This window comes from Battus philenor, unplaced genomic scaffold (genome assembly GCF_028537555.1).
Source record: "Battus philenor isolate CCGP_79_NKW_IND1 unplaced genomic scaffold, ilBatPhil1.0.hap1 SCAF_8, whole genome shotgun sequence".
Classification (NCBI taxonomy): domain Eukaryota; kingdom Metazoa; phylum Arthropoda; class Insecta; order Lepidoptera; family Papilionidae; genus Battus; species Battus philenor.
Window position 1 is genome coordinate 12678514 of NW_027181748.1, and position 288358 is coordinate 12966871.

The 288358-nt window shown below is 32.7% G+C and overlaps 6 protein-coding genes across 17 annotated transcripts in view; 4 read left to right on the forward strand and 2 right to left on the reverse strand.

Moving 5' to 3' along the window:
• The first annotated feature begins 14618 nt into the window (after positions 1-14618).
• Positions 14619-30576, forward strand: Usp1 (ubiquitin specific protease 1). The gene is made up of 10 exons (XM_068775135.1): positions 14619-14765; positions 14877-15161; positions 16355-16523; positions 17147-17354; positions 18804-18954; positions 22416-22533; positions 24230-24441; positions 25198-25361; positions 27547-27749; positions 27956-30576. The coding sequence occupies exons 2-10, from the start codon at positions 14888-14890 to the stop codon at positions 28329-28331; spliced, it is 1875 nt and encodes a 624-aa protein (XP_068631236.1). The 5' UTR covers positions 14619-14765; positions 14877-14887; the 3' UTR covers positions 28332-30576.
• A 1267-nt stretch (positions 30577-31843) lies between these two features.
• On the forward strand, positions 31844-50762 carry LOC137931459 (pyruvate kinase-like). 4 transcript variants are annotated; one of them, XM_068774837.1, is made up of 11 exons: positions 31844-31935; positions 41396-41528; positions 42922-43145; positions 44052-44274; positions 44976-45082; positions 45417-45563; positions 47039-47140; positions 47910-48155; positions 48990-49212; positions 49794-49950; positions 50515-50762. In XM_068774837.1, the coding sequence occupies exons 1-11, from the start codon at positions 31900-31902 to the stop codon at positions 50528-50530; spliced, it is 1614 nt and encodes a 537-aa protein (XP_068630938.1). In that variant the 5' UTR covers positions 31844-31899; the 3' UTR covers positions 50531-50762. The 4 variants fall into 4 exon arrangements, with proteins under 4 accessions (XP_068630938.1, XP_068630940.1, XP_068630937.1 ...); XM_068774839.1 differs by lacking the exon at positions 31844-31935 and adding an exon at positions 32136-32252; XM_068774836.1 differs by lacking the exon at positions 31844-31935 and adding an exon at positions 33508-33636.
• Positions 50763-55750: 4988 nt separating this feature from the next.
• tmod (tropomodulin) lies at positions 55751-161231 on the forward strand. 6 transcript variants are annotated; one of them, XR_011109059.1, is made up of 11 exons: positions 55751-55862; positions 142737-142889; positions 147331-147498; positions 149732-149855; positions 150593-150708; positions 150976-151080; positions 151652-151903; positions 153090-153237; positions 155347-155431; positions 156825-156879; positions 158698-161231. XR_011109059.1 is itself a non-coding variant. In XM_068775393.1 (10 exons), the coding sequence occupies exons 1-9, from the start codon at positions 97986-97988 to the stop codon at positions 156857-156859; spliced, it is 1221 nt and encodes a 406-aa protein (XP_068631494.1). In that variant the 5' UTR covers positions 97767-97985; the 3' UTR covers positions 156860-156879; positions 158698-161231. The 6 variants fall into 6 exon arrangements, 2 of the variants coding, with proteins under 2 accessions (XP_068631494.1, XP_068631495.1); XR_011109058.1 differs by lacking the exon at positions 55751-55862 and adding an exon at positions 97767-98105; XR_011109060.1 differs by lacking the exon at positions 55751-55862 and adding an exon at positions 142421-142488.
• A 15314-nt stretch (positions 161232-176545) lies between these two features.
• qm (quemao) lies at positions 176546-214550 on the reverse strand. Of its 2 annotated transcripts, XM_068775402.1 has the most exons (9): positions 214388-214550; positions 206747-206901; positions 200822-200890; positions 184041-184185; positions 183142-183262; positions 181961-182100; positions 181481-181583; positions 180719-180846; positions 176546-179431 (listed from the first exon to the last, which is right to left on the reverse strand). In XM_068775402.1, exons 1-9 carry the CDS (start codon positions 214430-214432, stop codon positions 179333-179335), a joined length of 1005 nt encoding a protein of 334 aa, XP_068631503.1. In that variant the 5' UTR covers positions 214433-214550; the 3' UTR covers positions 176546-179332. The 2 variants fall into 2 exon arrangements, with proteins under 2 accessions (XP_068631503.1, XP_068631504.1); XM_068775403.1 differs by lacking the exon at positions 200822-200890.
• A 669-nt stretch (positions 214551-215219) lies between these two features.
• Positions 215220-219716, forward strand: LOC137931710 (uncharacterized). The gene is made up of 3 exons (XM_068775201.1): positions 215220-215616; positions 216894-217095; positions 218847-219716. The coding sequence occupies exons 1-3, from the start codon at positions 215370-215372 to the stop codon at positions 219568-219570; spliced, it is 1173 nt and encodes a 390-aa protein (XP_068631302.1). The 5' UTR covers positions 215220-215369; the 3' UTR covers positions 219571-219716.
• Positions 219717-226884: 7168 nt separating this feature from the next.
• The window catches only part of slo (calcium-activated potassium channel slo), a 90732-nt gene continuing 29258 nt past the window's right edge, over positions 226885-288358 (reverse strand). The window contains exons 2-26 of one of the 3 annotated variants that reach the window (XM_068774921.1): positions 261641-261702; positions 259785-259881; positions 258201-258312; positions 257223-257374; positions 256435-256602; positions 255423-255514; positions 251681-251791; positions 250699-250804; positions 249661-249813; positions 248873-249028; positions 248425-248537; positions 246460-246615; positions 245732-245808; positions 244484-244555; positions 243941-243991; positions 242840-242902; positions 242207-242242; positions 240252-240384; positions 237399-237570; positions 235968-236192; positions 235339-235621; positions 233886-234022; positions 232952-233088; positions 231993-232218; positions 226885-228562 (exon numbers count right to left, since the gene is read on the reverse strand). In XM_068774921.1, coding sequence (XP_068631022.1) covers positions 228476-228562; positions 231993-232218; positions 232952-233088; positions 233886-234022; positions 235339-235621; positions 235968-236192; positions 237399-237570; positions 240252-240384; positions 242207-242242; positions 242840-242902; positions 243941-243991; positions 244484-244555; positions 245732-245808; positions 246460-246615; positions 248425-248537; positions 248873-249028; positions 249661-249813; positions 250699-250804; positions 251681-251791; positions 255423-255514; positions 256435-256602; positions 257223-257374; positions 258201-258312; positions 259785-259881; positions 261641-261702 — 3177 coding nt within the window. In that variant the 3' untranslated portion in view covers positions 226885-228475. Of the gene's footprint in view, positions 228563-231992; positions 232219-232951; positions 233089-233885; positions 234023-235338; positions 235622-235967; positions 236193-237398; positions 237571-240251; positions 240385-242206; positions 242243-242839; positions 242903-243940; positions 243992-244483; positions 244556-245380; positions 245417-245731; positions 245809-246459; positions 246616-248424; positions 248538-248872; positions 249029-249660; positions 249814-250698; positions 250805-251680; positions 251792-255422; positions 255515-256434; positions 256603-257222; positions 257375-258200; positions 258313-259784; positions 259882-261640; positions 261703-288358 lie in introns of all 3 variants that reach the window. The other 2 variants (XM_068774923.1, XM_068774922.1) reach the window with 2 other exon arrangements.

A 288358-nucleotide genomic window follows, 5' to 3' on the forward strand; every position in this document is an offset into this window, starting at 1 on the left:
AATAACCTTTTTTTAAACACAGAAAGGAATAAACGAACAATTTGACTGTAGACGCCTATAGTATATAATGTATAAATATTTGTATATACGACATATTATATACATATATACTATGTCGTGTATACAAATATATTTATTGTCTCGGAACAGAAGTTTCCGTCATTTTATAAATGTTTAAAGGAAATTATATCTACTCGTTGCAATATGCATTGCTGCTACATGGTGAATAATACTCCGTATGTATTAAGTACGAACTGGTACCTTGGTATTGTCTTCACGTATCTTTGCCCGACAGAGAAGTAGAAATAACGATTTTCGAAATTTTATATTCAAAAACTGATTTAAAAAATATTTATTCGACATAGAATAGATTACATGTCATCTTGACGTCAAGATCAGTCAGTCTATCAGCAGTTCGCAAGATAAATGTCACAGATCTGAGAACAGGTAAACGAAACTCAGCGTGATTGCATATTTTTTAAAAAGAAAATAAAATTATTTACTTAATAAACTAGTACTTTTTTCTAATCATTCAAGATTTTATTAAAGTAATCTTATAAATAACATTTTACACCAATTTTATTAATGAATCCACTATATTATTTTTTATTATTATTCCTTACGCCAACATCACAACAGATAGCATTATTTCTATCACATAGAATGTTAGACAAGATAAAAGCAGTTACTGCGGTTAACAAAAGAATTCTAGAAAGCAACAAAATACTGATCTTCGTACAGCGAAACTACGTTGCATTAAGGATTATTTATCACAAAAGGATAAGCTTTATTCTGTTCTTTTGAATGTTATAAAATATATATTCAAGCACAATGTTAGTACAGCTATCTAAGTATTTATTCAAAAAACCTTCAAAACTCACTTAAGTACCTCATCAAGTTTGCAGTAAGTGGAATCGATAAGCGCAGTCGAACCTTCTTTTACAATGAAGGTTTAATGAGATTATTATAATCAACCAGATTTATAAGGGAATGTATTAACTTTATCTAAAATATTAAATATTTTATAGTTCATTTTTATAAGCATATAGCTTATTTTGGTTTTCGTTCAACATTACAATGTTTATACTTTACTGCATAATTGCACAGACTTATTAAGACTAGGGGCCACTCGAGCAAATCATGAACTGATGGCAGGCTGGCCGCCAGATGTATAGGTAATTAAATTTTTTTTGTTTTTATTCTGGAATAGAATTCAATATTTTACGAATGCATGAGAGTATTATTTTTGCTGTTGGCGAGTCACCAGTATTCGACCGGCGGGCCGCGGTCTGTGCATCCATGCTTTACTGCATTTATTAATAGATCATTTTGAAAAAATCTCGGAGCATAAGATTTGGGATATAGTTTTAGAAACATAATAACAACATGCCATGTATATCAAAGTATCACTCTGTGCAATAATTAAAATATAATATTTTATTTTCACATATTTGACTTATAGGAAATATCAGTTATCATTGAGTCCACGTTTTGTGACAAAATGGTAACGGTGATTGGTTATAGATGAATTTTTTTTTAAAAGAATGTATATAGATGTTTAATGGAATCAGGCTTTACCTTGCGAAAGTGAATCCTAAGTAAGAAAAGGACCAATATTTAGCCACTTCTGCACATGCAGTAGTAGTCGTGCAACAAAGTGCTCTGCCCGCCAGCCCGCTGATAAATGCGTATGCGGCAAACAATGCGAATCATACAGCTGCCACCGCTAAATCACTCAACACGTGTTTCACCCCTCCACGGGGCATCTTCAAGAATTATGTTATACTGATAAGTGCCAAACACAAAGTATATAGATCTTTTAGTATAATTTAATGCCTGATACATATTATCCATAGATTAATTAGGTGTCAGAAATAATAAATTATATAAAGATAAAACAGGAAAAAAGCTTTGACAAAATTCAGATGGATGCATATTAAAATTAGTTATTGTTTAGCATCTGTTCCTACAGACTTAGTTTTGCTTGAAGTTATTGACTGTCGCATTCCAATAAAGTTTCAGAGTGATAAATGTAAATAAATTAATGCAATTTATTTCAGTGGTCACTTCATATGTCATTATTGGAGGTAAATGTAAAAGCTTGAAACCTTTTTGCTGTCTTATAAGATATACATTAGCCCTTTTCACACTTTTACGTGTCTAAACAATCACCATGTATATTGGGAGGTTGAAATTAGCATGTTCACAATACCAGAAACGCTTTATTGAAGCTATTCACTTACTTACAAATTTTTCACTTTGAAATTATTACAAAATTACTTGTATACGAGAGAAGATTGTCGGAAAGCCCAATTTCACAGAAACTGAGTTTTAAATAAACCTTTGTGTCATTTATGTTATATTATTAACATTTATATATTATTATTTTTCTATTTTTACTTATGTATTTTTATATAAATATTTATTCTATTTTAATTTATTTATTAGTTCATTACATTTATGTTATGTTTATAAATAATATTATTATTATTAATTTATAGTACATACATATATTTATATTTAAGTAAATAGTAGTTAACTTATAAGATTAAAAGTTAACTACTATTAACTAACTACTTACTAATCCGAGAAGAGCCAAGGACAGATTCAGTCGAATTTTGTTATATGAATACTTTTATAAACGTCCTTACTACTAATGTATAGTTAAAGAAATTTATTCTCTTACTTTATTGTTGCTTACAACAACTTTCTTCACTACAGCAAAAAAAAAGTTAACTGATTTTCAGTTTAAATAACATTTTAAATTAAACATTTTTTAGAGATTGCACCTGCTTAGCAAATTTATTTTAATTTGACAATCTTATATGCTTCGATATTTTTAAGTGAAAGCGCAAAAATGACCCTTATTGTTATGGACAGTGATTTCACTTTACTTTAGATTCGTGTTTAAAGTGGCCACTAGAATTTTCGCTGACCGTTTTTATCCCTGTCCCGACGGCTATAAAATGACGGCTAACCATCTCTCCCACACCCATTAAGAAGCCTTAGATAAAAGTCAAAGCAGACCACGACACAACGTTCTCAAAATATAAGGCAATAAATTGAAAAATGTATTATTAAAAAATCATAAAAAATCCTAATATAACGTAAAGAATTTTTTAAGACATATCATTGGTTTGCCTAAGTAATAAGTAAATAGGTCCCGTAAAAATCGGTCGAAGAGATTAGCCAGACTAAACAAAAAAAATTTGATATTTTGAAAAGATATAAATAAAATTGGTAAATATACCGTTTATTCATATGCAATATGTAAAAATCGTTGGTTTTTATATAACAAACAGACATTCCAATTTTATTTATTTGTATATATTTAACTTCAACATATACAGAATGTAGAGTACAAATCAATTTAAAAATTAAATAGTGAATAGTGTCTTAATACTTTAACATTTCATAAAAAGCTGCATCGCTACTGTATATAAGATCATGTTAAATTCTTGATTTATCATATTCATTTATAAGATGTGCCTCGCAAATTCGTCCGGTGGAGTATAAAAAAAATCAATTTAGAAACATTTTTTTTTGTTTTTATTTTAAGTGTATATATAAAACTATTGTCTAATATTTCATGCATTTCTTCAGACCACTACATCAACGAAGATAATAATAATAAATTGTAAGTGTTGTCTTTTGTATAACTTTCTTATGTTTTTTTTTTCAATCTTGGGACGCCGGTCACGGGTGGCCCCCATGGCGTCACAACCAAGTTAAGTGCCGATCACAAGTGACCTCCGTGGCATTCAACCTGTAATTATATGTAGAAATGAATGTCACAATTTGAAAAAATTCTCACGTCACCCAAAACACGAAACGTCGTCATTTGTGCGCTGTTTTCATTTCAATTCAAATCAGCATGAACTGTCACGGGAATATATGAAATTGATTGGAATGGCAGTGGCGCCGTCTGTCGAAAATCGGTCTTACCAACTACAAAATCTTCGTAGACTAATACACAAAAACTTTGCTAAAAATCATCACATGATCAAATGCATAGTTTGCGATTCTGTAAAGAACATATAGACAAACATTAATTTTATACGTATAGATAATTATTACTTAGCATTAATCCTGCAGATTGAAAGGACGAAGGGAGTGGGCAGGCTATATAATGTTTAAAACCAGCAAACGCAGCAAATAACGCTCACACACAAAGTGGACGGATAACTTTATTAAGGTTGTGTAAAAACACTGGATACAGGCCACTTCATTGGAAATCTACGAGGTAGTCTTATATCTAGCCGTGAACGTCTTACAGCTGAAATAATAATTCATTACTTACAAATTCCGTAATAAAAAGTAAGCAAACCTATAAAATATACCCTAAAATAAAATAGAAATAAAGTCAGTGTCACACCTACCATAAATATTTACGATATTAACACATTAAACGAATGAAGCTATTGTCCATATGTAAGGCAGATTGAATTTATTGACAGAAAAAACTCTGCTGTTTATTAAATCACTTCTTATAATTTATTTAGTGATCGCAATAATTGGAGGAAATAGAAAATATATATATGTTAAACATAAAGAATGTAACTTTTAACAGCAAAATGCTTTAAAACTTTTACATCTATTTCAAATCATCCTGTACATGATCACTCTGAAACTATTGTGATAGGCTAATAACTTCTGACAGTACGAAGTCTGTAATAACAGAAGGTAAAGAATATTTAATTTTGATACGTAGTAAAACCAATTTTGCTAACGCTTTTTCTTACCGTATTATCATTACATTATTTATTATATCTAAAATCATTAATGAATCGAATAGTTGATGATTAATATACCTTCTAAATTTAAAAATATAATCATAAAAGCTTAAAATTGCTACGATGACTGTAACTCTTGTTTCTGTTCATTTATCAGTTGCTTTGAAAATCGTTATTAAACGGCGTGGAGTATTTTAAATTTCGATTGCCGCCATTTGCAATTTCATTAATATTGTAAATGGCCGTGCCATAACTACACGTGTAAGATCAATGATCGCTCCAATTATCCTCTTTAATAGTAAGTAAACTATGTGTTGTGGAAAAATAAGAACGATATATCGGAATGTGGGCGACGCTTCCGGCTTTTCTTATAAGGTCATCGGTCTAAGAGAGATTCGCCTACATTGCTTTGTACATACGTGCCGTACACCTCATCTACTGACGCCAACGCGACGGATGTGACTTTAACACTACCAATTTATTTTTATTTTTTGAAGCAAGATATGCCGTAAATATTACTACAAAAAACTTGATTTTTATTGTACGTAACATTTATTACTATTACAGTTTATTAGTTTAATATATTGATATATATATGGCTACAGTACAGTCCTTTAAATGTGAAGGCCAGTTTTCAATAGCAGCACTCTTTCTATGGGAAAATTCTTCACTGCTAATGCGGATTGTTTCAGGGACTCCAAATTTGTAATGGCGTTCAAAGCAAGCCTTATTCCCTAAAACTGACCATAAATCATAATCCTGTGTATTAAATTTAAATGATGAAAACTTAGATGATGGCCAGTCTTCACAGCTCTGAGGCAGTTCGGGAAACGTTTCTAATAAAAATTGGTTGCAACGAGCTTTATGATACGGCTCCGAATCTTGCTAAAAGGATCTTGCTAAAAGGTTTTTTGACTATTGATTATGCTGTTGTTAATGGGCTAACCCACCTTTCGAAGCATAGTATCTTGATACACTTGTACTTTTTTCACAAAAATTTGGCTCAGTCATTTCATAGCTAACACCGCACCAAACCGTCTCTAAAGTTTGATAATGCGTTGTACTTTATTGACTAATAGGGAAGCTTGTTTAGAGCTTTCAAAATAAATACAGTCATTTTATTTGTTAAAACATTGAAAAGTTGTAAAAAATCTCATCCATAAACAAAATTATTCTGTGACGTCTCTTTGTGTACTGCTTAAATTTTCTATTAATGAATGTACAGTATTTCTTCGAAATATTTCCATCTCTGCCTTTCCATCACTACGTAGATGGCCAGATCTTTTGCTGTCACAGACAGAGAAATTTTTATTGCACCTATGAATTGCCCGGTACACAAACATTTGACTAATACAAATCATACAGAAAATTTAAAAAATTACATTTGGCGCCATACCTACCTTATGTATTGCAATCACAGCGACTCGATTCTCTTTCTTTTTTGTTTTATAATAAACTGGTGGGATTATCAAAAAACACAATGTACATTCATACAAATGACAGATTCCGAATTCAAAATTAATGTATGTTGATTTTTTAATTATATCACTATGTATGGCCAGATTAACCGTATATTATATTTAGTACGAAAAAAAAAACTAGTTATTTGGAGAGCAGTATATTATGTATTAATAGTATGTACAATCAATTAAAATTTTGACTTTTTAAATAAACCGAACCCGAAAATTGTGGTTATTATGCCAGTTTCCAAAAATAAGTTTTTTTTTAACTAAAGATTTAACACTTTATTTAAATTATTTATATTCACTGATCACAAAGGGTGAAAAAACCGGTATGTCTTTGGATCAAATATCTTAAGAGAGAAGCGCCATCTCTCTATGACCAATAAAAGCATTCCGCATTGATGCCACTGTAAGCATTTTCTACACTATTATTAATATATATAAAAAAACTAGGGTACATACTGTTAAGGTTATATACTGTTATTGCAATTACCTTGAAAATTTATCAATCTTTGCTTGCATCAATATAAAAATATAGACTTTATGCGTCATTAACATCGTGAAAAAAAAAGTAATTACTGTGAAAACGTCTGATGCTATAAGAAAATTAACTTATTAATATACGAAACGGAAAATCCCCAGTACCTTTTTACGCGTTAAATTATGTGACTAATTTTAATTGAAGCCCTTTATCGTAAAACACGGTCCATTGGATCGAAAAGCAAGACGTACTCGCTAAATCGATTAAAACAGGGTGTATTTGATTTGAGTTGGGTTGACAGTTACTCCATACCTCGATTACTTAACATTTTCACAAAAAAGAGAAATTCCATTTCGTCTATTATATCAAATTAATTTATACTATTTCATCATCGTCATCATATTAGCCAAAAGACTCCGACTGCAAAAGCATAGGCCTCCCCAAAGGTCGCCACGAAGACCGATCTTGTGCTGCGTGCATCCAGCAACCTTACCCATGTCGTCTGTCTACTTGGTGGGGCACCTACCAGTGTACCAGTTCACCCCTCGAGAACCTTTTGATCCCAACGGCCCATTGCACGTGCGATGCTCCACGCCCACTGCCACTTCAGACAGACAATTCTTCAATCCACATCGAGAACCTTAGCTTTTTTACAGGTCTCCTCATTTCTGATTGCTCCGTTCCTCTTTGGGTGGCCTTGAGCCCTTCCATAAGGCCCATTATAAGCGAGCACGTCTCGGATCCTGGTCAAAGATCTTCATCTTCGGGAATTGTGTTATTTTATATTTGTATATATATAACAGGTTGTCAAATATCTCCCTTCCGCTTTTTTGCTCTTTATTCAATGCTTTATAAAAAGTGTTACAGTGATCGGATTTAGTTCAAATATGCGCCGTTTTGTTCGATAATCTGTTTCCATCTAGACGGCAACTTCATAATACCTCCCTCGTAGAAGCCCCCCTCCTTATTTGCGAAGAACTCGGACAGCCACTTTTCACAAACCTCTTTTGAGTTCAACTTTACACCACCAAGGGCGTTCGCCATGGACAAGAACAGGTGGTAATCACTTGGCGCTATGTCCGGGCTATATGGTGGATGTGATAAAATCTCCCATCCGAGCTCCCGTAGCTTCTGACGAGTCATCAACGAAGTGTGTGGTCTGGCGTTATCCTGGTGGAACACTACACCCTTCCTGTTGGCCAATTCTGGACGCTTCTGGTCGATCGCCTGCTTCAAGCGGTCCAGTTGTTCGCAGTAGATGGTAGAATTAAGCGTCTGGCCATATGGGAGCAGCTCATAGTGGATGATTCCCTTCCAATCCCACCAAACACACAGCAAAACCTTCCTGGCCGTCAATCCCGGCTTGGCCACTGTTTGGGACGATTCACCGGCCTTCGACCACGACCGTTTTCGCTTGATATTGTCGTATGTGATCCATTTTTCGTCGCCAGTCACCATCCGCTTCAAGAATGGGTCGAGTTCGTTCCGTTTCTGCAGCATATCGCAGGCGTTGATTCGGTCTAGAAGGTTTTTTTGCGTCAAATCATGCGGCACCCAAACATCAAGCTTTTTTTTGTATCCAGCTTTCTTACTATACTTCTTAGTATACTTACTATACTTCTTTGCACTATTGTATGGTTTATATTTAAGTGGTTAATGGTTGAACCATTAACCACTTAAATATAAAGCATAAAACTAAAATTTACTGGTAGATATTTTATTTATTTATTTACATAAAAGTAAGCAAAGAAATTATGTAGTCTTTGCGACTTCATTTAAACGACGGCCGAGTCTGGCCGCACGACTTCCACCGCCAATCATACACCTTTAAAAAGAATTGAAAGTTATAAAAACACAAATAAAATAGACATAAATAAAATACAATTAATAAAATTTAATTTCTTTTGCTAATGAGGAATATTTGAATGAGAAAAATTCTTGAAGACTATCAGCTCCGCTTGCATCTGTTCACGACATGTAATACATATTTTAATGAAAACAATATGGCTTGAAATAATGCAATTGTCGAGTTTCTTGCGGCTTCTTATCGATGCACAGCATCCACAATATCTCCTAACCGCGCTTTGCGGTAGAGTATAAATGTTTAAAAAGTACTGTCAAGCCAAGCCTACTTTAAATATAATGACGGTGTCGACTCGTGTATTTTAGTGTTCAACTTTAAGATCGCCAGAGCTATGTCCACTGGGCACAGATAATAAAGCGACATATTAAAGTGACAGATGATTATAAAATTGATTCTCAAAAAAAAATTTTGAGCGTCGTATCATTATCAGAAAACCGTTCTAATCAAGTCGTTGCTTTTTGAAATAATACTTTTTTAATGTAAAAATAAATAGAATTAATATAATAGTAAAAATTGATATGAAAATAATATAATTGATCCAAAACATATACATATAAATAGATTCAATATTATTTTTCTACTAACAAGCTACACACGGCTTCAACGACACCGTGACTAATTAGATACAAGAGAGAACAGATAACTCAAATACTATTAAGAGTTTTTTTTTCAGCCAATGATACAATTTTAATTAAGAAAAATTAAGATAATAGGTACAAAAATAAAGACTATGACTTTAGTTAATTCGAAAGAGTTTAAATAAACATCCACATATACAAAACTGTGACGTGTGGTTGTGAAGTATTATTGTTAGTACTGTAATTTAAAAAAAAGAAAACAAAAAAGTATCAATCGTATACTTTACAATTACCCAGAATTACATAATTTATGTAATAAAGTTAATAATACCAGGAATTATCGAAGAACAAGAAGATTTCATTTAGAAATGAAGGGATAATTACCTTTATAAATGCTAGTAAAAATATTATTCTGCGTAATACATATAACATTGTAGAAAATATATATTTTTGCCACTAAATCACAAAGCTTTCGATTCGACTTACGAATATAACCACATGCATTATACTCTGAAACCTTTACAAGCTCTTCTTGGAGTACTTAATAAAATAAGATTAAGATAAAATTCATTTATTCAACGTTGGAACTTTTCACAGAACCTTTATCGATCTTAAACTTTTTTTAATCCGTTTCCTTTTCAACTCCACTCTGTTTCGCGAGTTGTTATAATTGTGGAGTAAAAGCAGGAAAAAACTCTAAAACACATCTTTTAACAACACAGATTCATGCACATACGATATTAGATATAGCTTAAATAAAATCGAAATGATCAAGCGACAATATCGCCAAAGATTCTTGTCATTTAAATGTTCGTTTATCGAATAATGAGCTTTTTCCGCCTCCGCTTTGAATTTTGCAAATGGTAATCCAATAATTGTTTGCGGAATTCTTTAAAAATTCTCATTACGTTTATTACAAATGAATTAGAGACTTTTTGCAGTAGAAACTTTGGTACGACCAGATTTTCAAGACGTCTTGTAAATAACTTAGAAAAGAACTAATATATATACTAATGTAAGTCGCTACTTCCGCTTTGCAAAAAAAATTTCATAGCGGAAGTAGCTAGATATTAGTTCCTTTGATATTAGTTCCTCCTTCGAGGTAACGCCTGATTCTATTACACGTCTTGTAAATACACAACGAATTTATTATAAATGTACAAAATATTGTCATAAATATATTGTGACGCCATGGTAAGGATATTGATTTCTTTGAACTGTTTTCTCACGGAGATTGGCGGCCCAAGCCGTAATTTGCTAAAAAATAATTTAGAATACTACTAAATTACGTATATTATTATTGACTCTAATTCATATTTTTAAAACCATTGATTTTTAAATAGGGTGTACCATGCATTGGTTTACAATAAATGACCTAAACATTTATAAACATTTATAAGTTTGAAACCTTTACACACATTTTCACCTGTAACCAGACAGTTACTGAGTCATCACCTAACTCAGTTTTCTGATCATCTTTTGATTGCTACGCTGGATTTTTTTCAATGATCTGCACAGCGAATACATAACTTTAAATGTGTCATCAATCATAGTTATTTTTTTCTTTCAAACAAGACCTTAACACAGATTAAATTATTATACTTCTATTAAATACAGAGTAATTATTCGGTTAGTTGAAAAAGAAAACATAAAAATGTAATAAAAATACTTTACACGCAAAATAATCATGTTCCTTCAATTGTTATTTTTTATTATTAGTCGATACGTAGATAATAGATTAATAATGACATTAAATAGTTATTCCAAATCTTTATTTTTATTTTTTTAAACGTTCAAAAATTCTGCCAGTATCCATATCATATGTGAGAGATATACATTCCGTATTTACTGCTTCGCATAAAAATACAGTAATGAATATGCAATGGCAAATAATAAAGAGATATGTAATAAAAGTATCAAAGAGAACGCATAAACCTTATCCTTTTGTGCAAATATTGTACAACAATGACGGACCTCTACAACTTCACTTTCGAGAGCTGATTATATTACTACGTATTTCTATTGTAGTCGAACATTATGAATAATATGATCTCTATGCGAACTATTTTATGACTCATTTAGTTAAAGAAGTTATTTACTTTTAGATAAACTTAACGACCAATCAATTTCACATAAAATTAGGTATACTCAGTCTTGCCATAAGTATTGTTACAAAGAAAAACATTTTTTTATTGCACGTAAAATTTATTACTATAAAACACATAAAATTTGTAAAGTTTATTTGAAGTAGCCTCCATTGCAATACAGGCCTTTAAACTTGAAGGCCACTTATCAATAGCAGCACGCACTCTTTGATTAAATGTTTTCTATTTAAACATTGCACAATTTTAAAAAAAATCTCATACGTAAACATTTTTTATATAACCGCCCTCTGCGTACAGCTTAACTAGTTATTTTGTTGTTGCCACTCTATTCTTTTTTAAGTTGCCGGTTGCATGTCCAAATTCATGTCTTCAACGCAACACGATTCTGGGTGCTATATTCATCTCCCGAAATAGAATCTTTTGCTTTCTAACAGGATTGCTTCGAAATCTTTCCTATATTGCTTTGATCGCCTTTTTCACACAAACACTATGTGGATGAACAGGCCTTTTTATGTCACAAACATAGGCGGTTTTATTGTACCTATCAAAAGCCCGGTACCAAGTATATGAAGTATTTTAACAATTGAATTTGGTACCTCATCCACTGTATCTAATGGAATCAAATCAATTCGGTTATCTTTATCGCCCCTCTCCATTTAAATGTCACGAAATATATTACAATATATTGGCGCGAATATAATAAAATACATTGACAGATTCCAAATTCAAAAGAAAAATTTGTATATTTTTAATTAAAACTATTTATAGCCAGACTAAATATATATGCTACCTTTTGTTAAGCTCACATTACAAGATAGAATTAACACCCTTACAATTGTCTGATTAATAAACTCAATTAAATATCTTCGTTTTAAATAAGAATATATAATGGAAAGGACTGAAAGGTTATTTTGGTTGCCCCACCAGGCGGATAACAATTTGGGCTAACATATACAAACAGCATGAAGCATATACATTCAAGCGTTCATAGTTTTCGGGAATACAGAACTTCAGTCGAGAAAGTTTACCTGTCCTAATTGATAAGTAAGACTGTTTTATCAAGTAAATCGCAATTCCATACGAAAATGCTTGTATTTGTCAAAATTACATGGCTATACACCTGCGGAAATAATATCATTTAAAGTTCCCACAGGCGCCTTGCGCATAAGTTAGTCCTGGTGAATTTCAGCCGTTCCTGAAACTCTGTCGTCTGTCAACAATTACCAAGCGGTCAATAAAATATAAGAATAATATAATTAAAAATAAAAAAGATAATAAAATATAAACTCTAGTTACAAGTATAGATGGCGTTAATAGCAAAATTTGCTTATATTTATGTTTACTACGTATCCATAAATAAATACGCATATAAAAGTATTCATATACATAAAAAAATATAAAAGCGTGCCAGGTAATAATGCCAATGTTCTCAAGAGTTTTAAAATACACATCCCGCGTTACGATGTTCCTTTTACTGTCTAAAATAATTCTTTAAGTGCGGTTTCCTTTAATCCAAAACTTACTACTGTCGTGCAGGCTTTATCCTCGACCCGCGAGCCCTGAGATCGGCGAAGTTGTAAGAGCCCCACAAGGCTAACAACAAGAACATCAATCGGTATACAGAGTGTCGTGCAGGCGCACCTCTGATATAAGCTAATAAAATCTACTATATTCCATCATATGGATAAAAAAAGTTATAAAAGCTAAGTAAATGTCTTTTAAGGCCTTAAAAGAGTTTAAGAAATTAACAAATCGCCTAAATTGACCATGTATCGCTTACTGATGTAATCACTTGCTAATTAATAACATTTTGATGGTTATATTAGCTAAAATAAAATTATTGTGAACATTTCTTTCAGTTTGTCTAAAAATAAAAAAAAAGATAAACGCGCTGTCTCGTATCAAACTAACAAACATAAACAAGTTATAGTGACTCGAGCAAGTCACCATCAAGTGAAAGTCTAGTCGCTGTAACGAAAAAAATACTTATAAAACAAGTCAATATCATAATAAAATAGACAAACAAAAGTTCATCATCAAGATACTTAATAAAGAAGTAATTAAAAATCTACATCACAAATTTAACAGGTTCAGTCGTCTAATTGGTTCGGCGAATACATTCGTCGCTCTTCAATTTATTTGGGCACAGTTTACGACAAAAGGTTCCGTTTAAATTATTTACGAACGAAATAAATTGGTTCGTAAAAGTACAATCAGAGTATTGAAAAGCTTTCATTTATTTTCACCGGTTTCCATTTTGTAAATTAACAAAATCATAATATTTTTTATCGTGTTTCGATACTTTATACCATTAATATTAAATGTAAGATACGAAATTTACTTTCTTTGTAAACAACATACTAACTCTCTTATACCAAACCAAATCATGATAAAGCCGTATTAAAATTCACATCTATATTAACTAAAAAAATTCTCTTGAGACAGATTTATAAAAAAAATTCTCTGTCTCCAAATGAGCCGCAGTGTAAATCATACGGTATAATTTTAAAGTATTTCAACACGAAAGTATAAAATTCGTGAATCCTTAAAATGGAATAAAATATCTATTTTGATAATAAACAATTATTATTGCTTAATAATCTTTAATAAATAATTACCCTAAAGCTTATAACATAAATGATCACAATAATGGTTTGAAATTTCTTAACAGGTTCAATCTTGAAGAAAAAAATTTAGACATGTAATTCTTAAACAATTCAGTTAAAATTTATTTACGAAAGTAGGTCAAATTCCAAAAACAATACATTTCTTCATACTAACACCAAATTCAATACTAATAACTGTCAAAGTTTCCATTCCACTGCTATATTGTCAAGAATTTCAACAAAAATGTTTCTTCGACGTAGACAACGCACCCGTAATGAATTTCTTAAAGAAAATACAAAAGATAGCATTTACCCTTTACTGCTTCAAAATATTTTAAATTATGCCTTGTCTTGAATTTCCCATTTATAATGTCGTAATGTCATCAGTTTTATTATATGCTGTAAACGCTGAAATGTTCGTAAAAGTAAATTGTTTTGGTTTTAATTATCATATAAATACGTACAAATTATTTATATATGTAGTAGTTGGGTAAGATAGCCATTTTCCCTTTAATCATTATAAATAATTTATGAAATACGAAATAGGTTGAAATTACGCATTTCGGTCATTTGAACATAACTAACATTCATAAATAAAGTTAAAATAATTTATGAATAATTATACAATAGGTGTCAAGGTAAAATAATTTACACCTACGTTATACTTTGTGATTTTAGTTTAATTTTTTACTATAATTGTTTCTATTTTTATCTCATCACAGCTCTAAATTTGCAGCGTCTACTTCTCTATGGATTGTCACTCACACATTCAGCGCCCATTACACAATTTATGACGAATATGGCCGTCTGTTACGAATGGAGCTATTCGCGGTTATTTTTTCTGAATACTTGCTTGATAATATAGTTTTTACTTTACCGAGTACATTGCCTTACAGTATAGAATGTAAGTCAATGTGTGAATTAAAACCATACACGTAAGTATTTCAGATCAACATCGCATATCCGTCGACATCCTTGACCGATCTTAGCAAGTAGAAAAGTAGCTGATATTTCTTTCTTTATTTAAATAACAATTCATTTTTCAGGTATTCTGAAGATGCCAGTTAATTCTGTGACGGAAACGAAAAAAGGTGTCGAGAAATCTAAATTTCTACTGTCATTAAATAGAAATAATGCAACATATTTGAGCAACGAAAATAAAAGACCATTAAGTTCGAATAAAGGTATTTCTAGTTCCCATAAAATATCTGACGGTGATAAAGAGAATAAATATAATAAACCAGTGAAAAGACCATTTAACAGCACGTATTTTAATACTTTGAATGCTGCAAAGAAACTCAAACCATTGACAGAAACACCGAAAGCTGCCGGTATGTACTATACTATGTAGATATATAACTTGTTTACGGCAATTTCATTTCTACTATAAGATTTATTAGAAATTAAATTTTATTTTCTTAACGTAATATTAACAATTTATTTTTGTGATATTACGGAAATTCACTTTAATGTATGAACTTAAAGATGCAATGTATGCTTGTATCGGTAATCGGACTCCACAACACACTTAAAAATAAATCATGATTGCTGCGTTGTTAATAATATAATTTTGTATTGAGATTGATAAACCTTAGTAAGTTAAAGATTATGTTGGAACAATTTTATTTAGTAATTGGATCAATGGCCTAATGTATACAAAATCCAGTTCAGTTATGCATGAACACTAGTGTTATATATACATAGACTTTAGAAGAGAACTTTGATATGTTCTCAAGTAAAAAGTTTTTAACCTTTATTAAGTACATAGAATTAATACTACACTCTTTTAAGTACAGTTTAAACCAATAGAAATGACTAATAATTGTAGTGTAAACAAAGAAGGAAGAAAGAAAAGTTTACATTTACTTTTTTAGTGTTAAAAAGAATTTGTTTGATTTTAAAAATGTGTTTTCGGTTGATGTAAAAAGCCATCCCAATCTCTTTGTGGTCAAGTTCTGTATCTTTGTGGTAAGCAAAACCATTTAATAAGTTAGACAAAAATGAATGCAAGGACATAAAAAATTATAGATTAGAATCACTCCAAAACACATGCTTGTATTAGCGCTGTTTACATGCAAAATAAAAAAAATGTTTTAATTATCTATGCTTCTAGATTTTAGATTAATATGCTTTATGTTTCATTTCCATAACAATTGAGAATCTAGCTGTCTACATGAGGTATTCTTCAGTACTTTTGTGTGCTTCCAAATTATGTAAATATGTATTATATACATATTCAATGCTATAAAAATTATCAATATAAACAATAACCTCATATATCTTAAAAAAAATGTCTTTATTATAAATATATTAACTCAGGGGTATACAATTATTTTACATTGCATCTTATATTCTTTTATTTATTGATTGACAATTATTATAACTAACTATATTATGGTATATTATATAGCTAAAACATTCCATGCGGAGGCAAAAAAAGAGTTTAGAATGTCTGGTTTTAATTATGAGGGAAAGTGTTTGAAAACTTGTTTAATTTATTTATGGATCATTTTTATTATTGTAGATCCCGAGCTGATTATAGTGGCAGGGCCTCTTGCCAATTCTGCCATGTTGAATGGCCACCACCCTGCAGATAATCAGTATGGGGCAAGCACGCAATGGAAGGCCCCTATTGCTACTCTTTCTAATTTGGGGAACACATGTTTTTTAAATAGTGTACTCTATACATTGAGGTAAATTTTTAAAACATTTTTTAATATTAGCATTGGCATAAAATATCAGGTACTTTTATCAAAAGTATAAAATTGGTTTATTTAAAAAAATACTTTTGATTTCAATATATACAAAGTGCATAAGATTTCAACCATGCCTCTGAAACTTACTGTAGCTATTGCCCAGAAGAACAACATTGAATTATCTAAGTATTTTAAATTTTATAATGCAATAAAGATAAGAATATTTTTACATTATCTATATCATTTATAGGTCACTTTTAAGTCATTCTGTGACCATGAGGTTTATCTAACTTGCAATAAAATAGCGGTTAATACAATAGCGCATGCATTATTTGAATTTGATGTGGTGTTTGTTCTATGGAGAAAATACAAAATGAACAAAAGGTCCATATAAATTAATTTAAAACAAAATCTAAAATATGTTACAATATACCCATGTCATATCAATTGGATATTTGGATGTGTTTCACCAAAATATTACCTTTTCATGGTAAGAACTTTAATTAAAATATATCTGGACACACAAGGCCAAGTGATTTTATAACTATTAGTGTATTATATTCAATACTGAAGTAACAATAAGTAATACTATTTTTTGTTAATGAAAAACTTTATTTAAGGTATGCACCACGGTTTCTGCACAATCTTCACCATCTTGTATCAGACTTGGCGAGTGTGGAGCAGAAATTAGGCAGCATAAGGTTGAAGAGCTCTTCGCTCGGCAGAAGTGCAGCTGGCTTGGCTTCATCTGGGGCTAGATCTTGGAGCAGCAAAGACCTTTTATCACTGGGGCAATCTGACAATAGCTCAGGAAAAAGTAAAATTCAGGTTAGATTACATAATTTAAATAAAATTTTAAAAAGTGGTTAAAACTATTTGGTTGAATAAATCTTTCTTCAATTGTATAACATTCAGGCTGTTGAGATAGTTCAGATACAAGTCTATGAAAGAAATAGGGATTTTTAGAGTAAAAACAATATCTGTTATTAATTGCAGCCTTACAAATTGCATAACAGAATTACATAACAGTATGTTTTTTTATGAAGGCTTTATGATATAATAACATTCCATCAAATAAAAAACTGCTCTTGTGTTTAACACACATATTTATGTAATTGTATTTTAACATGAGGATCTTAAAGTATACATACAATAATTTCTGCTTAAATATAAAACATAACAATTTGGTATATGTATTGGTGCATATATACATTACCTTAAAAGTTTGAAATAATAAGTTATGTATATTAAAATAAATCTTTTTTTGCTCCCTATATATTTCTAAGACAATTTTTATTTATGTTGAAACTTGGGATTTTGACCCCAGTGTCATATACAGTTTTTGATAAACCAGGCTAGATATTACCAAAAGTATATTTAAAATTCTAAACGCATAATTAATTATGTATTTATATATATACAGAGAAATCAATTTATCATACTACAAAACGTTATCATATTACCTTGATCTTAAAGAAACAAGTTTGCAGTGTCTGACTTGACTTCTTGATAAAAATTAATTCAGGAAATCACCTATCAATCAACAAATAACTAAATGCATGACAAATTTTTATCTCAAGATGTATATAAGGTGATAAGTGTTTCCAAAGTGTTCCAAATGCAAACACACATAATACTCTTATGGATATTGTAGACTCTCATCGCATCTATTAACTTATGATTAAGTTTAATTACTTATTAATCTTAGGCTTCGATTACTTTAACATCCCTTTTAATTTATTTGTTGCGTTGCTCTTAATTCAAACTAAATAATATATAATCCAAATTTAACTTAAACTATACATTTTATCGTACCTTCTTAGACTGAAAGTAAATTAGATAAGTCTAGTTTTAAAAAAAATTCAATATTGTATTATTACAATGGGCTCTTAAAAACGCAATTTCTTAACAACAATTGTGTCAATTATTTATATCTATTTTAAAGATATATAGGTATTATGCCCAGCAGTGGACAGCATACAATTGAAATGATGATGATTATTGTGCTGCTTGATTTATTTATTTTTTCTTTAAATATATTCATGATATACATACCCTAAGCTGCCATTACTTTAACAATCTTTTTGATATGATTATCTTAGTTATTAACATTAAGTCAAAGAGTAATACTAAATAGTTTGATGTGTAAATACATACAATTTTGGAATAAATATCAATTCATGTTTTTGATACTTTCAATTGTTTTAACAAAATAGGTTACTCACAATTGTCAGTAGTTTTAAAATATATTTACCTAAATGTATGTTACTTTGACAGGTTGCCACAGAGAAGCTACATGAGACATACTTAAATCTACGAGCAGCTGAAAATAAATGCTTGAACAGTGGATCCAGTGATGCCAGTCCTGAGCCATTCGCAGCTGATGCCTTCCTTGCCGCGCTTAGAGATGTTAACTCTACTTTTGAAGGTTGGTAAAGTAATAAAAGGCATTTTGATTATGAACAAAATTTGTTTAGAGAATTCTAGAAAGTTATCAATAGGTTAAAAACGTAATATTTTAAGCACATAATAAAAGCTACGAGCCGGTACGCGCGACATGAGTAAACCCCTGGAGGGTTTAGTGAACCGTTGAAATAAGTTCGGGGGAAGTCACTTGATGTGGGCAATGCAAGACCTGTCATCGTGTTGATATTTAGTGGAGGTCTATGCCTAGGAGTGGGCATCAATCGTCTAAAAAGAAGATGAATTGAAATGAAATGTACATATTATATTTCAGTGTGTGTTCAGTATATAGTTATTTTAAAGTTTAATATTTTTTATCACAACATCAACATTGCCTACTTGTTATCTCTACACCACACTAGGTGGACTGGTTAAAAATAATGAGTGTCTGTTTTGTTGTAGCTTTGTATTTAAATTACAGATATTTTCCACTCTTAATATATTTAAAATAAAATATAAGTCACAATCTCGCATTAATACACCACTCTTATCATCAGTGTAATTATGTCAGCCGATATACGTCTACTATAAGTCTTAAACCTACGTAAAAAGATCCTAAAGGAGTATCAAATAAAATACAATTAATTAAATTGTATTACATTACCATATTTTGTATTTTATAATACCTAAATCATACATGATGGTATTAGTATATCAAATATGACGTAATGTACATTTTCTAAGTATCTAACGTAAGCATAGTGACATTGACTTTGCGAACATGAACTATGTAGTATTAACTGAAGCCGTAAAAAACGCTTACGCATTCTCGAATCGAGTTCAAGCAGGTAACAACCTAACACGTAAATATAAATACATTTGTGGCTGACTATCGAATGTTCTAGAATTGACAGGCAATGAATATCTCTGATGCATAATTAAAACATACTTATTATATCTACAGGGTGATAGCTTTAAAGGGGTGGGGTGATTATTACATATAAAACTAATTATTATTTCCTGTCTGTTCCTGCAGACTTTATACTGCCAGAATTTATTGACATATCCAATTTCTTTAAAAAAATATGTAAACGTATTTCGTGATTACTTTATGTAATGGGCAAGAGGTATAAAAGCTTTTTAGGCCTCCTCAAAAGATCGCAATGATGATAGGTCTTGCGCTGCTTACATCAGGTGACTTACTGCGACTTAACTTTAGCGTCGGTCGACCTAGTGGAAGGCCTATTCACGCCGCCTCTACCGAATAGTGGTCACTATTCAAGAACAAGCTATGTGCTCCTCCCACTACCATCGTCCTTTATATATACAATTAAACACACTCCTCTCATCATTATCACTTCAGCCCTAGAGCGAACACTGCTGGACATCTTATTCATGCGCTCCTGTCAGATTGGTTGTGGTCATGCTTCATTCGGTTCTGAAGCCCCTGCTGCTCACACTAAGCGACGCCACGTAGCTTGATGTTTTTCATAAAGAGCATTCATTTATTGGCTTATGATGAGTTTTAATGATGTCTGTACATTTCGCTGGAAAGCATTCACGAGATCGTCTGCCTTCCACTTGTACCACCAAACGTTACATTGAGATCTCGTTTCAGGTGATATGTCCAAAGAATTTGTGGATTCGTATTTCAACAGTCGAAGATAACGTCTCTTTTATGTATTCTTTAAGGATCGAAAGGTCGAATTCCAATAAGTCCATTTGGAAGTTGGCCTGTATTTAGCATCTTCTGACGACCTCTTCAGACGATACTTACCACAAGCAGCTATTTGTTCTTGTTGATTGATCCAAATAGAATAATATAAATAAATTTAACAGAATCTTTATCATACTACTACTACTGTTCTAATTCTATTTACATTGACCACATTCAGCTTTCTTCAGCCCACTTTGCTTTACATGAACCTCATAGGTTTCAAACGGTGCCGACCACTAGTTCTACTTTTATAAATGGTAGCGATGTTATATACATAAAATGTTTATCTTATTATTACATCGAAAGTAACAGCGCCTGGATATTTTTTTTTTTGTAAAAACGTAATTACCCCATAAAATATAGAGAAACTTATGAGATGACTAAAGAACTATCGATAGAAGATAGAAATATATTTGTCGATAAGAAAGTATGGATACGGCTTCAATGTGTTACTGATAGAAGACCTTAAATCAATAAAAGGACCTTTTTGGGCTCTACCTCGACCAAAGTAGATTTAGTTTGTCGGCACGCTGGCACAAGTCTGGTTTGATTGTTTTATTTGCATCTCTGGATTTTTTCGATTCTAAAGTGCTTATGATAATGTCTGGATTTTCTCTTTATCAAAGTTATCCGAGTTCACTCATTTTATCAGTTTACGCAAAGTAAAAATTTTTTAATTCCAAAATCCCGGAAATTTTGTAATGAAAACGTGTTGGATAGTATTATAAAGGCAATGTATTAGGGGGACCGGAAAGTAATGTCGTTTCTTTCGACATGTTTTACAGAAAAACCGATTGATTTGTTACCGCTCCGGCATTGAAAATTTGTATACTAGATAGCAAAAGGTTGTTGATAACAAAGGTGAATATATTGTTGACCAAAAATAAAAAAAATGTAGTCGTGTGAATACAACATAAAATACATACATTACTTTCTGGTCCCCCTAATACATTGCCTTTATGATACTATCTAATACGTTTTTATTACAAAATTTCCGGGATTTTGGAATCAAAAAATTTTTACTTTGCGTAAACTCATAAAATAAGTGAACCCGGATAACTTTGATAAAGAGAAAACCTAGTTACCACGGATTCTCTGATTTTTTTTCGATACGAAAATGTGTTCCACTATGAAGCAAACTAAAAATATCTAATTCATTTTATCAATCTTGAATAAACAACTTAACTGTTTAATCTCATTATGACCCAAAAAATAATTGAAAGGAAAGAATGATAAAATTCCCTCTCAATGCGAACACAAATGCAACTATTCATGCTGTATTAAAATATCTGCTAAAGCTTTACTACGTGCCAAGAAACACGACCACTAAGCTATCGACTACGGCTAGGTAGTGTATATCATTATAAAATGACATATCATGATAAATAGACCTAAATCGTGTTTTATAATTTGCATCAATACAATATGGAAGGGTAACCTTGGTACATGAGTAATTTGTCTATACAATTCTTAGTATCTTAATTATTGAAAATAACATTCACAGCATTACCTGGTTTAATATAACACCATGCTGGTTGTATTTTTTCTAGAGCCCTAAACTAAATTCTAGTAGTTGAAAGCTTTGGCCTGGTGTAAGTCCCCATGAAAACATGTTAAAGAAGTTGCAATAATTTTAAATTAAATAATATTAAATTAATCAAATACATAATTATCTTGTGGAGCTTAACAAAACAATCACTAAATTAGTTGTTATATAGATAATACAATTAACTTGCTTCTGTAAAGATGTATATTATTTTTTCTTTCAGGAAACCGCCAACAAGACGCTCACGAGTTACTAGTGTGCATTTTGGATAACATCCGGGAAACATGCCGGGCACTCAGCTCGCGGGCGTCTCGCCTTCAGATACATGAAAATGGAGATAGGTATGGCATTTTGATTTAACAGCGACCAGAGTATACGGAGTGATTGGTTATAAGTGTAAAAGCTATAAATGGGTGAATGTGTAGTTCACCTGTCAGTGAGAAACCTTGAGCTTTATCCAACTATTTACAATCAGCCAGGCCAATAACAGTTACTATAATTAATTTTAATTTGTATTAATCCGAATTAGGAAACTCATATTCATACAATATTATCATTACATAATTTATTATTTCTGAAACCATTGGTTCTTGGATATGATGTTCCATACATTTAACAAGAAAAAAGCTGTTCATTCACACCTTCAGTGCAAGCAAGTGTATAAACGATTTACTTTGTATTGTACTTAAAAATTAGAAAATAACTATCTAACTGACCAATATCAATATAATGCTGCATAATATTTTGTAACCCGAAGCAATAATTATCTACCCACAATCACAACATAACATATAGTAACATTTATGTACCACTATTAGGTAGGAGATATAAAAACTATCATTGTTCCCATTTAACAAGAGAAACATACACTGAGTAGATATATAACTATATAACAGATAATATAATGGAACAAAAATTGTAAAAATACTTTGCTATTTGTATATGTATTACACCACCGAGGTCATCAGATCTTACCCCCATGGGCTTTTTTGTGGGAGTATCTAAAGGATAAAGTCCAAGGAATGAACCCACTGACAATTGCAGTGAGTAAAGAAAATATCGTTCACGAGGCTAGTGCTACCCAACGATCACTTCTGCAGTGAGCGACACGAAATATCGATGCCAAATTCCAAGAGTGTGCCGGACATGATGCTCAGTATTTAAACAACATAATTTTTAATTAAGCACAATTTTTCTATCATATTTTTTATTTAAATTTGTAACCCGAATTCTGTTGCCGGAGCCCTATATACAAATAGCAACAAGTGTATAAAGTTTAGCAATAATAAATTTAAATTCAAAATATCTTTATTCAAGTACTCATTTACACGCACTTTTAAATCGTCAATTATATTAATATTATAAATAGTTATCACCGGCTTGGAATGCTGATCTGCTGAAAAGAGCCAATGAGAAACTCAACAGTTACTTTTTTTAATTTAAAGATTTATGTATACATTATCCACACTGCAAATGTGTCAATGAAACAAGCAAATTCTTGAATGCTATAATAAGTTTTATTTAATAATATAATTTGTATTTCTGATTTAAACATTAGTGTATACATGTTATGTATACAAATAAATAAAATTATAATGTCTACTAAAAGACACACATATTAAAATAACCACTTTATGTTACATGCATATTTAATTATTACTTTAAAAAAATTTGGTATGTATACCATATGGTGCAAATGTTAAATTTTTTTCTATCTAGTCTATTTGCGCCGGCTAATCTCCGAAATGGCTAGACCGATTTTGACGGGACTGGAAGGCAACTGATGTAATAAGGAGTAATTTAGGCTCCATTTATTTTAGAAAAATTCTTAAACTAGAATTAACTAAACAATTAATTTGTCAAATTCCACATGAATGAAGTCGCAGAAAGGCTTAGTAATAAATACTAATGTAATGTCTACTACCACTTAATACTACTAATGACTAGTAATTTGCAGTCATTTCTTAGAGAAACCTATTAATTTAAGGCTTAAATTAATGAACACATTCACAACATTGTACATATTTGTCCTTACAGCAATGGCTTGGGCCGTCAACCCGGTCTGGATAGTGACCCGGGTAAACCAACACTGGGCAATCTGCGTAAATCATGGAAGAAACGTAAAGAAGTAAAGGCCAATAATGAAAAAAGGCATTCACCTACTGAAGAGAGGGCTCCATCTCCGGCTGATCCAGAGAGAGAGGAACGCTCGAGACCTGGCTGGGACTTTGTTGCTGATGACTTTGAAGGTTAATACACATCTAAATATATGTATAACATATTTATAATTTCAGCATGTGTGCATATGTCTTGATTTGGTTGCCTTTTAGGCTTCATAGGCAAGATCACATTCTCCTAACAAGTTGTGGAGACTTTATTCGGGATTTGTCTACAAAAAGATGAATGAGGATATCTGTAGACGAGCGAAAGTTACCAATCAACATACCCCAGCGGATTTATGTGGCGGTGGGCAAATCCCATAATTTGCACAATAGACATCCCATGGTTGATATGATGAATGATAGTTGACAGTAGTTAATACTATAATATCTTCTTTTAAATTTTAAATAATGGAAGGCCTAACAAATGATATTGGAATAACATAATTACATTAATAAATTTATCTTTATATATGGAATGGATCCAAATTAACTAAGTTTTAAATAAATATTGTGTAATTCTCTTAAAAAGTGTACACTTTATTTCTGTATATGCTGCCAGCCAGTGGTCTTCGGAGCAGTCTAAACGGAAAATTTAGCGTCAGATACGGTGGTTAACTCTGCCTGAATGAAGTCTCCTGTCAGCTACCGGTGGATGACGTGGCACTCAACATGTTAATACTTGTCTTGTCTCTTTTTTTATGATGTTTACAGCCATCACAAATGGCTTAGGTACTAACAATATTACATATGATTGATAACTACTAAACTAAATATATCTATAACGTGAGATAGGTAGGTAATTTATCAATATTAACATTGTAACAAAAGTATAAATAATTTCAGGTACAATGGTTGTTCGCACGATGTGTCTGGAGTGCGAAGCGGTGACGGAAAAGGCGCAGGCCGTGTGCGAGCTGTGCGTGCCGGTGGGGGACGACGAGGTGCCCAGTGACGAGCCTTTCCGAGCCGCCTGCCTCTCCAGCGAGTACTTACGCGACCAAAACAAGGTAATTCAAAATAAACTTAAAGCAAATATTTAGCATTTGTTTACACCAACAACGAGGGTTAGTGCTTATAAATGTACTGTTATTATATACTAACATCGGTGATTAACCACGATTTTTCATACTGGCTATATTAGATTGTAGCTGGTCGCTGTTAGCCGTTACGGCTTTTACAGCTTGTTCGGAAATCCGCAAGGTAATAAATTTAAAAAAAATTCTACGTCACATGCGACACTTGATATATTGTATTGGCTTCGAAGAAAGGTGTGATCCTTTCCTCCGAAGACATTTTAGCTAAATCGATATCATAGTTGGGAGGAGATCGATTTGTGTATCCGTTGAGTGTGCTACGTGCGTACACGAGCGCGGCTTAAAACTGATTCGGTTGTCGTTCGCGCGTCGTGAGTCTTGATCGGGTTCGTATTTAGCCGTGTTATCTACCAGCTGGTTGGAATGTGAAATGGTTTCATCAAAATAAAATGACAATGTTTCGCGGAAATAATACGATGCTCGGTTGCATATTACGGTAATAAACATTTATCCTTTTTATAATGTTTGAACACAGATTAAGTAAAGACTTATTTTTTCCTAACCAAGTGAGACATAATATCAGTAATTGCCTCTACTGCTATGGCCTATGGACTAAACGGTCTTTGAGGGAAAAGAAAGATCTCCAAAAGTCAAAATTTGTCATACATTTGTGTTTCTTCTACGCCGGCTTCATATGAAGATTCACCACCATTTATAACTCAGCCATGATTTTTCATGTTTCTAGTGGATAAAGATCGAATATTTTATGGGCTCAAGCATTATGTAAAAGGATTAATGAGACAGATAATACTATACCTGCTTATTCTAGTGCAATTACAAGCATTTATACCTCCCAAAATAGAAATTCTGTTTTGTTACTAAAAAGTTAATTTTTGTATACACCAAAACCTCACTTTGCATCTTGATTACGTTTCAAAAAACACGACGCATATTGAAACGACTCAACGTGAATTTAGATTTTCTATAGCAAACTATGTGAAGATCGAATATAGGCACCAGGGTTACAAAATACTACTTTCAAAAAGAAAATTAAACAAAGTAAACGTTTAGATTAAAAATCAAAAATAATTTAAAATTTTATTACGTATATACAAAAAACCAAAAAAATCTATTCAATTAAAACAAGATAAACTATTTGATTAATTTATCAAAAACATATTAAAAATTAATCACTGTCTGCTTTTTTCACAAAAAATTGGTCCAATGTTTGCTGAACAGCTTTTGTTTAACGTAAGATAAATTTCTTTGTTACAATTAATATTCGTAGCAACCGCCTGAGACACCTTAAACTGCTTTCGCAGTCGAAACCGTTTTTTGAAAATTATCCATAGAATTAAAATCTATATATTAAAGATTCGGACCCAAAACAACGCAACCTCAAAAATCTAACGACTCACAGCTAAAATTAGTAGTAAATAAGCAGCAACGGAACTTCGAAAAATCGCAAAATGAAACGACGCAAAGCGAGGTTTTGGATTACTATTACATTATTGAAGCAGCTTACATAATTTATTAGCTTATTTTTTTCTATAATAAACTATGTAAGCATTTTTATACATCACTGTTCATTCTCTGCTCATAAAATATTAGTTAGATGAATACTTACAACATGTATATTAAGAATTTCACAAAAATTTTTTTCATTGCTTGGAGTTTTTACAAGGCAGACTAAAATTAAGTTATATCGCTTTAAATATATCTCCTGTATTCTTAAATATTTCGTGATTTTTCAATTCAAAAAATAGTATTACTTCATTTACTTGTGAGTGTTCTCTAATTAAGCCCTTGCCGTGCTTTAACAAGTCTAACTCGTAAAAAAAATTTTGGCCAATACGTGAATATGACAAGCCAGGCTCGTCAATAGATCGGTGGACCAAACGTAAACATCACGAGCCTGGGTCGTGATTGTATGTTAGTTTCTACATAAATTTTACGTACGTCTCGTATTGTAACCTTTCTCGCGCATCAGTCTGATCTGTTTACCACACGTTGACGCGTAACACTTGGGCCCAAGTTTCGTCGAGCGGAATGGCACGGCTGGGGATTATGAATACCTCAGAGTTTAAGATATTTTCAAGCGTTATTAAATTTTTATTAAGATACTGTTAGTAGTAATGATTCATAAATTTATTATTAGTACTGGTGCGAGCGCTGTCTTCGCCATAACGAGGCGCGTCGCAGTGTTGCATACTCGCGCCTACCGAGGCTGTTGGTCCTTCAGCTGAAGCGTTTTAGCGGCGGCATGGAGAAGATCACCCGCCACGCGCCCACGCCCCTACTCATGCCGTGCTTCTGCGAGCCCTGTGCAAAGCGCGCTCCGGATCAACCACCCACGCACAGGTAAGAAAGACGCTGTACGAAAAAGCTAATGAGATGACGAACATGACCTACAACTGCAAGCATTGACGATAGATAACAAATACCTCTCTGTCTCTCTCTCTAGCCCTTGATTAAATAATTCTTTATGACTTTATCGTCCTATTACATGTATGTTCTATTTACGTGGAATATGAATGGTAACCAATTGTAAAATTAATAAATTCCAGGTACATCCTTTGGGCGGTAATAATGCATCTCGGTCAAACATTAACGGGTGGTCACTACGTAGCGTATGCACGTGACAGCTCATACGGCGACAGCAAGTGCGAGCGAGAGGGCAGCGGGGACGCGACAACCACAAACACCAGTTCCAGTTTCATGAGAACACTCTTCAACAGACCACGGCCGACTCCAACAGGATGCGCTGCTAAAGACTGTTGTGTGCCAAGACCGAGACCAGAATCCTGTTGGCTAGCCTGCGATGATGATCTTGTGAAACCAATCTCGAATGAAGAGTTTGAAGATCTGCTCTCTGCGGAACCGAAGATGCGTTCTGCGGCCACCCCCTACTTACTCTTCTATGTTAAAAGCGAAGTTGGCTAGTGACAAAGGTTTAATCTCCTCGAGTTGATACTCTGCAAGTGTGTGGCCGGTCCGTGCTTCAATGGAATATTTATGACAGTGTATAATTAATGGAAATATATTTTTGGTATATTACCAATATGGCAGGAAAATTGTATCGAATAAATGTGTATGCCTCATCCATTTAGCCTAGTGTTTTGACTAACATTGAATTTATTTCACATTATTTAGATGCTTAAAAAGACATTATTATATCTAGGAGTGACTGGTGGCCAAATTCCCTGGTCCTGTATATGAGAGTAACGTAAATATTTAAATGTAGAAAGATACATGTTTTGTAGTGTATGTAAAAATGGTCATGCTATATATTAAATTGTTACAACCAGACAATATGAACAGATAAAATGTAATATTTTTAAAATGATTATTGAAAAAGTATAACTTCATTAGTATATGTTCCTCTGTAATACGGATATTCACCCATGTTATTTGCATAAAGGCGACATTGCGGGGGGTTTAAATCACAATGCTGCTATTAAAACAAATTACCATTTTATTATATATATAATCATGTTTATTTAGATACCACTAGCCGACTTAACAATGTCTTTCAACATCTTATATTTTTTATTGAATATTTACAGCTCTATCAATTTTGGCCTAATTCTGTAACACAACCTCAAAAAGTTACTCTATGCAGTTTATGTATAATATATGGGCGTATAGATATAAAGCCCTATAATGTGTTCAAATCATTTTAGCAAATTCATACTTCACTTGTTTTTCACACGACTTATTCTTGGCCTTACTATCCTTAAATATAATATAAGGAAATATAGTTCAAAGTTAGAACAATACATGATAAATTTTATAAAAAATAAAATATATAGCTGACATACAGTATTACCACGAATGGAACGAATGCACGCATAGAAGATTAAGAAGACATTTATTATATTGAATAATGTGAAATTATTAAATGTAATAATTAGAAATTTTTGTTTAAAGTAAATATATGACATATATCGCAATTTCCTGAGAAATTTTATTAGATATGTATACTCATGAAAAATATTGTGTTAATACCCCAGAGATTCTTAGAGACTTTATAATACTCGAAACATTAGTATGAGGGATTATTACTTGAAGATTTTACTTAATTTGAGGGAAGTGTAACTTCTAATGCACATACATAATTAAAAAGTATCTTCTGCCATAGTTAATATGTGGTTGAAATTATATGGTAGCTCTTTATCCCATATGTACATTTAGCCACATTGTTAATCACTGTTATAGTTACAAAAATATGTAGAAAATCCAATTTGAGTATAGATGGTTTATAAACCTTATTTTTATGAGAGCGCACATGAATTAGATGTGTTTATTAGCAATGTGCTAGGTCATTGATACCATTGCTTGCTACCAGGTATGACTGCTTTGTTTATACGAGTTTAATACTATATTTAATACGAATTTGCTATGGTTAAAGAACTTGCCTGTCCTATGAGCAACTATTTTTGTACTTGCCGCATTAAGTGTCTTATTAGCTGAGATTGGATATTCAGATGAATATTTAGCTAAAAAATTGTGGATGTGGATTTTAAATGATTTAGTAGAGACATAAGTGTGGTTATCTATCTGACCCATTCACATTTCTGAATTTTTTGGATACATATGTTTTTATAACAAATCATCATTCAGATATGCATCAGAATAACCAATCTCTTCATATTAGTTTTTATTCAAAAGACCAGTGATCATCAAACATTTAAATAACCCAAAACCATCTAATAGTCTATATGAACCTTTAATTTTTGAATTCAGTGCATATAATTAAAAATGTAATTGTATATCCGAAATAGGATTAAATTTGATACATTGAATCAATGCTAAATGTTAAGAACTTAGTTGGACAATTCAGAACATGAGAGTTATTAAAGTGGTTTATTATATTCTATTAATAATGAACACAGCGGTAAACAAGTATTATTGGGATTATATATGAGTATTTAAAATAGGTGGTAAAAGTGCTGCTATAGTGTATGCAGCAAACTATTCAATTATTTAACTTGGTCTTGTGCCCAAATGTTATTCCACATCGATTTTTTTAATTTTAAAAATTCTTTGTCTTTTTCATCAACTTCAATTCTTTCTGTAAACATTTGCTTTTTGTGTAATAATATGCTGTAAATTTGTTGTGGATGCCATTCCAAAACCTTTAAAAAAGGTAATAATCTTGTCAGTAGTTATATTATTTTTATTATAATCTGAGAAAATATGATTATTTTAAATGTAAATTGGATTTGGAAATTAAAAATAATTTTAATAATCTTTGTTTACGTCTTTTCTTTATCTCCATTGTATGAGTGATTGGTTATTGCTGTAGAAGCTCAACGCGAGACAGCATTGCTAAAAAAGCCTCCTTGGGCCTTTGACCTTCCTTTTCTTAGTTTTATTGACTCATTTACATTATATTATAATGTATATATGAAAAAAAGTTTCTTTCATTAAAAGAGCAACCATTCATTTGAGGTCAGCTCCTAACTGATCTGCGTTTCTCGCCGGTGGTACTTGTACATGTGAATACCTACTTGAATAAAGATATTTTGAATTTCAAATAAGTTACATTAATTTATATTTTCTTTTGAAATGGGATAAGCCAACAACTTTTGTCAGTACAATCTGTAGGGACGAACTATAATTAGATGAGCAATAATTAATTTTAATATTTAGTATTCCTAATTTTGAAATAGCTTTTTCTATGTTAACATTACGTTATTTATTATATCTCAAACATTGATTTTCGGATAGGGATCTATAATATATTAATTGGCAGCAAATAAGCTATCGTTTACACCCTTAACCAATCCTCTTACATAATCCACATCAATATGATTTTACAACATTAATAGAGGAAAAAATATCAACTTACATTTAATAAAAAAAAAATATTAAGTGGTAAGTTTGTTTAGACTTATATTTATTAATTCATTAAAGAAATATTATATGTAACTTACGTCTATGTGAGATGCATTGAAGAATTTCGATAAAAAACAAAATTGGAACAACGTTCCATAGATTAGATTTTAAATAAATGTTTAAAATACATTAAATTGGACCAGTGTTAAACTGTTATCTTATATATTCCAGTTATGAAATAAGACCATTTTCTATAGTTTATATCGTGGTATATTCCATTTTTATGTTCCCAATACTTCTAGTGCTTTGCAACACTTATAGACACGGGTAAGTCTTTCTATAACCCGTGTTTTAATTAGTTGAAAATTGGTTTTATTACATGGGGATTCTTTACAAAAAGCTAAAATCTATTATTCTAAACATTTTGGATTTAAATGAAACGGCTTTTGATCCCACAAGTGAAATATAGAAACAGTTTTAAACGTCCTATTTCAAATTTAGACTATTACTGGATAGATACTGGTTAGATAATATTATTGACAAATTATAGGAAACCATTGATATTATATCTTTAAAGAGATAAAACCAAGTCAAACAGGTCAAGTTAGCCAGAAGACGTTTTACTGCGGTTCATAGAGGTTGTGTACAGTAAACATATAATCTGAACGAAATGAAGGCGATCGAAAAACGACTTAGTAGCTTAAAGGTATTTTATTTTAAATATATTATTTAGTTATAGCAAAAACGACATTGTTTTAATATACATATATTAATTTTTTTTAAAATTTCCTTTATATTTTTATATTATTGTATTATGTTTTGAAATAATAATCTTTAGTTGTAAGCAACACTGTTATGAAAATAATGTGGCTATCGCAAAAATGACTACCTGATTGCGACATTGAAGTGACCTTTGAAGTCCTGCATAACTTGCTGTCACATTAGAATCAGATTTAAAAGTTTAACTTATCGTTTTATATTTCTTTGTTTTTTCTAATTCTATATAAAATGGCTTTTGCAATTGTAAGTAGTCCAGGCTTTTATTTTTTATTTGGTAATATATATTGGTATATATTTATTATTTTTACTTTATATCCGGTTAAAGTTTTGTCTCGAACCGGTGTACAAGAAACTTAACTTTCTTTTACTGCAGTTTTGTAGTTTGAAAAAAAAAACATTTGCGTTTATTCTTTATTTATCTAAGCGTACATGAAAAATAATCACGATGTTAATGCATGATAATACTAATTTCACGTGGAGTAGGTGTCTATGTTAGTATTAACCTGAATGATAAAAAAATTATAGTATAATACTATATAAGTTTATGTGTACTTATAATTAAAAATATACACGAGTGCAATAAATATACATGATATGAATCATAAATAGATGATTCGTATCGTTCATATCACTTTTGACATTGCAGTATATTTTACTCTTTTTCATATTACGCTATGTAGACGTGTTATATCTGGTTTTGCGTCAAATGAGAGTACAGTATTTGGAAAAATTAATGGTTATTAAAAAATAATCGTTGTAATTTATAAAATGAACTGTTTAGATTTATGTTTTAAGGGATAGATATAGAAAGTGACAATAGGTTTCTTTTTCGTGCACTATGCAAAAAAAAATAATTTCGAGGCTGATCAAAAAATATTTAAATAATCCGTGACCAATATCTGCATCTTAATTTCTTTAACATCCTATGGTAATATCTTCGATTACTTTGATTATTTTGAGGGAAATTGTGCAGGAAATTAAGCTGCTTAAAAGGGTAAATTATCAAAACAAAGCATATTAGGATACGGATGTTGGTCAAACTCACGCATGCGGATGTTAGGATGTACATACCGTATGTAAAAGCACAGTAAATTTAGTCATAAATAAATGTTATAGCGACTCACATGTATATATTTTTGAATTACTGTACGTATTAATTCTTACATAAAGTTACCACTTTTAAGCTCTGTTGTTTTCTTTTTGGCTAGCTACATCAATTGGCAAATATTCAAAAGTTTAATTTTAGAATATCAGCCCTCTCGCGCAGTATTCTATAGTTTTTGTTATGTGAAAGTGGAGCAATGTTGATTAGTACCACGAGTAACTAATAAAAAACCGATTAGGGCGTATCAATATTAAAGAAAGAAACTTAAAGGGGCTGCTTGGAGTTTTCGTTTCGGACTCACCCTATTTCGCGACGTCCCCGCTATTGTTGCGCGCGCCGCGTTTCGTGCTTCCCGTTCTAATACGCAAGTCCGTACTCGTATTCAGTTGCAGTAGCGAGTTTTCTACAAAGGGCAGTTCAAGATCACAAACGTTATTTCGCCTAAAATACTTTAGGGCAAATTTCTTGCATTGTTCTGTTTTAAATATGGTGTGGCCGACAGTATACGACGGTAAAACAGAGGTAAAATTATTTATTTAATTATAATATAGAGGAAAACGTCAACTATATGATTTAACGGTTACGCCAATTATGTTGTCTATTTTCAATATCCTTAGGTTTTTTATGATTACGTATTATTATTAAATTTAAGATAATTTCGATCAACGTTACGTGCTACTTTCAAATATTTGGCCTAAAATTTAAAACAACTGGCGTGTTATTATACCATTCGAAATGTTTTTTTATTCTATCATAAACCTATTTATTATTTTTTTCCTCTATAGCCATACCTATAATAAGTATAATAATAATAAGTACTTAGGATTAATCTATTTCTATTGTGTATTAGTCTGTTTGTTGAAAAACTTGTTAATATCGCAACGTTTAATTGCAATACCGAAAAAAAAAATTAACATGATTTGATTTTTTTCATTCATTTAGCAAAACCAACTATAAACACGACATAATTTTATTAGATTTTTTACAAATTGATTTCTTTATAGTAGTAATTTTCGAACTTCACAATTACATAAGCGCTTATAACAGGAACATCTTTCCCATGATTTTCTTACAATGGTATACATTCATTCTTAAGTAAAATATGGCACAAAAAAATTAAAAAAAAAACTCTTACGAGATTGTTGTGTGCTCCTTTTAGATCAGGTCGCATTTAAAAACCTCTTATCATTAAGTTAAGGATGCCATTATGGAGAAGCTCTATCTGATTTTAATTTGTATCAAATTGGCCTCTTCTTTATATTCTTCATATGACACGCACAAATGAGCCTCTGTGAATAATAACATGAATAAATTACTAAACAAATATCACAAAATTTGGTATGAGATGGTAAAGCACACTTAAATGTGTACAAGATATTTAAAGAAAAATAACTTTTAATAGTGTGACCCGCAAGCTTGTTTGATGAAGCTGTAAAAGCGAGGAAGATCATTCGCACTGAACATATTTGAAAATAGATATTTTCCTTTTATTTTACTTTAGAAATAAAAATAGTTATTTTGATCATTGAATTTACTTTTATTTCATTTAATAAAAATTAACTTCCCTATAGAAATAAACTCTCTTCTGTCTTTATTAAATATTTTACAGTTTGCACAAATTTAAGCAGTAACAATCCATTTCTTCCTCTATTTAATTTGTAATTTTTAGTAACAATTTCACATTGTTTTAAACTAGTTTATATTGTCTTTGTGTTTGTGGAAAAACCACTGTATAAGAACACTTATGATAAAGATAGATAGCTATATTGCATGTGTCATAGATCTTGGCATTGCATGAGTTACATTTTGGTATATATAGTTAAAGTCCTGTTATACAAACACACATTGCATTTCAGAATAATTAAAAATAAAATATCAGAAACAAAAAGATAGATGAAGTTTAGGTTGTTCTTAATCATAATTAGTATAAATAATTATTAATTAGGATACACAATAAATATTTCATATTTTATACACTTTTAATTTAAAGGCAGGGATTCTCTCATTTAAAAAGATCTAGTATTTAGTATAAAGTCTACATTAAACCTTTCTGCACAATTTCAATAACAGAACTAAGTTTGAAAACAAAATCTTCAGTTGACAAATTACTTCATGTCATAACATTTTATAGATAATCTTTACATATCTTAGCAAGTTTCAATTGTTGACAATTGCCTGTTAATTATTGCATATTTATTTTGATTAAAAAACATAATTTACATAAAATCTTATTTAGATGCAAATGAAAAGAAAAGTAAATAAATGAAATTAACATTTAATTTATTAGTACTCTAGAGCTATTTCTAATCTGCTGACAAGGCATAGGCATTAGTTATGTCTACATATGACTTAGATCTTTCTACCTATGTTACTTCAACAAAGAAGTTGTATACATATAAATTATATAGAAATATTTGTTTATAGCATTGTAAATCCAGACATGTGACTTGAATATTCATAGAGAATGTTTTATTATTAAAGCATGTGATTTTGTTCAGTCAATAATGTGACATATGCATTAATGTTTGCATCTTCAACCACTAATTACTTTGACATTGAATGGAGAGTAGTTGTCATATGAGTTGTTCAAACTATGTATTCTACATATTAAGATTATCAGTAATGCAATTTTGGAAAGTGAATGTATTTAATTTAATTGAATTATTCATGTTTTTTATTACTATTTAATGATTATTGTCTCAGAAAAATGGTCCCATAAATCAAAGTCAATTTGAAAGATCAAGAAATTCTTTATATTACTATAACTACAAAGATATGCTCTAAGGATTATCTAAATTTCTGTTGTCGTTACCATGTCACCCTTCTGTAAACGTCAGACAAGAATTTTTACTGCAATGGTCTTGTTTATTTAATAAATTGGCTGTCAAATTATTAAAAATTTAGTCAAATCGTTTACGGAAATTTGTAAGTGTAATTACTTTACAATTAAGGGTTGATAAAAATATAATTTTGAATTAACTTTCGAAGGTTAGCTTATCACCTATATCTATCACCTGATTTCGGTTTAATGTCAAATTCACAGACGTTTCTATTTTTTTTTTAAATATAATCTGTACGTGTACGACCGGTGTCGGAAATATGAAACTGATTACGTCACGCGGCCAAACTGGCACAAAATCCTGCGTTGACAAGAACCGTTTGTTATTTTTTTTTTATCGAGCTGTTGTCATGGCACCAATACTTAGTCATGTCGCACGAACACCATCTGCGCTTTCCGCTCAACTGCATAAAATTAATACGTCTATTGTTATTTATATATTATTTGTGCGTCAAGTTTTTGCATCCGACATCGCTGTGAAATTTTTCATTTTATCGTGCTACCTCGGGAGCCTCGACTCAGGACGCTACATATTACAAATTCACCGGATCCAATAGAGATTTCTATAAAATTAAAAAACTAACAGCTTTCTCGTATATAAAAACACGTCGGGCCGTCAAGTTTCGTTTTTTTAAAAGAGGTTTTAGACATAACGCCCATAGCGCTCTGCTACCTCGTACCCGCGGAATCTTAAAAATGCCACTTGACTACAAGGTCCAAAAAATTTAAATCTCTCAAAGGATCATTACTTATAAAGTAATTATTTTTTATTATGAATCTATAAAATACGTCTAATTACATACATTGAAATAAACTGAACTGTTTTGGCCAGGGATTTAAATAAAACGTTATACTTTCTTTGTGCACATGATGAGTGTTTATTCGTTGAAGTGGTGAATGTAATAACTCATTTGTACGGCATAAGACTAAAATTTTTTTTGCCTATTTTAAATCCACATTTTTTTCTCTTTTTCCAATATTTTATAATCATTACGTTATTTTTAATGTCTGAAACAATATCCATTGATTTTCTAAAGGTGTACCATACATTAATTGACAGTAAATCCTATACATTCACCTCATTAAAGCGATCCTGGTGTGATTAACCAATCCGGTGGCTATGCTAAGACATCATGACACTATTTGATTTATCACCCTTTTTTGAAAGTAAAATGACTATTGTATGTTGATAAAAATCGCAAATACTCAGATAAATAGCTGAAGAAAACACTGTTAGAAGTAGACAATTTGCGTAATAAATATGCACTGAATTATATTTTTAATATGTAGTATTGCTAGCCAAATAAAATCGTCACGGAACATTTTAAGTAAATAGGTTAGAGAAATTTTTTATGAGTTTTTTTATTGTACAACTTTTCAAAATGAATAATAAACTTGGTTAAAATAAAATTCAACTCATTGTTTTTTCAAATTTTATACGACAATGATTAACTACGGTAACATAATACAGAAGGCCTTTTATTCAGCCAGTTTAAAGAAAAAAATCACGAGCGAAGGCCTAACGGGTGTAACTTTTAGTTACATTGAGTTATTAAGTTTGTAAGGGATACAATCTATAATTCACACTGTGCATTAATTATATAGGATTGCCTCTACTCATAAACAAGTTTCCAGGGGATGGTCAGCGCCAATTCGCTTTTTATATTTGAATGAAGCTTGTCCCTTGCAGGGGGCATCTATGGGCTGATATGAATAGATATTTAGGTTGGATCCAGGCCAGTCGTGTTCCACTATGTAGATAACAACCCTTACATCAGTTTAATAGTAATAATTATTTCATTGAACCGGTTACCACTTTTGTTTTGGACACTACGATAATCTAAATTGTCAAATAATAATAATAGCATAAATTTTGTAGACAGATTGTGCATAAAGCATCATTAAATCTCTCTCGAAAATTCATATGTATTGCGACCCGGAAATATTTCTTATCATTTACCTTTGTTTTATATTTCTTGTATATCAACTTATCAATTATAGTTGTGAGAAAATGATAGTAAGATTTAAATGTACGATTGGGTAATGATTATTTAATATTGTATGTCACATAGGTAGCCAACCACCGATCATTCTAGATATAAGTGTGGCTGGAGATTTTTCCGCCACTTCGCCCAGTGCTAACGCTTTCCGAAGTTGTAGTAATGTTCACCAGGTAATAGCAACCGAAGAAGTCGAGGTTTGACTCTCCGAGCGCCCTTTGACTGTGAATGCTAAGTCCAGGAGTTCTTGAAGGCCTGCTCAAAAACTTTGAGTCGGCCTCTTCTCACCCCAAACTCCTCATAGCGAGCGCCTTTCGCTACTCCCCCCGTACTTCAGTAAATGCCAAGAGACGTCCCAAATACGTACTCCTCATGCCCATCATAGTGTTGCTTTAAAACACTCACCATGCCACACTCGCTGCAGACATTCACAACACTGCAAGCGCTAGCCTCACAGCACCACCAGCAGTTACTGCACCTGCAAAACTCCATACAGGTCACCGGGTTGTATACAACAAAATCAATCATTACTCTCTACGCCACAACACCCATTTTTAGGGAGCGGCCGCCCGCTACCTAACCGCGAACAGCGTGGGTGAATCGTGGTTGGATTCGGATCCGTCCTCTTCTCGCCCGTGGTCTACGTTACCGTCCTAAGCCGCATGCACATATCAGCAACACATTCATACACGGTTCTACACGGGTAGAGCACTTTGCTACGTGCGAACGTCATCGTGCAACTGGTACGCGCCCTACCAGCTTTATTTTTAGTTTTTAAGTTCACGAACCCTTTCGCCCTGTGAAGGCCGAGGTTCCTTCTAGGAGGCTCTTGAGGCCTAGTCATTCCATATAGCGTCCGCCTAAGCTATTTAAGAGCTTTGTGGTCTCCTGATCCCGTACAACTGGTGCCGTTTCATTTCTGGCTCCGGAGGGAGCTTTGAACTTCGGCTAAGTCGCAGAATATACAATTGCAACTAGGTTAGCAGTGTAAGCCAGGTCGAAATACAAATTATTGATCAAAAATAATTAAATTTATAATGTTCAATAGAACGCATTATCATTTAAAGAGATTTCGTAAAGCTGTTTATCAACTAGGTCTATGCGTTATCAAGTTATCACAAATGTAATAGCGTATGATGTAATCCGGTGTAGATATGAGTGATGTAATTGTAATTTGGGAACTATCGATTTCTCTTGAACTTGGTCGACCTTCCCTAGGAGGCCGGCTAGACATCAATATGAATCACAATGGTTTTATGTATGTATGCCTCTATATTAACAGTCGTATCGACACTTTGATAACATTATTTGCCTCACTGGCCCTTTAAACTAGAGAAGGATTATGATGTTTACATATATATTAATGTTTCGTTTATTTGTTGACTGAAACGTACTACTGCCAAGTGCTATTTGAAAGTTCTGAGAGTTCTCATAAGAAGGCTCAAGGTCACTCAGAGACAAAAGGAGAGTGCTATGCTCCGAATTTCGCTGCGACATCGAATCAGAAATGAGAAAATCCGCAAAAAAACCATGATTATCGACATAGTTCGAAGAATTGCTCGTGTGAAATGGCAGTGGTCGTTGAGACCTAAAGGTTCTCGAATGGCGACCACGAGCTGGTTTACGCGGCTTAGGTAAGCCCACTAGGTGGACTCATCACCGTGACGATCTTTAGGAGAAGTCTATACTTTCCAATGGGCGGCTATCGGCTGAAAAAAGTGGAAGAAAGTTCGCTTACCCTTAACTTCTGTTAAGATAACGAAGCTCCCTCGAGAAGACTTGAGCATCGTCATCGAGTTTGGGCCGCTACTAGATGTACCTAATTAGGAGACGCAAAGCTCCTTAGATCGCTTAGGCAGACGTTACTTGGAAAGACTAGGTCCAAGGGCCCTCTAAAGTGAACTTCGGCCTAGGCTTTCATACGCTGATAATACGCGTTTAGCATTCCGATTCAATGGCGTCCGAGAGGGCCGAACCCCGAGATTTAGTCGGTTTATTTTATCTAGCTAACATACCTACCACTTCGGATAGTGACATCACTGGTAGAAGTGGCAGTAGAAATTCCAGCAACGTTTCTATTTAGAATTATCAAGAGTTGGCTACCTCTGATACACGAGTCGATCATGATTCCAAAAAGGCCTGTTGGTTTAACCTGCTATAATAATTATCTACATATATAGTGTCTTAGTGGCATGTTTGTACATATATTACTTATAGTGCTAATAAAACTTGTACCATGCCCTAGGAAAGCGCGAGGTGGGGTCTGCACGGGCCGCTGCATGACATGACATGCAAAGGCAGACCTTTACGTCTGGTTTTACACAATGGGAAAATAAAATGATTATTCCTTTTCATCACCATTTCAGTCGTAGGGCGGTCATTGTTTTGACCTAGACTTCTGTGATAGTCTTCCCATAAGACCGGTTAGAAGCGGCCTACATCTAACGTACTTTATAATTGAATAATAATTTTATAATAAGAATAATATTTTAGTGGTTTAAGTATATTGCTTTAGAAATTAAAATATGATAGCAAGCATTCAAACCAAAACCTATTGTAAAGTCTAGATTATGCGTACTAAACGCTCTATCATCCCAAATCTAGTAAAATAGGAGTGGAAATACTCCTATTCTAAGTTCAAGTGACAAAAAAGTCCCATTAAATTACATTGTATGCTACTATTTTAATCCGCATATAGTAACAAGATACCGTTGTTACGTAACGGCCGGCCAGACAGGTGTACGATGACCTTTTATATGTCACCCCATTGTTTACATTTACATAAATAGAAAATTACATTCAGTTAACATTACTAGAAAAAAAAAATGTTTACGGCCTGATTACCATCATCTATCGAAGATAAATATCTACTATGGTTAAATTACTATTAATCTGTATAATGAATGTATATCTTATTCATCTGCAAAAGCTTTTACACTTATTTTCAACTATCCTTTATTTAAATGATCAGTCTTAAATATAATATTAATACTTTTGATAGTACAGTTAATAATAATTAATTTTAATATGTAGTAATTTGAAATTTTAAAAAGTTTTTGTTACGGTATTGTCTCACACATTTGGTCAATGTATGCGATTTTATAAAAAACCACCATACGTAAATTTATTTCTGAATAAATTCAGGAAATTTGCTTAGCACAATTGTTCCAATTTTTAAGAGGAAAAAATTTCGTTATTATTAAATCTTGAAAAAAATATATACAATTTAATTTTAAATTGACGGTTATAGATGATTTTAATGATCTTATGTTATAAAGCTATTTTGATTTTGACTTTACATTGTTATTTCTGAAACAATTGATTTTGCATAGGCTGTACCTTTAATTGATAGCAAATATTATATATATAGCATCCTTAAAAGCTTTTACACCTGTTAATAACCTTTAAATGAACAGTAATAAATTAAATTTCGTGTTTACAGTCGGGCTCCGCCGACAAGCCCGCCATGCAGCTGGCGGCAGCCGACGTTGGTTCTCATCTCCAGCACATGTGCAGCCTGGACATCGACTCCAAGGCCTCCTACGTCCGCCTGTCCGGCATCATCTGTACCATCGGTCAGTATCACAATATAATAGTATATTAGCTTCCCAAGGAATAGTAAGTTTTATTAGTACTACACGTTTTAAATGCTGTCGAAAATAAGAATACACATCTAGAAAACATCACCGCCACATCTAATAAATACTGTAAATATTAAATATATATACAGCTGATAACATACATCCAGCCATACATACTATATAAAATATCATGACATACATAAACCTCCAAAAAATGTAAAAAATCATGTATTTGCGTGTTGTATAAAACATTACTTCTACAAAGTAATAAAGCATGTGTCGGAAGTAGGTTAATAGTTACAAATTCAACGTCAATGCGGTTTACTACATGACTTAGTTTAACCCGTCATGGAAATGTGACGTCAATCGAGTGCTATGTACAAACATATCGTATAGTTAAAAATAATATAGTTAAACATTAATAAGCGAAAAATGTTGATACTGTCTTACGAAAATTGACAGTACATACAAATAAGTAACTAAGTAATGTTGCTTCCATAACTCTACGATGAATTCTAAACTATTTTACGATTTTGCACAATTGTTATATTTTAATACTATATATCTAACAAAAAAAACGTAATTTTTATATCTAGGTTAACAACTAGGAGAATTTATATTAATCTACATCCATAAACTAAGAGACTATCGTAAATAAAATATGATAAGATATGAATCTGAGATAAATTTTCTGACTTTCCAAAAAAAAAAAGTCATTATTCAAACTCAAGATAACTTTATTTAAATTATTAAGATTATTAAAACAAAACTTAAGGGAAAACCATTAAATATACAACAAATATAATATGTGGAAGTGTATAATTTATATTGGATATCTTGATATATACTATATTATTTACAACTGTAAGTGATATATAGTATATATACCCTTACAACTGTAAGTAATATATACTTTAACCAGTTGGTTAAAGTATCAAGTTCAGAATCAGGGCATCTACATGAATTTTAGTCCACTGTACACTGACGGGATAATCATATAATATACGAGACCAAAACGTCGCTGTCCACAAAATTTATTTCCTTTTTTGAATAGCAATAACGTTTTAATAAATTTTCTGGTGTTAGCCACTACCTACTATAAATAACATTTTAGTTTGGGTACCAAAAATTATTCGGCCAAAGGTTTGAATGTATAAGGAGTCAAGTAAGGAAATTGTGAAGAATATAAGAAAAGAAGGACAAAATAAAATAACTTGAAAAAATTATTTAACACAATAAGAAGACCCTATCAATGTCTAGATAGGTGGGAAGGAGTATTTATAAAAAAAAACAAAGGTTGATTGTGTTCACATTTTTGTGTTATTAGTCGCAAATGAAGTTAAATAAATATCTATCTATAACATCTTTACTATTTTTCTCATACCAGGGCCGGCTTCCCGAGATGTAGCTATGTTGGAGAAAATGATGGAGACGGGCATGAACGTGGCCCGTATGAACTTCTCGCATGGCTCTCACGAGTACCACGCGGAGACCATTAAGAACTGCCGTGAGGCTGAGAAGAACTACAGCGCGAAGCTTGGCGTGCCATTCTCACTGGCCATTGCTCTGGATACGAAGGGACCAGAGATCAGAACTGGACTGCTCGAGGGTGTAAGTGTTACTATTCATAAAAGCAACCTTGATACAACAATACATCCATTATCATCACTTTAAAGTGTGAAGAACATAGTATAAAAAATGTAGCTTTTTCTTGTGGATAAGATGTACGTATGTGTCATTGACAGTGCTCAATTTTCTTCAAACATGTATATTACACTGTGATAGTCAGAATATTTAAAGTTAATGAATATTACATGAATAATTCGCAAAATCACACAGCCACTGCACCAAAAACAAGATTGTGGTTATAAGAACAAGATATATGTTGAGATGGCGAAAACAAAATGTTCTGTTCTGTTCAACAATTTAAGTTTGACTGAAATCCCACAAACATGACTTCCCATATACTACCATAATTATTATACTGGTATTTGAGTTGGTATTTAGATGAGATAATTAACTCTTATGTGATAGGCATTTTTTATAAGGCATTTTACATTACATTTTGGCTGACAATACCAATTTATTTCTATGATTAAGTAATACTCCTCTATAGGACTTACTATGTTTCAAAAATTATATATTTGATTTAAGTTAGACCATTATGCTGGTGACTTATTTTTACCGCTATGTAAATCTATACTTTGTTTCATCATTTAACTGTAGAATATAGTCCAGAGACTTAAAACATGTAGATCAGTATAATACAATTTTAAATAAATAGGCGATTTGTTCTTTTAAATCACATTTTTTTTTCAAAATAACACTTCTATCTTATAAAGCAGATTATGTGGAAAATAGGCAACCTGTTCATGTAAGAGATATTTATTTTATACTTTGTTATTACATGTTGTGGACAAATATTTTATTTAACAACCATGAATCCAAACACATGGTGTAATTATTTTCATTACTAATTGAACCAAAAAAAAAAACTAATCAAAATATCAAACATAGGGTGGCTCTGCAGAGGTGGAGCTCAAGAAAGGAGAAACCATCAAACTAACCACAGATCCATCATACCAAGAGAAAGGCAATGCTTCTACAATCTATGTTGACTATAAAAACATTACTGGAGTAGTGAAGCCAGGGAACAGGATCTTCATTGATGATGGACTGATCTCTATCATCTGCCAGTCTGCCACTGCTGATACCCTAGTCTGCTCCATTGAGAATGGAGGTATGAAGTCTTGATTAATGTATATTTTGTAATACATAATTCATTTTAATTTTATTATTATTGGATTGGTTAAAAGTGACAACAATATGGTATGTCCAGCTATGTCCGTAAACCTGTCATTAAATATGAATGTAAAATTGTTACCTGATCATTGATCATAGGGAAAAAAATTCTCTCTAATTTTCCTATATTCCTTCAGGGATTCCAAAGTGTCAACAGGTCTATAAATCATCAATTTTTATTTGTACCTTTTAAAACTTTGTGCAAGTTGTGGCTTACGTTTTTAATAGGAAGTATCATTATACTACTTACTTTTAAAAAAATACATAATTATGTCACTTTGTTTACTCAGTTACCCATTCAACAAAATAACTTAGCAAATTAATGATACTTTAGAGCTCTTTGGCTATGGGAGTCCAAATGTAATTTCATTTTGCAAAAGTGGTTACTTGCCTAAAATATACTGGAAAACCTTGTACTAGGGTCACACTTTGATTAAATGATATAAGCATTGATTGGCTATCTAGAATAAAAATAATTTATAATGATCTGCCTACATTGTAAGTTCATTGGGAACCTAAATTATTTCTTTGTTTAGATTTAGTTTATAATAATAATAAATTGTATTGCATGTTTTACTATTTTTACAGTTTTGAGCATATTAGCAGTTTTAATAAATAGTTATCTTCTTCTTTTTTCAGGTATGTTGGGGTCCAGGAAAGGAGTGAACTTACCCGGCCTGCCAGTCGATCTCCCAGCTGTGTCAGAAAAGGACAAGTCTGATTTGCTGTTTGGTGTTGAACAAGGTGTAAGTAATCAAACAAAATCTATTTATTTATTTTGCTAAAAACATGGCTGTTTCAATAATTTTGTGCTTCGATCAGGCATCAACATTGCTTTGATCACAAACTAACTTGTTGGACTTCTTTTAGCCCAAGTACATTCTGCAAAGAACAGTCTATGTTCAGCTATTTAAATATTCTTAACACTTATCTTCATTATGAGGATCACATAATACATTTTTGTTTAATTGGTCAGCTTGTCAGCATTTCTCTGTATTAGAGATGTGTTTTTCGCCACACTGCCTTACATCATCTAATTCTGTATTTTTTTTGTTGTATATATAATATTTTATTTTTTAGGTGGACATGATCTTCGCGTCGTTCATCCGCAACGGTGCCGCCCTGCAAGAGATCCGCGGCATCCTCGGCGAGAAGGGAAAGAACATCAAGATCATTTCTAAAATCGAAAACCACCAGGGCATGGTCAACTTGGACGAGATCATTGCTGTGAGTTCTAAATTTTCTTAAGTTGTATTTAATAGTGCCGATAGACGTCCACTGTACGGCATAGGCCTCCACCAAAAATTGCTTTGATGACAGGTCTTGTGCTACATACATTTAGCAGCTTCCTGCGACATTGACTATGTCGTCGTTTCCGGTGGTGTAGACCTATCCTAGGTGGACCAAAAAAACTACAGTATATTGGTTGATATTTAAAAAATTATTAGGGTGTAGTAAGATTAGATATTACCCTGAGTTATACAATGAGTGATGTTTTTTTCTTAAGTGACACCTTGTTTTCCCTTTGGCACTGTATAGCTTTACAGAGTTTGAGGACGGAAAGTGCTAAAGACATTTGACCTAATGTTTTAATGTTAACAGCAGCTAAACTAGACTGCCTAAGACTGTCCCACCTTAGGTTCCAAGTTCTAAGATTGCTTAAGTGGATGTTGTATAGAGTAACTGAGTGAAACCACAAGAGAACCTCGGCTTGGCTCGTCACATTAATTTTAAATTAATTATTTAAAAATCTGACAAAATTTCTTGATTTTTAAAGTATGTTAATAATGTAATATTAATTAAACTTTCATTAAAACATGGCTTTGATTAAAAATCAAATATTTCAATACAATTTACATCAGATAAATCACTTAACACTTTTAAGATTTTAAATTATTTAAAATGTCTAAGTTATGTAATAAATTTATCTGAGATAAGTTAACATGTCATTGTTTAAAATCACATTTTAATCACATTTCTTAAAAAAAAACTGTATTTTTACACTAGACGTGGATAAAACTTAAATTTAAATATATATACATACAATCACACAATTCCCTGCCTACAGCAACTACAACAAACTCATGATTAGACTGATACCAGAAAAATCCAGATTTGTTATTGGTAGGCATTACCTGATTAGCATCAGGATGTAGGCAATCAACTGAATTTGCAGTATACATTCACTCATTGTAAAATTGCATCCTCTTTGAGTCTCGTGACCTGCGTTTTGATATGCAAGGTTTTGGCCGTGAATTTGATTAACGTAATAAAAATGGAGCAATGACATATTTAAATTTGTTAAATAACATGTCTCACCAAAAGAATGTTACTTTTCATATAGATATAATAGTATTACATATTTTTATATCAGGTGTTTCAATCTTTAATGGACACATAATGTTTGCTTTCTAAAAAAACTTGCTAGTGGATATTTCTCAGACTAAAATTGTCTGACTAAGTGATTATCTACAAAGGGACCTCTTTTATATATAAATATTATTGAAGTTATTAACTTTAAAACAAACTCATCAGATATATATTTATTTCAGTTGTTATTTCCAACAGACTCAGATTTATTCAAGGGATCAAGCTAAAAATTGTTTCATTTTTTTTTGTTTATAGGAAAAGCATTTGTCTCCTTTTTTCTGAATTACAGATGTTTTTCAGAACCCATTTTTAAAGTAATTCTATATTTTCAGGCATCCGATGGCATCATGGTAGCTCGTGGTGACCTTGGAATTGAGATTCCTCCGGAGAAGGTATTCCTCGCGCAAAAGACGATGATTGCTCGTTGCAACCAAGTAAGTTATTATTCAACTTATACAAAAGCAATTAGCAGTATATATTTTATATTACATTCCTTATTATAGGGCTACCGAAACCGTTGTACCGCGTCTTAGGTATGTGCCTAGATTGGTGGGGGAGTATCGGTATCCACTCATGTTATTTTTTCCTCGGTCCCCCGCTTTATCGCGCTTTCCCAATGCGCGGTACAGCGATTTCGGTAGCTCTTTATTCAACACAAATATTATTAAAAACTTCTGATTTATTATCATACATATAAAATCATATAAGCTAATGTATGGAGTACTAGTATTGAGTTGAAGATATAGTTCTAGATGTTAAATGTTGAAATACAATTAAACTAAAAAGAAAATTTACTGTGTCTTGAATTATAATTGATTTTTTTTCTAAAGAGCCCAAAGACAAAAAAAAACTAACCATTAACATAAAATGAAATTTTTATGTTACTACATGTTACATTTTGGATATGTGAATCATATATTCCATCAAATATCTTAATATGGAAAATTTCTGATACTACCTGAAAATGTGGGTTACTTTGTAATTAATATAAAATCAAATAATTTATTTAAGTGAAATTATGATAATTGATTGTTTTAACTACCAGCTTTCTACCGCCCGTTTCGTGAATGTAATGAAGGCCCCCTTCAGCCTCCTTAATGGTAGAAATTCATAAAGAAGTACTCATACCAAATTTCTAATCTCTAAGCTTACATATATATATATGTAATATCTATACATACTATATAACTCGGTATTTTTAAGGTCGGTAAACCAGTGATCTGTGCCACGCAAATGTTGGAGTCAATGGTGAAGAAGCCCCGTCCGACCCGTGCTGAGACCTCGGATGTTGCGAACGCCATCCTTGACGGTGCGGATTGCGTCATGTTGTCCGGAGAGACTGCCAAGGGAGACTACCCCCTGGAATGTGTCCTCACCATGGCCAACATCTGCAAAGAGGCTGAAGCTGCTATTTGGCATAAGCAGCTCTTTACTGACCTGGTGGCTCAGGTAAATGTCTATATGATAACATTTTTTATTGAAAGAAACCTGACGGTACAAACAGGCTATTTATTTGATGGTAGGTGTATGATACAATTACAATAATGTAAAAATACATAAAGGGAAAACAAAATCTTGAGTAATATCTTGAAATTTAAATTTTAAACTAATTGAGTTTTAGTTTTAAAAATCGAATTTTTAAAATAATTTCTAACTTGCCAGCTTTCCACACAAAAAGTTCGCTACTAAGCTCTTGTATCACTGTAATAAGCTAACTATTATTTTCTAGATATTTTATGTGCAAACACAGGATTCTGTATTTCAAAACTGCAACGCATCTTTATAGATATTATATCTTGATAGCCATTTTAAAATAACTTATGTATGCTGTATACTAAAGAAAACCCAAGATTCTCTTGTTGAAAGAAAAACAATAGAAGACGACGTTTGTCTACCACTCACATACTTCAGGAGGCTACTAACTCTTGGTAACATAATAAAACATAAAAGTAATATTTATTTCAAATAGAAGAACCTCACATCTGAAATGGCAGTGGAAGTAGCCGTTGGGGGCGAAAGGTTTTCGAGTGGCGACCACGAGCCGATAAATGTGGCGTGGGTAGGCCACCCACTAAGATTGACCGTCGACATAGTTAAGGTCGCGAGAAGTTTCTGAATGCGGGCAGCGTAAAATCGGTCATCGTGACCATATTCGGGGGAGGCCTATGCCTTGTAGTGGGCGACACATCGCTGGCCATAGTAATGCTGACCAATATTTAAATGCCAGTTTTTAAAAAAAATGGAAGTGAAATTATTAATCAATTTATTATATATTTATTCAAGGTTAAAGGCCCCATCGAGCCGGCTCATTCCGTCGCCATCGCGGCCGTAGAGGCGTCGAGCAAGTGCATGGCTTCGGCCATTGTCGTGATCACCACCAGTGGCCGGTCCGCTCACCTGCTCAGCAAGTACCGTCCGCGCTGCCCCGTCATCGCTGTCACCAGGCAGCCACAGACCGCTCGTCAGGCTCACCTCTACCGTGGAGTTTTGCCTATCGTTTACAAAGGTATATATACTAACTACAGCACATTGTCAACTCAATGCTGAGCATTGGATTAAAATTGGTAATAGCATATTGAAATTCTTTATTCAACGTACAACACATTAGATCTTTCATTGACCTCAAGTTGTGTGTTGTGTCTGTTCAGATGAAATGCCTTATACATGAGAAGAACAGATGAAAGAAATTCTGTTGAACTATGTATTTTTTTAAATTGATAATTACTTATAAATTCTTTGACATTTTTTTTTTATTCTAGCAATGGAAGCTTTCGGTTCATTGCCACATATTGTAAAAAATCATCAGGGTCATATAGTAAAAAATTATACTGGGCAATGTATATGGTATTATAATATAAAATTTGATAAAATTGAGTCCCAGGAAAATTTTTTTTGCTTCTGGTATTATTTATGTTGTTAATATTACAGATTACAGCACCTTTGAAAATCATATTCATATACATTGAGAAGGCCATAGTTACTACTTAAATTTCCTTGAAAACTCCTGTGCTAATAGAAACATTAGTTTCCTCATGTATATACTAGATGTTAAAGTAGTGTTTATAACATTCAACAATTCCTCAACAGAGTCAGCTGCGAGTGACTGGCTAAAGGATGTGGACCTGCGTGTCCAGTACGGACTGCAGTTCGGACGCGCTCGCGGCTTCATAAAGCGCGGCGACCAGGTTGTGGTGGTGACTGGCTGGAGACAGGGCTCTGGCTTCACCAACACCATGCGCATCATGTAAGAAAACCAAGCTTTTGTATTTACGAGGAGGGCAGATTTCTTCCTTAGTTTTGTTTAAGTCGATAATGAAGGTCCCACAACTTCAAAACCTCATTTAGTAGCTTTGTCATCGCAAAGGCCTCGATGTCAAAATCAAGCCAGGTGTAGTTGATCAAAATTAAATTAGTATAGTTGTATTTGTTTAAAAATATTAAGCTGTCAAAGTTTTTTTAGTTTACTTGAATTTTTATAATACCTTTCTGGGATATTGATTTTAGTGGATTATAAATTTACTTGTAATGTTTAATTCACTTAAACAAAAATTTAAATCACAGGATTAAATAATCTTTACTTTAAAAAAAATAACTTGCTAAACTTGTAAATAGACAATATATAGTATATATTTCTTTGTTATCTTAATGCAGTATCTGCCATCTTTGACTACTGGATGATCTTCAAACAACACATACTAAAATAAATTATTAAAAGAACAAATTTAAAAACTTAAGATTTTAATCATAACTAAATTTCTCATTAAAACAGATATTTAATAATTTAATAATATTTTTTTTATTCTTTCAGCCCCGTGGTCGACTAGGAGGAGAAATAGAAGAAATTCTCTTCCAAGTATTAGTGCAAATAGCAGTGATAAAAAATATGATCTAAAAGCACGACCCCAGTGATATATGTATAAACAAAATATATCGGCTGTAAAAGTTTCTCGAAATTTTACTCTTAGCGCTTAGGATTGTATTTATTTGTGAGATTTATTTATGAATACTGAGAGTATTGCGTATTTGTGATCCGATAATAAAATATGCATTATTTTATTACTTATTTTCTTTGACCCATCATTATCAGTTTATATTATTTAAAAATTATATATTTATATTATTTAAAAATGTTTGTTAGAGTGTAGTTATATTGATAAATGAAACCCTGTTGAGAAGCTACATGGGGTTTTGTATTAGGATTGTCATACCTAGGTTTCTGGCCACAACCACAAAACTATTCACACACATAAAAATATATAAAAACTACTGGAAGTAGTATGCTGGTGGCTTCATTTTATGATTGTAGCCGTCAGTCTCTGTGAGGGCCCTAAAAATATATTCTCTCATGAGGAAGCGACATCTTTGATCTTCATTTGGACTTCTTCCTGTTTTTGTAAATCTGCCAACATTTAAGAAATTTATGGTGAGTTCACACATTTGAACGTAATAAATAATATAGACAGACCATTTGTTTGTAAATGGTCACCGAGGGTTGGAATCTGATACAAAATAAAGGTGTTGGCGCTTTTGTTGTAGTTTTTCTTAGAGAATTTTATTTGGGCAAATTGATATCAAAAACCTGGCTGTTATAGAAAAACGTATCTTTAGAATCTGCTGCAGTTAAACAACGAGAGGATGAAATTATATTCGGTTCCCCGAAGAACGGCACAATGACCGGTCCTGTGGTGCCCGTATCCAGAGACTTCCCACGACCTTGATTACTTTGTTAGTACACTTAGTGGGGGGGTTTACCCACGCCTCGTCCACCAGCTACTGGTCACCACTGGAGAACCATACTGCTTCCTAATAGCCGAATATATTAAATTGGAATATACCAGACGTATAATCCTGGTACTATAGTAATTGCCAATGCTACAGAAAGTTTAGTTTCATTTTTTACATTAATTAAATAATATACAATAGTGCATTGAAATGTTAATAAAAGAAATCTTAAGACTATAGTAAATTAAGAAAAATGTTGTGGTAATTATTCTTATAAAGACTGTTGCGCTTGAGGTAGTATCAACACGAAGTCCAAAGTAAAAGTGTATATTCATATTCTATTATCTATTGTTTCTGAAGATGTTAATGCTGTTAGCCCTAAGGCTTTTACAGCTTCATCGGTACTGAGTTCACGGAACGCAAGGGTCCATGAACTAGATTTGTATATTCATTCAAGTTTTGACCATATTTATATCGATGTATGTCAAGAATTACATTTCTGTTGAATTCCCCTTTTCAATGCGCAGCTGGCGATGATGTAATGTTGCTCCTATAATATTAATACTCATTTTTGTCACGCTGATTTTCGTACTTATGCGTGTTATCGCAATTCCTTTTGAGGCATTCTGTCCCCTATGACGGTAGCTCTCAATATTTATTACTGTAAAAATGGACCCTTAACATTCTTTGCTGTGATACAGTAAAGTGTTCCAAAACTCTTAAACTAAAGTTTACTGTAATTGTAGGTTAAGATGTTCAACCTTACTTTCACACAATCTTTTATACTTCTTGATAATAGGGGCTTATTGTACCTGATGATTTCTGGATATGTTATAATTAATTCTGAAAGAGAAGTGGTTACTATTTGATGTAACTGATGCTAAACTGATAAATCGATAGAAAATATTGTCAATTATTCATTATCTTTATTGGTGTTATCAAAGTAAGTTGTTTTTCGATAAGGAACTAAGCCAGCTAAACACATTAAGAAGCCCTTATGCAAAATTTAAACAATATCAGTGTATTTAGCAGGGGTGGTGAAGCTCTTTGAGTCTAGGTCATTATTAAATACGTATTTAAAAGATTTAAATATATTACGGTTATTGACAACGTATAAATAATAGTACAAAATTAGTGTATTGAACTTACAATATTAAAAATGTAACACATTTATTTTACTTCTTTGGATAATTTTTTTTATTTATAATTTAGTGGCAACACTTTTCAGTTTGTTTTTCAGACGCTTGTCAGTATTAAATAACTAACAATATCGATGATCTTAAACTTCTCGATTTTTTTTTATATAATAAAGAAAAAATAAATAGCTCAGGTACATTTATCAAGATCCAGAAATAATCATTCAAAGAGCCGTATGTGACTACTGAGTCGTAGGTTGGCACTCCCTGCGGAAAAGACATGTTTAAATTTTTATTACAGATAATAAAGAATTCGATAGATGTCGCCAGCAGTATAATTAATGGGTATCGTCGCAATAAGTTTCATATTAATTTTATATGAATCACATTGAAATCAATTATATAAAACAACAAAAATGCATGACCTTGTAATGAAATATCATCAAAAAAAGTTTTGGCACGATTTCAAAGGTACGCGCTATTAGTGACTAGATTCAGATCTGCAGATTTTGATAAATAATATTCGCCTCGCTGTGGCGAGTCAAAAAAAATTCTTGAAAATGTCGGCGAGTTATATAACAGTTTTATATGTAATCAAGTTAAGACCACAAATCTGGAACAATTTGTTGACTGACAATTTGTTAACAACAATGTCTTGTCTTGCCTTGTCTCGTCTCGTCTTTTTTCACTGATTTTTTTTTAAAAAGCTTCCGACAACAATGTCGCACTTCTTTTAACAAAAGAAACATATTTACTTTTTTATACTTAATGCACAATGACAATTCAGTTCTTTGTTCGAAATTATTTGCAACGCGAACATAAAAAGACGGTTAAGCGCAAAAAATATATTTTTAAACTTACGTCAATGCGATGTTTGTGCGCTACATTGTAATAAAGAGAGTATAATTTGAAAGAGCAGTTAGTCATCTTACCAGCAAAGCCGTTTGCGTTAAGACTGTACCGAGTAGTCATTGTTCGTTGCCCTAAGTCTGTATTCGTAGGGTTAACCTGAGGCGGCCGGACTCAGAAGGCTTGAAGATGGGAGCACAGGTACGGAACAGTTGTGGGTGGATCATGGCCTCTGCTTCTATAATGAAGGTGGAGTGGTGTAGAAACAGGATTCTTAGGGACATCGTATGAAGTGATTATAAACATTAAAATATCATTAAGAGAAAAGGACGTTAAAATTCACACTAACTCATGTATATAATAATAATAACATATATATAATAGTTTTTTGAATATAAAATTCTTTGAAATATAAATGTGTCTAAATAATTGTAGTCGACAATTAAACCCAGTGCAACGCATCATCTAAACAGAGGTATAACTGCGCAAAAGAGAAGAATAATAAAGAAATTGAGGTTTTTTTGCCATTTTTCAGCAAAAAAATGCTGGCCGTTTAAAAAGTGATTTACGGCGAAGACTTTGTTTACAAGCTCGCAGTCCATCGAGTGCTCGGCGTAACGGCCGCGTGTTCACTGCGCAGTTTATTGCAGCCGATCAAGGCGGGGAATTACAACGCTCTCAACTTCAACTTTATTGTTACCAGAATTAATTGGAGCAAGATTTAACAGTTTAAATTTCGAACACGACACGAACGAGTTACAGAGTATAAAGTTCTTGTAATACTTTTGTTAATTCACTGTTCAGAAGCTTGTTAAAATTTGTTAACAATCTTATAATATTAAAATTTAAGCATTTTTTACACAAGTTTTAATTTTATTATTTTATATCAAAACGAAATATGACAAATGTGTTGCTAAATATTAGTAGTAATACCTTTATGAATTTATTTTAGACCTACTTTCCTAAGCTGCTCATCTTAAATGATCTTATTCAAAGAAAAACTGGTAACCTTATGGATTAAGATTTTTCAACACATCAACGCATATTTAATATATTTATTGGTATAGCTAATGCGCAAAAACTAATAACTGAATTGATAACATACGGTATTTAAACTTGGTTTCTCTCTGTGAGCCATTGGCAAGCTCACTGGCGCTCAACGCGCTATGACGAGGTCTATATTAATTTTCTACAAGATAGAGTCAAGGTCATGAAGAGAAATGTAGACGAAAGAAAGTAACCGATAAAGTCCAGCAAATGGTACGCAGACAGCTGCTTGGACCTTAAGATTTTGGGAATGAAGACCAAAGAGCAGAGTTAGATGTACACCCATAAGGTGGGGTCTAAGGCCGTCAGAAGAAACTGGATACAAGCCGCTTCCAACCAGCTTATAAGCCTATGTCCTGCTATGGACAACCCTAGGCTGAATTGTTGATAATGATGATGCAGTAAATTCAGTAGCTATGATACTTTAAACCTGGAGGCAGTAATACTCTGCAGTTAATGATAAAATCATCTACATACATCAAGTATTCCTGCATACATCGGTCCCTTGGTGTGTACATCGGTAATTCCAGGTATATACGATGTCGTTCAAGAGTCCAAACAATTGTGGAGTTCTTAATCACTTGTTAGTAGTAGTGATATTCTAATACAGGTTTGTCGAAGATCAAAACTGCAATCTTCATTTGTAAGTATATGTCTAGAACCATTGGGCTCCAACAGCCCTTTCTAATGACATTATGGAAATAGAAGGAACTTTATGAAAATGATACATTTGGGTGCAAAAGCTACTTTAGTGGACGTGATCTGAGAATGGTTCGTTGTGAACTATGGCCTCGTGTGAGGCCATCGGCATGATTTCCTTTACTTCGGTCAACGTCTCCATGGAGATAGAAATGACAAATCCGTGCGCTGTACCAAAACCGCAAAGGCAACAGGAAGTTGTGTTTTCATTTGAACTTTAATGAAATGTAACATTTAATTGCATATCGGCTATGAAGATGAACGACGAATAAAATAATATTCCGTATAAATTATTAGGGAGTTCGCTCACTGTCCAGCAATATTAGCCAATCACTGATATCCGAGCGCGGCTGTATGACGTCATTCATATTGACACTTACGTACTCCAGAATCATCACACAAATCTTCAGCGTCACAGACGATGTTGTTTGAAGAGCTGGCCGTCCAGAGGCCACAGAATGTAAGCTTTATTGTGTTGGGAATACGGGCTGGGTCGGTGGCGAGTCCCCTTAATCCAGAGTCCGGAGTGAAGAGCTGGGCACGCCGACCGGCTAAATATAACCTCGCGCCGCCAGTACCGCCGCACGAGCCGCGCGCGACGCACGCAGCGATCGCGACACGCACCATGGCGGAGACAATCGAGGAAACTTACGAGACCGCGGTCACCCGCAAGGTGATCCGCAAGAGCCTCAAGATAGAGGAGGTGAGCCACGACACGCTTCTAACGACACCGCCGCTCTAACACACGACGGAACCGCCGACGTAAACACGCCACCCTTAGCGCGGGACCAACAGCAATAACTAAACGCTAAACACAAAAACAATGAATGCACACTTTTCTGTCACTTGCCGACCGGCAGGGAAGTTCGACCACCTCGACAACCGCGCGAAGGTCCGGCGTACGTCAGGAGGAAACGCAGTGCCACTTGTAATCAGCGACGTTGTAAATAGAACGGGCGTTTGAATGAAAATTTCCGTGGCCACCTTGACGTGTGTGCATCGACCCGCCTTACGCCTGAACACCCACCACGTGCGACCTTGCACACACAAAAACTATGAATACCGTCCACACTCATATATGTTCATATATACAAATATACATATATATCGCCAAAACACGAATAGTACTTGATGAATTTCCAGAGATTATTGTGTAACTAACGTTCGTTATTTCCTTTGACTCGACAGAATTAAAAAAAAAAAAACTTAAAAGTGACATAACAGGAAAAATGTTTCGCACATTTACTTGATAGTTCTTCATGTTTGTTGTCTCCTTATCGCATTCCGTCTGTTCACCAACAATTAATGTTAGGGTGACTACTGTCCGTTTCCAAAGCGAAAACCAATGGAAAAACGCGCCGTGGCATATTTTCGTCTTGGCTCCCATCCTAGTTTATCTGCTACATTACGATGTTTATTCACAATACGAAAGCGAGCATTAATGTGTGCGTCTGAGCCACTTGTGTTCAGATTTTTGCTCATTCGCTGCACTATTCGATAGAAACATATTACTAACAATATACACTGTTGTTGGTGGTCATTACAAAGTTTTCGAGTATTAAAATAAAAATAATTGAAACACTGTGAATATTGTTAAATAGATTATAATCTATGCATTAGAACAGATGTAAAAATTAAAAGCAGTTGCCAATTCATTAGTTTGTTTACTTGGCAACACTGCGATCCCTTTCAACACATTACAGATAACGAATGGAACATAAAAGAAAATATTGTTTGTATGTTTATTTGTGAAGTTAAATGTTTAATCTTTAACTGCTTCGGTATATCCTACCTTTCATCAACTGTTTCTTACAAATTTCCTTATTTTGATTGTAGTGCAAACAAACTTTTACTGCAAACACTTTTAACAACCATAAATCATACTGCTGTCTTGTTTGGCTATTTGTTTGTGTTACCATACCAAACAAGTAATAAAAAAAGTTTTGTTGTTAAGTTAATTGTTTTCTTTGTATTATTATCAATATTTAACAGTAATGAAGTATTAGTAGTTTTCAAACAAAGTCAGTTTAACTATTCCGAAGTAAAAAATCAGCTATTTATAAAGACGGAAGAAGTGTGGACTTCTTTTGCCCTTACTGGAAATAGAATGTATTGCGGTGGGTTAACAAATGGGGTCGTTCTACGTCACAGTCGTAAAATTATTTTGATAGTGTTAATGAAATGCTTTGTGACTTTCAGCATACAAGAAACAGTGGTCATTATTTATTTAAATACATTTAATTAGGGCTTCATGTGGCATTGCAAAAATTAAAATATATTTGCCTATTGTGTGTACACAGCTATGGTCATAATTATGCATGCTTTGAATTAAAACTAAATAATAATGACAAAAGAAAAAATAAATAAATAGGACAATGTTAGGTAATAGTTATTGTTTATCTGTCAGAAATTTCAATATTTTACAAAAGAACGTATTTGAATAAAATTTTTACACATATTAAGTATTGTCAGTGAAAACGACTATATATATTTATATATATGTATATATATACCTATTTCAAAGTTAACACTCTTTTTAGGTTATATTTATTATATCTAATATTTTTTAAATATCTAAATTGATAAATAATGATAATATTTAACAAGTAGATAGTAATATCTCTTCCTACCGACAATACAGTAACTATAGTTTTTTAATAATTGTTTTTATGAAGATAAATGAATTGAAATGTATTCATTCGTGATTTAAAAGAAAAATGTTATCCGCTAGAGATTAATGCAAATATTTGCGGAATTATTGCTTACAATTATATTGAATACTCTTAATGTCGATTTTAATATTCTATACGATGACATGACATGGCTATTATAAAAAAAAACTGCATCTGAATAGATGGCTCGAGTAAGAAACGACGTCATTTATAATAATATGTTTATTATATTACTATATATACTTCATAAAGGGCCATCTTTTTACAAAGGTCTAAGACCACTAGGGCAATATTAATTTTGAGTTGTTTCATAATTTGTACATCAATATAGTCGAGATCGATAGACCACACCATATCTTTTATTATAACGTGTTTTACATACGCTTTCACATAATCAATAAAGCAAATAAATATATCACGATTCATTTCTTAGTACAGAGGTATAAAGGCATCAAGGTTTTATATCCAAAAAGTGCAACACTAGTGCGTCTTGCGTGAACTTGATACTTGTTTTTATATAATATATTATATTACACTACGATCAAAACAGTCTATTTCACAGATTAAAATACAAACATTAAAAAAATCTTATTCGGACCCTTTAGAAAGCAATCATGTAAATAACATTATTTATTTATACTTGTTTAAATTTAGCATTGTAAACTATTATAATTATTTACTCCAATTTTTTAATGTGTATAATCTCTTGTGTAAATTTGAAACAAAAGAAAATATATATTTTAAACTAAGCCGTTGAATCAATTTAGTCATGATATGCATAATTCAACTGGCGAAAAGTCAGCATTTATGACGATGTCCTTTGTCTACTTGAACGCGTCCTTTGAAACTAATCATTAACAATGAATGCAAGGTTTTTGGCATAAAAAGATAACTTTGTCGTTTGACCGTGTCGTAATGATTGACTTCTCTAATTCTCATAATTAATGGCATTTAGTGTAATGTTGTGAGTGTTACCTTATTTCAAACTTCCGTGTTTATTTCTATTGTATTGTATCATGACATAATTTCATTTTTATAGCATAACTATTTAAAGTTATAAATTCTTAGTGCCATTAAATAATAAATGTATGCGTTAGGGAGACCGGTAAGTAATATCGCTTTCTTAAGTTATTTATTTCTAATCAACAATATATTCACCTTCGTTATCAATAACCTTTTGCCATCTAGTATACATATTTTCAATTAAAATTTCCAAAATTTATTAATTTTTAATACCTAATTTTTACTCAAATTTATTATTTATTAATTTATAATTAAAAATAAATTTATATTTAATTTTCAAAAAAAGACATTACTTTCCGGTCCCCCTAATACTAATTATATTTTTTCCATTGAACTTTTTTAGGGTTTAACTATTTAAAAATTTTTCATTATTCATAAGGTTTTTTTTAAGATAAAATTAAAAATATTAATCACATATTTACTATCTGAGGTTTCCTTGAATAAATTAAGCAAGTTAAGTGTAAAAAATGCAATTCAAAGCATGAGCTAAATCAAAACCGAGTTAAAATGCTCAGTTATCAATAATTCGCCATAAGGCATCTAATTATCTAAAGATTTTGATCACTGGCAACATGCGACTTTGCCGCACTTTTATGTCTTCACAGATTAAATATTATTTTCGCGATGACAAGGTAAACGGAGGAATATCCATAAATTTCATTAAGCGTCAGTTACATTTTAGGATTTACAAATTTTAGCTGTTATAAATTCATTTGATTGCGACGGCATTTGCTTTTTCAATTATGACAATTATATATTATAATCTGTTGTCATTGATGCAAAATAATTATTATGGTAATTTAAAATTCGTGTTTATTATGTACATTTAAACTTGAATTTGCATAGTCATATAATATATCGAAAAAAAGAAGGTCTGTTTCTTAGGTTTAGATCGTTAGATTCCTCGGTTTATTTAAAGAAAGTAATGTCTTCTCGTTTCAACCTTACCTATCAAAATAAATGGACGCAATTTGGGCATTTCGTATCTGGGCGTATGTCCGTTTTCTTGTTAAAATTCTAAAGATAGAATAATAATAACATGAGTACTTTTGTTCATATGAATTAAATAAAAAAAAAGTTAATTGTACTTTTTAACTATCGAAAATGGTTTAATACACTATGTTACAATAAATTTTAATTTATTATTACTTTTATTTTTAATCACAGGCGAACTAAACAACTTCTTCTAAACAGCCGTTGTTAGTAAGACGTATATATGTTTTTTCTGCTCGTTGTTTTTTCGAACTTCTGTTTAATGCTTTCGTTCTAGTAAATCATTGTTATTAATGATTCACCATGGTTATATATTTTAATAATTAATAAGATAGCCTATAAGTATTTTATATGTTTATTTGTTAACAAAATTACCAGTACAAGCGGAACACATTACTTCCCACTTGTTACTAACTCAAATTGGTCAGTTCACGAAGCTAGATCGCATATTTTTAAATATATTAAAAGGTATAATGATCGAAGCATGAAAATGTTTCAGCTTATAACAGACAGATACATGTTCAATTTTAAAAAAGAACAAGAAAATAGGAGAATACAGGCACATATTTTTTGTGACCGTTTGCCTAATAATAGATAAAATGAATATATTGTATATATGAAATTTATTGACATCTTCGCTAGTCACATTTAACAATAGTTATTTAATGAATAAACAGACGTAAGAAAGTTTGAAACGCGTTTCTTTTGGAAATAATTTGGGAGACTACCGGTACGGAGCGTGCAGAAGGTCGCCACATCCTGTGTTTAATTTTAGTGGCAATCGATGTCGACATCTCTACTATTTGCTTTATAAACACAACCGCTCCTCTAATTCGTTATAAATATTCGTTATACGATGACCCCGTTCTGTTACTTGAACGCATCTATTTTGTAGGAACGTACGTAATTACAAATAGCTAATATTTTTAATATTCCTACAACTTTTGCCCTCTTTCCTTCACAATTTATAATTAATAACGATTGTATTTTTAGAAGAGTCGCAATTAATACTACCTTTTTTCGGGTCGGGATCTAAATTATTGTCTTATTGACCATTTACAGTTTCCGTGAGTTTGAAAGCTGAGCTCGTAATGCGCTTTGTTTAAACCTCGTTTACGTAATTTACATCAAGGGCTCCCCCGGGAATCGGGAACCTCCGGCTCGAACCATTACGTCACGTGCAATATTACCGGATTGGGTTTATTTACGTATTAATGATTTTATATTTAATATTATAAGGCGTGTTATCGTCCTTTATGCTGTCAATAATTTCAAAGGTCCTAAATATAATCCATCTTTTTATTTATAATTTGTTGAAATCGTTCAAACTAATCTAAATCTCTAATGGATTCAGGCGTTACTTTGCAGAAGTCCATCCTAAGTAAGAAAAGGACTAATATATAGCTAATTCCGCTAGTGCGTACACCTCGGTGTTTGGCACTATTCGGTGTAACTGATGCCCCGTGGAGGGGTGAAACACGTGTTGAGAAATTTAACGGTGGTAGTTGTGTAATTCGCATTGTTTGCCGCATGCGCATTTATCAGCGGGCTGGCGGGCGGTACACTTTATTGCACGACTACTGCTACATAGCCGAATATTAGTCCTTTTCTTAATCTATAACATTGGGACAAAAGTAACTTTTTCTTTATGTAAAAAAATAAGGAAACTTTCTATTGTACTGAAGTTAAAAACACTCGCATTACTATACAGGATGATTTGTTATTGGTATTAGGTGTGTATATAGAGCTAATTTGTTAGCAAAAACCTTTGAAACGCTTTTATCTACTTCAAATCACGATTTATGTGATTACTCTGAAATATATTATATTAATTATTTTTTTTCTACTACAATGCGACAGACCGATAACTTTTTATAGTAAAGTCTGCAGGGACAGATAATAAATAATAATTAATTTTAATATATGGTAATCTGAATTTTAAAGAGGTTTTTCTTATTGTATACAACATAGTGTTATTTATTATTTCTGATACCAATTTTTCTGACTTTTGGATGTGTGAACCATGCAATCATTTATAATAAATGAGCTATGAAGCCATCCCTTTAAAACTTTTACACCTATAACCAATCACCCTGTACTTAAATTTTGTTTCACATATACAACTGTTCAAATTAGCGCAACATATTAGGGGGACCGAAAAGTAATGTCGTTTTTGTCGAGATATTTTACAGAAAATCCGATTGATTTTTACCCAGATGGCAAAAGGTGGTTGATAACGAAGGTGATTATATTGTTAATCAGAAATAAAAACTAGTAAAAAATGTAGTCGTGTGAATTTAACTCAAAAAAGCGACATTACTCTCCGTTCCTCCTAATAATTCAAATGTATTATAATTTGCTTCGAAAATTAAAAAAAAAAATTGATTATCGAATGACGGTTACTCGATATTGGCCATATGGTTTTAATATTGGCCATATGTCGCGCCTTAAATTCTGCCACTCGAGTAGATGCTTTGACTTAAAACCGTCGATTGGTCAAACTTATGTCAACATTCCCTTGACATCGATCGGGTCGTTTTATTAGTAAAACATATTTAAACATTTATGATTTAATTTGAAAATATAATAAATATTACTTATTTTTAACGGATTACGTTGTTAATTTTAATTTTTATGTTCCGGACGTTTCGTGTCTTTTGCGATACGTATGTTCATAAGTTAGTGTTGTTTAGATCGTCAACAATAATTAAGAATATTAAAGGTAGCTCAGAATATTACTACTAACAACTCAATCATACTCGTGAGCATACTATGTTCACGGGTAGGGTTAGTTTTTGCTTCTTATTTTTTTTATTAGTACTTCGTGATTAATGTCTGTTATGCATCATTATCATCATTTCGGCCGTAGGACGCCCACTTCTGGACATAAACCTGAAAGATTACCTTTTTTTTATTAATCTTGATACTTTTTTTTACAAATTCTTCATCTCTTTCATCGCATCCTTCACATAATCTTACATTCTTCACGCTCTGATATTCTTTCACCCATTGCCTGACTTCCCCCATCTACATTATTGATTACCTTTGCTTCTTATACCACAGCATATATTTTTTTTCATTTATTTTTTTCCTTAATCACTGACGACCTAAACAAAGTTATCAGTCCACGCTGGTAGACGTGGTACGCTGTGTTTACCGGACTGTGGTCTCCACTCCAAAACAGCCAGACGCTGTTCTGCATTTTTGGCCTGCCCAAAGATACTACAACTTGCCAAACCACTGGGCTGTCTGTTACTATCGTTCATCTATGGGTCTCTTCATTTTTAATTTGATTTATTAGAGTAAAATCAAACATATTCTTCTTTGTGGTGGCCAAAGAGGCCAGAATATAGTTCACATACTTTATGTCATCACTGGTAACACACAGACAGTAAACTTTCATCTTTAACACTTAGGGATATTGGACGAGAAATTGTTGCGAAATTTCCAAACTATTATGCATAACATAATAGCTTCTTACTTTATTTCATGTGCCACGTAAATCTTGTATTGCTTTTATTACTTCCGCGATTAGAATGGCAAAGGATAAAAGAACATACAGACAAGTTTTTTTTTTTCGATTTACATGAAGGATCTACATGCCAAAGGGCCTAATATGTCGAAATAAATTACGGTTATGTCTTGTTGGACAAGTTTAGTCCAATCAAGTTCACATGTTGCCGTACTAAGCCTATGAAGAATTTAGGACAACTATATATTCATGTGCCGTGTTAGTATTTTGTACACTAGACTGCTTACACAAAATAAAACACTAGTTGAAATTTTTAGTTGTTATAACGAATTTATAGTTAACACAAAGATGACAGTTAATGCAATTGTAAATATTGCACAATGGTCCATAATTTTTTGTATATTTGATTCATATATGATGCTATTTTTAAAAATGGAAACATCATTCATTAAGCTTTGCGCCTTATAAGGACGCAGGCGCGCAAATGCCGTTCCACGAATCAAACGCGCGAAACTCACAAGAGTGGAACAACTGTTCGGGAACACTGCCAAACGTGTGATTTTACCAATTTAACGAGTACAGTACATCCCGCTTGCTTTATCGCTCCGCACACGAACTTCCATTATCTCTAATTTGAGAGCTTTATAACGGCAAAAAACGATGCTTCATTTTGTTTTAAGTGGCCAAAAGTTTCCTTGCAATGTTAATCGTATTTCTCAATTGATTTAACGTAAATAATGATGTAGAATAACTGCCACAAATAAATAAATAAAAAAATAAATAAATTCAACTTTAACTAGTATTGTTCAACTGTTAAACATGTAAATATGAATAGTTAAAGGTTTACTCTAAGATATTACTATATTTTGCAAGAAACCAAATAAAAGATTTATTATAACATATATTAAGCAAAAAAACTAAATTGTTTCATAAAAAAAATAATGATTATTCTTTAGCGTATTTCTACCACATTTTCCTAAATTTTTGCAACTTAAATTAAAATGGACCAATATGAGATGTATGCAAAAGTTCACCATGATTTGAAGTATCGTTTAAACCTCGTACAAACAATATTAATCCGAGATGAATCGTTCGCTAATTCTTGTACGAAAGTAATTAATTTTTTGATGTAAAATGAGAAAAAATTTAAAATGACTTTTTTAATATGATCCCAGTCGTGTCCTACGGTTGTCGATCTTGGATACACGGGCAACAACGTCGGTCGGGTCAGCCGTCAACTCGCGGAAGCCACAACGGAACGCGCTGTTGCGACGCGTAAAATGGAACGCAGCGGATATAATTAAAACTGCTCGGACAAATCGTTGGCGAGGAATTATACGCGAATTCGGTCACTAATCGCTCCAACGAATCGGCAGCCGTTTGACGTTTACATGATTATCCATTTGACGTTTCATTATCAAATGACCAAAGGCATCATTCATATACAGCCAATGATTATTTTAACCTTTTCAAAACTTGTGAAGTTTTTAATATGGTATTAACAAAGCATCTTCTCCGTTGCCAAATACAATTTTTTATACATCGAAAAAAAGTGTTACGAGCCAAATTCGACTATATTTTGTATTTATATTCGAAAAGAATTCTTCACCGCAACTGTTTACCCATCTACTTGTTAATTAAAAAAAACAATTAACAAATAAAGATGAATCACAACAATACGATTTTCTTTTAAACGTTAATAGGTTTTTTGACTCCTATAAAGCTTGATTCAATGTCATGTCGTTGCCGCCAGCGGGCGAATTAAAAATATTTGCGAATATTTTTAATGGCGTGCTAAAATATACATTTTATTAAAACTACTTCACCACGTCCAAAGATAAATAAGCGTGAAAATGTGGCCAGTGTGAAAAAAAAGCTTCCTCAATATCACGCTTCTATTCCATTGTACCAGTTACTAGATTATAGAGCAATGAACTTTCAGGGAAACCAAATCACTTTGGTTGGACGATACACTGTGTTTATGTTTTATTTATTTTTACACAAACGCTAGAACTAGGTTTGTGTACATCTTCAATTTTTATTAAAAATAAAGACTTACACAAAAAAAAACATATTTTTTTAGTAGAATTTTAGGAGTATTCCAATACGAGATGATAAACGAAATGTTAACTAAATGTAAATAAAACAATTAAGATTATATATTTAAGAGTGGATTAATTATTATTTAATGTAATCAATATTATAAAATATCGCCCTTTTGCTATATCTTCGTTCACGGTTGTTAAAATATAACATATATTGTTCTTCGCAGTTGTAAAAACCGTAATAATTGGTTGCATCAAGCATCCGCCAATGAACGAATAAATTTCAAATAAAAATTTAAAAATATTTCTTGGAGTATTAACAAAAGATGTAGTCACATAATTTAAAAGCGAATTGTAAAGTAAAAGTAGATAAAACAAATAAAGTATCGATTATGCCTTTCTTTAATTTATCATATTTTAAAACAGCTCATGAAGCATATATTTATACGTGATTTTTTTTTTAAAAAATTCAATGATGTAATGACCCATTAGACATCATCGAATACGTATGACTTTTGATAATTAAAAAGTTTTAGCTTTTCTATATGGCTTTGTGGCGGTATATAACATTGAGAATTGATAGGACTTGCTGATGAACTAACAAAAATCCTGATTTTATTTATAAAATTTGAAAAAATTGGCTGGCGTTACGTAAACCGGAGGTAATAAAATAAAATTCAAAGATGCCAATTAGGTGACGATATTTGTCTTTGGAATATTATTATCAAAAACAGGAATCTCAGGGTAAGCGAACACCAAATCGATTGTGCTGAAATTTTTTTCACTTCCAAAATGTTTATGTGGAAAGTTATTAACATGATGCACAAAATACTTTGATAGATATCAAAGATGGTATGTACAGATATTTAGGCTGCAATAGTTGCTTCATGGCCATATTTTTTTAAGCAGCTGAAATTAACAATAACTTTAGCTAGTGACTCGACAGAATAATAGTAAACTAATATTGAATATTTGAGCAATATTAAAAATATCACCGACGTAGCTCAAAGAATTGCTCGGCTGTGGTGGCAGTGGGCGTGGCAATTCTTTTGTGCAACCGGCAGCTGTTGGGGCCGAAAGGTTCCCGAGCGGGAGGTTCTATTTCAGAAGCCAATAGACGAATTGTAGGTGGACCGACGTCATAGTTGAGGTCACGGAAAGTCGCTGCACAAGGTCAGGGAAAGGCCGGTCATCGTGGCGATCCTTGGAGGAATACCAGAGGGCGTCCATCGGCTGATATGAAGATGGTAAAAAAACTAAGCTAATCTATAACATAGGACCCAATGTGAGTCGGTTAATGCGTTTGGGATATGCCATCATACTCGTTCGTCACACGTCGAGGCGTGCCCTTGTCGATTCCTACGCAAGTTTCGTTTCAGTTAGACAATAACGTCGCTGCTTCGTTTGATCATTATTTATGGTTTTGCTGTAAAACTTTTATTAAAACCTTTACGTACGGTTTTTAAATACATTTATGCAATTTGATTTATTATATGCAACAGAACAGGATACTCTGATAAAATAAAGTATAAAATTACATAAAAATAGGTAGTAAATAATACATCATTAATGTAATAAATAAGAAAAGTTAAAAGTTGAGAGTATACTCAAGGCCTTCAGTATATATTTTTATGTATTATTTAAATAGTACAAATAATATTAAATTAATTTTTAAAGTTTGAATTCATATCCCAAAATAATACCAGTAAAATTAATTAAATAGTTAACGATAATGGTATAGGAAATAGATAATAACTGAAAATGTTTTTTAAAACAGTGTTTTTATTTATTTACAAAAGTACATACAGAAGCAGATATATTAAAATAATTAATTATGTACAACAGGAAATAATATTAAAGTCAATTAAATTTTTAATGGGTATTTAAATAAAAACTAAGTGATACTGGCCGAAAAGAATAAATTGTATTTGACATATAATTTCGCGCGCATTTTCCAAATCCTAAAGTATTAGATGATACATACGTCAAACGTATGCAATATCTGTACGGCAAATGAAAAACGAGCCGAGTACGCAGGCGCACAGAAATAGAGCGAAGCGTCGCCCGCACCAATGTCGAGGTGATCGTTCCCTGCATTGTCTACTCGAGGCGCCCGGTTCTGACTAACAATTTTTATTTATCGTATGCTCTAACCATTTTGTCATTTCTAAACTTATGTGAAAATGATCATAATTGTGATAATGCCAATATAAATATATGTGTGATTAGGAGGTGCAGGTGAAATATAACTCGAGCATGTATTTGTTCCTTCTTTGAGGCGAAGGTCAATAATGTAACATATTAGAAGGTGGAAGTGAGTTACCACACGAGCACGTGTCTATTCCTTATTCATGAAGGATGGAGAATGACAATAGCCAAGAGTAATCGAAGAAAATTTATTTACATTTATACAGAGACTATTTACAATTAAAAATTCTACTCTAAAGACAATTTAGACCAAATCACTAATAGCATCTGAATTCAAATCGACTTTCAAATCTGGCAGCAAACGTACATTAATGATTTAACACTAAAGTATATAGGCAGTTGTGGCCAGAATTACGTAGCGTGATCGTAACATGTTCTTTGATTTGATTTTTTCATTGAGACCAGTTTGATTCTATTTTCCTTTGAATTGGGTATTCTTCTCATGACGTACAGAAGTAGCTGGTCTTATTAATCCTATGTCGATAATAATATGAGAAATATAAATATGACATGCGTTTAGCTATTTTCAATAAAGTTAATTGAAATTCACATAGCGAGTTATCAGGAGTGTAGGTTGGTATTTTGGAAGCAAATATGAATTAAATTTCTTAAATTCTGCTGAAATGACAACTTACTGCATTTGTCATATCTTTTGACGGCAGATGGGGTAGGGTAGTGTGAAGAGGTATAAACACGGGAGTGGTTGGCTGCACCATCATATACATCACCGACTTTATATAATAATAAAAATTATGTTTAAGTATTTCTGTATACCTATGTAAAGGCATTAACTTACGCCATCATCGCGAAATTAAAAATATAAATGAAATTAACACTTGATTGTGTGACATTTTCCACAGCGGCCATCTTTGTAAATTGACGAGAAGTAGACAGAAAAGCGGTTGGAAGTAGGGAAGACGCCGATGTCCAACTTTGAATCAATACTGTTAATAATGAAATGTTGATAGTGAGAACTTTTATAAATACATTCTAACATTTGAATACGATCTAGATCGGTGTTTCCCACCAAGAGCATCCTCGACCAACTGAAAATTAAGAGAGTTAAAAGTTAAGTTATTTTGGTCCCATTGCCTGCAGAAAACCAAATTATAAGTGGATAGTTACATATCCAATAGTCTGATCAAGTTAAATCTGTAACGGCATTGCCTTTGAAAAATACTTTTTCCCCAGGAAAGCAGGAGACCTAATGACTTTGAAACAGCACGGCTTAGATTCCGTCAAGGCGGACACGATACTCAATGAGAAAGAAAACTATTTGTAAAATTGTCATAAATAATTTTAAATGAACATACATCTTTTGAATTTTCTGTTCTGTTTGACAGATGTCAGTTTGTTTTAAATACAAAAAAAAATAACAATGTCTGTTGCCAAATTTAATAATAATAAAAAAAACAATGAAATTAGTAACAGCTGATAAAGTATAATGTCAACCTAACTTCCGGTAAATCGGTAAGTATATTGTTGCTAATACGGATTAAGAGGGAAGTTAGAAGCCAACAAAGTTTGGACTCATGTAACTTTGTTGGGTGCTTTTATCAATAATCTTTGAACGGACGAACATAAGTAAGTGGATTATACAAAACAAGAACGTTTATTTGACTAAAAAGAATACATCGTATCTAAAACAAAACAATATAATCAGCTGTTTTCAAAATCTTACGTAAGAATCACATTTTTTTGATTATCTAATTATTTAATATAATAAGTCTACTTCAATGATTTTGTAATTCCATTATGGTCATTATTGTATGTCTTGTCAAAAATCTGTTTGACGGATCTTTGATAAAAAAATTCTGTCATTAATTAATCCTTCATATTGTTATCTGGATATTGACCACTAATGACTCTGAAACGTGGTCGTAAACGATGATGGACCTCATAAAAAAGCTCCAAGTCACCTAGAGAGCTATGCATGAAGTTTTGCTGCGAGATCAACTTAGAAACGAGGAGATCCGCAGAAGAATCAGGTCATCAACGTAGCTCTAAGAATTGCACGTCTGAATTGGCAGTGGGTGACCAAATCCTTCGACCAACCGACGGGCATTGGAGCTGAAAGGTTGTCGAGTGGTAACCACTTACCGGTAAACCCAGAAAATAGGTCCCCCACTATGTGAACCAAGGATATAGTCAAGGTCACGAAAAGTCGCTGGATACGGGAAGCGCAAGGTCAGTCATCTCAAAGGAGCCCTATGCCTTGCAGTGGTCGTCTATCAGTTATTATGACGTCTTGAGCAGCTGTATTACCTAGAGACTTTGTTAGGACCGTTGGCTTACTTCTCCTTAAATAGTAACATAAAGGATTTATTCAAATGTGCTTCGTATGTATTAAAATTACACGTAAATTAAAAAGTTGTTTTACCACACCAATTGCAACTAATATTTACCTAGACGTCAATGTATTTGTGTGTAAGAAATTGTTTTTGTGTTTACCCGTGCGTTTGTTTTAAGTGTGTAAAGAGTTGTAAAGATTTTCCAAATCATAATTTTTCTTTAACATATTGCTTACACTTATTTCAAGTGGGTAAATATTTACTTCACTACTTGCATTTTTGTATTTTGTATAAATAAAACAAATGTGTCAAAAATCGATGTTTTAGTTAGTCATCGGGCTTGTATTATATATATCGTGTGTTGATCCGACCGCCCTGCCTTTCTGCGAGGTCAATGACACAGTGAGTATAACGCACCCCGCGGATATGCGCGATCCTGTTTCCTTTCACGTGATTCAGTAATATTTATAAATAAATGCCGAAAGAAAGAGATCAGTGAAAACACACGCTTCGGGCAGTGATTGAAACGTTGCTCTATGCCGCTGTTTTTATTAATCCTTATTTTTTGTTATTAGGATATATCAACCATGTTTTAATCATCACAAATGTTCACTGTTAAACCATTCAACAAACACTGCGCAGACAAGACGCCAATCAGCAAAATAATCTAGCTGCTGCCATCTTTGGTTCCCATAAAATAGTTTAAAAAATATAATGTAATAATAAAATAAATATATTAACAAATTTCTATTTCCTCGACAGTGACTTTTTCTTCACACATTCAATAATATATGTTTTTCTTCTTCATAAAAGAAATACTTGCTCAATTCGCTGATAAAATTCAAAACAAAAATTCTTTATTATACACAAGATTAATTAAATCTGTGGGATTCTTCCTAGGGTCGATAGGCCTTGGAGGTAATATAAACATGAAGTCCGAAGTAAAAGGGTTTATATTCATCAAGCTTAACCTATATTTATACCGATTGAAAACAATGTAAACAATGTTCAACTAATAAAACATGAATTGCAGAGCGCTCTCTTTACCTCTATGTATATAAAAAATATTATTTCCGTGGAATTTTCTTATTTGATGCGCCGCTGACGATGACGTAATGTAGCTACTACAAATTTCTAATTAACATGAAAATAAGTTTACCCTATGTTCGGAAAAAATGCATCAGACTTGAGAATAAGCACACGAAAGTAAGAAAAGGACCATGCAGTAGTAGTCGTGCAACTGCTTGTGCGGAAGTGGCTAAATATTGGTCATTTTCTTACTTAGGATGGACTTCCGCAAAATAACGCCTGATTCCATGAAATAAAAAAGCACACGAAACTTAGCTGTTCTATATATTTTTTCAAAGAATATAAAATTACACTAATAATTAACTTTGAATTAGCCCGGAAGAAAAATTATTCCAAAGGAATTATATCTTCTATTAAATCGTTTATAGTCACAGTTGTGCCGTTATAATGAGAAAAATAAACATATATTTAATAAAAATGGGTATTGAATGTTGGCAACAAAAAAGGCACACAAAGAAAAATATATATGTGTTTAATTATCTAAGGGTAGTGGGCAGAAGGCCTGGTCTAATTTTGCACCGCAGCTCGGTACTCCCCTGATGGTGGTGGTAGGCAGTCGCACGACCTCCCAGGACTGGTCAGGCGGCTGCAAGTCGAGAGCAGGGAGCGCCGGTAGGTTGCAGTATGTGTCGGTTCCGGTGTACGGTGATATAATTTCAACGGTGTAAAACTTGCAGTGTAAAACTTGCAGTGTAAAACTTGCAATGTAAAACTTGCAGTCTAAAACTTGTAGTATAAACTTTGCACCTGAGAATAAATGTCACAGTTATGATATACATATATAAGTATATGTACAAATTGCTCCGCTGACAGTAAACCCCGAGATGGCTTGCGACGAAGGAAGGGCAGAAACCGAAAGCAGTTGATGTGATTGTTTACTGTCAGAACGGAGTTACAAAATGTAAAGCATGTAAAACAATAATAGGAGAGATAAACAATTAAACAAATTGAAAAGTAATAATGAATACACAATGATGGAACTATGGACACAGACAACATGTTGAGCTCTAACTTATAGATAAAGGCTACTTAATAATGATGTCTTTATAATATTTGTTCAACACTTACCCCTTGGGGTGCGAGACGATGTAAAGGTTGTGGCGTGAACTAAATGATGCCCGGAGAATGAATAGGACCAAGGCGTGAATTTATAACGTAAATTCTAATTGGCCCCGGCGCGTATGAAGACACATAGCTGGTGAACGCAACCGACACAAAGAGTGTGCGTCGGTGCGTGAGACGACACCTAGCTAGTGAACGCGACCGAGGCCTGGATCCTTCTCCCGAGCACTCGTGTAAACTCTGTGTGCTGGTGCGCGGGCGCATTGGGATTTTTGTTATAAAAACAAAGATCCGTTAAACCAATAGCATGCTCCCACGACCCCACGCCACTTGAGACGTACCGTTACCCGCTAAGGGTTGAACAATTTTTTGCTGTATTGCGATTTATGAGACGTTTCTCGTGATAATATTTTTTTTGGTTAAAATTTTAACTAAGATTTATGGGATGTTAACTTGCAACGTTACACAGTATGCTGTACAAACATTCTTTTTTCAATTCTTCTTAAATCTAACAATAAACGCTTTAAGAACTTTGTAAATATATTGTAAAAACGAATACATTGCTTACTAAAGTGTCGTAGATGTTAATATCTTATCAGATTTCTTAAGCATTGAAAACCTTTGTATTGTTTAATATGTCTCGTTATATAGAATTGGAGTACAAAAACTTAACCATTATTTATAATCTAAGTTGAAGATAATCCAGGATATTAGTTTCGAATGGAGGCATGGAGGTATCTAGTGGACGATGGAACTTTTCGCAGAAGCCGTAGCAGGACCAAAATTAAATGTAAAAAAAAATCAAATTTGTTAATTTATTTGGACCAGCGACTTTTACATAAATAGTGTGTTGATTACAAAAGATGACTTAAAACTAACGAATTTGACCACTATCATTATAACTGGCATACAACTATATAATAATTTTTTCATAAAATAAATAATAACCTGAATTCGATTATCGAAAAAGTTAAATGTGAAGTAAATTAAAAAAATATATCACAATATGTAAAGAAAATACATTCATATGTAATAATAATTTAAACGGTAATGCTCTTAAATACTCATTTTAGTGTACTTAGAGACAGTCGATAGGCGAAATTCAGATTCCATACCATAGTACAAGAAACGTTACAACCCATTAAAGTTTAATGGTGTCTGGCAAAGAGCTGCCACTGTGTAAAGTATGCGCCATTGGATGGCGTGATATTTGATATTATTCCAAAGGAAATACCCAAAAATTACGCTTTATGTTTTTTCAAAGTTATATGGTTATTTTATACACCTTTGCTTTATAATGTAACGTATAGACTTTACTATAGTTCTACCGAAACCGCTATACCGCGCCTTAGGCATATGCAGCGAGACGGAAGGAGATTATTGCCCGTTCTGTCTTCCTTTAGGAATGTATTTAGAAAATAATTATAATTTTGACTGTATGCCTAAGCAACAACATAACTCCTCCTCCTTCTTGCGTCGTAATTCTTACTGCTGTGAGCTGGGTTTTCTTATAGAGATCCATATTTTCTTTCTTTGGAAATTGTTAAATGATAGGTTCATGCGTTCTACCACTCTCAGACCTTAAGGGTGATTTAGCTTCTCTGTACTCCGTGTAGACAAGGTTTTCGGGTTACTTGACCGTTGTCCGATGATCAGTGTTAACTGTTTTACGTCAGGACAATCTTTTATCATCCAAGTCCATTGTGAAGTATATTGTGCTATAAGTTGTCTTTTACGACAGAAGTAGTCGTATATGATTAGATATAAATGACATTACATTCTATTTGAATTAAACGTGACCTCGAGCTGGTAGGCGGAGCGCGGGTAGGCCTTCCACCCGGCAGATTGTCGATATGCTTGCGAGAAGTCGCCTAGATGCGAGCCGCGAGACCTATGCGTTGTAATGTGCTTCTATTGACTGACATAAAGATGATGAATTTAAATTCAAATAAATGAGTGATGGCGTCGAAGTCGGGACTGATTTACGCGAATGCGTGATTTAATATTGTACAGTGTAGCCGGTCGCGGCGCAAGCGGGAGGGTTTATAGGCGTTTTACGTCCGACCTAAATGCAGGAGGCACGCTGCTCCGCGCTTAACGACTCGGCCAATGGACTTCCAATAATAAAAATCGCCCGGCAGTGACACAACGCCATTTGCAATTCATCAATGTTCTATAGTTTTAGGAATCTTTGTATAATTAGTTAGTAAATCATTTCTTTTTCACTGTCCTTTGTACAATGTTACCACAGCTCATTGTACCTTTGTACAGTGAGCTGTGGCAACAATTATTTCTTATATGTCTAAAAATTTTGCAGTTACATGAGTTTTTTTTTCGTATTTATTAATCAACGCAAGAACACGTCAAAACACAGGTTTAATAGAAATCAGTCTAAAATATCCTACGTCATAGTGTAAACATGAAGAATCGACATAAGAACAAGAGAACGCGTTTACACAATTCAAATAACAGTTGCATTGTAAACGCATCCTTATCTAGTTATCACTAACCAATGTTATAGAAGTTTAGCATGCAATATCTTGTATATCCGATGGTTGCAGTATAGTCTAACAAAGTTTATAATCCTACACAAGGGCCGGTCCCACTATTAATAAAGCGAGCGTTCTATTTGAAACTTTCGTTGCGTAACTTTAGCCCTAGATCAGACGATTAGAAGATGAATTTGATCGCCAGTCGCCCACACGTAGACAGACTGTCTGTCAAACTCGCTATGGATTGCGAAACGTTCATGATGATATACTCGTTATGAAACTGATTAATTTATGATCACCAAAATAAAGGCATGTGTATATTCTGTTTAAGCCTTGTTTAACACTAAAAAATTATGACAACTTTGAAACAAAAAAACCCTATTATCAAAGTGAATTCAGTAGACATTGGAGTAAGTATAATACGTAAAATCCAGTAATTTATATGTATATTTCACCAGACACCAACTGCATATTAAAATCCCTGCCCAGCTAAGTGTTTTAGGGAATAGGCCATTATAATTATTATTAACTACCGGACTCGCCCTTTGTTTTTACATATAAATAATCAATTAGGACCTCAATTAATTAAATATAATAGGTTAAACAGGTGTTAAAACTACGATAGTATGAAAAAGTGTTACAGTAGCTATGACAAAAAGTGTCAAAGATTGTAGGATTTTACCAGGTACGCCTCTCGCATAACATTTTCTTTGCCCCGTAAATCTTAGAATTTGTTCACGTGTTGAAGGAAATGAGCTGTCACTTAATACGCGCTTTGATTTCGACAATTTCGCTTAAAATAATAAGAAAGAATCATGTTTACATTGCTTTATACAACGGAGACAATGGTGGCATGTTATTCGCGTTTAGTCATGATACTATTAACATTTATGAGTAATTATTATTACTATTTTACTTACTTCTTTTTACCATAATTTTTTACTTTATTTGTTGTTTGTACCTGTGGTCAAAAAAGTAGATGAAATGGTCATTCAAACATCATCATTTAAAGGCTATGTCAAAGATAATGTAAATCAAAGATGCGGTGTTTGAAAACCTTCGACAATTAGACACCGCGCTGATAGTGTTGGAATATCTTTGGGTCAACCTAAACCATTTTGAAGAATGTTTTGTATGTCAAACGCGTCAAGTCTTCTCGATTGGTCGATGTCATATTGCATTGGTTCTTAACGATTTTTTTTATAAAATCTCGACTCATATCGTTCCGCAACTACTGTATTCACTTGATTTGGTTCCGACTAATTTTTGGCAATGTGGTGACGCCGTTATGACACGATTGAGGAGATAAAAACTGTATCGAAGGCCTTGAAGACCATAAAAAGATTATTGTGACTGTATAGAGGTCCATAAAAAGCCTTAGCAAAAGATTTTTTCAGACGGGGTTTACTTTGAAAGAGATGCAATTAATTTGGAAGAATAAATAGAAAAATTATTTTTTATTAATGAATTCACCTTACTTTTTTATCATAGTATTATCTATGCAATACGTTTAATTTGAATTTTGTCATAATTGTTTAGTTTTTATGCGAAACACTCGCTCTAGGACCGTGGAACATCAATATGAATCCGTTTTGGTTTATTCCAGGGGTCAAAATCCAACTTATTAGTTTATTTATTTAATTTCCTTCTTGTTGATTATTTTTTTAATGTTTATCTGTTGTGTTTTAGCAAATAAATGATTTGTTTTTGTGTATTATAGAGTAAGTAAGTAAATCGAGCGTCATAATTGCGACTAATAGCTTGTGACGCGTAAAATTTATCGCCAGCCATCTGTTGCGGGTGAGAACTGTGGACGCACTTGCGCGGCGGCGGCGACTGGTGCACTCCTACGTTGACAACGTGAGACTAAATGGGACGCGAGATAAAAGTAGTGCCTGGCAGATAATTTATATTACGACCACAGATTAAAAAACACAAACTATATTATCTATATATTCAGTATTTCACTAATCATTAAAAACTTTATTGTAAAAACAAAAAACTAGCAATTAAAAAAATAACAAACATCATCATCATCATCATATTAGCCGATAGATGTAAGGCAGAGGTCTCGTCTTGCGCTGCTCGCATCTAGCGCCTTCTCGTGAACTTGATTATGTCTTACTAATATATCTGGCGATAAATTTTATTAATACAGATTAAAAATTTATATTTATCGTCATCACATCAGCTGATAGATGCTCACTGCAAGACATAGGTCTCCTCCAAAGATCATCGCGATGATCGATCTTGCGCTGTCCGCATCTATCGACTTTCCGCAATCTCAATATCATCGGTCTACCTAGTGGGGGGCTACACACTCAATACAATAACTAATAAATTAAATTATTGTTGTAATCTATAATTTACCAATGAATTTTCACGTCAATTAAATATAATCTGTGGTACAGTTGCTAACATAACTAAATACTGTGATACGTCAGATGAAGTGACTTGCCGGCGCCTGGTGTTTGGGAAGAAGCCAGGTGGGTTTAGTCGGGTTTAATTCATAGCGTTCTCACAAAACGTACTGTATACGAGTTACAGAATGTTAACTAAGGAAAGTTCATTAAACTGTTTCGAAATTATCTGCTTTAATATAACAGAAACTATTAGATATTTCTAGATTTCGCGATATTTGTCTTTCGTTTCATGCTTCTGTAAAACGGATATTTAATTGTTAATTAATTAGGAGCTTTGGCTAACAACTCTAACATTAAGGGCTTGATTACCAGGACGCGTATTTATTCGTAGCTTATGTACTCTGTATGAAGCATATTTATACTCTGTATGAAGCATATTTATACTCTGTATGAAGCGTATTTATACTCTGTCTGAATTATATATGTTGATGCGCTATAGCTGTAAAAGATTTGAAGTGGTAAATGTCTATCTCTTTTCTTGTCAATCAATGTTTGGTAAACCCTTTAAGAAACCCTATAAGAAATAGTGTTTCAAAAATTCGTCTTATTTACATCTTAAAAATAATTATTGTTTATTATCTGTCCTTGCAGACTTTGTACTGCCATAAGTTATTGGCCTATCGAATTCCAATAGAAAAAAAATAATAATTTGACATTTATAACTCTAACCAATTTAAACATAGTTATTAAAATTAAGTGCTTTAAATCTTTTTGCTTAAAAATAGGTTATACATTATCCCACTTTAAAATTCTTACATTTATAATAATTGTGTAAAAATATATTTAAACTAGAATCTGAATAAATGTCTTTATAAAATCCAACCCATATATTTACCTGTAGTATTTATTACTTATTATTTCTTACAAAATCGGCTGCAAATACTGAATTGTATTGAAGCAAATTATACAAGAGCACGTAAACTTTGTCCCCTTTTAATCGCTTACAGTAGACATTAGATGGCGCCACTAGCGTAACTATACGCCACTAGCGGCGTAATTAGACGATTGTATCAAGTTCCAATATAAAATGTTATTAACGACCGCAGTTAAGAGGTCACCGACCCACAAATTACCTTTTGACGTGTCAACTTTTTTAATATATTTATAAATGGATATCGTATCAAAGAGTTCGTATATTTATGTCATGTTTTTTTACCTAATTTTTAAATTAACCTAACGGTCTTCTTTTTTTATATTTTCTATTTTCATTATATTTTCTTGTTTCAACTACGTTAATTAATTTATTTTTGAAACGTACCGTATACATATACTTTGTGCAAGCTGTGTATAAATAAATAATTTATTTACATATAAATTTTATCGTTTATGGTGTAATTTTTTCATTGATATACATTTTTCACATATTATTTTCTTTCTGATATTTTACGTTAGTAATAGTTAATTGCTTATAAATGTAATTGTTGAAATGTTTTATTTCGTTTATAACGTCTATATTAATAGATGTAATTATGTAATTATTATACAGTACCCGGCAATAAATATTGCACATCGATCTTTGGAAAGAGACAAATACACGAAATACGTCTGACAAAACGTCACATGGGTAATGTGGGACAGAGATAGTGCTCTACGAAGCCGAAATTAGCCGATTGTCTCTTTCCAAAGGTCGATACTTCAATTTTCAATGTTGAAACAGATTTTCATTCAAAATGAAGATACAAGCCGTCACCATAAAAGATTTAATATCTAGCAGTATAAAGCCTGCAAGTAAAAATAGTAAATAATGCTTAGTTTTAAGTAAGAAAAGGACCAATATTATTATATATTATAGCCATTTTATATATATATATATATATATATATATATATACGTTAAGTTACATGATAAATCATTAACTTTTGTCAAAAATCAAGTGGATGATCTTATATCGTAAGTCATTACAATATTAATTTTTATTTAGTGTTTATTTATCAAACTTACATGATATATAACTTATTCTGTTTATATAGATTATACTATTGAAAATCTAAAAATATATATAATCCTGGAACTGTATTGGCTATAGCCAATACACAATTTGTGAACAGATGCCCCGAAAGAGTGCATGCTCAGTTCGTCATAATACACTCAACATATTGGCCTACAGCCCTGGTATTAAAACGGAACTAAAAAAATATGTATATATAATTTATGGTATACAGATGTACAAGTATAAATTCAGTGTCATAGTTTATCGGTTGTTTAATCTGTCTTAATAATCAATGTCAATAGAATTTTTATAAAATAAATTTCTTCAACTTCAATTAATCTGAGAGATTAATTTTGTCACTTTTCTAAAATAGATATCAAAACAAAGAAAACAGTTTCATTTGTGATATGAGGAAATAAACTATGTTTTCAGTTGTTGACAAAGCAGAGCAATAATTTGTAAATCTCTAGTCATAGTTAATGTGTAAATAGATACGTAATTAGAAGTATGAAATCTGTTGGAAAGTATCCATTTTAAAGTGCGCGAGTATTGTCAGTAAATATTACGCCTTTGTGATTCTTGTGTTATAAATAAAATTTATCAACATCATATGATGTTTGTTGCGTTGTCCTACATTTATGCGTTTGGCGTTTGACCACAGATAAAAAAGTGATAAATAACGTCTGAGTATTTTTAATCTGCATAATATTTTTCTTTAACTAAATATTAATTACTTATTCCGTTTAAAATAAGTAGTTTCGAAATTCACAGTTTTTAAAAGGACTAATACGTTTTTAATTAGTAAGTTTAAGGAAACATAACTACGGTTTCTTTTCATTCAATGGGAAAAAAGGCGTTGATTATTGTTGTATTATAAATAAGTACCAACTTTTACTTATTTATGAACTTTAAATATACTGCGTTCAAAGCGATTGTAATCAATGTCTAATCAGTGCATGTCTCTGTAGTGACGTTTTTTTAATTCCCTTCGTGTCCAACTTTAAGAACGAAGACGATTGTCGAATTTGACACAGTTGGGCAGCGTTCAGTAAACTGCAAAACATCTCGTCCAATATGCCTGTGCTTCAAGATAAAGTGTACTACCAATGTGTGATACCCGTGATGATTTATGTCATTCCAGAGCATATTACTCAACGAGGCATGGAAATGAATGTCAGGAATTCAGGATTTCACTACGAGATCAAATCAGAGATTAGGAAATGAGATGAACGAGTAACCTATATTACCTAGCGGATTGGTCACATAGTGCGCAGAATATATAGCTGCTAGAGCCTTAAGGTTCTGAAGTAACGAGAAGTATCTATCCACCCATAAGGTTGACAGACGAGCTTGTTAAGGTTGTCGGAAAACGTCATACTGTGTGCTTGCCGGTCTTTGCCCTCCACTTTAAAACCTTGAAATCTTAATAAAATTCAAAAGAAAATGCTAAATAATTCATGACGCTTATTACAAATCGCCGGAGCATTTGGTCGATCATACCTTAATTTCCTGATAGCCGAATTTTGGCAAGCGAACACTGGCGTACTACGTTTCAGACAATAGGTTCATTTATTACACAATGCAGCTTCCTTTATCGTGTATATTGCGGTATGACCGTGCCATTACATATGAGATGAAAGATTTACATTTTATTGCTTGTAATTTTACATTCCATGTCGTACTAAAATTAATTTCTTTCGCACTTGAATAGAGCTCCAATGAAAAATATAAGAAGGTATTCAAGGCCATAGCTGGCAGCTTGCTCACTGTTGAGACCATCCAAATTTTTTTTGATCACGCTTACACTGCTGTCCAAGTGGCATTTGCGAATTCCGAGAATTCGAGGGATTAAAACGCAAGCGTAAAGCCTTTTCTTTTAAGTTCACGGACCCCCCCACTCTGTGAACTCAGTTCAGATGAAGCTGTAAAAGCCTTAGGGCTAACAACATCTACTTCTACAGAGAAAATGCAAAGCCTTTTCTAAGGTAGCAAATTTGGAAGACTAGGCTAGGGAGAAAAAAGTAGAAAGGGTTTACGTGTGTGACATTTGTAAACTGATATTTTGTTACAAAGGTATCTTTCCGTCTTTGTGTCCCTTTAAAGAGTTGAAATCTTTTTTGTTTTTAAGTCTGGCTAACGAATATGCTACAATAACAGAAAATAACGTCGTGTTTTTTCTAAAGAAAATAAATGTACATAAGACTAAATTTTAGTAAAATAATAAAACTAAAAAATGCTTACAGGATGTGTATAGTGTAAATAAAAATTTCTTTTTTAAGGATCTTGAACTGGTTTCGTTTAACTTTAAATTTTTCATTTCTCATTTGTGAATAACCCTAACCTTATAAATTATATTAAAAAATATTCTTTGTTATCTAAATAGGATAAGAACACCTTTGTTGAAAGAAGTCTGCTTATTTTTCAAAATATAAAATATAAACTTGGATCAAATTTTCCAAGAAACACCTAACGCCATCTAGCGGCAAATAAGTAAACATATTAAAAAATTATGCTTATGTATGTGTAATTTTTTGTAATACATTATCGATTGATAATATTAATTAGTTAGTAAAACAAATATTTTAAAACACATATGGAATTATAACTAATTAGAACAAAACGTCACATTTGACTTCAATTAATTCATTCCTAAATGGCAGTACATACATATTATTCAAACAACTTTTTCAGTTCATTAAGCTTTAATAAATTTGCATAAAATACCTAAGGACTAATTAATACCAAATTTAAACCTGATTTGTGTCCTAATGTAGAAGTCCAAATTGAAATAACTAAGAACCTGTATCTAATAAAGTACACAGGTTGTAATTAAATGGAAATTGTAATGAAATACGTTGAAATTAAATAAAGGCCTGCAGTAAAGGACAAAAAATGGATAAAATAAACCATATATAGAAGAACAATCGCTTAGTAAATGAAGCAATTTTATATGTAAAAGATCTTTGTGTGTCATTAACCGGCCAAGTTCGGTTGGTATCGATCCAGCTAATTAATGTACCGTTTAAGACGGATAAAGGAAGATGCTAAGAAACGTTGAGAAGGATCAGCTGAAAATAATAGAAAATTTCTGTCCTAAAGATTACAGCATCATACGGTATATACACAAACACGTAATAAGAGAAATAAATTTAATGTAATCAGGCGTTACCTCGCGGAAGTCCATCCTAAGCAAGAAAAGGATTGGATAGGAGTGATTTGGCGGTGGCGGTTGTGTGATTCGCATTGTTTGCCGCATACGCATTTATCAGAAGGCTGGCAGGCGGTGCATTTTATTGCATGACTACTACTGCATGTGCGGAAGTGGCAAAATATTGGTCCTTTTCTTGCTTAAGAGAAATATAACTATATTTCGTAATCTATCCGGGGCATACAAGTTGCGCCGTTAAAGATCGAGACACGTGCTTGACATTCGGGATGTAGCGGCGGCAATAACCCAAATCAAATTAAATACAAATTGCAACCAGAAAACTTTACGTCTTCCTCGTCTGATCACATATAATTTTGGAAAAACTTTTTTAAAAAAACATTGATAGAAATGTATGTGTAGTTTTTTCCACAATTTTTACTACCTGCTAACGATTTCCGAAGTTGCAGTTTTGGTAGGCCAATATAAACTGATCAAATCCAGACTCGCCCCACTCGAGCGACCTTGATTCAGATTACTAAACACGTATTGTGTGAAATCCCAAGTCGAAGTCTTCTCACGGGGCACATGCGTCTGTTTACTTTACAAGTGTCCGTCCGTCCAAGACAACCAAGTTCAGCGGCCAGTAAAATAATATAGGACATCCCGAGCTAATTTTTTCAGATGTGCTATCAACTGTAGTTAGAAAAACTAAAGATTATAAGGTTGGGTTCGTATCTTCATCGCCCTTCGCCCATCGAATCCAATATTTTGTAAATTTCAGTAAATTAAACAACGACCTTGATAAAGTCAAAAGTGAGACAAACCAAATCACAATCAATCAATTAAACATGAATCAACACAAGACCACGCAAAATTATAATTATATGGAAATCAGTCCAAAAAACATGCCAAGCCGTAGACTAAACAAGAGCAATCGATATTAGAAATTTATGTTTGGGTACACACAGGTACATTAGCAGCGCAAAACTGTTAATCATGGCGATCTTTGAGGAAGGCTTTGGACTGGGTGTCCATCGGCTAATATGACGATGATGATGATCACACATACGGCTGTTGCTTTTAATTATTTTTATTATTGTCCTCTTAGGTGATGAAAAATGCAGCACTAATGTCTTTGCTGCAGATTTTACCAATGTTCTTGTCTATATAAGAATCAATGCAAGGACACATGAATAAGACATTAAATAATAATCGTTCCATAAAAACACGAAGCTTTAGGGTAATCGGGACAATGAACGTAAGAACAAAAGAAAGCGTCCGCACCGTGCAAACAACAGATATAGACTAATATATTGTCACTAGTAAACGCATCTTTAGTTATTACTAATCAAAGTCATAAATTGTACAATTTTTTGTAATACCTTTAATCCTGCGAACAAAGTATAAGTGAAAGTGTATTCAAAACACATGTTCGAAATTTCCCAGAACCTATCTATATTCAAGGCGTTGCTTGCTCTCATTTTCACTGGCGGATCCCGCAATTGATTATTCTCATTGTTAACTTTTCTTTAGAAAACGCAATGTTTACGATGTTGCTTTCATTTGTTTCACTTCTATTTAGCAAGGCAAGCCCTCACTTACATTAGCTTGTACTGTATCTGATATAAATAATATTTAATACATCTTTATTGTTATACAGTGATTGTTTATTGGTGTGAAAGCTTTCAAGAACTTTCAATCTACAGCTCATTTGTCATCAAAAGTATTTAAGTCTTTTATGTTTATTTCCTATCACTCTTTATAAATTGTACAATCAATTATGTAAGATTAATTTTTTTTATTGCAATACGACAGCCCACTAACTTCTGACAGTACAAAGTCTGCAAGGACAGATAGTAAACAATAATTCATTTTAATACGTACTCATCCGAAGTCTGAAAAACCTTTTTCTTACTTTATTATCAATACGTGATTATTTATTTCTAAAACCAAAGATTTTAGATAGGGTATGCCAGACATAAATTTATATCAAATATGCTATTTATTCATCCCTTTAAAGCTTTTATCCTTATAACCAATCACCCTGTATAAAACAATGAAAAGAGAGATTTTCCTGCGCCCTCCATATCGGCAGAAAATACAAAGATCGTATAAAGATATTACTGTTACTGAACTGTGGAATTTACTGGTCGAATTTGAAGAATCATTAGTTTAAAAAACACATCATAATAATTGGAATCATAAATTTGTATGCACTTTTTGTCTTATCACAAGAACATAAAAGTCATCCGACAATGCTACTAAAAAAAAAAATTCACTTTAATTATTCAATACAAAAAACATATAAACTTAGGCAGAATTCATTGTTGCTAGCTGCAGTTGTTCGAATAACTAACTGTCGTAAATACCAACGTTCATCTCCAGATAAGGAACATTCAAAAATGTTTATGAACACACGGGTAAAATAAGAGGTAAAAAAAAAACAAAACATTAGAAATAAAATTTCATTTTTTCTTCTTCCAAGTTTCATCAGTACTGAAGATAGTGTCCGTATTGAAACGCTTTAATAAAATCGGTGACTAACTGTTTCCAGGATAGGATGTATCCTCAGCTTGCCTCAGGGTAATGATAGAGAGTCTAGTTATTTATTTGACCAGACCAGCGGATAGGTGATCGTTCACATGGTGTTTTACTATTTTCTTTCTCTACAAGCACTGGCTTGTCGAATTTACGGGATTGAGTTTGATCTTATTTTATTATCATTTAAATATCTTTTTATACTAATACTAGCTGTACCCTGCATTTTGCAACACCGTCAACTAAATTAAATTAGCAGGAAAGACATTAGATAAATATTCAATTCATTTTGAGTAATTTTATTGATCTAAAAAATCCAATTAAAAACTCACTGGCTTATGCACAATAACTTTGCTAAAGATCATCACATTGTCAAATGCTTAGTTTACGTGTCTATAAAAGACATACAGACAAAAATTCATTTTATACAAATATGGATTATATTGATTTTAATAACAAGGGCGAAACTTTTAGACGCTATTTGGTTTTTAGAGGTTTATCATGGCAACTTAGCTCACATCATGTAAACTTAATCAATAAGCCAAAGGTTGTTCGAATAGAATCGCTGTTTCAATAAAATCGTCTGTCATATTTCTTCTTTTGACTATTTTCAAATCTATCTTTTATTACTGTATAGTATAATAATTTATTTTTATGTATAAATCTACTATTTTATTAACAGTAAGTAGCTTTTTTGTCTTAATGATAATGTTTTTACATTTAACTAACGATGTTTTTCTGGAATGGAGTTTTAATGAACTGTCATTCAAACTCTTTTAGTTAAAGGGTCATTTAAATATAAAAAGTTTAATAAATCGAAGTATTGAGGGTCTTGGGGTCCTGAGATAAGAGTCAAAATGCAACAAAATGATTAACTTGCACGATTAAAAAAAATCTTCCTGCATGTTTTAATGGTTAGGACAATCAAGAAACTTTCAATTGCGTGGCGTATCGGGTCGCGAGATGTCGCTGGTAGCGTGCAGCGCAAGGCAGGCTTAAATCTTCTAAAAGATCACGTAGAGATTTCGCTGTTTTACCTCTCCCTACTATCTCCAATGAACACAAATTTATTATGACTTTATTAATTGTTATTTCGTTAACTAGGTCGATTTCAAATAAATAACATTTACGAAATATATTGCGTTTCAGAGAAAACTTCTGGTATTCTATTATGAAGTTGTTAAATTTCGTAAACACAATGCTATTAATTTTTGAAAACGTAACGCTCTATTAAAATGAACAATTAATGTTTTATATCTAGCATTATTTTGCGTGTTGCACACCAGTTGCGTTGGGAATTGTATGAAAGATTTTGTTATATAACACTTAGAACGGTAGTTGCAGATGATTTTGAAATATTTGTAATTGTTATTGCGCGAGCTACTATTTGGTAAGATTTTCTTTACACAATTTAACAATCCAAATATTTCAGCCAATTTAAGTTGGTGGTCTGTTTAATTCTAGTTGTACAAAATATTGATTAAGACATTCTCGATATTACAAATTTGATGTTATAATATTTCATTAGTTGAAACTAATTGATATATTACTTAAAGATGTCTTCATATTATGTATACATACATATATATAGTACATAATATAAAAATGCATATATTCATATTTTTAGTACCACTCAAAATCGAACATTTGTTCTCTTACTCCCTCTTTGACTCATTGCTACAGTGTAACTTCATTTTTAATGCTCTTTTATTTTTTAATTTTTATTCAATGTCAACTCTGTTACCACATATATAAATCTACGTGGTTCCTTCTATCATCTTTATATTAAAACTCTCTTTTTTACATTGATTAATAAATAAATATATATAATTAAAATTGTTTTTTAACATTATTTTTATGAAATTCAATGATATTTGACTTTAATTTTTATTAATTTAATTAGTAACTTAATATTTTTCTTTCTCCCACAATATAATCACGGGCGTGATATACAAAGGAACAAGTTCGTTCATAACTCGCCCGCTAGATGTCGCTACGTGTATTAACCTACATAGCCCGCGTTAAACACGATGCGTCACTCACTTGCGCAGCTGTCGGAAAATAATTTACCGCCTCGTAGCACATCAGAACAAATTTTATTATTGGAATAAAGCTTATAAGCATTCTAGTTTTTGTAATAAATTTAGAATTTAACGCGTGATTTCATATTTATTTAATTATTCCAAAAACATTATGTAGTTGTTGTCCTGTTTACTGATAAAAACAAGCAGTAAAATATTAGGTTAATTATTTCATATATTTTTATAGTCAAGAAATCTTTGATGTATTATTATCTTTTTTATAAACTTTCTAAGAGCGATGGAAGCACCTAAGGTGCTAATAGTTTTTATTGATATGACGCTTTTGATACAATATGAATGTCTAAGTAAGGTAGTCAGGAATAAGAATTACATTATTTTCTTCTCTCTTTCTCTCTCTCTCTCTCTATACATATATATGCGTGTGTGTGTGTGTGGGTGTGTGTGTATATGATGTTCGCTTTCAACCGGTTTTATTGGATATCCAAGGAGTAGACCAATGGTTAGGTGTGGATGCCATAAAGATAAAATGATCACGATGATTATATTCTCCTATTCCAAATTATTTTTTTACTGTTTGTTGTAGTCTCGTCGTCGAAAGTAAAACTGTTAATGGAAAATCACTTTCGTTTTACAAATAATTGATATTTTTTTGTATATTTTGTTTCACTATTTAAATGTCAAATGTTTTACATAATATACCGGTATATAAATGCAGTTTGTTAATATAAACATGAGTCAAATCTTTCAGAAAGTGCACCGATTAAGTTATTAGTAAATAATTACTTTATTGACAATTTATAAATATTAGTATAATCATGTAAAGTGTAACTATTTCATTTAATGTTATATTTATGACACATGTAAGTAAATGGTGGATGCGAATTGTAAATATAGTTGAATAGGCAAATGAATGTATATCTTCGAAATCATCGATCACTCGGTCTGCGAATCGATTCCTTATAATTTCTTAACGTTAAATAAATTTAGAATAGATTCTAAATACAAACCTACACCTGACCTATATAGTTAATTTGATTAAGAGGTTAAATTAACGGTACTTGTAGCACGGGTTTACGACCACGTAGTGTAATTAATTTCGAGCGTAATAATCTCGTTGCCAAGTGCCAAGTGGAAATTGGCATAATCATAACAATAGTTTTTATATGCTAGAGTAACATGGCGACACTGTGTGCCGTGTTAATATAAGAAAAATTGAATCTTTTACGACTGCTATAAATTTTTAGTATTACACAAATATCTTGTACTGTAGTATCGCTGGCGCTTAATTTAAGTAAAAATATGATATATTTTGGTACCTTGATGAAATTGTATCCACCATATATTTTTAGATCAGTTGTAATAAATAACAAATCTATGTTTTTTTATGTTAGAAACATGTTATCGAACATAACTTAAACGCAGTGGTGCACTTAGATGAAAATTTTCTCCTTTTACGAGTAATATTTAACACAAGGCGGAAAAGTTTGCACAAACATGAATGTTTAACGATCTGGTTTATTAGTCAAACTTTTTTTGCAATAAAACTTATTTTTGAAAAATGTCATTGCTCTTATTTTTGGCAACAAAATGGGATTTTTCAAAAAGATCGGATTTTGAAGATTTTAGGCTACATAGTATGCACTACAAAGAAAATAAAAAGAGTTAGATAGGTGTACATCAAAAGTGATTATTTTTTATTGATGAAACAAATTTTATATAAGGAAAGCCTATCTAAGTAATAACAAAAAGAGTCCTCTAAAGTATGACTATTTGACTTCTAAAAGGCTTTTAAACCCTAAGATAAAAAACAATGTTTATGCGCTAAGTTTTCTTACTTTTTTATTGATACTGCTTGAAAATTATGTGTGAGTTTTCGTTAATTTCAACTAGCATTAATCGGCCAGAAAATTTTCAAAAACATACGTAAAAGCCATAGGTATTTTAAAGGCATTTTTAAAACCTTCTATAGAGATATGTGAACGTATAACTAAAAGGTTTAAATACTTCGAATTTTATCCAACTATTCTAGCTATATTAGCAATGAATGTCAAATCACTCAAACCAAGACTTTTTAGTAATGAAACGAAATAAGAATATCGAAGTTAATTAATAGAAGTATTTATATGTTATATCATATTTCAATAAAATAAAAATTATATTATAAATCGAACCTTATATTTTATTTACGTTAAAACTTTCAAACATCTTGTAACATTTTTTTTACATTTGTCTCAACAGGTTTCAGATATGTACCTTAATTTATTACATGTATCCAAAGTGTATGCAATATTTTGGCTCGATCGCAAATTATTATAATTTATATCTGTTTATACTTCCGCTTCATTTGTCATATTTACATCACATGTCAACAAGTATAGAACATGTTACATAAATTACAGTCTATGTACACGTATACATGTTGTCTGACTTTTATGACCGCCCTTTTTAAATTTTATACTGAAAATACTGAAGTCTTTGTAGTAATTTTATCATGAAATAACTAACCCGAAAGACGTCTTGTCTTCAGCTATGTATAATCAAATCGAAACTTAAAATGTTAAACGAAACGTTTTTTTTTTCAAAAACTGTGTTTATTGAATTAAATTGGTACGTAAACAAATAAAGTTTTTGCTTTTCCAACATTGAAACAAGCGGCGTACAATTGGCTAGGTGAAAAATGTATTTTTAGGATTGATGCCACAAACACTTAGCGACTGTCATTGTGATCTATTTATCAATATTGTAAATTCAAGCCGCACTGTAAATTATAACATGTTCCTGTAAGAACTTCCAACGAGTATTAGGAAACTTATAAAATAATCACTAAAATCTGTAGTCTTTATCGGGCTAGTGAGTGACCAAGGGAAATAGAGAATTCGTATTTATATATCATATAAACATATTCAGTGATCAGTAATTGCCCAGCGGTACAGGACTGAGAATTGTGATCGTAGATCTTGGGTTCGATTTCCAAGTTACAATCTTATATAATTCACACTTTGTACTTTAATTGTGGGCTGCCATTGCTCACAAATAATTTTCTAGAGAATAGGCAGCAACGTTCTTTGCCTGCCATAACACACTGCGATGACTTGGCAGCCCGCCTGCGAAGCGTGGCGATTAAGGAATATTCCCCATAGACATCTTTGGGGAAAGCCTATGTCTTGCAGTGGGCTGGAATGATGACATTTAGTTACACACACAACAGTAAATACACTTTAATATATAAAAGGATTTATCGTATTTTTAACTGATATTAATTGCAGCATAGCTAAGCAAAGGTTCGGCTATCAATTACAACAGAATGATATATTGACGCATCTATTTATATAGTGAGTATAATAAATTTATCTAAGACAGCATAGTTGAGATACGCATAGCGAAAGGTACGATTGTGATAGTCACGCCCTATTGGCAAGCGATATACGAATAGAACGATAATCATACGATAGTACCTGATTTTTATCAATCTATTTAAGAAAGGCTTTACCAATTTCATTAAAATTTTATCTATGAATTTCCTAACATATTTTCCTGTCATTTTTAAAGTACACTTACACACTACTTACAGCGAAGCCTGCATGTAATGTTGATCAATAATTTGTGAAGTTATGTGTTTGTGGCATTAAACTTGATAAATAGTGTTTTGACATGACCAGTGTGTTAAAAAAGCATGAACGACAAAATATTATCTACATTGTTATGCATCAAAAACTATGATAATAAACCTGTTTTTTAAATATGTCCTATTATTGGTATATCAAGAAGGGATTCTAGTAAAAGGCTTTATAATTAGGCTCTAGTTTCTGTTCGATGCTGTAAACAACTTCATCATTATTATCATTTCAGCAGTGAAAATCTATTGCCGCATTGCACCGGTTACAAAAGTCCATTGAGCCGATAGCGCGTTTCCACAATCCCACCCCACTTTAAATGTACCGTCCTCCACCAAGTATTCAAATATTTTTAACAGTATTACAAATTATGTGATATTTTCTGCGTTTACATTCTTTTTTTGTTAAATTTTAATTTAGACATATGGAACGCTAACATGCAACGTTACGGCATATATGCAAAAGGCCGGTCAATCGTCTTCACTTCATAATTATCTTTAAATTGCCGCTAGGTTTTCCGGTTACTTTAGTTCGTCTACTATTTTAGTAAAAAAAAATAGACCATAGATTTACTGGGCTTATTGGGCTGAAAGTTTAATGTATCAATGTGTTAATATTGATTTATTTAGTATTTTTCAATCTGACAATATAAAATACGACATAATCGTTATTTCATTTAGGAATGAAATGTGACGTCATCAATCAGAGTTCGTTTTTTTTTCTGCTATTTTCAATTTCACGTGCCAACACGGGGCAGTCGTGTCCTCTGGCGAGATATATGGTTTGTTGACTCACGCACTATAAATTCACATCATGATGCCGCGTCATAAAATCGAATTGTTTTATTCGATTTTAAATGGTTCCATTTCGTACATCCGTTTTGTTTTTGTTTTCGATCTGAAAACTTTCATCATTATTAGATGTAATACATATATGGTATACATATATTGCAGGATGTTGGCCTTTCATTCTCTATTACAAATTCTAACTTCACTTGGACATTTTCCTCTCATATACCTACGAAAATTTTTCCATTGTTGTCTACACAGAGTGATTGAGTATAGGTGCAAAGGCTTCAAAGGAATGAATGCAAAGTTTCATTGGCTAGCAAAAAGCTTTAAAGCTTTTTCCAATCACTTACATAAAGTGATCACTCAGAAATATGTTACAATTATTATTGTTTTTTTATTGGAATGAGACAGGCCAATAATCTCTGGCAGTACAAACAGTACAGCGATATATAGTAAACAATAATCTATTTATTATAAAGTGATCCAAATTTAAAAACAATTTTTTTATTATTTTATCATTACGTTGTTTATTATTTCTAAGACTATGATTTTTGATGTGGTATAGCGTATATTAATTTACAGCAAATGAGCAATATATTCACTCCGTGAAAGTTTTGATCACAATAATCAATCATCCTGTAGATATGAAAGTGTGGCCAGAGCTGGGCCACTTCAGTTTGCAGAATTTAATATCTATGTCGACTACTTTACTCATCTCTCGAAAATCGGTGTCAGAGAAAAAAAAATTGTAACAAATAAAGAAATTTGAATTTAGAAATATCATGAAAAAAATGATATTGTAAATTAAAAAAGGAACATTTGGTTATTTTTGAAATAAGTCACATCCGCGTTCGGAGACCGTGCGTAAGTATCCAACTACGAGATTTTCATCTTTTCTATTTATTTATCTCTGCGAGAAACATTGTATACACGCCAGCTCACTATAATAATTTCAATCGGAATGTTCTATTTTTAAATACACCAATGTCATTTAGAACTTTACGATTCCGGAGGTACTCTATTTTCAGCGTACACTGATCATCCAAGTTTACGCACTAATTTTATTGCTAAGGACTATATTATCTCGTTAAATGCAGATATAATATAATTATTTAAATGGCATGTGCTGTAAATCGTTGGTTACGTAAAAGTTCGAAGAAATTTTGCTAATTCTGTCCCCGTGTGCTACTAAACAGCGTGGCGTGAAGTTACAGAATATACTCTAAAGCGCTCGCACGCTTGCTTGTCTGTGATTCCGATTATTACGTCAACTCTTCATAGATACAGTTAAACAATTCGTGATGTAATGACCGTCGCACTAAGTACTTCTATTAGAAATAAATACAGGATGATTATAAACACGCTGTGAAATCTTATTCTGTACATGTATAGCTCATTTATTCGTAAATGGCCTACCGCCCCCTATAGCTTTTACACCTATTTCCAATCACCCTGTACAATGTGATCACTATGAAATATGTAAAAATAATTTTAAAATCTGTAGGGTCAGATTGTAAACAATAATTAATTTAAAAATTTTGGTCCAATCCAATGGAACTCTTTCATAATGTTATTTATTATTTCAGAAACCAATGATCTTTTGACATAGTAACACATTTACCACTTTAAAGCCTTTATACTTATTTTCTATCACTCTGTATAACAATTTCCCTGTCGCTTTTCGTGTAAAACATATCCAATTGTAACTATTAATTAAATTTTTCTTTTTATAAAACATTAATGTATTTGATATTCTATTTATATGTATACTAAAAATTTATTTGCAACTTTGTCACATTTTCCCGGTCTCGTGACTGGGAGAGAATACTGGAAAGCATCAATTCTTCTCAAGGTTAACAAATGAAATGAAACAAAAATGATAAAAATTGTATTTAAAGCTACCTATTTTAAAATCCTATTTTATTCATATTTAAGTATTTCTGTTATACGAGAAGTGAAAACTTTCTAGCGTTGAATTCAAAGTGACGCTTAAACGTCATTTTTAAGTCTAGTTGTAAAAAAAAATAACAGAATGACGTAATGTACGTAAAATATAAGAAAAGTGTTCTATTTTCTAATTCTAAGTTGTGTCTAGTATTATTTTTAAACTGGCCAGTTCTAAAAACTTTCAGGGTCACCAACGAATAATATTACAGTACATTGTATTTCCTCAGCTCTGAATTCAAAATTCTCATTTTTTTATTTGCATTTTTATTTTTGTATACGATAACCGAAAAAGTTTGTATATGTAATAAATAAAAATATGTAATAGCTCAGAAAAAAAATAAACCTCTGGACACTACGTGGTCTAGTATTATGATCTTCTTGTGATAATAAAACCAATTTTGTAGATATGGATTGCTAATTGGTGAAATGACCTACTTCATAGTTATAAAAAGAGTAAATGTGTAGCTCATTTGCTAGCAAAAACTTTGAAGATGTTATACCTTTTCCAATCAACCTGTATGAGAGATCATTTTGAAACTGACAAATGTTGAATGCTATAGGCCAAAAACTTCTGGCAGAAAGATAGTAAACAATTAAAAAAAATTATATGGAGTAATCCGAATTTTTAAGACTCCTCTTACTATTTTATTATGACGTTTTTTTTTTATTTCTTATCCCCTCATTTTGACAGCAAATGATGTATACATTCTTCCCTTTTAAACATTTAATTTTTTTTAAATCAAACGTGTTTTCAGCCTATAAACGTCTACTGCAAAGCTATCTATGGGGGAATACACCATAATATCCACGCTTGGCAGGCGGGTTGGCGAACGCAGCGTGATATTATGCTCTCCATCATCTAGAAACTTCTTCGTGAGCAGTTTCAATGCTGTATTATTAATGAAAAATGTGAATTATGTAAGATAGTATCTCAGGAATCCAGTTCTCTACCGCTGGGCTAACTTTTTATCATTTACCCTGATTATAATATTCATTTATAGGTAATCAAAAAATCTACATAAATTTATGAAACATGTCATCTTGTTGTAAAAATGATGTTGAGTGTTCACGAAAAATGAAATTGTCAATGCGGATGTTCATGGATGTAATGTCGTGGCGGAAATGAGGGTTAGGTCAAGGGCTGCCTCAGGTGCGACTACACCTGTGCACGGCCAATGACAGGGACAAAGCAAGCGTCCGCTCGCGTCTATTTCAGAATCATTCGTGTTCGTCATAATAATTTATTTTTTGTCTTCTTTAATTTCAGGTAAGTGAATCGGGATGGACATCCATTGGGTTTGCTACTTCTAATGTTATTTTACGTAAGTTTTTTTATTAATTGCGTTTTATTATTCTGATAATATTCTATCTTTTTAAAGTTTTTGGGATATGCAAAAACTATTCGTTTTTTTAATATAACTTTATTGTTGAATTGCATTTAGTGTTTTAACTGGCTATTAAAGTTTCTTTTAGTTATTTAAATAGTTTATATTTAAATGTATATGCAAATCAACAAACCAAACGCTGCAAAATCATAATGTTAAGAGTATTAAGGAATAGGTGATAAGGTTGTTATCACTAGGTTTGTACGAATCCACTAAGTAGTATTAGTTATTTAGGATCACAATTAAGAAAAAAGTTTTATTCAATATGTTCAGAGATTATGAAGTCGTCCTAAATTTTACAAAAAGTTTGCAAAGAAACCAAACACAGGTATCTCAGCAATTAAATAATTCAAATATTAATTAATGATAAAAGATTGCTTTACTACAATTTTGTACCATAATTTGTTTTTTCCCGTTTTTCGCGGGAAATCGTCCAAGTTTTTGTTTGATACGTAGCGTCGATATTGAGCAACATTCTTCGAGGAAACTGACCGGATATGTACAAAACTATTAATTGAATTCTCAGTAACGAATCAAATACTGCAACTACTGTTTGGAATAATGTGCGTAAATAAAATACCTCCTGTGTTTGTAACTTGATGTTTGATTTTATTTATAACGCGGCAAATGCGCACAGAAAATTATCAGCAGGGACCTTAAAGTTCTGAAGTGGAGATCAAGAACTGGCAAGTGTAAAGTATGACGCTCACACAAGAGGACAGAAGACCCTGTTACATCGTTGAAAGACATTGGAAGCAGGAAGCTTCCAATGTTTCCTATGCTAAATCTTTGGTGAAGACCATGTTTATATTTATATTATCAGCAGATGTTCTACAGCTGAAATGATAATCATGATAATTACTAAAGGGATTTTTAGTGATAGAATAAATTCTTTAACTTTTCATAATGAGGTTTCAAAAATAAAATTAGTCATTCGAACCAAAATTATTATTATATATTTATTTATTTAATTTAATAAGTAATGGTATGTTAACGCGATACTAGTAATTGATTTCTATGCTTCGCGAGATGGAAGTAATAAAGAGCAGCTTATGTAAGCGTGTAAAAAGACGAATTGATTATAGAGAGAGCCAAATATAGTAAAGAAATCTAAACATGCGTATATATGCAACATATTTACTATTTTAAAATACGTGAAAGTAATATCTTGATTTTGAGGGCGTCACCTAGATTGCTGACAACTTCTAGGGTCTCTAAATTCTACACTCTTACTGATTTCTCGAGGAGTTGAATTGTCTAGACCAGTGATTCCCAAAGTGGTCTATTTCGACACCTAGGGGTCTATGACAACCTACAAAGGGTCTACGTCAGCGAAAAAAAAATTAGAGGTCCATGAAATGAAAATGGGGGTCCACGATTGTGGATCTCAACACATACACTGATAGTACCTATTTACTTCCATCATACTATCTTATAATATCAAAACATTTACATTATTTATAAAAGTACCTATGAAGTAAAAAAATTGTTTATTTAATGTTATGTATATTTTACATAACAGGTACAAAATTTTATTTTGAGTAGGTTTAATTTAAATTTAATTAATAAATGTATAGATTATTATGTGTTTTTACTTTAAGTTTTTAACACTAAACTTCACTACAGTTAGAAATTTACAGGAAATCAATATCAGGTAAGTAGGGGGTCTACCCAACACGGAAAAACATGGCAAGGGGTCTACGACACAAAAAAGTTTGGGGAACTCTGGTCTAGACTAAAGCCAAGTTAAACGCGTTCGAGTTTAACGGGCTGGTTTCAACAAATAAGCGTTGCGGAAACCAAATCAACCTGTTGCAACAAAGACAAGACAACAATTACATTTTTATTTTAAATAGTCACGCCAACAAAAAAATATATGTATATACATAAATATACATGTATATACTACCGCTCAAGTCGCATTTTCATATTCCGCGGGTTCAAAGTAGCAAGTCGTCTAGCCTAAGAAATTTTTTAGGGTAATGAAGTTCCGAAGGTTCTCGTTGGAGCCTCAACTCAGTCCGTTACATGTTACTATTTCACTGGATTGGGTCGCCGCCAAGCTCTTAGATCGCTTCTGGGACGTTCCATGAAGTGACTTAGCTCTATTGCCCCCTCTAGGGAACCTCGCTTTTAGTTGTCATTCGTTAACTATAAAGAGCAAGATAACACAATAATTTTTGGAAAAAAATTTCATATTTTTTTCCTTTTTATTGTTAGGAAAGTTTTGTTCGCACAAGTAATTCTTCGGTTTAATTTATTAATCTATTTAAACCAAGAACGCTTGTATTAAATTTAACAAACAAAAATGAACCTTATTCTAAATAAAGCAAGACGTAATATTGTATTTACCTGAATTACCATATGAAATGTAGCAACTATAAAGTCTGATCTAACAATCAATAGTGAATCTTATAACAATATCTTTAAAGTATTTAATAGAACGATATTTATTAGAGATATTCGGATTTATCACGGGCTATCAGGGTGTCGTATTTTTATATTAAGTGGGGAAGCATTCAGCGCCTACGCCGACGCTTTCTTTGAACGGCTCTATACAATAATTCTATTATTTTTCATATATTTTTTAATAATTTAATAACGAAAGAATTCATGTAAAGAAAAAACATAGATGTTTAATTGTGTAAAGTAAAAAAATAGTGGTTATGTATACAAAATTATTTTAACTTTATTATTATAAACTATTTCAAAATATTATCTATTCTCCTTAATTAACAGTTTAAATAGATGTTGGAGTAAACTGACATTTACATGAAATTGAAATAAAAATAGAACTTATACAAACAAAAGATTTCTTTTTTCAATTATCGATTTAAACCTTGTGTAAATATAAAGTTTGTTTAGTGGTTTATATAGGATGATTAGTAATAGCTGTAAAAGGTTTAAAGGGGTGACTGTATAGCCTATTGTTATATAGTAATATAGTTTAATCTATCTAAAATCAATAGCTTCAGAAATATTAAATAACTTAATTATTACATAGTAAGAAAAAGCATTTAGCATATATATTATAATTCATATTTTTTATTATTTGTCCTTGTAGAATTTGTACTGCCGGAAGATGTTCGCCTGCTGCATTCCAAAAGAAATAATAAATTTATGTAATATATTTCAGAGTGATCACTTTATAGGTGTAAGAACTTTAAAGCTTGATAAAGTATCTGTATGTTAACCCCCTTCAAAACTTTGATAACTATAAACAATAAGCTTATGTGATATTAAATCTTTCACATAAAGTGGAAAAGTTGATTATTAAAAATGGCGGACGCCTGTGCGGTGTAATTTTGATCAAAACAGTTTTATTTGTGAAACAGCGACACTTAGCTCTCTCGACTAGACCGTCCAACTAATAATATCGTGCATGTGAAATGTTTTGGCTGGTGCTTTTTGTTCGAGGCGGTTTATTTCAGTTTTCCAGTAGGATTCTGAACAAGATCAACCGTAGCCGTATTCGCGGTGTAGTATCAAAGCCGCTCCGTTGCCGAACCAAACGCCCGCTCGCCGAACTATGTGCGTGAAGTAACAAATAATCAATTTGTTGAATAATCGATTCCGCGTATCGAGACATCGATTATGAAATATTAAAGTGTCTAGTGCTGTGAATGTGTGAAAGTTGTAAAGTGTAAGTGAAAAATTAATCATGACGGAATTCTTCGGATCATGGAGCAAAAGACAGCCGTCGGACGACGATGTGGTGGAAACCGTGGAGACGGTCGAGACAATCACCACCACGACCACCACCAGGAAGACAGTGCCATCAGTAAGTCGACCTTGATCGTGAATCAGACGCAAGTATTTTCGCTCCGGCGACTTATTTAGAAGCGAATAAATATTTGTTTGATCTGAGTTTAATTCCCCCATCGAATATACTAAAATACGTCCCAAGATGTTTATTTTGGATTAAGGCGCGGATGTCACGGACGACCACTCGGGCTGTGATATAAGCCATGTCTACCATCAAGGTGAAGGCAATATGTGCCTGTCAAATGTCATCCCATTCACCTAGTGACGCACCGCATCTTGATTCTAAATATAAAACGTTTTCTAGTGTTACAGACCGCATACTAAATTCAAATTGTGGAAATGTTCGTTTTAATATAATTATCTCTTGCTTTGTATGTTCCCATTCGTTAATTGTACTCCTTTGTCAGTGTCAAGCAGCGTTTAAATTTCGAATGTTTCAAATGTTCGTTGAGATAGTACATGAAAACAAACGCACCAATTGCAGCATTTAATGTGTAAAATATAGAATCTACGAGATTAAATCAAACTATACATAAAAATTTAGCCAAAAATCATGATGTAGTGGTAATATTTTTTTACGTCAATTACGAATAATATACAGGTTTTTTGTTATATGTATCTTTAAAAGTGTGAATGTAGAATTCTTTTGATGACAGTTAATGTATGGGACACCTTATTCAAAAATCAATAGTTTAAACAAAAATAAATCAAACAATATAGATATTTTTTAAAAAAGCGTTTTAAAATATCAGTTTACCATATATTAATAGTAATTATTGTTAACGATTTATCTCTACAGAATTTGTATTGCTAGAAGTTATTAGCATGTAACATTTTAATAGAAATTTATCTTTTGAGAGCGATCACTTTGTATAGAATGATTGGAAGTATGTGTAGAAGTTTTTTTTTGTTGTAATTTTGTTAATGTACTGAATCAGACTTTCGAACTTCCTCACGTTTTTTAGGCGCAACCTAAACCTAAACAGAGACCTAATTCTCCAACTTTTATTAACTATAAGGTTTCCGATTGTTTACGACTTTGAATAAATTACAAAAGGTTTCGTATAAAATATTGCATATGGTAAAGGCAAATGAGAAATAAATTCTGTATTTATAAGCTTGTTCGTGCAAATGAAACAAAATTTCGTTAGCATTCTTCGTAGATCCAATGTCTTGAAGTAAATCAGTCCAGTTAACCTGTCCTAAGGTAGCTACTGACGAAAAAGAGTCTACGCATAAGACATATTATAATTAATTAATCCTTTATTAAGTTTATGTTAAGTAGCATAGCTTTCATAATCCCGTGTCATAACTGCAGGCAATACCGGGAAACTTCGCCATGTCTAATAATGTCAGTTTCAGTTATCTCTTATGTCTATAGATTATAAACGAATGATTACTGCGATTTCTGTAAATAAGAAAAGGACCAATATCTAGCCACTTCCGCACATGCAGTGGTAGTCGTGCAACAAAATGCACCGCCGGCCAGCCTGCTGAGAAATCGTTTCAGCCATTCCATTTTCAACAAGATTAGAAGCGGCCACTATTTAACTCTCTATTATTTTATCTATTACCAATTATCGATATACTAAGGATCGCTTAACTTTTTAATGTAATTTTGTCACAAAATTAATTTATTTTTTCGTAAACAATAAGTTACCCATGAAAATAAAATTTTAAATATTTATCTATGTAAAGTATGTACGGAGAGAAGTGTTATATCTAATTTTAATTGACATAAGATTTTAATTGTTTTTTTAATTGACATAAGATTTTACATAGCAATAAATACAAGGGCGACTTTTTGACTCCCTTTAGTAACATTCCAAATCAAGAAGGGAGTTAACGGGAGAAAATGCGTCATACCATGAAACGTCCACCTAAGCGTTTGGCGGCTTCCAAGTGGAAAATCTTATGTAACAGCTAAGGCTACCGAAAGAGGCTTAGAGCTAAATCACTGTAATGAGGTTTAGCATATTCAACGTACTACAACCTCAAATTGCGTCATAAAATTAGTACTTCACACAATGCATGCTCGGCGTTATCGTTTTTTTTTACTTGTTTATTGAATCTATATTCCACAGACATTAGCATCCGTGCTTTGTTTGTACAATAACAGATAATATTTCCGTTTTTTTCGGCACATGTTTCTGCAAGTTACGGTGTTTACTAAACTCATTTACACTAACCTCTCCTTAAACTATTTCCTAACTTAAATCTTAAGCTAAATTGATTTAGACTAGTTATTATTTTTTATTATTGGTGTCTTGTTTGTGTTCCTAACAATGTCCAGTTCTATATTACGGTTCGTGCGAACATTTCCTCAACCCAACTCCATATTGCCATCCTCAGGTTTTACTTCAGTATCTGTGTGGTCGTGGCCGATTTCTCCACATCGATGATCTTGCGATTTAGAAAGTTTAATAAACAAAAACTAAATTGCCTGTTACTGTTAAGAACTAATTTAATGATAATAAAGCTTGATAATAAATTGTTTTACTACTGTATTACAAACACAGTCTACACATAAAATCACAGATAAAATAATTACAAAAACCCGTAAGAGTTTGTTGGCTCTTTTTAAACCAGTGGGAATTCTATTTGATAGAAACCAACTACTGCTTCTGTCATTCTTCTATGATATACACAAGTGACTAATATAAATGATTCTAAGTGGATATTAAAGTAAATAAATTAATTAAACCATGTGAACTCATAAATGCTAATTGGCAAACGGCATTTGTCCGTGAGAATAAAAGAACGATTTTTTCGTTGTGTATTCCAACTAAAAAATTAAGTGCAAATTAATACCCTTTTAACAATATGTCTCAGTCGAATATTTATCCTTCCGCTATTTTTTCTCCCAGCGTTAACGCTTTCCGAAGTATTAGTAATATTAGGTAAGAGCAAATGCTTAACGGATATTATCGACGAAAGACAGTCCAAGCCGAGGAGTCTCTCGTGGAAGTCCTTGAGGTTAGTCACTCCATGGAGCATTCGCAGAAGTAAACTTAGAGCTCTGCGGACTTCCAAACCATGGAAACTATAGAAGTTGCGGCACAAGACGAGGCTCCCTCAAGTTTCGATATCTTAAAAGAGGTTTTAGGCTAATCGCGCTCATCGCCTTGCCCCCTTGCAAAGTAGTAGTCTGCAAATGCCACTTAGGTAGCAGTGCAAGTTGGTTAAAAATAACAATGAATATTTAAACGCTTAAATTTGGCTCCGGACTTCTCTCGAACGGATTGAAAATGAAGAGAACCACAGATTGTCGAAAGAATATTAAGGTTTTGTTGTGACGACCACGGAACGACAAGCACAGCGCAGGACTTCTTCAACATGATCATTCCTTCACCCAGAAAGAACAAGTCATCTTGTTAAGGAAAAGAATCTGGATGCAGACGGGTTCCAACCGATTTTATTGGAAATTTATGAGGTCGGTTATTATTTTAAGGCCCTAGGGGTGAAATGATGAAGATGACGATGATTTAAGTAGAGGATGATTGAATTTTACTTCTCGTTTACTTGCGAGTTGAACTGAAAAAGATCTTCAGCAATCCAACGACCTGTGATACAAACGAATATTTTTACGTAATTTCTGTATTTTCATCTTTACAGCCTCACTCACGGTAGGATCACACGTTAGTTGACGTCACCGTGTTCTATTTAGCAGGTCCCGTGAGTAAAATATTTACGTGGATATTTTTACTTTTGATGATTCTATTATACAGTTCACTTATGTGGGCGAAATGAAAACTATTATTTAAAAACGGAATAGTTTTTATTTAGATGTTAATTGCTAACTGAAGATGTCGTATATCTCGATAGGCGTCCGAATCAACTCTACTTTTGTTTCTTTTTTTTTTTTTAAAAAGAGTCCGTCTGTATGTCGACTACATTAACAGAATTTATCAACATTTTCAGTTTTATATTGGACTAACAGAGATCAAAACGCTCCGGGGTTTAAGCGACAACTATCCCTTTGTGCTGTCGTTTTTTTTTAATAATAGGTTAATATAAGGTATAATCAAACATGTGTTTACCACAAAATAATTATATTTAACAATTAAGCGATTTTGCAACACATCTGTCCATATCGGCGACATCTATTTACATAAATAAAAAATAATCACCAAATACATTGCTAATCGTAAAGCCTAAAACGGTCTATTCAATTTCGTAATTTTTTATATTTTTCTTAAGACACGTGGATGAATCATACGGAGTGGAAGAGTGGAGAAACGTAACAAGGAAAACAGTAACAATACCTTTCTGTTCCCACATAAAACAAAGTGTAAATTAAAACACATTGTCACTAGCTGTCAAACAAACAAAGTCAAAACCAAAAATATCATTCACCATGAAATATCGTAATGACATTATAAAACCAGCGAAATACAAAACGATTGATAAGAAATCTTTATTTTTTTATTAAAACATTAAATCAATCAAAAAACTGAAATGCTGAAAACGTCTTATCAATATATTTTTAAAAAAATCAATTTTTTATAAATTCTACATAACTCATTTCTACGTGTAATTGCTCTTTATTATTAAGATAATAAATCGATAAATAAATTGACAGTTTTAAAGAGTGCCACATATTTACTTTTCCATTATTGCACTGTGAAAGATAAATAACTTATTAGCAGTACGAGTCTGTTGTCGCAGACTGTCTGTTCTGGTTCTATTTTTAAATAATAATTAATTTTCGCGCTCTTAAGTGAACTGTATTATAAAATGATCAAAAGACAACGTGTAAAAATATCTATGTGAATATTTTGCTAATGGAAACTATTAAAATTACTTTGAAAATAAAGTATGAATTTTTGGCGCGAGATGTCTCTAGGGTGCGTATTTGCTTATTTTCGTTTCACACTTTACGCCCCATAAAATACTTCAATGTCTCGTGCGAAGATCATTAGGGAGGCGAGTCTTTGTCGTTAGCTTCCCACTCGAATGTTTTTCCAGCTGCGATCTTATCTTTTTATTCTCAACAGGTTAATATGTCTTCTTCATAACGCTAATCCCCAGGTTTCTACGTAAGTCTGGAGAGAAAAATTAATGTTCGTAATTTTCCACAAGATTCACAACAAAAAACATTTCAGATTGCACGCTATCTCATCTTTAAGCAAAGTAATTTTATGAGATTATAAAACAAATTTAAATAAAAAAACACATCAAATGTTAAATAGTGAAATTTTAAGATCGGTGGACTTCTTTTTAAAACTTTATTAAGTTTTACAACTTAAAGGCGCTTAACTAAATTGATTGCCGATTTATCTAAAGTGCACGGAGAGCGATTCTCTTAAAATCGATTTTGGGACTCTGTCAATGTAAAGAAGTTCTCTGATGAGCTACGATTCTTTACGAATAATTGGTTTGTTTACAGAAAAGGATAAAATAAAGTTAAATTACTTCGCTAATTAGGCAAGAGCGAGGGTGTCAGATCTGTCTGGAGTACGGTAGGAGGATAATCGGGACCAGTGGTGTACCAAGAACTTTTGCCGCCCGGGGCGATCTCCAGTTTGCCGCCCCTTCTATTATAAGTCAATCAAATAGTGGTTTTTTATAAATTAATACACATAAATAAATTATTAAGTTATTTAATCAATATTAATTAATATACAGAGTAAATTTTTTTAGACATATGTGTGTGCACTCGTAAACATATTTATATAATATCTACTCTTCTTTCTAGCTTTCATACTAGAAAAATCGTGTATAATGCTCTCAAAATTAACATTTTTTGTAATTTCTTGTTCTATTGGCAATATTGCAAGAGTTTTTGGTCTTAATTGACTCATTGTAGAACGAAGATAATTTTTTATCAACTTCAATTTTGAGAAGCTTCTTTCGCAACTACCGACACTGATTGAAATTGTTAAAAAAATTCTTAACAAAATAACAATGTTGGGAACAGAATTTTAATTTATTATTCAAGAAAGAAAATAAATATGAAATGAATATGTTGCTTTTTACAACTATAAGTAAATTTAAAAAATGCCGCCCCAAGGTAAGTGCCGCCCGGTGCGGACCGCACCCACCGCCCCCCCCCTAGGTACGCCACTGATCGGGACAGAATACTGTAAACAAACTGAAAAACCGTAAAAAAAATAGTGATATAGAAAAGTATAGTAGTAAAAGATAGTAAAATAAATTAAAAGGATAATACAATAAAATTTAAAAAAAACAATTATAAGAAAACACAAAACAAAAATTTAGAATAGTATCGGTATTATGCAGGGAAGGACGAACGAAGAGAGGCGAACAAGAATGACAACAGAGAAATGAACGTATATGTATATGTTAAGGAAGTACTGCGCTGTGCTTGTGGTTCCGTGGTCGTCACTACAAAACCTTAAGATTCTTTCAACATTAGCAAGAAAAGGACCAATATTTAGCCACTTCCGCACATGCAGTGGTAGTCGTGCAACAAGGTGCACCGCCCGCCAGCCCGCTGATAAATGCGTATGCGGCAAACAATGCGAATCACACAACCGCCACCGCCAAATTACTCAACACGTGTTTCACTCCTCCACGGGGCATCTTCAGGAGTTATGTTACACCGATTAGTGCCAAAGACAGAGTGAAACTTTATAGTAAATGAACCTGAATTGGCACTAATCGGAAGTGGCTAAATATTGGTCCTTTTCTTACTTAGGATGGACCTCCTCAAGGTAACGCCTGATTCCATTAAATATAAGTAGATATTCAATGACATCTGATTGTTGAAAAGTTATTATTGAAGATAGAAGTATTTAAAGTGGGTAATAAATTGTTCCTTGGTGAACATAAATTACGATACACCGTAAGCACTCAGTCAACTGTTAGTTGCGGGTTGTCGCTTGAACCGACGTAGTTTTCGGATCTTTTGAACGTTGATACATCAGTGATGTCTGCAAAGTTGACAATTTCAAAGAATACTTTCACTTTTACCTTTTTAAAGTTGTACTACGGTTACTTGATTAAATTAACTTGATTTAAAATTAATCGTTTTTTGTCTCCATACGATTGAAGCAAAGCGAATCGCGCAGCCACTATTGAAAGAGGTATTCCTGTATGTTTTTTAAATAAGAAGTATCGCATTAAACATGATATTAGTTTACGTTAAATACACGTCACTGGATCTCCACGGTCGATTAATATCAATTACAAGACGATCGGAGCGTAAAGTTGCACGCAACAGTTTAGTTATCTTGATCATGTTTCGCTACCAGTTATAAATATCCATACCACGTGGTCTAGTCGGCTTATCAAGTTCGCTTAGCTTCATTTACTATAACCATTTATGTACGTCACGAGAAAAATGCTAGAAGAGCGTAATGTTATTGAAACTAGATACAGTTTGAGTTACCGTGAAATGGGATCTTTGATTTTAAAGTTCAAGAGTTCCAAAGGTATTCTGATCTTAACCTTTTTAATACTGTGGGGTCATAATGTCCCAGAGAATTTCGGGGAATTTGGGATCTGGGATTTTATTACTGGACTGTTACAGCCTTGTAAACAAGTCCAAAATTTTCTTTGTTGATGTTTGCTGTCTTCTTCTTTCTATAGAATTTTATCATAGACACAACAATCATAGTCAGTCAATATCACTAGATGTTGCTAGTAAACAGTAGACACTTGTTAAACAGTGACACTGTTCTCTGAATTGTCAAGTAAACTATTTATTTATTTTAGTTATTTAGTGTGCAGCAATAGCTTTTGAGTGTTTTTCATTTAAAAAAATAAATATGGGATTTATATGACCCAATAAAGTTAATCATCAGTTTTATATAGCTAATATAAAATAATAATTATGTGTTACATAATTATTATTTTGTAGTAAACAATAAATAATATTATTATTTACTTAAACATTTGTTTAAACAAACTAAATTTTTTGCAAACTATTTTGTGCTATAAATTTAAACAAAATATTTAAATAAAAAATCGTATTAAAAAGGGTTCAAAGAGTTCATAAAAAACTCTGACTTTTCATTCGTAATGACTTTCACAATATATTTGAAACAATAGTAGGGGTTTTAATTACGTATTTAATATTAGGGGGACTGGAAAGTAATGTCGTTTCTGTCGACATATTTTATAGAAAAACCGTTTTATTTTTACAGTAAGACAGAAATAAAAACTTTTAAAAATGTTGTGTGAATTTAACTTAAGAAAGTGCGACATTACTTTCCGGTCTCCCTGATTTTTAATTCATGTAAGAAATCTAAGTATTATTCGTATGGTAATATTCAAATCAGTGCTTCACAAAGGAAAAAAAATAACATGAGAAAGTCATGTAAAATACCAGTCAAAGTCAAATTCACGTTTATATAAAATGTTTTATCTCTATAATGTTAACACCAGGAACATAATAAATGAGAATGTGGGTTTGTACAAGGTTAGAACGTGTACTAAATACTAAGTCACTCAAGTGCTAGAAGCAATCAATAGTATATATTATCTTTAGGAATTACATCACATCCGCTATGCGTCGATTCACTTTGTTTGATATATATGAATCGGGATGTCACTTAAATTAGCTGAGAGCTGAAAATAATAAATTGTAACTATAGATGACTGCTAGGACGTTAAAATTATGTAGTGGAGATCAAAGATCGGTAAGCGTTGTCTAGGATATTCATACAAAAGGTTTCACCACCACGCGACCTTCATAAACTCAGCGTAAAATGTTAGATCCAAGATTCCAGCAAGTAATAATAATAATTTACGGGGAAGACACTGTGTCCAGCGTTGGGCATCTTACAGCTGAAATAATGATGACTATTACTGAAAGAATATCTAATATATAAAATTCTCGTGTCACCGTGTTCGAACTTGAACTCCTCTGAAACGGCTTGACTGATTTTTACCAAATTTAATATGCGTATTCAGTAGGTCTGAGAATCGGCTACTATCTATTTTCTATACCCCTAAGTGATAAAGGTTGTTCACACTTAAAAAAAAATATTTCTTTTTAACGAAATTTTTTGTTTTTTATTTTTTTATGATACAGCATACAAGAATACATACAATCATAAATTTTCACCCCTCTACGATCAACCCTTATTTTTTATTTGTAAATTAAAATATCAATTTTTTTTTTGCAAAACAACGTTTACGGGATCAGCTAGTAGCAGTATAAAATCCTACTGCATATATTGTTGTTTCATTCAATTCTGTGTTTTTTGAAAGAGATTTTTCTTCTCTTTTTTGTTAAAACAGTAGCAATGACACATTATATTTTTAGTAAATTTGTACCTGGAAGTTAATAAGTGAAGAACGTCGGTCCATAGAACGCTAAAGTTTCTTAACTGGTAGATAAAAAAATGTGTTGCACGTTCAGTAAAAACCATTGTTCATTGTTATTTCTGAATAGCAACTGTCAGTGAATTATCACCCTTTGTTGCCGGTTCTCGAACAAAGATAACATACGGTTGTAAACTTGAACATTTATATTTCTTGCAATAAACAGTTGAAGGAAAGAGAAAGAAAGAGTTATTTATGTTAGAATGCTACAATTATTTCGTCAATTTTCGAAATGGATTTTTTCTTTCCATGTATAAAATTTACTAAACTAATAAGAATGTGCATATAAAATAATTAAAATGTAGCACCTTTTCACTTCGATTTTATTAAAAACAACATTGAAGCTAGTCATATCTAAACGATGTAGGTAAATTTTACAAGCTTCTTATTTATTTTCAGACGTATGTTGCCCAACTATATTATGTTTAATAAAATAGATTAGATAGATTTACATTTATTTTTACTTTCAAGACAAACTCATCACTCATCACAGTCTAATTTGATAGAAACTGTTATTGTGGTACCGTAACCGCTGTACCGCTCCTAAGGTATACGCACAGCCAGACGGGGGCCAGTATCGACCGCTCCGTACCCTCAGTCCGTCGTCAACGGCAGCAGTGCTGTTCTAACGCACGGAACAGCGGTTTCATTAGCAGTATCTTAAACTATGTTTCCCTATAGTGACAAACCTCAACTTAAAATAAATCTACGAGGTTTCTAAGCCACAACAAACTCTCTCGGTATTTTTCTGTGATTACTTTTACGAATTATTCATATATACTTAATATAGCAGGTTTGAATATAATATATTACTTAGCGTTCCCTCTGTTAGGTGTGGGATAGGGACAAAACAATTTGGGTAATATGTTACTAAGATACATATTTTTATTAATATTTGTCCACCTTACTCTAGTATCTTTTTTTTTCTTTCTTTCATCCATCATAAAATTTTTCACTCCCTAATTATTATTGTCATTCAAGCATCGCCTTTCATCCTTCTTCTCCATTCCCAAAGTACCTCAGAGTATTTATTATAACATAGCAGTTAGAATAATTCTTTTTTATAGTACAACTATAAAAAAGAATTATTATTAGATTTTTGTCTATCCTTTGTTTACTATAAATAGTACATGAGAATAATTTTTCAAAGAAAATAAATTACATGAGTCGGTTATTCTTGATTGTTTTGTTACTTGTTCGTCTGAAAGTGCTTTGTGTCGCAGTTCACATCTGGTGATGAGTCAGCGGTCGTGTTTACAAAGTTCCCTACACTTGTGTCCTATGACAAGATTGTTATGATTTCTGTTTCCTTAAATGACCTGCGTTCAATTAATACGAAGCCAAGATTATGTTAGAGTGGTTATAGCCCAGTGGTAAGGACTGAGACTTGCGTTGAGCGTTGGTGGGTCGCAGTTTCGATTCCCGGGATACAATCTTATATAATTCATACTCGTACTTTGTGTATTAATTATGTGTAATTGATACCTCACCAATAAGTTTCTGCGATTGCCAGCCCGTCTGCCAATCGTGGCGATTATGATAGATAGGATATCTTTGGAGGACGCCTATACCTAACAGTGGGTGTTTATGGTCTAAAACGAATATGACGAAGCTTATGTTACCAATGTACTCTGACAGAATATTTTTAACCTGTTAAGATGGTGCTTTTGACACTCTTGGTGTTAAAAGAAGTAGGGGATATCTATCTATGTCAGAGGAAATAAAACTTTGTTATAAAACGGAATATCATTAGTTGGTCGATCTCTACTGATATGATGTGCCTTTTCATCAGTCCTGTAGAGAACAATTAAGAAAGTTGAAAGCACGTCACATTCTGTCTTACTCTTAAAGGCTGCACTTAGTTATGTCCGGGTTGATACAGCTTTTTAACAAATTTTCCTGTAAGAAGCAATACAGCCTAAAAAACGGATTTCATTTAGCAATGCGGACTTATACGCATTTTATGAGTGTATTAGTTTGGGAGTTTATGTCTCAAATACTGTCTTTATAATAGTTTTACTTAATTACTACAAAAGTTTGACTCCATAAATTTTTACGACCAATGAAATCATTAACAATGGCGCGAAAATTACTTATTTAAAATTGGTTATAATATTTTTGGCCAGTATTCTAAAATTAAATTTAGAACGTAAAATACGTTATGATGTGCCTAATAATACCTAAATTATATTTAAACTATTAGCAGATATGTTAGTTTTGAGTGGATCCGATGTGTTTGTATATGTTTCTTGGCCTTGAAATTACATCGAAACCTTCATCCGTTGGTATTTCACCTGGGTTATATCAGCGAAGGCGTTGTGATATGCAGGTGCTATTTTAAGTAGCGCATTAAAGGTGAGCTTCAAGCCTTCAAGTATAAAAATTGAAGAATTAAGTTTTGTTACATTTCGTTTTATCAGTCTTGTCACACGTCGACTCCTTTACAATTACTTATATTACTATAGTGCGTACGTTGATAAGCGTATTTCTTTACAAAATGGCTCGACTTAAATCGATTAAATACGAATCGATTTAAGACGACTTAATTATTATTTTTTTAATTTTATTAATAATTACATAATTGTTTAAGCTTGTAAATGGTTACTAGTTTCAGTTTGTTTTTATTTATAAGCTATTTGCAGATGTTAGCCGTTAGTTTTTCAGAAAAAATATTACAGAACCAAAGAATTAACGGTAGTAGTCAGTCTTTTAACATAACTTAGCGGTATGAGAGTGGGCAGGCCAGAAATCTACTTCAAGAGCAGAATATGACGTCCACGTACAAGAAAATATACCAATATAGGAAGATAATTGACCATGTTAAGGTCTTTGAAAGATGGTGGATGTGGCTGCTTGCAACATTTCCTTTAGGAAATCGATGGAGGAGGCCTATAGTTACATGTGGATGTCCTATGGCTGATGATGATGATGCTAAAAGTGTTCCGGAACGATGAAGTTATTTAACTTCTCAATTTTGTATCAAATTGTATGCGAGTGGTGTTTGCTTCTTGTCCTGATTTCGTCGAAGAGTTTATATTCGTTAGTTGCTACACCACTTTGATTATTTTTCGCTGCAGCCGCTAATTCTGGTTCGTTGTTCTAAAACAATCTGTAATGTATAAAATCCAGCGTAAACAGCGAAATGATTCATTGAATACGCTCGCTCCACATACTGAAATATTGCGTGCCTTTCCTTGAGACACTGTTGGAACAACAGCTTTAATACTATGTTGCAGGCGTTCTCGTGCTGTTATTTTAGCGGCTGAAACATGCTAATAGCTTGCAATTATAATATTTTTACATTTACATATGGGATTTTCCAGCGGATGTTTAGTTTTCTTACATACTGGATGAATGTATAGCTTATTTGTTTCCATAAATATGCACTGTATCAAAAAATTAATTGTTTCAGAAAAAGTAAACAGTGTAATCATAATACGAGTATAGTAGGTAGTAGAAAGGTTATAAAATTCAGATTACTATATATTGAAATTATTGTAAATGTATAATTAGTCCAGCGATAGAGGTCTGAGATTTGCGATCCTAGGTCGCGGGTTCTATCTCTGGGATACAATCTAACATAATTCACACTTTGCGTAATTGTTTCTCTTATATTAATTATATAGAATGGCCAATGCTCATAAACAAGTTACCTTTGGCAAAGACTACGACTTGCAATGGACGTCTAAGGGCTGAAACGATGTATTAAAATTCATTTTTGTTTGCTATCTGTCCCTGCAGACATTGTACTGGCAGAAGTTAATAAATAATCTGTCTGTTTCCGAATGAAAAATTAATTAATGTACTAAATTTCATAGTGACCACTATACGATTGGAAATAGTTGCAAAACCTTTAAAGATTTTTGCTGACAGATTTAGAAACTAAATTAGTTTTATTATAAATAAGATGATGCTTTAGTAATCTAAGAATTTGAAAGACACTAATATTATTAATTACATTGTTTGGTAAATAGATATAACCTAAATAAACCTGGAAACATTAACTTTGTTGACTGATCCTTTGACATTTCAATTCAATTTCAATTTATATTGTATATGAATAAAGTACAAGAAAACACTCAAAAGAAGTATTTAAATTCATAGTCAAGGATAATACAATAAAACTAATTATAATTGAATTACGAACTACTAGATAGTACTATATATAGATAGGTCTTAAAAATGCTGTGTATAAGGAAAAAATCATTATCAGCGTACAGAAGAGACATCAGCAATGGGCAGCTGTCGAACACTGATCAGCTTTTGATATATTGGAACAGAATTACGGCATTCCGAGTTTCCGGATGTTTGGGGTCGACGCACCGCCGCCCTCAAACAGCGAAGTTTATATTTGTGGAGAAATCTACTCCATAAATATACGAGACATTCCTCAATCCAACGCCGACGGGCGTTCAGGACCACGTCATAGTGACCCATTTGTATAAACCAAGATTTAAGGTTAAGGAAGTCACACCGTTAAAGATATACAGATTATATTTCAAACAAATTCTCATAGAATACTATGCCAGATGAAATGTTAAATTGGACCTACTTGCAAACTAAAGGAAACAAAAAACTTTAAATAACTATAATATCGTAGTCGTTTCAAATCTCTTTTTTTTTTCATTAGCTTTTTTGTAAAGTCGAACGTAAGTTTCACTCCGTGGGTGGACGTTCTGTATTGACTTCAATCCGCTGAGTCGATTTATTTTGTCTACAGATCTTTCATTTCTGATTCGATATCGTAGAGAAATACCGTGCCTAACCCTCTCTGCAGCCCGGTGAGAGACTGCGAGTTTTTTAACCGCCTCAGAGAGACAAACCTCGTTTCTTTATACATATATTCTTTTTTTAAATTAATCTGATCCTCAGAGAGACAAACCTCGTTTCTTTATACATATATTCTTTTTTAAAATAATCTGATCCTCAGAGAAACAAACCTCGTTTCTTTATACATATATTCTTTTTTTTAAATAATCTGATCTTGTCAGGATTGTCAAAAGACGCTGGATGTATGTCGCTTTCAACCTGCCATTTTCTATATAGGAAGCCTATAGTGGTGTTGGTAGGGGTGGCTATGACTGGAATGATGATGATATCAAGTCAAAAAGAAATGCCTTAGTAATAGGGGAACGAAATTTCTTAATACACGCACATACGAGGGTCAAACTGAAAGTTCTTAGAAAATCAAAAACTAAGCATTCTAGCAAGTTATTAGTTTTATTATAACTTTTCAAAATAGCGTCCATTTACATCAATACATCGCTGCATTCGATGGAACCATTGAGAAAAGCACCTTGCCCACTCGGCCTTAGGGGTCTCTTCGACGGCGTTTTGAAACGCAGCCACTGCTTCTTCGGCGTCTATAAAATGTTTTCCTCGAAGTTTTTCTTTTATTTTCGGGAATAAATAAAAATCGCAGGGTGCGAGGTCGGGGCTATACGGCGGGTGACCCAGTAATTCCACGTCTGAGGTCGCCAAATAGTCGATCGTTTGCCTGGCGGTGTGCGACGAGGCATTGTCGTGATGAAGGAGGATCCTGCTGCGAGGTCGTTTCTCTCGAACTTTTTCCAAGACAAGTGGCAAACAGTTGTTAGTGTACCACTCTGCATTAACCGTTTTCTGATCCTCTAAGACAACTGTCGCGTAATGACCTGTTTTTCCGAAGAACGAGGCCACCATCTTTTTTCCAACACTTCGACCTCTCTTCACTTTAGTTGGCAACTCTTCGGAAGGAAACACCCACTGAGCAGACTGTCTTTTGGTTTCCGGATCATAACAGTAAATCCAGCTTTCGTCACCCGTTAGTATGTCGAACACAGCATTTGAGTCACCTCCGTTAAATTTTTGGATCTTTTCGGCACCAATCAACACGGCGGAGTTTTTGAGCCTCGGTCAAATTATGCGGTATCCAGCGGGCACAAAGCTTCCTGACCGCTAAATGTTCATGGAGGATTTTGTGCACTTGACTCATACCTATGCCTAGACTTGTCCGAATCTGCTGATAGGTCACTCTTTTGTCAGTCTCTATCATACGCCGCACAACACTGATATTGTCTTCAGTCGTCGCTGTAGAAGGCCGTCCCTCACGCAAATCATCGGTGAGATTAGTTCGACCACGTTTGAATTCATTAAACCAGTTGTAAACTGTGGCACGAGATGGGGCTTCATCGTGAAAAGCCAATCGAAGTCTATCATAACTTTCTTGTTGACTTATATGACATCGAAAGTCATAAAAAATCATTGCACGAAAATTTTCTCGGCTTAAATTCATTCTGACGTGCACAGACAATTTTCAATTTGCCGCCAAATCGTAAAACAAATGACAAATGAATGAAATGTATACTCAATATTATTGGTAAAGAGTTCTATTTTCAAAATTTAAACTTATTTTTTTAATATAATGCTTTTAAGTTGCCAGTTCTAAAAACTTTCAGTTTGGCCCTCGTATGCTTAAAAGGAGTTTCCAACGACTAGTTTGTAAGGATTTATGAAATAGTAAATTTTCTTTTTTCATTAATGTCTTTAAAATTTCAGATAAGATCTTGTATTAATCAAGGGGGTAGATTAGACTTTGATTCCAGGGAAATCGATTTCATAACTTATGTAATTTATTTATTTAAATACTTCTTATATAAAGTATAAAGAAAAGCTTAATGCCGAAAATGTTTTACATGTTTAACCATTTGCGTGCGTGAAATAAATTCATGAAGTTTCAATTCAATATTTCATTCTATTAGTTACTCTATGCACGTAGCAAATGAAAATACGTAAATTCATTTTCGTTACAAACAAAAAATCCATCACGTTGCCAAAGGAGTTTTTAATGTTTTTTTTTTTTTTTTTTAAATAAATCGTTTTACTGTAGTGCATTGTAATGCCACATTCATTTTGTCTACTAATCAATAACTAATTTTTATAAATTACAGATTTAGCTGCGCAATTATTCTACTTGTATACCGGGGAATTTATTTGACAGCGATATATAGTTTTACCATTTTATTTAGTTGCGTTAATGCGTTTAAAAGCACAATACAAATAAAGTGGATTTCATCGCTTGCTTTTAAAACTATATATACACACCCATTATAATTAACTGTGTAAAACCACACAAAGATTTGAATGCAGTCTGTCGGATACGTTTTGCCCGAGCTCCTGTTGCTTCCTAATCCTGTATATCTATAAATAGCTACCACATCATATACAGGATGATTAGTAATAGGTGTAAAAGCTTTTAAGGATTGAATGAATAGTTCGTTTACGTTAAATCAATAAAAAATGGTACACCCTATACAATCGATGGTTAATAAGAAAGTGTTATTAAAATTCGGATTATTACCAATTCCTTCAGACTTTGTACAAATAAAAATTTGTAACGATTTTAAGAGTGATCACTTTATACAGGGTGTTTGGAAATACGTGTAAGACCTTTAAAGCTTTTGCTGGCAAATAAGATATGAATATATTGACACCTATAAAACTTTTACACTTAAAACCAATAACCCTGAATATAGCACAGTACACAGTCTTCTTGTAGCAAATATACTTTTAAATGTATTGTTGTCTGTTTTGTTAATTTTAAATGTTCGGACTTCTTTCTTTAAAATCTATGATCAACGAGATTTTGTTTAATTTTGAATTAATATACAATTGTAAATTTTATAATTTTCGTATGTAAAGTTATAGATTAACATTTGATTCATAAAGTTTGTCGGTCGTTGCCAACAGTAATTGCTGTAAGTGGGTCAATTTTGTGATGGTTACGAACCATTTAACCGTTGGCGTTAATGCTAATTGGATTGGCAGTTAAAACAGAAAGTTCCGACTAACTGTTACAATTTTAAATGTTCAAAATTTTGAAAACGTACACATCATCATGATTATCATCGATTAAAAATTTTCTGACCAAATCAAAACGCTACTAGAAACATCATTTTTTTTTATTAATAAACATGAAGCAATCGGAACGTTTTCCCGTCCCAAATTACGGTTACAAAATTCTAAACCAAAAACTTCAGTAAAAGTTTCATATATAGCTTACCTGAGAACAGATGTGAAATATTTTATAATATTTTCAATTAGATTAATCACTCATTTATAGAAAACTCGAAAAAAGGAATATCTAATATCTTTCAAGTAACACAGTAAAGGTTAAAGCCCGTCAATTTAAATGTCAAAAAATATATAATTTACGCGCCAAAAGTAAAGTGTCAAATCTTTTTTTTTATACATGGTCTATTGTCTATTGATATCAGTGTGTTTTATGTTGTAGAAATGCACATAAATAAGTTTTTTTGAATAAAATTACGTGGAACTAGAATGTATAGATTTGATATATAATTATGTGTTTAAGGGTTAAGAGATGAACAATTATTAAAAATGTATTTTTAGACGTAGCTTTTCCATTACGTTATAGGAAGAGAGGCGGTGTAAGAAGCTGGAATTGACGACCCGCATATCAATAAAGCCTAAATGAAAATATGAAATAATTTTGAAAAGTTCTTTTTTCAAAATCCGTAATGACGTTTTTGTCAAATCAATATCTGTAATGTGTACGTTTGTAGATTTTATCATTTTGACAAGGTGTACTACAGAAAAACGCGCAAAAAAAAGCAAGAGCGCTATGAACAATGTTGTCAGATTGACGGAATTGAGCGGCCGATACTCCCTCTCTGGCCACATATTTTAGGCGCGATACAGCGGTTTTATTGGAGGGTGCTCCCCTCATAACTTAAAACCGATTGAATAAAAAGATTACTAATGGTTAAAGGTGCAAAAGAAAAAAATCAATGGTTTCATTTATAATAAACAACGTAATAATAACATAAGAGAAAAAGCGTTCTCAAAATTCGGATATTTCAAAATTAATTATTGCCTACTACCTATACTTGCAGACTTTGTATTGTTATTATTAACCTATCGCATTGTAATAAAAAAATTAACGTAACATATTTCAGAGTGATCACTTTATACAGAAAAAATGAAAATACGTAAAAAACCATAAATATTATTGCTGACAAATGAGCTATTCAAGATAAAGTTTTTTTTATAAATATAACCAATTATCCTGTATTACTAATAGTTTTATTCGTTAAAAATTGCATTAGAAAATTTTTAGCAGTTTTAACTAATATCTCAGTCTATATTTAATTTGCAATTAGAGAAGCTATTATATAGGTAACTGGCGAAAAATTTTCTAACCATAAGCAAGCGTTGAATTTTATAACAATATCAGGCTGTTACGTATTTTACTGAACCCGCGTTGACATGCGACAGAAGCGCTAATTGCCAGCGACAAGCGAGCGAAATATAATGCGATCACGCGCCAAAACACAAAGAGTAAAACGCTTGTAACTGGCCATTCGCACATCAGCAATTGAGAAATCGTTCGTTATTTCATTCGATGGTTGTTAACATAAATCGATTTTCGAGCCCACACACAGCTACGCACTGAATTTATTTAATATCACGGAAAATCGTAATTGAATAGTTTTTTATTGACTGTTAAAACAATAAAACAACTATTATTAATTATAAAAATTAACGTAATAATATACTAGTCATGATAAAATAATGTATGGACTTTAAAAATAAAGAAAAACCGACGCCATAGATCATAGTCACAGTTGTCAAATTGCAAAATGGCGGGAGATATAATGTAACGTCATCGCGAATGTTGAACGATAAGTGATTGCCTTGCGATTAATCAAGATTCACAATTATATAACGTATGTTCTATATTATTACACTAACTTTTTTATATTAATATTGACTTATATTATCAGGACGCACCGTCTTTAAATTTATAAACAACCACTAGTAAAATTATAAATAAGTTTTGTTTAACTTTGAGACAAATATTATTTAATTTATATTTCCGTATGGAACTTAAACAAATAATAATTTTTTTATTTTAAATTAATGTTTTTGTTTCTGCTACGTCGATCAAATGCCTATTTATGTTTGCTTTGTTAATTTAAAAATAATAATGGAGAAAATTTTCTTATCTGTTGTTATTTCAATTAACGCTTCAAATTTAATTTAAAATTAGAATTTTATCATTTTTAAAGTTAATCATTTCATTACAACTAAAAATCATGACAAATATTGGAGCGGAAATTTCCAAGATAAATTAATTATGACTTATTTCTTGACATTAATTAAATAAATTCCCGATTCTGTTAAATATATGTTATGAAACATGGTAAGCGTCATCCCGTGAATTTAACAACATTTTCTACATAGTAAATCACTCAACGAATTTTTCCCAAGTGGTAACATCGACTGTAAACAATATTAGTCAATATCCGTAGGAGAAACAATGGGTGTGGAATTAAAAAAAATATAGCGCTCATACAAAAATAAATCTTTTGTTTAACGGGGCAGAGACGAAAATCGTTCAACTTGTGTGTATTTAAATATAACATTGTTGAACTGTGTTGGGAGATACTTAAAATAGATCCGTGCGCGCCGGCGCAACGAGATAGGTACATTTTTGGAAATTAAATAAAAGCAATGTAGCTAAAAATAATACGAAAGCAAGGTTGGGTTTAAATAGAAAACGGGAAGATCTAATATGTCGCGTCTGCTGAAAAGGTCGGATGTCTAAAGTTCATGAATAATTCAAGCAGGAATAGATCTGTGAATTTCTTGTACACATGAGGAAAAGTAATTGAAATACTGGCTTTATTCCATACAAGTTTTGAGACATCATCTCATTTTCGAGGACGTGATATATACAAAATATCGTTTGAATTTATTGGCCGGATTCTCTTTGGCGCCCGAGTGGCATTTACATATTCCTTTTTAAAGGCAGAGCTAGCCCTAGGGCTTCCGGGGGAGTTTCGGCCTGAGTTGCTCTATACTACTATTTCAACGGACTGGAACCACAATAGTTTCTTCTTGTAGTATTGTACATTCTATAAAAACTCTTCGCTGACATTATAACCTATATTGATGATAGAATATGAATAAAATCAAACACTTAGCGTCGAATAAAATACGTTTTACTCTCCTGTCCGTGAAGAATATTTTTTTTTATTTAATACAAACGATTGCTATAGTCTAATTTTGTTTACATAAATTTCTTATACTATATTTACTATAAGTAAACGACATTGCCCAGTGGATTGGCAAGTTGAACTGGCAGTGGCCATGCAGAGCATATGACAGCTCGGCCCTAAAGATTCTTGACTAGCAAACCCGACGTACGTAGGATCCCTCATAAAGTACATAGAAAACCTTGTTACGATCGTCGTATAACACTGGATGAGCGCTGCAACTGGTCCTCAAAAAAAAAAACAGGCGCTTATGTCTAGAAATGGCATCCTACGACTGAAATATATGAATGATGCACTATCATCTCAAATAAGGTGGTGCTGTAAATAAAAGTTATTTTCATATTAAACTTATATGTCGAAGTTAATACCCAAGGTGCTATATTTTAAAGCAATTTGGAGGGCCCATTACTGCATATAGACTTCCCCCATAGATTTCCAAGAACATCTTCTAATAGTAGCCTATTTATTTACAATACAGTGTACCAAAGAGCATTTTTTGCACTTTTTTTTACTAAGATTGTACATTATCTTTTGGGTCAGCTAATTACAAACAGAAGAAAGATTTCTTTTAACAAAATGTTTGACTAAAATAGCAGTTCCGTTGACAAAATGTTTTTCTGTGCGGTAAAGATGACAGTTCGCCCAGTTACTAATATAAACTTTTTCCTATCTTTTTCAGATAGGTTTATGTTGCGTAATGTTTACCTTTTATTTTAGACTTAGTTCTCAGACCCTTTAGCCTGCTTGCTAAGAAGTTTCTGGACCGGATGGAAAGTGGTCCGGCTACTTCGGACCTAATAAAGGAGAAAAAGTAAAGCGAACTTTCACTTTTGTGGCTAACTTACGGCGTCGCATTTGATATATGATAATCTATGTATATAAAAATTAATGTGAGTCTGTCTGTCTCTCTGTACTCTATAGATTCAAAAATCGCACATCCAATCGCCGTGATAATGTTATAAATTATCGATTATATCCCCGGAAAAATTTTTCAAAATTGTTTTTTTATCTGTTTATATTTGAAGTATCAAAACTTCCTTTTTATTCTAAACTTAAATAGATGCATAACACAGCAATGAGTAAACATTATTCACCTTTTTTTAACAAAAAAAACTTAATTTTGTGTTCATTTACTTTATTTTTTGTTTACCTAATGCACAACTCGAATATACGTTGTATTTCTCAGATGAATTTATCTAAAAATGACCCTTTTCAAATTTGTATCTAAAAAGTCGAGATCAGAGACCAATAGGATTAATACTTATTTATAGTTAGATAGTAAATAAGTCCGTATTCATTTCTCCTTTTTATTTCACTTCTTATATTAGTAAGTAATATGTGATTATAGTTAACAATTTATTTTGTCTTTGTAACAATAATGCCCTATAAAAATATAATTCATATTTAGCTTAGCTAATATATTTACAAGCTTAACCATTATGTACAATTTACAATTTTTGGATAGGTTATTTTTATTCGATCCACAAAAGATGTACGATATTATCAATACCATATCAGCAATAGGTTGTCCACGGCTGGACACATGCCTCCCCTATAGATTTTTTATAGGATCCATCGTCTTTTGATTTTCTCGTCAATGTCATCTGTCCATCATATGAGGAAACGTCATACGCTGCGCTTCCAAGTCTATGGTCTATACTCTAAAACCTTAAGCCCTCAGCGGCGATTTTTTCTGTGCGCTATTTAGCTTGTCCACTACTATTATTCTTGTCGATTCACTGGGCTACGTCGGTCTGTTTGTTTACTTTATTAATTATTTTTATTTACTTGCGTTTAATACAAAACATTATTTTTCACGGATATCCCATTTTTTATAGTTTAATAACGAAACTTTATATATATATATATATATATATATATATATATATATATATATATATATATAAAGATTGCTATGTGATTCTAAGCATTATATAAACACGTAGTATAGTAAACATATTTTTCTTGAAATAAATTTTTGTATTTGGTCTTTACAATTACTTGTTTACCTTTTATTCTTTTTAACAAGAGAATGGAGCAGCACCAGCTCAGAGTTTAAGGACTTACTTATAATTAAAAATTTTGGGTATTAATTATAAAGGTTACAAATAAGTTTCCAGAGGATAAGCAGCAGTATCCTTTGCGTAACATAAAACACAGTACAATCGGCGACCCGCCTGCTAAGCGTGGTGATTAAGGTATATATAGATATCTTTGTGGTAGGCATATGTCTTGCAATGGGCGTATATGGGTCGAAACAGCGACGAAAATTAAAGCATGTCCTCTTCAGTGCAATCGGGGACCCGCCTCCCAAGCGTGGCGATTATGGTATATCTCGTTTAGATATAATTGGCAGAGGTCTATGTCATGCTGTAGGCATCTATGGGTAGAAACAACGATTATAAAATGTGCGTTGAATTTATTTCTGTACGCATAAATTTTATTTATTGTTTATAAAATGTAGGTATTATTAAAGATCATCTGTAAATTGTTTTTACGTAATTAATTTTAATGCTTTTTGCAAATACCAGATATTTATTTGATAATAACTCCATTGCTACTTTAATAAGCAACTTTTCTTTAACAATGTCTCAATCAGACCATGTAATTCGTGAAAGTCAATGAGAAATGTGACCGCAACTCAAAGATCAAGTACCCATAGAAAACGTACGTTTGATATTTTTTGTAACAATTGTTAGTCATGGTAACTATGTAACGGTTTAAATTGACGCGATACTTCCGTTATTCTCAATTCAAAAATAACTTTTTAATTTTTAAAGACTTTAGTCATGATTTTTTCGCCATAATTGTATGATATAAACACGCATTGTAAAAATTACGTATCTAATGTATACATGAAAATTAATACCTATTTCCTTTTATCACACCATTAATTGAAAATGACTTTACTGATTTCATTCTTCTTTTCCCTTATAAATTTCTCTTTTAAAAGTGCCTACGAAAAAAAGAACATACTGCGCAAAAACAAAAAAAATCTACTAATATACGAACTATTTGCACTCTATATTTGTCAATTGTTATTTGACAGTTCGTTTTGTCTTTCGCGCGTTTTACAGTTCACGCTCTTCATATTTATGCCCTAAGTCATCTTTTAAAATACGAGAAATAGTTCTAGGTGCTATTTTTATCTCCTGAAATAAAATCTTTTGTTTTCAAGGACAGGATTTTTTTTTAAAAATTCCTTTACGTGGACGTCCAAATCGTTCTCTGTCACAAACAGAGGAGATCTTATTGTATCTATCAATAGCCCCATAAACATCTGATTAATACTAAGCACAATTTTAAAAATTGTATTTGACACCATACGTACTTTATGTAAAGCAATCACAGCGATTCGGTTCCCTTTATTGCACCATTCCATTTTAATATCACAAAATATTTTACAATATACTGGCGCGAAAATAAGATTACACAATGAACAATCATATAAAACTGACAGATTCCAAATTCAAAACTAATAATCTTTTTTTATTTAATACAGTGTTTATGGCCAGACTAATTATGTTTTCTTATGCAAATTAAAATTTTAATTAACACAATAAAAAAAAACTATTTGTATTCTTGAAGACGTAATTTTAGTAATAATTAAATTGTTTATTTTTTAAGCGTCGATTCCGTGCTTGATCGAAATGCAGTCGCGAGGGTGAAAACTGGAGCAAGTTGCTTCTTGCATACAAGCGTGTCCTTAGAAATGTAGAAGGAAAGCTTATTTATTTTACTTTCACTCAAACTATCGCGTCTTTTACAATACAAGCATATAGAGCGTTGATTATTCGTAATATTCTTGTAATAATATACCTTTAACTTTTCTTCTATAAAAATAACTTTTTTTTCTTTCATAAAAAACTTAAATCTAGCTAACTACGAACATTCTAAGGCCTTCCTTTACTTATGTTTTCTGGATCCGTTTATTCACTTGTGTGAAAAAAGTCTAAACATTTCTAATCGTGAAATGTAATATAATGACATTATTAACAGTGAATAACTAATAGGAGTTTTGTAGAACAAACTCTTCTCAAACCACTACTCATTACCTTGACATATAAGACAGTGATTAACAAATAAATTGACTAATTTCAGCCCGGCAAACAGGTACAATAAATATTTATCCACCAATTAAAACAACAGAAGTCTTTTTAAAAGAGTTATTTGGAATCTGTAAATTATTAAAAATAAACACTATTATATTTTCCAAAAGTTGATATGTTTATATACATAACATTATTTATTTAAATGTTAAATTAAGCCCATTCTATATGTGGAGGGTAAATGCGTCGTTGCGTTCAGAAACGTGTGGTAACTCCACGACGCCATCGCTCTGCTAATCCGTACTCCCAGTTCGCGCGCGCCAAATCATTTTCAGTGTAATATACAACGTGAGCTGATTGTAAATAAGATTATATTAAGACTCGGTTGATTTATTAATTCCTATTTTAATTTTGAAAAGCGGTAGGGGACTAATTATTTACATTTAACAAACACAATTATTTACAATAACTTGCGCATAAAATATGACTTTATTTTTTCACTTATGTACCATTTTTTACATTTAATAATTAAATTTTCGTATAAAACGATTGCTGAGTGATCCTAAGCATTATATAAATACGCAAAATAATAAAAAATATTTTTCTTTTAATCAATATGTTCAATTGATAGTAACAGTTACCTAAATCCACTTTATTTATTATTCTAACAAATATTATTAAATCCGATGGTCTAGTAATGGTAGCCCAGCGGTTGAGGATTTAGATTTGCGATCGCCGGTCGCTGGTTCGATTACCGGGATACAATCCTATATAATTCACACTTTGCATTAATTATATAGGATTACCACAAAAAACTTTACCGAGGATACGCAGCGACATTCTCTACGTACCATAATACGACATTGCGATAGCTAAACCACCTGCCAAGGGTGGCGATTATTGTATATCCCCCATAGATATCTTCGGAGGAGACCTATACGTTGTAGTAGTTGTCTTTAGGTTGAACAATGAATATAACATTTTCAGAAACCATAAAGCTCAATGAAACAATTAAAAAAATATTTGTTCTTTCGAATAGATTTTTGATAAACTCTTTCTATAAATCAAGACTTTAATATAACGTAAATTTAAATACGTATACATACACTATTGTTAGATTAGAAATGTTGATTCGATTGAAAAGGACCTAGTATGAAACTGAACAATTATTTGTTTAACACCTATATATCACGTGCATCATAATCCTGGACAAGTTTATTTCCTTTATACAATTAATACTGTCACAGACTTTATTAATCAATCTTGCTTTAAAATAAGCTTTGAATGTTTCTCGGATTAATTTAAAATTATTACAGTTCTTCGTATATTAATCTGTACTACTATGTGAATGTATAGTTCTTTTTCTGTTAATTAATGTACTGTATACACTGTTCAAAAATTGGTTTCAGATATAAATAATATAATGTTAATGTCAGTAGAAAAAGTGTTTTCTAAATTCGGATTAAATCATTTTAAAATTAATTATTATTTACTCTTTGTCCTTGCAGACTTTGTAGTGCTGAAAAAGTTATTGGCTTGCCGCATTCTTAATAGAAAAAAGTAATGAAATTAATATAGTTCAGAGTGATTACTTTATAAAAAGTTGATCTAAAATAGGTGAAAAAGCTTTGAAGCCCTCTTTAGAGGTTTTACTCTTTAGTAATAGAGTACTTTAAAAGTAGAGAAAGGTACTTTATTCTAATTAAATGAAAAGCTTATGTGGACTAAGCCATATAACTTTTATATTATGAAATTATTGTATTTGTCAGAGTGGCATTGTTTTTTTAAAAAAATCAACGCTTTTTAAAATCTTTACACCTATTTCTAATCATCCTGTATAATGAAAGAAAACATTATTTTAGTTATAAAAAATTATATACGGTCTTATAACTGAGGTATAAATGTTGTGAAATATTTACATATATATATTTACACTGGTCTTTGGCCTTCGAAATAATTATTATGGCATAAATAGCGGTTTTCCGTACATACATTTAATGAAACAAATCTAAACACTTTTCTTGGCTATGGTAAACATTCAGCACATGATACAGAAGTGTAGTGTTGCTAGCTAAAATTAGTTTTGTTTACTTGCTACCGGTCAGATTCAGTTTTATCAGAATAATCATTAACAAAAAGGTTTTATTTGTTATATTTTGATATTATATTCTTACAAACATATAGGCACATTCCTCAACTTAGTTACATTTAAGTGTTTGATAACCTTCAGATGGATGTTAATATTGTTCGACTCGTATATTTTAGTCATTTTCATAGCATTCTCCCTTACGGTATTTTATTATAAGGCAGTGCCTCCGAAATTGATTTTATATATATTCTACCAAAAAAGAGCTATGCGTGTTATTTATAACAAAGGTAAAGATTCTTTTAAAGATGTTTTTTTAAAGAAATTGATGTTCTACAGCTAAGAAATCTATCTAAAATTAAAGGTATATTATTAAATAAATCTTATTATACATTTCAATAGTTTTTTGTTGATCGAAATGTGCGGAACATGGTTTCTTGATTCATTTACATGGTTGATATTATAATATGAACGTCGAAAATTGTAAAATTTCATTTTAAAATTCAATTGCACTACATTTCCATGCACAAAATTCCATTCCGTACTGTAATTATTGTGTGCAGTAATATATTATTAATATTATTTTAAAAGAGCATCCGTCGGGTCTCTAACCCGCTCTCAGAAGATCAACTTTCCGAACACGTGATAGCTTACTACTTATAATGTTAAAATAATCTAAGAATATATATATATATATATATATATATATATATATATACATATATTTATTTTATCAACATTTTGAATATAAAGTTATCTAGTACTCTCGCTTATAGTTACTAACTGCTTTTACGTTACTAGTAAAAACAAGACAATATGCCTTTCCCCTTAAATAACTTCTATTAAGTTAACACATTATTAGTAATAATATTCTATACATTGAATTCCTTTTATACTTATTATTCCTTTTCAACTACATCAATATCAATTAGAGTCGTAGTTAAATCAAAATAAAGTAATTATAATTGAAAACAACCAAAATACATGTTTAATATTCCCGCTACAAATTGACAATGTCACACACATTGCCAAATAATTATTATTCATGCAACTAAAATAGCATATAGATAAATAGCATTCATAATAACGTGATAGAATCTACCGCTTATCTTTATTTTTGTTAATTATGTGACAGTTACCAATTATTGTTTTATCTGTGCATATATTTTCGGTTTTCAAAATGGCTGCGGCATTATACGAAACCCAAATTAGCTTAATGTAATTTTAAAATTAACTGTTATTATTAAATAATTACTTATGTTTACAATATGTAAAATTAAATAAAGACTAGATCATTTTTGAGATAAAAATCTGCCTTTGATAAACATTTAACCTTAAATTCAAGAAATAAAAATATATGTTGCTAAAATAATTACAAATTTTAATATTTCATTTTGACGCTCGAAGGCTACTAAGACAGTTCATTCACAGATATTCAAATGTATATATGCTTTGATGTTAAGGAATGCCGGTAAGGAGACATTTGTCTCACAAAATATCACCAGAAGCACCTAGACCTATATAATATTGAGGTAGGAAGTGATTCAAAATATTATCGTATGAGGTGGGCGTACGTAGCGATATGACCTTGCTGGCAACCGAGGAATGTCCACTCGATTCAATTTATTGTTATTTTAGTTCAGGATCCGCGACTAAATATAACGGATTGTTTTCAACTGAACAAATAGTGTAACTGTAAAACTAACTGACTTTTTATCAGTTTTTTTTTTTCTTTGGAATGAAGATATTGCATACAAAATCATTCCACCGCCTCATTTGAAAAAAAGTTCAGTTTCCTCTAGACATGCACGAGTGCTCACGTGTTTAGTCACTATGCAAAAAATTAGTGAACTGGTCTAGTGATTGCAACCGTATCTAGCATATTCTTCAGATTTGACATAGCTTGGTAGTCAGAGATTTGGGACGAATGACGATGTCATAACTGAAGCAATTGCCTATTTGAGGCTTAAAAACTCTCGTCTATATTTATTAATCCAATTTATTTTGGTCGACATTTTTTATTTAATTTAAATAGTAACGGAGTTAACCTAATAAATGCCTTAACACGCCGCGTCAACCGTCTAAGAGTAAATAATTAACAAAAATATTGCTCCAGCATTCTACATTATATAATATTTTACGTCTGTATTATGTATATACGCGATTAAGGTAAAAATAAAATTAATTTATTCAACATTGCAACCATTACCAGAACTTTTATTGATCGTCAACTCATTATGTATTTTTTTTAATTTATTTTATTTTTGACTCTACTCTACTTCCCAAGCTTTTATAGTTGAGAAGAAGAAGCAAGAAGAAACTCCACGTATTCAAGTCTTGAAATGCTAACTCTAGCAGACATGTGTACATAGGAAATTAGATAGAATTAGAGCTTAAATCTTATTTTTCAAAAACTGATAAATACATAATGAACAAAAACAATCTTGGCTAAGAATTTTTTTTATTTAATATATATATTACTTACCGGTAATGTTTTTTAAGAATGGTATGTAGGCTTTTACAAACGAAGGTTGTATCCCAATTAATATCGATCAGGATAGCAATATAGCGATAAACTATAATGATATAAATCATCATATAAAAAAGTTATTTGTGGCTCTCAATAATTATACCCGAGTTCCCTTTTCATTTATATGTTATTGTAATATAAGAAAAAAAAATTTATAAATGTGTAACTTTAAATTTCTAGAAATGGATTGGATCATCAAGCTAGACCTTAACCTGGCATATAATAACAATAGTTGCTAAAAATAAAATTATAAAACAATACACGTGAGCAACTTTTGTGATGTCTAGAAGATTATAATCTATGTACGTTGCAGCTTAACCAATCTTAACTCAGAATCTTAAGTAATCTTCGCTAAGATTTCTCCGTCAATCTCGCGACCTCGATGTCTCGAGAGCTGTGGAAGAAACAGGTAACTGCACTGTGCGTGCAGCGTAACAGTGTCGAATCGATTCGTGACAGCCAGTGTTCCAATTAACGCCATTGTTATCGATTACGGCACAGTGTAAACGATAGGTGAATCGATTATGACGCACGTCGTGTTCCATTTCCGATTGTTGTGACCGACGTGAGAATATTACTGGCAACGTTTAGAAATTAAAAAAAAATATTGTTCTTATTTTAAACGTAAAACCATTATTAATGTACGGATATCTGCCCGATAATCGAACATTTGGATAGACTCTTATTCAACGAAGATTACAGACAGTAACTCTCTTCTTCTGGTGTCGTGTCCTGGTGGAGTTTGGATTTATTTAAGGAAACCTGCCTTCAATGCTGCAGCTCTAAACGGCGTCCTGATATTAATCTTAAATCAAGTCCTGGGGTGTTTTCAACATGGGAAGAGTCTTATGTAGGGTTGTGGACTTACTTTTTCGATTTTACATTTTTTTAATCCCGTGGGGAAATCCTTAATAGGATATAGTATATATAACTTCATATATTATATTTAAATTATAGTTTCATATATTAAATTTCTAGTTGCCAATGGCGTTCTCCTAGTTACTAATATCTTAGGGTAGAGTCAATCTAAGATGCGAGTAGAGTTGAGTAGCGTCTTCGAGTAGTCAGGATATACGACGATCACCCCAATTCGCAGCTAAAGTGGCTGTTACGAGGATTGGAGTAGGATGGTATATCGTCCATCGACCTTCAGGTCTTCGGCCGCGGCCGAATAGCTGCGATGTTCCTTAGATTTTATTCTGCATTAATGCAAATGGATAAGACGATATGTCTTGTAGCGCATCACATGAAAAAAAAATACAGTAAGCAACCGACGGCTTTCGAAGCCGAAGGGTTCTGTAGACCCCTATTAAGTAGACCGACGATATAGTCAAGGTTGCGTGATGTGGGAAATCTGGATAAAGGCAACGCAAGACCGTTCGTCATGGCGATTTTTGTGCAAGGCCTATTGCAGTGGGCGCCTTACGACAGACATTATGATGATGAATAATTTATGTGTATTTTTTTTTATATAGTGAAATATTTTCATAATAGTGCAATTTTTTCTCTGACAACGTATGTCGATAATAAATGCGTCTTCCATACAGTTATATCGAAGAGAGATTTGTTTATATATATATATATATATATATATATATATATATATATATATATATATATATATATATATATATATATATATATATATAGATATAGATATATATATATATATATATATCTATATATATATATATATATATATATATATCTTGCAGATTAGTACACTATATTACAGGGAAAAATATAAACAAATATATATATGATACATTTTAAATTTTTTTATTAAAAAAAATTATGTTTCAGATATACAACACCAGACATTTACTATATACTATGGTATTTAAAGTAGTATGTGACATAGTGGTGAACATTATGCATTTAAGGGTTAAATTGTTTAAAAAGTTCTGACTGACGTGTATCAGCAACTTATATTCTTTATGATTACTTAATACCTGCGTGGTTACTAATCATATAATCGGTTCAATCAACCATATACAAACATCGTAAACACATAAATTTTAAAATTATTCAAGCGTGAATGATTGTACATGACAGAATGCTCCTGTCGTTATAAAAGTGATGTAACTAGAATTTATATTACCACATACTTTACCCAATAATTTTGTTATAAAAAAGTGAATTGTACGAAATTTAATATTCTTTTGTATTGTATTGTATGGTTAGTAACCACATAATAGCTTTTTCGAAACTTTTCCGGAAATTACTCGAGATTTCTCACTCTAAAATAATAGGGGGACCGGAAAGTAATGTCGCTTTCATAAATCAAATTCACACGACTACATTTTTAACAAGTTTTTATTCTATTCAGTAATATACGAGTATTCACCTCCGTTATCAATAACCTTTTGCCAATTAATTTACAAATTTTCAGAGCCGGAGTTATAAAAATCAATCGGTTTTTCTGTTAAATGTGTCGACAGAAACGACATTACTTTCCGGTCCCCCTAATACTTTAGACCTAGGTGGGAGGACTTGGGTGGAGTGACACTAAACCTTCTGTTTCATCTAAATTTAAGCTTAAAAAGTTTAATTATTATCTAATTCTTATTTTGATGTTAACGTTTGACATATTGAGCGCTTTGTGAAAAATTGAGTGTTTCCTTATAGTCCACGCAGCCCATCGGAATATTTTTTTTAATTTCCCTCCTCATCTTTTTGGGGACCTTCCGTTCTTCCCTGCCATGTTTGGGGCAGTAACGTTACGACTCGGGTAAAGTATTTTTCTTTTTACACAGAAACGACATTCCTTTTCGGTCCCCCTAATATATTACGTTCATTTATTTTTTCTATTATTATGCGACAGTTAATAACTTTTGACAGTATAAATTCTACATGGTCAGATAGTAAACATATATAATTTTTTAAGTCTAGTAATCCAAATTCTGAAAATCATGTCACTTAGTATGTTTTTATTATTTCTAAAGTTATTGATTTTTGGATAGTGTGCAAAATGTATTAATTGACAGTAAATGTGCTATACGTTCACCATCTTAAAACTTTTACATCAGTAACCCGTTACCCTGTTTAGCTGATATTCTTTTGTCAACGACTATAAATTCCTTTCAGTGAAGTTTTCTGCTCTAATACTTGAAAGACGGGAGCTTAGTATATATCTCTATTGGTACTATTGTGGTACTACTACTGTAATATGGGTATAACACACATATACAGGAGATGAAGTAGGAGGGGCAACAACAATGATTAATTACCGCATCTATATGTTGTAGAAAAAGTAACAAAATGATTAGAAACTTTGTTATCATTTAAATGTTTATTTTTTTATTTGAAATTGAAAAGCTGTCAAAGTTACTTGCTTAGGTTATCTAGTGTTAAATTTAAATTTATGTTGTGCTTAATTTCCAATAAACCGATAAATACCGTTGCGACGTTACCGGTAATTTTTTTACCGCGACCAACTTGTCCGTCCCGTTGCACATCGATCGACCGGTCGCTGATTGAGTCTCTTATCTGTATCGCTGTTAAACCAGACTGCATCGAATTGATTTTATTTTGTATTACTAATAAATGTTACATCCGTCAGTTATGATAAAGATGACATTGAATTAATGTGTGCTATGTTGTTGTCTATATTATTTTCAAAAGCGCGCCGCAGACGGTCGCTCGGGCCTTAAAGTTCTATAATGAAGGCCACGGATCAGCTAGCGCAACGAAGGGCACACATGACATTGTAAGGAAGAAACTGGGTGCAGATCGTTTCCAACAGGTCCTATTGGAAATTTATAGGGAAGTCTATGACCAGCAATGTGCGTTCTATGGCTGGAAATATGACGATGATATTCAATCTTTAAATTAGTGTTAATAAATCTTCGTAATTTAAATCATACAATTCAATAAAAATAAGAATGTTATTATGTCTTTAAATGGTAAAAGTGCGAAGTGTTAACGGTGATGACCTACGGCAATGAAATGTGGTCTCTTACTTCGATCCTCGCTCCACCTACTGGTTACTTTTATTTACATTTTATAGAAAACTTATGCCTAATTTATTTTCTAAATATACGGTCTTTTAATTTTAGCCTAATTTACATTTAATTTTATGCTCTACTATTTATTTTATCTTATATTTTAAAACACTTATTCTCTAATTTATTTACATCCTCAGTGTACCTATACTCTATTCGCCATGGAGGATGTTAGAATTTCTTTACGAGATCGAATCGAAATTGAACAGATCCGTGATCCATAGACGAACGAATGTGAACGACATAGCTTAGCAAATATGCAAATTGAAATGGCAATGAGCAAGCCAGATAGGACGCAGTATAGATAGCATCCAGGGCTATAAGGTTTTGGAGTGGAAGTCACGTAATATATAACGCATGACATCTACTAACAACGTAGATAGACAATCTAATAAAGGACGTCGGAAGACGTTAGTTGCTGATCGCTTGCAATAGGTACTGTCGAAATTAACCAGGGAGGCCTATGACCAACAGTGAACATACTAAAATGATAATGACGTAACAAATTATTTCTTTTTTTTCTGTATTTTCGTTACACCTTATAAATTACGTAAAACTACATACATACTCTACTAGTATGTTAGTTTCTAGTTGTTTCGTAAATTTAAGTTCATTCCCAGAATATACGGCAACTAACAATATAATTTTATATCCTATTTATTAGAAGTGAAACATATATTAAATGAGATGACTTTAACATAGTGCATTCAAAATAATTGTTTCATTACATTAAATATAGAAGAGGAACATATTAATATTATATATTTCCATATAATCTACAAGGGCAACTGCTTTAGAATATTATTGGCGTAAAAACAGGAAGCTATTAATGCAATTTATATGACATTCACCGCCCACACAATTAACCACATTTAAAGTCCAAACGTATAGTTATCGGACATGATTCATAGAAATTCGAATCTATTTAAATACGCATTTATTGACATCATTAATGAAGATGTTTGTAAAGGAAATATTCATATTTATAAAGAGGTGATACATCACTGGCGTATACACTATAGTTACCCAGGCATAATTTTTTTTTTATTTATTTATTATATAAAACATAAACATTAATAGGTAAATTAAACCAAATATAAAGTACATATTACTATAAAATAAAAACTAGACAGAGGATTATATATTATATTTACTGTATGTACGTACTTTGTACGTTGTGTGTATGGAGTATGTGTGTGTGTTTGATTAATGATACAAATTATTTTGTATAAAGTGTACATCATAAAAAATTTACATAGCATGTAATATAAAAATATAATTTAAATATTAAAAGCATAAAAACAAAGAAACTATATTCCAGACACCATTTATACTAGTATAAGTATCTTATTGGTAAATAATTACGTGCTAAGAATACGTTAACAAAATGTTCAAGTTGTTCAAAGTTTGCGACAAAAAGTCAGTTTAAATGCGTCGTTTGTACGGTGTGGACGTGTTCCATTGCTCCTATGATGATTGTTTCTATACCCTACGGAATAGTATTTAAAAAAGTTTTGCAAATCTTAGAACCTAACATAAATGTCATAATTATGATCCTTTTTATTACATAGGGTCATTAGTTATATAATTTTTTGGAATCAAAACGCTATATAGCTTTATCACCTATTTTAAATTAGCCTGTATGAAGATATAACGTTGAAATATATTACATTCATTAATAAATATACTCTATAGAAATACAACAACCAAATAACTTCTGACAATACAAAGTTTGTAGATAATAAACAATAATTAGTTTTATATACAGTAATCCGAGTTAACTCAAAATATTTTTTGTTTTTTTATTTTATTTTAGAGTAGAGTGTACATAAATTCACCCATTTAAAGCTTTAACACCTGTAAATAATCCTCCTGTATAAAAAATAACAATTATCACTACAGCACTTTTAAAAAATCATATGTAAAAGCATCTTTAAATCTCTTTACAATTGACGTAAATTTAACTCTGTCCGGTGAAATAGTAAACACAGTGTCACACGAATTATTACGTCCGAAAGCTTGCAATACGAGTTTCCGAACAGAAAAACGGGCGCCATTTGCATAAACGTCAACTTACTGTAGCGAGTCGCCAACCTACTTTGTTTTATAACCGCGAGGGCAGTCGTAGGTGTGACTCTTTAACGGGACCACTGCAATATCGTGACGTACACCACATTAACATAATGCTCGTTATAGTCCAGCAGATATGCGGCACACGCTACGTACTAAGTGCGGTAAAACAATGTGTTTTATACGATCGCTTGTTTAAAACTTGTTTACGAATTAAAAAAAAATACACACGCAACATATAAAAGTATCATAGCATTTATGCATGGTTACTAAAGTATTGTGTAACTATAGTTATATATTCCCACGGGCTATATAAGTATATACCACAGATTATGTAATATAACTGCAATTTAGTTTTATGTCGATCTATTTATTTTATTAGAACCTTATTGTTCAATTGGTCATATTAGTATACATATGCTGAATGCGGGCTGCGCAACAACAGGCATCGTGGCAATCTATGGCGGAGGCATATGCCTCATAGAGTCATTTATAGTAACCACTTATGTACGTCTAGAGAAGAATGCCAGAAGTAGCCAGTTTTCAAGGTAGTCTTCATTATGTAAGGTGTCGTAAAAAAAATATGTTGTGGGTTCTTCTGGCGCGTTTGGAATGCTTATAGCTTTAAGTCGAATAAAGCTATTATAGAAGACTTCAATTTTAAGTTCTATCAAATTGAGCTCTTCCAGCATTCTTCTAATCTTCGCTAAATAGACGCCCATTGCAAGGAATAGACCTCCTCCAAAGGTAACGATTGCCGGTCTTGCGCCGCTCACATCCAAATACTCCCCGTAACTTGACCTTAACAGCCTTCGATGAAAAAACATACTAAATATTTTTAGTAAGGATGTTTAAAAGTAAGCGAGTTTTCAAAACACAGTTACCAATCACAAACTGCTTTCGCGAACCGTTTTAATCCATATGTCTGCTTTTGTCAATAGAATTATTAGGTATTGTCAAGATATTAAACACTGCTCTGTACGTGAAGGCCAATTTAAAATTCTACAGTGGTTATTATCATTATCATATGATGAGACTGAAAATACTTTTAAAGCGATAAAATAATAGTTGGTAGGTAGTCAGGCTTTTTTCCTTATTTTCCACCCGGAATTAAATATTTATTGTCTTTTCCAGAGCTTGAATTCAATATTAAATTTTATTTTTCCGGCGTGTATCTTATAAAAGTATGTACTCTCTGTTCCAATGTATTCATAACCCTATTTTGTATGTTGCCGTGAAATCTTATCCGTGAATCTCACTGCTACTGCCCCTGCGGTACATGCCTTGCCTAGTATGGGGAACAACAGTACTTTAAATTTATAATGCAATGTGGTTTTATACTGTATATAAATAAAAAGGAAGAATAAAACATAGTTCTACCCTTCTGATCAGTTTTAATCGTAAAATGTACAATCGAGTTCAAAATTAAAAACAAATTGTCCAATTTTTATTAGTATTAAAAATGTAAGTCGACTACCGGATACAACCCGGAAGTGTTAACTGTATTCAAGTCAATTTCGAATTCAATATTTGTTATGCATCACGTATTCGTCCGAGTTTCTTGACGTTTCGAATGCATTATTAATAAGCTTATGTTGATACCGTTTCTCATCTTTTAATGCAAATAAATATGTGTAGACAAGACATCTACCATCTAACTTTTATAACTCAGTATTACAATACTGTGCCTTGCAGTGAATGTTTATCGGCTGATTGACTTAAATATATTTTACAAAACGTAATTTTGAATGGTGTTATTTAATTACTGAAGTTCCGTAGCCAATAGTGGTTACATTAACAAACATGTACTCAAACTTGTTTTTCTCCGGTGCATAGAAACAATATAGTGCACAAAATATAAAGTTTTTGTAACACAAAAAGTATTTTTATCTTGTAAATATGGTCCACATAAATTAGAAAATATTCTCATTAAGAAAATAATTTCAAACCTTATGCAATAACTTATTTATTGCTTAATCATATAATCAATAATCTTCGCAATTTGACAATACGCAAACTTTCATGTGGTAAACTGTTTCAAAATCTCCTCCTTCACATGAAAATACCTAGATTTCGTTTAGAGTTGACTTATTTCAGTCACCATATAGTCATTGATCAGCTTTCGCTGTGACTCTTGTTACAAGATCCAACCTACTATTTTTTAATTGTTAAGTTAGTCAAATGTTCCAACTTGATTAATATTTTGACAATGTGCACAAATAAATCCAATTATAAATTGTAAATAAATATTATTGCACGACTTGTTTGTGGCAGTTACGGTATACTATTTACTTTATTTCATACTATTTCTGATACATCATAACATTATATTTTATTTAAACTTAGCTGATTAAGTCTATAAAAAAATAGTTTTCAATTTTTAAGTTTATTCCGTATAGGAACAAGTAACCAATATAGCCTAGCGGATTGGAAGTTGAAGTGGCAGTGGCTCTAAGGTTCTGGACTGGAGACAACGAACCGGAAAGCGCAGCGCAGGAGGTCAGACGATCTGGATAAGGTCCTCAAGAGACCATTGTTTTGCAGGAATACCGGTTCGAAATGGTCCTATTGAAAATCTATGGGGATGGCTTATGTGCGACAGTGGATTCCCTAAAGCTAAAATATATGATGAAAACTGATGACGAAGACAATTCTTGGTATTTCGTTTTTGTGTTTGTACGATAATTTGATCCATTTTTAAATTATAATAGAATTAGTAGAGATAAGAGTTTATTGCTAATATATGCCGCTGTCGTCTGTTAATGACAAAAATACAGTTTGTGTGATAGATATTACAGATTAAGTGGGTAAAGCTCGAATCCGTTATGATATGATAAATATGTCTCATAAAATATAATCTATAGTGATGGGGTTTCATCATATCTAGGATAATATATACAGGGTGTTAATTTTAGTTATGAACTGTATTCAGAGTAATTGATTATTGTTGCTTATCGTTCTTGTTAAAGGGGTTTAACACCCTATCCAAAAGTCAACGGTTTCAGAAATATTAACGTACTTATAATAAACTAATAAAAAGTGTTTACAAAATTCAGATTTCTACATATTAATATTAATCATTATTCACGAACTGTCACTGCAGACTTTCTAGTGTCAAAAGTTATTGACCTGCCGAATTCCAACAGAAAAATTAAAATAATTAATGTAGAATATTTCATAGCGATCGTTTTATACAATGGGATTAAAAATAGATGTAGAAGCTGTTTTTGCTGAAAAATTAACTATGAATTTAAAGCCTTACAACCTATAAGTTCCTGGTATAAAGTAAAAATTTTATCGAAATATTCTATTTTTACTTTTGTTTACTTTAAAATGAGTATAGAATTTATTCATATAAGCACAAAATTATTTACATTGCAAAAATTATATACGTTTCGTTTTAAAAATCAAACGTAATATAAAATGTAGATTTGATTTTTATAGCAATATGAAAGAGCATGGCGCTCGTGGTATTTATTACTTCATATAAATATGGCCATGCTTGCAAACTACGATTACGCAGTAGAAAATAACGTCGCAGAAGTATACAGACTTCTGTATGGATCACTCAAAATTTAGCTGGTTCCAGTGGACGATGATGAAAAGACTAGATCTAACTGTTGAAAATTTTGAGCCTTGACTAGTTTAGTATGAAAGGAGTTGTGGACGGCGACGGCGCGTTGCAAAAGTCGATATTTGTAATTGATATGCAAGTTTTGTCAGAAGTCGCTTTTTAAAATATTATCTGACTATATTGATAGGTGAAATAAAGCCACCATTTTAGTTGAATATCGAAAGCAGAAACATTTTCCTACCTTCCTTCGGTTTACATAGCGGCCCGAGCCGTGGCTCCTCTGAGAAACCTCGGGCTTTGTTACTTTAAAAGAGATCAGCTGGGCGCACCCAGCCACCTGATACTCGCGGAATCTGCAAATGCCATTTGGGCAGCAGAGTCTTAAAAAAAACATCGTTTACGATTTGTGAACTGCTATTTCTTGTCACGCCAACCATAGACCTCTGTCGACTCCTTTACGAACTAAGGGTATACATATTTGCGGCGTCTTGCAAAACATGCATTCCTCCAGTGTTGCAATACTGTATATAATAACAGTGTTAAGTATAACAAAAATACATTTTACATATTTGATATGCGCTTAGAGTACAATATGTATTATACATAATATTCTTGTGCATGAACTATTTTAAAGTAATTATGTTAAATAAAAAAAATTGAGGTTGCCTTGTCATAAATATTTTTTTTGTATATCAAAATTAAATCACAGAAATGTGAAAGGAAATAAAATTGAAATTGCCCGAAAGAATTTCATTGTTATCAATTGAAGGATTTTATAATTGAATTTATAAATATATATTCGCATTTAACTCTAACATTAGTTAGAATTATCGCAACAATGATAATATAACTCTAATAAATTTGAAAACTTACATTAAAAATAAAATATTAATATGGTCATTTATTATTATGAAATATTAATATTAAAATTGCAAAATTAGTTCTCCACTAGAGAAGAAAGCATGAGAAAATTTGTTTAAACTCATCTCGTATAACAATGGGATATGTTAGTTTACCACGCCGCAGTAAAAAGGTGTCACTTTTATCAACTTTCGCTACAAACTGAAAGTACGGCCTAGAACTGCGAAAGCACACATCGTAATAGACTATACAATTCCGTTTACAATAAACAAAGTTTTTTTTAAAGGTATGACAAACATGTTTAATTAAAATGAATTTGATTAAAACATATTGAGCATTTTATTCGTCGTCAGCATCATGGCATACCTTCACACACGGTGTAACTGGTTGTTCTGGCTCATCTGTAAACAAGAATAATTAGATTTTTAAATAAATTTCGGTATTCAAATTTTAATTTTCATGTGTTCCATGTTTCCAAAACTTTTTTTCTTATACAATTTAGTTACATCATGTACAGTTTGAATCGTGACCAAAAAAAATTTAAAAAAAAATTCACGAAGCTTTTTACATGAAGAGTTTAATTTTCACTGTATATGGCATTCGAAATATTATAAATAAATATTCGATAAACATCTCTGTCTAAAAACACAGTAGTCATTGCTATATTATGAGCATTCCCGTGTTTACAGGAAAAAAAAAAATAAAATAAAAATTTACAACATGGATGTTTATCCATCGTGTAATTTTACTTATGAACATTTTTTAAATTATTTTCTACTGCATACATTGTTTACGACTATTCAAATGATTGGTCATTATTGAGATAATGATCGTTGGAACCAAAAGACTCGAGTGGCAACCACGAGCTGGTAGACGATGGATGGATGGATGGCGTGGATAGGTCTCCCACTATGCGAACTGATTGTATAGTTAGTCTCGGGAAGTGGCTGGATGCGGGTCGTGCAGAACGGTGATCATGGCGATTCTAGAGAAGGCCTATGGCCTTAAAAGAGCGAAATTCAAAATAGCTTTATCATACAAGATCATTACAAAAAAAAGATCATTACAACGTTTAGTTTCTGGTAGCTCTTAACGCGCCACCAACCGAGAAAAACTAACAAGAAATTCAAAAGGGTTTGTACTTTATTCACGATTGTATTTACATTTTTTTCTTTAAAAGTAAAAAAAAAATCCTGATATCTTTATCCTGAACATAATCTGAAATAGAGCGTCTCTAGCGGTGTGATGATGATACAAATAATTGAATGAAAACTGCGTGTTACCATTTCAAACTTACCAACTTTGAAATACTCTCCGGTTTCAATTTGTTTAATAACTTCGTTCTCTTCTTTGGCAATTCGCGCTTTCAATTTCGCATGTTCTTTATCGCGAATAATCTTTCGAGCTGCTTCTTCTTCGCGCCAATCCTCTTCAAGACTCGCGTACCTCGCTTGTTTGATTCGACCGTAAAAAATACCGAGTATAAGCAGGGAGAATCTCAAACCTCTTATTAAAGGTGATACGGGATACGGTGCACCGTACGGAAGGGACATTTTAATTCTTAATTCTCTTTCATTGCTTGATTACACCATTCTATATCTCCGATTATTAATTTCAAAAATCTTCGTCTAATAAAATGAACGTATATTGACAGCTTAATTTTTCTTTTTTCGTATTATGTGCCAGTTACATATTAGATTCCAAAAGTATTAACTTTAAAAATAAAACTATTTGGTTATATTTTAATGTACTCTTAGGGATATAATGAAAAAAAAATCAAAACAAATAATCATAAATAAAAAGAAAAAATTTTGGTTTTCAAGATTTTATAAATATATGTATTCAATGTTGTAATACAATTTTTAAATATATATTTTAATGTCATAAATTGACAAGATGAAGAGAGCGTTCACATGATAAACCGTATCGATTTTTAATCTTCGATCCATTAGCCTTGTTTTTTATGTTAAATATAATTTTATAATTTGTCGAAAACGATACTTTGCATACTTTTTTTTTCTTTAGTATATATTAACGCGCCAAGTTCGTTAACCTGGTCTCTTTACGGGATTCTGCGAAATTAACATTGCCCACATACCTGTTGTTGACTAGGTCAAGTGCAAACGGACATATTGTTATTTTTCTTACGCAGAGTTCATGTTGTTGGGAAGGCCAGTGGCCGATTGAATGCTAAGAATATACTGTCTCTGCTGTGGCGACCACCAATTATAGCAGACTGGCTCAACGCCAGTGTTGCCTGGCATTGTCGCAAAGTCAGCAGAAGTGAACATTTATCTAATCGATATCTATTACGTCAACAAATTTCATCTCTTTATAATCGAACAATCTCGACTACACTACTAATTTACTTTTAAATATTAAAAATTTCGTAACCTATGCTAACATAGTATTTACTTTCTTAAGGTGCGTTACGTCATCTATCACTTTTATTAAAAGTAAAGGATAATTGAGATTGGGAAGATCTAAATATAAAAATAATTTTCACAAGTGTCAAATTACGTATTGGCGGGAAATATAAACTACAACCGAACAGTTTCCTTTTTTTACTAACTACTTAAATAATTAAATAATACTACAGTTCTTTATCTTTGTCTCTCATTGGTAAAGAATGCTAATGATGTGGTCCAAACTTCAAATTTATAATTTCTGATATTAGGTTCCCATACTAAACTAAAGCATATATTATGTTCATGTTATTCCAAAAAAAACTTAACGCTATAAAATCCTTTTTTAAATTCTACTTAGAGAAAAAAGTTACTCTCGTTTCGAGATACAAGTTTGCGGCAGAGGCGCATTGTTGTCTTAATTAGCTTTAGACATTAAATGTCAAAAATAAATTAAAGATTTATCGTGCTTAAAGAAACATGTTAACAATATTTTTTCCAAAAATTATGATTTTTCCAAATTTATTTATCTGTCCTCGTTGACATACAATAAAGACTAATTGTTTTCTTATTAACTTTATTTATTTTGTTTAATTTTGTACTCACTACTCGAGAATATAAGTGAGGTAATTTTATTTACAGTGTATTAAACACAATTTAGTATTAAATATTTTCTAAATTTTTCTTTTTTATTACTATTTATTATATTTACATTTAAATAAGTTTAAAATGTAAATAACAGTAAGCCGTGCAATGTAAATCCATCGCGAGAGCCCATTTAGGATTACCGGAAACTCTAGGTAGGGAGGGACCGCTATTCTTGTCCATGTTTAAATGTCGATTAGTGTCAAAATCGATTTAAAGTGTTCGCCGAAACATCTTAGTGTTAATCGGTAATAAAATGGTCACTAACCACTGAAAGCCATATTTAAGTTACGACTTACAGTACAATCGTTACAGAATACCGTTCCATCAATTCCAATTACTGCTTATTACAAACCAACCTGACCTCCAGTTTAATTGAAATGTTTAATAATACATGATGGAAATCAATAGGTAAGGTCGTGACGTCGTGAGTTCAATAACAGAGTAGTATTATGGTGGCGAAGCATGAAATAGTACGTTGCGTAAGCTCAGTCGTGATTGTTAGAGCATTGTGATATAGAAAATGTCACGACCTCGTCCGTACGACGTAATGAGTCCGTCGCTCTGTCTGTTACAATGCTTAATTTTGTTTACGACTCCTTTAGTTGTTTTAGAGGCCGCTTAGACATGCAACCACCGTCATTAAATGTTATTTTAAAAATCAGACTTTACCCATCTGTAACAAAGGAAAGAATAATTTAAGTTAAAAAAATAATTATATATATATTAATAGTGTCGATGAGCCGATGTCCAGTTATATATTTCATATTAAAAAAATTATGACGTTATGTACTTTTTTCTCTGGTAAAAATAACAAACAGCTTTATTTATTACAACGCATTAAAATAAGTTGTAAAATTATTTATTCATCGTATAATTCAATATAGTCTTTGTCATATTCTAAAAGAAAGATTTGGCCGCATTTTTTTCTTATTTGCACTTATATGTAGCCGGGACGCACAGCTAGTCACAATTTAACTAATGAAGCATTTAAACAAAGTATATGTAATCCTATAACTCATTATGCAATTTAATAACAGCCATAGCATTTCCAAAATGTTTGATATTTTACGTGACATAAGAAATTCTGATAATTTTAAGATATTTAAACCTAAGGGTTGAAAATCTATACCTTGTACGCATTTTTAACATTTAATTGTATCTTTGACAAGAATCATAAATATTGCCATTTTTGGACGCGATGATAATAAAATGCGCATTTTATCATATAAAGCTTGGAAAAACAGTGTTTGTAGAGTTTTTTTTTGAGTTTGTATATTACTTTTTAAGGAGAGGACAGAGTAGAAGACAAATGTAGATGAGAGGTTAAAGGAAATCTTTGGGATCGTAACCATGAATCTAGTTGTACATAGTCAGGATACACACAATTAGATTAAGAGACTATCCGTTCGTTAATGCTGCCATTTATAAAATTAACAATATCTGTTAATGGGTCTAATATGACTTTGTTCCAAAAAACTATTGAGCTTTTTACCCACACGTACAACTTTATGGCTAACATTACTTATATAAAACGTTATCTAGGTAAAAAATTACCAAAACCCATTCTGCGATACAAAAGTGTAAATTTTGGTCATTTAATTTAATCTTGATAAGAAACCGGTACTGTAGTCACTCTTTCTTCGCGGTCACATCACAGTCCGTCTTTATTCGATTTTCTTTCTCTTTTACACACTAACAATTAAGGTTATTGCATTCTCTTTTTTACAGCCATGTTTTTCCAGTTCATGACTGTCATTCGGAGAGGGCGCTTGTTATAACAATTTTTTACTTTAAATACAATAACTATATATATTTTATGTAAGGACACTTAAATGTTGTTTAAAAAAAGTATTCTTAAGTTTAAGTTGCAAATATAATGAAAAAAAGTCAATAACATTGTATAGTTTTTCTTATCATCGATTAATTAACGTCTACTGTGGGGTGTGGTGTTTGGTAAAACTTGTCGATTTTTGTATTTATCTTACCAATTTACTTTGTGTCTTATGTAATATAAATAGAGATTTATTGTACAATGGTGTAAGTGCAGTGTTTTTTCGTGGTTGCAGAAGTCGTCATCAACGAAAACTACAACAATGACTACACCGGCGAAGCTTTATGGCCGAGAGTTGTCTGCCTACGATGAAGTGGATGTTGATGAACTGTTGGCGAAGCTGTCACAAGAGGAGCTGACCATGCTCGCCAAGGAAGTAGACCCTGATGTGAGTACTTTGTTATTCATATTTTTAATAGGAACACACAACACTTTTTCTTTCCAATTAGATTAGGTTGATTATTTTAAAAAATAAAGTTTCTTTATGATTCTCCTTAAGACCTCATCGCAATAGCAAATAAAATAGCAATCAATATCGCGTTGGTTAAAACTTAATAATAAATATTTCTACTATCTAAAAATCGTAATTATAGACAATAGTGTTGTTTGTTCTAAAATTCAAGATAATCAATGAACATTTTTAAGCAAAGGTTCCACTCAAGGCTTAAACCACGTCTTAAATGTTTAGAGGAATTTAAATTTGATAGTTTATTTTGTCTTCATAAAAGTAAAAAAGTAACACACAAAGTAAAAAGGAAACACCATAGGATTTTGAAGTACAAAATCTTAAACAAAGCTAACAGATAATAAAATAGAATGAATGTTATATTGAAAGCAATATAATCTTTTATTTTTGTTACTAATTCTTATAAATATTTAGTATATATTCTTTGAAATATATTATTTATAACATAAACAAACATAATTGTCCTTGAAAATTTACTATGCAATTTTTGTATGTTAATTTTAAATTTAATATGAGATAAAAATGCCCCAGAAATTAATATCCATTTAAACTGCTTACATATTTTATAATAAAGTAATAATTATTAGACAAAAATTCATAAAACAGATGTGATTCGAATTATACTAAGCTAAATATATGCAAATTATGTTGTCTTAATATTTTCTGTTTTTCCATTGTTATATTACCCGTATATTTATATTTAGGAAAAGATCTGAAATACAAGAGCACGTTACAACTCTTAGACCTTGAACGGATTTACGCAATTTTAATTATTTTATTTTTGTGAATTTGTATGATGTTAACATGGCTATGCTTATATTAACCACAATACATTTTTAAAACTAGAATATTTAAATAGAGATAACAAAAAAATTTGTGCATGAAATTACAAGTTTTGTTGAGAAAACTCTAGAACCCAAAAACATCAAATTATTAACATTAATATATTAATTATTTTCATCATCATTAATTATTATATAAAGTATTTGTTTTATGTACTATATGATGCCTTAAAGTTGATGTATTGAATTATTAAGGAAAGTGTCTTTGTACAAAAACACTTTCAGTATGAAAATAATATACTAATAATATATTACTGAACTATCTTTATTTGGACTAAAGATGCAAAGTTCAAAGTTCCTGTTTTTATTTTATCTGTTCATAACTTCATATTTACAATTTCTAAATCCAAAAAAAAATCTATAGCTGAATATAGATCTAAATATCAACAATGCCAAATGTATACTTACCTTTATCTCTCTAGGCCACAAATGTATTGAAGGCCAAATTAAATTCAAGCCAGCTAATTGTTGAAGCATGTACTTGCAATCTGATATTTCCTGTTTATAAATTTTGTTAAAATTCCAAATATTCAAATTTTGAAATTACCAGTATATATGGAAAAAAGAATTCATTCTGATGTAAATGCTACTAAAATGAATGAAAAATTTGTTTAAAGTGCTAACTCTGCTTTATGGTAGTACTACAGGCTTTAAAAAGTTTGTTTAAGGCTGTTCAATTGCTAGTCAATCTGCTGTTGAGGAAAATATTGTAAGAAATCGGAAAGTCAAAATTGTAAAGATTGGTGTTTGAGGGTTGTTAATAAAGGCAGCACCATGCCTGGCTGTACTAGATTATCAGTCTGGCTAGGTCCCACATACTACCAACATTACCTAATTTTAAAAGCCATGCATTACAATATAGTTTGTTATTTGCATAATCATCAGCCCAATGTATGTTTTCTTTATATTATCTTTCTTGTGAATTATTTTTAAAATTTTTGCTGAAACCATAAGACCAAAATTTTGTCTATTAAAATGGTTATGAAGCTCCATTTAGTGTAAATTTCTTTGTATTATTACATTTGAAAATAATAAAATGTTGTATACAGTGATGTTATATCTTAACTAAGATATGTCTATAACATCAAGCCAATTTTTTAAATCTGGTACACAGAAAATCATAAAAAAATCATTGGTTTTTGTTACACAAGCAAATGTAAATTAATTTTACATGACAGATTATAATTTATAAAATAATATATTTGTAAATATAAGAGAAAGGTATATAATATCATGTAATGCAAAAAATTTAAACTGGTTTACTATACATAATATTATATAATGAGATATTTGTACACAATGACCATTAACTTGTTTCAGAATATATGCAATTATTAAATTTATATATATATATTTGAAACTGGCCACAAGTTTTTAACATTGCAATGTATATCACATTGCGTATCACTGTGATGTAGTGTGTTGTGATATAATCTAGAATAAAAAATTCATGTTTCATATATGTTGTTATGGATAGTTTTTTTTTTTAATCTCCTATTTACAATTTGTGTTCCTAGCCTTGAGTTTAGGTCCCTTACGGTGCTAACACACTTGTAAAGTTGAATAGGGATGTTATGAAATACCTCTATTTTTGTAAAAAAATTATTCATCTTATATTTAAAATATTAATATTATTAAATTCACATATTTGGTTAAAGTAAAAGTATTGTATACAGACTGCTTCCAATTGGTCCTATTGGAAACTTATGAAGGACTTATGTCCACCATAGACACCTCATGGCTGAAATGATGATAAATGAGGTTGATAATCCATAAAAGACTGTACAAAGGATTAGACATTTTCACAGTAATCTATATATATAATTAACTACTACTTCATGGTTGTTGGTTTAACAATGACATCATTTATTCCACTGGATTGTGAGTTTGCCTAGCTTTCATATCACATTAGATTGTTTCATGGAGTGAGTTTATGCTTGTGTGTGAAGAAGAATCTTTAACTGAGGCATTCATGTGATACACATTTAACATTCCAATATGGAAGAAGAACTTTTATATCATCTTGTTAAGTTGTAAGATGTCCTCTGCAGGACATGGACTACACATCACCAATAATACCCTTGGAAGATGCATGTGTCTTCTAATAACCTTAACAAGATTGTTTGGTCATTTTATGGGTAGACATTGTATGACCTTGAGGTCCCAGTGGCCATCAATTCCACGTGCTATGTGGCCTGCCCTTGTTACTTAATTATTTTATGAATATCAGTAGCTTATACAACTACTTGTTATGGAAAAGTACTAAACTCTTATATTAACAATACAAAAGAAGCACTTAATTGTAAGTATCTGTTTCACAAGTGTAATCAGGGTAGGCGCCCTAATTACTTATCAACTTCAAATAAGATTATACTAGTGTTTTATGATGTAATAACTAATTTGATAAGGGTTTTTGAGTTATTCACTGTTGCAATTGTTGTTGCTATTGTAAAATATTTATGTACTGAATTTTAATAATAGACCATATGGTTACACATAGTTAAATGACCTTCCAAAGAAATTTTATTATTATTCAAATAGTTGAAGTCATCAGTCTTTATTAACAATATTCATCTTTATTATTATACTACAGATTCTCTTTCTTATCATCTTTAGCAGATAGACACTCATTAAGGCACCGGCCTCTCCTAAAGATCATCATAATGACAGATTTTGCACTGCCCACATTCAGAAACTTCTTGTGACATTAACTATGTCATAGGTCATGTACACTTGTGGTCGCAAACAGAACTTTTCGGCCCCAATGGTCATTGATGTGCCCCGCCCATTGTCACTTTAGACTCGCAATTCTTTCGAGGTACACCGCTGACCTTGGTTCTTCTACAGATCTCCTCATTTCCGATTCGATCTCGCAACGAAACTTCAAGCATAGCCCACTCAATTGCTCTCCATGTGACCTTGAGTATTTTTATGAGGCCTATCATAAGTGACCACGTGTTGGATCATTGGTCGTCGTCTTCAGAAATTGCGGTATTTCTTTTGGTTTCCCTCTATTGGGGACCACCTGTTTCCCATCCATGTTGAAAGGCAGGGTTTACAGATTATTTAGGGTAAAAGTGCTTCATAATTTACATTTATTTCTTCTATTTGTCTTATGATCTTTCATATTTCTATCTTTCATTCATTTTCAATTTTTTCACTCTTTTATTTTAGACATTAATTATATTTCTTATGATTACAATTACATTTGTCTTATGCTATTTAAAACTATGTCTATACTTATGCTATGCTGACAATATTGTTTATGTACTATTTTATATAATGCTATTTCTTAAGCTTATTCTACATATTAGACAATAGTTAATTGGTAAACATGTTTTTTAATCTTAGTATACTGGTGATTGCCTATGATGCAGTGTCAATAGCCGGCAGGCAAACTATTTTAATAATTTTCTATATGCATTTAGAAAAATAAACAGTATCTTAGTTGTCTATGATAGTTATAATGTTCTGCACACCACATTGACTGTGTCTACATTGTTCAAAATTTTATCTTCCAGGACAACTTTCTCCCTCCCTCGCAGCGGAATAACTACGCGTGTGAAAAGGACCCTACTGGTCCTCTGAACCGCAAGAAGCTGATCGAGCACATCAACAAACAAGCATTGGAGACCCCCGATCGGCCGGAGGTCAAACCCTATGTGCCTGGAGTTATACGTGGCAAGAAGGTAAGCGTTTTGATCTAAATTCAATTCCATTTGGTATGAGTTGGATGTGTGCCCATTAGGTGGACAGATGACCTCATTAAAGTCTTTGGAAAATTGTTGGATTTGGCTGTTTCCAACTGTCCTATTGGGAATATATGAGGGAAGGCAATGTCAAGATCTAGAAGTGCTATGGCTGACATGATAAAGGTGATGTTTATTGTAGTCAATCTATTAGGGGGACTGGAAAGTAATGTCACTTTCTTAAGCTAAATTCACATGACTGCATTTTTAACTAGTATTTATTTGTAATTAACAATATAATATTCACCTTCGATATCAACAACCTTTTGCCATCTAGTATACAAATTGTCAATGCAGGAGCGGTAAAAATATAACAGTTTTTCTGTAAAATTTGTCGAGATAGCATTTTGGACATCATCAAAATTTTCTAATTTTTTGCCATTAATGTTGTAGTGATCGAAATAAATGGTAATCTGAGGATGCAATATCAGGCGAGTATGGTGGGTGAGGCAGTACCTCCCACACCAATTTGTTAATTTTGTCTAAGTTTTGCACATGTTGCAGAATAATCTCTAATATTTCACAAACTACTCAAAAGAGTACACAACAGCTATGAAAGTGATGCGAACACAAGTAATTAGTTCTTGATTACAAAAATATAAATTGAAAAAAAATTAAGCCAGGCACAGTCTTTTTTTTAACAAGTTTGGTATCCTAACAAGAATTTATAAAATAAGTAACTCATTTTGTTATTAAACAATCAAACTGAAGCATTATAGCACAGTCAAACACCTGAGAAACTAAAATGTCACAACTTTTTACATTGTAATATGCCTGTTATACCATATACTTATACGGGTTATTGTTTATTAGTGTATAATATTTAAAGCTTTTACGCCTATCTCCTGAATAACGTGATCACTCTGAAATATTATTTTTTTTCTATTGGAATGCAAGAGTTCAATAACTTTTGGCAGTGCAGTCTGCGAGGATAAATAAACCACGATTAATTTTAATATGTAGTAATGCTAATTTTGAAAACGTTTTTCTAACTATATTATCATAATACTAATGATTATTTTTAAATCTTTTTTTTTTGATTTTTTGGATAGTGTATATACTATACAATGATTAATAGCTAGTGAGCTATACATTCACCCCCCTAAAGTTTTTACCTTTTTTAAACTATCAATTTGTATAATGATCATAAACTGCGGGGAATCGAACGCACGACCTTAAATTGCCTCTCCCAATTATACACCTGTTATTCATGCGACGTGACGTCATAGAAGGATAACCTAATAGGAATGTGTCATAGTATATTATGGGCAATAGACATGAAGGAAGTTTTAAATTGGCGCTAATCAAGCTACAATGGCATGGATATGTTTAAATAGCTTTGATTAAACGCTTTCAAGGTTTCTATGCCTAGTAATGTTAGTACTTCAATAAACTAATTGACTTATCAAACTATAAATTAACAAAGTATACATTAAATTCGGAATTATGTGTACAAGTTTCTAGAAGTGCATGTGCATTCAATAAAAAGCAAAATATTTTCACTGATTATTTGGTAATATTATAAATTGAATTAATTTTTTACATTATAATCATCTATCTATTATTGTAGGACTAATGCGCCAAATTGGCGAATGGTGACCATAATTTATTTGCCACGTTAGTAAGTTTTATTAATTTTTGTAGAAATCACATTTGCCTGTTTACATGGAAAGTTTTTAAAATGGACAGACAAGAAAACAATAGGAATAGATAGTCAAATGTACATCTGAACATGGCGATATCTTCTTCATTCTGCAATTTCATGATAGAATGTTCGAGATGCATTATCCTTACAAACTAAATCAATAGTGCTTGTCTTCGCTTATGGAAATTGGTGAAGCTATTTACATTAATATATTTATTTAAATAATTCGTGCCAAATGAATAATATAGACATGTATTAAGGATTAAGGAATATGAATTTAATAATGTGCAAATTCAAATTATTAGATCATTAAGGTTACCTTAATAACCTTTAGTTGTTTTTCCTCATGTTTCGATTGTTTTGATAACTGGTATAAATTGTGATTGAGAAGATGCTAATGTAAATAACTTTAAAAAAGTTAAACAACCACACTTAATAATCCAATTACATTTGAAATTACTATTAAAATGTGTGTATGTATATCCAATAGTGAAATTTAAAATTTGAACATTAAATTTTTATTTCCAGTGGATTCCCCCACCACCTCCAGAGAAGGTTCGTGATGCTGAGGAACAGATTACCATTGACCTCGGTGACGAGTATGAACAAGCACTTACTTCGGCAACTCAGGAGGAGATCATTGATTTGGCTGGTAAGTTATTTTAGAATTTCATAAAACAGGTACTTCCAAAGGAATTCTTATATAACACAAAGGACTTCTTAATAAATATTCATAATGAATTTCGCTATAACGGCACTACAAAAAACACCTTCGAATTGTTGACTCTTCTTTTGGATACTTCATAACTTTAAGTTAAAGGATACCATTAAAAGGGAGGTCAATCTGATTCTCGTGATTGTTTCAGCCCATAGATACTCACTACAAGGCACATAGGTCTCCCCCTATGATTTTAATGAGGGGATATATCGTAATAGTCACACTTGGCAGCCATGTTGGCGAATGTAGTGTCGTGTTCTGATACAGAGAACACAGTGCAGCTTAGCAGCAGTAAAAAAGCAGGAACTATTTTTGTAGTATGTCATACAAGCAGGAATAGTCATTCGTCTCACTACCATCGGCTTCTTAAATTTTATTTAATACGAAAGTGCTTTCCATAATAAGCCGACTTGTTGAGTGTTATAAATTTGCTTTCGAATAAGCAATCTGGAAAAAGTGTATGAGTGCCGTAGCGAGCGTAGACTGCTATTGACTGAAATTCGCAGTCAACACTTCCCCCCGTCACGCCGCGCGCACCTTTGGCGCAGTACTGCGGTTACGGTAGCAATATAGCTTACTGTAACAATTTATTAGTATGTATATAATTAATATATGTCATTTTATTGTAAATACTAAGATAAATATGTAAATATAAATATTCCTTTCAACAGCTATTCTTGGTTTCCACTCGATGATGAACCAGGACCAATACCACGCGTCGTTACTGAACAAGGGGCAACCAGTCGGTCTCGGCTGGGATGGCATTACCAAAGCTACCAAACCGAAGGTACTGTTATATTACATAACAATTAGATCTTTATAAGTATAGTACATCACCATCCAAATTATAATTAAATTTCCCTATAAAATTTTTGTTATTTTACCTATAAATTACAACGAAAATTTTTTAATTTGATTTTCAAATTGTTATTTTTAAAATTTATTATTTGTTACGTTTCAATGTTATATTAATTTACACAATTGTTATTACATATATATATATATGCAAATAGATGGATATGTTTTTTTTTAAATTTTGTGCAAATAATTGTAGGTGTACCCGATGGACCCTCCCAATGACACAGATCCCGACGAGACCATCAAGAGGGTAAAAGAAAACGACCAGAAGCTTACTGATCTCAATTGGAATAACATTAAGGTATGTTTAATACTCAAGACACTACATTTCTCAATTTTGTTAATGTGATAATGTTGTGTACAGCGCCATCTCATGTAAGTTTTTTTATTCTATTAGATACTAGATAACCTAAGGACCAATATGTTGTCTTTGATGCTAATAGTAATAAATTCTTATAATTTTTAGCCTATTTTCTACTTACCAGGGTATCTCTGTTGATTTGAAGACTTCATCCTCATAATATCTGCCGATAGGCGCCCATTGTAAGGCATGCGATGACCGGTCTTCTGCTGACCGCATCCAGCGACTATCGCGATCTTAACTATGTCGTCGGTCGCAATGTAACAATCTTTCGGATCCAACAGGCATTGGTTGCACTAGTGATATGCCTCGCCCAATGCCGAGCAATTTTTCGGACTATGTCAGTTGCTGGTGTTTTTCGCAAGCATTGAAAATAAGACTTAATGCAGACCAATGTGGCATGACGGGTGGTTTTTCAATTAAAAATAAGCAATTTTAAAGTACTGGAGAAATCAGAAATTTGTATAGTGTATGTTAAGCATGCTCAATAAAATGATGAACAATATTGCAGAACATCAGTGACGAGAAATTCGAAAAGCTGTTCGAGGGTCTGAAGACGAACACCCACCTGGAGGTCCTGTCGCTAGTAAACGTGGGTCTAAACGACCGCACCGCGCAGCTGCTGGCCGACGCGCTGCAGGCCAACAGCACCCTGCGCGTCGTCAACGTTGAGACCAATTTCATAAGCCCTGCCGGCGTGGTTCAGCTAGTCAAGGCGCTCTTGACCACCACCAGCGTTGAGGAGTTCCGGGCTTCCAACCAGGTAATTTATCTATTTATTTTATGAAAACACACTGATAAAAATAAAGTTAAAAGTAAAACTAAATAACTAAAATAATTAGATAGTCCGCCTATAGAAGTAAGTCAGGCTACTTATAATTATAATCAACATCCTTTGCCAATACACGGCACGATTGGTTACAAGGTAATACGTGGTGAATAGAAATAGCTGTTAACGCTTTTAAAGGGTGAATGCATTGCCTATTTGTCAGCAAAAAGCCTTGAAACTTTTACACCTAATCAACCTCCTTTAAGTGATCACTCTGAAACATGTTATAATAATTTGTTTTTTATTTTACAATGTGATAATGAACAAATGCGAATTTTAGAAACCAGTTTTCTTTACCTCATTTATTATTTGTGAAACTTTTCATTCTTGAAAGTTTTTTGATTTATTGATAGCAAACAAAGTTTTGGTGACCTCACAATCAAACGTAACATTTGTATATTATTATTTCAAAGTAATATTGTGAATGCCATATACAGAGCAAGCAGACAAACAATGAATTCGTCAAAATTGTTTCTTTTCTTATAATAATACGGTGTTACGTTTTCTAAAGGTAGTGGTTACTAGTAACGAAATAGAAGGAGAATATATATATATATATATATAAATAGAAGGTCCAGTTGGCAAAAGAAAAATTTGCCGACCATATAAAAGATGGAGAAATGATATTTCCGAAATCAGGAAGGGGGTGTGTGAACAAGGCAAAAGATAAGAAATAAAAGCATGGAATATGCTGCAGGGAGGCCTACACCTTAAGACAAGTCCAAACGAAAGAAAAAATATGGTTAACAATTTAATTAAGGAAACACAAAGCAGAGATATTTAACATTATTTGACACTAAACATTATTTGAAATGTTGTTTTTTTAAGATTTAGAAATAAACAGCTTCATCTATTCTTACATTCATTCATAGCTTCTTAATTTAAAATTTTGAGCAAAACGTTTTATATTATTCCATTATATATTATATTGTTCAGCATAATTTATTATACTCTACATCTAAGTTATTTCACTAATGACAAACATACACTTCAAATTTTATATATGCTAGGCACTTATGGTAGTGATGCCGATGTCCCACCACTTGGCTGCTCTCTGGCTAATCAATCACATTTTACTTTTCTTTTGCATAGATTTAATTCGTATATACTTTAATTCCAGCGGTCGCAAGTACTAGGGAACAAGATAGAAATGGAGATAACGGCCCTGGTTGAGCAGAATCCAACACTTCTGCGGCTCGGCCTACACCTGGAGTACAGCGACGCGCGGCACCGCGTGGCCAGTCACCTGCAGCGCAATATCGACAGAAGTGAGTTCCTTTATGTTTATGCGCTCTTGGTACTAGCTCGCGGCCGACCCTAGCGCAGCGGTGTACGTCGTCGATCAATTTCACACAGGGCCAGAGTCATTCAATGCTCTTAATAGTCTAAAAATGTATACAAGATTGTCAGATTATGTGTTCCTAGTACTACTAGCTCATGGCCGAACCTGTGTGTAGCAGCGGTTAACGTCGACCAGTTTCTCGTGCAGCCAACTTATGCAACAGAGTCAGTAGGCATTCATTGCTCTTAAGTCTAGCACAGTGTACCAGATTGTCAGATTATGTATTCCTGGTACTATCTAGTGGTTGAATAAGTGTGCAGCGGTGTGCAACAACCGGTTTTCTTCCCTACAGCCAAACTTATATGTTTAGTCATTATTCAATGCTTTTAATAGTCAAGCAATGAGTACACCGTTAGGTTATATGCTCCTGATGCTAGCTCGTGGCCGAACCTGTGTGTAGCGATGTACGTCGACCAGTTTCTCGTGCAGCCAATTTATACAGGGTTAGTTCATTCAATGTTTTTAATAGTCAAGCAATGAGTACAAGACTGTTAGGTTATGTATTCCTGGTACTATCTCTTGGCCGAACATGTGTAGCGGTGTACGTCGGTCGACAAGTGTAGCAAAGTGTAAAAAACCGTCAGGTTATGCGATCCTGGTACTTGCATCTACAGTTATGGTCCACCTAATGCTGACCTTCAGAAGTTTTATAATTAGAATTGAGTTTCAAATGAATGTAATCAATATGTCACAATCACACGTTCAAGAAAGGCAGGCAACATAGTGCAGAACAGATATTCGCTGGGACCTTAAGGTTCTATAGACCAATGACCAGCAAGCGCAAAAAACTAATTGTTTTCTGTGAGGTTAAAAGTAAGCATTGTACAATATTTGATGTACAATTGCAGTATCAATAAATGGGAACAGGCCTCTAGCAAAAGAATAACATTAATTTAGTAACTTTGAATAGATCATTTTGGAATTCTGTTTTGTGATGTAAGTATTAAAATAATTTAGATATAAAAAATTTATTTTAACTTGAGTTATATAATGAATTAATGTGATCATACTTATTATGTATTTTTATGCAAAGATTATTGATGAAGCTTAATGTGATGTGATGAATGAATGAATGAATATAATTGTATTAAAATAAACATTTTTTTCAGTTGTTCATATTCTTTACATTTATTTTATCGATTGTGCACGACATTTATCATTTGTCGAATATTCTCTGAAATGTTTGGTCGCGATCAGTTCATACATCTTCGCTCGCATTACGCAGATGGCGCCGCAGTGCGGTGCAAAACATCAACCCGACGTCTCCGGACTCGCTAGTAATTGAACAGACATTTACTACGTCCCGTAGACCCCATCGCACCGACAGGCCCTTGTGTGACTCACGCATATATAGTCATAAAATCGATTCTGTGGAATCGATAACATAATCGATACATCATTCATTCAGTGCGCATGCGAGATGACATAAATCAATGATCATCACTAATCGAGATATACATATCATAGTTACATTAACCATAACATGGTCGCCCCGGCTTATATTAACTAGAATCATTCGAACGATCGACGCCGAGAGCACGATGTTGCAGATCGATAACAGGATTGTATTGTCAGATTGCCGAATGCAAAAGCGAGCTAGGGCGTCGCTTAGCTTGCGGCTGCCTCGGACCCGGCCATCGGCCGTCGGCATCGACGATAGCTTCTTCAATGTAACGCCGCCGAGTGTCGAAGACAAAACTCCCACCAAGGAAGCAGAAAAGAAAGTGATCACTGAAAGCGTCCACGGCTCGGTCGTTATAGAAGCCAGTCCCGTAGATCACGAGATATCCAATGTAACCCACAGCGCTCGCCCGCAAGAGGATAGCTCCGACGAGCATCCCGTTAACCCCAATTCCCACCCGTGAGTAGAAGCGCCAACTCACACACCCGTGTTTCCCCCGTATGTGACGTCATCAATGACTCCATGAATGTAAATAATCGAATTAACGCTTGACCAAGGTCACTATACATCTGTCTTCGGATGTACAGCCCTGCAAGCACTCGATATGTGACAGTGTATGTTGTTCCATTACAGTACGGAAAGACCTAACGCTGCGACTTCAGTTCAGGTTCTTTAACAACCTGCAAAAAGGGGCGCGTAGCCAATAATACGCGTGCAGGTCAGGCCCGTAGCGGGTGCACTATGTTAGCACGGCAGCGATAACAACACTTCGCTTGTGACGGCTTATTTAGTGTCGATTGATTGAGTTGCCTCACTCACAGACCCACGCGGTGCAGTTTTATACCACCCATCACCACTTTGAATATCCACGCGGACATATTCACTCACACGAATAAGAAACAACCTGTAAAAACTTAATTCATAGTTACCAACAATATTCAAATTTAAATATCAATTTGATACATATATATTTAACGATAAACAAAATTTCTCTTACAAAATTATTTATTTACATAAAAAAGAAATAAAACTGCACCACAGACAATAAAAACATCTGCCACTTGACGTCTCATTTCACACAACTCGAGTGACATATCTACACTAATTTTTAACACAATTATTTTTTCTGTACTCTTTCCTGTCTATTTCATTTATTTAATCTGTCATTTGAAATATATTAGTTGAGTTACAGACTATTCTAATAAACAATTTTATTTTAGCAGAGAGGGGGACCGTAGGGGGCAATGATAATTTGTAGTAACAGCCAGAGTAAAGAATGTTGAAGGCTGTTTTTTTTACAACGGAAAGGCTTTCGCGCTAATTCAAATCTGCTTGATAGGCGAATAGTGGGGTCTTAATACAGGAATACTATTTGTTTTAATTACTTGTTATAACGGTTTTAAAACTCATCAAACTTGAAACCATAGACAGAAGATGTGTGTTGTACTCAAGACTAATTTTATGCATGAGCGTCTTCTAACTAGAATGTGAATGGATTTGTACTAAGGCTCTTGAGATGAATGTGGCATGGAATATTTCCTATTTTTCTTTATTTCCTATAAAATTGTATGAAACTGAATTTATCGTGTATTTAAATGTCCAATTTTACTTACAAATATAATTAACGGTATTGACATTTGCTACAGTACATAAAGGTATATATTAACCCATTTGCATCATATGGAGATATGTAAAAAGGTCCATATCAATGAAAAAAAATTTTTTCATTAGTGTAAAATTGTTATAAAGTTGAAAAAAATATTTCATCAAATGGCATTTATAAAGCCACGTCACAGATTTCACATTGTTAAATAGTTACTGTTTATGTGTTAAAATTAAAATCAATACAAAGAAAGAGAAGCAAAATAAACAAGTAATGATAACAGTTATCAGTATTAGCACTTGCCTGTTTGGATGTGACTTGAATATTTGGTTTATGCCAAAAGCAGTCGCGTATATATACGCTCTGTTGATAGTGAAAAATTGAGCATATATATATGATGTAAATGGTTTCATATAATCAATCTGTTTTATAACATACCAAATGTCATGCCGTATTGCCTTTAGTAAAAGAAAATCCCTTACGACCTGTTCGTGTGTATGTATTGCAGTACGCCAACAACGCCGCAGCCAGAACAGCGCTTAGAGCCCTGAACTGACCGTGTGGTAAGTAGCGTTATTCAAAAGCCTTTTTAAGGCTTTATGTTATCTACTTTCAAATATCATCTATACGTGCCTATATAACTGGCTTTCAGAGTTTATTGCATAGGAAATTTCAATTTTAAAAAAATTGTGATAAAATTATTTGTTCGTTTAACCTTGAAATAATCATAATTTGATATATACAGTTCAAAATTAAAAAGTAAACGTTTTGTTTTTCATAATTTTATTAATTAAAAGATCATTGACATGATTCAATGGAAATAAAATTCAAAATGTCTGTCATTTTAGTAAAGCAGCCTCCTCTGTAGATTATATAAATTAGTTTATATATCATTTTGTCCAAATTAAAGATTTGTGGGTTGCAAACTCGCTTGATCGATAGTAAAATTACTGCCGAATTTTGTAAGACATTCCTAATTTAAATTTAATTTCGAGGGATGTCAAAAAGGAACCAATAGCTAAGGTTCGTCTGTACTTTTCTAAGTTTCCTTCAACTGGTGGATATGAACACTGCTTTCTAATTAGGGGGTGTGGCTAAGCCGAGAGACAAACTCACTATTTATTTAACCCAAATACACTAAATTAATAATAATGGAGACAAGAAACAGAAGGTAAGGGTCAACACCCGCTAAACTAATATTTGGGTATTTTTTTTAAAGTGTATTAACAAAGATTATCCCTTAGTATTCCTTAAATGTTTAGATATTGTTTGTGGTTACGGTGCAAATGTGACGCAATAAACCAAATCCTGTAACTGGTGTGCTATTTCAAATCAGGGATTATCTTTTTTTAATTTTTTTACCTGTACTAAAATGTGGATAAAATCATAAACATAATCCCACAGAATATAAACGTATATTCTCATTTGTCAAACTGTGAGTACAGAATAAATATGATTAAAAGTTATTTATTGATGATTTATTTAGAAATATGTTTAGAAAAAGGTTTCATTTAGGTAAAGGACATACTTGAATGTTAGTACAGTTTTCTTTCGTTTTTTTTTTTATGTTTCCTCTATGAGGCGTGATATTAAACAGTATTTTGTTTAATATATATTATAGTTTTGCATTAAACATTGTGTGACGTACACACATATAGTTGCCTTTAAAAGATGATTCTCATTGTACCGTCTATTTTTACACTAGCAATACATAAATATGTAGTTATAAGTATTTTTGTATTAATTTCGTATAAGTGATATTATTGACCAATTTTATATCAAAAGTCATGTCAGGGCATGAATCGCCGCTGGGGCCTTAAGGTTGTGAAGCGCAAGACGTCCACACATGGTGGACAGATGATTTTATTAAGGTCGTCAGAAAAAGCTGAATGTAGGCAGTTTCAAACTGAAGAAAAAGTATAGAAAATCTATGTGGAAGCGTATATGCAACAATGGCTGAAATGTTTCGATGATTATTATTTTCTCAACGAATATTTTTATGTATATAAGACAATTTCTCACGATTATGTAGGTAAATGCTTCAATAAAACAACAATGCGTTGTTTCGAAAACAGAGAAACGACATTTAAAGTTATTATTTATATAGTCGATTCTTTTTAAAAGTTTATTCTGCAATATTTTAAACTATCACTAACATCTCAAATACCAACTGCTTTACCGACCGGCAACCGCAATGGACGCCATCATAACACCACTGTTAACAGCGTCATCTATGAAGTGTGAAGGTTAAACAGCCACTACTTTACCGATATAAAATAAGCAGAATACAAAATAGATTTATTAAAGAAACTAGTTTCCTTACATATACGTTTAAGAGTAATAATTAAAAAGTTTTTTTTTTATGACCCATGACCCCGCAGGCGGACGTGTTCGCCGCTTGACCCAGTTCACCCGCAGCCCCAGCTGGGTGGTAGGCTGGATCCCGTGAGCCGCCACGCTCTGTCCGAACACTCTTTGTCACTGTGTAGTACACTGCCGGGCGACACCGACGCCTCGACACGATCCGCTTCGACTATCTCTCATATATACGCCGAAGCCGAATTTCATTTTTGAACTTTCATAATTTTTATTTTGTTTACTTACTGAATTTTAATATAAAAAGTTGTTACGTTAATTGTTTCACATAATACTTTAGTTCTTAACCTTTTTTCTCATAAACCACGTTCAAAACTTAGGTTCCAGTGGACTACATGCAGCTGTCGATACGTTACACGTAATATGCAACGTTAAAGTATGTTCCTACGTCGATAAGCAAAGGAACACACATATACACATACGTTATAGTTCATCATCATCGTAAGCTGAGGCCGTGGACCCTTGGAGGTCTGTATCACAAGTACCGTGACCACTTGAATACGTCATAAAAATTCCCGAAGAGTCCTATTAAGTTGAAACTATAATTGAATTGAACTGTCTTACATTAGTATCCTTCATCTTAAAGCGAGATGGTATCAAATGCGTTCTGATAGAAGCGCCAATAACAAACAAGACGAGTTTTCTTATGTCTAGAATGTTCGGACATTATAAGGTTTTACTATCGTTTCCTAATATATTCATCAGAACTTTTCAAATGAAACAAGAATAATGTGCTTGTAAGATATCAAAGTAATACTTTTCTTACTTACAATAATATGTTTTAAAATTATGACGTGTTTTGACGTATGACGTATTTGCCGCCTTTTTGACGTATTTTTTTTTAAAGTTCAGGTCAAATGAAAACTATATGATAGAGGCTGGTGCTAAAATGAACTACTATTTTTTTTGGTGCTGTAATGTAAACATTTTACAAAGTTTGGTGCACAATTTCAACTTCGATATGGAAATTCGGCTTCGACGCATTACATTACAATTATGAATATATTTAATAAGCTTCAATATTTAGAAATTTTATAGCTTTTATATTCAATGTATGTAGTGTTAAAATTGATGAAATTATTTACAACGCTTGTAAGTTATTCAATGAAATTATATTTTAATTGTGTCAAGAATTTTTAATCTTAGATTTGTAATTTTTCTAAGGCACGTTTAATAATCATGTGTATAAGTCTAGTGAATTAAATTTAACAATGACGCAATGGAGCTTTCTTGGCAAATGTTTAAAATGTTTACTACACAATTTCAAAGACCAGTTGACAGCTATAACAATGTGTATGGATTGAACGATGATTAAGAATAAAATTGTGATTCTTTTGCTAAACGCATACTATCATTACTAATAATCGATTTATTTCGTCTGTATGATGGCAGGTCCATCAATAGTTTATGTGGCTGAACGGTCAAAGAATCGAAGCCTTTGAAGTATTAATTTAAAAAAAAAAACAACAGCAACAATAGATTATAGAGTCGTGTGGGGCAAGAAATCACAATTTTATTCTCTGAGTGTTTGTCGTATGATTTATTATTAATTCTTATCGTAGCGTGAGTCTAATGAAATCGTATTAATTTTATTATTAATTGTAATATATGTTAGTCTTAAACATTCCATTGAAGCAAAACATGTAAATTTTTGGTTAATATTTATTTTATAAAAATGTTTGATAAAAATTCTTAATGAAATTAAACATTTTACATATAAAAACATATAAAAATTTTAAATTATGTATACATCAAGATAAAATTCTCTCAATTACTTTTAAGGTTATGCAAAGGTACACCTTTTTTACATATTTAAATAGTCATTTATTGTGTAAGCTGCTATAGGCCTTGAATGCCAGTCTGCTGAAAAAGCCTGCAAATAACTTGATCAGTTTCTATTTTTAAGTGAAATTATTTAATTTTATAACATCCATGAAAAATAAAAATCGATTATAAACACAATAAATATAGTGAATTATTTTTTACTGAGCAATGGTAATATTAAAATTTAGCATGTTTTGCTTCAATAGAGTGTGAGGTTTATATTTTCAACAAAGCATAAGGTTTTATTTGCAGAGCTATGTTGGCTTTATAATTTTTCGATTTTAACAATTCATGCCGAGTGATACCATTTTCGAATGCGGCTTGGATAGCAGGCGAACCTTTTGCTTTCTTGAAACAAAAATAAAAACTATTTGCTTATATTTTAAAATGTAACTTTATGTATATTTGATAGAAATACTGGGGATCCGAGTGTCCATAACATTGTGATAAACATCATGTTTTTTCATAAAAAAATATTGCTTCGACTTTTTTTTATTCAGAATTAAATTATCAGAGATTATGTGTAATGAATTTATTTAAACAAAAAAAAAATCATATGTTATTTCAGTAAATTATAAATTTTTGTACTGATCTATATTTTAAACGTTTATTTATATCAATTTAATGAATTGTTAGGGAACGTCTCGTTCCAACGAAATTTTTGACTTCTAGAGCCGCAGTTCTGTTGTTTGTGACAAAAAATAAATAAAGTACATAAAGACAATTATCACTAATTTTTTTTCTACCCTCAATTCATACCCATCATTATTTGAAAAGTTATTTTGTTAATGACCCTCAAAAAGCTGTCTCTCGACCAAGCTTTGACAGTAAGACCAATAGAAAAATTTTGCAGTATTTGTTTTATAATGACAGATCAAATTTTATTTTCTTTCCAAATTCATATTCTTCACAGAGAAAGACAAAAAAACAAGCATTTTTGCATTTAATCTGTTGTATTTATTATTCGTAAATACCTTTCAGTGGTAAATTTTCAAATAGCGTTCATCTTATCTCTGACGTAATGCTATTAATTGTAGTCGTTAATAATAAGATACGTTACGTATTGTCAACAGTTAAATTCAGACAGTCAATTTGTTGTACTTAACTACAAGACAATATTAATTGTCTTTCATTTACAATTAATTTAAAGATTGCATATATTGTTACTTATTTAATTATTTGTTTCGGTGAATTATTTTTAAAGGAAATTGGTAATATATCTATATACATAATAAAACATTTAATATTAATTACCATGTCAGATATTGGGTGCAAAATTATGTCAGTGCATTTAAAGAACAAAAAGTTAAATGTTACCCGAAAACAAAATTATAGGCAATTTAACTTTTTTCATCCGTCTTAATTTTTTTTTCTTCCATATTGCTAGAACTTAAAGATATATCGTCGCGAGTTATTTTTTTTGTTACCAATGATTCGAGTGATTTGCAACACTTGTCACGGGCAGATCTTAAGTGTTGCCGTCAAAATTGTTTATTATTAATTTTAGTCTGCGTCGACCGCAGAATGTAATCTAGAATTAATATTTAGTGCTGTCATATAACACTAACAAAAGAAAAAAAAGAGGGTCCTAGTGTCTCGGGTTAAATCCAGTCTGGCCAAGCTGATTTAAATTGGTGTCATGTCCAATACAAACAAGACTGACTAAACCCTTAGAAAAGTGTTAAAACACGAATAGGTCCATGAAGAAACTCTAAATAATAAAATTAACATATTTAAGTTTGTGGTTAGTTTTGGGTACCAAAGTTACTTAATAAGACTTACTCTAGCAATAGCGGTCTAATACCAGTGATGTTTTACAAGCAAAAACCTTTATATTAAGGGTCTAGACAACGCTTAACGAATCCACAACACAAACATATACAAAAGCCAAGATTGTAAGTTTCAATAAAAGAATTTTTACAGATAAGTAAATTTTATTTAAACTTTTCATAAAATAATTGACATTCAGTTACTTCAAGAAAGTGACAAATAATGGCGACCACCCTTCACTGTGTTGCCATAGAGTACACGTAGGTGGTCAGTGTGGCCTACGTGTATCTGAAAATTAAGAATTAAAAGATAAATTAATATTTTTAAAAATATTATTGAATTATAATATCGTGATAATTATATAAAAGTCATGACAATTTTTAATAATTAACTTATAAATTTTTGGTATCTAAAATTTGATAACATTTTATTGTTGTATGTTTCATTATTTTTTCATAACATGGCGTACGTTGTAGTTGTCTGTTCCAAACTGAATCTTTATTACTATTTTGTATTATAAATTGTAAATTTTATTGGCATCACCATGTATAAAAAAATTAAAGAAATATTTATGGTTATTTTCATTTATTTTTGATTATTTAAACTAAAAAAAATCCGGGTGGCCGATTTCAGTTTAAGTAAATAAGAAAATAGCACCTAGAAATTACTTAGTGGCAGAAAAATTTCGGACTAATCCTACACTGAAATCATTTTTTTTGTACTTGAAGGAGTTAAAATAATTAAAAGAATTTTGGCTCTCTGACAGTTTCAAATTTGTGAATTAATTAATCATAGCAAAATTTGATGATGATTTGTGATGTTAGTGCTGTTAGCCTTTGAACTGTATACATTTTCATTCAGATAAGCAGAGAGAATGCATTTTAAGAGCGGCGAGAAGCACTGAGTACTCCGTGATGTTTAGTAAGCGCTCCGATGGACCGGAGACTACGCGGAGTTTATCGGTCAAGATATATGCCTCTTTGAAGTCTGTGCCCGATCGATATTGGGCGAACGTTTAAAGATCCTCAACGGTGGTTTTGATCTTCGTAGCTTTAGTCGGAAGCAGCGGTCGAAGGTATCGATGAAAGAGGGATGGTTTGTCTCTCAGATAGAGAGGCTTCACCCAAGCTGATGTCGCCGGGAAGAGGGAGAGATTTCGAAGCGGGCTTCAAAACTTGTTAGTTTTATGCTGCGTCTTTGTGAGGGCGGAAGGAACGAGAGTGGCCTAATTACGCGTTTTAGGCACCCCTGTGGCCGGGTGGGCCTTGTTTTGGCAGAGGATGCACGAAGGCGGTGAAGAAGGTAAAGATGTTCCATTTGGGGGTGAGGGGTAGGGCAATCGGTTGTGCCTTGGTCTACTTTAAACACCTGGAGCGTACGAGTCAGTTACGGGAGGACTGTCCGTACAGGTGGCGTGGCATTGGCTAACGAGGCCCTTTCTATGCGGGGCCTCAAAGAGGGAGAGAGGAAAACAGACTTGAAGTCGAAAATTGATCACAAGTTATACTAGCTAGGAGCTTATACTATTATATAGCTCCTAAACTTTGTTAAAAAGCGTAATTGGAATTATCCAAAAATATTAATTTTAATATTATTTTTTTCTTTATTTTAATCAATATGTTAAAAAAAAGAACGAGTTGAGTAACGTAACAGAGAGGTGACCAAAAGAAAAAAAAGTATAGGAGACAGTGTCGTGGCAGGACGAGGTGAGGAGAGTAGCGACCGCTACTTGCACAAAAACAGGGCCACGTATTGCGATATACTCTTTGAGAGGTTATTATTAAATTCGGGTATTATGTCACAGTTCTTTTGACGTAGGATGTGATAGCCATAAAAAAATAAATCAAAATGAAAGTGTATGAAAATAAAAGTGAAAAAATATACGTACTCGAATCCTAGAACAAACATTTATATAGAGGCACACAGGGGTCATTTGGAGTCTTCCTCAAATACCCAATCTTGCAGAGGCAGCCCGGAGCACAGGGTATCAGAGTAGTGCAAGCAATCGGACGGCCTATGGAATCGCACGTGTCCTTGAGGCACTGGCTCTTGCACGGGATCCACATCTCGTTTGCTCCTTTGCAGAAGAGATTCGAAATTACATTCGGCACTTTTTGGGTCGAGGAAGCGACTGCGAAAGTAACGGCCAACACTAGAAGAAGTTTCATTTTATCTATTTAACAACGGATAAAACTTTATTTGTTTTGTTAGAGTTTATATAGTTTTTTCTTTACCTCGATCTTTCACGTTTGCAAAATTATCTGTCAAACTTATCGCAATAAATTAATTAATAAGATTAAGGGAACTAGAGCAACTTAATTACACAGGGGCACTACATATTGTTGTTTCTCTTTTAACATTTTCTCATAAATTGGCGTAGCTATTAGACGTAGTTTTCAATGAAAGGTTGCGGAAAAAAAAATTACGACCTATATAGTCATAGGAAATATAATATAAATTTGATTTGTTTTTGTTTTAATTCTCAGAACAGAATATCAGTAATTTAAATATAAAATAATACATTGGTGACACTGAAAGTTTCTAGAACTGTCCGATATTAAAATAATATTATAATTATATAAATACATTAAAAAAACTTTTAAGTTAAACGGTTTTTTTAATACCCATATTGTGGTGGTTGTGAAAAATATGTACCTAGTCCGCCATATTGGTACGGCATCCATCTTCAATTTTAAATTTTGACATAATCATCGTGTTTTACTAGTGTAGCCCATTTGATACCCATTTTGAGGGGGTTAAGGAAAATATGTAATCCGCCATTTTGTATCGGCGGCCATCTTAGATTTATAATGTTATTGATTTTATTATATTGTATTGTCATCTAAATTAAACGTGTGTACCAAATTTCAGATCAATCTGACAACGGGAAGGTGCTTAAATTTCAATTTCTAATTTTGACCCAAATAAATAAAGAAGTAAATAAAACCGTTTAAAAATAGTACTATCTACTAATCTTTTGACATAACGGTGCAACATTACGTACGTTGTACGATTTTGTCATTTATATTCACAATGTAGCGGCAACACAAGAGATTTTTTTTTGTTTCGTTGTATGAATTTTTTTTTCTCCTTAGTTTCCGTCAGCAACACAGTGTCGAAGATTTTGGTGTGTTTTTCCTGATGAAGCTACATCTCTTGTTACTATTTACAGCTGAATCAGCGAGTTCAGATGTGGTTATGTTGATTTCAGTGATGATTTTCGTGAGGGACTTGCTTCGACGGCGACTACTGAAAGAAACATTGTAGTTATACGACACGTGATTGTCTGTCAAGAGAGGTACCCTACCTAACTTGAGCAATTTTTGGCAATAGATGAGTTAAGTTAAATATGTTTTGCACTATCATAACGGAAGTATAAAAACATCGCATCCTAAATGCCACGAAACGATTTTAAAATTTGATTAATGTGCCTCAAACGCTATATTTGATTTTGTATGTTTTTGATATTGCATCTCTGGTCAGCGCTCTGGTTTTCTAGCCATAAGGCTTTTACGTGATTATCAACCTCCCTGGAGTTTCCTCACCGTTATTAACTGCATATTAGCCCCTACCATGGGCGGGCAGGTTCTTTATTTACATAATAATTTTTGGTTTTTATTCCTATACTCATCCTTAGTCCTTCTCAATGTCTTTCATTCTTTCCTCTAATTTCCTTCACAATATCTCTCATTTCTTTCCATACATCGCCTCACTTCCTTCGCCTTCCCTCCAGAGTTTTACAATTTTTCCTTTATCATTTTTATCATTTATGGATAGCACTATCCTAGCAATTTATTTATTACTAATTCTTATTTATTTTCTTACTATCTATATAACGCTTAATTTACATTTCTATTATCAGCTATTTTATAACCTTTTTTATTATGTTGTTCTATTTTTTATTTTTTTATTGCCATTTATTATTTTCCATATTACCTTTTCTTGTAACCCAAAAAAGATCTGGCAACACCCCTCTTTACTCATGAGTGAGGCGTTGTTCTCGTCCTCTATTCTCGAGACTGATATTCTGTTCTAACTTTGCCAAAAATGTGACAGCCGGTGTCAGAACCACGGTGTGGTTCACACCCAGATCACAGAATCAGAACCAGAACCGTGTACAGCTTAATTTGACAAATCACGCGATAAGGCGCCTGGAAAAAAAAAATTCTTTACCGAAGCCATTGTGCCCACCGTATATCTCCTGTTCTATTCACTCTTATACTTATACAGGGTGTGGAGGTTGATTTAAGTTTTTATATATGATTTTTTCAAAAAGTAAAAACGATACGGGGGGAAGGTGGTACCGCTTGATTCAATGACCGTGTGAATTTCTCAGTCACGACGTTACAGTGTTTGAGTGAGCATCACGCGTTCGCTGTAAGAAAAATGATTCTTACATAACTGGTCGTCGATAATTTTGTTCACATTTCGGTTTACGACGGATAAGTTATAGGCAGAGTGTAAATATAATTAGTTACTGGATGCAGAGATTCCGCGCAACTGCTCCTGCTGGGAACACCCCACGGCCAGGGCCCAGTCGATTTTCAAAGACTCCCGAAATCACTTAACTGGTTAAAAGTAGTTTAATTGAAAATCCACGACATTTAATATGCGATTATTCATGAAATTTCAAAAATGTGTCTCAAAGTTTGAATCTTTTAAAATCTAAACCTTTATAGAACTACACGAACGAAAGAAAGTGACTGCGCCGTTCCCATTCATCCCATTTTTTGGAGCAATGAGGCTCATTTTCATTTAAACGGCCTCGTCAACAAGCATAACTGCTGGTCTAGTCTCGAAGAATCTGGAACCCTCGATTGAAGCATCATAGGGTAAGAGGTAATTGCTTACGGTGTATCTACGAATAAGATAAATGGACCATTTTTTTTAAAGAAAAAAGCTAGGCGAGGAACTGTAAAGACCATTATCGACGCGTGATGGCGGATTTCGTTTTGCTGTTCATCCATCGTACTCATCAGACACGTAGTGCCAACTGGATGGTATTACATGTCCAGCTTCGATGAATTTGCTTAGGGAAGCTTTCCCTCAAAAACAGATCAGTCGCTTTGCGGACGTCTTTTGGCCACCGGGGTCACCCGACTTAACTCCATTGGTTTTTTACGGGGCTACCTCAAAGAGACAGTTTACAATAACAATCCCCGAGCCCTTAAATTGGAAAGAAAATATTTGTCGAGAAACCAGCTCAATTGAATTAAGTTTACTGCTGCATGTAGCGCAGAACACAAGCCTACACTTTGAACAGTGTGTGTAACTCAAACAAAGTTATTTAGATAAAAAATTAAATTTGCATTTTTATTCTATCGTTCAATGTTTTTATTAAAACAAACTGTCAAATGTCACCTTTTTTATTTCAGCTTGTAAACGTAAATCTGTATCCAGACACCTTGTATATTAACCTGGTCTTTATTTAAATAACGGTTTATAAAAGGTAATTAACTTGATGCGTAGAAGTCTTAAAAATATGATGTGATGTGTGTATTGTAGTTTTCTGAGTACAGTTTTTGTTTCATTTTAGCGTACAAATTTATTTAATTCTGATTAGATACACAAGAAATTAAAAGTAATTTAATTATTATATTTTTGTATGATTATAACAGAAACGACTAGTAATAAATTCGTAGTGAATTTGTTTGCGGAGGAAGAGCGTGGTACAGGATCAAAACATCATTATTACTTGCTAAAGTATTCAGGCCTGTCAAGAGCGAACATCATCTCATTTTTGGAACTGGCTTGAAAATCAGAATTAGTTGGATTATTTTAAATTTCTCAGTCTGGTCGGTAAAAGCGTTCGCCGTTGGATTGCCTCCGGAAGGCCTCCTTGAACCTGCTACGCGGTTTGTCAGCCCCTCATTCGGCCTCTCTCCATACTAAATCAGCGCCCGCACAATGAATCCATGGAAGGCAGGGAAGTTACACTTCTACAGCAGTTTTAACGCCAAGAAACCGTTTGGATTTGTCTTGGTGCTGCCATTCCCATTATCAATATATACAAGAAGTAATATATTCTAATAATATGGGATTAAACGTGAGAGTAAAACGCACAATTTCAAAGGATAATTCGTGTATGTTTATTTAAGTATATAAAGTGTTTTATTATAATATTCGCTTCTTATTTAAATAATATCCTTTCGTGTTATTCTTTTCTGTAGGTGGTATCGAGGTCTTACTATGAGACGTTAATTTTGAATTTAGAAAATTTTTCAAAACTTAACATCATTTATTATTTTCTCATACATGATTATTAATTATAAGCATAAAAGCTTTTAATGTCTGTATGTACAAGTCGTTTGCTACCGAGAAGTTTATATGCTTTACTTTTACATCTATTTCCAACCACTTTTTAATAAGTGACTATTCTGAAATATAACACATTATTTTTTTATTGTAATGCTACAGGATATTACAAATATTTTACAAAATAATAAAGCAGTAAGAAAAAGCATTTTCAAAATTTGGGTTACTTTAACGGATATTAATTATAATAATTTACTATCCATCTTTGCAGACTTTGTAATGCCAGATGTTATCGGCCTGTTGCATTCCATTAGAAAAAATAAATTAATGTAACCCAAGTAAGAAAAGGACCAATATTTAGCCACTTCCGCACATGCAGTAGTAGTTGTGCAATAAAGTGCACCGCCCGCCAGCCATCGGTTAGGTCCAAACACGGACTCTGTGTTTGGCACTAATCGGTGTGGCATGGCTCCTGAGGGTGCCCCGTGGAGGGGCGAAGCACGTGTTGAGTGGTTTGGCGGTGACAGTTGTGTGATTCGCATTGTTTGCCGCATACGCATTTATCAGCGGGCTGGCAGGCGGTGCACTTTGTTGCACGAGTACTACTGCATCTGCGGAAGTGGCTAAATATTGGTCCTTTTCTTACTTAGGATGGACTTCCGCAAGGTAACGCCTGATTCCATTAAATAATGTAACCCATTCTAGAGAGATGATTGGAAATAAGTGTAAAGTCACCCTTAAAGCTATTACACCAATAGGGGATCACCTTGTACTTTAATTTATTTTAGTAATTAATTAGGCCAATCAAGAAATTATTTTTGGAGACACAAGAGGAGATGATAGGAGGTTCTTTAAGTTGCAGGTTAACCAGTACTGTTGGAAAGCTACTTGAAGTGGGAGGCCTACGTCCAGCTGTGGATGTCCTGCGGCTGAAATGATAATGATGGTGATGTTGAATTAAACAATGTTCATTTCTTTCGATACTGAATTTATTGTAACCAAATGATGAAATCAATTATATTCTTTATAAGAAGATTGAAAAGGTCCGGTGATGCATGTAGCACATTTCTTTATACACGTTCGTAATAATCTGAAACCATAATTTATAAACTTTAAACGCAAGGATAAGGTGCAAAATAAATAACACTATAGATCTGTATATTTCAACCTTTTATATGCCATGCCTCACCTTAGTCTTTTTAAAATTCTTATGCCCCCTTATGTAACTTATATATTTTTTTTATAATAAAGAGAAAGGGTTAAAGTCGTGTGGAATCCACTTTCGAAGTCCCACTCGTGAGGTGTGGGCTCCAGGTTGTAAAACACTGCTATAGATTATAGTTTAGACATACTTATCTACCTGTAACCCAATACTGGAGATCTTTTGTAGTAAATTACCAATCCAACTCGATGTGACTTATGAAACCGCACAACTGTTCCATACGGAATATCAGTATGAAATGCTTATATCAAAGTTACAGTGGCATTTATGCAACTGCGCGGAATATACCATGAAGAGTTCCGACAGTCGCGCGGCGCATGAGTTATAGTCCTATTGCACTTTAGCCGTTAGTCGAAGTGCTCTTCCGATAATTATTAATTCATTGTTTTAAGTGTGTCGTCAGGACACAAATGTGATAGCTTTAGGTACTTACAGGCTAGATGAAACACTTCAACAGAGGCATGCACGGTGACGCCTTGTCCTTTCTTAAGAAGCCAATCTGGCAGATGCAGCCTGGATTGCATGCAAGAGGGTTCTTGCATTTTGGCGGTGATAAAATAGAGGAGCAGGTGTCGTTGATGCAATCGTTTACGCAGGGGATCAACATCTCGTTCGGTCCGGGACACGACGGTGCCGCGTGGACCAAAGCTAGGCAACACGCAATCGAAAGCAGAATTAGTTTCATGTTTTAATTCCTATCTAACACCGTTATACATTGTTACGCTTATATATAGCCAGTCTAAACATATCATTCCTATTTATCATTTTAATTAATGATGTGTCGTAGCACCTTTATCTTTTTTTAATATTGAACCCATGTGTTAGACTTCACATCATTATTCTAGTGACTAATCCAATGCGAGAAGCATTAGATTAGTTAAGAACTTTTATATGGTCGCCAACTTTCTTTAATGGAAATAATTTTACAAAATCTTGACACATTTTTTAAATTTATTTTTTGCACGTTGACTTTTATTTATGGGACATCCTGTATATCTGTATTACATGGCCACCGAAGACAGGGTAAGACCCATAAAGCAACGGGATACTTAAAAGAAGTAATGCTTCTTCGTCGGTATTGTCATAAAATTCACAAGTTCTAGTATTAGTCGTACGTATAGTACGACTTGACAACTTCAAGAATTACTGTCTGTCTCTCATCTTCACTACACTTGTACTTCTATATAAATTGTTTCCTTTTTTAAATTATTACCTATAGTGTAAAATTAAGTGTAAAAAAAATATATTCTTCGGTGAACAATTTGTACACGGTAAGCCGAGTTTGTGGAAGCTGGTCATAAATCCCCTCCAGCCTAATTGTATTCTCCTTAACACTTTGATATTGAATGAAATCAGGCGTTATTTTGCGGAAGTCCATTCTAAGTAAGAAATGGACCAATATTTAGCCACTTCCGCACATGCAGTCATAGTCGTGTAACAAAGTGCACCGCCCGCCAGCCCGCTGATAAATGGGCATACAACACTCTGAGTTTGGCACTAATCGGTGTAACATAACTCCTGAAGATGCCCCGTGGAGGGGTGAAACACGTGTTGAGTGATTTAGCGGTGGTAGTTGTGTAATTCGCATTGTTTGCCACATGCGCATTTATATTCCTCAATGCCTAAAGACGAAAGTATGTGACCAGTGTGTGTTATCAGAGATGACTTACTGCTTTAAAACATGGCCTCTCACATCAGACCTAATTGGTAATGTCATTTCAACTAGCCATGGAGATATATGCTCATGATTTCTATACGAACTCGTAACGGGAGCGAAGGGAGATGTAGACAAACGAAAGTAATATACTTAGCCTTGCAAACTAGCAAGTTGAAGTAGTGGGCAGATTACATAGCGCGCCGAAAAGATTGCCGAAGGGGCCTTAAAATTCTAGTCTTGACCACGAACCGATAAGCGCAGTTTAGAAAGTTTACCAACTAGATCGATAAATACTGTTATAAAGATCTTCACAAAACTCTGGAAGAATCTTCACAAAAGCTTCAATTATTCCCATTGTAAATCTTTGGGGGAGGTTTGGTTTTGTCCAGCAGTGGACGTGAAAGGCTGGAGTGATGATGTTGCTGACAACAGTTTCTTACATCGCACTGTCTTAAAGTAAATTTAGTTATAATAAGTTTTTTAGTTGTTATATATTTTCCACTAATTTTGTTCTAGCTACTTGTTGGGCGGTAAAGGCTTAATTGTGAACAAAGAATCTTTATATAACCATAAAAAAATACAAATCTCAGAAGCAATAGGCTAATACAGTGGTGATAGCCCAGGTCGTGGATTCGATTCCCGGGGACACACTTTGTGTATTAATTATATAAGATTATCATTGCTCATAATAAGTTTCAAGAAAATGAATAGCAGCGTCCTCTGCGTACCATAATATCACACTTTGATCGTCAACCCTGGCAAGCATTACGATTATGACAAACCTCCCTATAGATATCTTGGAGGGAGGCCTAACGACGAATAGGCTTTGGAAAATCGAATGTTTAACATTTAAATACCATTTATTTTTCTATTTTAGTTTAAACTATTAGAAACAATTGATGTGTTCCAATTTCTTATCACAACAGACTTCGGGATACAGTTAAATTTGTAATTGTCAGAAGCTAGATAATAGCCCGGCTAAAATATTAATTAAACCTTCTTTATATTATCACAATTCCTCGAAAGGTATTTAAAAGAAATTGAAACAATTTAGTTGATTATAAATAGCCTAAATATTTAAAGTTACATTATTTTTTGTAACTGATAGTTGATTTTTCTAACCATGAAAATTAACTAGTAAAAACCAATGTATTTATAAGTAATTAACTGTAAGGTATACACTTTCAACAAAGATCGCCAAGGTGACCGTTCTTCCGCTGCCCGCATCCAGAGATTTCAAGCCAGCTTAACTATGTTCCACCTTGTGGGCTTGTGGGAGCCCACTAATGCCGCGTATACCGGCTGGTGGTCGAACAGCATGAACCTTTAGGCCCATAAAGCCGTCGATTGTATGAGCAATGTGCTACATCAAACAAGCAGTTCTTCGAGTTACGTCGGTGACCACATTTTTAATGTCGACAAATTAAATGACCATAAATATATTCACAAAGTTAGTATTTATTCGCTTAAAATTTTATTAACAAGTGCAATTTAAAAATTTGAAATTTCAGAACGTAAAACATACGCAGAATTACTTGAAATTATCACTTACCATAAATAACTAGACTAAGTAATCAAAAAGTCCAAAACTGGCTTCAAAAATTTTTGATGAAACTGAAATGAAATAATGCACAACTTTTTAAACACTTAAAACACACACAAACTCATTAACGGATAAATAAATATTAGCAACGGAGAGAGCTGTGCTCGAAGTTTCGCTGTCAGATCGAATTAGATATGTGACCTGCAGAAGAACCAAGAATACTGACATTGCTTCAAGATTTGCTCCTCTGTAATTGCAGTGGGCATGTCGTCCGTGCAAGCGTCGGCCATGTGGACCGAAAGGTTCTCGAGTCGCGACCACGAGCCAGTAGACACGGCGAGGGAAGTTCCCCCACAGGTGGACTAACGACATAGTCATGGTTACGGAAGGTCGTTGGGTGCAACTAACCCAAGACCGTTCACCATGGTGATTTTAGAGAGAAGCCTTGGAGTGGGATGTCTATTGGGTGATATAATGTCTAAATTTAACGCAAATCCATTTTATAATTTTAATTTTTTTAAGTACATTCGAAAGTATCATTTAATTATTTTGCTGAAAAAAGATGACGCTGGCAGTTTTAAAACAGTTTACAACTAGACATACTAGAAATAAATGTTTTGTAATTTTTAATAAATAATAAAGTGAATTGTATTAATTAAACAAATTAGGTGTATTTCATAAGCTTTATTCTTCAAATAACTGTATACATATATCTACAAATAAGCGACTAGCAATAGTAATATTTGAAAAGCACAGATTATATTAGAAATTGATTTGATCACACATTTTTAAACTGCCTAGATTAGTCGTTGAATATATTAAACAAAAAAAATGCTTTCAAGTAATTTAAACAAATGAAATTCATATTACATTATTATACAGATATCTTAATAATAAATTCACAAGTTGTTTGTTTTAATATGCACTTACATGTCCAACTTCGGGTATACAAGGAAAAAAATATATCTTTACAAGTATCAAGAATTTTTTTTCACTCATATGCGATTAAATCTTGCATTTTGACTTCTTTATCACCTTCCAGCATTACATCTTATTACCAGTGTATCTGTATAAGTTATGAAATAATTTATTTTATCTTTTATTTATATCATACACAAGTTATTTGAGGGTCAATGGTAATAAAAAATAGAAACTATGAGTAGTTTTAGGTATTAGGAATATGTTGTCATCTACTTTCCGAATAGATAGAAGTATTTAATGACATAATCTAAGGAAAAACCAAATTTATTACAATTTTAAATAAACATAATATATTAATAAATACAAAAGTAAACTACAAATTCGTTTTGATAGTAAAAAAATTTAAAAGAATTAATGTTATTCGATTCATTATCAAAAGGCTTTCTAGAGAGTGATTGGTTATTGGTGTAAAAACTTAAGAAGTGTTAATATTAGCTCATTTGCTGTCAATTATTGTAGAGTACACCCTGTTAAAAAAGAAATGATGATTTCAGAAATACGCCTTCAAAATTCAGAATACTGCCCATTAAAATCAATTATTGCTTATTCTTTGTCCCTGCAGGTTTTGTACTATCAGAAATAATGAGTCCGTCACATTTTAATAAAAAAATGAATGTAACATTTTTAAGAGTGATTACTTTATACAGGTTAATTGGAAACAGGTGTGAAAGCTTGGAAGTCATCATCAGTATTATGTCAATACGGTAGAATAGACTTTCAAACTGTTTGGTTGTATATAGCCTATGTCTAAGAAAAATTAAATAACTTACAAAAAAGCTTGATCACTACGGTGCTAAAAGCTAAATTTTATGCTATATTCAAGACACTAAAACTACTTTTACCCTAATATATCTAATTTAGCAACAATCTAAAAACATTAATAAATACAGAAATGCCGCTACTTCTAATTATAGAAAGATAAAATATGCATGCAGCGTGCGGTCAATTGGATTTATAAAAGTGAAAAAGGGTTTAGTTTATATCTATTGTAATATTGTTTTATCTTTATGACAGTTAAAATCAGTTTTTTGTCAGAACGTTACCCTGTTACAACTATTTTTATTTAATGTCTCTATAGATAATTTACCACTGATATATTTGATTCTCACTTTAGCTTTAGTTAAAATTAGCACTGGGGAAACTAATCTGGGATTGAAAATAAAATATAGTCTTGTAGCGACCACATCTGGCTGCAAAGATAACTGTACTGTACTGTATCTGTAGAAGTTTCTGCTGTTAGCCTTGCGGCTTTTACAGCTTCATCTGTATGAGTTCACGGAACGGAGGGGTCCGTGGAAAGATAACTTCGCGCTACAAAATTAATGTATACCGCTTGTGTGCGACAGAGAAAGATATATAATCTTCCTTTGTCGCACACATCTTCAATCGCTCTCATACAAACGACACGTGATTGGCTGTAAAGTAAGGATTCCGATTGGTCGCACAAAAAAAGTAAGTTCTAGAATTCGTTAACATAGTTTTAAGTTTTGGTATAAATATTGGTTTTTAGCAAAAAAAATTCAGTCAGTTATCTGCACTCGATTTTTTATTTTAACTCTAAGAAACATTCTGCCAGAGTCGTAAAATTATTTATCAAAATGATCTAGGATCCCGTAACAATAATAATCTCTAGGAATATTGGTTAACATACGATAAAAAATTATTAGTAAAACTTAAAATTTAAACGACGAGGGTCGGTGTTTGCAGACTCCGCGGTTGCGAGGGAACAAGGCACTGAAGCCTATAACCTCTTTAAGGTAGCAAAAGGTCAAAGACTTCCTAGGGAGCCGCGGATACCTTTACCTGATTTGAGTGAAGATTGTTGTCAAGACGCTCTATCGTAGCATTTTGAGTTACAAAGTTAACCATATTTTTTTTACTTTCTTTCATTCTGTCCTCATTTATCATAAACTAGGTCAAAACATATTTAGCTGACTTACTTCGACAAAACCTTGTTTTGTCTAATAATTGTTATTTTCATCTGGTATTTATCTTATTTATTATGTTTTTTTTAAAAAAGGAGCATTGGATAGTTCCAGTTTTAACAAAGATATTAAGTAAAGGTTAGGTTCTAACGAAAAACTGCTTTCAACTATAAAATCTAAATCTAATTCATGCTATACGAACATCTATAATAACTACCAAATTCCATACCAGTTCTAACATGCATTCATTTTGAAACATATATTCAAATTTTGTTCAAAGTAAATTTTACTTAAATTTCAGTTAAAAAATGCTTTAACTTGAAAACAAAGTTTAAAATTTAACAAAAGCTTTCTCCAATTTAGAATTGAAAACGTTAATCAAGACTAAATTTAAAAAATAAATTATAAACGTTTTACAATTAACATCAAAACCAGGCAACACTTAATTGTATTATATCAAAAAGAACAATTAAAAATTTAATTGATGACTATAATACTAAGTATTACTTAATTATTTTATTCGCATATTTATTGTCATATTTTGGAAGACATAACGCCGCCACACAGAAAAAAAACACAGTAAATATGTTAAAAAATATATTTTTAAAATTAACAAAACAATCATTCAGAAAACATATTCTAAAAATCAATCGTCATTATTTATAAAGCGTTCGGATATAAAAATGTTACAACAGAAAACTTGTACGAATTATACATATATAATATATATATAGCATACTCTAAAAAAATCATAGCGTGATTAATGGAAAAAAATAATATCACTACTTTACGATGGCAACATTCAATTAAAAAATAATAATTAAAAGCAGTGTTTTGAAATCAATGAAAAAAAAATTACTTAATGTAAGTACATTTAATATGCAACATTTAGGTTAGCATGTATTGTTAAAAAAATAGATCAATATTAAAATTGAGAAGAATTTAAATAAATAAATGATTTAAATAATTACATTTCCAATAAATGCCCTAAACATTTATTAAGTACTTAGTACTCCAACTGATAATATTTTCATTATACTGTATTCACTAGAAATAGCTAACTGTGCAACTTGTAACGACACAAGGATACGTTTACAAGGGGACAAAATGTCAATCTACATCTAGAAAAATAAACATATTGTTGTTTCTTCTACAGACAGAGTCACAGAATCTATTATTAATGTAAGATACTCAATGACAGTGAATCTAAGAAAGATTTTTTGAATCACATTAAATAATTGACTTATTACTTCCGTACCTTTTATAAAAGTGGCCACGTGTAAACGCATTTTAACATTTAATTTAATTAAATTATCTGTCCCCTGCTTACAAAGGCACAGCACAGAGCGAATACAGTATGTTTTTTTTAATTTATAAAATTTTTTTAATAGCTTTAGTTATTTACTGCCAGCAACCTATATTTTGATAGGTAATACGAAAAATTTCGTTTACGTTTTTACTTTAAAAAAAAGATTGAAAAAGCTTCAAAGGAAATTTCAATTCTAACGTAAGCGCAATGATTTCTTAATAGAATGCAAAGCATTAAATAAATAAATTATCTCATAACGAAAATCTTAATTTTTTTTTTCGCTCAAGACTCAAATGATCATTGTCGGGCTATATATATATAAAAAGAGGCATCTTTTTATATATATTGACAAACATACATTTGGGATTTGGCGTTAAAAATACATACGTAGTTTCTGTAAGGCTTCTTTCAACCGATCAGTGTGAAAGCAGCTTTCTAATTTACACTGGTTACAGTGAAACCCGCTTTCTAATTGACATCCACAACGAGTCAATTTTTTCTTAACGTGATTATAATATATCTAGTCAATATGGCTTGGAAGAAATTTTTTATGGAAATTCGATTTACTATTTAATTTTTGTATTTTCTTTATTGGTCCGTCTATGTTATATCTCATCACTTCTACGATGTACATGCTCTAATCTTTCCCAAAATCAATTTAAAAAAAATTTAAACGCCCAAATATTACAAGCCTAAAAATTAATCTTAAAATAAATTTAAGAATTTAGCCTGAAAAGCACATGGCAAAATCAAAGCAATTTTCACCATAATTCAGCAGTGCTTAAATAAGTACAGGACAACTATCTACAGAGATCGGATATTAGGAATCATGTTTACTTAAAGGTTGCCTTACTATGGAAAGCACTTTTATTTTTATAAAATCTGAGATGTGAATGTGCAAATGAGACGGACATCTATAACTGCTTGTGCGCAGTTAGAGGCAGATCAATCCCAGTATGTCCACGGCTGGAAATAGACCTCCCAAAAAGATTTCCATTTACCAGGGGTAAACAGTCAAATTAGATAAGTCTAAGTTTAAAAAACGTCCATCGTGAATATTTTTTACATAATGTATATAAAAATAGAAAAAATATAATATATACAAAAATGAAAAAAAAACTTGCTGTGAAAAAATGTAAAGCCCTATCTAAAACTAGATAAGGGTGTACGAGTATTTCAAAAAAAAAAATCATGAATATGTCATACTGCCTTAAGATATATGTCTACCAATGCCGTAACAGTGAAACCTTTTTTCGTCTGGCATCAGATCGAGTCAGAGGTTATTAAAACTTTAGATGAACAAAAATAGCTGATGTAGTCAATCGAAATGACAAGTTGAAAACTCACTTGTACGGACACACTACGCAGAACATAAGTTCGCAAATTTAAAGCAGTATTTTGCAACCTATGTGCCATGCCCTAAGCCTTTCTAAATTTCTTACGACTACATGTGTAACATACGTAATTTTTATATTAAACAGAAACGGTTAAAGTCGTGTCGAGTTCACTATTTAATTGTCCACTTTTGGGCGTGGTTCCCACGTTCGGAAACACTGGTTTAGAGATCTAGAGAGACTTCTGTCCGCCAATCGCAGCGCAGGAAGACCACCCGCAACATGAACAGCTGACTTTGTTATAATCGGCGGTTATTTTGAAAATCTATGAGGGAAGCATTGGACGTTTTTTAGAAATGATAATGTACGCAAAAAAGTCGCCTTCACAATTTTTTATCCAAAAAAAACCTTTAGGTAAAAACGAATCCGAATATCTCTAGTAATCTATGAATTTAAGTAACAGCTAACAATTAAAACGAATTAAGAATAAATTTTATAACTAAGTTATAAAGCATACGGTAAGGTAACTCAGAGCTAGCATGTGAGGGCCGCTGGGAAACATTTACAAGTTTTTTTTTTAACATAATATCCGTTCTTCTACGGTTATTATAAAAGAACATTAAATAAAACCTCAAACGATAAACACAGATAATAAATGTTACAAGTTAAAAAAACTGTTAAAATCAATTCGATCGCAATTTTAAACACACTCCAACCGACCCAAAAAATTTAAAAATATATAACTTAAGTTATAAAGATTTCTCTGTCTTTTCCATAACTCATTGGTATGTTGTCAGATTTCAATGTAACCCTGAAATGTTTATTCGTCGGTATATACGATACGATTGTTGTTTCGTCGCCAGCTGAGTAGCTCGTCCAGGAGTGCCTCGAGCAACGGATTCCCTCCCAGATGCGCGACCTGAGAGAAATAAAAAATGTTATAATAAATTTCATAGTAATGTAAGATAATTATATAACACATCTTGGATTAACCCTTTCGCAATGAACAGCGCCTTTTGGCGCTCGGCTATAGACGCTTTTTCTCAACGAATAGCGCCTTCTGGCGATCGGCTATAGACGCTTTCTTTCAGCGAACAGCGCCTTCTGGCGCTAGACTATAGACGCTTTTTCTCAGCGAACAACGCCTTCTGGCGCTCGGCTACAGACGTTTTTTCTCAACGAACAGCGCCTTTTGGCGGTCGGCTATAGACGCTTTCTTTCAGCGAACAGCGCCTTCTGGCGCTCGGCTATAGACGCTTTCTTTCAGCGAACAGCGCCTTCTGGCGCTAGACACGCTGCACACGCTTCCTGTGAGGACATTTTGTCACATAACCAAATACGTGTCGTTCGTACAGATAATCTACTATCGCGGCAACTGCTGAGAGAGTAATTCATTTTCAGGCGCTCTGCAGCGAAAAGGGTTAAATAAGAAATTATATTTACCCATATAACACGTAACTTTCATAACGCGTTTTCATATTCATTGTATAAGAAATGTTACATTTCTCTTTTGCATCATGTTAGACATTGGAGACGATATCAACGCTTGCTGCAACAGCGCTCATGCCTTTCTTACTTGTTTCCTACTTCTGCGCTTTGAAAGGCGCGGTACATAGCTTATGATAGCACAGTAGTTTTATGTTTTTGGCAGAGGAATTGTGATCATGGAGAACAAGAGGGATTTAGAGGAAAAACGCAGTAATATTATATAACAGGGGTGGCCAAACTAATTGATAGTTCGAGCCATTTGTTCGAAATTTGAAATTTTTCACGAACCGCAATTTAATACGTATTTAAAACTTTTTTTATCAAAATTATGTGACGAAAGTATAAAATACGTGTGTTGGAATTAGATATATTGGCACACGTATATGACAGCACTCCTGATAATACTTAAGACGTCGGTTAGTTAATTATGATCGGTGTTTGGATTTCGCTAATTTTATGATGGAATAATAATTATTATTCACACCAGTAATTGGTTTCGATTTTCCAGCAGCTGACATAGGTAATATAAATTTAAATATTGGATTAATTCGACAAACAATTGGAGACAAAACTAATCGTTCAAAGATCTGCATGTGGCTCGCAAGCCGCAATTTGGCCACCTGTTATATAATTTCAGTACAATCATGTGAACAGAAAAGATCACCCACGTATTTATTTTCTTGGATGACATAAAAGAAACACCAGGTTAAATACCCACCTCTGCTCTGGCGTCAGCGTCCAGCGCCTCCAACGCGTCCCTCGTATACTTGAAGCTTCCCAATCTTTCCAACAGCGAGACACAATATCTTTTCACTTCCACGTCACGTGTTCGCTGTCGCAAAATGTCTGAATCGACTGTTAAGGAACTTGCTTTACGGCTCAAATATGACATAATTACATAGACATTTATTTCACACCACAACAACACACACAATTAAAATTAAAACACAATTAAAACTGTAGATAATAGCTACAATAAAATAGAATATGTCAAAATAAATAGATGCATGTATAATTGATGTATAATTTATTATTAATCATGGCCCTGCAAACTGTAATAAATTTACGGGGATATCTATTTTTAAAAGAAAGGCGTATTTTATCTTTGAACCCAAAACAAGCCCATACAACGAATTACTTCATAGTTCTTAGAAGACACTTGCATTAAAAGAATAAATTTTAGAAATGAACCACAGCAAAAAGGAAAGGCAGTGTGTGGGATGCCACCTATATTAGTATAGGTGGCACACATATACTCTTAACTTAATGGGTTGTGTTAAAAAAAAAACCTTAACTTTTTTTTTCCATTGTGGCAATGAAAGAAAAAATGGCCAGGCTAAAAAAATTGTTAAATAATATAATATACCCAATCCAATCCAAACATGAACTTTAAAAAAATTGTATGTCTATCTATTCTGAACAATGGAATGAATTTTAGACGTTGCATTAAAAAAGAACAAACAACTTTTGAAAAGGATACGCAGGACTTGGTTATCGGCGTTCTGGTTCCTGATGGCGTGAACGATGGGAAAGCTGAATTTTCCCTCCGTTAGATCTTCACAGTAGCTTTTATTTTCAGAGTACTGAAAAAAAAAACCAAAAACATTAAAAATGACACTACACAAATAATACACACGACAGTAAATATTAATTATATTCTTACTAATGATAAAATGAATTGAGGTAGCTCAGCAGTAGAGGACTGTTACTTGCGATAGGTCGCGGGTTCGATTTCCGGGGAACAATCTTATATAATTCACACTTGTATTAGTTATATTGAATTGTCACTTCAGAAAGGGCAGCATCGTCGTGCGTAACATAACATCACGCTGCGATCGCCAACCCACTTGTTAAGCGTGGCGATTGTGGTATAGCCACCACTGATACCTTTGGGGGAGGCCTGTACTTTGCAGTGAATGTCCTTTTGCTGAAAGGAAGAAATCGTGATATATCGATGTACCTCTTGTAAACATAGGTTGCAATAGTCGTCTCTGATTTGGAAGTAGAGGCCAAGGATCGACGACAAGCGGCTGAAGTCAGACTTGTTGTTACTAAACAGCTGCATCAGACGGATGGCGAGCATGAACAGACCGCCTGTCTCTGTAAACAATAATTTATTCATTGATATAAAAAATAACTGCAAGATATAGGCTTTAGATAGGCCGGTCTTTCAGTGTCCGCATTCAGATATTTCCGACTGTAACTATGTCGTCGGTCTACCTGAGGAAGCTTACGCTACGTCTACCGGCTCATAGTTCCAGAACCTTTTGACCCATCAGACAGTCGATTGCGGATTGACGATATAGTGAAGGTCATGGGAAGTCGTCGTCAAAGATCGGTAATCGTGGCGTTCTTTGGTGGACGCCTATTCCTATCTATATCTAATGTAAGAAAAAAAGCTAATGGATTCAGGCGTTATTTTGCGAAAGTCCATTCTAAGTAAAAAAAAGGACCAATATCCCTTAAAAAGCATAATGGTGAAAAACTGCAACATTGCAAACTGCAACAGTGCGAATTACACAACCACCACTACTAAATCACTCAACACGTGTTTCACCCCTCCACGGGGCATCTTCAGGAGTAATGTTACAGCGATTAGTGCTCTGTGTCTGGCACTATTGCCGCATGCGCATTTATAAGCGTTCTGGCGGGCGGTGCACTTTATTGCACGACTACTACAGCATTGACAGAAGTAGCTATTTATTGGTCCTTTTCTTACTTAAGAAAAAAAGAATAATAATGCGCAAAACGTATAATTTCCCAATTTTTGTTGATAAAAAACGTGTATATATATATAAATGTTTTTTTTTGTTTATTACTTTTGTATGTTCCTGTCCGTTCATTACTGAGTTATCTTAGAAATACTATAGTTTAAATATTCTTACCGAATTTAAAATCTCGAAGCCATATTTTTAAAAAAGTTTAAAAAATAAATACACTTTATAAAGTTGACGTGCCTCTTAAAAAGGCCTAAAGTAATTCTGAAGAGAGGACATTAGCTTCGGCTATCATTTGAGACGCATTATACGTTTCGACATGAGGGTGTCCGAAACGACCGGAGTAAGGCTTCATGTCTTCATAGTAGACCACGGGTGTTGTGACTCAATCTCGAAAGGGATCTTAAACTATGAATAAACTTACTCTTAATGGTCATCTGCTTGTACTCCTCTTCGGAGGGGCACTGGAAGTTGTCTCTCCAGTAAATTTCCATACCCTGTCCTCGATGCAGCTGAAGAAGCTGCTCTGTGTATACGGCTGTTGCCTGGAATTCGATTGATGTCCGTGGTAGTAACATAGTATTATATGTCAAAGGCTGTATAGTATAATTAGTTCTGAGTATTTCTTATTTTTCTTGGATCATCAAACTATTCACTTTGATTTTGAGATAGAAGGACGCTGAAGTACCCTAAAGCTCACGCGATTTTCGGCTCAGGTCGTTACATTAAATATTCTTTAGAATTACGACGTCAAGTTGTTCCTATGGGCTACTGAGAGGAGGGATCAGCTTGGGCTGTTAAAAGTTTGACCATTCGGAGGTACTGGAACCACAGCGAGATCTGTAGCTATTATCGGAATATAAAACACTCATACTACTTAGGTTTTGGTCATCACTGGCAATCTTTTAGTCGCTCAGCGAGCCATAGAGGGATCGAAACCATAGAAGATTTGTATACGAACGAAAGTATATAGCCTAGCGCATTAGCAAATTGAAGTAGCATCGTCAAAAGCGCGTGGAACTTATGGCCACTGGGGCCTTATGATTCTAGAGTGAAGACCAGAGACCGTCTGCCTTAAGGAGGTCAGACAACCTTGTTAAAATCGCCCAAAGACACTGGATGCGGGCGATTTGAAAATCTATAGGTGATATATAATGATGGTGGGGGTGTCCAATGCTACTTAGGAAACCGTTCTTGACTGCTCTAAGACTCAATCATATGAATATGTCGCCTTCAAATCGTCATGTACGGGTGGTAATGATATATTGACTACGATAATACGATTATTAAGGGTTTGGCGTATTATTGTGCAACTTCGCATACCTCCGGATGTCCCAATTCCAAAGTTTTCTCGAGAGCCATTATCATAGCGTAGTTGGCCGCATTAATAGTGCTTGCGATACCATAGATGGAATGTGCGACGGGAATTCCCCGTCTGAGGATGGAGTTGTCTTGGATGTCGTCCACACTGCGGACAAAGGAGAACAATGTGCGATTAGTTACTGTCGTGACGAATAAGAACCTAACAAATCGGTTACCCAGTTTTAATGCTAACATAAATCTAATTCTATGAATTTATTCATAAAATTTTCACTTTCCTATACGCCATTAGAAAAATGCTAAAAAGAGCCCATTTTCTAAAAAACAAAAATTAAATTAAATTCGCCAATAATGACAATGTTGATTATGTTACTAGCTGGATAGCAAATGCCGTGGTGCTTAAAAACGTTCCAAATTCAAATGTTTTAGTGCAACAATTTTAGAGAATGGTGTTATAGCGGTATAGTGATGGTTTTAAAAGAGAACCTGACCTGATAGGTCGAAACTCGCTCATTCCAGTTTTGTTTTATAATTTATACAAATAACCTTCACAGTAAAAGAACAGTAGTTAGAGCAATGTATACCCTATTTGTATTCTCTGTTGAATATTTCTAGACTTTATGCATAAACAAAGATAATCTTCACAAAAAACATCCAAGTATAAAAAATATAAGCGAATCCTAACATAACACCATTCTAACAAAAACAATAACAAGTAATTGCGAACATTAATGCGATGAAACAGTCGTTTTAATTAAGATCCAGTGATAGGGGACATCGTAACAAGCTGAATTTACAAACTTTTTAACAGGAGTTAGACAGCCGATTAAAAGTAGTTAAATTCCTATAAAGTTCTCCAAAGGCTCTATCGCTATTTAAACTTAAAATTATGAAATATGTTACATTCATTTTTTTTCCATCGTAATGCTACAGGCCAATCACTTCTATCAGACAGTCTGCTGATATAGATACTAAACAAAAATTAATTTTAATATGTAGTAATCTAAGTTATAAATAAGTTTCTTCCTATTATATTATCATTGCGTTATTTATTGTTTCTGCAACCACAGATTATTTAAACATTTATTACGACTCAAGCTGGGTTATATCTCGATATATTATAAATACATATTTATCTATATGTAAGAATAAACATTATAAATATGATCATTTTTCAGAATTTCATGTTAAGCTCAATTGGTTACCGATACGGTTTCGTCGGATAGCTCACATCCTTTATCTACTCTGTAATATTCTTTTCACTTCACTCACTCCCTCTTATCTCAATTCAAGATTTCAATTTCTTCGTGATACAACTCATGTTCATCATCTTTGAGATCGTCAGAGAATCTGAAATTAAAAATGCCGATGCATTCTTCTTCGTTTATGGCGAAATCTTTTACTACAAAGGCCGTACGATTGTTGAATGGATGAACCTATTTCTAAGAAAATGGTTAAAAATATTTACAAGACTATTGATCATTTATCTTACTATTTGTCTTTCGCTGTTTGTTAAGTTAAATCAACGTACAATTATACATACATATATATGTATGATTGTACATATGTATGTTTTGTGTATATATACACTTTAACTATATGTTGTTTATCTACTGTTTCCATACTGTGGTTGTCTGGATGAAATTGCCTCGTGTGATATGAACACCCATTGTAGTTTTATCTGTACTATTATTCAATTAGACACACACACACACACCTACATACATACATATATATATTTAACACAGATATGAAAACGGGGGTTAAGGGTGACGGTAATGGTTTTATAGACCTTTTTATTGTCCAAACGGAATGTACTATGCAGATAACCGCAAAACCTTACAATCTTATATTTTATGTATCGACCACTACGGTTAAACTCATTGTTAAACTATGTTCAAATTGCAGCGGAGACGAGCTTTATTGCTGTAATAAAAACAGTTTGCGCTGGCATTGAACAATTAGTTAATCGAAAAGAATTAAGGCGACCAAGCACATGGAAAATTTCAGAATGCACCTTACATTTTTTTTTAATTCATCTTGTTTTTAAGTCTAATTGTTATTATTTTACACGAGTAACTGAATGTTTTTTGTTTTAAATTTTCAAATGTATTGTATAATTAATATCACGGTTAACCCATTGAGAAAAAAAAGGTAACAAGAAAATGTTTTTATATATTGTTTTTTAACCTTTCTGGTCAAAAACCTTCATAAGGTTATGTTATCTACGTGTGTTTTCTTTGTACAATCCAGTATATTTTTATGAATATAATGGGTTAGATAGGGGTCATATATCCTTTGGGTTCTTGAGTGGTGACCATGGGGTGATAGACGTGGCGTGGGTAGACCCGTTTATGAGGATCAACGATGGGAAGTTGCAGCACTTCTGGACATCGTGGCAATCTTTGCCAGATCTTGCCATAGATTCTATGGGAAGCCAAGACATAGGCTTTGCAGTGTGTGTCTTACTTACATACTTTCTGTTGATGTAGGTGGTGTTAGCCAGAAGGCTTTTACAGCTTCATCTGAGCTGAGTTCACGGAGCGGAAGAGTCCGTGAATTAAAAAGTGTAAAGTGTGTGTCTATCGGCGGAAACGATAGTGGTGAATTAGGTGAAGGAAATATAACAGTTAATATTAGCTGGTGCTATTGATGTGAGTAGAATTTTGCAAATGAAAGCTGTGGAAATTTATAATACATTTCGATGTATGACCTTATATCCGATCTATGTATACAAGGCTTGCCATTTGAAGCGAATATAGGCATATATTATAGGATTTAATCTAAAATAAATTAATGGAGCTATAAAAAATTTCACGTACAATATAGTACATAACATTCAATAATTAAATTTGTTTTCATCCGAAAATATAAAATATTAGACATTTATAATATATATTATACATATTATACATATACTATTATTTATTATACATATACTATTACATATTATACATATACTATTATAACGTATAATACGTAGTGGGTTATTAACATGTCCTTGTGTGGTACAAGTCAGTAAGTTGAATTATGTAAGAAAAAATTAGTGAGTTTGAACATGTTAAATAATTTTTTTGACTTGAAAATCTATGATTACATAAAAGCCGTTTTTGTCTACAATTACTTTGATTAAGAAAAACAAGGTTTTATAACTTTTTACTGTTATTTAAAAAGAATGATTTCATGTGCCTCAAAATGTAGTAACAAAACTTTGTGAAACAAAATTTGCTGTATTAAAACATTTGAATTTGGAACCTATTATAATTATGCATCACGACATTTTTGTATCTGTTCAGAAATATAAAGACATTATTAAAATCTTTAATCGTATTGTATTTATTACGCAAAAAAAAATCAAAACCGCTATTTTTTAGTGAGTGTATTAACAATATAACTTGCAAATATTAAATGTTACTTTTATATTATTATTTTTTTTTTCAATTTTGAGTAAGTCATTGACGGCTATATTAGATTAACAAGTTCCATGCCTTCATCTGTCGGGCGATACGACCCCCGCTGCATTTTCCGTTCAGACCATTTGCAGTTCTCATTGAAAAACAAAGGATTCCTAAAAAAATGAATTTTAGGGTCGAATAGATAACTTCATTTCACGTACGCGCGTACGTGATTCATTTTAAAATTTATAACTTTTTCCCCCTAATTATAGCTTTGCAGTATTAAAGTGTAAAGCATACGGCCTAAACGACTTATTTTAATTTTTAAAGTGTGGGTCGTACGACGCACGCGGCTTGAATGAAAAATCTTCGAAAATTGCACGGAACGTCTTAAATTCACAGCCTCCAGTTCTTTTTCTTATGCCACCAAATATAATATATGATGCATTGAATTGCATAATTACAAGTACGTTTTAAAAATTTCCACACTCGCTTAAAAGTGCAAATATCGAAATGATAGTCATTTAGATGACATAATTTAAAAAAATCCATCGAATAACCAGTCTTGTAAATAAAGAAATTTTAAAATGTATGAAATAGTTTTTTATAAGAATTTGCTGTATTCACAGCCCACCTGTATAATGTTTGAATAGAGAAACAAAAACCACAATACGTTGATAATTACATAACTTTTCATTATTCATACGTTAATTTGCGGGAGTGTTATGTTTTGTAGAATATATTGGATGTCATCATAATATCTATTAAGCAACTAATTTTGGATTTATTGCTTACACTTGTTAGTGTAAGGAGGTGACTCATACTTTCACTTACATAAGATTCACGTAAGAAAAATTGCGCTTACGCATTTTCATCTGTACATAAAATCAATAAATAACGTAAATAAGCTCTGAAATACGTTTGTTTTTTTATCTCTATGGGATTGAACAGGCCAATAACTTTGAAGGTGTAAAGTCAGTCAAGGTGAACTACATTTAATATACATAAATGTAATTTTTAAAAAATTACTTTTATATACACAGGTTTTTAAGGGCACTCTGGGAGAAAGGCACCATCTGTGAACTTACATCGTAATGTTTATTTAAAATACACTCTGCGGTGGTTTTACACGGTGACTTTACGAATAATATTCAATGGAATCAGGCGTTACCTTGCGGAAGTCCATCCTAAGTAAGAAAAGGACCAATATTTAGCCACTTCCGCACATGCAGTGTTAGTCGTGCAACAAAGTGCACCGTCCGCCAGCCCGCTGATAAATGCGTATGCGGCAAACACCGATTAGTACCAACAACACTGTGTCACTCTGTGTTTGGCACTAATCGGTGTAACATAACTCCTGAAAATGCCCCGAGGAGGGGAGAAACACGTTTTGAGTGGTTTAGCGGTGGCAGTTGTGTAATTCGCATTGTTTGCACTTTGTTGCACGACTACCACTGCATGTGCGGAAGTGGCTAAATATTGGTCCTTTTCTCATTTAACGATTAAGTCTACACAAACGATATACATATGAATGCATGTATATTATGATGCCCTTTACAATATACACGAAACTGTAATTCAATTAAACATTGATAACGCTCGCGGCACACAGGGCCAAATCGTACTAGCAATGGCGTGCAGCCAGATACAGTCCCGCTTTCTTTACACACTTCACGACACACATATCTGTCTCTTAAACAATAGAATTCCACATCTATTAAGTTCTAAAATACCACTCTTCTACAACTTGCAATTTATTTAAAATATAGCTGTTGCAAGTAAATATCAATCCCAAAATACCGCCTATTATCTTCTAAAGTGTATCATGAAATCGCTATTCGATGATTAACATCTAGAAGATTCTGGAATATTACTGCGGTAGTTTTGGAATATTGCGTTTAAGATATTTGCCAGTTTGTTTATGTGCACAATAAGGAAAAAATGAGCTGCAAAAAACCGACTATTGATAAATTTTAAGAAGCGTACGGCTGTCTGGTTTACAAAGACAAACGTTTTACTATAATTTGGAAGCACGATTTGAATTTTCGTAAGAATGCTTTCACTGGCAAGGTAAGTTCCCAATATGTTATAAGTTATAGGAAACACGATATAAAAAACCCCTGAACCACTTTTTCAAGTTCTAATTTTCTTCTCTTGTTCAACCCCTGTCAGGAGTGGACAATGTCTTTATTTATCTAATCTTTCGTCCTTCTCAATGTCTTTCATTCTTTCCTCTAATTAGTAGTGTTTCAAAGTATCTTTCATTCCTTACCATACTTTTCTTCCATGCTTTGTCATCTCACTTCCTTCGCCTTCCGTTCAGAGTTCTACAGTTTTTACGTCTATTATTTTTATCATTTGTTTAACAATTTGTTTATGCTTTTTATTATTTTCACTATTAAATTCTAATATTTATTTAAACCACAATTACATAATCAAGACGCAGTCTTCCGGTTCCGATTTTCCTTGTGGTTAAGGATATGACTCAATTAGGCTAATTAAACATCGACTTAGCTTAATGAAATTTTCCACTAATGATACTTTAACTAATGAAGATGTGACCTAATGATTAGAATCTCACATTATTGACATCTCTAGCTAACTTAGGTCGGTATGGCTGGACCTATGTACCACGAGATACTAGGAGTCCGAATAGAGGTATTTCATTATGCCTCAATTCAAATTCAAATTCAAATATTTTTATTCGATATAGCATTGATTACATCTTGTATCGCGATCAAAATAAATTTACCTTTTGTTCGGATAATTGGTACCTCAGATATGAAAATACGCGAAAAAAAACTGATCGAAATTATTAGAGGGACCGGAAAGTAATGTCGTTTCTATCGACATATTCTACAGCAAAATTTATTGATGTTTACCGATCCGATATTAAAAAATTGTATACTAGATGGGAAAAAGGTTGTTGATAACGAAGGCGAATATATTGTTGATTAGAAATAAAAACTTATTAAAGATGTAGTCGTGTGAATTTAACTTAAGAAAGCGACCTTACTTTCCCGCCGTCTAATATATTTTGATAGAACATAAAATAACATATTTAATCAACATTGAAATAAGCAAGAAAAGGACCAATATTTAGCCACTTCCGCACATGCAGTGGCAGTTGTGCAACAAAGTGCACCGCCCGCCAGCCCGCTGATAAATGTGCATGCGGCAAACAATGCGAACTACACAACTGCCACCGTCGAATCACTCAACACGTGTTTCACACCTCCACGGGGCATCTTCATGAGTTATATTACATCGATTAGTGCCAAACACAGAGTCTTGACTTGCACTGTGTTGCACGACTACCACTGCATGTGCGGAAGTGGCTAAATATTGGTCTTTTTCTTACTTAGGATGGACTTCCGGAAGGTAACGCCTGATTCTATTAAATGTTTAACATTGATATAGCGAGGGTGTTCTAGTGTCTATCTAAAGTCAATGAAACAATTTACTTCACAAGTTAACGTACACATTATATCTAAGGTGATTGTATGAAGCCATTTACACTGCGGTAACGCGCACACAAACGTTTTTAACAATTTTTAATAACAACCATAAAATAGGTAGCTTTGTGAACATTATTTAGGATCCTATTATATTAATAAACATGCCTTTGAGCCCCGTTTTACCCCATGCCAAGTGGCGATTACGCTGCTATTAAGAATCTATTAAAAAATTGCGAAAATTAGACAATTAAAGAACACAATAGCTCCTTTTAAATTTTATTTAAAAACCGTACATCTGCTGAGTGTCCGGGTCTTCTCAACAGATCAGCATTCAGAACTAGTGGTAACTTACTCTCGGACTGACTACAATGACCATAATCAACGATTCAAAAGTGTTCCACGCACTATTTTAATCAAGACATATTAAATTATGAACAATAATAATTAAATTATGTTTGTGTTATTTTTTGTCAAGTACAGTTTATCATTTCTTATGATTTGTAATTAGTTTTTCATGTGTGCGCAACGCTGTATTTCGAAAGGCGTCAATAGATGGCGCTAGTTGTTGATTGCCTGGCGGTAACGTTTGACGCGGGTAGTTACATAAAAGGGTTACCCTCAATTGAGTCGGTGATTAATTAATCAATAAGAATCAACGAACACCCGACACACATAACTTGAAATTAAACTTGAATTTCTATTGTTGATGTCGTCAAGTCATACAAAGCATAGGCCTTACCTAAAGAAATTTAGGGGGGGGGGGGGTATATATCATAATCACCACGCTTAGCAGGCGGGTTGGCGGATGCAGTGTAGTATTATGATACGCAGTGAACGCTGCTTTATCCCTTTATTTATTAGTCCCCCTTCTTCAAGAACTTTTTATACATATATATATATATATGGATATAAAAATATAAAGTGACACCAGAATACAATTGAACAAGTTTTTAAACATTTGTGCATGTTTATTGTTTTTTTTTTTTTCATTTAATATAACGTTTTTCCCTATATATATATATATATAACGTTATTCTAGGTGTAATTTCTTATGTCACTATCTTTTTTATGAAGAAATCTTTAAAAAGCATTAACTATTTTTTATCACAACTTCGGCTTGTACTTTCACTTATTAAGTTTACTTCAAGGGTGCAGTGGACCCAACCTCGACTTAATATGTCATTGATACAAAATCCAGAAATTTTCCGTTCAAAATTGAATTGAAACACTGACATACTTTCGGTTGCACAGATGCGTTTGATGCAAATTAACTTATCGTCTAGATAAAACCGGTTTTCACTACTAGCCATACACCTGACCTTCGCTCAATTATTCACTATTAATAAGGATCTTTTGTTTACAAGTGTCATAAACCTTCGTGTCGGTATTGATCAGAATATACATTTTATATACCCATACGATAATAGAAAAGGTCGCTTAATTATATATCTCAACCTGACCGCGTTGTATATCTCCATCGATTTAATCTAAGGAATAAAATGAACTCACTGTACCCGCTATTAGGCTCCATAAAGTCCTATTTGTAAGTCATATATATGATTCTAAAACAAACTACCAAGTGTAATATATTAAGCACGGGGTCTATCAATAGGCTTTTTAAATAAGGTATATATGTGAATATGTTCAAGATGTTTGTTGAAATGTTTTTTTAAGAAAAAAAAATTTGGTCAATTTTATACAATCATCGAAAAAATTATAAATTCCACTAAGTCAACTAACCATTATTAGTACTTCTACCTTTTCCATACAATAGTTGTTTCTAAGTGATTGCCTTGTGTAATAAGACCGCTCATTGTACTTTTTTGTATATTATTTGAAACTAAATGTATCCGTATGTGTACAATAAATAATATTAAATAAATAAATAAGTTTCTAGTTAGTTATTCTCAGTAGGAAGCGTTACGAAGTAACATAAACTTGATTTTACCCTGACGGTTATACATGTTTGTAATGAGGCAATATAATAAAACCATTTTGACTACAAAAATAATTATGGAGAGACGACAAATATTTATAAATGTTGTTGGTAGGAAACCGTAGATTCCCCGGCGGTATAGTGTCGCTTAAATCGTCCTGATTTCTAAAGATATTGACAATATATGATTCTTTGAAACTAAGTTGTATTGAAAATAATGTCGGTAATAGAGTTGTTAACATCACGCTGTCTAAAAATAATAAAGCACATGTAAATACTATGTACAGTGAAAACCCAGCGGTAGAAGACAAACTGAAACGCAGATCGCGGTTTTTTTATCATCTATATTAAAATTACGTTAAATATTTCCGAAATTATTTTTACTTTGTTCTTGCATGCTACAGTATTTAATAAGTCTCTTAAACTATTTAATACAAACTTTTTAAAATCATTGGTGTTTTGTTTGTTATCAACGTCGACCTAACAACTCAACACACTCACAGGTCGTGGATTTGATTACAGAAATACAACATTCTATAATTCACACCTTTTGCATTAACTTCCAATTATAATTATATAGGATTGCCATTGTTTTTGAACAATGGCAATCCTATATAATTATGATTGAACATGATATATAATGAATTATGATATAAAAAACTGTACAAAAACTTGTACAGTTGTATTCTGATGTCACTTTATATATATATATATATAAAGGTCTTGGAGAAGAGGGATTAATAAGTCAATTGCGTAACAATTTATCGTAAGATGTCAACAATAATTATCCTATAGTAGCCTATCGGTCGAGTGACCATGTAATGAGAATCAATATGATAATATAAATCTTGGAGTGTCTGCCAATGTTACTCTTTCTTCGTATCAAAGCCTTACAAATCTAAATCCTGCAGAAGATTATAATACTCTTAAAATAACAGACAATGATAATTCTAGTTTGTTAGAAAACACTGATATCGAGCCTAATGCATGTTACCATACAAATCTTTCTCCAAAGCTTTTAACTGTCAGTCAAAGTGAAGATCAATGTGGTGAAAAAGTTTGTGAATCTGAAAAAGTTGAAACTAATATTTCTGCAAGTCTTATAATTTTAAGTCGCGGGTTCGATTCCCGGAATACAATTTTATATAATTCACACTTTGTGTTAAATGCCGTTACTCACAAACTGATTTCCAAAGGTTAAGGAACTGCATTCTCTGCGTACCATAATACCACACTGCGATTACTAACCCGTCTGCCAAGGTGTGTTCTGGAATTGAGACAAATACCGACAAGCGCAGCATAGGACATTTAACGGGTTGAATAGACAACTTTGTCAAGGTCGTTGAAAGAAGATTGATGCAGGCAGCTTTCAATAGAACCTATTGAAAAACAATATTGAAAACACCAGCTTATGTCCACCTGGGGACGTTCTACGTATGATGAATAATGAAAATTGTTGTCACTATTACAATCGTCTGTCCTTTCTACTTACAAAAATACGTATGATATAGTAATGTCTTTTATACATACTCCTTCCTCTAGTGTCGGTGGTCAGGAATATTGCTAGACAAGCTATAATTGAACTAAGTTTGATAGAATACATATCTCAGCTGTTATATCTACTAATCTTCTTAATTATCCAAGGCATGTATCATCGCCGCCTTCATTGAATAAAGTAATGAGATGGAAAATCCAACTTTTCAGGACATATGAAAAATTCTATATTGGTTATATCTCAAACTTTTAGCTACATAAAGCAAAATATTTATAACAGCATAATTGTACAGTACCCGGCAATAAATATTGAACATCTACCTTTGGCGGCAACAATAAAAAAGACAATCTGCTAATTTCGCCTTCGTAGGGCACTATCTCTGTCTTACACCACCTATATGACGTTTTGTCAGTCCTATTTCGTGACAGAGATAACGCTCTACGAAGCCGAAATTAGCCAATTGTCTCTTTCCAAATGTCGATGTGCAATATTTATCGCCGGGATCTATTCTTAGCATGCCGAATAGAAGTAAAGTTTTAACCTCGTTTATTTAGAGAAAAAAAAATTCTTTGCCTATCTCCACTACTATAAACCAGAAAATTATGATAAAAAATTAGCAAGGTATATCGGAACTCGTGATTTGCAAATATTTAAAAATATAAGATAGAAATAATTAAGACTATTCTCATTTTATTCAATACCATAATATATATGTTATCACTTACTTTAAACTACTTATTTGTTTAACTTAATTTGTTAGTAATTAAATAATAATTTAATATTACTGTATTTACTCTGTCAAGCGCAAATTATTTAAAATTCATATGTGCTTTTCACACAATTTTTTGTCTCAATCAAGATCTGATCCTGAAAGCCAATGTTGTTACTGACCATGAATTATCAACATTCACTTGTACAATATCTTCTTTAGTCATTCATAACCTAAAGTAGTCTTTTAAAAGAGCTTAATCTAGACCTCAATCTGCTTGGAAGTAAAGAGATTTAAAATAAAGTTAAATGATATATCTCAGCCTCGATAAATATTTTCCAAGTGACACATTTAAAAGGATTGGTGTCAATATTTCAACAAACAAGCGAAGCCTTTTAACTTCTTGTGGAATGAGAATAAAGACAACATACACCAATACCTCACTTTGCGTCGTGGTTACGTTCCAAAAAAACACGACCCAGATTGAAACGCCGCAAAGTGAATTAAGATTTTCTATAGCAAACCATGTAAAGATCGAAGATAGGTTCCAGGGTTACGAAAACACTACTTTTTAAAAAGAAAATTGAACAATGTAAACATGGTACAACAATGGAAAAATATATACTCTTTTTGTAACAACACGTTAAAATTATATAAATTTATTATTCTCTTTTAAAAAAAGCACAACACTATGTAATTGAAACTGAACTCCAAAATTAGCAAAACAAAGTGAAAATAAAACTATTAAAATTGCGTTGATTTTTCGTTAGAAAGGGAATCTCCGAGTTTTGATGGCATGGCGCAATTAGAAACAAGTGTTGCCATCTTTTGGAAAAAAAAAATTCAAAAAAAAAATTAAAGACTCGAACACAAAACAATGCAACCTCGAAAATCTAACAAGTGAAAATTAGTGCTAATTAAGCAGCGACGCAACGAAATGACGCAAAGCGAGGTATTGGTGTACATCATATTACTTGATTTAAAGGAACTTTTTATTGAACTAGGCAGCAGCTGGTTAACTAACAAATATCCTCTCGTTTAGTATCCCTATCTCTTAGTGCCTAAAGACAAATGTCATCTAATGTTTTTTTTACTGGCCTCCTTTTTGGAGACCCTTCCTTACTTCTTTTCCCATTTTATACTTTTATTTCACTTTTTCCTTTCATCCTTCACAATCTATTACATTTTACTTCTGATCTTCACAATCTCTATCTTTCTTCACATTCAAATCTCCTGTGCATAACCTTCCTTCCTTCATCTTTATTCCTAGACTACAGTTTGGTACATTACTACAGTTTGTTACATTACCATAGTTCTGACTAATATGTTACCAGTAATTGTCAAACTAACGTGGTTCCACACTTAGGTTCTCTTTAGCATGCTCTACGAGTTTAAAAATGACATATGTAGACAGACAAAAATAACAGATTGATTGACAAGTTGAATAGGCAGTAAGCACATAACGCCCAGAACTTACCCATGATGCCTTCAAATAATTAATCAAAATATTTAAAATGTTTTCAAAACAATAACTAGTCAAAGTGTTCTCACAGCTTATAAATGGATTGCTCTAACTACTGCATTAAGGATCTATGTGGAGTAAAACACTGAAAAAGGCTTTACTGACTTTTTTAGTTCTCTGATCATGTTGCATTTGGAAATTAATAGGTTTTTATTACAAGTCTTCAAACCATTCTAATTGTGTTTTCAATATAAATGATCCAAGGTGGTAAATAAATAAATTAATCACCCTGAGAATGCTAATAACGTGACGCAGTTAGTACACGAGTACGTTGTAATCTCACACGTCGATAGTTTGAAAATGCAACAGCTCTAGAATAAAAAAAATCGAGTCTCTAAGCAAACTACACAATTTTTTTTTATTCTCAAAGGTTGTCATATGTATTGGCTAAAACCAATTTCCCAGCTGATTCTATTTTCAAAACAATATTGACATAAAATAAAAAATAATACTCAATAACAACCTCGTATACTGCATTGCCACATCTATTTATATAATAATATACTTCTGCAATACGCATAAGTTTTATGTGTTTTTTATAGTTTTACCTATAATAAAGAATAAAGTTTTACCTTAGTAACGTCCAAAGGATATTAAATAGAAAATTGTCAATAAAATAATAATAAATGTAAGGAATATAAATAGGTACATAAACTAAACAAAGTAAAATATAATAAAAATCAAAATTGTAAAAACTAGGGAACGTGGTGATGGATGACAGGTATTGGAAAAGAGGGAAAATGGAATGGAAGGGTAAGACAGACGAAATGTTAGAAAGCGAGGAATAGAATGAAAGATCTTGAGATGCATGGAAAAAGAGCTAAAAAAAAAATTTGTGAAAAAATTAATGAAAAAAAAAGTCCCTAACGCATAAATCGCTTAGGGGTACGAAAGGCCCCTTATAGCGGAGGCCATTAAAAAAAGGATATTAAATGTTGTATTATTTCATCTCAATTTACTGACGATCCAAATAGTTAATATTACAAGTTATCTACACATATCACCTCGAGGTGGCCCTTGAGCCTTATCTATCTATAGAGCGCCCTCTTAAACTATCTAAGAGCACGGCGGTCTCTCGGTCCGCTAAAACTGTAGTATGTAGCATCCCTTACAGAAGCTTCCCAGGAAGCCTTCGAACTTTAGTACCTTAAGAGGTTTTATGCTAACCTGCAATCTGCAAAAGCCAGTTGATCAGCAGTATAATCTTGTTCCAAAAACTTTATCAATTTAAATCATCTATTTTTATAAGGTTCCTGATTGTCTATGAATGATTTTAATAGAAAAAAATTGATGTAAAATTGCATTGAAACAAATAAATATAATGACTTGGAATACTTTTTCCATTTGACAGTTAGCTATAAACTTTGCGCGTTTGAAACGACGTTGCAAACTTCGCTGTGAATTTCGCGCCTTTGAAACTTCGCTGTGAACTTCGCGCGTTTGAAACTTCGCTGTGAACTTCGCGCGTTTGACAATTCGCTTGGACTTCACGCGTTTGACAATTCATGCGATGTAAATTTATTACAGGGGTTAAACATCTGCTTCACATCACAAAATTAATTAATTACTTGCATATTCAATCAATAAATAACGTTATCACTCTAGAATTTGCCACATTTTTTATTGAAATGCGACAAGCTAATAACTTCCGACAATACAGTCTGTCGGGACGGCTTTTATTAACTAAACAAAGTGACCAATGCCAGATCGTTTATATGTATGCACTGCTAAATGTTTGTTTCCTAAAATAAATAATGTACTGCGCTACATACATTGTAAAGCTGTTATGTTATATTTAAACATTGTCGTTTTTATTACCATCATTAGATACTGATACAGCTACATTGAAATTAAATATGTAATAGTAAACAAAAGGACAAAGAAACATAATTGACTTCGTTGACCTTAAGGCCCCTAGACCTCTAGTCTCACATCTACAAGAAACAAAAAATGAAATAAAAAAGCATGTAAACAATTTTAACAAAATAAATAGAAATGTATGACAAATTATGTATAGAATTGTTATGTATTAATAATGATAAAAATAAAATGTAAGAACAAAATAAATAAATAAAAAAATGAAATAAATGTACCTAGCCACCTTAGAGTAAGAAGATGATGGAAGAAAGACGGGGAAAGAAAGAAGGTATAAAATAGCAAAACGAAAGATATTGCGAAGGACGAAAGTAAAGAATAGAAGATATTTTGACGGGTGAAAGAGAGTGATTAATAAAGAAAATACTGAAAAAATTATTGAATAATAAAGTCCCTGATCCCAATAAGTTAGGGGTACGAGTGGCCCCAATAGCGGGGGCCATAAAAGAAGACCTCTAGTCTTTCGCTGATCGTAACAAAAATGTATACTCTGAACCATTACTACGGCAGCGGTTGAGTTGAATGATTTATTGTCGTCTCTGTCACCAAATTTACAGGTATATGTGCAATATTTTATATCCATATAATTTGAAAGAAGAGAATAAGTGAAAATACGTAGTTAATTGTACATCAAATAAAAATAAATGTTTTAGAAATAATAAAATAATCGAGAAATGATAGCCCAGCGGTATAGGACTCAAACTTGCGATTATAGATCGCGGGTTCTATTTCCGGGATCAATCTTATTTAATTAATATTTTCATTTATGATATAGCATCCTCTGCCTACCATAATACCACACTGCGATCGCCAACTCGCCTGCTAAGCTTGGCGATTATCGTATATCCCCTAAATAGATATATTTACCTATATAAATATAAAGATATCTTTGGGGGAGATCTATGCCTTGCAGTGTGCGTCTATGACTATGTATACATTTAAGCCCAACAGTGAACGATCTATGCTAGTTATGTTACTCATAGTATTTTTCCTCTTTCGAGATTTGCGACAATAAAGTCAAATTCAAATGTATATTTTAAAACGTCTTTTTCTTAAGTCATTTAAATGAAGTAAACTTGACAATTAATAAAAAAAATTAAAAACTTTAATTTTCCTTAAAGTTTAAGTCAGGTTATGGTAATGTCAATAGATATATTTAATAAAAACCACCTATATCTCATTTTCAAAATTTTTTAAGCACCTTTTTTTTATCATATTTCTTAATTTACATATTTTTACACGTGGTTTAGCATACATTTACGTACATTTTTTATCGTTTCTAATTATTTTGTTTAAAACAACATAAGGTCACTACTAATTTTGATTTAAAATATTATAATACATAACACAATTAATTTACCAGAATCATACGAAAGACTCAATCCTGAGTCAAAAGCAAATGACGTCATTAAAAACATTACACACTTTGTAAACTATTCAAGAGCAATAAATAATTCTTTAGGACGAAGATACACACACGTAAGAATATAATTAATCTCAGTTTTTAACCCTTAATAGCGAATGTTCACATTACTATTAGTATTTTTTTATAGGTTGGCTGTTCGAATTTTACTGTTGTATAATATTCTTTCCAACGACCCCCAAGCAAACAGTAATATTAAAAAAAAATCAATTTCGTAAATCGGGCTATTAAGGGTTAAGATTCAGACAAGACTAACTAAGCATTATCTGTCACCAACAAACATAAATTACCAATAAAAGGTACCAACGCATCGTCGTCATAAGGACGTGGTTTCAAATAACAGCCATGTACCACACCAAAACTTCAGTATCAAAGCAAAACCTTTCCAAAAGCATTGATTTTTCGCAGTCATTTTGGACTTTCACGTCAAAGATTACAATTAAAAACATCCTATATAACTCGTTATTACATTAGCTACCTGCCAGTATAATGAGCTGTACCTTTATCATTTTATAGCTTTTACACCTATAACCAATCACCCTGTATAACTATAGTCAATTTTGATACGAAGTTACATAAGGCACACTATTCATATGATACTATGTACTACAATTTAATTAAAATAACACATAATGTTTGAAATATATTTGATATAATCTCAACATCATACAATTTCTATTTCTCGTACATTCATGGTTCAGTACTTCATGAATAAATTATTATTTAACTACGCAGTTAACACAGGGAGTATGGTGCAATTATTAAATTTTACAAACTATATTAATTTAGACGAGACAAAAAATAAACATCTCCTGTTTCAAGGTTATGATCATAGATATATAAATATTTTTTTCCCTTTACCACCATAATGAAATACAAACACGCCTCAATAAATGTTAGTTTTTTTAGTACACCCCATGATGTAAAATTAAAAAGCATGGTATGTTTTCGCTTATTGTGATTAATGTTACCTTTTTAATTTTAAAACTTGTGACTTCCTTCTGACTTGTTCTGTTTCCGTCATGTATTCGCGTATCATTCTTGAAAACAAAAATAGTAAGGAAACAACGAAACAAAAGAGAGGCGCACGGCTGGGATTGCGGTTTTAACTTGAAACTAAATATAAATTTGTATCTAAAATCAAATCTCGTCGTATTTAATGGAATCAGGCGTTACCCTGCGGAAGTTTATCCTAAATAAAAACAGGACCAATATCTAGCCACTTCCGCACATGCAGTGATAGTCGTGCAACAAAGTGCATCGCCCGCCAGCCCTATAGTCTTTTTCTTTAGTACCGTTTATCGGAACGCCTACGCGGGAAAAGGCTTCCTCTGGCTTTTTTCAAGGCGTTTCTTCCTAAACTTTTTTTTCACTCTATTCACCCTTTCCTGAGCCGTATCGCCCAGAACAACTTTAACATACAATAATTGATATCATATAAACTTATTCACCACTACAAAAACTTTAACTTGCTTTTTATTACTAATGAATATGGCACGATATTTTATTACCAAACCAAACATAAAAAACGTCTATGGAATTTAACGCCAAGCAGCAACTTTTTTTGCGTCTAGAAAAAAATTCTATATTCAAATAAAAATTTCCATTGTCATTTACCAGACGTAAAGATTTATAAATTATTCAAATCAGTTATTTCGATACATAGGTAATTAAAAAAACAATTGTTGATTTGCCAAGAACACCCATCGGTAAAATATTGTTTTTAATATAACACATTAAGTATTACAATGCTATTTTGTAATAATTACGTAATACGTTGAATACAGAAATAGGAAAAAAACCTGACAGGTTAATATTTAAATAAATTTCTGAATAACATCTTGACAAGGTGGCTAGGTTGTCGAATGCTGGATTAGAAAAATCCATGGCGTGGGCCTATGTTCATCAGTGGGCATCCTGCGGCTAAAATGTTGATGGAGACAGCATCCTCTATTTATTTAGCAAAAAGGTATTTAAGAAATAATGTAATTACATTAATTGGAAACATATAAAGTGGTATAAAATAATTGTATTGAAGTTAAACATTGGAAATCTTTAATAAATATAAGATTTAAAAAATATATAGATATTAAAAATAAAAGAACAAAAAAAATCTTCACTTGAAAATTAGAATAAGTGGTTTACAACTGTTTTTTCGATACAAACTGATCAATATCAGCCGGTATTAATTAGGTACATACGTAGCTTCCTATTCGTGCATCGGTTAGTGTTTTTCCGTTGTCAGTTTCGATTGTTTCGGTATCGTATGACTAGGATTTTATTATATTTAATTTTATAACGATATATTGATAAGAGATAATCGATAAAATATATTCAATTTTAGAAATATTTGACGGGTTGCATAAGCATATTTAACAAGCCCAGTGTGTTGTTGTTCATCCGTGTTCTAACTTATTTAGTAGTTTTAGTTATCGGTTTGGGAGGCCGCTAAGCTATAAGATTGGTTGGGCGGTCGCTCTGTAGGGTTACTAGGCTTGGACAGTCACTTAATACGTTTATAATATTTCCATAAGCGTCAGGAAGTGCCGAACTATGATATCAAAACGGTTGCCAACACCGAGCTAAAAGAGTCTAAATCTACGCCAGTTTTCGGCTGGCATAGTTGAGCCGCGATATCTAAACAAAGGACTGAGACTTACTATCGTAGGTCACGGGTTCGGTTCCGGGGATAAAACCTTATTTAAAACACAAATTTTGTATTGATTATATCAGGGATGAGCAACCCGCGGTACTCGAGGCATGTAAAAATTCAGTTTTTTTTTTTAAAAAACCGTGAATCAAGGCTTAAAGGATAACAAAGGGTCTAATTAGTTTTGAATATCTTAAATACAAACATATTCCACCTTGTATATGTACTTTATTTTCTTCATGGCCTCTTGCTTTTGAAACTGCGGCCCTCCGAGCAAAAAAAGTTGCTCACCCCTGAATTATATAATATTGCCACTGCTCACAAGCAAGTTTCTAAAGAATGGGCAGTGGCGTCCTCTGCGTACCATAATACATTACGATCAAACTGCCTACGACGATTATGATATATCCCCCTCATAGATACCTTTAAGGGACGAGTAGCCTTGCACATGCCTTATAAACTGATACACTTCCACTACATAATACAGGCATAGTCTTCCTCAAAGATCGCCACAACCGGTTATGCGCTGCCCGCATCTAGTGACTTCTTTCGATTTTGACTATGTCGTAGTCCTCCTAGAGCACTGATTCCCAAAGTGGTCTATATCGACCCCTAGGGGTCTATGACAACCTGCAAGGGGTCTACGTCAGCGAAAAAAAATTGGGGGTCCATGAAATGAAAATGGGGGTCTACGATAGTGGATCTAAACACATACACTGACAATACCTATTTACTTACATCATAAATAAATCAATCAATATCAAAACATTTATATTTTTTATAAAAGTACCTATGAAGTAAAAAAATATTATAAAATTGTGTAAGTTGTAGGATGTTGGTATTCGCTTTGTGGTCGCAAAACATTTTGAACTTGTAAAAACCTGAGAGTCGCAGTCTCAGAGCTTAGGTAAGTAGGGGGTCTACCCAACACGGAAAAACATGGCAAGGGGTCTACGACACAAAAAAGTTTGAGGAACTCTGTCCTAGAGGCACCCAGTATATACCGACACTTGAGTGCCTCTCGAAAACCTTCCAGTTCCCAATATACTAGGTCATTAAAATACACCTAACCTCTGATTTACATGGTGCTAGTTTTACACGTTTTCGTTTACACGGTTTTCACAAAAAAATCGAAGCAATTGTTAATAACCGATTTTAATACCATCTCTCATAAAGTAAATATTTACCTTCGATACCTTCGATTCCGAAAAAAAGAATGAGAGTAATTTCTGAGTGATAAAGGATAACTTTTCGTTTTATTTTTTGTTCTTCTGTTTAATGTATTGTAATTAAACAAAAAAGTGTTTCCGTAATATATTAAATATTTTAACTTGTCAATGCATTTTATTTTTATTTCTGTGTACACCTTAAAATATTGAAAAATTGAGATATCTGTTAAATAGCAAAATTATGCATTTTCTGCAAGCTTTTCTATTTACACGTTTATCTCAGGAACGTATCTACCGTGGAAATCGGGGAACAGGTGTATATACTCTGGTCTCATATGAGCCGACAAAGAAAACGGGTATGGTGGAAAGGATTACAAATAAAACGTGCCGATCACCGTTAAGATACTTCAATGTTGATTATAATACATATCTCAGAATATTCAACAAACTTTTACAAATCTGAATATTAATCAAAGATATTTAATGGAATCAGCCGTTACCTTGCGGAAGTCCATTCTAAGTAAGAAAAGGACCAATATTTAGCCACTTCCGCAAATGCAGTGGTAGTGGTGCAACAAAGTGCACCGCCCGCTGATAAATGCGTATGTTTGCCGCAGGCTAAATATTGGTCCTTTTCTTAATTAACCAAGACTTTGAGAAGCAACGGTGAAGGTTTTGTAACGTAACATGATGTGATGTTGAAGAGGGTTTCAGATTCAGAAAAGTAAATAACATGTGACGTATTTCACAAACGGCCTCCAACACTCTGCTTTTGCGATATTACATAACAAAATATCACAAACACCTTACATATAAAGTACTTGCAGTTTTTATTGATGCACAGTCGTAAATGTTTATTTGCAAGGTCCAATATCTATAGTACAAACTTGGATTTAACAAGCCATCGATTTAATAAAAATGCCACCGTATGTCTAAGGCTTATAATCCTTTTTAATACTGAACTTCAAGTTCAAAAGGCTTCAATTAATGAGTAGGTAATGACTTCAAACTTTACCAGTATATAAAGTTTTATTATTTTTCTTCATATTTAACACTAATCATACCAACACTTATTAGATACCTAGTTTACCATAGCGGGTCAAATGACCCGAAATTTACGTTTCCTACTTTTATGTATGAAATGTGGATGTTGGAAAGGAAATAAAAATATAATGATAATAAAATATGTATTATAATTATATGAAATAGTATTTTTACAATTTCTATTTCAAACGCAAATAATAAGAGTTGTTTTTATACATCACATTTTTTACACATAAGTGTTTCCGTCGCACATTTCCCGCAAACAAATTTTTTACAATTGAAGCAAATTTTATTAGTTTTATTTTCTTTGCAGTATCCTATTTGACACCTCTTACGTTTATTAGAATCTGTAACAGGGTTAGGCAACGATCGTTTAGTATTTGCTTTTTCTTTTGGTTGTTCACGGGCAACTCGAAAATCGTCAGCAAGTTCTACTGCTAGCTTGAGTAAAAAATCTTGTCACGAGATATTATCTCCTGTCGTTTGCTTGTATAAAATCCAAGCGTTTATACCAGCTAAATCAAGGATATTGAAAAAAACTTGGAGTGGCCATCTGCAAGACGTAGACTTTGTAGTAAATTTTCTCGCCATTTGATCGGTCATCTCTACACCAAATTTGGTTTTATTGTAATATGAAACAGTTTCAGGTAAACGCTTATCATTATTTTCTATTGATACAAATTTATGTTTAGAACTAAGTAAAAGTACCTTTTTATTTGGCTTGCTTTTATAAATTGTAAGAGTACAATTATCAGAAGTAAAAATTTTCGAAGAAAATCTTGCCATGTCACCTTTATTTTGCTTTGCAATTAGTGGTAGCTCCCTTTTGTTTGAGCGAATGGTTCCAACTAGAGTAGTTCTTTTTGCTAGAAGTTGTATGGCTAGGGATTTGCTTGTGAAGAAGTTGTCTGTGGTCACAGTTCTTCTGCAACCCGTAAATGGCTCGATTAGCTTGAGTACAACATATTCAGAGAGTTGTACTGAAGAGGGTCTATTTTCATCTTTTCCTAGATATGGAAATGCATTTATGACGTATTTGCTATCGACGTCCGATGATTATGATTCATCTTCACCGATTTCCGAAAACTCTTCTCCAATATCATTTATATCTTCTAAGAATTTGGACTGTCTCGTTCGTTTCGACATTTTATGGGTAAATAGTTACCTGTATCACTAATAAAGCTATCAAAATAAAATGTAAACTATGTACCAAACGTTTCTTTTTTTGCTACCTTTTTTACACAAAAATCTAGTTTAAAAAAAAATATTTATATTTTCTTGAATTATTCTCAGCTATTTTGATTGAACTACTTTACGTAACAGCCTTCGCATACATTTGCAGTTTACTGAATACAATAAGATAAGCAATATGTATTGATAAGCTTATAAAAGAAAAAAAATGTTCTCCGGGTCAAATGACCCGAAGTGGTAGACAACGGTATACGACAGTTATTCTCAAAATAAACAAAACAAAAAATCATAAAAATAGTATCAGAACAGTAGACTTAATTAGTCAGAAAAAGTCAGTAAGTTAAATTTGGAGAAGTAATAAGATAATATGTGCATTATCAATGCAAAAGTCCAAAATGGGTCATTTGACCCGTTATGGTATGATTAGTGTTAATTCACATTACGCAAAACATATTTTACAATTTATGTTTAGTTCCATGATACATTACTGAAAACCATTATCAATATAACAGGTATAATGAAGATACTTTAGTAAATTTTGAATGTTTTTAGAATATAACGTGTAAAATTAAGTTTTATATCGCCTTTAAACCGAAAAGAACAGTGTCCATTTTATTTAAAGATTCAAAACAGAATTTTTTAACAAAAAGCATTGTTTTTATTTTTAAATTAGAGCTGACAGGTAGTTTTGTTAGTAAGTCGCAGAGAAATAATCTCCGTGATAACGTTCCATTACAGTGTCACTATACATTCGAAAATTAATAAGTTATGGCAAAGAGGCAATAGATGTTGTACCAGCCGCGCGCCAGTTTCACGGGGTTAATAAAAAAGCATTGACTTACAGTAAGCTGGAGTTATGTAGCATTTGGATGATCTCGCCGATCGCCCGTAACTTGTCATCGCTGACTTTCAGCCAGTAGTTGAAGGCGAGAGAGAGCTTCTTGCGGATCTGTTTCCCTGGTACTTGAAGTATGTAGGTGTATGGCATCAAGATTTTCTTTAAAAGAAACACAATATGCATTAATTAACGCAAATTGATATTATAATAAAATTTTATTTATATCTAATAGAGCGTGGAGAAAGAGAATTAACTCAATCTTCATATGAACAAATAATGCTACTCTACCATCTTATTAGAAATCTATGGGAGAGGTCTATGTCAAGAAATGGTAGTTCTACTCCCTAAGATGAGAATAAGAGCCGAATTATGGCTCTCCCCTCTGATCAGATAGGAGAGCCTCTCAATCCGGTGCAATAAATAGAGTAGCAACAATCGTGTGCATGAGTCAGTGGTAGTTGGTGATTAAATAATAATTTGACATTTGATTCTATTATTAAAACTTATATTATCTTCTTCTTTTGAACCGTAAGACGCCCATTCCAAGGTATAGTGCTTCTCTATATATGGCCATGATGACCGGGTTTGCGCTGCCCAGATCCAGCGGCTTCTTGCGACCGTAGCCATATCGTCGATCCAGTGGGAGTTCTACAAACGCGTGGTCGCTTCCGGCTTTCCGGCCCCATTGGCTATTCCAGTGATTCCCAAAGTGGTCTATATCGACCCCTATATGGGTCTATGACAACCTGCAAGGGGTCTACGTTAGCGAAATAAAATTTGGGAGTCCATGAAATGAAAATGGGAGTCCACAGACTGGACATCATTAGCCGAGGAGATTTAAGATTAACCCTTACAAAATTGACGTCAAATGTTGATAATTTATTATTAAAGCATCAGATTTATCCTTCTCACTAAAAATATTGACTTATTGCTTATGTTATTTTATTTATAGTTTATTTAATGTTACGTATATTTTACATAACAGATACAAAATTTTATTTTGAGTAGTTTTAATTTAAATTCAATTAATAAATGTATAAATTAACATGTGTTTTTACTTTATGTTTTTAACACTAAACTTCACTACAGTTAGAAATTTACAGGAAATCAATATCAGGTAAGTAGGGGGTCTACCCAACACGGAAAAACATGGCAAGGGGTCTACGACACAAAAAAGTTTGGGGAACTCTGGGCTATTGGTTGAACGAGCGACGTACCAAAAAAAGCGCAAAAAAAATCGTATTAATTTCTAACAAAATAAAGTATAAAACCAGGTATGATAAACTTGTTCATTCTAATGATAAATTTTCCTTGGCTGTCCAGATGAGTGACAAAGGAAACCAACCGTAACTCGCATATCATTATCATGTTCCGCTTTGAAGGGCGATGTGGTTATCTGATAAACAATTTTTGTTTCTTTTTTATGGGCAAATGCTGTTGGCCAGTTGGCATATAAGTAATTTATTTTTTTTAAAGGCCCCCGTATTTGGGGACCTCTCTTTCGCTCTGCTTTGTTTGTGGCAGGGACGTAACGATATCGGGTTAAATATTTTTTCAGTATTTATATTTTTCATTTAAAATTTCTTTCATTCATCACTTTTTTATCTTCATTCGCACATCACCTCATGTGCCTCATCACATCTTTTGTTAAATTTGGTTCTTATTAAAGCAACATTTTTATTTTATCTTCTTTATAAACAATTTTTAATTTACATATTTTTACTTTTTATTTCTTTATTATAGCTGACATAACATTTTATTACATTTTATGTTCTTGTGGTCGGACTTTATGGACTCTTTTATTTTAGTACTTTTGTTTCTACCTTTGATCTGCCGCACCACTTCTTTGCAGGACTTTAACAACGTAAAGCTAAAAGTGTCCAAAAGTATTTAATCCCTATAAAAAGCTTGCAACCCAAAACTTCTGAAAATTACTTATATACAAAGATCGTCCGTCCAAGAATTCTTTTTTGCTGATTCTTAGACACACCTTGATTATTAAGTATAGCATCCTTCATTTCTACTTTATAATTTTTATTTTTCCGTTAAATTTCATGTATTTTATTTACGACTTAAAACACATGTACTCGCACGTTACATATTATAGCACACATACTGTGCTATTTCTTTGTTATAAGTTTATACTTTGAATAAAAAGTAAGTCCTAAAAAGTTTGAAGTAAAAATGAGTCACATATATGATTGTATTAACAACAATGCCTTTTGTCTATTCAATAACAATGTACACGAGTTATCACAAAATTTATATGGCGTTAAAATAATGATAGAAATTGTTGGTATTGAGTATTCACGTGTTGATTTCACAAAGTAATAGGCACTGGATCGAAATAATACACTTTTTAGGTATATTTAGATTTCGGTTGAATATACAGGATGATTAGTTATAGGTGTAAAAGGTTTAAAATTTTGAATGTGAATTATGATTTCAGAAATAATATATATCATAATGATAATATAGTAAGAAAAGGGTAATAGGACCGCCAAAGGAGGTGCTCCTGCAAAGGCTCCTTGTGTATATTCTATATGCGTATGTTTATATGCTATTTTGTATCATCACCTTAGAAGTCGAATATGTATTTCGAAGGTTTTCCCGCTTGAATTTCAAGATCATTTTATAGATTATGCAACCTACTATTAGCGTGTTGTTGTAGTTAACTGTACTGAACGTGAAGTACTGAATGAACTAGAGTGAGTTCACCCAGATATGAGTGAAGGTTTTCAAATCTTACCACTGAAATCACGTGGTCTGTTCAGTGTTTCCTAAACTTTTTGTGACATATCCCACTGAGGCCTTTCTAAAATTTTTACGTACCACTATTTTTATATTAAAGCGAAAAGAGTACTCGCGTCGAATCTATTTTTAAATCGTCCCATTGTGGGACGTGGGCCCCACGTTGGGAAACACTGCTGTTAATGATACCTCGTGGTATTTGTCATGATTGGTGTTATCTGTTTTATTATATTTATTATTATCACCACAGTAGTCCGTAATAGAAAAAATCATGAGAAAAATAATAATTTACCAACAAGGTAGATGAACTAATTTAAGGTTTAAAAAGAAGATAAGTCCACGGCACATACAGTAAAACTGCTTGTTTACCGTTATAAAGATACACACTTATCGTTTATTTTTTGATGATAAAGGTGACATCGTTTATAAATTGACTTATTATCAAATACAGTGTAAAAAAGTTAAAGAAACATAACTCCCTAATTAAAATATATGACACTGATGTTCACTGCGACTTGAACTTGTCAATGCGCTGGACTATATGAGTTTAGTTTCGTTACTTTACTTAGTATAGTAAAAAATATCGTAAAAATTGTTTCACACGCATTTTCAATTTAAAACAGAAACATACCTTTCACTGCATCTTTTGGACGACAAATCGTAACACAAATTCGGTGATAAATAGTTGTATAAAACTTATTGTGACGTTACTCTCAAATTATAAAATGCATCCGAAAGTTACTATTATCGGTCAATAAATGAATAATTTCTAGAAAAATGCGTCGAATTTACCTCAAGTATTAGGTAATAAAACCTCATTTGATAGGAGTTAAAAAATGTATTTTTAAAATGTTCAATTTGAATTTCGAAATATTATAATTTGAAGAACTTTTAAGATAAATACACATTAGCACGATTGTTGTTCGCCGGTTTGTCATACTGCGTTCGTGCGTCCTCTTTTCTAGGGCCGTTGTCCTCTATATAGGCCATCTAGGGTTTTACTTTTTGAACGCAACAATGAAACCTTCACTGTAATACAAGCAATCTTCTAAATTAAAACAGCGGAGCTTTTTATTCAAAATCTTTGTTTCCCGGTATTCTTTATGTTGTATAAATTAATATTTTCTAAAGCATTTGTTCACTAGATACACTTCAGTACAAACACTTAATAAAAAAAGTAACGATTATATTTTATAGCAAAAAAATTAACATATCTTTCATAGGTCTGACTGTACGTATGTATCTGAGGTGGCAAAGTTCCTTGAAAGTCCGAGCTATTTTTCAAAATTTGTATTTCATCGAAAATCGCAATTTAATAAGTTTTAAATACGTACTATGTGCAAAAAGGTATAAAAAATACAGTTGATTATTTGTTTTAAATTTTCATGATTTTTTTAAAAAATCTGGCTAATAATTGGTGACAGCCCTTTTTAGTAGTTTTTTTAATTCTTAGTTAATACTGGTCGGTGCTTAATTGTCAATGTCAATATTTTTTTAAAATATACCTATACATAAATGAAAAAGTAGCCACAAATAATCCTAATATCCACTAATATCCTTACAAGAGTCGCATGTGTTTCGCTAACCGCAGATAGGCCACCCCTGGCATATATAACAAAGTTCCGTAACATATCTTAGACCTTTTTTGGTTTAAAAATCTAAAATAAAAAGCAAATTATTAAATCAATTTTTATATAATATTGAAAGGTTTTAGGTGATCCAAATGTCCGCACATTGATTGGTTTGTTGGCTTATTTATATGGTAGAGTTTTGGATCGGCTTTTCTCAGCAGAAAACATCATTCCGAGCTAATGGTAGCTTACTATTTATATTTTTTATATTTAAATGACAATTCAAACTTTAGGTAAACATGTTTTGAAATAAAATAGAATTACTAACGAGGTAAGAAAAATACAACAAAAAAGCTTATTAATTATTTATAAGATACAATATTTTGGCCGCAAAAAATGTTTACAACTCGTGCTGCCTGGAATAAAAACTAAAAAGCTGGCAACTTTGTGAATAAGTCATTTCGGACCGAATTTTTTTTTTAATTTTTACAAATTTAATATGATATTTGTAATTACAGTTTCTACTACGTAATTCTCGGTGAATCGTTAAAAACTGATTACTATACACAATGATTAACTTTTTATTCAAACTTTAATAAGTAATGATAATTACAACTTTATTTCCTGTACTAAACTATGCAGGTGACTGTTCATAATTCTTAGTTTTAAAAGTGTGATGATGTAAGAGATGTTACCAAGTTATATCTCCAATCACTCATTTATGAGGAAATCACATTGAAACATGTTACATTAATTTATTCATAGGTTTAAGACAGGCAATATTTTTTTTCAGTTGTCTAAAGAATGATATAGTAAGCAATAATTAATTTTAATATGGTAGTAATCCGAACTATGAAAACTTTTTGAAACTTTTTCTTACTATATTAAAATTATGTTATTAATTATTTTAGAAACCACTAATATTTTATAAGTTATCCCATGTAATAATTGACAGCAAATCAACTCTACACTTACCACTTTAAGGCTATGACCTATGACCAATCATCTTGTATAACATATCATTTGATATATAATTTTTAATATTCCTCATTTAGTTCAGTAATTATTATAATTCACAGGATATTTTTTCTGTAAATTTCTATAGTCGCAAATGCTACAGTATTTAAATAACCCGTTGAGTTATTTAAAAAAACATATATATACATGATGCTTAACATTGAATTTACGTATGTTGTTATTCATGTATGGTAGTTTTAATATGGCTTTTCACCTAATCGCTTCAGTCAGTGATTCTTTATGATTTACCACCCGGATCTATTTTTCGCCTGTTTCTCTAATACCAGATGGAGCAAAGAAATATATATCTTAAAATAGATAGCCAAAATATGTCAGAATTATTATACAATAAATAAAAAAATTAAACATGAGCTTATGAAACCCTATTGCAGTGTGATGAATTATTTAAGTCACACAAAAGTTTAGGAATGAATTCTTGTACTTCTTTAATAAAAGTATTATTAAAGTAAGCACGAAAAAATCTGTTGTTTGTTCTGTGCTTTTCCCAGACCAGAGTATGTTAGGTTACAAAAAATAAGTGGAACTATGTTTAATTAACATTATAATAGCCTGAAGGCGAACATGTCATTCCCAAAGTGTCCTATCTTTTAAAGATAAGATATAAATGTAATTTATTTGTTCAACATTGAAACTTTTAACAGAACTCCTATTGTTCATAAACTTATTATCTATTTTATTTTTGACTCTATTCTGCTTTGCAGTGTTAAATAGTCAGTCACATTGTAGTAGTTTTTAGTATACAAGCATTCTTTAACATTTATTATAATTTAGAACTGGGAGATTTTTGAACATTATTTAGGATCCTGTAGTAAAGGCATACACAATGCCTATTTTTACATATATATAAATATTTATTATTAAATCTTTACCAAATGAGTAAATTTACTGGTCAAGTGTTAGGTACAAAAAATTAACCCTTTAGCCTGAGTTCACTAGAATAGGGCTAAGGTATCCCCTGCCTGTTGTAAAAGTGCATAGGATTTGCACAAGTTGAGGGTGGGGGCCTTATTGTCCAATCAATGCAAACCCAGTAGGGCAGCAATCCAAATCCTAATCCTTTTGTTGCTGCGGTACAATGGAGATGCCAGAGAAAGTAAAACTACTCCCAGATATGTCTTGGCATAGTATTGAGTGGCAGTTGACAAGTCCTTAGGAGTTTTAGAGGCCCTTCTAAGTGTACCGAAAATGAACAAAATAATATTATTGAAATTTGCAAATATGTTTAAATTTAGAACTGAACTAATTTTTTATTTAAAATGAATAAGGCCCTATAAGTGCCCTATATGATCAGCCTGTATCAGCGTAAAAACTTTAAAGCTTTTACACCTATATCCATTCATCCTGTGTAAAGAAATTATTCTGGAATATGTTGCAATATTTTTATTCCAATTGCCAATATCTACTTACTGTGTAGTCTACAGCAACAGATAGTAAAAAATAATTAATTTTAATATTTAGCAATCCAAATTTAGTAAACTGTTTCATTATTTTCAGTATATTACCATTACATTATTTATTATTTGTAAAACCATTGGTATGATTGGCAGTCATTAATTAGCAACAAATAAATACACATCTTTGAAGCTTTTACACCCATTTCCAATAATCGTTTTGTAAGTAAAACATATTATTTAGGTAGTTTCCAGTACAAAACCCTATATATGGTATTTTTCCATTCTTGAGCAGCTAACAATGGTTATGCTTAGCCCAGTAAATTGAATAACATAGTCTTCAAATGTTAATGCACTGTACTGATGAATACCAGAATTAGAATTATATAACAAATTATTGCATAATTTTTATTTTTCTTCCAATAACATTTGATAAGAATTCTTTTGTGTTGTTGCCATCTGACTCATACATGCGGGCCACACAATCAATTTAATTAGTTGGTACTAAGGGCTCTTATACAAATAATGCAAAATAATGCATTAAGTACCACATTAATAAACCAAGATCTAGTATTTAAATGTATTAATAATGAATGTAAGAAATTGTATTGTAAGAATATTTAAAATAATTTGACGAGAAATATACAAAACTACATTGTTATTTTAAAAGGTAAACAAAATAAATCAAAATATTTAAGACGTTATAAAAACATATCTAATGGTATTATTTTGTTCTAAAATCTTAGAAATCCAGGTTAATTAAAATATCACAAACGCTAATAAATTTTGTTTTCAAAGTTATAATAGCTTAAGAGTTTATATTATAAATATTTATTAAAATAATTTTATGTAAACTTTAAATTTATGTATAATTTTAAAAATATAATATCTTACCTCATCTTGTACCTCGTCCCTGGATTTAGTAAAAACTTGAGACATGTTGAAGTAACTTTGTTTTTCAGGTCCGACCTGTTTGAAACACGAAAGTAATTTCAGAAAAATCGGTTTTCCGCTTTTATTTAGTACGATGCCCGGAATAATCCGCAATGCGTGACAAACTGACAGTGACAGCACCATCACTAACAGCAGATAACAGCTGCGACACTGACATTTGTAATTTAGTACAAAAATATGAAACCTTTCGTATATTGCAATAAAATATTAAAGTAACATTATTTTTAATAATGTATGAAAATAAAAAGTTATTTTTGTTATAATACTAAAAGTTAAGGCACAAACTAAAACCATTGAAAGTTAAACTTTTTATGACTTAATGAAATTTAACCAATTTTTACCGTAAAGTGGTATTATGTTTTAAAACAAATGTAAATTTTCTTTAGTTTATTAGATAAAAGGAAATATTTACATTAAGATTTTATATTAACAAAAATGTTAAAATATAATTTATTTCTGTCGCCGTTAAAAAATATTACCTATTTTTATAATCTTGAATGACAATATTGAGCGGGTATTACTTAATTTAAAATAAGATAATATTTCCATTCAATAATTTATCCTATCTTTAATATCATAAGCATTTTTTCTAAATGTCCCATAACTTTGGGATGCCCTAAATAGAACTTATCAAACGTCGATATGTTATTAACTTTAAAGTAATATTACATACATGGTTACCGGTGTTCCATAATATTTTCATTTTGAGAAACTGTTTTAGTTACATACGACTTTGACAACGCTGATGACAGTTCGGCTGAATTGTTGAAAATAGTGTAAACAGACTTGTTTATAGCGGAACAAAATTAAATTAAATTATTCTGGTAGCTAAGAATAAAATATTTATTTGTCATATATATCGTAATTTGACAGACATGAATTATATTGAATTATTATTGGTTACAACATACACGTTTTGATTATGTCGGCACGTAACTTTTTGTCTGCTAGAGAGAAAAACATTAGCAAGTTTGTTGATTGCTTACCTCATATAAATCAGAAAAAATTTGGATACCGATCGGTAGTAGAGTTACCTGTTCTTTCAGCGAATTCAGCTTCGTTAATAAATAGGAACATTGATTTATCTTTTCAAGTACAACCTTACTCAGATGAGAGCTTAGACAGAGTTAGTACGCCATTTTCTGACGTTTTCTCAGACAGTGAAACAGGTAAATATGATTAATAAACATTTGCTTATGTACGTAGGTAAAGCCTAGATTTAACACTTAGGAATCCCTATGTAGCTGGTTAATTCTGAAAACCTACAAGATTTATGACACTTACAAATTTCCACTAAGCTTACAGCCTATACCATTCCATAGAAGAGGCGGCTGGTGTAGCAATGACACTAGTCAGTGTTGTTGAAGTTTTTTTAGGATTTGCCTCCAAAGAATTGATGACTGGTTAGTCACAACCTGTAAATGTCTTCTTAGTGCTGTTCTGCTAGTCAGTCCTGTTATCTGCAATTTTCGAAATATGTAGTGGTGTCATGAATGCCTCTGTTATCCTCTGTCACTTAGAACAATCCTCCATGGATTGTTCTAAGTGACTTCAATATTTATTTTAGGTTACTACATTTTAACCATTTGTCTCCATCACATTTTAATATCTTTTTTATTTCAATTAGAAACCTTTATGATCCAGCAATATATGATATAAAAAGAAAATCTCATTAATTCACTTTGAAGTGTTGCCATGGCTTCTGCAGGCTTTTATTGTCATTTTGGCCATTTAAATGTAGTCTCATACCTAGTTCAGATCTTCCCTTGTTGCCTATGTTATCTAATATCCCAGATAGATAAAAATATATAGTTTCTAGACTACTAGCTTCAGTGTTTTATAATTGTGGAGTACAATTTGAACATTATAATTAAATTATTTACTTAATTCTATAAATATTGAATGGTTTTAGTAACTACCATGTTGAATGTAAGTTTTTGACTAACAGATTATAAAACATTGTTCATGGGTGGTTTTATTGGTTATAGATCCTTAACAAGACACATTTTTCTTTCAAAATCTAAGATTGCATTAATATAATGGGCAGGAAATTTACTATTCATAGTTACCCATAAGTTAATTTTTGAAAACAAAAATGTGATACTTATGCTATACTGGTTTTAAGTTTTAGTTCAATTTCATATGTAAACTCACAAGTGTATTACTCATAGAATCATTAAGTAATCTCATGTTATTAACAAATTCCAAGAAAAGAAGCCATATGGTACTTAAATGATTTGCAACCTTAACTTAATCAGTATTAAAGCTTAAGAATGTCCAATTTGACATTGTTAAGTTGTGTATATTTTAATGTGTAAAAACTGTATATTTTAGATGTCAATAATGCCTGGAAATGTAACAGAATATTTTTGTCTGTGATAGTAAAAGTCAATATTTCTGGAACATAAAATGGTATAAATTGTTTAAAACATATGTGTATTTACAGGAACCCCAGATTTCAGAAGTGAAGAGAGTGATAGTAGTGCTGGATCAGCCCTACGAAGAAACACAGAAGAAGCCACAAAAACATTAGAAGAAGAATGGGAAAAGATTGAGAGGACACTTTATGATGAAGAAGGGGAGAAGACAACACGGCCTCATATGGTAGAGGAATGTAAGCAGTGGAAACAGTTGCACCCACACCTGAGGTGATTTTAAAATTTTTACTATTGACAAAAATGTAACATTTATCTAATTATTTCACACTCATAGAAATTCTCTAAAAGCCAACTCTGCATGGTGCAGAAATATCCAGTAAAGTATCTGTGTAATATTTTATTTCTTTTCATCACAAATAAATGCATATAGTAGTCATCATGATTTGGCACATTGGAATTACTAATTTAATAAAAATTATTTGTTTTAGTTGCTCTTTTTTCAAGTATTGTTTTTGATGTGTCTAAGCAAAGGCCTGGTTACCATATCAGTTATAGTCCTCCACTGCAAGGCTTAGACCATCTCCATACGTTACCACAATGATCTTGTATTTCCCATATCCATTGACCAAACGTGGGGTATTTTACTCTAATATAAATTTATATAGATAAATTACACATGAACATATATTATATAATGTACAAGCAGAGTAAAGATAATTATGTCAAATCTTCTGCCAATAGGTGTCGAATCTTAATTTTGAATAAATAGTGAATTCCTGACTCTCTAACTCTGATAGGGGTTTTATTCCAAAAAAGGTTTCTTTGATTAGGAAAAGAAGAATGAACGAATTGGGATATGCAGCAAATGCAGTGTAGTAAGAGATTGTTAAATGATCATCAATTTCTCTTTTTGTTTGAGTAACAGAATTACAAGTATGTTGTTAAGTTAGTTAAGTTAGTATTTACTGTCTTATGAATGTCTGTCTTTGTCTTGTTTTAGTGGTGTAAAAAATAAAATTTTTAGGATATATCTATGGCAATATACATATATTAGAAGTAGCTTTCCGCCCACTTTAGATGACAACTCTTGTGGATTTAATTTCATTAAATCCATTTCTGGTAAATTATAATATGCTAAAAACATATACTGGCCCAGTTTTTTACTTTTGAGACCTATACTTTGAAAATAATCATTAAATTTTATAATATGCATTCTTAGCTGATCACTACTTAGCAAAATGGATATTCCTACCAAATTTTCAGTCTCCTTATGCCTTATGGTTCCACAAACTTTGTGATGAGTCTGTACATTGGTAGAAACCTCTTATTAACAGTTTTAATCTATATATGAGTATATCTATATGTAGTAATCAGTACATGTACTGTATCTCATATGTTATATATTACAGCTGTTTGAAGGTTGAATGGACTGAGATGGGTTTTTCTTTATTTTATGGCTCCCCATATATTTATTTATTGTTCATATATAGAATTTTGTAGGGTATGAGAGTTCAGTATTCAGACCCTGTGAACACAAGGACTTTTAGCTATGGGAAATGGAATGAACGCTTTTGGAACAGTTTAAATTCACTTTAATGAATACACGAAAATAAATTACACAAGTAGATGCAACAAGAGTGTGGAAACGACTAGCTACACAGTCCATCCGCTGCTCACGCGTCGCTAAGCATGCTGACACCATAAAATGTATATGTCCCTTCATCATTTTCCTCCTAGTTTTCTCTTACTTGTATCATTTTCTCTTACTTCTTGGCGCATTCCATGAAAATTTTCCTCCATAACACATAAATTACAATTAGGGCAAATAATTAAAATTTTATATATCTTATATTTATATATTTTTTACATAATATCAAATACTTTTATTAAGAGGTAAATGGTATACTCTAATAATGAAAATGTTACTTAATATTTTTAAATCTTTAATCTTCTTTGTTTAGACCAAGAAGGTACAGGTGTACGTGTGTAGATCATTCTTCATTTAAATTTTGTCATTGCAGGGTCACTGGAAAAGCAATATCATTGCCTAAACATAGGTTGTTACACAAGCAGTTTGAACAGGATGAATTGATTGCCATGCATTATAGTGACTATGAACAGTACAGTGAGAGTGAAGACCGATTATCACAAAGCAGTACAGATGTCACACCGCAAAATTCTCCTAGAGTCTCTACTGTAGAGAATATATATGAACCAAAACTGTCATGTGAGAAAATATCATTTTATCCAAAGCAAGATGAGGAATTTTACTTTGGAGACGCTTTCTCTTCTCTCCTACAAATTACACCTATACAAATAAGGAGTCCATATAGAAAGCGACACAGTCACTCTATTCTAAGATCAGAAGTGGCTTCTTCGCGTTGGATGAGAGTTTCTCGACCAGATTCTGCATTTAATGGTGATAGGAATAGTGCTAAATCATTTGTCTCGTTGGACACAGTGAAATATGGCAACATTGCTGGTGACAGTAAAATGTTAGAAGGTAGAGTTGTGACAGCGAGGCATAGGGATACAACAAGATTAGAACCAATTTGCACACCTGAACCTCCTCATAATGATGTGATGAGAAGTAATGGATTGACATATAATAACAGGAAAGTTTCACTTCCACCATTGTCAATGGATGAAGAGAAACGTAAAATAGCCTGTGCAGGGTCGGCTAAAAGAATTGGGAGGCAGAAGAAAACTAAAGTAAGTCACTTGGATCGTGTGAAAAACAACTAAATGTCTATTTATGATTCCTGTTAAGAGTGTACATAGTTGTATATTACAGTATCTGTGATATCGGTAATAAATCACATTTTAATTAATTATTTTTTTATGATATTACTGCATTATTTAATGTTATACTTCAATAAAAACTGCACCATTTTAACTATTTTATTAATAATATAAATCTTTATTCAAAATATATTCTTTTAGTACCACTTTGATTCATTATTTTATATCTTCAAAGAAAATATCTTGAATTTCATAACATCACATACATATTTTAGTGATATACTAGAAATCAATTAAAAAATAACTGATTCGGGGGCAACTTCATAATATTTAAATTTATAGCAATCGAGAAAATACTTTGCTAATTTTTTTTAAGTAATCATGTTGTAGTAAGCACTAAAGCGTATTTTCAGCACTCACATATTCCTTTAAAATCAAATAAAAATTAGCAGAGCCTTTTATTATAATTTTTTTTAAATATTTGCATTATATTATCACTTTAAAGTGATGGTTCCACAACTGCTTTTGAGATATTTCAATTTCGATTTCAATCAAAAACTCTAAAATTGTTATTGGTCAAATTTATATCGTTATTATTATTGATTTCACATTTTTATATTAGATACTCGAGATTTTTGTACTAGATACAGCTTCACTGTCAGCATGTTAGTATATTAGTTTGCATGATGCCGGCGCCGTACTGGCTCATAATAGTTGGTTGGAAGGCATCCCGCGCCAGCGCGAGACCGACTCCCACACCCCACGTCTCACGCCGGCGCGAGACCGGCAACGAAGTTGTGATATCTATGATACATAGTAAGGTGTTTTTATAGCATTGAACATATTCGAATATATCTAAAACCAAAATTGTTTGTTATTTGTAGTCATTACGTTTTTAAGCGGTTCAATTTTGTTACCTCTCATGCTAGTCAATTTATTTTATCGTCACTAAAAACAAGTTTTGGTTATATAAAGCAATTTGTATTGTTAAGTGTTATTTACGTTTTGACATATGTGAACGGCAGGACGGGGGAGGTAGACTTACGTCAAGCTGTCTGATCTGAAATATCTCGTGTGCGTCTTGTTATTTACACCCTCTCCCTTCTCGCCGCTTGTATAATTTAAGAAAAATACACTGGATGGTTAGTATGTATTACTTAATACAACGTGTAATCAATTTGTATTAGACCATACAGTACTTGGCGATAAATATTGCACATCGACCTTTGGAAATAGACAATCGGCTAATTTCGGCTTCGTAGAGCGTTATCTCTGTCGCACGAAATACAAGCAGTTCGGTATCTATTAGGAGCTGTTAAAACAAGTATCATTTGTTTTTTTTGATAATTATTTTTATTTTTTGTATAAAATTCACCAATTTTTCTATAGGTGGTGGCTTCAGGTTTGGGTAAAATTTATTGCCGGGTATTGTACTTAATGTATTATTTTATTCACTGCTGTAACTGTGATAGTCCGTGTAAATATTTAATTAAAGTCTGAATGATTTCAAGAGTAAACATTTTGTTTTACCACAATATTGAACTGTATTGTTGTTATTGAAAACGTTTTAATCCATGTTTTGTCAATAAAAAATATATTTTCATCTTATTGTTACTTATTTTTATTTACATAATCTACATTTCATGATATAATCAAAGAAAAGAAAGAGATTACTTTATTGTTGCCAATAATAAACCTAGCCAACTTAAAATTATAATAAGAAAATTATACTTAAAATTGTTAAAATTACCACAGGTTATATGGAAAACAGTATCAATACAGGAACCCTTATTTAGCTACATACCGTAGTACATCTTAACCCAACCAGCGGTGGTTTTTATAAAAAATAATTGACATAATTTTGTCATGATAACGGGCAGAATGTCTAAAGCCGAAATGGTTTATTTACAAGGTGGTTTATTGCCAAGCAGTGCAAAAATATGTAAATCTGAAGATTGCAGGTTCGACCCTTGTCACGGTCGCTAGATGTAATGGATGTTTCAAATTTCTATTTATTTTAAAGTTACGGATATTAAAACTCAGAAAATGTTGTTTATTTAATTTCTTAATAATTTAGCATTTCTTTTTTTTGTTGACTTTTTTTAATTAATAATTCGAACTTATAAATTCTAAAAGTTTGTATATGTTAATCCGTAACAATTATTTTACACTATTCCGGCATAGTGCTGCATAGAATATACGTTTGACGCATATGAAGAGAAAACAAAAAACAATGTAACATTTTTCAGAGTGAGTTATTTATAAATTACATGTATAAATTACATATATTTATAAATTTTTATTCTGTGATCGATAAATATTGACAGTTGTAACTGTCAACTGACTATGTAAATCTGTGACGAGCGAACTGTCAAATGCGCAGTTTTAAAAGTAATTGTATTTTCTGAAAATTTACACGTTTCTATGCAATTTTCTTTATTTTTATCAGAATCTTCTATTAAAAATTATTAGAATACTGGAAAAAAGATAAATGTAACCCGTAAAGTGGATCTCAAGTTATGGCGTGAGCAAAGAAAAGGGGGATTTAGATAGTATTTAGATAGTTATGGTGTTTTATATTTATGTTTTACTATTACAACGAAGACAGTTATATTCATATCATCATCTTGTCAGCTACCTGCAAAGATCACCTCGATGACCTGTCTTCACCTACCCGCATCTAGAGAATCCGTGACCTTGTATATGTCTTCGATACCCCTAGTAGGGGACCTATCCACGTATCGTCTATGGCTCATGGGCGCCACTCGAGAACCTTTCGGCCTCAACCGCCATCGGTTGTATTTGCGATGTGCCTTCAAAACAGGTCAGTGACCTTAGTTCTTCAATACGATTATTATATGTGATCACAAGATTTGTCAACCCTTTCGATACCAGCGTCGGAGTTAGTCGGCTTTCATCTTGTAATGTGTACTAAGAATTATCCTAACTTCTATTTATAATTAAAATATCAGTAAAACTTTAAACATGTAACACAGATGAGAAAATTCGAATATTTTACCGCCATGTAATGTGCGCATGCTCGGTTCAGTAGCGTCCCTTCGAAACGGAATGCGGTAAAGAAAGGGTTAATTAACGAGGTATTAATATGGTAATAATTTTTTTTGTAATTTAAACTTCAAGTACACCAAATAATCATGGAGCCTGTGGATAGTGTTGGGTAATGAATATATTTCTCTTCAGTTTATAAAGGTGATAAATGAAACAATATGTCAAATACAAATACAGAATTTATTTTGGTATTTACATTATTTGCATTTTATTAACAATCAACATCAACAATATTAAATAATTTGTCTTGTGGTGTGATACATTTCGAACAGTCGGGTAATATTACATCCCCCGCGTTGTGCAGTCATTATGCGTTGGTGCACACGGCAACATTTCCTTGTACTATCCTTCAAAACCGTGCAAGCCATAATACGCTTAATAATCTTACTCCTAAATATGGGATTGGCATGTACAATTTTTCAAAGACGGTGTCATTGAAGTGTTGATGTGTACACGTGTGTCAAGGCTAATGTAATATTACGTGGGATTACGGCAATACTTATGATACTTACTGAATTTACTTATGATACTTAAGTACTATTGGATCAGACTAGCATAGAGGCATCATTTTAATTCTCCCTGTCTAATCCATTAGTACGCGTTCTCAGCTGTTTGTTAGCGCTTTGAAATAGATAAATGTTGATTTATCCATATTCAAGTGCTAAAATATTATCATTATTGCTTGGCATGTCTATTTAGCTATTACATCAGTTTTCTTTCTATCGTTCAACTCGGTACCGAAACGTCAGTTGCGCCGTACGAATCTATTCCTATTCTATACATAGAAACTCATACAACCCTTCGATGGCAAAAAGCGAAAAAGATGACATTTAAACATGAAAAAGTTAACGTAGAAGCGTTAAAATATAAAGGTTACGAGAGAATTGAGCAACTGCGAAGAAAGCTGTGAGCTTGATTACTTGGGTTGCCAAAGTAAAAAAAATAGTTTTGAGATTATAATGCAAGCGTACTTATTACGTTATATTAAAGTCATAGAAGAACATGTATAGTTAATTAAGGTAATTAAATATTTTGAAATTCGAAATTTGGTAAAAAAAAAGTTATGGAAATGGCAACCCACGACGCAAAACGGCATTACGCGCCAATAAATAGCCAATATGCTGGGTTGTGTTTGATTTAACACTATCATTAATGAAAAGGGAAAAATTATCTCCTGTATTTAAATTTAATTACTAGAAATTCTTAGTTGTAGAAATAAATGACATAACATTTTCCGATAGTGTAAATCAAAAACAACTTATTCCGACCAATCTTTCTCCGTCCTATTTTATTACTTTCATTTACACAATATAAATTTAAATTGTTACAATTATTTACCTCACAGCCATCATTATATATTGATACTACTTTAATTAAGAGAGGACTATGTGTGTAACAACACGATAAGATGGCAATCAGCTTACAAAAAGGGACTAGCGAATATTCGTATAATAGAGCGAGATTTTAATATACGTATATAATACATAAAAAATTCATCATTCTGTTCTAAAAACATTAACAACCTCAAGCTATTAGCAATAGTCAACAATGTTGTTAATTCTAGGATTTAATGCACACAGAACATGGAATAAATACTACCTAAGTTCGCGAATAGGCATTTGTTTATACAACGCAGAACTACGCAGTCGTGGCCTAGTGCAAATACGTCGTTGAATCGAAATAGAGAAATTCAGGAACTAACACGCCACCACGAAAATACAAATTATGTTTTAACAGACGTAAACAATAATTGAAGAGATGTGACGGTGCAATAAATAAGAGAGTCATAAGAAACTTGATATCGAATTCGTGTCCGAGTATTGAAAATATGGAATATAAAGCAAGGTAATGAAAACTGAAGTGATTTATCACCCGATTGAGGGCCCATCGCGTTTTATATAATAGATTTTATAGACTAAATAAGATCTTATATTACGGCGACCGACTTCCGTTAAATAGCTATAATTTTTAACGGTGTAAGAGGACTTTCGCTTACTTCGCGACAGGTCCGTCGGATCGCGAGCCGCTTAAGGCAGTCGGAATACACCTAGCAACAACAGTACATTCGTAAGATACCTCCTATACAGATACAGACACATCGCAGACAACACTGTAACATTAGATCTCAAGCAAACACGCAAGGACTCAGCTATATTCTCTCTCGTTAAGGCGATTGTACAAATTTAGACTATTTTAAATTGCACACTGTCCCTCCCACCTCTATAAACTTTTAATTGCGATAAATATTTGTAATGCTGTATAAAAATATTAAAGGAAAAATTGTCACTTTAGGATTAACCTTAAATATAACATTCATAATTAATTCAAAATACCTATTGAAGTGTATATTACATTTTTACAATGAGACGTCCGAACTCTATGCCTATCTAGCGCACAGTGACAGAAGCCTAGCATACACAACAATCTACACACGATAGTTTTTTTTTATAGAATATAAATTTTAATGCAGCCGTAATATACTATTTTAATGCAAAGGAGATGTACTATGAAAAAATCCTTAATTAACATACAAAATTACATTTGACTATATACACGAATCTAGCATGTTTTTAAATTTTTCTTTTTTTTTATTCGAATGCAGCGGCACAGTAATACATCAGGTACCTAGTTCGGCGTCTATGGGCTCCAGTGGCATGCACGGTACACTAAGAATTTCAATTAAAACTAAACATTTACATAATTTAAAATAGTCATGAGGTTATTGATTCTGAAGCACTATACCAATTCACTTCTTTTGGCCTTATTTGTCCTCTTTCAAATATAATTAGTATACATAATTTTTGGACAGACCAATTACTTCAATTTACATATATAATAAGCTATAGTGCACAACCATTTCAAAGTTTAATTTGCTTTAATTTTTTAAAATAGCATTTTGGTATTAAAATGCTTATGTCTTGTGAATAAATAAAGGCTTTAGAACGCCTTATTTAAAATGTGCATATATACGCAATTTATACTATACATTGATGATGACAATTTTAATAGTTAGAATTTATTTTAATTTCATTTAAAAAGTTTAAAGTAATTTTCCTGTTAACAATTTTAAAGTGTTGTGGTAACAATGTTATAAATAACTTAAAAGAAATTTTTCTACCGCCAAGCAGTTATTATGATTTTTGGTAGCACTTCTGGCAACACTGATTTTTAAAATATCATAAGGCAATATATTTAGTGTCCATGTTTGGATAAATCGTGTCCATGTGTTTTATCCCCTGGGCCTCGTTTTGTACTCTTATGTGGGTATCTTCGTTTTACGGACTATGTGTAGCGACGTTACAAAAATATGGCAGTATGCATTCAATTCCTTTACAAACTACGAGCAGTATATTTCCTTTGGACCGAAATGCAACATTATTCCTTCACACAATTGAAAACTTAAATATACCCACGTTACCCTAATTATTAAGGCCGGCTTTGCCTAATCTATTTGAACGATGGCATGATTCTACTACATGACATGACTGGTATAATTATATACAGGATGTTTGATAATTAAAATTATTCCATTGGCGATTGGGAAAAATTTTACTATCTATTACTTAATTTGAGGTATTTTAAAATTTTCGTACATTATCATTACAGCCTCTATTTAACGTGTCTTACGCATTCCTCTAAAGTCAACTTGAGATTAACAGATTTTTCGATATTCATCAAACATCTTGTCGTTTTATATTTAGTAAATATTGCATTGTTGAACTACTAAATGACAAATCCACAGGAATGACTCTAAAAATGGTGAGGCGAGTAACTAATACCTAGTAAATTCTAAAAAAATGAACCCTAATTCACTGCGAACAGTTACGCATTAAGCGTTCCATTAGAGAGTTGTACAGCGCAGTCAATTAAAGTTTCACCTTATCTAATACAATCAATAAACTATGAAGAGTCCACAATCGTCAAAGCACCCGCCGTTAACACTAAATACATTGCAGGCTTCAAAAGCCGTATATTTCTTTTTTTTTTAATAACAACGACCTTTCGAAAATAATATCACACATGTACAGCATACCTACACTCTGCACTTAGCGTACCTCGCAATATAAAACCGTTTGCCTATTTATTTCTCGTTTATTTGCGATGGCGTACTTTAACTTTTAAAACTTTACTCTTTATCAGTTCGTTTTGTACATTGTGCAGCGTCTCTTATCACGTCCACATTGACAATCCCCCATCCAAACGTCAGGAAAAATGTGTAAAAGAAAACTCAAAAATAAAAAACCAAAAAAAAATTTAATATTTATTTAAAATATAGATATACTAAAGTGAAGTAAATAAAAAAAAACCTAACATAGTTGACATGACGTACAGATTTATACATACAGATTGTAGATATCTGCACGCGAGAATGTCATCTACAGACGGGCTAAACATAGACTAAATATACTTAAAAAAAATAAAAACTAATTAATTACCAACACCATGAGCAATGGAACCATATGCAGGCCACTACCGTGCGAATATATGTAATATATGTGTACATAGTAAAAAAATCTTATTATCTATAAATGAAAGAGTCAAGATACTAAACAAAGTGAATCTTAAACATTTTACGTCATACCTAAGTGAAAGTGTATGAAGTTCTCTTTCGAAACATCAATCAGTCGATGAATATTTAAATGCTTATATTACCCACTATAATTTAGCATTCAAGAAAAAACAAATCCTTAACCATGAATAGTAAAAATATTCTACAGAATAAGGAATGGACATTTCAAAACAACAAAGGTTATAGACATACGCGGTGCCTTTATGCTGCGGTTTTAAATTAATGCTGGTCTTGCAATTAAAAGTTTAAAAGGTTCGTTTAACATCATCAATTATATCAGCGTTTCAAGCGTAATTTGCGTTCAAATCTCTTTTATAAAACCTACCCCCAGATATGAACTTCCAGTGCAGTGTGCATGTAATCCGTAAGATATATACAGATGTCGAAGAGCTTCATATAACACAAGTTTCAAATTCAACTATATATTATTTAAAATCTTAAACATTCTGTATGTATCTTCAGGATGCGCGTGTTGCGTACAAGTTTCGTGTTACGACGGGTTTATCTTATAAACTGTTATTTGTATCTTGAGTGTGTGAAGTCGAATCGAGACTCAAAGGAGGTTTTCTACACAGATAGCAGTGCGGAGAATCAGCAATTAGCGGTGCAGTGTTCGATATTTCGGGGAGTATTTAACTAAACGTTAAGTATACAGGATGTAGCGGGAAGTGAGGATCGCATTAGGTGTCATTATAGTGTATTCGCGTTAAGAAAATAGTGACTCATCGTTGTTAGTTAGCCACGCCCCTTGATCAATTCGATCATAGTAAATAGAAGGTCGTGATCACAGTGACCAGTTGAAGTAAGTCTTTTATAAAGTACGGACCTGTCTTTTATCAAAAATGAACTCCTAACATATAAGTCAAGGTGTGTGAATAATCCGAGTGACAACGAGGAGTCACTATATAAGCGCGTATACACTATAATCCCTGGATATACATATTTAGGATAAATTGGAAGATCAGGCGAGGCAGCTTTGCTTTCAGGCTCTGCTCGGAGTCTCGTCGCTGTATATATATTCGTCCGTTTCACTACCGAAAATATACTAATATAAAAAATAATAAAAAAAAACCTAAAACCCGACTACGACTAAGATTGTTCGTAAATATAAAAATCAGTCAAAGAAATCTGGTGTTCGTCATCCATACCGTGGTTGGCCGTAGTCGGGGGTCTAGGAGTGGGGTAGGTTGGGATTGTCGGCGTGACGGCGGCGGGCCCCGCCTAGATGTAGGAGTAGGGCCCGTCGGTGAGAGCGCTGCACAGCAATAGTCAGGAGGCGTCGTCCTTGGCGGCCGCACCTGCGCGCCTGCTCGCGCGGTACTCCAGCCCCGGGTCGAACTGCATTAGCACGAACACCTGCCAACCCAGCTCATTCATATTATGACCAAACGCTCAATCATCATCATCATTATTGAGATGTATTTTGCAAGACTCATCACTTTATCTCTCTAGGTCAGTGATTCTCAACCCATGTGCCGCGGCACTTTTGTGTGCCGCGAGATTTTAAAAATGTGCCGCGAAAAATTTAAAATATATATAACACATATACAAAAAAAAATATTCAACGTAAATATTTATATATTGAACCAGCTAATTATATTTAATTTACAAAACGCTTTTCTTAATCCCTAATTATGATAAAGTCATGTTTATGTATTAAAAATTGTCTCAAGTCTACCACACTTGTCTTTTTCCAAATGAGCATGTTGTTTGTGTGATATTTTAAATTTACATGATTTTCCATTGTAATACTAATCTACCCTTTGTAAAATTAGAAAAGTATTTGATTCGTATCCTTATTAATTTGTTGGCATGTAGTTTCGATAAAAAAATAGGAGGTATATTGACTTTGCAATGCACGTATTCTTTGATTTACAATATCTAAGACTTTTCAGATTTTATTCCATTCGATGAATATTTCTGTAATTAAAAAAGTTTGCTGTTTATATCTAAAAAAATCCCGAGGTTTGCTGCTAAATTGTTTCACGAATACAATGGCAGCAATTATTTAAATAAAATTCGATTTTATGCATTAAAAATTGTATTTGTGTGAAAGTTATATAACTTCATAAGGGTTATATTTTTCATTTTCATAAATTACAAATGGTTACAGAATTTGTATATTTATAAATTTAAATTTATATATTCTTCGATTTTTTTGACAGTATTTTTTTTGTTTTTTTCAGACCCCTTAAAAATGGACAAATGGATAAAGAAAAAAAAGAATAATGATGATGATGATGCAAGTAACAATAATGATGACATATACGACCAAAGTAATGAGTGTTCCTCTGTTTTAAGTGAAAATAGTTCTATTTTAAAAAAGTATATAATTCCTAGAAAATATAACGACAATTTTTTAAGATTTGGATTCACCTCATCGTTAGAAAATAACATAGTAGTCCCAGAATGTATTATATGCAATTTAAAATTATCAAATAGTGCTATGGTTCCTAGCAAACTTCTTCGTCACTTGGTTACCAATCATCCCTCTTTATCAACCAAAGATAAGAACTATTTTAAAACGTATCTTTCAACAAAAGTAAAACAAGGAAAAAATTTTAAAAAACAATTTTGTGTGTCCGAAAAAGCTCAGTTTGCTTCTTATGAAATCGCGGAATTGATCGCAGTAAAATTGAAGCCCCATAATTTAGCAGAAGAAATTATATTACCTGCTTGCCGTAAAATAGTCAAAACGATGATTGGTGAATCAGCCGATGTTGAAATTTCCAAAATACCCCTTTCTAATGACACTATACATCGCAGGATAAAAGATCTATCAGAAAATATCGAGCAGAATACTACAAAAAATCTTCAAAATTCCTTTTTTGCAATACAAATAGATGAAACCACCGACATCACAGGAAATTCTCAGTTAATTGCATTTGTTAGATTTATCTATGAAGATGATATTATAAATCAATTTTTATGTTGTCGGGAGCTGTCAAATTTTACAACCGGGAAAAATATTTTTGAAGTAATTAATTCATATCTAGAACAAACAAATGTCTCTTGGAATTTTTGTATTGGAATTTGCACAGATGGTGCACCCTCAATGACCGGGTATATTAAAGGATTTGTATCTTATGTAAAAGAATTGAATCAAAATATAATAGTTACACATTGTTTTTTGCATAGAGAAGCTCTTATAACAAAGTTCCTGTCACCAGATTTAAAGATAGTTTTGGAGCAATGTGTTAAAATGGTAAATTACATAAAATCAAGACCATTGAAAAACAGATTATTCAAGGAACTATGTAAAGCAATGGAGTCCAAGTATGAATCTTTGCTACTCCATACTGAAGTAAGATGGCTATCCAGAGGAAAAGTCTTATCTCGGGTTTTAAAATTAAAAAAGGAAATGAAAGCTTTTTTTGAACAAAATAATAATATTGAATTTGTTGAAATATTAGAAGATTTAACATGGACAACGAAACTTGCTTATTTGTCAGATATTTTTGTCATTTTTAACAGTATTAATTCAAGTATGCAAGGTTCAAATGAAAATATTTTAAATTCAACTGATAAGTTGGTGGGGTTAAAAAGACAAATTTCTTTATGGAAAAAGAAAGCCCAAGAAGGTAATTTAGAAAAGTTCGAATCAGTTCCTAAAGACGGGTATAAAATTATTAAACAAATTGTTCTTGATCATTTGACAACATTAGAGGAGAGAATTGTTTATTATTTCCCGGAATTGGATATTAATAAGTTTGATTGGGTTCGTAACCCATTTCTAATTACGGACACTGCTGTATTTGAGTTAACTTTAAATGAAGAAGAAGAGCTTATTTTGCTTTCAACTAATCGAGATTTAATTTTAAAACATTCTGAAGAATCACTTAATACATTTTGGATAAAAATCAGATGCATCTATCCACTTTTATCTAGAAAAGCTTTAAATATTCTATTACAATTTTCCACATCTTATTTGTGCGAATTCGGATTTTCAGCATTAGCCAATATTAAAACTAAAAAAAGATCAAGGTTGTTAAATGTAGAAGACGATATGAGAGTAGCATTGTCATTTTTACGACCAAATATAAATGAAATTATCGAAAAACATCAAGCTCAAATTTCTCATTAAAGTAGTTTAGTTAATTAGCTTTTAATTTTATATCGTTAAGAAAACTGGCCATTTTGTTGTATTTTTAGATTATTTACATATAATACAATTTTTATGGTTCTTTTTATTCAGTTTGTCATGCCAACAAAAAAACTTCTGTTGGTTTTTTTTCTTTATGTGCCGCCAGATTTCAGAATAGTTAAAAATGTGCCGCAGGTGAAAAAAGGTTGAGAACCACTGCTCTAGGTAGTAATACCTTCTTACTTCCCGCAGCAGGATCATTAGATATCAACATTAATTTCCCATCAACCTTGTATTTATTAGTCACTCAACGAGTCATGTAGTGGGCTATGACTAAGGTCTCTCTACAAAATCAAAACGGGAATGAGGATCTCCTCATTTTGGACGGACGAAAGTGACCGATATAAGCTGGCGTATTGGCAAGTTCAAGTGTTAGTGGGTAGACCACATAGCGCGCAAAACAAATAGCCGCTAAAGACCTGGTAAGATTAGTTTGTTGAGGCCGTCGGAATACGTTGAAAGCAGGCGCTGCTTTTGACCAGTATTATTCGAAATCTATATGGGAGACCCGTATCCAGCAGTGGACATCCCACGACTGAAATGATGACGATGATATAAGCTCATCATATGCAAACATAGTATAAGTTTTATGAGAATAAATTGTTTGAATCCAAATGAAATGAGGACGTTGACAGAACTCGCCTGGTCGGTGGGCAGCAAGCAGAAGTCATCAGGTGGGTTGGTGATGACGTAACGCTTGCTGCTCGCGTCGCAGGATGATGAGGTGTCGCGGAAGCGGTACAGCCCGATGCAGAGCATGCCGTAAGTGCGGAGAGCCGCTACGAACAGGTCCCCGTACTTTCCGGCCTCGCCGAACTGTGCCAGCGGTCCGTCGTATAACGATATCTGGCCCACGCGACAGCGATCCCTGTATTGCATTAATTAGATCAACAAACACATTCCAGTACATACACTGTTAGTTATAGTATACGGAATCTAGCACGTAGAAATACAGAGACTATTCATAATTGTCATATAAATTATTACTTTTATTTCGCTTATAAAAACAAATTACTTGTTCAATAATAATTTTATGGGAAAAGTAACGTATGTATTTGTATGTACACGCTCTTATCTCTCTATCTTGTACATGCTGAACTGCCCTCTCCATGCCTCTCATCTTCATACAAATTTTGTCTAGTAAAGATCGCCTCAAGCGATTAGACCACCATTTGTACCGCTATACAAATTACTTCTTTTAGTTATTATCTATGATATACAATAAAGTGCAAATAACTAAATAGAATTTAAGTTAAAGAGAACCTTAGGATCAGATATAGGTGATCTATGCTAAATGAAATTAAAGATTGTTGTGTGAAGTAAGCCACGTGTTTTAGTTCCATTCGGAACGCTTTCACCGAATGTTTGCTGTCAAAATTACATGGCTATTTATATACCTGTAAAAATAATAACTTAAAAGTTTGTCCACCCGCATCCTGTGTACAAAGTCCATCGTCTAAGGCAAGAGGTTTTTTCTTTTTTTAGTTTGTTCTTTTTTTGAATAAAGTGTGTGTCGGTGTCTACAGTCGGGACTCGCTAGGTTAGCAATTAGGCGATAACATAAGTTGGTTCTAGAGTTATTTCCGTTATTATAGACTTACCTGTTGGCTAAGCTCTCCGGAGTGGAATATCCGCCTCGCAAGCCAGCACCCTCCGCCAAAATGAGCTCGAGCTCAGGTGTCGCACCGCCCGTAATCAGCGACCGGATCAAAGTCAGCGCATTCTGATTAAAGTATGTCTGCAATGGAACATACTTTGTTGCAGTATCACTGTACAACTAAAATAACGTTAACGCATAACATACAGGATGATTGCTTATTGGTGAAAGAGCTTTAAATTGGTGTTATCAACAAAAAGCTTTAAAGTTTTATACCTATTTCAAATCTATGTGTGTATTTAAGAATAACGTACGTTTGTATCCCGGGAATCGAACCGGCGACCTGCGTTCGCAAGTTCCAGTCGTCTACCGCTGGGCTATCACTGCTCAAAGTCTAATATAAACGTATGTTAGAATAAACGTCTATCTACATATATACATGGTATTTTAAAAAAAAGCTTTAAAGGGGTGAATGTATAAGTTATTTGTCAGCAAAAACCCTTTACACCTGTTTTGAATCAACCTGTGTAAACGTGTGCCTACTCTAAAATATGTCACATCTATATATTTAGTTTTAGTATAGGAATGAGAGAGGCCAATGACTTACAATACAAAGCCTGCAAGGACAAATAGTAAACTATAATTAATTTTAATATGTAGTTGTCTTATTTTGATTACTTCATATTAAATTCATGGTGAAATTAGTTAGACAGATTTGGTTTTCAATCATCCTGTATAAGATATTAGTTTTACGAATATCATTCCATCTACTTTATTATGAGTTTATATAAATATAGAGAGAGAATATAATATAGAGTTTATATAATAAATTATTATTATTTGAAAGTAATAGTGGCAAACGAAGAAGTATAAATAAGGCTTCGTGATATGGAATTTAAACTAGAACTTTCTAGGATATAGGGTGATAGTTGACGTACGGTGGACATGAGCGAATCAAGCACGCTGACTGCGAAGGCGGTGCCGCAAGCGAAGGGCTGCGTGAGGTACAGCTCCGTGTCGGGGTCGTCGTCGTCGTCTTGATCCAAGAACTGCACGTTGCTATCGTTTACCAGCTCTGAAAGAACATTTCACATGAAATAAAACAAAGAGACATGGCTACAAACATGCGCTGATATGAGAATTATATATCTGAAATTTATACCTTATTTTTAACGTATTAAGATATAATTAATAAAATTTACACTTAATATACTATTTCTTTAAATTAATTGAATCAAAAGTACGAGTGTTTTGTATAAAATTACTGACCTTTATATTAATACTTTATAGTTTTGTTGGATTTTAATAATCATAATTTTAATTAATAATTATTTATGCAATATAAATCATTGAGCAGTGGTAGCTCAGTTGTAGAGGACTGAGACTTGCGATTGTAGATCGCGGGTTCGATTTCCAAAAACAAGTTTCCAGAGGACGGACAGTAGCGTCCTCTACGTATCATTATAGCACAATCCAACCGCTATCCCGCCTGCCAAACGCGGTGATTACGGTATTTTCCTCCATAGATATCTTTGGGAGAGGCTTATGCCTTGCAGTGGGCGTCTATTGGCTGAAACCTTGACGAAGTCGATGTATGTATATATTTTTACACAATACCTGCTTTTAGTCTGTACGTCACTGGGGTGTACACCGAAAATTCGCGCTGAAGTATGATTTAGATTGTATGTTGCCGAGTAAGGTATTGTAGATACTATCTAATGGATTCAGGCGTTATTTTGCGGAAGTCCATCCTAAATAAGAAAAGGACTAATATATAGCTACTTCCGCTAATGCAGTAGTAGTCGTGCAATAAAGTGCAGAGAAATGTTTGGCACTAATCGGTGTAACATTACTCCTGAGGATGCGCCGTGGAGGGGTGAAACACGTGTTGAGTGATTTAACGGTGGTAGTTGTGTAATTCGCATTGTTTGCCGCATGCGCATTTATCAGCGGGCGGGCGGGCGGTGCCCTTTATTGTATGACTACTACTGCATTGGCGGAAGTAACTATATATTGGTCCTTTTCTTATTGTAGATTCTACTAATGGGGTATTTTTAATAGTAGATTAGCAGGAGAACCAAGGTTATCGACATCGAAGTATTACTCGTGCGAAGTAGTAGTGTACGGTGAGTATAGCTCGTGTAAGCGTCGGCCGTTAGAGCCGAAAGGTTCTCAAGTGCCGGCCATAATCCGGTAGACGCGGCCTGCGTAGGCCCCCCGCTAGGTGGACCTTCAACTTGGTCCAGGTCGCAGGAAGTCGCTGGACATGAGTAGCGCAAGACCGGTCATCGTGGCGGTCTTATGGGAGGCCTATACCGATGCCTATGCCTATCGGCTTTAGTTTATACGAGAGGGTCACAACAATAGAAGTAGGATATGAGGAGTAAGTACCCGTGATCATGGGGACGTTAGCACCGTAGACAGAGCCCCGGCGTTGCAGCAGCACGGGCGCGGCGGGGGCGCCTTGTGGCGGCGGGGCAGCCCCGTTCCCGGCACTCAGTACGCCGATCGTATCGTCGAATGTCATCGCTTTGATGTTCAGCGATGCCAAGATAGCTTCCTTGTCTGCTAAAGTGGGGTCGTCGTTGGAAGGCACCTTCGCTGACAGGATGCAACACATGTCGCAGAGGTTCACGTTCACTGCTCTCAAGTCGGCTCGGCTTAGCGGTGATCCCTGTATTTATTTATTTATTTATTTCAAATATTTATAAATTTACATCAGTTTCATTCATCTAAGTACAAAATGAAATATGTTTACCTATCGTAGGCGTACACAGCCCTGGCTATGCTAGGTTGTATACGTTAATAACTGTTTTAAATATTATGTTATGACACAAGTTACCGTCTTAAAAATTTAAAGTATAAATAAATTATAGAACTACGATCTGGATAGTCGTCCTTGTTAACGTGTTCGGAATAAGCCGGATACTAGTAGCTTTCAACATGTCGTAGCGGAAACCTATGAGAGAGGCCTATGTCCAGTGGACATCCTATAAGGTGAAGATGAAAAAAAAACTTACATTTAAAACGGAGATCTTCGGTAAATTCTGCAACATCTTCCATTCTCTTCTAATGTACTCAACGCTACCGACTATGACGACGTGTTTTAGTTCGTGGTAGTGAAAGTTCGAGGCCCTGAGCGGCATCACCAAGTTCCTTAGTCCTATCAGAGGGGAGTCTGGATCCGCGAACAGGCACACCACCACATGTCCATTTAACACTGTCATGGCCGCTTGATTTCTGTCCTGTAAAAACAAAGCAAAATTACATTACACAACTTAAAGTTAAATAAAAAAATATAATTATATCGTTTCTTCTCAAATATTTCGATGTAATAAACCAATGGACAATAATAAGTAAACGTATAAAACAATATATTTATAATTTTATTTACGAATGCACATGTTTAAGAACGTTAATAAATAGTAAATTCAATACTAAACGTGACATAAAATCAAACAAACATATTGCTTAAAATCATCGTCTCATGTATGTGTTTAAAACTAATGAGTAAAAACCACGAGTAGTTTAATCTTTAGTTAACTAATAACCGATTACTGTTATGGCCGAAAGGCTCTTCGAGTGCTGACGAGGAGATGTGGCTTGGTTACGCCCCGTTTAGGTCAACCGACTACATAGTAGTTTGGGGAAAGCCTATACTTTGCAGTGAGTGTCTATCGCCTGAGAAGAACTGACCACCAGTAGTAGTGTAAGCTGACCACATCGATTAGCTGCAGAGTGGTTAGATATATTAGGTATATCTACATATAAGAGATTTTCATTTATATATCGACTCGTCACCGTATCTGTAGAACCATAAGCCTTAGAGATTCGAAAAAGGATTTCAAGAAATTTCACCCGCAAGGGTTCAAAAAAGTAGTGTTCAAAAATGTAATTTTTTTTGGCACGCTTAAAATTACTTTGATTAGATTTAAACAAAATTACACTCGAAAAATTATCCAATGAAAACATTCTCTATTAAATTCGGACAACAAATAGTTTATTGCTTGATACTGATCGTTTTTTCAAATATTTGCATAATTGGTTGTGTTCACTGAATGTATTCATAGCGATTAACCAATTTGGCATTGTTCTTAATGTAACTCGTCTGTGTGTATGGATTAATTTTAGTTTTAAAATCAGAATAAATATTTGTCACATTATATTATAATAACTCAAAATAAATGAATTAATAGGTTTCGGTAACGAGTTTGGAGATATTGTGTCGTTCTCCCTGTCAAATTGACTATGACGTCAGTTGCATATCGTTTGCAATATTATCTAAGCAACTGTAATAGTTCTAAACAGATTGCATATAATTTTTCACACACAATCTATTTGACATTTGTCGTGTGTGTCCTATAAAATTGTCCAATATTTATACGTGTCTTTAAGAAGTTATAAATGTAGTAAATAAAGCTTACATTTTACTCATATAAAACGGTACGTACTAATATACAATCCTCCAGATTCCTGGCGGGACTCCAATGGAACATTCCAGTAGAGTCATATTTCATTTCAGTCTTTTCGAAGTCGAAATCTTTCGACTGGTCATCTGCCAAGCCCGCCGGCAGACTCACGCCGTTGCTGTTTTGATTCCCGCCGCTGCTTCGACTCGTTGGCCTACACAGATAAAAAAACAACTTGACGTTTGTGGATCGAAATGTAGAATTATACTTGTGGTGTGATGCTTTATTTGAACGTCATTTATAAGTCAGAATTTATTGCAGTGAGAAGAAAAATGTTTAATTCGAGTATAATTTTTTGCATGCGTGGTAAGGCAAGGCGAAATTTGTTAAATATTTATACACAAGTGTTGCCATGTGTCGTGTGCAACTTTAATAAAAAAAAGGGCTTTCTTGGATAGATGAAATTGTATACAGCAATACTTACGTCATGTAGAAATCTAATAACGTTAATGATATAAATATATAAATATCTAGTCTATGCCTATTAGTTTCTTATAATATTATTATTTTAATTAAACTTCGGTCTATTGAACATGGCTGTCAACGATGTCAATGTGCTATTGTAACTTCAATAAAAAAAACCTCTCTTGTTGTTATACTATCTTAAATATAAGCACCTATTTATTTTCATATATAAACATCATAAATTACTTAAATTCCTAAAGTAAAATAAAAGGTTTCAAAATGTAAAGCATCTATGAACTTTATTGAAAGAAAATTGCAGAAATTTTTCATTTGATGTGGATCAGGAACATAAATACGAGATATAAAAAAATACTTATTTATAAATATATATCAATAATTGCTTTTAATATTTTTCATGTATAAATCTCGAGGAATGTATTAAAAAAATGCAGACTTATGCTTTTTTTTTTAAAAAAAACAACCGTGTCATTTGTGCTTATGTTGTCTGTGAGTAGTGTCAAATTTGGTCAATTAACTCATTAGGCTAATAAATAGAAAAAAGTATAGTAGTGAAAATAAAAAAGGTATCTACAATAGCGTTTGTAGCCCAAGCATGCTTCGATTTAAAACTAATACAAAATTTGCCGTGCGCATCTCGTGTGCAAAATTAACACATATTGAAATTAAACAGACTATAAAACGAAACCGTTTCAAAATATCTAATAACACGTGTAGCAAGCATTTCTAACGCTCTACAGATAAAGAAAATTTAACTTTTTTTAATAAATCTCAATAAACCAATTATTTCATCTACAAATAATATAAAATATCTAGCTGATATATTGTTTAATGGAATTACATTAGCTTTTTCACTTCGTAGGCAAGATGATAGGCCTGGTAATTCGTATCTTGGTCTGGCGGATTCCTGGAACACAGGGTCAAAGAATCGACTCTATTTCAAGGGTTTTGCAGGCTGTGATAGATTATACAATTAACGCTATAAATTATACACATAAATAAACAGATTTTTTTTCATAAGTGCCGTGCACATTGTGCATGAAAATAAACTTTCTTACAGCAAAACATCGAAGGACAGTATAAAGCTGCGACAGATAAATTATAATTAGAGAAATAATGTGACGTAATCAGTGTATCAGTAGTTATTCCTCCTTACAGTTCGCATAACATAAATAGTTGTATGTCATTACATATTTAGCGCAATGATTTACATATATATGAAGAAATGACATTGTTATAGGATGGTATATATTTAAGTCTGAAAACATCTTACATTCTAGTACAATATTTTCTTAAAAAGTGATTATAAAATTAAATTTATATTTAGTAGTGTAGTCTTGTAAACGATTTTGACATTTCTTTTTGTTCTAAAGGTAACAAGTTTAATCGTCAATAAATATATTTCATGATATAAAATAACCTTTACACTCGTAGCCTGCTAATATATCAAACACATTTAGACGTAGACTTTATTAATCCTTACAATCCCATTTTTGATTTAGTTCGTTTCCTTTCAGCCGTACTTTACAAGACAAAGATAAAAACTTCTACTAAAAATTGTAGCTGAAGATAAATTTTCGTAGTATTAAAAATCGCATGTTTTCTTTGCTCATTTTCAATTTCTAACAATTTTCCCATTTCTTTTGTACTTTGGTGTATAGTACTTACTTACTGAGCAATGGTAGCCCAGCTTTGGAGGACTGAGGCTTGCGATCATAGGTCGCGGGTTTGATTCCCGGAATATAATTTCATATAATTCAAACTTTATACTTAATTACATAGGATTACCACTGCCCACTAACAAATGTACAGAGGATGAACAGCAACGCCCTCTAAGTACAATAATATTACATTGCGTTTGCCTACCCGCCTGCTAAGCGTGGCAATAATAGTATATACTTCCACACATATATTTAGGGGATGCCTATGCCTTGTAGTGGGCGTCTATAGTCTGAAACAAAGACTATTTACTTACCAGAGATAATATTTAGAAAAATAAGTCTCCTTACTCTACTAAAAAAGAAATCAAACCTGTCAACATTTTTCTCCGAGATTTATACGTATAGTGGTCGTTCTATTTCATACACTAATTCTTTTAGAATCTAATATGTCATTTACCATCAAAATTTCAATATTTTTTGTTATAATAATCCTAGGATCTTCCCTCTAGAGTACCGCAAGTATTGTATTGAAAATTCGTCGATGATGAATGATAAAAATTTCAATTAGCATATTCATATTCTTCGGTTATTAGTTTATGAGTATATATATTCGAATAAATAATTTCTTGATGCTGAATGAATTGTATATAAAGTTAATTTAAATATACCGAAAATAATTCAAAAGTTTTAAATATACGAAGTATTTACACATTAAATATTGTTATTGAATTCCAATTTAGTTTTGACTTACGTGTCTGGTGGCGCTCTATTGACGTTCGGTTTGACTTTGTTGACCTGGCGTGTGGTGGTGGTGTTGGTGAGTTGATTGCTCGCTGGTGATAGCAGAGCCGCAGGCGCTGCACTCCGGTGGTTTCGGTTTATCACTGTTCACAGTAAACGGCATGTCAAATTAAATCATGGTGTAGAAGCCAGAACAAGCTGAGGTACATTAAAATATTAAAAGGTTGTACTAGTCACATGTAGTGGTCAGATGCCTATAGATATGACGGTATTATTAAAAACATTAAACGATAAATAAAGTACGCTGTGAAAATGTTATCAAAGTGTAGTAGTTATGTGTCGATTGATATTACGGTTGGAGGAATTTTCATAATGATAGATGCTAAACCAAGTTTGCATCTACAGTACTGTTCAAAGCGCATTACATTGTATTAGTCACATGCCCTTTGTTATAACGGTTGTATTAAAAGGTGTTTAACGACAAATAAAGTACGCCGTGAAAATCTTATCAAAGTGTAGTAGTTATGTGTCGATTGATATTACGGTTGGAGGAATTTTCATAATGATAGATGCTAAACCAAGTTTGCATCTACAGTACTGTTCAAAGCGCATTACATTGTATTAGTCACATGCCCATTGTTATAACGGTTGTGTTAAAAGGCGTTTAACGATTAAAAACGTACGCCGTGAAAATATTATCAAAGTGTAGTAGTAATGTGTCGATTGAAATTACGGTTGGTGGAATTTTCTTAACTGTACCGTATATGCTAAACAAAGTTCGCATCTACGGTTCTGTTTAAGGCGCATTACATTGTAGTAGTCACATGCCGATAGTTATAACGGTTGTATTAAAAGGCATTTAACGATAAATAATGTACGCTGTGAAAATCTCATCAAAGTATAGTGGTTGTGTGGCGATTGAAATTACGATTAGAGGAATTTTCTTAATGAAAGATGCTAAACAAAGTTTGCATCTACGGTACTGTTCAAGGCGCATTACATTGTATTAGTCACATACCGATTGTTATAACGGTTGTGTTAACGACAACGTTAAACAATAAATAAAGTAAAAATCTCATCAAAGTGTAGTAGTCATATGTCGATTGCGGTTACGATTGAAGTAATTTTTATGATGATAAAATAAAGTTTAAGTTTCCAATACTGTGAAATTCTAATCGAGGTATAGCAGTTACATGTCGATTGAAATCACAGTTAATTTTATTTACAGAGACTAAAAAAGTACAGCGAAAATTCGTTTATACATTAGTAGTCATATGCCGATTAAAGTCACGGATGACTGGGTTTACCATGGTATATGCTTGACCAAAAGATATCTAGTAACTCTCGACTTGAATACCCTCATGTTATAGTTAACTAAAAATAACGACGCCGGTTGCTTTTGTTTCATTCCTGACTATTTGCACAATAAAGGCATCAAAAAGGGCTTGGGGAATTTCCGGGTATGGGTTTCGTGTATTCGTGCATCTTGATGTCCGATGGAAGAAAAGAGATAGAATCGTCAATGGAAAATGCTAAAATATCCACTATAGCTACGTCATAAAGAAGCCTTTAGAAAGTCAGACGGGTGTTTAATGTCTTAGAATTTATATTAATTCATTCGTCATCTATTTGTCTGTATATGTCAACCTTTATGTTTGTCAACCTACGAAATAATAGTGAATATGCTATTACTAATCTAATGCGTCTTAAGAAAGACCTTATGGCGTTGGACTAAAAGTAAAGTATATAATGTTTAATAAATTAGGATGCTACTAAAAGTTTTCATGTGTTTTAAGTAATTATTTAATATAATGCCATAGCGCTGTTTTTTGTAATCAAAATGTTAACTTTCATTGCACTAATAAACACTCATGTATTTTCTTTTAATTTCTACTGTTAAATATAATATCTCTTCTTTATGAAGTGAAATAAAAAATTAGTCCCTTTTTAAAAGTATGTACTTACAACTTATATCTTCCCCTCTCTCTCTTGCAACTTCACCTGCAGAGCAATACGTAATATTTTAATGTCGGCTAATTACGTAATAATAATATTAAATTCTTATTAATATCATTATTCACATAGAAAATCTATAAATGAAGCGAAATAAAGTGCATTCAAAAGGTTACAGTATACCGAAGGACAATGCAGTGCTACATGGGGTAATGCTCATTACAAGGATACCAACCGGAAATGATGAACATATCCGCATTAGAGTTAACCAAGAGGCATTTTTAAATCCTTTACCAAGTTTTTAGTTACAATATGTGAGAAGGTGATATGCAAACGTGGGAGAACTAGTTTTGCCTTGTGATATATTAGGTAGGGATTCTCTGAGATTTGCCTAAACTTTTAAATAACATACGCCCGCTTGGACGTAACATAACTACAGTTATAGCCGGGATCATGCTCGATGAAAGCAGAATTCTGGACTCCGGACTCTTACGCCAATATAGTGCTTAGTGAAAAGGCGTGTCAAAGCATCTAAGTGCATCTCGGTAACTCATAGGTAAAGCACAACGCTGGCTCTATCATGAGGGCCGATGACAAGAAAATAAAATTAAATTAAAAAATAATCTCTCAGTCCCTGAGATGTACCTCGAACATGGACCTTCTTGGGCAACTCTGGCGGCGTGAAGGTAGGGGGAGGATGGTGGTCATCTGCAAAACATCAGCACAATTTCGCATTCCGATACACCACTCGATCCATAAAACCTACGTATACAACGCAAATATACAGCGCCGGACCATTCAGGCGGTCCCACGTCATATATCAGTATGAATGAAGTAATGTTTGCGGCCTCACTTGAGTTTGTTTTAGTTAACCAGAAAAATAATAGCAACATTTAGATTTGTATAACTCCTTCAAAGAAAATTATAATACATTTACAATTTACAAACTTAGATATTCGAAGTTGAAGTGAAACCGCATTAAATGTCACAAACATTTATCAAAATAACATATAGATTAGTATTCAAAAAGAGCATAAAGTATTATAACCACAATTTACATCCACATGCAACATACATTATCTAAATATATATCTAAAACATTCTAGAAAAATCTAACTATCAAGCTGTGAACTAATATGTGGGAAAATGAAACGGGCATCGTCACCGATGTTTATTATAGATGTGTTATCTGTTGATTACCACCCAACTCTAATGTATTTGGAGAGAGCAGTGATGAGTGGCCTAGCTAATGCATGGAAATGGTTCTGAGACAATTTACGAACTGACCATATAATTGTACCATGATTATCGACGGGAACGGATGCAGTGAACATCCACTGCGAACCCTTTACGTTTCTATCGATGGCGGGCCATCTAGTTATAACAAAACGCTCCCTAAATAGGGCGATGATAATTAGAAAAATATTAATTAATCAAAAAGCGCATAAACATCTCACAACATCAATATTAGAATCTCTATCGATGCATTATCGGGATCAAATATATAAAAATACACAATCGTTCAAAATAATGACAACACCAATACAATATTACATCACAATTTGTGTCTCGTTTACATTGACTAAAGAGAATCTCTAACTGTTTAATAGATGCACATAGATATAACGTGGACAAGACTATATATAGACACGATTTCGCTATTCGCCCAGTGGGTTTACACTCGCACTGTTCGCGTATAAACAACACAACGACATTTATCAATTGTTACTTAAAGATGTTACGTACTTGCCCTTCCGACCATCTGGACGGCTCGTACACCTTTCCTGAAGGTAGCCACTGAACCGAGAAACAATAGTTTTTAATGCTAACATGTTAAAATCACTTCAAGTTTATTCATTAGCTCCGGCAATTACAAACCCGGTTAACAACGCAATATATAGACGACAGCGATGCAAGGCCGAGACATGTGAGTAATTGAACAATTGTAAATGATTTTCATTAGACTATTGATTACTAAAGCTCACACCAAATCAATAGATTCTGTCAATGTTTATAAATCAATCAGAAGCGAATAAAAGCCAACAAGCGTTTCAGTAATCAATGTCAAATTTAAGAAGTGTTAGTTGAGCCTTTCATGTAAATTTTGCACTGTGAAGTAAGGCATGATGGAACACATGTGACAGTTTAGTACTACCTTGAATTTTGTTTGCGTGTAGATTATAATGAATTAGTTTATATTGTAAACAGGTGGTAATGAGCGAGGGTTAGTCTAGCATAAAATAGGTGTTGTGAGGTACGGTACAGTGATAGTACGCGTTCCGTTCGTACCATCGACGCGATCTCGATACGTATTAACATTTTGTTTCACCATTCCGGACTGCATCATCATCATTCCGACATCTGTAAAAATCCAAAAGCTGACGCACAAGTACGAGCGCTTCCCTCCGAAGTCGGGAAATTTAGGAGACAATAGGATTAAGTAAAAGAACATATTCATATAATTTTAGTTGATCCTATCGGAACTCCCGATTGTATGACAAGCGACCGCAATCGACCGTGAGTTAGTCACTTCCATTAGCACAGACAAGCTGGAACTTATCTAAAAAGCGTCGGCTCTCCAAAGCTCACTCCTCATGGGGCAACTTTAGCAACTGCGATTATTAACTCGGACTTTTCTGAGACATGCTTCCGTGGATCGATGGTAACAGAAAAGTTTCGACAATCTAAGTGTTCTCGAGATAATGAATGTGCATATTGCGGTTTGCGGTAATCAATTCTACTTATTTTAGATACATGCAAGTTTACTGCCTGTGCTGGGCTCTGAAGTGCACCATAGCAATTTATATCTATGTAGTTGTGACCTTGAATTTGATAAGAATATTTTAATATCGTGATTTAATTCGTAACTAAGTGCTATACCTGATTGTGTATATAAGATTGTATGATGCACTAAACGCACTTGATACTCAACAAAACAGAGCTGTGGGAATCTGAATAGGCTTAGAGGAATGGTGAAGTGTCAGAGTGCTTTATTGTGTCGTGGCGGTATCCATACACGAGCGGATATTTACAATGATGACTAAACATTAAGTTGGAACGAGCACGCCTTGCAGCCGATCCAGTCTGTGCGGTACGGACGCAACACCACTAAAGCAACTCAAAATTATATAGACACGAAAAAAATGGAAAACGTCAATCTGTAGGGTTAGGTGTGGTGCAAGTTACCTATGTCGGCTCCAACCTTCCGCTGGTGTGCGGTCACTAAAAGTTTAGCCGAATAATTCGTTAATCTCTCACATATTAAATACAAAGTGTCATAAAAATATTTAGCTGTGGCAAGTCCCTAACAGTGTCTTAGAATAATCGGAGAAATAACAATTTAAAAAGATAATAGTGTACACTTAGTGGCAGACAGAATTTGCATTTATATAAATATTTCCCTAGAAAGTATGTCACAGTTTTTTTTACTTCAAACATCAGTTGAATTATGATTGTATCGCTTATTTATTTCTTAAAGAGACTTAATTATTGCAGAAATTTAATATGAATTACTAATTATTAATTTAATGATCTTACAATTTTTGCATTTGCACTTCTTGATTAGTGTTTCATCTTTGATGTCTTCGTGACAAGCCTTACAATAATACCACGCTCTGAAAAATAAATAATAAATTACGTAATAAGTATAATTAAAAACGAAATAATGTTGTTTACTGATAGTCGTTGGGAACATATGCTGTTGCTCATAACACTATTTTTAAAATAAGAAAATTGTTTCATTAGTTTCTTGCAAGGTTCTCAGTATAATAAAAATTTTAAACCTAGATATAGCATATAAAGGAAATATTTCAGAACACCTTCCCTTTGTGGACTTGATCTTTACTTATTTTGGTCATAAAGTTTAAACATAACCAGACAACCTTGATGAATTGGTTGCGATGGACAAAGTTGAAGGAAGAAAACCTAATAGTCATTGTCGAGTCGTAAAGATTGTCAAACAAATATTGAAAATTACTACTTAACAGATAATGTGGTACTCTCAATAGGCAGTAGATACGTTGATGTGGAAACCGTTTGTCTACTCCATCTCCAATGTTTACCACAGCTGACAAATTCAAAGAAAAAGACATAAAACAGAAAGAAGACCTTCTTCGTTTAAAATTTTAAAGCCAAAGAAATCTTGCTTATCGAATGTTTGACAATATTATTTTTCTGTATAACTGTATCTAAAACTTTTACTAGAATCACCTATAATTAGGAAATGACAAAACTGCCTATAACTGATTGAATTTTAAAAAAATTACCTTTTCACCTCGTCTGCAGACTGAGCAATGAAAAACCCTTGTGTGTTTGCGTGGATCTTCGCGTTGCGTGGGTTGATTGATATCTTGCTATCAGCGCCCTCTTCTCCTTTGATCTCGATGGCCAATAGAAGCAGTTTCAACTTCGTAAAACATAACCTAGCGGACAAGCGTCATTGTGTTTAATATCATTTATTAACATTTCGTAGTGTTCAGTATTTATTTACAAAAAAAATATTAAAATGAGTATCAATTATTATTTTATTTTTAAAATTATTATTTTATTTCGGTGTTCTTTAATTTTGAATCTACAACGTACTCTGAAATTTTACGTACTTATTTCAAATTTTGTTTAATCATCTTATTATTTGGAATTTTATACTTTCAGTGTATTTTAATGATGAATTTACAACTTTGATAATTTTATTGACCTGAATTTATGCTCGTCAAATAAATATTCATAAAATACACAAATGAAAATAAATCTATTTTATTGAACTGACAATTATGATGTTATAAATAATCTAGTATAGTTTGATGATAAACAAAAACCGTATCTTAATATGTAATCCACTCATTCAAGTTTTAATTGTTGTTAAAGTTATAATTATTTATTTTTTAAGATCAAGCCTCCTTTGAAATATCGAATATGGTATATAAACCAGATGTAGTGTAAATTTTTCATACACGAGATTTTTTAAATTCATGTGAATTCGTTTTCACATGATTTATTCACTTATAAAAAAGATTGATAAATATAGGTTATTATAGGACTGATAATTATATGCAATATTCTAGTTAAACTATAAGCATAATTTTCATAGACGTTGATTTATACCATATTTTTAATGACACTCAAATATTACCAGGTTATTCTTTACTAGAGACATAAATAATTTTAAATCATGCAGTTGCACTAGATTAACATGTTAGAATTACTGATTATTATTAGTTTGATAAAAGTTAAATGAATAATAAAAAACGGTAATACAGAGATGAAATATAACAAGCGATGTGCATGAGCAATAAACAGTGCAGTGAGTGAAGCAATAATTATAATGAATACAAAATTGTGCATTTAATTGCAATAGATTTAGAATAAGTAAAAACAACGTCCGCAACATCTGCACTGAAATTAATTATCATAATGTAATTGTTTATAAAAAGGGTCCTAAATATTTGCAAGTATGAACTAAATTCGAATCTATTTGTACTAATGATCCTACTTAATGATTTCATTTTAACACAGCTACCTAAATCATATCCTTACATCATGCAAACTAATATTAACATTACGTTTAATGTAAATTTTATATCCATATATAATTTTAGATTGTAATTAACTACGTTGTTGGAGTTCTAATGTGGAAAGAGTTAGTGCATATTCATTCTCTAGTTAACAAAATGGCACACATCGACTACGGTGTCTTAGGGTGTGGAGCCCGGCCCGGGCAGTCTTACTCGCTCGCTTGCGGGAAGCTCATCCCAGTGAAGGAGGTCGACAGTGTCTCCGTGTACATCTCACAGCCTGTACCCTGCAGGTAATCGTTCTGCCAAGCTTGTGTGTCGGGGGACTGCAATCAACCAATGGGAGACGCTAAAGCTCGTGCCGTGTTAGTCACAGCCGCTAGACATCATAACCAACCCTAACGTTATACTAACGCTCTCATTAACCTAGAGTTATATCTCTATTGATTAGTTTTCTATAAAGCTCATTGTATCGTATTTCTTCGTTAGTGTCAATTAGTGCAGTGTTCGTAAAAACGATGGAATTTCGACAGGGAGTTCACAGATAGAAGCTTGCAAACGAAATGAAAAGTAAGAAGGTAATAAAATAAGAGAAGAAGCTTTGCAGTTGTTAATTAGTGATGTCGTTCGTCCTCCGACCAGCGCAATGGGATGTGGAGAACACTTAAATGCGTGACTGTCTCGCGTCAACGCTCAGAAGCATCTGCTCTGGCCACTTACTCAGCCGCATGTTTGAAGGGCATCCCGATAAAGGTACTGCTCAATGTCTCCGTATACATCTCCATGCCCGTACCGCGCATGTAGTCATTGGTCCATATAGCCATGTCTTGGGACTGTGGAAATTCCGCAGAAAACATTTTTAGTGCAATATATTCGAAGAGTCAGTTTCACCTTTGGAAATATCCACCGATCTCCGTTCAACTGTTTTCATTTAAAAAATGAAAAACACTCTTCGAATATATATTTACTACTTACAAAAACGTTATCCCTTAAATGCTTCTTGACAATTGCAGTTCCACTTAATTTGTTCCAAAACATTACATCTTTAAATAAAGCGAAACATTATTTATTTAATTAAATATTTATTGTCTAAATTTTGAATAAATAATCGTGTGCATTCAAGGGTTAAGTTTAATAATGATATAGTTTAATTGAAAGAAAATCTGACCGTTTTGAAACTCCGCATGGCGAAGAGGTTGGCCATCATGGTTGAAAAACCAGGCGCTAGACAACTTTGTGCGATGAAGCCCAACTTCAGTTCTGCTAAGCAAATAACGTCGTCTCCTTGCTTCCAGTCCCAGGAAGGAATGTTTAAAAGGTAGGCCTAGCGAGCAATGAATAATATCAGTGTAAACATTTTTAACGTGTGTACAAAATACTAGTATGTCTACAAAAATTGAAAATAATTAATGCTTTTGTTTTTTTTCCCATCTGCAGTCTACAGATGTATTATGTTGGAGTTTTAAAAGAGCAGGAGACTAATGTCTGGCTTTCTCATCAAAGCACACGGTTTCTCTTTAATCTCTAACCGCATTGGGGTTCAGTAATTCAGATGCGAGCGGATTGGGATGATCAGTGAAACGTTTGATATCTATCATCATCATCGTATCAGCCAATAGATCCTGCTGTAAGGCGTAGTCCACCCCCAAAGGCGCTGCTCGCATCCAGCGACTACCCGTGACATTAATTAAGCCTTCGGTCCACCAAGTGCCCCCGCTGCATCTATTGCCTCGTGGTCGTCACTCAAGAACTTTCCGGCCTCAACAGCCATCGATTGTTTTCCGAGCTACATCGGTGACCTTCTTCTGCGGACCTTCTCATTTCTGAATCGATCTTGCAGTGAATCACAAATGACATGAATTTTAAAATTTAATTCCGACGTCTATAAGATAATCTAAATTTAAATAGGGTCCTGTATGAACACAGATGATGTAAGGAATTGAGCATATACATTACCTTGTTATGATATTGCATAAGTTGTATAATTACTCTGATGTCATCAGAATAGTTTTTGATTGAGATGACCCTCATAATATTCGCGGCATCTTCAGCATCCGGATCTTGGCAGTATTTGTTTGCTAGCACCAAGCATGCATCTGCTTCATGAACCTATACGCACATTTTATTTAAAAAAATATTTAATTTTTATAACAGCCATAATTCATTTGAGGTTTTTTTTTAAGGAATTTGATGTAATATTAAGTATACTCACTGATAGGATTGTCAAAAACAATCCAATTACTAATTAAAATATACTACATATATTTTTAGATACGTGAAAAGAATAGTAATATGCAAAAAGTAACTATCTAAGAATAGTTATAACATATACAAAATAGCAGGGTTAACATGCAATACAAAAGCGTTGAATAAACATCTGAAATTGATCACTACGCCAACGACAATTTACAAGTTAATATCGTGTTAGAGCGATGTTGCGTAGTGTACATTTTCAAAGAAACTAGTGAACACTATAAGTAACATGCATAGGTTAGAGACTTAGTAACAGAAGCCATGCGTAACATCGACAACTCACCATAAACACTCGACAATAAAGACAATCGTCAAATTCGAACTACTCGTGAAAGCAAATTTTGAAACGGAAACCCTTTCGTCGGCAACCATTAATGCCAATGTGTTAACCGAATGTGATTCGAATTGAGTGAAGTCAATATCGATTGTTTAGAGTATGATCACGTGGTCAGCATCGCAAACAACACCCAGTAGGTAGGTAGAGAGAGCGGCGTGGGCGCCGGAGCCGGGGTAGTGCCGTGCCGGGACACACAGCAAGACAACAGCGATAGACACTCACAAACAGCCTCCAAGTCATCGCAACAGAAGGAACTGTACACTGAACACTCCAAAAGAACGCCCTCTCGGGAAGGTAACGAACGAGCATAGCTCTACGTCTATAGGAAAATATAGTCTGCACAGATTCAAACTGACACCACGCCCAAAAGATCAATCGCATATCCACTGTGCGGTGCTACTTACTTTTACCCTCTGAAGGTCGATTGGATTCATAATGGTGCCTTGAAAGAATTCCACAGTGGTAAAGTGTCTCTTGAACAGGCCTTCGAGCTCCAGGTCGGGCGGTTTCCTGCCATCAAGTGTCGGTTAGCACTACGGGCAATGCAGTCCGCCGCCTGGCCGGCCGACGTTACCATGCACGCTAGAGTACTGCTAGTACGCGGCACCGGGCGGTACCGGGCGGGACGGCCGCGCCCGCGCCCGCGCCGAGCGCCGCAGTCCCGCCGCAAAGCGATGATTGCAAAGAACCAAGATAAAGTTTCGTGATCAAATCCTACTGTGACTATGAAACGGCATCTTTACGGAAGATATCATTATGCGTATAAATAAAAAAAGTACTGGTCCGATGACGCGCATCGATGATAAATAGGGCCGTGCGTTACTAATGCCTGCGCTATTCGGTCTTACTCTAACCTTGACTCTTTCAAGGTCCACGGCATTCATCATAGTACCCTGAAAAAACTCGACGGTGGTGTAGTGACGCTTCAGGAGACCCTCCAGCTCAAGGTCGGGCTCTTTTCTGAAAGCGTCGTTGCATCACAGGTCACACACCGTCACCGCCACATTATTAACAATGGTATCCTAAATTACTTCTTTGTATTCACGTTCAAAATCAAATACAATTACGAGTTTAAAACTTTGATGATCGCCCTTTATTATTACAAGGCACAAAGTAATTTGGCCATCCAAAATGACATTTCATGTATTTAAATTTATTAGAATGAGATGATAATTTCTAAATTAAGCATATTGTAATTTGGCCATTCAATATATTGATATTTCAGTTTTTAAGTGTTCGAGATTGATATCCAAAGGCATTCTATAATAAATATTTTATAGTGAATTTAGGATAACATCAAAAAAGGCTTTTAAATTTGGTAATAATACCATTAATATTCAAATATTAGTACACGGTAGTACGATAATAATTATTTTAAGAACATACCTGTGTAAAAAAACAACCTCAACGTCCACATCCTCTCTGTCTTCGTGTAGGAAGTCTTTTAAAAAATGGCTTACTGATTCGTATGTTATATGCCCACATACAACTATATGCCTGAAAATTTATTCACATATTATAGTATTTGTAATCAAGTTAAAGAATTCTACTTCAATAAAATTGCATTAAAATAATTAAAAAGCTGTGTAAGCAAGATACATCAATTATCGCAATTAGGCAACTTATTTCTTTTTTTGAACTGCAATTAAAAAAATAGTTTTTATTGGAATTACAATAAAGCATTTACTTTAGCTTACAAATAGATTACATAAGCAATAGTTTGAGAAGCGATACAATTCATACATGTACAGAATATCTAGAAGGGGTTACAGCAAATTTGAAGTTTTATTTAACACCTGGGACCACAATGAAGTAACTTTGACAGCAAAAATAAATAGCAAGGGTCACGACAGGGTTAAACAAAACGAAAGGTGAAGTAAGCATGACGGAGCCAACATTGTTAACAAAATCTATGTCATCGTTTGATTCATCGAACAATTATTACTCATGGCAAATAGATAAAAAATAAATTAAATCAACAGAAAGTTTAACAATGTTAACTATTATAAACAATAAGTTTGTTCGTTTATTTCATACGAAACCAAATTCAATGATTAATTAAAATATATTAGATGAAATGAATCAAGCGAAAACTGAGGGTAATCGAACAAAAAATAAACGAACAAAGTCAGTAGCGCTCAGGTTTTGTGTAACCGTCTACCACACATTTACATTAAGATATGACAGCAACGAAAAGAGTTCGTGTGATACTTGTATTTTCGTACGTAATTTCAAACAAGTCTAACAACTATCACACCGAAATGAAAAATAAAAACGACTATTATCGCGGAAATAATAAATTCTATAAGTGACATTACGTCATTAAAAATTAATTAAACAATACCTACTTTTAACATTAAGGAAAACACTATGCAATAATCTAATTTTTAATAACGACTAGATGAAATATGGTTCCTTAATGTTCCAAGGTACTTGAATTTAATACTTTACGCTTAAACTTGATTAATATTAAAAGCTTGCGTCTCAGTACACAATTGTAACGATCTCACGGTTTATAATTTAATTTATATTTTTGTGTGTGTTACTACGTTGAGCCTCAATTCTTTATAAGTTCAAATTAAGAAGGGTTAGGCGGCGAATGCAATGTGTTGCAAACATACATTTGATTGTGTTCGAATATTGATGGAGGTTCGTGTATTATACAAAGTTACAGGGGCAAAAGACAAATTAAACGCCGTTGAAAATTATATTGTTAGAGCAGATCTCGGATGCATTATGCATCTAACTACAAAAAAGTAACGTACAACATGCAAACTAGAATTCATCTAAGGTGTGGCAAAGGTACTGAATTTATTTATTCTCAAATATCTACTCTGTTATCAGTTAAATGTAAACTCACAAAATGTTATCGAACAGTGAAATCGTAAACTTTATCTGTATGAACGTGTAAATTCGCCGCTAGGATGATAACGAGATGTCGAATGGCATGTCGTCAACTAATTCTATTGTTGCGGTAACATGTCCTCAATGCACACAGCCTTGCCACGCTCTATGAATCTCTTACGCAGATACATTACACTAGATTACCGAGGGGGTCGACTCAAATTACATTAACATAAACAGTACAGCAAAGTGGGGCAACATTAAGAGTAAGAGAACAGTACAGTTACATAAGTCGTGCAGGCAGGGAAGTAGAGGGAGGCGAGCGGAGTGGATGGCTTCGGGGCACTGACTAGTCGGGGCATCGGCAGCGCCACGCGGGCGCTCCTGACCGGCCGGCGGCCCGGTCCGGACTTGGCGCGATGGTCCGGACCGGGTGCGCTGGTCCGGACCGGGCGCCGGTCTGCGCCCGCGCCGCATCTGTCGACGTGAGGCGCGACGACGCCAACACAAACTCACTACGGTACCACTCAACATTTAACTGTCCGTCTAAGCGCAACGTTCAACATTCCATATCAACACGCAAGTACAGTACGGTACGGTACACTAACAGAGCACAATAATACCTATATGACGAGCGAACACTAGCCACTATCTGCTGTTCTATACTCAACTGAACTCAAATCAATTCAAAGATAATTTACAATCAATAGACTCAAAACAAAGACAACGCGCGGGACTCGCGTCCCGCCAAAGGTAAAGTGAGAACACAGAAGCGTGCTAAGAGAGGAAAGGAAGATATAGATTTCACAACACGGAACACATTCAACGGAACGGAGAAGACAGCGGCTCACCTGCGTCCCCGCTCATTCTTGAGGGTGCCGCCATACTTGGGTCTAGTGCCGATTAAGTCAATTATCTCTGGGATACAACTGGCAAATATCGCCTAGACGCCGACAGACAAAACAACAGGTTCACATTCCGGCGGACCCGGGGTCCGTGAGGCGCGGCGAGGCGCCGGGCGGCGGCTCGCCGCGCCGGTCTCGCGGGGGGCGCGCGGCGGGGGCTCGCGGCCGGGGGGCGACGGGCGCGGGGCGCGGGGCGCGGGCACTGGCTGTGTGTGATCTCGGGACTCGTGGCGAGGTGCCGGAGCTAGCGCTACAGCGTGGCGGCAGGCATCGTGTGCAAGCGAACAAACCAAACACTACTTCATCGACAGCATTACAAACTTTACATCGGCTCTCTCCAGATCTAGTCTCGTTAGATGGATTAAAAGCTCAACGGTATCTCGAGCAAGTTTACGGAACAAGGCAAGTAGCAGCGGGGGGCGGGCGCGCGCCTCTCGCGGGGGCGTACCCCCCGCGGAGAGGCGCACGGCCGCCGGAGCTAACTCTCCGCGCATGCGCCACGGCACCGAGAGACCGATTCTAGTGAAGGATTAATAAATTTCATTAGCAAACTCCGCATTCACTCAACCAAGTGAGATTGAAACCGTGAGAGGTGGGAGGCAGGAAGCCGTGTGGAGCGGGGGCGTGAGAGCAGGGTACCTGCGGCGGACGTCCTTGTTGTACCGGCCGCCGTATTTGTTGCGCTGCGCCGCCAGCTCCGTGATCTCGGGGATCCAGCTGGCGAACACAGCCTACGATACACAGCAAACACCGCGCGGTGAGCACCGGCAGCCCCGCGCGCCCCGCCCCGCCCCGCCCCGACCCCCGGCCCGCCGCGAACCCCCGCGCTCGCACAAGGCTGTGTGGCTTGAGTGTCGTCTGTCTGCGTGTGGCTGTGGCGTGGTGTGGACGGGTGCGGGACTTGGGTGCCGTGCCGAGCTACGCCAGCGGGGCTACGTGGCGGCAAGCGTGAGGGATCGTGACCACGGGAGCATGCAAAGCCTGGACTCATTCGCTGACTATCGATGAACGGAACTTAAAAAGAAATCGGTATCACCGGTTCCTAATCTAAGACGATGGGCATTCGGTATAGACGCCTGGTAGACACGCGCACGGGCGCGCCGTCGTGGGCCAGCGCGGGGCTTCGCCCGCCCCCGCGGCACTGCGGGCGACAGGGCGCGGGGCGGTGGCGCCGGGGCGGAACGTCGCTCGCCGCCAGCCCTCGGGACGCACGGGTGCGCGCGAGTAGATAACACAATACATCTGACGGCACTGAGCAAGCTTTCGTATGGGTGATGAGTTGACACCGCCTGCGGGAGCTGGAGCGAGCCAGGCGGCGCTGCGGGAGCGCGGACTGGCTCGCTTGCGCTCCGCCCTCAACTTAAATATCAAACTGATACCTTTTTCCGTGTTCGCGCTTCAGCTCGCCACTGTACTTGGACCTACTTCCTACCAGCTCTATAATTTCGGGAATGCTACTAGCGAACATTGCCTGCAACAGACCATGGTGTCGGTGGGGTCGGACGTGCACGCGGACACCATCGCGAGGTGCACGACAATGTCCACAGGAGGCTCGACAGACTATGGTGACGTACGGAAGACTGTAGCCGGCAGCGGAGCGAAACAAAAAATAAAAGGAGGGGTGTGTGTCTACCGGTGATGTGAGCAACTGAACACAGCCAGGCACAGGTGCGCATGCAGAGATCGCGAGGTGGGAGGGGAGGGACGCGGCGCGGGACCGGCGGCGGGGCCTCCGCGGCGCCGCGTGGCTCCTCGCGGGCCTCCGTACCGCGCTCCTCGTACCACGGCACACGCTGTACACGCGGTACACGCAGTACACGCGGTACGCACGGTACACGTCTCCGATACGAAGCACGGTCAGAGATCCTTCGGCAGCACATCGGTCAGTATCACGTAACAAAGCAAAAGAAAAACAAAATACATCCATGCAGTCGCGTTCGAAGTCACGTTTCGCGTTCAACACGCTCCTTCGGCAACGCAGCTCGGGAGACACGGCACAGCGGACCGGCCCTCCGTCCGAGGCGGTCCGAGTGACACGCATGCTGTCTAGGTGCACTATTCTTGCGTACAATCATTCAAAGAGCTGTGCGCTTAATTTACAATGCCTAGGTCCAATTGGGAGCCACAAAACATCTCGTAGCCCTGTTAAATTTCCTTTTGCTTTGTTATCAATTTGGCTTTATATGCAAGGAATTGCAAGCGTTGCGTATTATGACGCATCGGCTATTCAAGCTTATCACCTCGAGGACTGTGAAATCTTTAGTTTAGTAGACTAAGACTTGCCTCTCCTTGCAAAATCAGTTTTGTCACAGACACATATTTATTATGAACTTTTTTAATTTTATATTAAATTAATTTAATTGAAAAGAAAAACAAAAATGTGAAACTTACCAAGCCGACGAGGAGAAAAAAAACCAAAAACGTTCTGCCGAGAACCGTGTGACAGAACACGTCACCGTAACCTACAGTGGACATGGTTACTATCAAAAAGTAAACGCAAGTCCAATACGAGAGCGACTGCGCGTTGTCAAACTCTAACGGATCACCGGAGTTTTCCAGCTGGAATAAATAAACAGAGGTTACATATGCGAAATACTTAAATCAAATTTATACTTCTACACAAAGACATAATTCGATCGATCTTTTAAGTACACTTACGAACGTAATTTTTATACTTAAAGCAAAAAGAAAACCTTAGAAACATGTGAAAAGTTTATAAATTTATCTCGATTGTGTTTCAAAATATAATTGATTTTGACAATTTAAGTCTCTTTGTGGTTAAATTAAACAGTTTCATTAATGATTAGATTCCAGGAAAAAAATTTAATTTATAAACTATAGGTGTAATATGATCTTACTGCATGCTATCAGTAAATTTATTGAGAATGCGTCTAATTTAGGTACAGACTTTTTCTGTAAGTAATAAATAATAAAAAAGAATAGATTACGTAACGTATTGCTAGACAAGCTTTTCAAAGAGGATCATGATCCTTAGTAAAAGAAGAGAAGGAAATAAATTTGCCAGCATTTGTGACAATGGAAAAACAAAAACTCTTTATCAGGTAGAGGAAACTCTAGTTCGACTTGTGTTTTGGGGAATCCCCTAGAGTATAATTAATCTTAAATCTCATATCCCGTGCTTGAAAAGTGAAAGAGTATGACAGATATATCTAACTCACCAAATGTATAATACCAGCAGCGGTTAACCACACCGATATAAATATAGAAACTAATTGGGCCAGCCGGATTGAGCTCGATGTCTTTAATATATTGAGGTACTGCAAAATATCAGGCACGGTCATTAAGCGCAGAGCTCGGAGGAACCTCAGCCCTGGAAGCAAACGAATTTGTCATTAATATAACTGTATAGTTCAATGTTTGAATGTGCAATTACTTCGTATCAATAATTTTAGATTTAAAAGACACAACAATGGAACACTCAACTTAACTTTATGATTATTCTTATACTTAGTCCAGCTTAGTTAGATTGATTTACATTGAGACACTAAGATCTCTGGGTCTACTAGACTTGATTATGAAAGTAAACATCCCATCTAGTGTTTACATCAAGTAGACACAAATGACTGCGTACATTGTGATCTAATGTAATAAAACATTATATCATCATCCTTTCTAACCGTAGCGTTAGTAGTTAGCAATTAGCGTCTGGACATAGGTCGCCCTCATAGAGATCTAAGACCTGTTGACAATTACAAAGTGGACTGACGACATAGTCAAGCTTGCAGGAAGTCGCTGGATGCTGGCAGTGCAGGATCTGTCATCGTGATGATCTTTAGAGGAGGCCTATCCAAAGAAGAAGAAGGCCCATTAAAAGTGGCCAGTATTCAACATCATCTGACGCCCAACAAGGTCGTCTGTTCAACTTGTGGGTAGACACCTCACGCTGCGTTTACCGTGGTCTCTACTCCTGAACCTTAAAGCCTCAGCAGCCATTTGTTTTGGGCACAATATAGCCTGCCCAATGCTATTCCGATTTGTCAAAGAATTTCCTCATGCCGGATTCGACCTCGTAGAGTAATAAAGAGTGAAGCTCTCTTAATAGCTCGATTAGTGACTGTGAACCAGTACAGAGTGAGAGACCACGTTTCAGTTCCGTATATATAATTTTCTTATGTACATAAAGCTTGACAACTTACCTATCCACGTTCTATCCAGGTATATCGATACAAATGAGGGGGGTATTGTGAAATAATCTACAAATGAATACATCTCGAGCATGAACCATAGTTTGTCACTAGCTGCTATAAACTGAAACAGATAGAATTTATATTTATACATTAGTTCATTGATAAAAATCATTTAAATTATATAATCTGTATTTACATGCCATTACATACAGTTAAATGAAAAAAAAAATCAATTTTTTTAGATACTCATGTTTATTTGATATTATTAGATTTTTCATGTTTTTCCCATAATGCATTGTAGAAGTAATACCAATTATTTTTAGTGTACCTCCTTGCAAGAAGTTATGTTTCTGGGTATCAACGTAACAATTCTCTCATTGAAAAGTAAAACATAAACATTACTATAATTAGACTTAGTACTGCCAGAAGTAAGTAGCCTGTTAAAGCTCAATAGTAAAAAGAAATTAACGTAACGTTGTTTAGAGTGATCACTTTAATTATTGAGTAAATGTAAAACAAATAAAATAATTTCGTGATCAACAAATACTGGCCGATGCATGTGTTAATAAACAACGATAATTACAGCGTGTGAACTGTCAAATGCGCGAAGTTCAAAGCGAACTGTCAAACACGCGTAGATATGAACTTAGCACATATAGTTAAATGCGCAGTTTTAATATTTGTTGCGAATTTTTTTGTTTCATAATTGTATTCGCATTTTCGCTAAATTCATTTTCAAACTACAATCAGGAAAATTACATTTATGTTCATATTTTTGCAACTGGAGTAATACCAGAATGTGCACAAGTTGTTGACTAGTCATTTCAAGTAAAGGATTAGTTTACAAGTAGACAAAATTTGTCAAGAATAAAGAATTACCCAGATGTTGTTTCGTCGGTAACAATTAAACACCCGTGTGTATTCAGCTCAACAGTTTAAAAATTTTAGGAAAAGTGTGTGGGAAATATAGTTCACTAATCACAATATAAAAAAGTACACATTGCAAAAAAATAAAAATAATGTGTTTTCTAAAATCAAGAGTGACGAGTATAAAAAATTGTATCAATCTTGTTGTGGAGGTAGTAGAGATAAAATGTATGCAATAAATAAATTTTGAAGAAAAAATTGAATGATTTCTGCAAACAGACACAGAATTAGATAATTAAGAAATATTTTAATTAAATTAAATTCGAATTAAAAAATAATTAAAATGTAACAACTATGAAATGTAAAAAAATAATAAATAATTAAAAAATAAAAATAATAAAAAAATAATTGAAATGCATGAAAACTTGTTTATCTTTATATTTCTTGACGCGCGTTGTAATCTTCTGTCTTCTTCACTTATAAAACGCTTACAGAAACGCGGTTGGAACAGCGCTATACTCTGTTCGGCTAATAAATTATAGGCTAGTGTGACCTTCAGGTGATGGGCGCAATGACGGATATATTTGGCAGGCCATTGTTCTTACGTTAGGCCAATGCTTCGTTTGTCATTATTAAAATTATAATGATAATAAAATTCAGAGGCACATAAACTATACTTAGGTCTCTATAAATAAGTCAGATCGAATTTATACTGTAATCACTTACCCGTATAAAAAAGTAGACCATAAAAAATATGTTAAAGGCAAGGTCGATCTGCTGAGTAATATTGTCACTCCATTTCTGGCACCGTTCCACTTCCTCACTGGAAATAGAAACGACCGGCATCACATCTTCGAAACGAGGGGGTGACAACGCGTTACAACATAACGGGACATACGAATGCTTCGCCGCTACCGTGGAACTACTTCAACGTTCGAAATGTCACTTATCTTACGTAACTGTTTGAGTATAAACTCGCTTTATCATTTAAAAAAAGAATAAAAAAAGCCATGTGTCAACAGCTATGGTCACAAAAGCATATATATACACCAAGAGATGCAAGCGGGGATTTTATTTGCAGTAAAATAATATATAAAAATAAAAATAATTCAAATCCGACATCGTATGTTCTCTAGTTCCAATGTAACGGCATCGCACGACGAACATATCACGAAGCCAACGACTAAATAACATTTCAGCTGATAAAGAAAACACAAGCTAACACATAATGACTATCTCCAGCAAATGTGTCGGGTCACATTTATATTAACTATCAACTCACGTATTCCTTTTTTCAGCATTATCATAAGATGGTTGACATTAATAACAGTGCTTAAGATGAAATTATACATGCCTAAATACACACTGTCTGCATAATGGCGGATTTATTGTTTTTTTTTTTTTTGTAAATAATATATGGTGCTTTCACTTGCCAGTTTCAATTTGTCAACGTCCATATGTTCTATTGTTTATAAATGAATTAAAGTTATCTTTTTTAATTTTGTTATACAGTTATTGCTCAAGTGTTATCAATTAAAAAATTATAAATTTTTGTATATTAACAGATTATATAATTTCATATAAATGTAGCACACGGCAATGACATAATTATATATTGTATATGAATATTATAACGATGTTGAATTTTTAAAAAATGGCCAGCTACAAAAAAAAACTAATATCACAGGAATATTATTTTGCTATCTGTACTCATGTCTACGACACAGTTACTACTATTTACTATATATTGTAGTACTGGCAATATGTAGCACTGGACAAAGTCAAAGGCCTCGAGTTCGAACGCCAAAAAACATGAACGTATTAGTTTTTGGCAATCAACTTGTGTACGTTTATTCTATTTATTTGGGTTAATGGTGTGAGTGCATTTACCTTTAATACTTTTTTTATAAATATGATCTCGAAGCTTATGTTTGACACATATCCACAGGTAAAAAATGCAATATTTTTTAAAAATAAATAACGTCAAAGACACTTTTGCTGTTAAACCAAATAAATAATGTTTAATATTTTACTTTTTGTTTGTTTATTGACCCCATTATTAAAATAGAATAATTTATAGAGACGAATGAAATATGAATCCGATTTGGTAGAAACTAAAATTTATATACTGCTTTATAATGACATCCCTAAACTTTATGTTAGGAGTGTACGAACAATTTAAACTGAACGAGTAATATTAACCTTGAACCTTTTAGATTATATCCATTAAGATAATATTGGCTAAAACGCTATGTAAAAAAAACTAACATAGTTGTCAAATTGACATAATAATGGCTAAAAATACATGCTGTATTTTTTCTTATTTTCGATCAAGTAATTTCATCAATTATTTAAATATACTCTGGAATATATTCTAAGTTTAAATCAATATTTTTAAGTGAAAGCACATTATATTTAAGAAATAATTCATATTTAATGCATCCTTAACATATATATTTTAATACTAGCAACTAACGAGTATAAGATAGACAATTGTATTTGAAAATTCAATTGTCATGCAATCTCCGCTTATGTTTGGATGACAGTGCGCATCTAGGATTAAATAAAGGAAACGTAATTACCTGGATGCGTCTATGAAGTAGATGATCAGCGATGCTATACTCAGAATGAACACCAACACTACCTAAAAGTAGAAATAAAAATAATCAGTAAATGTAAAACCGGCAGTATAAGGAAAAAGAGAGGCAACGAGGTCATCAAAATGAAATTTATTATTTATTAAATCTATTATAACGTTTTATTTTAATATTCTTTATTGTACACAATAGAAAATATAGACATAGTTGCATAATAGTAAAGGAAAAAGTAAAATGGTCGGTGTTATCACACGAGGCAATTTCTTCCAAACTATCATAGTATGGAAACAGTAGAAGTATAAATAACGGGTAGTTAACGTATATTAAACATACATATATACAAATGTATATAAACATACATACATATGCATGTAGCATATATAATTTAAGTACAATGAAATATTGTTTTAAGGAGGGTTTAATTGTAATGCTTACATTATATTATTAATACATTCTTATTGGTATTAACATAGTATTATTAAAAGAGACCACTTGTCTAAGTTATAAGAAAAAAGAGCCCAATTTAATAGAAACGAAAATCAGATTGAACTCCCCTATAAGGAATCCTTAAACTTAAAGTTATAAGGCTGCCAACGCGACCTGATCTGACAAGAGCCCACAACAAATTCAGACAGATTTTTTGGATTTACTTTTACTGTTATCCTTAAAGTTAGAGCAATTAATTTCTAAACGTTTATTTCATAGCTTCTTAAATTCATTACAAAATTGTACGTATATAACGGGAATGTATTGTATTACTGTACACAGTTGGCTACAAAACAGTTACTAATTTTATACAGCCTAGAGATATTTGAGTTCCATTTGGTCCCACGTTGGGCGCCAGTTTGTAGTCTCTCACAGTATAATTGTATAAATAAAACAAAATATGAATCAGCTAGTTTAAAAAGATGACATTAGCGATACTCGAGCCGGAATGGCGATACGCGGCGAGGTACTGTTCTTTTTTCTACACCATCGTTATATCAAACTATCCTCCTACAAGTTCAATAAATAGATAAATCAATCACTTAAAAATTTAAAAGTAAATTTAATTTTTTTTGTTAATTCAATGTGTATATCATAATGCAATTCACGTATATTATAAATAAAATTAATAATAATTTACTGACAACTGCTCGCTATGTCTATGTTTATTTTTCTAGTTTTTTCATTCATTTATCTACAGTTTCCTCTGACGTCAGTCTGGTATTGTATTTACTCTTTCCTTGAAGATGACCACGTCATGTTAGAACGGAAATACGTCGAAAGATTCCATTAAACTCATCATTTGTATGCAAGAATGGTTCGTAATAAAACGATGGATATCCGCAGTCAGTTTAATCGTCTCATACATGCGCCATTACTGTTTTTATTAAGAAAACCTATTTAAATGGTTAATTGCGTATTTGTAAAGCAAATTAGTTATTAAAACGATGCTTGCTTTTGGCAAGTATACTCTTTGGGATTTATGTCGAGTACGATCTCTCGAAGCCGCCAACTTGCTTAAGCTTTGATAAAGTTTCTAAGAGACGACTCAAAGGCGCATTAAAAGGAGGAATTGTGAAGATGAAGTCGGTTCCGCAGCTTCCGAGCATTCGTGTCTCGACTAACATAATTAAGTAATAATAATTGAATCAAATTATTATATTTTTCCAAGCTAAATATATATATATATATATGTGTGTGTGCAGTGGCGTACCTAGAACTTTTGCCGCCCGGGGCGATCTCCAGTTTGCCGCCCTTTCTATTATAAGTCAATCAAATAGTGGTTTTTATAAATTAATAAATAATTAACACATAAATAAATTATTAAGTTATTTAATCAATATTAATTAATACACAGAGTAAATTTTTTTACACATATTTATATGCACTCGTAAATATATTTATATTATATGTAATTTCTTGTACTATTGACAATATTGCAAGATTTTGTAGTCTTAATTGACTCATTGAAGAACGAAGATAATTTTTTATCAACTTCAATTTTGAGAAGCCTCTTTCGCAACTAGCGGCATTGATTGAAATTGTTAAAAAAATTCTTAACAAAATTACAATGTTGGGAACAGAATTTTCCAACCTATACTGCTAAATAAATTTTAGCCGATCACGAGGGCCCTTCTCCCCGTTTTTCTAATGTTTTGCCTCTTTTTTTAGTGTAGGTACAGCCATAAAAACCTGGATCCTTTTTCTTTCAATATGGAACTGTTCTTTATCAATGTCAATCAAGTCATTTATTTGACATTCAAATTCTTCATTTAGTAGGTTACACGGTATTATACACGAATATTTTCTTACAAGGCCGTGCAACTGATCGAAGCGTTCTTTCTATAATTCTGTCCATAGATGAAAACATTTCTCTTCGTACTTCTTCTTCTAAGGATAGCCCCACATCTCCACGTCGAATTTTTCCCACTCATATTTTTTCTCCTTTTAACTCGACGCTCAGTCGATATCTCCAACTCTTCACAAATATGTTACGTTAAATTATAATACGCTGTTATAACAGCGATTTTTACTAGCGTATCTCTTTGTTTCATGAAATGTGTTTGCAAAAAATTTAGTTTTATTTTGCATTGGTGGACATTTAACCCTTTTACTTGCAGGTATTTTTGAGCGTCCTTAATTTCCAAAAGGACGGGTTCCCATAAATGAAGGTAACGTAGAAAAGAAAAAGATTGCATAGAATTGAGTAATATTCCAGCATCTGATCTCGTTTTACTATTTTCTTCTTCTAATAATCATAATAATTATTTATTACTCAAGAAAAAAAAATATGATAAGTTGCTTTTTACAATTATAAGTAAATATAAAAAATGCCGCCCCAAGGTAAGTGCCACCCGGTGCGGACCGCACCCACCGCCCCTACCTAGGTACGCCACTGTGTGTGTGTGTGTGGGTGTGTGTGTCTGTGTTACAACACTCAGCAATCATTAACATAATCAAATATTTCAGCCAAATGACGTCCACAGCTGAACATAAGCCTAACCCGAAGATCTGTAAAAGAACTTGATGGCTGGGGTCTGCATCCAGCTTCTTCCTTCGACTTTAACAAGACCGTCTATCGACTTTCTGGATGTCCCACGTTACGCTTTGTGATTTCAGGAAAAATAGTATATTATATTTTTACTAAAAACATAACGTCTTTAAATATTAAAAAAAAAATAATAATTTTAGTATAGGTTACCAGAATTGACATAATTAAATCATTGTATCGGGTTTTAAAAATCTTTCAATATTTTAGAGATTTACTTGAATTGCGCACTGCGTGCCTCCTTATAGAACCCTGATTAGTAATAATGAACTATTCTCTATAGTTCCATATTTTTCTGAAAACAAACAAAGCAAGGTGATCGTAATAATTGTAAAAGCTTTTAAAAAGTTAATATAGCTTTACTTTTCTATCAATTAATTTTTATTTATATATTAACACTTTTTTGTAAACCATACACAATATAGAGTAAAAAACAAAAACATTTCATATGGAGAGGCGGTCTTATCGCTCGAGGCGATCTCTACTAGACAACGTAATGTATCGTACATCTTAACTGAAAGTCAATAGGTTCAGTAATAATAAATAACGAATGGCAATAAGAAAAGCGTTTTAAAAATTACTGTTTACTATCTATCCTTCCAAACTTTTTACTGTTAGAAGTTGTTGTTGGCTTGCCGCATTCCCGTAAAAAAATTGATATAAAACATTTAAGAGTGATTAATTTTAACAAGGCAGAAATAATGTGTAAAATTTTTAATAATTTTACTGAACAACAATTATATATTCACCCGTTTATAGCTTTTACTACATGTATATATATATATACATAGAAAAATAAATAATAAAATGATTACTTCTGAATAAAATGATTGATGATTACTTTAGGTAGTCAAGCAGCGGCTTTCTGAACTTTACTTTGAATTTAAGTCTCCTGATTACCCTAATCCTAAGACATAAACAATAGAAATAAAATTGCGTCGCATATTATATACGATCACAATGTATAATTACACATATTTACGAATATTGCGCAGTATCCTTCAGTATATACTTAAAGATACGGCGATATGGATACGCACATATAAATTAGCTTCGTTTAATGATCTAACCCTCTTTGTCATGTACAGTTAATTTATGAAGGTAGCACTTAGTATGCGACAGTACCCAGTGTGACTCATCGCCAAGTCACCGTGCCTCTGATATCATAGCACGATGCTGTGGGAGGTGGTGATGCAACCCGTGGTCCTGATATTAATTATTCAATCAATTGACTTGATTTAACGTTCGACTATGCACTTGTTTGCAGTGTTAATTTAAACCTAACGTGACCTGCGGTATTAATTAAGCTTGTGTGATTTCATTAAATAAGTATGTTTTACATTTATGTGCTTGTTTGCATGAATAATTTAAACATTCTAGATAAATTACATAAAATGATTTTTATTTATTTACAGGTGCTGTAATTACTGTGAATTATAATCAATCGAAACAGTTTCTTACAGACAAATATAATATGGTAACAGGAAGGTCAAGTAGCGGATAATCAAAGTTGAAACTGTACAAAACAGTTCAGAATATTGAATATATAACATGATTTAAATAAAGTGCATTTATTTATAAACACTTTATCAACTTGGATGGAATATCACTTGCTTGAAAAAAGAAAACAAAAAAATAGACTTAATAGTTTAAATGAATAAATTAATAATTGTCAAGATAACGTTACTTAATTATGTATTTGTTAGGTATATGAGATATATACCTAACAAATACATTCGGGTTCCGTAATAATAAAACATAAATAGAAACTTCTGTTATTTGAATGGCCATAAGGGTATAGCCACAAATGCGATAATATCTAGGTGACATATATTAGTATCTTTCTAATCTGAAGTTAATTTGTAAAACTCGAATTATTAGTTTAGTATTCTTAGTAACAAAAATTAGACCTACAATTCCTATAAGATTTAACATATAATGGTCTTTAAACATAATTGCGACATGTAGTTTAAAATAAAAGGTAGATTTGAATAACAAATGTTTAATTCAACTTGTCTCAATACACTCTAATCAATTCCGTACAATGATTAGGACCTCCACCATCAGCTCAGTGAATTCTCTGATACTTCGGCTACATAGGCCTGAGGCGCCCAGAGAGTCTCATTGTCTTGTATAAAGGCAAGGGAAAAGGACCAAATGAACGATCGCCAACCCCATGGCCGGACTCAGTGTCGGTGGTCACTGGCCTCTCAATCAGAAAAACTATCCGATCATGTGACCAAGGCTATCCAGGAAGGACCCGACTTTCAGCAATAAAGATAAACAACCAAGGAGTCTCAAAGAAAATTAGCGTGTTTTATAAAAAAAAAAACCTTATTAAATTATAATTGTTGTAATAAAATAAATAAAGTAAGTAAACAATTTAACCAAAGTAATATGACGATAATACTATAATATACGATTAATATTATAATTAGGATATAAAATATATGAATTCCGACATATCGTGATTTGTAAAGATACAAAAGTTAATTCCCATAAAGTATTTACCTCATGTTTTGGATAAACGACTCAATTATCTGTTCTCTGGTTAAGACTTCATGATATAATAAAAATCATTCAACCGTAACAATTACTATAAAGGCGGTTTAAAAAACTATAAATTATATTTGCATGTATATACTTGAAGTTATATTTTCATTGTAGTTGTTTTCATTAAATGTTAACATTTAATTTAGTTTCCAAGTTTTCATACAACCTCTTTGCTAATGTTATCGAAGTTTTTGTTAATTTTCAACGTAAATTATTATTCTAAATTTAAATTACCCGTTCTTTAATCTTTGAAATTTAAGCAACGCAATCGTTAAATGTGGGAAAAATCGCATACTTTTATAAGTATTATGTTTTTTTTATTTACTTTGATAAAAGTTTGTGTAGAACAAACTTTTAATTCATATATCCATATTACCATAATTTTATAATTAATTTATTTATTTACTTGTATATTTATATGAAATTAGGAACCTGAACATTTTATGATAATCCTTTTATCGTATTTTTCAGACAATTTCATAGGTCTTTAAACGAGGTTTTACCTTGGTGGATTATTTGCTTACCTTAGCTTAATTTTTAAACTTTATCACTACGCACAGACGATTATAGTTCAATGTTTTCATAGCTTTACGAACTTCATTTTGAATTCATAGAATTTTTAAACATTATTAAAATTATGAGTACTTTTTTTAATTTTTTAAGACGTTAGGTTAAAGAAGTTTATTGTCATTGTATATATAAATGCGTCTCATCATCATTTCTGCTTTAGGTCGGCCACTACTGGGCATAAGCATCTCCCATGGATTTATAAGTCTTAAGAGTATTTTAACAAATTCTTTTGTCTACTTCGTGCAAGTATCTTTCGACTTGACTTACTGTTTCGCGTCTTTACTCTAGATCTAGGATGAAGGTAACTTCTAACTAGTTTTATTAAAAATCTATGGTAGAGGCCTATGACCATATTTATTTTATGATTTATGGTTATATGTTGTTGAGGAAAATATCGTATTTACGTTCTCAATGTAGAATACAGTAGGAAATTTATTTTAATGCGTTTCGGGATCTGTTAATAAGGATAAAAAAATGGATCAAGACACAGAGGTCGCTTAGTTTTATCTTGGACAGATCAGACGAGGCCAAACAAGACAAAATATATAAATAAATCAAAGAATATAAAATGTAACGTCGGAAATGATCAATGACAAGCCTTTTCTGTGACTGTTTGAGCGGCTATCTCACTTTTTATGTACAAAAGTTTTTTCCATAATAAGCCAACAAAAGATTATTTACATATTTTTTTTCCTTTTGTCTAAAATTTTCATTACTGGTAACACGTATTTTTACACAAAAACTTCTATTCAAAATAACAAAACATTTTTTAAAAATTTTTTTTCATGTGTCTAAACTTTTTCCGGGATGACATAATAAAGAAATTTTCATTTTTCGGTAGCATTTTGTTGTTAAAAACTCTATTTAAATATGTAACGGGGACAGCGTGCACTCGTGCCGGAATGAGGCAAAGTTTTAGATGGGCTAAGTTTCAGCGTACCGTACATTGGGCACCGACTAAATGAGGGTAAAGTGAAAAGTAAGAAGTCTTCGTAACTTTAATTTGTTGAATATTATATAAGTAATGCTAATTATATAACTTATTTTTAATTCATTGATATAATCACATAGCGGTCTTTTAGATTCAGTTGATTCAGGGTGATTCTTATAGCCTTGTTTTTAAATTAAAAATAATTAGAAAATATAAATTTATATATAAAATCGTGGAATACATTAATGACGAAAACAGTTAAAATTTTCTAACTTTATACGAGTTTATATTCAGTATTTAAAGTATATATTATTTTATTTTTGTTATCAATATTAATAAATCGTACTGATACAGTAATAAATATTTACAATCTATTACACTACAAGTTTGAGCCAGATCACAAGCTTCCTCTTATAACCTATATGAAATTATACCCGTTATTATTTTAAGGTAAATTCGTAATCAAATATATTTAACCTAGCAAAATTCGCAAAAAATTAAAAATGACAAAAAAAGGGTCACACAAAAATTAAAAAAAAATTACATTGTTTTTATCTCGACCTAAATTCCAATAAAAAAGCCGTAGTTGCATTGGTTTTTGCTACGCCAAAGAACGCGTAGTCCAATCGTAATGTATATTGGATTACCAGTAACAAGTACACAGCAAAGATAATCCTGTTACGGTTTTACATCCAATTACGTCGACGCCGCGAGCCATTTCTACGCCATCTTGTCGCGCCGCCTTGACTTGAGATTTGGTGATTTTTTCATTCCTCTAATGTCTTATTAAAAAGATTACTTCACTTAAGTATTTGGTCACAATAATTTTTACAGATAGTAATACTTTTGGACATCCTAAGATATCTATATATTATAATTGCGAAGCAGTACGCGGGTTTTCGATCGCAGTGTGAAATTATGTTATAATTAAGTGTAAAATAAACATTGTAATATATGTATAATATTACAATGTTTATTTTATTAAACATTGTTGTAAGTATTTTATGATTAAATATGTGAGCTAGTTTCATATTTAAATACTTCATTATCCTGAGTAATTGCATAATACTTCTTTGTCATATTTATTACCCTTTTTTAATTTAATTTTTTTTCAATCCATTAAAACATTGTAAGAAAACACGGAACGTAATAAACAACGCTGCCTATTGTGCTTCTGTGGTGTTATTGTATTCTATGTATAAATATTTAATAAAACAAAATGAAACAAAATGCCTTTTATGTTTAAATAAAATATTTTTAAATAAGTAAATCAATGTGTACTTTGTACTTTTTAATTAATATATACATTAAGTGTTGAATTGACAGGTGATTTATATATCTGTTGTAAAAATACTAAACTGTAAAAAATATATATATTGAGAACATTTAAAATTAATCATTGTTTCCATTGGAGAAATATCTTTGAAAAAAATAAAAAAGAAACAGGATAAAGCTAATAAACCTCGAATCAACTGAATAGACATCTTATTCGTATTTCTTTTATTCACGTAGATAAGAAAACATTTCCATTGACCTTCAGTGACCATAGGCAGAACGGCGCCATCTTGAAAGAAATATATTTATGGCTTCTTTTATTCTTTAGTTATGATTACTAGTGTTTGAACTATATGTATTCTTTTTATGTTATTGTCACAGATTCCCTTGTTTTATTTCAGTTATTAAATTCGTCATAATGAATTAAAAAAATAACGAGTAGCGTGTTTCTTAGTAAGTAGGAACTAAATTCGGTATCCTAGTAAACTCAAATTCATCATTATTAAAATAAAAAACTATTCTGTTATGTTTGCGGTACAAACTTAAATCTTCTTTTTTTAAAACTGAATATTCTGTTTTTTGATCAACATGTTATTTTGTTTTAAATTAGTATAAATGTTCTACGGCTATTTTTCTCACGGTATAAATTAGATGCTCAGATACTAATCATTATATAGACTTACAAAATAATAAAATTCTTATACGCACATAAGCCACACTTAGTGTGAATTTTCCTCTTGTATCTAGAACTTGCTCCTGTTTACCACTTTCAACATTGAATATTAAATTCTTGCCAGTATTACTACATGATATAATATGTTTTCCATCAGGAGAAAAGTCTAAAGTCCATATATCTGTGGGTCCTGCCTCCGTTGTCTTTAACTTGAGGCAATGTCCCATAATATTAGGGAGGAGTCTTGTGAACTGCTTGCTAGTGCTGTAAATATGAGAATGGAATATTTAATTTATTCCAGAGATATCAATGTGTTTTAAATCCTGAGACAGAGTTCGTGATGCAATAATGATATCACACCCAGATTGAACATAATTGAGTTATAAGGCCAACCAAATGTGATATAATTGGAGAAGAATATACCCATCTGTTTAAAGTATTGGTTACCAATCTTATTCTGATACCACCAACCCCTTTAAAGAAATAAATTGCAACATACCATATTAATGTCACGTGTTGACGGACCCTTCCGCTCCGTGAGCTCAGTACAGATGAAGCTGTAAAAGCCTTAGGGCTAACAGCATTAACATCTTCAAAAACAATAGATTTTTAAAACTCCGTCTCTCAAATTTTAGTAATAGAAACCAATTATTTTTTTAACCTTTTACAAAATCGACTAAATTTTTCTATTAAAACAAAAAAATTGTGAGTTACTAACATAAATTTTATAATTAGTTAATTTGTATTGTATTTTAATTAATTTAATTATTGTAGATATATTTTTAGGTCAAATTGCCTTTGACAATCTAGAGAATGTCGTGCCCTATAAATCCCAAACGTATAAATTCCAAATAATATACAAGTGGGACAAGAAGCGCCATTTAAAGGTGTCGTATTGATCAACCAATCCCTGCGCGGAGCAGCCTGGTGTACAATTCTTTTTTTATAAAATAATTATATATTTTTATTATATATTTTATTCATACAAAAGATGGCTCCATTTTGCAATCTGTAAGATTATTTTATACATATTTATTTGTATAAACATATTTATTAATATTGCATTAGAAGAAAAATTAAAACATAACTTTATTTTAAATTAATTTACTTTAAATATTACGTTGAAGTCGAAGATTTTTAAATTTTAAAAAGAGTGCTATGTGATTATACGATTTATTTACACGATAAACTGTAGTCTTTAAAATTATTATTGATATATTGGAATTTATTTGAATTAGAAAATTATACTTTTGGGCATTTATCACTTTAATATTACTATAAGGAGCATTAAATTGAGAACTATAAAATAAAATTTATTCCGCATAGATAACGTATTTTTATTATGTATCACATATTTATGACTGTATATTATTCGTGAGCAGCCGATAGATGGCGCTGGCAGGTGTGTGCTTGCGCTATAGTTTGACATAAGTAGTTGTACAAAAAGGCACCGATCGTTTAAGACTGCAATAAAAAATAAGAAGAAGAAACGATGAGAAAATTTAAGAAAGATTTTAAATTAATATCCAATAATCATACTTTAATCTTAGCAATATAAACAAACTTCAAGAAGTTTTAACACAGTGTTCACATTCACTGCATGTTTCATTACACAATAATACATTTAATCATACCGGTAAATTAATATTTATGTTATAGTATAACAGTAAAAGTTGAATTAAAATTATTTTTAAATTAACAGTATTTACTTCTTAATGGCAGCCTTTGTGGAACCATGCACTGACAGCTAGTTGTACTTTTAAGAACGCCATTTGCATTTTGAATATGAACTATAACATTTCTTATTGTTTATCGTATGTTTGATAGAAAGGAGTTCGTTATTTAAATTCAAAGAAAGATAGAATTAAAATAATTAAAGTGCTGAACTAATTAAAGTATAAATTCGCCTATATATAATGCTCCGGTAAGTAAAGTCGATCCGTAAATATCATAGCATTTTCATAGTTTACTAGCCTTTTTAATAAAAAGAATAAACCAAATAGAATTGTAGAAGCCCGTTATGATATATAATTATAATTAATAAAATAAGTAATTAATTTTAATTTTATTTATAATTTTAATGTTTAGTACTGTTATAAATAACACATAATTTAATTCATTTATTTTAATTTTAATTATGTAGTTGCTACAATTGTTTTTCCGCTCTCTGTTCTATTGTCGCAGTAACTATACATATCGTGTCAGTTACAAATAAATTCATAAGTAGTGCAAAAATGCGAGTTATCTCTAAAAATCCTGAATCAAGCTCCCAACAAATACTCTGCTAACTAATTATTGTATTGTACATCTGTTTTGTGAATTAAAATAAATAATAAAAAACAAGAGATTTTATAAGACAATTAAACTGGTATAGCAAAAAATATTATCACGTTTTCAGAAAAACTTAAATAAAATATTAAAATCACCGATTTATTAAAATGAATTAGGATATTTATTTTGAAATGACAACGTAAATGTGAAACAGACATTAGAATGGTTGTGAATTATGTTATTCTCAATATAAAAACATGCGTGCAATGAACGTTCCGATAAATCCATTCGGCTGTCAAATGCAGATCGACTGCGCTGCGATCGCATTTGTGTATTTGACATATTTATACATTACGAAATGATGATGCGGTAATTATGATTCAGTTATTTATTTTTTTGTTTATTTAAGACTTCAATAATTATTTTCGGCCTGTAGGCAATTTTTGTTTTAATTCTTCAGATGTAAATTTTCTTTCGTCATATTTATATGATGAAATTTTAAAGTTTTAAAGTTATACACCTCATTTGCCAACGTTTAGTTTATAGTTCACTCTATACAAAAGTCAATGGTTTCGTAAACAATAAATGACGTAATGATAATGAAGTAAAAAAAGTTTTCAAAATTCCGATTATTTTATATCAACCTGAATTATTGTTTATTTTTGGCCCTGTATAGTTTGTACTCCTAGAAAATATAAACTTCTCGCATTTCTATAGAAAACATCTATTAATGTAATTATTTCAGAGTGATCACTTTATGCAGAATTTTGGAAATAGGTGTAAAAGCTTTGAAATTTTTTTGACAAATAATCTGTACATTAACCCCTTGGAAGCCTTTACAGAAACAAGCAATTACCGTATATGATATTCTATTATTACCTAGTGATGACCTTACTACAACTACGTTATGTAAAATAATTAAAAATACAATTATTAATAAATATTACGATCAAAATATATGCGTCTAATGTAAAAAAATGCAGTGATTTGTTATAAAAACGTTTAAGAGATATTAAAATAACACTAAGAGGCGTTGAAAAGCGGAAAATCTATTTTGATAGTGACACACAATCTCCGTTTCCACCGGAGAATGAAAAATGATGGGTTATAAATAAATAAAGAAAGATTATTTCTCACCGCTTCGCTTTCGACTATGACTTTAAGGAAAATGTACAAATAAAATTTATTAACTATCTTTTTGATAGATTTACATTAATTTAATATAGATCGATCTCTGAAAAACATCGTAATGCTTCATGGCTTTGTAGGTTAACATTTTGTTTAATGCTATGAAATTATGTAGAAATTATTAAAACATATTTTGTTTTGTTATGAAAAATTTTAGCTTATGTTTAGTTAAATGTCATAGTTTAAAACTTGAAAACAGATACTTCAATCAGTGTTACGTAGTTGTGTGGTCTTTGCTACTTGAATAGTACATCGTTCACAACTTTTCTTTTCTGTCGTCTATTTCTATAGACAGCACCATTCACGACATCTTGTGTTCTGCTTATTACTGTGATATAATCATAATTTCTTTTATTTCACGATGTTAGACGAACGGGTTGATTTCCAGTAACTACCGCAACCAATTTTGTAGACGTTGTCTGGCCGTTAGTGATGTTTCCAAGGGAAGATTTCGCTGGTTGTGTGGCAGATTGTAAAAAACCATGTTTTAAAATTTTTGCTGATGAAATGTCGTATATTGGTTCTTTTATGTGTCTACAAAACTATCATATTTATTAACCCTTAAATGCATGGCTTTTATTTATACTATAAAAAAATATTTATCTTGCTGATAAGTACACTAAAATGCAGGGAAAAATAGAAAAACAATATGTATATAATATCTTTTCTACTTATTTTTTAAAAACCTTAAGTTTTAGATATACACACTGTACACTGTGCATTTACTTTTAAGTGTAGTACTCATTTTACTTTTAAGTAGTATTTTGCAGTTTTATATCATCATGCATTTAAGGGTTAAAGAACCTTTATTGAGGTATATTTAATTTTTTTTCTTCTTTCAGAAGATAGACGCCCACTTGAAAGGCTTGGCTGCTCATATCCAGCGACTAATATGATCTAACTATGTCGTCGGTATACCTAATTGGGGGGACTATCCAAGCCGTATAAACAGGCACGTGGTCGTCCCCTCACTATCAGTTGCACGAGCGATGTGCCTTGCCCACTGCCCTTCAAACGAGCAATTCTTCGAGATATGTAGGTGGCTATGATTCTTCTGCAGATCTTCACATTTCCGATGCGGTCTCTCGGCAAAACTCCGAGGATAGTTTTCTACGAAACCCGAGTAACCTTTAATCTTCTTATAAAGCCCACCGTAGGCATATAATGTCAACAAATAATAATATTAAATATTAATCTAGTTAAAATATTTAACGGGATATACGTTATATTTTTAACTGGCTGTTCTCTGCCCATTTCGCCTGATCGCTACCTTTTGTTTGTAATTTAATAAAACCTATTTTTGGTAAATTTTAATATTCGAATATTAATAGCCTCCCTCCAATTCTCTTAGAGGGAAAATTGGATAAAATTCTTTCTTAGTTGGCTTTAACTCTATAAACTTAATATTCTTGAAAAATTTCAAATATTTAAACCTTATGGTTGCAGAGATATCGTGATGCATTGGTGTAAATCTCTTATATGTGGATATTATATGGTTACGGAACCAAAAATAATTTCACTGCTATTTTCGTTAAAATCGTCAAGAATCCTTTTAGTAAATTTTAATTTACAGCATTTTATATGTAGTTGTGTAAATATTAAATCTATTTGAATATATAAATATTGGTATTTCGCTACGCAATTAAAATTGATTTTTTTTTATTTAAGCTAAGCAATACTTTTATGTAGGTATATAAGTAAGTGAATCGGTATGAACTAACAAATAATAAATTCGTATAATACGGCGTGAATTTCTTCGGTTGTTTTGCGTTAATGAAAATATATTTTTAGATATTTTCCTACATTTTATTCGGTGCGGACGGTCCCTTATTTAAAATTTATAAAAGCATAAGCGTCGTTAAACGGAAAGTGGACTTATTTGTTTAATTGCACGTGAAATGGCTGCGCTTATGAAACATGCGAGTGCTGAAAAGTGCTATATTTACACATGAGCGTGAATTAAGAAAGTAAACAGGAATTTCTTGAGCTTGAAGAAGAATTTTATACAAAAGTATTTTTTTCATTCATTCACGTATGGAAGATTGATGACTATAATACAATTTTATTGTTTATAAGTGTAAAAACTACAAAGAAGTGAATGTATAAGTATAGTCAAAAATCAATGGTTTTCTAAATAATAAATTACGTAATGATAATCTTGTAAGAAAAATGTTTTATAATTTAAGATTGTTCTATATTAAATTTAATTATTATTTACTATTTGTTTCTGCAGAGTTTGTACTGTCGTTTGAAACCTGTCGTATTTTAATAGCTCCAAAGTGATCATTTTATACAGGGTGATTGGAAATAAGTTTTAAACATAATAAAGCTTTTTGTTGACAAATAAGTATACATTCACCTTTAATATTTATCGTCTTGCTTGTAATTAAATAGATAACAATTTGTATGTAATGTAGTAGAAATGATCATTAAAAAATGCATTTGTTTTGATTTAGTTTTTTAAAATATCCGTGGATCGAGATTTTAACCCCAAGTTTTTGATGCGCTATAAAATAATATAATCACCATGTTATTATTATATTCCAATTAATAATTATATCTGGATTAACAGATGATAACGTACATATGAGCGAATAACAATATGCGTTATAGCTGCTATTTTAGTGCTATACAAGGTACAGGAAAAGTGCTTTTTAGTACAGAAAAGTTAAAAGATGAATTAACTTATTACAATCACTTATTAATAGTACATAATCAGGTTTAAGTTTAAAATTATTAATAGGTAGGAGCTTTAATAGTCGACATATCCATCAGGATCATAAAGTGGCTTGTTTTCTATTTACACTTTAAACTACTTAAGATACTTTTAGGTAGATAATGATACATCATATAATAAGTCAAATGCTGTGCAGTAAACGTGGTTTATAGGCATTGTTTCGCAAACAATATATAAATACTCGGATACAAAGTCAGGTGTATATCCAAATAAAAGATCAAACGAAAACCGTTAACCCATTGATTGGAATCATTCGATTCTCAAAGCGGCGGTTGAAATAACGCTTTGATCCACCGAAGAGCTAATCCGGCACTTACGAGTTATGATTGAAAAATACGGTGACTAATTTTATTGCGAATAAAGTATTAAGTTTACATCATATTTAAATTAATGACCTTTAATGTACTCTCTTTGGTTAGCGATGCATTTATTCCAACGTTGATTTCACCATTAGAAGCATTTCTGAATTGTTTTTTCGGAAGGCTTTTTAGCCTCTCTGCCGTAGCTCTTTTAATGTCGGTAATTATGTCGGTTTGAATTTTTGTAAAGAACCTGTAATTGCATTGAATACACGGAGTCCCAATAAATATGCACTCTTTGTACATTATAAAAATTACAATTTTCGAAAAAGATTAAACTCTCAGAAATCACGCATTAATTCATGTCGGCTATATTCGAAAGCTATGGAAGAGGAATTCTCCATAAAAATATACATATACTTATAATTCACAGTATGACCATAATTTTGCCATTGCTCATTGCCATGCTTTCTAGATGATGGGCAGCAGCGTCCTCTGTGTAACATAATACCACACTGCGTTCGCCAACCCGTCTGTCAAGTGTGGCGATTATAGCATATCCCCCCTCCCACTAGATATCTTTGGGGGAGGTCTATGCCTTGCATTTATGAGCTGACGCGACGATTCTAAATCTGTATTCCAGATTTCTTTACGAGATCAAAACAGGAATGAGGAGATCCAAACACTGACGAAAGTAACCAAGATTACACAATGGATTGGCAATTTGAAATAGCAGTAGGCAGCGCACAGAAATGATGGTCGCTGGAGCCTTAAAATTCAGGACTGGAAACCACGGATTGGTAAACACAGCGTAAGACGCAGTAGTAAAAATTGGATACTGTCAGACCTGGTACGCTACTGGACCTTGAACCTGAACCTTCCTCATAGATTTTTAATAGGACCGGGTAGAAGCGGCTTGGGTATCCAGCGTCTTCTGATGACTTTAAGAAAGTTATTTGACCACCTAAGGGATTGACGTTGTGATAATGATCACAAAAACACGTCTGAGTTTGTAGTTGACTTTTCTAAGACCGGGACACATTTGAAACCCTCGTAATGAAAGATACTACTCTAGGGGAACTGAATTTGAATACAGTTTTTTATTAAATTGGGATCTTCTAGCTTTCTTTTCATGGCAGAAGTAATCGCTGTTGTTTTAAGTGGATAACAACATAAATAAATGATTTAATTATGAATGATCCAAGTGGAAAAGAACAATAAGAAATATAAGCACTTCCTGTTGCAAATGTTTGTATTAAAAATTAAAAAGCTATTTAGCATTATATTAACAGTTACTTCATGGTAGTTAAAAAGCTATGTGCATTTAAAATTAATCGAATACTAAAGTGTTTTTTCATTAAATATCTTAAAGCTATATTGTTAGCAATAGTTGTTTTGACAACGTAATAAAGAACCTAATTTTGTTACACGAATATGAGGTTAGTCGTCTCATCAATCAAACATTATTGTCGGTTGTGATTTATAACAAATTCTCAATTTGTAGATAAAGTCGTTATTCGTTTGCGCTGTTCGTTTAGAGGTATGTGCGTGGCGATGTCGCGCTGTGTGACACGGCCGATGCTAAATTTAACAGAGTAAATATAACGCAGTCACATGGGTCCGCGGTTGGGCGCCGCTCGGAAGGGAAACCGGCGGTGTATAGAAACAAATCGCGTGCGACAATAAACATGCACTGCGACCATGAGTCTCATGGTACGGGGTGAACGTGCGTGGATCGATATTGTACTTTTTCGCTTCATTAGTTTTTAAAATACTCAATACTTTACTAGACCCTCTCATAGATTTCCGAAAGGTCACGTTTGGAAACGACCTGTATCCAGCGTATTCCAAGGAACTTAACGAATTTGTCCGCCAACTTTGTAAATGAAACAAACTCACAAGCTCTTATGGGTAAACAAAAGGCAGCAAATAAGCTTTACATTCACCCTTAAAGCTTTTACATCTGTAACCATTGAACCTGTATATAAATCAAACATCTATACTATCATTAGAAAATTAAAAAAAATGTGCTTACTTTTTAATAAATCATGTAAAATTGCGTATAACATTTAATCATTTTTTTTCGAATATATTTACTTTTATTTCTAGATCCTTTAAATAGTAAAAGTAAAAAAATTAATTAGTCAAACATCAAGTACTTCCATCAAAAAAATAACTGGCTCCCATTTTATTTTAAAACAAAGACAAATAGGAGGTGATTTGTCGATATCGTTTAGCTTGCAACATCCTCTCTCTGACACTGTCTTACCAAAGTAGAGATATTAAACGTCAAGGTAAATAATAAAAATAAAAAACGTAAAAAATGATATCATTTGCAAATCGGGAGAGTAATAAATATTTTAAAGATATATAATAAACATGATTTATTGCATATGGCAACATTAGCACTGAAATATCAATGAGATATTAGTAATCTACTACTTGTTACCTAAAAATAGTTTTGTTTTTATGTTTATAACGTTGCATTCTGTCTATTGGTCAAGTCAATGGCATTATAAATTTTACGTGTCATCACAAAAATGAATGTAGTGTAAATTTATTACATCCATAAAAAATGTTTTAAATGTTTGCGATTTTTTAAAATGATCAAATCGAGGTTCGACTCTCAGTAATTTGATTTCGTTATCTTTACGCCGAAAAGTTATCTTTATCAAAAACAAAGTTGTGTATTTTGTTCGGTTACAATCTTTTAAAGCCTAAAATTGAGTTAAAAATATATTGCATATCAAATTCACACTATATAGATTCTTAAATATTATTTTTAACTTTTCCCTCTTAAAATTATCGAAAATACATTTTAAAGAATGGAGAGTTGTATAATACTTTTTATTTATTAATAACATCATCTTTATCAAGTTTGACACATCAACAAAAGGCTGTATTAATTATATAAAGCTTTCTTGATTTATTAGTCAACCCGTAGAAACCATATATATTTATAACAAGTATATTAAAATATAATTAATACAAAAATATGTGCACTTTAATAGTATATAAAAATAATATATATATGTCGGAGAAATAGCCTTAGATCACTAACATAATTTTCGTAATCGCAATAAACTTCCGTTACAAAATAATTTTAGTAAATGTTCTTTTGTTTCACCAACACGTAATAATGTCTAGAGAGCTTTGAACGCTCCGTAGATTCAAGCGACAAGACTCTCCTTGTGCCGTCGATCAGTCATAATTTTTTCTCAATAATAAGTCTGACAACATAATAAATCATCTTTCACTGCTGGTAATAGGCCTTTTCTATAAATTTCCTATAGGACAGACTGGAAGCGGCCTGCCGTGGTGTTGTCCGACGATATAACAAAGTCCTCTGTTCATTTTGTACCTTTTCCAAATCTCCAACAATTATTTTTTAACAAACAGTTGATAATAAACTATGTGTTTTTCCCAAAATAATTAATTATTAACAATGAAGTGACTTAATAAGGCTCTGATATTGAAATATACATGCTGAAAGGTTATAGATATAAAAATTTTAAAGGAGTGAATGTATAGTAATGGGATGTATGTGTAAATTTAATGACAAATGTCTCATCAAAAAGCTTTAAAGCTTTTCTTATTACTGTATATAAAGTGATCATGAAACTATTGAAATGTACACGCCAATAATTTCTGTCTATTACGGTTTGCTGGGACAGGTAGTACACAGTAATAAATTTTAATATGTAATGAAGCCATTACGCTATTTATTATTTTCATGGTTTACATAAAACATAAATTTTTAAAAAGAGTATACCGTACATCAACAGGCAGCAAGTAAGCTATACCTTTATCCCTTTAAAGCAATCACCCTGTACACAAGATTCTAATAAATATCATATGTTTGTATATACTCGTATGTATATGTCTATGGTAATGTATGTATTCGTTTGTATGTACACCCTATACTACCCTCTCCTTCATGTATCTCATCTCCATCCAAAGAGTTCTTACTAGAGACTTGTAGAGATAGACTCGAGCGATAAGTCCTCTGGTATCTCTCTATGAATTGTTTCTTTTCTTTTTTTAATTATTATCAAGGGTGTACAATAAAGTATAAATAAATAAATAATCTCTCTTTAATATTATGAAAACAAATAAGGATATTTATATTCTAAGCATTCATTTGACCAATTTCCTAAAACATTATATAGAATAATGTGAAAACGATGTCTTTGTCAAGTGAAACAAAATACGGCACAAGCGGGCCGGGTTAGTGACATCGGATCGATACGAGCTCGGGGTGTGGACGTTCAGGCGCTTGAAATATTTAAACGATTACTGTTTTTTTTGTAATGTTATACACAAACAAGACTGACAAACATATCGTATTAATTTTCCGAAAACATACTTTTTCAATTTATGCGGGCTGCTGTTTTATGGAGCTCTAAAAACTCTGATAATCTATATGTGCTTATACGTATCTGAACTCTGGACAATATGGAGGAAGATCGAAGCCTTCGAAACGTGGTGCTAGCGAAAGATGCTTCTGAATCCGTGGACCTTAACTCTTGGATATTTCGGCCACGTGCGTCCAGAGATTCTAGATAAGCTGGTTGTCGTAGGAAAGATAGAGCGAAAGAGGCCAAGAGATGGGCGGACTTTGTGCAAGTGGTGACGTGCCTTATAGCAATGGAAGGCAAGCAAGGCAGATCAAAGAAACCTGTGTAGGCTTTTCAGAAACGGCGCGAAAATAAACGACAAGCAAGAAAAAAAGCCCTTATCAATTATTAAAAATGGAATTAATTATTTGGAAGTGCTTTGAGAAAATATATGAGAACCATTCTAAAAATTCACAAAGATGGCGACCAAATAATATGCATAATGTTTCCTTTGAAGTGAGCTCTCGTTAAATTCGCGTTGGGGATTATGCCCTTAAAGCACCTTTTAAAAGGAGATCGTAAACATTTCTGTATTAAAATCTACATTGACACTTTTTTTCTTTAAAAGAAAAGCTTTTCTGTTTTTAAAGCAGCAGTCTTCATTCCATTCATTATTTTTGTCGACTTCTTTAGATGCTTGTATGTTGAAAAGTGGCCTCTATCTCTGGACGCCGAATTGCCGGGTCGAAGTTTTAGTGGGCACCACGCAAAACAGACGGCTGCTGGGTCCTTAAGGTTTTGGAGGGCCTAGACCACGGACCTGCACGCATAGAAAATGGAGGTCTACTCAGAAGGTGGACAGTTAACCTTATTAAGCTTAAACACACTTGATGTAGGCCACCTTTATCAAAATCTTTGGGAAAAGCTTACGTTCAGCGGATGGATGTCTTCCGGCTAAAATATATAATGAATGTGATAAATAAAACTATAATTTAAGTGACAATCAAGTCAAGTTACTTGACTTTTTAAAATTCAAACTAAGGTCCAAGGATCGATCCTTGTTGTCTTCCTTGACTTTTTCTATTTTTCTCCTGCAATATTCTCCATAAGGATACGGTGTTTTCTATAATCTCTTTAATATTTTTTTCGATATCATTTATTTTTCGTAGTTAAGAAACATATCTATACAAACATATGGAGTGTCTGTTTGTAATTTTAATATAACTACATTTTACTATAAGCCTATATATACGGTACATATACCAAAATTACATTTTTTTTTAAATTTTTGTCTGCCATTCTGTTCCGGCTAATCGTTGAAATTACTGAACTAATTTTGACTTATACTGGCAGATAGCTGGTGTAACAAAGAGTTAAACGGTTAAACGAATAAAAAACTGAATAAACTAAATATTTTCTTTCTTAAATTCCACGTGGATGAAGTCAGAAATAACTAGCTTAAAATAAAATTTCTATCTTATTCTTACACAAAATAGTGAGGAAAACTGCTTTACGAGTTATACAGCTTTTTTAATAAATTTACCTTGCTAACTTGTTATCAATACCTTGGTTGAATTTATATTGCTTAACACTAGGAACGATTAATTATACCTTATGTTTTCCTTTATTTATGAATTTTATTTTTGTTGAGTAGTTAAAACTTATTTTAACTTTTCTTTATGGGCTGTCAAGGCCGGTTCGTCATACGCTGTGATGCCGACAAATATACCTATTAATACTTAATTGGGTAATGATAAATAAACATGAAAAAGCATAAATTTATTTTTGACAAATCTGCCTATCGTATCGTCCAACATACAGTCGTATATCTTTCATACACTTGAGTTGTTATTTTTATAATTTTTAGAATTTTGTTCACAAAAATCCGAAAATTCCCAGTCACCTTGCCACATGAGTCGTACGTCATTGGGACAATAATTACATTAACTGCTACGCCCTCAAACAGGAACAATTAGCTTAATTATATGCTCACGCATTATTGTTTTAGTCATAAGCGAAGTAATTGGATAAGCATTAAAACATGAAAGTCCGGCATTTCTTTGGTATTTACACGTACATTAGCACTAAATCTAATATAATATAATAATTTTTAATAATATCTGTCGACGCAACGACTTTTACGTACAGTCAATTGACTCTCTACGCAGCTACGGATAGTCAATTGACTTTCGATGTAGTGACTAAATTAACCACATTGTCAATAATTAATAAATTGTAACATTGTAATTATTATTTTCAAGCTAATAAATCCTATTATTTCCTTATTATTATTGTAAAAATAATTAAAGCTAAATGGTGATTGTATAAAATCTTTACTGACAGCTATTTTGTTTTTAATAAAATCGTTTGCCAGTTTCCGTCGCGTTCCAATCGTCTTGATATTTCTTGCTAAATTATTTCTTTATAAATCAACATTTTAATTATAACGACGATGTAAATAATAAAATAAATAGAAAATAGAAACTGTTATCTCAAGTATTTAACACACGCAAATATCTAAAAGCATAACAACTGGATGAAACTTAATATATTGTTAGAGAGCTACTACTTCGGCAGATGCCACTAATGACTCACTTCAGGGTACATTCGTGGAGGTAGTACTACTAGCACATGCCTGCTCGAGGTACAGGTAGCGGCGTATACCCGCTGACGACGCTTTAATGAGAGTAATATATGTATTCAAATATAATTAGAACTATCACTTGTTTTATCATTATTAAACACAGATTACTAAGTCAATACAAAACGAAAGGATGCCAATAACTAATAAACCATAACATGTATTCTAAGTAATAATCATATACGTTCGTATTAACGATAATATCAAAAATACTAGTGTTCTTTTTTTAAATGATTATATCTTGATATGTTATATTTTTTAATTGTTTTCATGGATTTAGGGGCCAGCTTTGTGGCATGTTTGAAAAAAAGTGTAATAAATTTAACGTGTTATGTTTAATCTGTGGTTAGTTTTTAAAATTAACATTTTGTTATTGTCTATCGGATGCCTTGATAACGCAAATACAGTATAGCTTTTGTTACCAACACATTAGATGCTCTAATTCAAAAATGGTTTATGTTATGCTCGTTTATAAATTACCCATATACTGTTTATGACATACGTAAATTTTTAAATCAACAATACGTCACTAAATCTTTATATCCAAGAATAATAGCCAACGGTAGAGGACTGAGACTTGCAATCATAGGTCGCGAGATAATTCACACTTTGTGCATTAATTAAATAGGAATACCACTGCTCATAAACAAGTTTACAGATGATGTGCAGGAGCGTCCTCTGCGTACCATAATACCACACTCCGATCGCCATCACGCCTGCCAAGCGTGGCGATTATGGTATAGTCCTCCATAGATACTTGGGGGATGGATATGCTTTGCAGTGGACATTTATATGCTAAAACGTCGCTACACACACACACATATATATATATATATATATATATATATATATATATATATATATATATATATATATAAAAGATTTCTTCATACGTACTGACCAATGTCTGGAAACATAAGGAGATATGAAACTTCGTAATAATATTACTTTCGCCGAGTAGAGATAAAAACACCGCCCAATAACTTCACTTTTCTTTCCGATGATACATGTACAATGAAAAGTATTAAAAATTCAAATTTATATTATTACTAGCTGATCCCGCAAACGTTGTTTTGCAAAAAAAATATTTTTAATTTTCAATTTAAAAATAAGGATTGATCGTAGAGGGTTGAAAATTTAGGGTTGTGTGTATTTTTGTATGTTGTATCATAAAAAAATAAAAACAAAAAATTTGTCAAAAAAATAAAAAAAAAATTTTAAGGGTGAACAACCCTTATCACTTAGGGGTATGAAAAATAGATAGTAGCCGATTCTCAGACCTACTAAATACGCATATAAAATTTGGTAAAAATCGGTCAAGCCGTTTCAGAGGAGTTCAAGTTCGAACACCGTGACACGAGAATTTTATATATTAGATGATGTTTATATGTAGGTTTCAGAAAATAAAAAAAAAATAATGCTGATTTGTCGTCAATTTATTAAAATGAAAGAAATGAAAACTTCCACATGAAGTGTAATATTGTCAATGTATTACTGGAAGATTCTGGAAAAATTGGATTGTTCTAGATATTTTCAGGAAGCGAAATCGTACTATTGGGTCAGCGAGTGTCAAGGACCTCTCTTCTCGCGATCAATACGAAATTCTGGGTAAGAATAAGGACAAACGATGCGACTCGACTGCCTTAATGTTTTCAGATATTTTCGGTTACAGTACTAAAGTATAAATGGGTCTTTCAAATCACGTGTTATTACTTGAGTAGATTACTCTTATGTATCCAAAAACTTATACATTAATATTACAATGAAAGAAATAAATATATGAGATTTTCTCTTATGTAGGTCAACAAATGAAAAATATAGGTTTATTGGTAAAATTGTAAAAGCTCTTAAGCCACCTATTTCAAATCATCCCTGTATAAAGTGATCATTTTAAAATATGTTACAATCATTTATTTTTTCCATTTGAATGCGATAAGATAATTTTTTTTCTATTTTCCACAGATTAGAGTCCATGCATTGGTTTTTACAATTACATTTTTTTTGTCCAAAGCCGATGGATACAGGCTGCAACCCACTGTTTCTGTTGGAAATCCACACATACACAGAGGGTCTCTTATGAAATAATGATGATGACGATGATTAAAAAGTAAAAAGCCAGTAAGTTTTAGAAGAAAAAAATCTGTCGGGACTGCCAGTATTGTCGTTAAAAAAGAAAGCAGAATAGCTGCCAAATGTGGGTGGATAAAGGATAGACAACAGCATATATACATATATATATTCTATAAAAAGATGGAAGCGCTTGTAAGCATAAAAATAAATTAAATAATTTGAGAGTATATTTTTAATTAATCGTAAAGTAAAAAAATAGACGTAAAAAGTCTCTTTCACATGAGAGGTACGCTTACGTAGTCTACGTGACCCGATTTACGGTACGCCGTAAATAAATAAACTACCGGCGAATCTTTATAACTAGACCGTTCTACCTTTTGGGAGAGTTGAATAGATAGGACGGGGTGCTTTTATTTGAAAAGCGTAAGGGATGGGCACTCGTTCTTATCGTCTTTTATATAACGTCCCTTGAACACCGACTTTAGTGTCTTTTATTTACAACAAGGAAGAAAACAAGTTTATTGATTTATTTAAAGAACTAACAAAATGTATATAGTTAAGATTTATGAAAACTTGGTCAAAAAGAGACATAGTAATACGTTATTCATACACTATATACAAAACGATTGGTTATAAGAGTAAAATGTGAATGAATGGTCTATTTATATTACAAATAATTCCAGAAACCAAAGTTTTCAGAAATAATAAATAACGTAATAATAAAACTGTAAAGAAAAAGCGTTTCTAAAAATTCTGATTACCACATATTGTCAATTATTATTTTTTATCTGTCTCTTCATATTTTCAGATTATGTGTTGTAAAAAGTTATTGGCCAGTCGCATTTAAAAAAAAAAACATTTAACTTGTTTCAGAATGATCACTTTATATAAGGTGATTGGAAATAGGTGTACAAGTTTTAATTTTTTTTACTAACAAATCAATTATACATTCACACACACAACTAATGACATTTGACAACTAACTCATCTAAACGAGTTAAAGCTAGTGAAAAAAAGGTTATATAAACTTCAACTTAGAAACATATTTCAGACTGTCAATAGAGCCTTAAGGATCTAGAGTGGTGATTACAGGTCGGTTAGCGCAGGGTTGGAGGTCCACTTATCAAAGTGAACAGACTACCTCGAAAAGTTTGCACTGGTCACAGGCCGCTTCCAACTGGTGTTAGTAAAAATCTAATACGAATGCCTATGTCCGGCAGTGATCGTCTTACGGCTTATATATGGATGATGATAAAAATATATTCTTGTCTTAATTGTACTGTTAATTTCCTTTACAAAAAACTAAACTAAAAATAAATTGCATCGTTCAAATTAAAATCATAAATATGTTATAAGAAAGTAAAACATGTATTTTAACACCCTAAAAAACTTACGTCATTGAGCCAAAGTAAAAATCTACTAAGGTGCGAGTACGAATAACATCATAGTAAATTTAGTGCATTGATATGACATTAGGAAGTGCAGTAGGCCAAGATTTCAGTGTTATCCACACCTGTAACTGAAGCCACGAGCCAAAACGTCGAGCCATCAAATTTCCTGTATGGTCAATCAAATACTGCCGGGGAAGGCTGCCAAGTGCAAATAGTGGCAATGAACTCAACCGTTGCACGTTTAAGACGAAACGTAAAACAAATGTGGCCAAAAACCAATAATCCACACAAGCAAATTTCAGTAAAAAATAGAAGTATTTGATAACACTTATTTAGGTGTATACAATATACATACCACATAATTATGTTTTTGAATACAATACCGCCGAAGACAAAATACTTTGTAACGGTGTAACAAGTATACATTTTTATATCTGTGTCTATTCTTAATTTAAAATAGTAAGAGGATAAGATTTATTATTTTTAGCTTTAAAGAATGCTTAAGGTCGATCACAAAGCTGATAATGTTCACTACAATTCGCATTTGAAAAAACTGAAAAACACAGTCATGTATTTTAATAAAGTTGACCCTTTATCATTATGCTGTCATTCTCTAAGTCATTTGTTCTATTTTAAACTTTATATTTAATCTCAGAGGGTATGATTCAATAATAACTGGGAAATACTAAACAGCATTTATTTCGCCGATTTCCCTTATATATAGAGTTATCTT

What these genes read in the sequence shown, in the direction of transcription:
- Usp1 (XM_068775135.1), top strand. Translation starts at nt 14,888, where the DNA reads ATGCCAGTTAATTCTGTGACGGAAACGAAAAAAGGTGTCGAGAAATCT. An exon ending in TGTTAACTCTACTTTTGAAG is followed by an intron (nt 18,955 to 22,415) that starts GTTGGTAAAGTA and finishes TTTTTCTTTCAG; the next exon opens with GAAACCGCCAACAAGACGCT. An exon ending in GATCAACCACCCACGCACAG is followed by an intron (nt 27,750 to 27,955) that starts GTAAGAAAGACG and finishes AATAAATTCCAG; the next exon opens with GTACATCCTTTGGGCGGTAA.
- qm (XM_068775402.1), bottom strand. Translation starts at nt 214,432, where the DNA reads ATGTCTCAAGTTTTTACTAAATCCAGGGACGAGGTACAAGATGAG. An exon ending in CAAGTTTTAAAATTAAAAAG is followed by an intron (nt 184,186 to 200,821) that starts GTAACATTAATC and finishes CTTTGTCCGCAG; the next exon opens with TGTGGACGACATCCAAGACA. An exon ending in ACGCTGACGCCAGAGCAGAG is followed by an intron (nt 179,432 to 180,718) that starts GTGGGTATTTAA and finishes TATTTCTCTCAG; the next exon opens with GTCGCGCATCTGGGAGGGAA.
- tmod (XM_068775394.1), top strand. Translation starts at nt 97,986, where the DNA reads ATGACGGAATTCTTCGGATCATGGAGCAAAAGACAGCCGTCGGACGAC. An exon ending in GGAGATCATTGATTTGGCTG is followed by an intron (nt 149,856 to 150,592) that starts GTAAGTTATTTT and finishes TCCTTTCAACAG; the next exon opens with CTATTCTTGGTTTCCACTCG. An exon ending in CCAAAGCTACCAAACCGAAG is followed by an intron (nt 150,709 to 150,975) that starts GTACTGTTATAT and finishes AAATAATTGTAG; the next exon opens with GTGTACCCGATGGACCCTCC.
- LOC137931459 (XM_068774837.1), top strand. Translation starts at nt 31,900, where the DNA reads ATGAAGGCGATCGAAAAACGACTTAGTAGCTTAAAG. An exon ending in CTGCTCCATTGAGAATGGAG is followed by an intron (nt 44,275 to 44,975) that starts GTATGAAGTCTT and finishes TTCTTTTTTCAG; the next exon opens with GTATGTTGGGGTCCAGGAAA. An exon ending in TTACTGACCTGGTGGCTCAG is followed by an intron (nt 48,156 to 48,989) that starts GTAAATGTCTAT and finishes TATTTATTCAAG; the next exon opens with GTTAAAGGCCCCATCGAGCC.
- LOC137931710 (XM_068775201.1), top strand. Translation starts at nt 215,370, where the DNA reads ATGTCGGCACGTAACTTTTTGTCTGCTAGAGAGAAAAACATTAGCAAG. An exon ending in TTTCTCAGACAGTGAAACAG is followed by an intron (nt 215,617 to 216,893) that starts GTAAATATGATT and finishes GTGTATTTACAG; the next exon opens with GAACCCCAGATTTCAGAAGT. An exon ending in CAGTTGCACCCACACCTGAG is followed by an intron (nt 217,096 to 218,846) that starts GTGATTTTAAAA and finishes TTGTCATTGCAG; the next exon opens with GGTCACTGGAAAAGCAATAT.